This window comes from Rutidosis leptorrhynchoides, chromosome 7 (assembly GCF_046630445.1).
Source record: "Rutidosis leptorrhynchoides isolate AG116_Rl617_1_P2 chromosome 7, CSIRO_AGI_Rlap_v1, whole genome shotgun sequence".
Taxonomy (NCBI): domain Eukaryota; kingdom Viridiplantae; phylum Streptophyta; class Magnoliopsida; order Asterales; family Asteraceae; genus Rutidosis; species Rutidosis leptorrhynchoides.
The window spans coordinates 257240321-257528678 of record NC_092339.1 but is presented as its reverse complement, the minus strand read 5'-3'; positions in this window follow the sequence as shown (position 1 = coordinate 257528678).

Sequence of the window (288358 nt, the reverse complement as noted above, 5' to 3'; positions counted from 1 at the left end):
ATGCCGTATTCACTATACGCTAAACTAGACCTTGGAGAATTGAAACCAACCAGAATAAGCATACAACTAGCCGATAGATCAATAAAATATCCTAGAGGGATAATGGAGAACATGCTAGTTAAAGTTGGTACTTTAGTATTTCCAGTAGATTTTGTTGTTTTGGACATGGAAGAAGATTCTCAAGTTCCTCTCATATTAGGAAGACCATTCTTAAACACGGCTAAAGCAATGATAGACGTGTTCGGTAAGAAACTGACCCTAAGTATAGAGGATGAGAGTGTTACCTTTTCAGTGGATAGAGCAATGCAACAACCACAATCTGCAGATGATACATGTTATTATATTCAAACTATAGATGCACATGCAGAATTATTAGAAGAATTTCCAGAATTACAAGGAACAGGAGAATGTTCTTTAGGAGAAGGAAATGAACCAATTGATGAAGCTGAAATGTTAGCTACACTTATAGCTAATGGATATGAACCAACAACAGAAGAAATTCAAATGCTAAAAGAAGAAGACAGATATCGATATAAATCATCGATAGAAGAACCTCCGAAATTAGAGTTAAAGCCACTTCCAAACCATTTGGAATACGCTTATTTACATGGTGAATCTGAATTACCTGTAATAATATCGTCTTCTCTTACTGAAAATGAGAAATCACAACTCATTTCTGTGTTGAAAGCTCATAAACCAGCCATTGCATGGAAGATTCATGATATTAAAGGAATAAGTCCTTCGTATTGCACACATAAAATCCTTATGGAAGAAGGTCATAAAACGTATGTGCAACGCCAACGAAGACTAAATCCTAATATGCAAGATGTAGTTAAGAAAGAGATTATTAAGCTGCTAGATGCAGGTTTGATATATCCAATTTCTGATAGTCCATGGGTAAGCCCAGTTCAATGCGTGCCTAAGAAGGGTGGTATGACTGTCATCACAAATGAGAAAAATGAGCTTATTCCTACTAGGACTGTAACAGGATGGCGTGTATGTATTGATTATAGAAAATTAAATGACGCCACCAGAAAAGATCACTTTCCCTTACCTTTCATAGATCAAATGTTGGAAAGATTAGCCGGAAATAGTTACTATTGTTTTCTTGATGGATTTTCCGGATATTTTCAAATTCCAATAGCACCCGAAGATCAAGAGAAAACCACATTCACGTGCCCTTATGGTACTTTTGCTTACAAACGCATGCCATTTGGACTTTGTAACGCCCCTGCAACCTTTCAAAGGTGTATGATGGCAATTTTTCACGACATGATAGAAGAATGCATGGAAGTATTCATGGATGACTTTTCAGTCTTCGGTGATACATTTAAATCATGTCTAGTTAATCTGGAACGAATGCTAATTAGATGCGAAAAATCAAATCTAGTACTTAATTGGGAGAAATGCCATTTCATGGTTAAAGAAGGCATCGTTCTTGGACATAAAATTTCAAAAGAAGGAATTGAAGTGGATAGAGCTAAAATAGATGTAATTGCTAAACTTCCACATCCCACCAATGTTAGAGGAGTTAGGAGTTTTCTAGGGCATGCCGGTTTTTACCGACGTTTTATAAAAGATTTTTCTAAAATTGCCACTCCTATGAATAAACTCCTAGAAAAGGATGCGCCATTCATCTTTTCAGATGAGTGTATCAAATCTTTTAATATTCTTAAAGAAAAACTCACTAATGCACCGATCATGATAACACCAAATTGGAATCTACCATTTGAACTAATGTGCGATGCGAGTGATTTTGCAATGGGAGCCGTTTTAGGACAAAGGATTGAAAAACGATTTCAACCTATATATTATGCTAGTAAGACGTTACAAGGAGCACAAACGAACTATACAACTACTGAAAAAGAACTCCTTGCTATTGTCTTTGCTTTTGACAAATTTCGATCATATCTCGTTCTATCAAAAACGGTGGTCTATACCGACCATTCTGCTCTTAGATACCTATTTTCAAAACAAGATGCTAAACCAAGATTAATCCGTTGGATCTTACTCTTACAAGAGTTTGATATTGAAATCCGAGATAAAAAAGGAGCAGAAAATCTCGCCGCTGATCATCTTTCTCGTCTTGAAAATCCCGAATTAGAAGTTCTGAATGAATCAGCCATACAAGACAACTTTCCTGATGAATATCTATTGAAGATAGATTATAAAGAAATCCCATGGTTTGCAGACTATGCAAACTACTTAGTTTGTGGATTCCTTGAAAAAGGATTATCGTACCAAAGACGAAAGAAATTCTTCAGTGATATAAAACACTATTTCTGGGAAGATCCACATCTGTTTAAAAGTTGTCCCGATGGAATAATACGCCGATGTGTATTTGGAGATGAAGCTAGTAAAATATTAAACCATTGTCACACAGGACCAACAGGAGGGCATTATGGGCCTCAACTAACAGCAAGAAAAGTTTATGAAGCTGGATTCTATTGGCCTACAATTTACAAAGACGCACACCTTCTTTGCAAATCCTGTGATGCATGTCAAAGGGCCGGAAAAATAAGTCAACGTGATGAAATGCCACAAAATGTCATCCAAGTATGTGAAGTATTTGACATTTGGGGTATTGACTTTATGGGTCCATTTCCAAAATCTCATAATAATTTATATATACTCGTAGCCATTGATTATGTATCTAAATGGGCGGAAGCACAAGCTCTCCCAACTAACGATGCACGAGTTGTAGTCAACTTTTTGAAACGTCTTTTTGCAAGGTTTGGAACACCGAAAGCTTTAATAAGTGATCGGGGTACTCATTTCTGTAATAATCAACTTGAGAAAGTTCTTAAAAGATATGGAGTAACTCATAAAATCTCCACCGCATATCATCCACAAACAAGTGGACAAGTTGAAAATACAAACCGAGCTTTAAAACGTATTCTAGAGAAAACCGTAGGATCAAATCCGAAGGAATGGTCCATTAAATTGGAGGATGCACTCTGGGCTTTTAGAACAGCCTACAAAACTCCAATTGGAACCACACCTTTTAGACTTGTTTATGGAAAAGCATGTCATCTTCCAGTAGAAATTGAACACAAAGCATTTTGGGCTTTGAAGACATGTAATCTTGATTTACATGAAGCCGGACGTCTACGATTAAGTCAACTAAACGAATTAGAAGAATTAAGACATGAAGCATACGAAAATTCGTTAATCTATAAAGAAAGAACGAAGAAATGGCATGATAAAAGAATCAGAAGTTCAAAAGAATTTAAAGAAGGAGACAGAGTTCTTCTTTTCAATTCACGATTCAAGCTATTTCCTGGAAAATTGAAATCAAGATGGTCTGGACCATTCATAGTCAAAAGAGTTTTCCCATACGGAACGATAGAATTAATAAATTCAAATGGGATTGAATTTAAAGTTAATGGTCACAGAGTTAAACATTACATACAGGGTCCGATGGAAGTCGACAACGAAGTTAATCACAATTTCGATACCACAGCTAACTAAGTGTGGGGAGAATCAAGTCTTTAAAGGATAATATGTATTTCTGTTAGAGTTAGATTGTCTGTTTTCGTGTAGTTCTCGAAAATGGAACACGTATGGTCTTTCCCTAGCAGACCCTAAAGAACTAGTCTTCTCCCCCCATTCTGAATTTTTATTTTTTTTAGGTTTTTACGAAATGAAGACTGCCTGTGAACTAAACCATGGTCTAATGCTACACGCTTTGATCACTAAACGTAATAATGACATACTACCGAGTGAAATAGTATCAGTAATCAGAGAAAGAATGGACGGAGTTAGAAAAGGATCCAGATGCGAAGATAATAAGTTACAATTTGGTAAAGGAAAATCAAAATCCGCAGCGAAAAGAAGAGCACGACACCTAGAAAAATGTCACAAATGCGGAAAATGGTCACATGGAGGTAAATGTTCAAATAATCAAACCTATTCAAATACCGAATTTGTTACTTTATGCAGAGACGGACCGTTCATATGTTTAGAAGAAAAGACAATGAATGCTCGAGGTTACGCCTATGCAGCCATGGAAGACCAATTAAACCGACTATCTTATGAATATAATAGATCATATAACTAAGAAATCTATTTCACAGGTATGTCTGTATAGTTTTTATTTTTATTTTTATTTTTAACCTTTTGATAATAAACGCTAATTTGTTCGCTAAAAAGTATTAAATTGGTATTAAATAAAATTAGGTTTGGCGACCGAAATTATTGATATCGTTCGAAAATTTATTACATCACTGCGAAATTTAACGTTTATTCTTAAGGTATAAATATCTTTAATCAATCAACCCAAAATATTTCAAAAATTCGTCATGAGTTAAATTAGGTCTTGGAACCGAAATTACTTTACCGAAAAGAGGGGCGCATATTTTTGATAATATTTGATTGATTACAGAGGGATAAAAAGACAAAAAGATTTTTAATTTTATTTTTACCATGTTTTTAAAATTAATATTTAAATCTTAAATTAATATTGTAAACTTTATAAAAACAATATATTTAAAATTGTAAATATTTGAAAAATTAATATAAGTTTGATATGAATTTATAAATTTTTAAATTAAGTTTGGTGTGAATTTTTAATTTTTAAAATATTAATTTTTAATTTTATGCATTTCAAATTTTAAGTTTGGTGTGAATTTTTAATATTAATTTTGAATTCTATATTTAAGTTGTGTAAATTTAAAAACAAAAAAAATTTACTTTATCTCATTAAGTTAAGAATATGATTTTTAAAATTCGTCGTAAGTTGAAGACTAGGTCTTTGAACCGAAATTGCTTTACCCGAGGGAGGGACGAGAACTTTTATTATCATTATTTTTAATCTTTTTGATTTAAAGTATGCCAAAAAAATTAAAAAATCCAAAAATCTAAGCTTTTAAAACAATCGCTACAAAAAGACAAATTTTAAAATTTTGTCGAGGGACGGACTAGGACATCGTCCCGAAACGACCTCGTCTTAAAAAGAAACAAAATTTTTAAAATTTTATTAAATTTTATGTTTTAAAAGTTTAAGGTTTTTTAAAAAAAAAAAAAAAAAAAAAAAAAAAAAAAAAAAAAAAAAAAAAAAAACCTGGAATTACACCCCATGCGAGTCGCATGGGGGAAAGGCTTAAGCCATGCGACACGCATGGATGTAAAAAACTGGACAGGATCAAAAGCTCAGCGAGTTCTGCTTCTTTCTCACAATACACACACATATACACGAAAACTCTCCCAAACTCTCTCAATTTTTCACCAATTTTCACCAAATTTCTTGCAAAACTTCACAATAATCATGCCTAGATTCAGTAGTCTCAACCCCTTCAGGAGAAAGGTAAAGATTTCACCCCTAATCTCTTTAAATTCGAATTTTTGTGTTCTTGAGCTAAAAAATTTATATTTTGATTTTGTTAAATTTAGGTGTAATTAGAGCTAAATTGTTGTTATAATATGCATGTATATCCTAGATAGAAGCTATTTAACATGAATTGAAGCTAAAAACTTCAAATTTTTAAGAATCTAGGGTTTGTGTTCTTGAGCAATTTGGGGCTTTTTGATATAAACAGGTTATGGCCGATTTTTGTCATGAATTGTTGCTAAATTAAGTAATGTAACATGTTTAGGTAGTTAATTGATCCAAACTTTGAGCCTAAACATGTTTTTGAGAATTAAAGTAGACTTTTTAAGTCTAAAAATTCATGAACTTGGATAATTTGATATAAAGGCCATTTGAAACTTGTTTCATTGCTAGTAGTGATTATTTTGGCATGTTATTTGAGATAAATGCTTATGAACTTGATGTACATTTTTCGTATAGGCTTATTTGACAAAGTGTAGACTTGACAAAAATATGAAAATGAGCACTAGTTTGATTTGAATGCCATGTAACAAGTGTTTAATTGCTATAATGATTATTGTTGACATGTTTAAGAGTTTAAATGTGATAAAACATTGTACACATTTTCGTATGTAAAAGTGTAGAATTGTTATTGTTAAGAAAATGTGTATAAAATGTGTTATGAATTGAACAGGTCATCATAATTGTTTCAAGTTATTATTTTGCTAACACTAATGCATATTTGGATGCACAAATTTTGTGTTTAATGTGTTTTGCAGAAAGCCGATACTGGAGGTTCAGGAGCATCATCGTCCAGGCAACCAGAGCCCGAACCGGAAATGTTTCATGAACAGGAACAACATATGCAACAAGAAGAAGAAGAACAGGAGGAGCAACATATTCCTTATCACGATCAAGATCAATTATTCGTGAATCAGTTTCGTCAATTCGCTCCACATCAAAGGATTCTGAGTTTAGACATTAATGAAGATCAGTTACACCCAAATCTGAGATTTGATAGATGTTGGATAGAGTATCCAGACTATCAAAAGAACATGCACATTCTCTACTTTAAGGTTGTTGAAATGCCAAGGGCAATTGACTGGGTACCTTTGGAAACAGTTGACCTTGCCGAACCGATTCGGCAATTATTGGTGCAAAGGTATGGTAATTCTCAGTTTAACGATTGGATGCGCCTATTTTCCATTCGTAGAACCATATATAGGGAATGGTGTATAGAATTACTTAGTACTATTAAGTTAAACAGTGATGTTAGGAGGATAGATGATAGAAGCTTTATTAGATTTCTTTTAGGTGGACGCATGTACAGAATGTCCATGATAGATTTAGCCAGGGCCTTACAGATTTACACCCCTGCTGAACTTTTGAGCCCCGACTGTAATAGCCTGATTGCCCAAGGAGAAAGGGTAGATAGGGAATTTGATATTAACGCTGTCTGGAGGCGTATGTCCCACTTTAATGAATTTCACGCCAGTGGAAATCATACATACTTAGATATAGACAGAGCTGAACTCCGGGTGATTCATAGATTCTTAGCAAACACAATCACACAAAGGGGTAGGAATAAGGAAAAATTGACCGTAAACGATTTGTTCTACCTCAAGTGTATTAGAGACCCGAGGAGTTTCGTTAACATTCCCTATTGTGTTGGTTATTATCTCGCTAATGTAGTTTCGGGGATGAAATCGGGGAGTATTATAGGTGGTGGTATTTTCATTACTCTCATTGGAGAGTATTTAGGTGTAGATAAGCACCAAGGGGGTCCAATGAACGAAATAGAGGACGGAGGTGAAACTATAAGTTCAAACCTTTATCACGGTGCAAGGGTATTATTGATGAGACGTGGTCGGGTATATCGATACGAGGGACCTCAGCGACAGGTAGAGAGAGGTTCGGATGACGAGATGGAGGAGGCGAACAACATTATAGGAGTTGTTCGGGAGACTGCTCTTGATTTAGGTATTCGTATGGAGGATGAATACATGACGAACTATGATAGGCATATGCAGTATGAGGCATGGCAACGCCGGAATGACTACGAGCATTCCCGGCAACGAGAGCATGACCGATGGGATTATCATCAGCGCCAAATTATAAGCCAGTTGCAGCCTGGTGAGATGTATTATCCGACCCGACCCGCATACTATCCCGCACATCAGCCAGAGATGAGACCACCCTATGATTCATATGATTATAACGCAGCATACCAGTACACCTATAATCAGCCATGGAACCCGGACGCGAACATGAATTGGGATCCATATCCTAATTTTCCTCCTAACCCACCTCCTGATCAGTAGAGATAAGTGGTAATTTTTATTTTTATTTTAAACACTTAACATTTTATTATGTTTATGTAATGTTGGATATTTTATTATTATTGTGTACTAATATTTTTCTTATAGTTTGAAAGTGGGATGCCAAAGTTCCATTTCAAATTGCATGTATGATTATATTTGTATTGTATGTATTCTATTTTATGCACAAAACAGGGTAAAACAACGCGTTTTCAAAGACTGGCATTAAGTTCAGCAAAAGCAAGTAATTTTGACGACAATGATGCAAAATGTATGTGAAATAACAACAAGACGGAATGAACAAATGACGTGCACCATTTATCATTCAGCAAACAAACGCCAATATATTTGGAAACTTTGGTAAAAATTTAATCATTTTCACACAAATCACCCTCAATAATTTAAATTGTTACTGATTTCTTGCAAATGAGGGCATTGCAAGATCTTAAGTGTGGGAAGGGATTAAATTCTTTCGGATTTTAAAATTTTTATATTAAACACTTGGTTACCATTAAAAATACTAGTAAAGCAGTAGTTGTATTAGAATCTAGTGCTCTCTGATAATAAAGAACAGCCCTAGTCTTATATACTGACTACCCAATTCTAGTAAAATTTTTCAAAATTTTCAATTAAATGAATTCAAAATCATGTTTATACATATTTATGAACGATAAAACTAGGTTTTAACACCGAAATTATTGTTACCTCGGAAAGGACATAAATTGAGAAACAAACGAAAATGTTAAAATTCATTTAAAATGGAATAGAGGACGATAAAAAGAAAAATAAAAAACCAAGTGTGGGAAAATTTACCAAGCTATTTTAAACATATGTCACATATATCTGTAACAAATAACTGAAAATACTTTTGCTTTGGACTAAACTAAACTGTTTTACCCGATGAAAGAAAAGAAGAGATGGATCTATACGATGAATCAATTCCATCACTAAAAGGAAGTAAAGTCTTCCGAAAAAGACACGCGCTTCTTGATTTAGGTCATGAAGTTGTCGTTCAGACCAGCTGTAGGTTGACGAAAAATCTAGAAAAGTCATCACTAAAATCAGCAGGAAATCCACGGGACCTCAGCATTAAACAGGGTCGCCAAGTGGTCAGATTTATCCTAACCATGAGAAGGATTTATCTCGTACAATGGGGGGGCACCATGCAAATTAGCTGGATAAGACTAATGAATCAGATCCCCAGAAAGGATAATCTCCTTAAAGATTAAAAATCAGCTTTTAAGACTGATATTACTCAATCCTAGAGATTGACCTTAAAGATTGAGAATTACAAACTCATGGAATTCAATGATATCTAAACTCGAGCTTAAACGAGAAAATATTTTGATCAAAATTATAAACCGATTTGTTTTCTGAAAACCCTATTTTCAATGCGTTCATTACCATTGAACGTAAAATCCTAGGAATTCACCTGGAATTCATTAGGTCACCTGAACTAAATCGGGTGTCAACCGTAAGAACGGTGGTTGCATAACATGGTCAAAGACAGGACCTTGTGCCAGACCGAAAAATTATAAGGGTGAGCTTTACTATTGCTCCTACCAAGGATAGTAATTGCGTCCGACACGTTATAGACCATAATCAAAAGCATGTCACGGGACATTGCCTTAACAGTTGCTTGTTCAACGCTTTCCTTTACAACCGGACGGTAGTTTGCCGAAAGGTAATATACGGAACAAGTAAACTGGACGTGTTGCTTTCCAAATACAAGGTTAGCAAGTGGGTGACACAAAACCGCAAGTTTTGAGCTAAAATTTTCAAATCTGAAACCCACCAAACCCACAAAAATATTTTGCAAACACCGGTAAAGGGTTATTCCGGAAAACTTATCTAGGGGAAAAACTAGATTTAATTTTCAAAAAGATCAAATGTTTTCATAAAGATCCAATTTCCTTTATGGATCTAAATTTTTATAGTCATGTGAGACTGTAAACCATATCGTTACTACCATTGTTTATACCGCCGTATAGAAATCACTGATGTACAAAGTGTGAAGAATAAAGAAGTGATTCTAGTATTTCAAGACAATATTGCTTGAGGACAAGCAACGCTCAAGTGTGGGAATATTTGATAATGCTAAAAACGAACATATATTTCATAGCATTATTCCTCAAGAAAGACAAGCTTTTAGTTGCAATTGTTCTATTTATAAGTGATATTCGTTTAAATAATAAAAGGTGAAGACAAAAGACAGATTCGACAAATTGTAGACAAAAAGGTCCAAAGAGCTATAAAGTACAAGATACAACTAAAAAAGTTCAAAATATTGATGAGGAACGTCTCAAAATGACAAGAGTACAAGTTACAAGACGCAAAGTACACGATATAAAATAATACGCGAGGACGTCCGAAAATCCGGAACCGGGACCTGAGCCAAGAAGAAACGCCCGACGCAACGGACCAAAAATATCTAGTCTACTATGCACAAGAATATAATATAATATATATATAATTATATATAATTATATATTATATATATTATTATTATTATATTACGTCGGCAAGAAGAAAACAAAAGTAGTTGGCTGAATCCAGGGTGGCCATGCGACTCGCATGGCCAGAAGCACAAAACCATGCGAGTCGCATGGTGTGAGATTGCTGGTCAGGTCCTATAAATAGCCAGTTTTCTGACGAGTTTTAGACATCCTTTTTCTCTTCCTCTTCATAAGTAATATATATTTATATTTATAATTTATATTTTAATTTTAATTATAATTCTAATAATAAGGGTATGTTAGCGAATGTTGTAAGGGTGTAAGTCGAAATTCTGTCCGTGTAACGCTACGCTATTTTTAATCATTGTAAGTTATGTTCAACCTTTTTATATTAATGTCTCGTAGCTAAGTTATTATTATGCTTGTTTAAAACGAAGTAATCATGATGTTAGGCTAATTACTAAAATTGGGTAATTGGGCTTTGTACTATAATTGGGGTTTGGACAAAAGAACGACACTTGTGGAAACTAGGCTATGGGCTATTAATGGGCTTTATATTTGTTTAACTAAATGAAAGTTTGTTAATGTTAATATAAAGATTTACAATTGGGCGTCCCTATAAATTACCATATACACTCGATCGGACACGATGGGCGGGGTATTTATATGTACGAATAATCGTTCATTTAACCGGACACGGGAATGGATTAATAGCCACTAGAATAATTAAAACAGGGGTGAAATTACATTCAAGGGTAATTGGTGTAATTGTTAACAAAGTAGTAAAACCTTGGTTTACACGCAGTCGATAACCTGGTGTATTCATTAAACAAAGTATTAAAACCTTGTTACAATTCGAATCCCCAATTAGTTGGAATATTTATCTTCGGGTATAATAATAATTTGACAAGGACACTTGCAATTTATATTTATGACTGATGGACTGTTATGGACAAAAACCAGACGGACATATTGAATAATCCAGGACAAAGGACAATTAACCCAAGGGCATAAAACTAAAATCAACACGTCAAACATCATGATTACGGAAGTTTAAATAAGCATAATTCTTTTATATCATATTTAATTTCCTTTATTTTATATTTAATTGCACTTCTAATTATCGCACTTTTATTGTTATTTAATCGCACTTCTAATTATCGCACTTTTATTGTTATTTAATCGCACTTTTAATTATCGTACTTTTAATTATCGCAATTTAATTTTATCGCATTTTTATTATTCGCAATTTCATTATCGTTATTTACTTTACGCTTTAATTTAAAGTCTTGTATTTATTTTATATTTTACATTAGGTTTTAACTGCGACTAAAGTTTTAAAATCGACAAACCGGTCATTAAACGGTAAAAACCCCCCTTTATAATAATAATATTACTTATATATATATTTGTATTTTTATAAAAGTAAACTAATATAGCGTTGAGCTTTGTTTAAAGATTTCCCTGTGGAACGAACCGGACTTACTAAAAACTACACTACTGTACGATTAGGTACACTGCCTATAAGTGTTGTAGCAAGGTTTAAGTATATCCATTCTATAAATAAATAAATATCTTGTGTAAAATTGTATCGTATTTAATAGTATTTCTGCGTAAAATATAAGCTATTTTATATACACCTCGTTCGACATCATAACTCCAGTTGGTAAGCTATTGGTCCGACACGATCTATAATCTTGAATGGTCCAATGTACCTTGGATTTAGTTCCCCCATTTACCAAATCGAACAACGCATTTCCAAGGTGAAACCTTAAGCATGACCATCTCTCCAATCTCAAATTCTATATCTTTTCTTTTACTGTCCGCATAGCTCTTTTGTCGACTCTGGGCGGTTTTCAATCGTTGTTGAATTTGGATGATTTTCTCGGTAGTTTCTTGTATTATCTCCGGACCCGTAATCTGTCTATCCCCCACTTCACTCCAACAAATTGGAGATCTACACTTTCTACCATAAAGTGCCTCAAATGGCGCCATCTCAATACTCGAATGATAACTGTTGTTGTAGGAAAATTCTGCTAATGGTAGGTGTCGATCTCAACTGTTTCCGAAATCGATAACACATGCTCGTAGCATGTCTTTATGGGTCTGTATCGTCCTTTCACTCTGCCCATCAGTTTGTGGATGATAAGCAGTACTCATGTCTAGACGAGTCCCCAATGCTTGTTGCAGTGTCTGCCAAAACCTTGAAACAAATCTGCCATCCCTATCAGAGATTATAGAGACTGGTATTCCATGTCTGGAGACAAGTTCCTTCAAGTATAGACGTGCCAACTTCTTCATTTTGTCATCTTCTCTCATTGGCAGGAAGTGTGCTGACGTGGTGAGACGATCGACTATTACCCAAATAGTATCATAACCACTTGCAGTCCTTGGCAATTTAGTAATGAAATCCATGGTAATGTTTTCCCATTTCCATTCTAGCATTTCAGGTTGTTGGAGTAGACCTAATGGTTTCTGATGTTCAGCTTTGACCTTTGAACACGTCAAACATTCTCCTACATATTTAGCAATATCGGCTCTCATACCCGGCCACCAAAAGTGCTTCTTGAGATCTTTGTACATTTTTCCTGCTCTGGGATGTATTGAGTATCTGGTTTTATGTGCTTCCTTAAGTACCATTTCTCTCACATCTCCAAACTTTGGTACCCAAATTCTTTCAGCCCTATACCGGGTTCCGTCTTCTCGAATATTAAGATGTTTCTCCGATCCTTTGGGTATTTCAGTCTTCAACTTTCCTTCTTTTACAACTCCCTGCTGTGCCTCCTTTATTTGAGTAGTAAGGTTAGTACGAATAATTATATTCATAGCTTTTACCCTCATAGGTTCTCTGTCCTTTCTACTCAAAGCGTCGGCTACCACATTTGCCTTCCCCGGGTGGTAACGAATCTCGAAATCGTAATCATTCAATAACTCAATCCACCTACGCTGCCTCATGTTCAGTTGTTTCTGATTAAATATATGTTGGAGACTTTTGTGGTCGGTATATATGATACTTTTGACCCCATATAAGTAGTGCCTCCAAGTCTTTAATGCAAAAACAACATCGCCCAATTTCAAATCGTGAGTTGTATAATTTTGCTCGTGAATCTTCAATTGTCTAGACGCATAAGGAATTACTTTCGTTCGTTGCATTAATAGACAACCGAGACCTTGCTTTGAGGTGTCACAATATATCACAAAATCATCATTCCCTTCAGGCAATGACAATATAGGTGCCGTAGTTAGCTTTTTCTTCAACAATTGGAACGCTTCCTCCTGTTCATCCTTCCATTCAAATTTCTTTCCTTTATGCATTAATGCAGTCAAAGGTTTTGCTATTTTGGAAAAATCTTGGATGAATCTTCTGTAATAACCAGCCAATCCTAAAAATTGACGTATATGCTTCGGAGTTTTCGGGGTTTCCCAGTTTACAACGGTTTCAATCTTTGCTGGATCAACCTGAATACTTTCTTTGCTCACAACATGTCCGAGGAATTGAACTTCTTTCAACCAAAATGGTCACTTTGAAAACTTAGCGTACAGTTTTTCCTTCCTCAACAATTCCAGTACTTTCCTCAAATGTTCTTCATGCTCTTGATCATTCTTTGAGTAAATAAGTATGTCATCGATGAAGACAATGATAAACTTGTTGAGATATGGTCCACACTCTGTTCATGAGGTCCATGAACACAGTTGGTGCATTAGTCAAACCAAACGGCATAACCATAAACTCGTAATGACCGTATCATGTCCTGAAAGCAGTCTTCGGAATATCATCCTCCTTTACCAGCATTTGATGATATCCGGAACGTAAATCGATCTTCGAATAAACCGAAGAGCCTTGTAGATGATCAAATAAGTCGTCGATTCTCGGTAGTGGGTAACGGTTCTTGATGGTAAGTTTGTTCAACTCTCGGTAGTCGATACACAACCTGAATGTACCATCCTTCTTTTTGACAAACAAAACAGGAGCTCCCCATGGTGATGTACTTGGTTGTATGAAACCACGCTCTAGAAGTTCTTGTAATTGGCTTTGAACTTCCTTAATTTTGCTGGGTGCGAGCCTGTATGGAGCACGAGCTATTGGTGCAGCTCCCGGTACAATATCTATTTGAAATTCAACGGATCGGTGTGGAGGTAATCCCGGTAATTCTTTCGGAAATACATCGGGAAATTCTTTTGCGACGGGAACATCATTGATGCTCTTTTCTTCAGTTTGTACTTTCTCGACGTGTGCTAGAACAGCATAGCAACCCTTTCTTATTAGCTTTTGCGCTTTCTAATTACTAATAAGATTTAGCTTCACGTTGCTCTTTTCTCCGTACACCATTAAGGGTTTTCCTTCATCTCGTACAATGCGAATTGCATTTTTGTAACATACGATCTCTGCTTTCACCTCTTTCAACCAGTCCATGCCAATTATCATATCAAAACTCCCTAACTCTACTGGTATTAAATCAATCTTAAACGTTTCGCTACCCAGTTTAATTTCTCGATTCCGACATATATTATTTGCTGCAATTAATTTACCGTTTGCTAATTCTAGTATAAACTTATTATCCAAAGGCGTCAATGGACAACTTAATTTAGCACAGAAATCCTTACTCATATAGCTTCTATCTACACCCGAATCAAATAAAACATAAGCAGATGTATTGTCAATAAGAAACGTACCCGTAACAAGCTCCGGGTCTTCCTGCGCTTCAACTGCATTAATGTTGAAGACTCTTCCTTGGCCTTGCCCATTATTATCCCCCTGATTTGGGCAAATATTTTTGTAATGGCCCTTCTTCCCGTATCCAAAACAGGTAATGTCGGCATAACTTGTTCCGACATTATTTGTTCCCTTAGCCATTGATCCGTAGATTTCGCACTTTGTCGCACCATGGCCCTTTCTATTACACTTAGTACAAACTGCTGTACAGAGCCCAGTTAGATGGTATCCTTCACATCTCTGGCAAAATTTCTGCCTCTTGTTGGTATTGTTGGGATTGTTGTTGTTGCGATTGTTATTGTTGTTGAAACGGTTGTTGTAGTTGTTGCTGGGGTGGTTGTTGTTGTTGCGTTTGTTGTTGCGAAAATTGGTGCGATTGTAGCTGTGATTGTTGGGTTGATTATTGAAATTGTGACCCTTGTCACTAGTTTCTTCCCATTTCCTCTTGACTTGTTTCGTATTGGCTTCTTCGGTCGCCTGTTCTTTAATCTTTTCCTCAATTTGATTTATAAGTTTATAAGCCATTCGACTTGCCTTTTGTATGGAGGCGGGCTCGTGTGAACTTATATCCTCTTGGATCCTTTCCGGTAACCCTTTTACAAATGCGTGGATTTTCTCTTCTTCATCTTCGAACGCTCCCGGACACAATAGGCACAACTCTGTGAATCATCATTCGTACGTGGTAATATCAAACCCTCGTGTTCGTAAGCCTCTAAGCTCTACCTTGAGCTTATTGACCTCGTTTCTGGGATGGTACTGCTCGTTCATTAAGTGTTTGAATGCTGAACACGGTAGTGCGTAAGCAGCATCTTGTCCCACCTGTTCTAGATAAGTGTTCCACCATGTTAACACAGTACCTGTAAAGGTATGCGTAGCGTACTTCACTTTGTCTTCTTCAGTGCACTTACTTATGGCAAACACAGATTCAACCTTCTCAGTCCACCGTTTTAATCCAATTGGACCTTCGGTTCCATCGAATTCCAAAGGTTTACAGGCAGTGAATTCTTTGTAGGAGCATCCTACACGAGTTCTCGTGGCATTAGTTCCATTGCTGGATTCAGAGTTATTGTTATTTTGCATCGCAGCCTGTACTGCGGCTATGTTTGCTGCAAGGAAAGCACGGAATTCCTCCTCGCTCATATTCAGGGTGTGTCGAGTAGTTGGTGCCATTTCCTTCAAAAATAGCCAAAAGAATTTAGTTAATCATATAGAATATCAAGAGTAGTCAATATTATTTCGTAGCATAATATGAACTTATTTATAAAAGCTTTTTCTTCATATTAGCGTTTTATAGTTTTTTTTTTTTTCATTCGAGTAGTACCTACCCGTTAAGTTCATACTTAGTAGCTACTATACAATTCAACCACTACAATTCTATATGAAAAACTAATTATAATAATATTTTGCGTTCAAAGTATTACACAATATTTTACAAACTTACAATACCGCTATATAGCATAAGATATAGCACACAATAACATTGATACAAAGCAGTTTCGATGACAATCCTAGTTAATACGCAAGTCGTTCAACAAAGGCAATAAAGACACGTAGTTCATAAGTCCAGAAACAAATCATGCATTCTGGTTTTACTAAGACTACTTCCCATCCTTGGTTTTGTGGCCGTTGATAAGACAACATGTTGTAACATCGTCAAAGGGATGAGGGTTTCGTAATGCCCAACAGCCCCGTAACAATCTAAAAACATTGTTTCTCACCCCAACTACTGAGTCCGTTACTTGTGGGAATGTTTTGTTTAATAGTTGTAATCCGATGTTCTTTTTCTCACTTTGGTGAGAAGCGGACATCACTAACCCATAAGCATAACATGCTTCTTTATGTTGCATGTTAGAAGCTCTTTCTAATTCACGAAGTCCGTAGCGTAAAATTGCACTTGGGTTCTCCGCATTTAATGCTTTAAAGAAAACACGGCGTAGCTTACGGTCTCCCCAATGTGATATACCCTAACTTTCAAAGGAAAACCTTTTATAAACTAAGGCATTCTTGGAACTTTCATCAAATGTTCTACAAACTAATTTCGCAGTAAATAATTGTGTCGACGAATTCTGACCAACTTTAGACAAGATTTCATCAATCATGTCCCCGGGTAGGTCTTCTAAAATTTTTGGTTGTCTATCCTTAACGTCCATTGTGTTTTTATACTGTAAAACAGACGAGGATTAGATTTGTAAAAGATAATTATCAAATAATACAAGCAAATTTTTTTTCTTACATACAACATAAAAGTACAAGCACACTTATATTACATATATTACACCACATGATTACAACCCTTTATTCCGACTCGCTTGTTTCTTCTTCTTCGGACTTAGTTCGTTTCGCTAATTTTCTAGGGATATATGGTGCTCCCCTAATACGAGCTGTCGTTTTCCATAATGGTTTAGAAAAACCTGGTGGTTTAGAGGTTCCCGGGTTATTGTTACAATTTAGGAAATACGGATGTTGCCGATACATATAAAGTTCATCAGGGTTAGAAATACGGATGCTCCCCTAATACGACCTGAAATGTCCCGTTCATATTGATTATAAACGTTCCATATTAATTGATTTCGTTGCGAGGTTTTGACCTCTATATGAGACATTTTTCAAAGACTGCATTCATTTTTATAACAACCATAACCTTTATTTTATCGATAAAGGTTTAAAAAGCATTACGTAGATTATCAAATAAAGATAATCTAAAATATACCGTTTACACACGACCATTACATAATGGTTTACAATAAAAATATATTACATCAAAGTAAGTTTCTTGAATGCAGTTTTACCACAATATCATACAAGCATGGACTCCAAATCTTGTCCTTATTTTAGTATGCAACAGCGGAAGCTCTTAATAATCATCTGATAATAAACATGCTTAAAACGTCAACAAAAATGTTGGTGAGTTATAGGTTTAACCTATATATTATCAAATCATAATAATAGACCACAAGATTTCTCATTTTCATAAATATCATTACACTCGCAAGTGCATAAAATCATTCATATGTTGAACACCTGGTAACCGACGTTAACTTAATGCATAGAATATCTCCAAAACAGAACCTCTTGTCTGTATAATAATCTCCAAGTACTAAACCATCCATAACCTGAATGGGGGTTGTTAAGCCCAATAGATCTATCTTTAGGATTCTCGTCAATTAGGGGCCATTTCCCTAATTCTTAGGCTACCAGACTTGAAGGCGATATTCGGTTTAATAATCCAGCCATAGAATGTAGTTTCGTATACTTGTGTCTATTTTGTAAAACATTTATAAAACTGCATGTATTCTCATCCCAAAAATATTAGATTTTAAAAATGGGACTATAACTCACTTTCACAGATTTTTACTTCGTCGAGAAGTAAGACTTGGCCACTGGTCGATTCACAAACCTATAACAAATATGTACGTATATATCAAAGTATGATCGAAATATATTCACAACACTTTTTATTACGTTTTAATGATTTAAGTGTATTAAGTCAGCTGTCCTCGTTAGTAACCTACAACTAGTTGTCCATAGTTTGATGTACATAAATACATTGATATATATTATCTTGAATCAATCCAGGATCCAGTGTATACACGTCTCAGGCTAGATCACAACTCAAAGTATATATATTTTTGGAATCAACCTCAACCCTGTATAGCTAACTCCAACATTACTGCATATAGAGTGTCTATGGTTGTTCCAAATAATATATATACATGGGTCGATATGATATGTCAAAACATTTACATACGTGTCTTTGGTATCCCAAGATTACATAATATATTAGAATACATGTATAATACAATATAAGTTAGCTAGGATATGATTGATATAGATTTGTTACCAATTTTCAAGTAGCTACAACAAGCAAAATTATCCAATCTTGTTTTACCCATAACTTCTTCATTTTAAATCCGTTTTGAGTGAATCAAATTACTATGGTTTCATATTGAACTATATTTTATGAATCTAAATAGAAAAAGTATAGGGTTATAGTCGAAAATATAAGTTACAAGTCTTTTTTGTAAGAGGTAGTCATTTCAGTCGAAAGAACGACGTCTTGATGACCATTTTGAAAAACATACTTCCACTTTGAGTTTAACCATGATTTTTGGATATAGTTTCATGTTCATAAGAAAAATCATTTTTCTAGAAGAATAACTTTTAAATCAAAGTTTATCATAGTTTTTAATTAACTAACCCAAAACAGCCCGCGGTGTTACTACGACGGCGTATGTCCGGTTTTACGGTGTTCATCGTGTTTTCAGGTTTTAAATCATTAAGTTAGCATATCATATAGATATAGAACATGTGATTAGTTGATTTTAAAAGTCAAGTTAGAAGGATTAACTTCTGTTTGCGAACAAGTTTAGAATTAACTAAACTATGTTCTAGTGATTACAAGTTTAAAACTTCGAATAAGATATCTTTATATGTATGAACCGAATGATGTTATGAACATCATTACTACCTCAAGTTTTATGGATAAACCTACTGGAAAAGAGAAAAATGGATCTAGCTTCAAAGGATCCTTGGATGGCTTGAAAGTTCTTGAAGCAGAATCATGACACGAAAACAAGTTCAAGTAAGGTTTCCACTCGAAATAAGATTGTTATAGTTATAGAAATTGAATCAAAGTTTGAATATGAGTATTACCTTGAATTAGAAAGATATCTTACCGTAAATAAGAAAGATTTCTTGAGATTGGATGATCACTTGAAATGGATTTGCAAGATTGGAAGTAAGCTAGCAAGATTTCTTGAAGTGTTCTTGAATGGTTATTTTTATGATGATTAAAGCTTGTAATTGAAGCTAAAAGATGGTGAAAATGCTTGAAGATGATCAAGTATGATGTTAGGAGTATTTTGAGAGAGAATTTGGAGTGTAAGTATGAGAAAATGGAATGAAAAAATGGGGTGAAATCATAAAAACGAAATTACTTGTTATAAAGAAAAAGAAAAAAAAGATCCTTAAGTTTATCTTAACTCATTAGTCATACAAGTTGTTAAATAATGGTTCCACATGTTTTTGACTCTAAGATGGCTGCTAAGAATGAATGATTAAAGGTGTAAATACATCTAGAAGCTGTATATTGTACGAGTACAAATACGGGTGTACACGAGTAGAATTGTTGATGGAAACGAATGAGAATGTAATTTTGAGCATTTTTGCTAAGTAGAAATACTTTGATATATGTCTTGAAGTCTTTCAAAAGTGTATTAATACATCTTAATACACTACATGTATATACATTTTAACTGAGTCGTTAAGTCACCGTTAGTCATTACATGTAAGTGTTGTTTTAAGACCTTTAAGTTAACGATCTTGTTAAATGTAATTAATTCATTGTTATTATACTTAAATGAGATGTTAAATTATTACATTATCATGATATTATAATGTATGAATATATCTTAATATGATATATATACATTAAAATGTCGTTACAATGATAATCGTTACATATATGCCTCGTTTCGAAATTCTTAAGTTAGTAGTCTTGTTTTACATATGTAGTTCATTGTTAACACACTTAATGATATACTTAATTATAATTTTATCATGTTAAACATAGTGTATCAATATCTTAATATGATTCATATGTATTTAGTAAGACGTTGTTATAACGATAATCGTTATATATATTGTTTGCGAGTTTCTTAATTCAATAAACTCATTTTTATGTAAATCACTCATTGTTAATATACTTAGTGAGATACTTACTTATCATAATCTCATGTTAACCATATATATATCCATATATATAATCATGTAGTTTTTACAAATTTTTAACGTTTGTGAATCGCCGGTCAACTTGGGTGGTCAATTGTCTATATGAAGCACATTTCAAATAATCAAGTCTTAACAAGTTTTATTGTTTAACATGTTGGAAACATTTAATCATACAAATATAGTTTTCATTTAATATATAACATGGAAAAGTTCGGGTTACTACAGGACCATTCAAGATCATCGAACGTATTGGATCGGTGGCTTATAGACTTAAGCTACCACAACAACTTGCTGGAGTACACAATACCTTTCAAGTCTCGAACCTAAGGAAATGCCTTGCAAAAGAAGACCTCACTGTTCCTCTTGAAAAAAATCCAAATCGAGGAGAAACTGTAATTTATAGAAGAACCTGTAGAAATCATGGATCGTGAAGTCAAACGGCTCAAGCAAAGCAACATACCTATAGTTAGGGTTCGTTGGAATGCTCGAAGAGGTCCTGAGTTCACATGGGAAAGAGTGGACCAGATGAAACAGAAATATCCACAGCTGTTTACAAACACCGCCCATTGAATATGTATTACTTCAAATTTTGGGACGAAATTTCTTTAACGGGTAGGTACTGTCATGATCCGGATTTTTCCATAATTATATATTGAACAATATTAATATTTACATGATTAAATGTTTTCAACATATTAAGCAATCAAACTTTTTAAGACTTGATTAATTGAAACGAATTTTATGTAAACGTGTGACCACCCAACTTATCCGATGATTCACGAACGTTATAACTTGTAAATAACATGAAAATATATATATGAACTTATATATATATTTAACATGATGAAATGATAATTAAGTATCTCATTAAGTATATTAACAATGAACTATCTACATAAAACGAGACTACTAACTTAAGGATTTCGAAACGATATATATACGTAACGATTATCGTTGTAATAACGTCTTAATATTTATATATCGTATTAAGATATATTAACACACTATGTAATCATGATAATATAACAATTTAACATCCCATTACATTTAACAAGTTCGTTAACTTAAAGGTTTCGAAACAACACTTACATGTAACGACTAACGATGATTTAACGACTCAGTTAAAATATATATATATATATATATATATATATATATATATATATATATATATATATATATATATATATATATATAGTTTATTAAGATGTATTAATACACATTTGAAGGACTTCAATACATATATCAAAACACTCTTACTTAACAAAAATAATCACAATTGTATTCCCATTTGTTTTCATCAAGAATTTTACTCGTATTCGCTCTGTATTTGCACTCGTATTATACCCAGCTTCTAGATGTATTTACTATTGGTATATACCAATAAAAATCTGATCCTTAAGTTATTTTCTCATACTTGAGGTAGTAATGATGTTCATAACATCATTTGATTCATATATATATATATATATATATATATATATATATATATATATATATATATATATATATATATATATATATATATATATATATATATATATATATAACTATCTTATTCGAAGATTTAAACTTGTAATCTCTAGAACATAGTTTAGTTAATTCTAAACTTGTTCGCAAACAAAGTTAATCCTTCTAACTTAACTTTTAAAATCAACTAAACACATGTTCTATATCTATATGATATGCTAACTTAATGATTCAAAACCTGTAAACACGAAGAACATCATAAAACCGGACATACACCGTCGTTGTAAAACCGGGGGCTGTTTTGGGTTGGATAATTAAAAACTATGATAAAGTTTGATTTAAACATTGTTCTTTTGAGAAAATGATATTTCTTATAAACATGAAACTATATCCAAAAATCATGGTTAAACTCAAAGTGGAAGTATGTTTTTCAAAATGGTCATCAAGATGTCGTTTTTCAACGGAAATGACTACCTCTTTCAAATATGACTTGTAACCTGTAACTCTGACTATAAACCACTACTTTTTCAGTTTAGTTCTAAATACTACAGTTCATTATGAAAGCATAACAATTTGATTCACTTTAAACGGAGTTGTAATGAATATTTGGCGAGCAAAACAAAATCTGTTAAAATTAACGTTGTATGGACGAAATTTATATTGTAAAAACTATATTAACCATATCCTTGCTAACTTTTCCTATATATATTTGGACATGTTATCATTTGTATAACAAAATATTATAATCTTAGTTAATTCCGAGATTGCGTATATATATATAATAATCTTGGTACATTCCATGACAATAAGTATACAATACGTTTTGATAAATCCTAAGACAATACGTATACAATATGTCTTAGTTAATTCTAAGACAATACATATACAATACGTCTCTGGGTTGATGCAAATATAATACTTATACAATACATCGTGGGGGTAATTCTAAGATTATATATATACCGATTATTGGACTGTTGGACATTTCGGACTATTTTGGACTACTAACAAATGACTACTAACATAAAAATGTTAAAAATTAATTCTATGAACTTGTTTTATTTTATTCACATGTCGTATTATTATCTGAATCATTATTATTATTATTATAGGTTCGTGAATCCAAGGACGATGGCCATATTTTTAATAAGTTGAAAACTTATTATTAATATACTTTTACTACCGTGAGTATATAGTCCCATTTTTAAACTCTACAAATATTTTGGGATGAGAATACATGCATTTTATGTTTTACGCCATAGACACAAGTACTTAAAATATATTCTACGTTGAGTTGTACCACTTTGCATATCTTCCCTAATTATTTTCATGTTGTAAGAACATGTAAGCGCGAATCCTATTGATAGATATATCGGGTTTGACAACCCCAACCGGGCTAGTCGCTCTAGTATCGTAAACCGTTGCATAGTAATTCATTTTTACTACACTTGGTACAGTGTAGGCAGATTTCATAATAAAGGGAATATGCTACATTTATGGTTAAGTATGGTTACCGAAGCGCTCAACAACTTATAAAATATATTTATTGAAATATTTATAACTATGAAATCTTGTGGTCTATATTTATATCGATGCTAGCTTTAAACCTATATATCTCACCAACCTTTGTGTTGACTGTTAAAGCATGTTTATTCTCAGGTCCTTAAGAAAGTCTTCCGCTGTAGCATTATCTGAGCAAGTTGTGCATGGAGTCTCATGCTTTTGTTTAAATGAAGTGCTGCATTCAATAAAACCTTTGTCATGTATTATATTCGACTGTTATGTCACGTGTGTAGTATTTGGAAACCGATGTATCATGGGGATTATTTCTTAAATAATCGCCCACTTGTTTAAAACATGCATTATGTATAATAATAGTGTGCTTTTTATAAAACGAATGCAATATTTTTCTAAAACGTATCATATAGAGGTCAAATACCTCACTATGGGACCAATGAAAAATGTACTGCATTTATAGTAATATGGACGTGTCGTTTCAGATGCTGACAGAAAACAAGAGCCTGAGTCCCTCAAGTTAGCTAAAGCCATTGTTAAAGAACAGGACAAGGCATTTGATGAACTGGAAGCTGCTGAGAAAGCACCTGCTGGTGGCCCTATAGAAATTGAACGAAAAATAGAATTATCTGATCATTACTACAGGAGCAAATATAGTGATGTGCTAACCAGAAGATCAAATCCTAGTAAGATCATCAAGGTGCACAAAGGCACAAAAAGGGCTTTCACTGTCAGCAGGGAAGGTAATGTTCATGAAAGGATAGACTACACTGAACTAAGAACCTTAGGGTTCAGTGAATGGATGGAGATACTGCAGTACTTTATTGGCAAAGGTAAAAGTGGTATTAAAGATACACTGAAACCTGAACTTCAAGAGCTCTTCAACAAAGCAGTAAAGTATGGGAATGCACCAGTAGTGAATGTAGAAGAAGTTCTCTCTCAAAAGCCTAAAGGAAAGAAATCTACTAGTGATGGCCTACACAGAAGAGATCCCATCATTCTACCTCCTCAGATTCCAGTATTCGATCCTGCTGAAGTGCCTTACTTGTTTCCTGAAGCCTGGGCAGCCCTTAAGGTAAAAAAGAAGAGCTATCTGAAGATGAGCAAGAAAAAGATAAAGATAAAGACATATAGCCTTCTAGTGATTTGATTGTATCTTTTGTTATTTCAACTTTCATTATATTATTTTGTAAATGTGTATATACTCTGCTGTAATGATAATGAAATGAGTTTATCTTCAAAATCATATCAATTTAAAAGATATAGAAAACTCAGCAAAAGATCCCAAAACAAACCAAAAAGGGACAATTTTACTGCCTATTTTTCATTAGATCCCTTAGTGCTGGCTTTAGTGTTTTCTCTTTATGTCATAGGTTTTGTCATCATCAAATAGAGGGAGATTGTTGAGTCCCTAAAATAATTAAGGATTTAATTATGAAAAAACTGTAATTTATTTGCACTAAAATGTTATGTGCAGCCAGCACAAGTTTATTTATGTATAGACAGCAGATATTGCTGTGTCTAGTGTTTAGTTAGCTGCTTAGCCTACTAATGATACGCATAACGATCCATCTCAAAAACGAAAATAATATATAGCAACCGGCTTGGACCTTTCCCGACACCGTCCATCCCGGAGGAAGGATCCCTTCCTGACAATCATCTCGGCAACTCTACCACGCCGGGTAAAAAGCTAGTCGGGAACGTATATAGAAGCCTAGACCAGATGACATACACGTAACTGGCATCATGTAGCTAGTCATAATGATTGTAATCATGAAGAAACACTAGGAATAAATAGAATGCAAGACCTTCCCGGATAGACTGAAAGCACCGTGACGCCTTAGTCGGACCAACATGTCGCCGGCACCATCACCATCTCCCGGTTTAGCATTCCAAACCTACATATGGCCACCTTCCCGGGTCGAACATGCCATCCCGGATGAAGTGCGCCATCCAGGAACATACACCTCATCCCGAAGCAAGCATGCAAGCAAGTTGCATGCCACGTCAACCCGCAAATATAGGAAAGTTTGTTAGGATATGTTATTCCCATGAAAAGGACAGGTGCCACGTCACCCCTCAGGATTAGCAAAGTTCGTTATAACCATGAAAGGGACATGTGCCACGTCACCATTTCCTCTTAAACATTTATAAATATGTGAGCAAGATTACCAATCACATAACATTGGATGCATTAATGTTACTCTGCACAAATCAATTACGATGGCATTACTCCAGTCGTTAGCTTAATTCTGATCAGCACTCCGATCACCATCGGAGCCAATTCACACTATGATATTAAATTATTTGATCCCGATCGAATAAGGTTAATTCAATCGATTGTTTTACGCCCTTGGAATCTTGATTCCAAATTGGTGTTCTCATAATTATTGGAGTTAAAACATTCTATCTACTCTTTTTTCTAAATCAAGCACTCAAACCCGAAATCTATTCATACTAGACGATTTTGGTTTGATCAAATGGCGCCACCTAAATGAAAGGACCGCTACTAATCCATCCAGACGAAGTCTATATCGATTATAAACGATTTACAATAGTTGATAACATCGCTAGGTATTGACCTCTATATGATACATTTTACAAACGTTACATTTGTTTTTAAAAGACATCCTTTCATTACATCAAAAGTTGACAGGCATGCGTATCATTTCTTAGTATCCAAATGACCTATTCTGTCATTTACTTAATAATAATCTCTAATGAACTTCAATGACTCGAATGCAACGTCTTTTGAATATGGCATGAATGACCCCAAGTAATATCCTTAGTATGAGCTAATGCACAGCGGAAGATTTCTTTAATTCCTGAGAATACATGCTTTAAAACGTCAACATAAAGTTGGTGAGATATAGGTTTAATGCTAGCAGCGTTATAACTATGGACCACAAGATTTCATATATAAACGTTTTAATAAAAATATTCTAAGTTGTTGAGCACTTGATAACCATACTTAAGATTTAATCAACGTCGCATATTTCCTTTATTATGAAATCTTACTACACCGTACCAAGTGTAGTCAGCGAAACAAAGTACTGTGTAACCGTTGAATACTGGTCGTCCAGTCCGGTTGGGGTTGTCAGGCCCGATAGATCTATCAACAGGATTCGCGTTTACATTACCGCATGTAAATAGTAGTTACCAAGTTACAGAGAAATATGCCAGTGGTACAACTCAACGTAGAATATATATTTTTAATCACTTGTGTCCATAACGTAAATCATAAAATGCATGTATTCTCATCCCGAAATATTTAGAGTTTAAAAGTGGGACTATATACTCACTATACTGTATTTTGTAGTAAAAATACATATAACATCATTGAACAAGTGTAGGGTTGGCCTCAGATTCACGAACCTAAATCATTTGTATATATATTAATACACATATTCGCACTCAAACAAAATTTATATATTCTTATTAATTATTATTTATTATGATTTAATAGTGTTATATATATATATATTTTTTAATGTTTTATCTTTATCTATTATGTGTTAAAATTAATACTTACATACATAATTATATTGATATCTATAATATATGTAATAATATTTATCTATTATGATAGTAGTAATACTAATTAATAATAATAATAATAATAATAATAATAATAATAATTATAATAATAGTAATAGTAATAAAAAAAATGATAAATTTAAAATAAGATACTTTTAATAATATTGATAAAAAAATGATAACTTTAATAAATAATACTTTTAGTAAAAATGTTAATTTTTAACAATAATGAATATTTATAATCATAACTATAACAATAATAATACTAATTCTTATATGAATAATAATGATAATATTAATAATAATACTTATAATGATAATAATAATAATAATAATAATAATAATAATAATAATAATAATAATAATAATAATAATAATAATAATAATAATAATAATAATAATAATAATAATAATAATAATAATAATAATAATAATAATAATAATAATAATAATAATAATAATATTAATAATAATAATAATAAAATGAATCAATAACTACCTCAAATGGAAAGAGCCAAAAATAGAAATAAACTGCCTTGGCCCGAGTTCGAACCCAAGACCTCTCGGTTTACCACACATCCCCTAACCATCAAACCACTCTTGTTTTTTCTGATTTATTACTCCACCTAAATCTATATATTAGATATATGTGTCTGTTTTTCATCTTCTTCCCCAAAAACTCACACGGCCAAACACTTATCAACCCTAACCTTCAAGACTTCGAAATAGGTTTATTAATTACAAACGAAACATAATAAATCGAATTATAGCTAATTGTGTGTGGAAAACGAAAAAAAATTTGTGTACAAGAGTGCTGCTGCTGTCGCAGCCATTTGAGAAAAAAAAATGTTTTCAATTATTAGAACGTTTTAGAAAAACCTTATAACACGAATTGTGTTTAAAATGATTCATAAAAGCTTTATAAACCCTTAATTTTAACAGAATCGATTTCTAAAACTTCAATTCGATTCAAGAACACATGTTTGACTTTTAAAACTTGAAACTTTGACTCCACAATTAGATTTTGATATGAAAAATTGACTCTTGAAATTTTGAAGAAAGTTTGAGTAAAACATTCCTAATAACTTTGTATTTTTACTTTTTGAAAATTCGCTCGAAATCGAAATATGATCAAAAAGTGTAAGGACAGAGGTACGAGCCATTAAAATATATTCTGTATAAATTTTAAAATTAGACTCTATATAAAATAAATGTCATTGTTATTGAGGGAGGAAAGTCGATTATATACAGACTGTGGTACTCAATTTTTCTCAATCAGACAATTTTAGAACAGGAAATTTCGTAAAAATACAAATAAATCAATTTCAGTTTTCTCTGATTTGTACTGATGATTACGATAGGGAATCAATTTAACACAGTATGAAAGTGATTTAAAAACTGATTCTGGATCTTATAAATATAAATACGTATCTACCTATATATATCTATTTGTTTATATATTTGTATTTGTACAACTGAAATTTATATAAATATTTGTATTTATATATATATCTATTTTTTATAACTATTTATATTGACTATATTTGTATATGTATATTAAATATATAAGGAGACTTAATATCATTCATTATACAAACATCAAATATTAATTTTAATAACAATACTTAACTAATATTTTTAATAATAATAGGAATAATAATAATAATCATATTAATAATATCAATAATACTTGTACATATAGCTTTTACAAATTTATATATATATATATATATATATATATATTCATTTTAATAGCACTTAACTATAAAAATTTTTATATATATTACAATATATTAAGGGTCATATATATATTTATATATAGCTTTACTTTTATTAGCAACTCAACGATTCTGTATTATTACTTTATATTTTTATTTCAAATGATTAACTTATATTTTATTATTTTTAATTATCATTCTCACTTTCAATTATATATAAATATTTATATTTAATTACATATTTAGTTACAAACAAATTGTTCGTGAATCATCGGGATTGGTCAAAGGTTTAATCGTATCCATGTAAGCAGTTCAAAGATTAAATGTATGTATTAACACAGTTCCAAGATTTTAACACTTAACATTACAGTCTTTGCTTATCGTGTCGAAACTCTATTAAGAATTAAGTTTAAATTTGGTCAAAATTTTCCGGGTCGTCACAGTACCTACCCGTTAAAGAAATTTCGTCTTCGAAATTTGGTAGAGGTCGTCATGGATAACAATAGAAATGTTTTCATGACAAATATGAGTGGATAAATAGAGTTTTATCATTATTAGGTAGTATGGATAAAACCATTTGATTTTATGAAGAATACGAGTGAAGCTATCACCAAAGAGTGAAATGAGTAGGTATAGATTCGTCATATCTTTTGACGTAAATAGGGTTGATTTCCTAGTTCAAGAGATTTAGAGAAAATCTTCGTAATAAGATTTGATTCTTCGATAATCAAGGGAATTAGGATCCGCTGTAAATGCGATCATCTGTTTTGATTGCTCTGTCGGATATTTTACTATAAATCCACCCCTTTCGTTTCCTTACAATTCACACCTTCTATTCTTTCTCCCTCAACTCATACTTTAAAGTATTCATCAATATGCTCCATCCGGTGCTGATTCTTGATATACTCCTAACCTTCATATCTGTCACTCTTCTCTTTCATCTACCACCAGAAGAATCTATTTACTTTTACTATACTCTTGGTTTTATAGTGCTTTTAGCTCTCCCGTGTCTTTATATTGCTATATGCATTGATATATACGGTTTGTAATTTCTGGGTTGTTGTTGGTTTTTTTTTATATCTTCCCGTCCTCAAATTAAGCGAGTAATGGTCCGGAATTCGTAGTTATGAAATTCAGAATGAACATAGCTAACGCTCTAAGAAAGAAATGGTAATGGTACGATTTTGATTTGTCAAATTACCAGATTATCCTGGAATAGACCGAACCATCAAGAAATATTTTTTTTTTTTGATATTTTTAGAAGTTAAATAGAATGTAAGAGTCGTATAACATGGCACATGATGATAGTACTGTAAATCATCACATTTCATTAGAAACTCAACATGGCTTACTGTAATATAATGACGTTGATCAAGTGTCATTATATTATACTAACTCATGCTCCAGTTCCCAACACCACTTCAAAACATTCATATATTAAACTTGAAGGTTTCAGAATTTAGAAACTAATGCAGTTTCTTTTATGGTGCAACGCAGATATTACGGAGAGTTAAATGATTTTAGATATGAATAGTTATGAAAATATTTAAAGAAATATGGAGAATATTTATAATGGGAGATACGAAGATATCTTATAATATCTAAGGTAAGATGATGATGAAGAATATCATCTAGAAAGGTTTAGAATAAGGCGTAATGTATTTGCTAACTATTTCAGCAGACACTGAATCTTTTGGATCCTTTGAAGGCAGGTTCAGTCCTTGTGATTTATCCACAATCTCTTGTATACTTTGCTCAATCCATTTTCCAGTTCCAAACTTACTCTTTTTCTCAGCTTTACCATCATTCCATTCTTTATTATCAAACTTTTGACTATTAAGGTCGTTTACAGTTTTTGCTGCTTCATCAGCATTTCGTAAACTAGTTCGCAGTTCCGGGTATTTTTCAGAAACTTTACATTAGAAATATGTAAGTACAAGCGATATACGTTATAGGTATAACTGGAGAAGTTCTGCGAGATTTTCAAAATACTGATTACGGATTCCGCCAAAGAGATGACGGGCTGCTAGTACATCTACTAATGATGTCGTGGAATATAAAAGGTTATCCTGTAACAACGGTGAAAAGATAACGTATATGTATCGAGGTTATAATAACACTAGTCTTACTAAAAAGTCGAAGTTAACTTGCTGGAGCTGTGACAAAATTGGCTACCTTGAAAAGGAATCGTAAGGTTGTTTTTGCTAATAAATGCTAAAGAATTCGACGCGATTACGTGTTAAACTATGACTTTAGGTTCAAGAGTTTTTCAGGTGCATAACTATATGCATAAATCTTTTCTTCCGTAGATGAAGTGCGGTTGGTTCAACCTCTCTATTGAGGCATTTCCAAGAATCATGAAAGGCTTCAACGCGGATTGTAATCGTCAAGGTACAAATGAGGTTTAAGATGAAAATCAAGTGGCAAACTTGAAGAATTGTTTAGTTTCATATGTTATAATCGATATTTTAATTCATTTTATTTGTCCAAAGTTAGTAGTCCAATAGTTCATATATAGTTTAATATATAACATTCAAATTAATTAATACGTATCGTGACCCGTGTACCGGTCTCAGTATTGATCACAACTCAAACTATATATATATTTTGGAATCAACCTCAACCCTATATAGCTAACTCCATCATTTGCATATAGAGTGTCTATGGTTGTTCCAAGGTAGATATATAGATGGGTCAATATGATATGTCGAAACCTTGTATACATGTCCCGTTATTTAAAGTGCGTAAAATAAATACAGAAATTAAATAACGATAAATTAAATTGCAATAAATAAAATGTAATACGGAATTAACAGTTAGCTGGGAACAGTTAGCTAGGATTTTGTCAGCGTGGATTCTTAACAAATTCATCGTAGTTAATTTGTTTATTTCTAACAAATTTTATTTTGTCCAAAGTTTCTTCATTATGCCACTTGTTGGATTCTGATAGGTCAAAATCCAAATATGAAATTTGAATGGAAATGGTTATTCTGTGGTGAACAGATACATATATCGGTGATTGTAAGTAGGATAGTAGATGACCGTTGAATCAGATTCGAAGAATGTACAGTGTAACTTATTAATGTGATATCTAAATATTCCTCGAGTATTACCTACCCGTTAAAATATTTTCACCATTAACAGTTTGTACAAAAGAATTTTTAATTACAATCTTTATGAAAATATACTTACATATATATTTTCTTCAGATGTCATCATGAATTTAATGAGTTAATAATATTAATCTCATTTGATTTACCGTTAGAATTAGAATGGATAATCTCCAAAACTTTCGAGATTACTTAATCCCCATGTCGAACGGGGATAAATGATGTAGAACATCATGTAGAATGATGATTATGCTTGAGGTACAGAATGAGATGTTGAGGCATGGATTGTTGATGATACTAGTGCTGTTGCTGATGGTACTGTTAGTACTGGTGATGTTGTTAAAGCTGGTAAGTTTTGCACCATATTCTCCAAATTGATTACTCGAGCATGAAGTTCGTTGACTTCTTCTATTATTCCGGGATGATTGTCAGTCGGAACGAGTGGATGAATAAGGTTTAGAATTGTGGATAGAATATAATTGTAACGAGATACTCTGAAAATGAGAGAGAAAATGGTGTCTCGAACACGTTTGCCAGTAAGTGCTTCAGGTTCATCGTCAAGAGGGTAATTTGGTTGGTGGAAAGGATTTCCTTCTTCGCGTCTCCATTGATTAAGTTGACTACGAACTCATCAGATGAATTGGGGATGGATGATTGGTTGATTCATTCTGGTGATGCTGCTTTCGGAGCTTAGGTGAACATCCATGTCGAAATAGCTGTCGGAATCTGAGGAATGCGAACTGGTGGAGGACTCCATCTCGTACGATCAGATGAAAGATTTTTGATAAGAATTAGATTATAGGATGTAGGTTAGTACCCTGCAATACATAATTTACATATGCATATATAATACTAAAATCCCATAAGTTACGGAGGAATCTACGGAAGCTGTCAGGCAATGGTAACAATAACAGATACGCTAGGATATGAATTTATCTATACACTGTCTATGCAATAGAGGTAGTAAGACGTGTCACGACCTTAAGGATGATCAGCAAATATTTTTTGAAACTAAATGATAAACAAAACTTTTGACATGCAGACACGGTCGAAGTCCAGACCCACTAATGCATCTAAACATCTATTAGTTAGACACACTAATGCAAGACCTGATTCGCTAAGACCACCGCTCTGATACCAACTGAAAGGACCGCTACTAATCCATCCAGACGAAGTCCATATCGATTATAAATGATTTACAATAGTTGATAACATCGCTAGGTATTGACCTCTATATGATACATTTTACAAACGTTATATTTGTTTTTAAAAGACATCCTTTCATTACATCAAAAGTTGACAGGTATGCGTATCATTTCTTAGTATCCAAATGACCTATTCTATCATTTACTTAATAATAATCTCTAATGAACTTCAATGACTCGAATGCAACGTCTTTTGAATATGGCATGAATGACCCCAAGTAATATCCTTAGTATGAGCTAATGCACAGCGGAAGATTTCTTTAATTCCTGAGAATACATGCTTTAAAACGTCAACATAAAGTTGGTGAGATATAGGTTTAATGCTAGCAGCGTTATAACTATGGACCACAATATTTCATATATAAACGTTTTAATAAAAATATTCTAAGTTGTTGAGCACTTGATAACCATACTTAACATTTAATCAACGTCGCATATTCCCTTTATTATGAAATCTTACTACACCGTACCAAGTGTAGTCACCGAAACGAAGTACAGTGCAACCGTTGAATACTGGTCATCCAGTCCGGTTGGGGTTGTCAGGCCCGATAGATCTATCAACAGGATTCGCGTTTACAATACCGCATGTAAATAGTAGTTACCAAGTTACAGGGAAATATGCCAGTGATACAACTCAACGTAGAATATATATTTTTAATCACTTGTGTCCATAACGTAAATCATAAAATGCATGTATTCTCATCCCGAAATATTTAGAGTTTAAAAGTGGGACTATATACTCACCATACTGTATTTTGTAGTAAAAATACATATAACATCATTGAACAAGTGTAGGGTTGGCCTCGGATTCACGAACCTAAATCATTTGTATATATATTAATACACATATTCTCACTCAAACAAAATTTATATATTCTTATTAATTATTATTTATTATGATTTAATAGTGTTATATATATATATTTTTTAATGTTTTATCTTTATCTATTATGTGTTAAAATTAATACTTACATACATAATTATATTGATATCTATAATATATGTAAAAATATTTATCTATTATGATAGTAGTAATACTAATTAATAATAATAATAATAATAATAATAATAATAATAATAATAATAATAATAATAATAATAATAATAATAATAATAATAGTAATAAAAAATGATAAATTTAAAATAAGATACTTTTAATAATATTGATAAAAAAATGATAACTTTAATAAATAATACTTTTAGTAAAAATGTTAATTTTTAACAATAATGAATATTTATAATCATAACTATAATAATAATAATACTAATTCTTATATGAATAATAATGATAATATTAATAATAATACTTATAATGATGATGATAATAATAATAATAATAATAATAATAATAATAATAATAATAATAATAATAATAATAATAATAATAATAATAATAATAATAATATTAATAATATTAATAATAATAATAAAATGAATCAATAACTACCTCAAATGGAAAGAGCCAAAAATAGAAATAAACTGCCTTGGCCCGAGTTCGAACCCAAGACCTCTCGGTTTACCACACATCCCCTAACCATCAAACCACTCTTGTTTTTTCTGATTTATTACTCCACCTAAATCTATATATTAGATATATGTGTCTGTTTTTCATCTTCTTCCCTAAAAACTCACACCGCCAAACACTTATCAACCCTAACCTTCAAGACTTCGAAATAGGTTTATTAATTACAAACGAAACATAATAAATCGAATTATAGCTAAATGTTTGTGGAAAATGAAAAAAAATTTGTGTACAAGAGTGCTGCTGCTGTCGCAGCCATTTGAGAAAAAAAAATGTTTTCAATTATTAGAACGTTTTAGAAAAACCTTATAACACGAATTGTGTTTAAAATGATTCATAAAAGCTTTATAAACCCTTAATTTTAACAGAATTGATTTCCAAAACTTCAATTCGATTCAAGAACACATGTTTGACTTTTAAAACTTGAAACTTTGACTCCACAATTTGATTTTGATACGAAAAATTGAGTCTTGAGATTTTGAAGAAAGTTTGAGTAAAACATTCCTAATAACTTTGTATTTTTACTTTTTGAAAATTCGCTCGAAATCGAAATATGATCAAAAAGTGTAAGGACAGAGGTACGAGCCATTAAAATATATTCTGTATAAATTTTAAAATTAGACTCTATATAAAATAAATGTCATTGTTATTGAGGGAGGAAAGTCGATTATATACAGACTGTGGTACTCAATTTTTCTCAATCAGACAATTTTAGAACAGGAAATTTTGTAAAAATACAAATAAATCAATTTCAGTTTTCTCTGATTTGTACTGATGATTACGATACGGAATCAATTTAACACAGTATGAAAGTGATTTAAAAACTGATTCTGGATCTTATAAATATAAATACGTATCTACCTATATAGATGTATTTGTTTATATATTTGTATTTGTACAACTGAAATTTATATAAATATTTGTATTTATATATATCTATTTTTTTATAACTATTTATATTGACTATATTTGTATATGTATATTAAATATATAAGGAAACTTAATATCATTCATTATACAAACATCAAATATTAATTTTAATAACAATACTTAACTAATATTTTTAATAATAATAGGAATAATAATAATAATCATATTAATAATATCAATAATACTTGTACATATAGCTTTTACAAATATATATATATATATATATATATATATATATATATATATATATATATATATATATATATATATATATATATATATGTATGTATGTATATATATATATACATATATATATATATATATATATATATATATATATATATATATATATATATTCATTTTAATAGCACTTAACTATAAAAAAATTTATATATATATTACAATATATTAAGGGTCATATATATTTATATATAGCTTTACTTTTATTAGCAACTCAACGATTCTGTATTATTACTTTATATTTTTATTTCAAATGATTAACTTATATTTTATTATTTTTAATTATCATTCTCACTTTCAATTATATATAAATATTTATATTTAATTACATATTTAGTTACAAACAAATTGTTCGTGAATCATCGGGATTGGTCAAAGGTTTAATCGTATCCATGTAAGCAGTTCAAAGATTAAATGTATGTATTAACACAGTTCCAAGATTTTAAGACTTAACATTACAGTCTTTGCTTAGCGTGTCGAAACTATATTAAGAATTAAGTTTAAATTTGGTCAAAATTTTCCGGGTCATCACACTAAAGGTACGAACAACACAGTGAAAACCAAGTAGCGAAATGGCAAGCAAGAAAGGAACAAACGACGACGTTCAACCACCTCTAAACAAAGGAAGCTCACCACCAGTGGAACCACCTCAACCTCAAAAGGAATCAATCACTCACATTCACTCCGGTGACGCGTCGGGAGACGAGATGAATGTCTCCGATGACGATAAGGATACACACGAGGGATCACCGCTCAGTGGAGATAGGTTGAAGCTCGAAACTCTTGGTCTTAAAACTGGTGGTTCAAGCGGCATCGGATTGTCTCACAACGACACTGACATGATCACCAAAATGATCTCAGCCGACGTCGAGAAACAAGTGATCGAAAAGTTAATGTCCATGCTGAACGATAACAGTCTAGCAGAGAAGCAACAATCGCAAACTCTAGACATTCTGAAAACTAGCCCAATGTTAAACATCGGTGCGACAAGCGAGGGTGTCACCAAGGCTGCCACAAACGCATGGTTGGCCGAGCTCCTTGTGCAGGCTGCGCCGCCGGCATACAAACACTCCCTGTTGCAACCTGCCATCCAGGGAATCGCACTTGAGAATCGGTTCGCCCTGATCATCGGTAACAAAGCAAAGCGACTGGTTGAGATGTTGGCAACTAGCCAAAAGCTTTGCGAATGGATCGTCGGCTGTACACTCCCTGCTAACATCGTCATACCGGTCACTTTGGGGGTGTACGATGGCACCACCGACCCGGAAGATTTCCTGCAAATCTTTGAGGGCGCCATGAAAACCCAACATTGGAGCGATGAGGTAGTGTGCCATCTCTTTTCGACTGTCCTACAGTCGGCTGCCAGGGAATGGTTCGCAAAATTACCACCTAATGGAATCACGTGCTTCACAGACTTGTGGGAAAAGTTCCTCATGCAATATCAGAACCTCCGCCGATACACGTATACACACATGTATGCTCACTAAATACCAATGTACAGGGGAGAGAAAATTGAAAGCTTCATCACAAGGTATATATTGGAGTGTCAAAAAATACCAGGACTCCCGGAAACACAGCAGATTTCTGGATTCATAACATGCCTGGATAAAGATACACACCCGTCGCTCATCTCTAAACTCTGGTGGAACATCCTGAGTACCTTGGCAGATGCCGTAACGGTAGCAAGTGAAATGTCCCGTCCATATCGATTATAAATGTTTCGTATTAATTGATTTCGTTATGAGGTTTTGACCTCTATATGAGACGTTTTTCAAAGACTGCATTCGATTTTTAAAACAAACCATAACCTTAATTTTTATCGATAAAGGTTTAAAAATATTACGACGATTATCAAATAATGATAATAAAAAATATAGCGTTTTCACACGACTATTACATAATGGTTTACAATAATATTACACAACAATATATGTCTTCGAATGCAGTTTTTGAATAACATTATACAAGCATGGACTCCAAATCTTGTCATTAATTTAGTATGTAACAGCGGAAGCTCTTAACAATCACCTGAGAATAAACATGCTTTAAACGTTAACAAAAATGTTGGTGAGTTATAGGTTTAACCTATATATTTATCAATCATAATAATAGACCACAAGATTTCATCTTTCAATAACATGCAATCTGCATAAAAATCATTCATATGATTGAACACCTGGGAACCGACATTAACAAAATGTATCTAGAATATCCCCAGATATAAACATCGAAGTACTAAAGCAGTTCAAATTTTCTGACTGGGGCGTGTCAAAGTCCATAGATCTATCTTTAAGATTCGCGTCAATTGGTGGCAATTATAATAAACACCAATTCTTAGGTTACCAAGTTCAAAAAGGGTGATATTCGGTATAACGATTCAACATAGAATGTAGTTTCAATTACTTGTGTCTATTTTGTAAATCATTTTCAAAACTGCATGTATTCTCATCCCAAAAATATTAGATGGCACAAAAAATGGGACTATAACTGACTTTCACAAATTTTCACTTCGTCGGAAAATAAGACTTGGCCACGGGTCGATTCACGAACCTATAACAAATATGTACATATGTATCAAAGTATGATCGAAATATATTCACAAAATTTTTTATTACATTTTAATGATTTAAGTTTGTTAAGTTAGCAGTCCAACGTTAGTAATTTACAACTAGTTGTCCACAGTTAGATGTACAGAAATAAATCAATATATATTGTGAAGACCCGTCCTAATCCATTCGGACGAAGTCCATATCGATTATAAACGATTCACAACAGTTGATTACATCGCGAGGTACTTGACCTCTATATGATACATATTACAAACATTGCATTCGTTTTTGAAAAGGCAATCTTTCATTACATCTAAGGTTGACGACATGCATACCATTTCATAATATATCTTACTATAATTGACTTAATAATAATATTGATGAACTCAACGACTCGAATGCAACGTCTTTTGAAATATGTCATGAATGACTCCAAATAATATCTCTAAGATGAGCAAAAGTACAGCAGAAGATTTCTTTCATACCTGAGAATAAACATGCTTTAAAGTGTCAACCAAAAGGTTGGTGAGTTCATTAGTTTATCATAAACAATCATTTCATAACTTTAATAGACCACAAGATTTCATATTTCCGATTCTCATAAATAAACGTCCCATGCATAGAGACAAAAATATCATTCATATGGATTGAACACCTGGTAACCGACATTCACAATATGCATATAAGAATATCCCCATCATTCCGAGATCCTCCTTCGGACATGATATAAATTTCGAAGCACTAAAGCATTCGGTACTTTGGATGGGGCTTGTTGGGCCCGATAGATCTATCTTTAGGATTCACGTCAATTAGGGTGTCTGTTCCCTAATTCTTAGATTACCAGACTTAATAAAAAGGGGCATATTCAATTTCAATAATTCAGCCATATAATGTAGTTTCGATTACTTGTGTCTATTTCGTAAAACACTTATAAAAACTGCGCATGTATTCTCAGCCCAAAAATATAAAGGGTAAAAAGACAAATGAAACTCACGCATATAAATATTGTAAAATAGTTAATAAAGCATTTGCATGTATTCTCAGCCCAAAAATGTAATGAGTAAAAAGGGAGCAAATGAAACTCACCATACTGTATTTTGTTGTAAAAATACATATGGCGTCATTGAACTAAAGTAGGGTTGGTCTCGGATTCACAAACCTATATCATTTATATGTATATTAACACACATAATTATAATCACACAACTTTATATTTATTTTGTTATGTATTAAGATTAATATTTCTATATATAATTTTATAATATGTTGTTATACTTATTTGATATATAATTCAATTACCGTTATAATATTGTATTATTTAAAACATAATTTTATGTAATATTAGTATACTTATGTAATAAATATATTTAGTGTATAAAATATTTATTTGTTAGAATGATAGTTTTGAAAATATTGATTTACTAATAATGATAATAATAATAACTATGATAATAATAATTTTACTACTAATGGTTAAATTGATAATAATAATAATAATAAGAGTACTAATAATAATAATAATAATAATAATAATAATAATAATAATAATAATAATAATAATAATAATAATAATAATAATAATAATAATAATAATAATAATAATAATATTGAGTAATAGATAAACTACCTCATTGAAGTAGCCATAAAAAAAATGCCCAAGTCCGGGTCTGAACCCGCGATGTCCCGCTAACCCGAAAAACTCCCCAACACATTCTTCCAATTGTGCTTCCTGATTTAACTCCTAATCTATATACATATAAATCGGCTTAAACTGTTTCTTCTTTTTCCGATGCATACAACACTAATCATCATCCATTATCATAATCGTTTTCGTTTAAAGTATCATTGTTTTCACAATATCAATAATCACCTATCATCTTAACATCATCATTACTCATAATCACATCATCATCTAATCGCGTATCTCATCATCAACCCATAATCATTATCATTCCATGATCTTGTAACATTACCATCTATTACCTCGGTTTTCATTTTATCTCATCACTACGTAATCATCACCAAATTATTATTATGAGTTTATCGAGCCATGAACATTTTTATTATCCTCATCGAATGGGTTCATTATCATCAATGTTTTTCATATGATCTAACATCACTAAAGTGCATCATCACCGCAATCGTCCTATCTTAATCCTAATCTAATTATAATCACAATCACTCTCGTTCATCACATCATGTATCATGCTTTTGACCCATGTAAAACTCGGCTCAAACAGCATAAACAACACAGTCAAACTAGAAAATGCATCGTGTGGCCCCACCTCAATTAAAATACATAAAGGAATTATGTGAGTGGGGAAACACATACCGTCACTTTCATCTTTATTATCATATTATACTTTATATTAATCAAGTGGAGTTGTTTGCTTATTATGTGGCGGCCAAGAAAAAAAATACCCATTGTTTACAAACTTTAAGCGACCCATCATCATCATTTACATCATAATCTAATAGTATCATCATCTATATCAATCATTAAATCAATGTGTATCATCATCTTTACTCGTTACATCATTGTATCTAATCCACCATCATCGATTTGTTGGAGTAGAGGTTGTCGCCCATACAAGTCCCACGTTAATATTTCTTTAGCATATCCCAAAACATTTACGGCCCCATCAACAAGAATTAGTCCACATGTAACCAACTAGTGGGTTATTATTTAAATGAATATCGGTGTAAAGAAAGGAATAAAAGGTGCGCTAGAATTTTGGGTTGTTTAAACGTCTTTGTCGGACCACCACAAGAAAAGAAGGAGCACGTAAAAGTATCACAATAATACCACAAATTGCTCGTCAAAATGAATAAAATATGTGGCCTACTACTCCACTATCTCGATTTATATTTCCTTTAATGATCAAGTGGGGTTACATGATAACAATTGGATTTATGATATTTGCAAGTGGGGTATTTCCTTATTGGTAAAATCGACCAAGAAGTGTATCTAAATAAATTAGTGGTTTGACCTTCTTTTTAAAAAAAAACAAACAGAACGAAATTGTAGCATTAGCACTATCATATGACTCGTCATCAGTTGCAGGTTTTTTGAATAGGGATAGTGAAAACACAAGGCAGCTGCAGCAGGAGCAGTATCTGCTTCAAATGCAATAAACATGAGCTCGTTTGCAGGTTTGTTTTATTTTTGGTTTACGAATAAAAATAGGGAAATGGCAGCGTAGTTAGTGTAGTAGTCGAACAGGTAATAAAAGATATGTGGGTTTGCGTGGTTGTCGAGTAGAAGAAGTTCATAGTAGCAGTAAGAAGTTTAGTGCGTTTGGTCATGGTGGAAATGGAGGTTTGATCATGGTTAAAATAGAAAACATTACAGCCGTATTAATTTTATGTTGTTGTAGGTCTTCGAGTATAAACAGAAACAGAAATAAGCAGCACTTGATGTGGGTTATGGATTAAGCATAGGATCCATGGTTAAGAGTAATATGTTATATGAAATATATAATATAAGTGAAGAAAGAAATTACGTGCGTTTTGACCTGTCTAGCAACGGTTAAGCCCCAGATGATGAATAGTGGTGACTTGAGATTATGGTGATGTCTCCAGTTGAAGATGGTGCTCGTGGTGGAGAGTGAAGGTGAAAGTGATAAAGGTGACAGGGTTTGAGTTCATGTTTTTGTACGTGAGTAGGTTTTTATGTATGTAAATTTATGTATCGTATATGAGTTAGATTAGATAGATGGAAAAAGAAAGGAAAGAAAAGTAACTAATTATTAGTAATTAGTTTCATTTAGTGGGAGACAAAGAACCCGGTGTAAATTCGATGGACAAAAAATTCAAAAAGCATAATTAGTTTGTAACTGATTCGTGTAATTACTGTCCTTTTTATTTTATTTTTATTTACTATTAATAATTAATAAATATATATTACTAATAATAATACTTTTAATATTATTAATAATAGTAGAATTATTAATTATAAACATAGATCTAATAATAATAATAATAATAATAATAATAATAATAATAATAATAATAATAATAATAATAATATAATAATATCAATAATAATAATATCAAAATAATACTACTAATAATAAAAATAATAAAAGTAATGATAATAATAATATTAGTAATATTATTAATAATATAACAAATTAAATGGTTCAATTTAATATATATATATATATATATATATATATATATATATATATATATATATATATATATATATATATATATATATATATTCACACAAAACTATTTACAATTAGTAGTTCGTGAATCGTCGAGAACAATCGAAGGTCTAATGTATATCTGAGCACAGTTCAAAAATTTTGAGATTCAATTAAATAGACTTTGCTTATCGTGTCAAATTCATATGAAGATTAAGTTTAAATTTGGTCGGAAATTCCCGGGTCGTCACATATATTATCTCGAATCAATCCACGACCCAGTGTATACAAGTCTCAGGCTAGATCACAACTCAAAGTATATATATTATTTTGGAATCAACCTCAACCCTGTATAGCTAACTCAAGCATTACTGCATATAGAGTGTCTATGGTTGTTCCCAAATAATATATATAGATGGGTCGATATGATATGTCAAAACATTGTATACATGTCTATGGTATCCCAAGATTACATAATATATGTTAGAATATATGTATAATACAATATAAGTTAGTTAAGTTATGATTTGTATAGATTTGTTACAAATTTCACGTAGCTACAACAAGCAAGATTATCCAATCTTGTTTTACCCATAACTTCTTCGTTTTAAATCCGTTTTGAGTGATTCAAGTTGCTATGGTTTCATAATGAACTGAAATTTATGAAACTAAACAGAAAAAATATAAGTTTATAGTCGGAAATACAGGTTACAATTCAATATTGTAAGAGGTAGTCATTTCAGTCGAAAGAACGACGTCTTGATGACCATTTTGAAAAATATACTTCCACTTTTTAGTTTAACCATGAATTTTGGATATAGTTTCATGTTAATAAAAAAAATCATTTTCCCAGAAGAACAACGTTTAAATCAAAGTTTATCATAGTTTTTAATTATCAAACCCAAAACAGCCCGCGGTTTTACTACGACGGCGTATGTCCGGTTTTACGGTATTCATCGTGTTTCCAGGTTTTAAATCATTAAGTTAGCATATCATATAGATATAGAACATGCATTTAGTTGATTTTAAAAGTTAAGTTAGAAGGATTAACTTTGTTTACGAACAAGTTTAGAATTAACTAAACTATGTTCTAGTGATTACATGTTCAAATCTTCGAATAAGATAGTTATATGTATATGAATCGAATGATTTTATGAACATCATTAATACCTTAAGTTTAGTAGTTAAACCTACTGGAAGTGACAAAAATTGATCTAGCTTCAAAGGATTCTTGGATGGCTTGAAAGTTCTTGAAGTAGAATCATGACACGAAAACAAGTTCAAGTAAGATTTCTACTTGAAATAAGATTGTTATAGTTATAGAAATTGAATCAAAGTTTGAATATGAGTATTACCTTGAATTAGAAAGATATATTATTGTAAATAAGAAAGATTTCTTGAGATTGGATGATCACTTGAAATGGATTTGCAAAATTGGAAGTAAGCTAGTAAACTTGAAAGTGTTCTTGATGTGTTCTTGAGTAGTTGTTTTGTAAGTTGATCTAGGTTAGGATTTATGAGCTAGATTGAGCTAGATTATGAAGGAAATGATGAAGAATACTTAGAACAATGGAAGAACACTTGAGAGAGTAATTTGATTCAAGAAAATTGCAAAGTGAATGTGTTTGTGAGTGCCATCTTTCACATGAACTTAGTCTCCCCATATAGGCTCCATTAGCTTGTAATTTTATTAGATATTTCATGCTAGATGTTAAATGATGGTTCCCACATGTTTAGGTGACTCACAAGGGCTGCTAAGAGCTGATCATTAGAGTGTATATACCAATAGTAAATACATTTAGAAGCTGGGTATTGTACGAGTACGAATACGGGTGTATACGAGTAGAATTGTTGATAAAAATGAATGAGGATGTAATTGTAAGCATTTTTGTTAAGTAGAAGTACTTTTGTATGTGTCATTAAGGCTTTCAAAAGTGTATCAATACATGTTAATACAATACATATATATACATTTTAACTGAGTCGTTAAGTCATCGTTAGTCGTTACATGTAAGTGTTGTTTTGAAATCTTTAAGTTAACGATCTCATTTAATGTTGTTAACCCATTATTTATTACATCTAATGAGATGTTAAATTATTACATTATCATGATATTATGATGTATGAATATATCTTAATATGATATATATATATATATATATATATATATATATATATATATATATATATATATATATATATATATATATATATATATATATATATATATATATATATATATATATTAAAATGTCGTTACAACGATAATCGTTACATATATGTCTCGTTTCGAATTTCTTAAGTTAGTAGTCATGTTTTACATATGTAGTTCATTGTTAACATACATAATGATATATATAATTATCATTTTATCATGTTAAATGTAGTGTAACAATATCTTAATATGATACATATGTATTTAGTAAGACATTGTTATAACGATAATCGTTATATATATCGATTCAAGTTTCTTAATTTAATAGTCTCATTTTTATGTATATAACTCATTGTTAATATACCTAGTGAGATACTTACTTATCATAATATCATGTTAAGTATATATATATATATCCATATATATGTCATCATATAGTTTTTACAAGTTTTAACGTTCGTAAATCGCAAGTCAACTTGGGTGGTCAATTGTCTACTTGAAACTCATTTCAAATAATCAAGTCTTAACAAGTTTGATTACTTAACATGTTGGAAACATTTAATAATGTAAATATCAAATTCATTTAATATATATATATATATATATATATATATATATATATATATATATATATATATATATATATATAAACATGGAAAAGTTCGGGTCACTACAGTATCTACCCGTTAAATAAATTTTGTCCCGAATTTTTAAGAAGTTGGAGGTGTTGACGCATCTTCTGAAAATAGGTGCGGGTATTTTAGCTTCATTTGATCTTCACGCTCCCAGATGAACTCGGGTCCTCTACGAGCATTCCATCGAACCTTAACGATTGGTATTTTATTTTGATTAAGTCTTTTTAACCTAACGATCCATTATTTCGACGGGTTCTTCAATGAATTGAAGTTTTTCATTGATTTGGATTTCATCTAAAGGAATGGTGAGACGTTCTTTAGCAAAACATTTCTTCAAATTCGAGATGTGGAAAGTATCATGTACCCCGACGAGTTGTTGAGGTAAGTCAAGTCAGTAAGCTACTAGTCCAACACGATCAATAATTTTAAATGGCCCAATGTATCTCGGGCTTAGTTTTCCCCATTTTCCAAAACGAACAACACCTTTCCAAGGTGAAACCTTAAGCATGACCACCTCCCCAATCTCAAATTCTATATCTTTTCTCTTACTGTCCGCGTAGCTCTTCTGTCGACTTTGGACGGTTTTCAATCGTTGTTGAATTTGAATGATTTTCTCTGTAGTTTCTTGGAGAATTTCTGGACCCGTAATTTGTCTATCCCCCACTTCACTCCAACAAATCGGAGACCTGCACTTTCTACCATAAAGTACCTTAAACGGTGCCATTGTAGCGACCCGACCAAATCATGTTTGACGGCGCCGTCTACTTAGGTCCCGTTACGTGGTCATAAGTCTTTAAGACAAAGTTTGACCAAAATATGTCGCCTTCATTTCAAAATAAAGATTGTTCCCAAAGTTTACAAGAATTGTTCAACCAATAGTTAAGTTACAACGTTATAATACGAATGAAATCTAGGCGACACGGTTTAAAGTAAAGCCAAAAGACGCTCCATGAAATGCACATATACTCGACATCCAATGCAAGTATCAAATAATGAGCGGAAGCATGTATCATGTATCGTTCAAGGACCTGAGAAAAACATAGAAATCTGTCAACGAAAACGTTGGTGAAATCATAGGTTTAAGTAAGTAAGTACAAGTGAACCACAAGATTTGCATCAATGAAATAATAGTAATACATTCCAAAAGTTTGTTTCACGAGCACCCAATTATCAATGCTTAACATTTCCTTCCATTGAACCCCATCACTTAGTGCTAGAACATACACTGTTTCTCGAAAATATATTTCATTCGTAAACGGTAGCGAACCGTTTGAATGAGGGTTTGTCAAACCCATATGGATCCATACAACATAAGTTCTCGCTTACACCCGGCAAGTGTAACTAATGATAATCGAATTGAGGATTTTGTTCTAAACTCGTATGTAGAATGTTTGTTTTCCTGTACTTGTGTTCACTTAGTAAAAGAAATGTTTATGTTTTCTCATCCCAAATGTAAGTTCAAAAAGAATAAAAGTGGGACTATGATCTCACCTTGAGTGCACGAGTAGTAAAGTACTTCACAAAATAACGTGTGCGAAGGATAGTGCTAGTCTTGACCTAAACAAATAGGTCGTATCAATAACGGTAAACACGATAGGTCAAAGATGTTCAATTAGTCCTATGGCTCGTTACGACTCGATTATTTAGCATGTGAAATCAAATTGTCAAGTTTCATGCAAGGTACACGTATAGAAACAAGTTAGAAAGATTACATAAGTAATTGGTCAAGTTTGATTAAAAGTCAAACTTGGTCGGGTCAAAGTCAACGAAAAAGTCAACGCGTTCGGGTCGGGTCTCGGACAAATTTTCTGAAGTTTTTAATCATATATAAGCATGTTAAAACAAGTTACACGTAAATTGGAGGTCTAGAACGTCCTAAACATTTTATGTCAAAAGGCCTCGCAAACAGCCCACTTTAGTGTAATGGGACGGCGTCCCAATTAGGCTAGACGGCGTCCCATTTTAAAGAGAAAGACGGCGTCTTGGTAGCCTAGACGGCGTCTAGGTTTTAAGGGCAGGACGGCGTCCTGATTCCTGGGACGGCGTCTAGGCATGATTTCAGGCCCTGCTTGCTGAACTCCTAAGTACACGAATCAAAACTCAAACCCACACAATTTACAAACCGCAAACATTCAAGGCATGTATTTTATATCACCAGAAAGGTAATTTGACAAGGAACATAACTATGCACTTATTATCAATTAAACTTTCACATACAACAACCAAAAACCGCATTTAGTGACCCTCATTCAATACACACAAGTCATAAATGCCATTTAATGATTCGGCAACCAAATTACATGAACAATATGCCGTTTCGAAGGTAATTAAGCATACAACACAACCTAACACTTACCATTAACATTTCATGTCATTTAATGCATCAAAAATTCATTCTTAGTTCATGAAACCCTAACCAAAAATCACCAAATTTCATAATCAAGTTTAAGAGGTTTCTTTGATCAATCTTTACATCATAATGAAGCTAGTAACACTAGGAACAAGATTAAAACATGAAGTCTTAGCATCTAACAACACATGAACACTTAAAACTCAAGATTAAGCATGTTAACTTTCCATATGAACTAGTTACTCCAAAATATCAAAAACGAGCATACAAACACATAAACAAACTAGACTTGAGCCATAGATACTAATTAACAAACTTATAACTTAAAAATCTCAAGAACACAAAGATTAGTGATTTAGAAAGTTACCCAAAATTGATGAAACCGGTATGAAATCGAAGAGGAGATCACGAGGAGTTCAAATATGTATTTTGTTTGGCAAGAAGATCACTAGCTCGGTTTTGGATGATGAATCTTTGTTCTTGAAGTTGAGAGGAAAAGTTGAAGTATTAAGAAATTGGAAGAGATGAATGAATGGATAGAATGAGAGTTTGACTCTTTGACCTAGTCACAAGTTTCAACATTTGGCAAGATTGGTCCCTCAACTTAAATCGGGTGCGGGAATTACCTAACAAGATAATTCAAACGCATATTAACGAGATGTGTTATAAACATCTAACGGAACTTAAATAGTTAAACGGAAAAGTTGACGGAAAAAGGCGGGATGTTACATTACCTACACCTTAAAAGAAATTTCGTCCCGAAATTTAAGCAGGCGTTGTAGTCGTTGTTTCTTCCTCGGAATCTGACGGTTCCGGAATCGGGAATAGATGCGGGTGCTTCTTTCGCATTTGGTCTTCTCTTTCCCAAGTAAACTCGGGTCCCCTTTTGGCGTTCCATCGGACCTTAACAATCGGGATCCGGCTTTGTTTTAATTCCTTTTCGACGTAGTCCACAATTTCAACCGGTTCCTCCACAAAATGGAGTTTGTCATTAATAGTAAGTTCCTCGAGAGGGACGACGATATCAGGCTCGGCAAGACACTTCTTCAAGTTAGATACATGGAAAGTAGGATGAACGGAGCTTAGTTGAGGCGGAAGGTTTAAACGATACGCGACGGTTCCAACACGCTCTAAGATCTCGAAAGGACCAACATACCGCGGATTTAGTTTCCCACGTTTCCCAAAACGAATGACACCTTTCCAAGGTGCGACTTTTAACATTACTCGGTCACCGACTTGAAATTCAAGATCGTTGCGTCGTTTGTCGGTATAGCTCTTTTGACGACTTCGGGCCGTCCTAAGCCTATCTCGGATTTGAACGATTTTCTCGGTAGTTTCGTGAATGAGTTCGGGTCCGGTGATTTGTACGTCGCCTACCTCGGCCCAACAAAGAGGTGAACGACATTTGCGGCCATATAGCGCTTCAAAAGGTGCGGCTTTAATACTCGCGTGATAACTATTGTTGTAAGAGAACTCGGCGAGAGGTAAGTGCTTGTCCCAAGCTTTTCCGAAATCAACCACGCAAGCTCGTAACATGTCTTCCAAGGTTTGGATTGTACGTTCGCTTTGTCCATCGGTTTGAGGATGATATGCGGTGCTCATGTCTAAACGCGTTCCCAACGCTTCTTGCAATGTACGCCAAAATCTAGAAACGAAACGGCCATCTCGGTCGGAGATAATCGATAAAGGTACACCGTGTCGGGCTACGATCTCCTTAATGTAAAGTTGTGCAAGTTTCTCCATTTTGTCCGTTTCTTTCATGGCAAGGAAGTGTGCGGATTTGGTGAGACGGTCAACAATAACCCAAATGGTATCATAACCGCCCGTCGTTTTTGGTAGCTTGGTGATAAAATCCATCGTTATCCTTTCCCACTTCCATTGCGGGATCTCGGGTTGTCGAAGTAGTCCGGACGGTCTTTGGTGTTCGGCTTTGACTTTGGAACATGTCAAACACTTGGAAACATAAGTAGCTACGTCCCTTTTGATGTTCGGCCACCAATATAGTTGTTTAAGGTCGTGGTACATCTTATTGGCACCGGGGTGAATCGAGTATCGTGACTTATGGGCTTCATCTAAAATAAGGCTTCGTAGATCCCCATAACTAGGCACCCAAATTCTTTCGGCGAAATATCGGAGTCCGGTTTCTTTAACTTCGAATCGAGAGGTGAGGACGTTCAAGTATTCGAGAGAGACGTTTTCATCCTTGAGAGCCTCATCTTGGGCTACCCGAATTTGGCTATTAAGGTTTGTGTGGATGGTGATGTTTAAGGCTCGGACACGAAGAGGCACCGCTCTTTCTTTTCGACTTAAGGCATCGGCTACTACATTTGCCTTCCCGGGATGGTAACGAAGCTCGCAATTGTAATCGTTTAAGGTTTCAATCCACCTTCGTTGTCTCATGTTTAGTTGCTTTTGATCGAAAATGTGTTGAAGGCTTTTGTGATCGGTGAAGATAGTACTCTTGGTTCCATAGAGATAGTGTCTCCACATTTTAAGTGCAAAGACAACGGCTCCGAGTTCGAGATCATGTGTCGTATAGTTTCGTTCATGAATTTTGAGTTGTCGAGAAGCATAAGCAATGACTTTCGTTCGTTGCATCAATACACACCCAAAACCATGTTTTGAGGCGTCGCAATATACAACAAAGTCATCATTGCCTTCGGGAAGTGACAAGATAGGAGCGGTGGTTAGCTTCGTTTTCAAGATTTGGAATGCGGATTCATGTTCGGTCGCCCAAATGAATTTCTTTCCCTTGTGAGTCAATGCGGTTAGAGGACGTGCAACCAAAGAGAAATTTTCGATGAATCTACGATAGTACCCGGCGAGACCCAAGAATTGACGAATGTGAGTAGGAGTAGTAGGAGTCTCCCATTTGCTAATGGCTTCGATTTTCGTTGGATCGACTTTAATACCTTGGTCACTTACAACATGACCAAGAAATTGAACTTCCTTTAACCAAAATTCACACTTGGAGAATTTGGCATAGAGTTGTTCTTGTCTTAAAAGTTCAAGCACAAGTCGGAGATGTTGTTCGTGCTCTTCTTCATTTTTAGAATAGATCAATATGTCATCGATGAACACAATAACGAATTTATCGAGATACGGTTTGCACACGCGGTTCATAAGATCCATGAACACCGCCGGTGCGTTAGTGAGACCAAATGGCATGACAAGGAATTCATAACTACCATAACGAGTTCGGAAAGCGGTTTTGGAGACATCTTCCCCCTTAACCCTCAATTGATGATAACCCGAGCGGAGATCGATTTTCGAATATACACAAGACCCTTGTAGTTGATCAAAGAGGTCATCGATGCGAGGAAGAGGATATCGGTTCTTAACCGTCAATTTATTTAGTTCACGATAATCAATGCACATTCGTAGGGATCCGTCTTTCTTTTTAACAAACAAAATCGGAGCGCCCCAAGGTGAATGGCTAGGTTGGATAAAACCACGGTCAAGTAACTCTTGGATTTGACTTTGCAATTCTTGCAATTCGGATGGAGCGAGTCTATATGGTGCACGCGCTACGGGCGCGGCTCCCGGAATAAGATCGATTTGGAATTCAACCGGTCGATGAGGCGGAAGACCCGGCAATTCGTCGGGAAATACATCGGAATAGTCACTAACAATTGGCACATCATCGATGTGCTTCTCATCGGACTCGACTTTCTTAACGTGAGCAAGGATTGCAAAACAACCCTTACGGAGTAGTTTTCTAACTTTAACACACGAAACGAGGTTGAGTCCGGTGCAACTCTTATCGCCATAGACGATCAAAGGTTCACCATTCTCGATAGGAATTCGGATTGCGTTAAGATCACAAAGAATGTGAGATTTCGTTTTGACTAACCAATTCATACCGATTATTACGTCAAAGCTTCCTAGTTCCATGGGTATCAAGTCAATTTCAAATTCCTTACCCAAAATGTTTAACGTACACCCCCGGTAATATGTGTTGGCACTTAATAGTTTCCCGTTAGCCACTTCAATGGTATAAGTGGTATCTAATGGAAGAGGTGGAGTGCTAAAAGAATGAGTCAAAGTCTTGGATACAAAGCATTTATCGGCACCCGAATAGAATAAACAGGAGACATGAGAATTGTTGAGAAGAAACGTACCCGTGACTAGTTCAGTGTCATCCCGGGCTTCCTCGGTGTTGATGTTGAAAGCTCGGCCGCGCGTGTTGGGGTTATCTTTCTTCTTTGGGCATGCATTTCTATAATGACCCGTTTGACCACATTCGTAACAAGTGCCCGTCTTTGGTGCATTGGGCCACTTTCGAGCAACGGGAGTGGCACTTTTACAATCGTTGGCCTTATGACCAACTCCTTGGCACCGGTGGCAAATTAACTTGCCACATTCACCAAAGTGATGTTTGTTGCATTTGTTGCAAAGAGGTAGATTCCCGGCATAACCCTTCTTGCCGTCGAAAGTGAAAGATTTCTTGGCAAAGTTGTTGTTGCTTGATTGGGAGGGTTCCCACTTTCTTTTGTTGCCGCCCGATTTATCCTCGGCCTTAGGTGCCGGAACTACGATTTCGTCAACCGTTTCAATTAGTTGGCGAGCCATGTTCATAGCGGCTTGATGAGTAGTGGGTTTGGATGACATCACCCCTTGTTTGATGCTTTTTGGAAGACCGAGCATGTAGAGCTCAATCCTTTGAGATTCGGGGTTAACGAGATTAGGACACATCAAGGATAGTTCGGCGAAGCGTTGATTATAAGCTTTAAGATCGTTTCCGACCGCTTTCAAAGCTCTTAGTTCTTCCTCAAGCTTTCGGGTTTCTTCGCGCGGAAAATATTCAACAATCATCTTTTCCTTTAGATCGGCCCAAGAGAGGGCATGAGCTTCATCGGTACCCACCGATTGAACATAGGTGTTCCACCATGTTAGAGCAATTCCGGAGAAAGTGTGAGTGGAGTATTTGACCTTGTCTTGGTCCCGACAACCGCTTATGCTAAAGACGGCTTCCGTTTGCTCAAACCATCGGGTGAGCACGACCGGTCCCCCGGTTCCATCAAAAGTGTGAGGTTTGCACCCCATGAAAGCTTTATAGGAGCATCCCTCGTTTGAGTTTCCGGCTCCATTGTTGTTGTTGTTGTTGTTGTTGTTGTGGTTGTTATTATTATTGTTGTTGGATGAGTGACCGGCCATGGCCGCATCTACGGCGGTAGCTATCATCCGTTCGAGAGCTTGTTCGGGAGTTTCATTGCGGCGTACACGACGAGGAGCCATTGTTCCTTCAAGACACAAGAATATCATTGATTAGTATTCTCAATAATACTAACCGTGATATAGAATAAAGATAAAGAGAAGTTTTTCCTCGACTCGCCTTAAATTCTTTATGTCATAATGTCGGAACGTTCATATGAGTCACCGTAATATAATCCCGGAAATTATATTACCCTGATTCATATGTGCATTCGACATCATTTCATATAGTCAAGGTGGCGCGTCAATCAAATTAAACAACGTGAGATTAAGATGAACTAAGAGTAGATATGAGTAGAAGCGTTCGAGTATAAATGCACAAGTAGTCAAGTAATTCCTACTTCAAGTCTATATGCCGGTTGTAGTCTAGGCTCACCAATGTACCCTATGACTCGAGGTTGACACCAATGAACTCTAAATCCCTACAACCAACGCTCTGATACCATCTGTAGCGACCCGACCAAATCATGTTTGACGGCGCCGTCTACTTAGGTCCCGTTACGTGGTCATAAGTCTTTAAGACAAAGTTTGACCAAAATATGTCGCCTTCATTTCAAAATAAAGATTGTTCCCAAAGTTTACAAGAATTGTTCAACCAATAGTTAAGTTACAACGTTATAATACGAATGAAATCTAGGCGACACGGTTTAAAGTAAAGCCAAAAGACGCTCCATGAAATGCACATATACTCGACATCCAATGCAAGTATCAAATAATGAGCGGAAGCATGTATCATGTATCGTTCAAGGACCTGAGAAAAACATAGAAATCTGTCAACGAAAACGTTGGTGAAATCATAGGTTTAAGTAAGTAAGTACAAGTGAACCACAAGATTTGCATCAATGAAATAATAGTAATACATTCCAAAAGTTTGTTTCACGAGCACCCAATTATCAATGCTTAACATTTCCTTCCATTGAACCCCATCACTTAGTGCTAGAACATACACTGTTTCTCGAAAATATATTTCATTCGTAAACGGTAGCGAACCGTTTGAATGAGGGTTTGTCAAACCCATATGGATCCATACAACATAAGTTCTCGCTTACACCCGGCAAGTGTAACTAATGATAATCGAATTGAGGATTTTGTTCTAAACTCGTATGTAGAATGTTTGTTTTCCTGTACTTGTGTTCACTTAGTAAAAGAAATGTTTATGTTTTCTCATCCCAAATGTAAGTTCAAAAAGAATAAAAGTGGGACTATGATCTCACCTTGAGTGCACGAGTAGTAAAGTACTTCACAAAATAACGTGTGCGAAGGATAGTGCTAGTCTTGACCTAAACAAATAGGTCGTATCAATAACGGTAAACACGATAGGTCAAAGATGTTCAATTAGTCCTATGGCTCGTTACGACTCGATTATTTAGCATGTGAAATCAAATTGTCAAGTTTCATGCAAGGTACACGTATAGAAACAAGTTAGAAAGATTACATAAGTAATTGGTCAAGTTTGATTAAAAGTCAAACTTGGTCGGGTCAAAGTCAACGAAAAAGTCAACGCGTTCGGGTCGGGTCTCGGACAAATTTTCTGAAGTTTTTAATCATATATAAGCATGTTAAAACAAGTTACACGTAAATTGGAGGTCTAGAACGTCCTAAACATTTTATGTCAAAAGGCCTCGCAAACAGCCCACTTTAGTGTAATGGGACGGCGTCCCAATTAGGCTAGACGGCGTCCCATTTTAAAGAGAAAGACGGCGTCTTGGTAGCCTAGACGGCGTCTAGGTTTTAAGGGCAGGACGGCGTCCTGATTCCTGGGACGGCGTCTAGGCATGATTTCAGGCCCTGCTTGCTGAACTCCTAAGTACACGAATCAAAACTCAAACCCACACAATTTACAAACCGCAAACATTCAAGGCATGTATTTTATATCACCGGAAAGGTAATTTGACAAGGAACATAACTATACACTTATTATCAATTAAACTTTCACATACAACAACCAAAAACCGCATTTAGTGACCCTCATTCAATACACACAAGTCATAAATGCCATTTAATGATTCGGCAACCAAATTACATGAACAATATGCCGTTTCGAAGGTAATTAAGCATACAACACAACCTAACACTTACCATTAACATTTCATGTCATTTAATGCATCAAAAATTCATTCTTAGTTCATGAAACCCTAACCAAAAATCACCAAATTTCATAATCAAGTTTAAGAGGTTTCTTTGATCAATCTTTACATCATAATGAAGCTAGTAACACTAGGAACAAGATTAAAACATGAAGTCTTAGCATCTAACAACACATGAACACTTAAAACTCAAGATTAAGCATGTTAACTTTCCATATGAACTAGTTACTCCAAAATATCAAAAACGAGCATACAAACACATAAACAAACTAGACTTGAGCCATAGATACTAATTAACAAACTTATAACTTAAAAATCTCAAGAACACAAAGATTAGTGATTTAGAAAGTTACCCAAAATTGATGAAACCGGTATGAAATCGAAGAGGAGATCACGAGGAGTTCAAATATGTATTTTGTTTGGCAAGAAGATCACTAGCTCGGTTTTGGATGATGAATCTTTGTTCTTGAAGTTGAGAGGAAAAGTTGAAGTATTAAGAAATTGGAAGAGATGAATGAATGGATAGAATGAGAGTTTGACTCTTTGACCTAGTCACAAGTTTCAACATTTGGCAAGATTGGTCCCTCAACTTAAATCGGGTGCGGGAATTACCTAACAAGATAATTCAAACGCATATTAACGAGATGTGTTATAAACATCTAACGGAACTTAAATAGTTAAACGGAAAAGTTGACGGAAAAAGGCGGGATGTTACAGCCATCTCAATACTCGAGTGGTAACTGTTGTTGTAGGAAAATTCTGCTAACGGTAGATGTCGATCCCAACTGTTTCCAAAATCTATAACACATGCTCGTAGCATGTCTTCAAGCGTTTGTATTGTCCTTTCACTCTGCCCATCAGTTTGTGGGTAATAAGCAGTGCTCATGTCTAGACGAGTTCCCAATGCTTGTTGCAACGTCTGCCAGAATCTTGAAACAAATCTGCCATCCCTATCAGAGATAATAGAGATTGGTATTCCATGTCTGGAGATAACTTCCTTCAAGTATAATTGTGCCAACTCCTCCATTTTATCATCTTCTCTCATTGGCAGAAAATGTGCTGACTTGGTGAGATGATCGACTATTACCCAAATTGTATCATAACCACTTGCAGTCATTAACTTTTATGTGGTCAAATCTGTGACCGCCACAAATGTGATCTTGGGGAGAAACTTCTTAAGAAAGTTTAGTGCCATAACCTCCACCGCTCATGGCTTGCTTAAATTTCCAACCCGGAAATGTGTGGCTACAGTCGAATCCACCCGACAGCCTTTCCTGGTAAGAGGCAATACTCGAGTCACACGAAGAACACAAGCAAGTAAGACACTGCATATCTTGGAATAAAAATGTGTGTCAGTGCTTAAACGGCTAAGTTACTTCCCTCCAGCATCATACTCTAATAGAAAGAGCCCAACTAACTCTTACAAAACCGAAAACGGGAGTGCTGGCTGGTGCTATCAGCTGGGATGTGAAGAACAATTTATCAATAACCATGGAACAACTGAGCACCTTAGTCCGGCACCTAAACATTCCAGGCCAGATGAAATACCCCGTTCATATTGATTATAAACGTTCCATATTAATTGATTTCGTCTCGAGGTTTTGACCTCTATATGAGACGTTTTTCAAAGACTGCATTCATTTTTAAAACAACCATAACCTTTATTTTATCGATAAAGGTTTAAAAAGAATTACGTAGATTATCAAATAATGATAATCTAAAATATACCGTTTACACACGACCATTACATAATGGTTTACAATAAGAATATATTACATCAAAAATAAGTTTCTTGAATGCAGTTTTTACATAATATCATACAAGCATGGACTCCAAATATTGTCCTTATTTTAGTATGCAACAGCGGAAGCTCTTAATAATCACCTGAGAATAAACATGCTTAAAATGTCAATAAAAATGTTGGTGAGTTATAGGTTTAACCTATATATTATCAAATCATAATAATAGACCACAAGATTTCATATTTCAATATACATCCCATACATAGAGATAAAATTCATTCATATGGTGAACACCTGGTAACCGACATTAACTAGATGCATATAAGAATATCCCCTATCATTCCGGGAAATCCTTCGGACATGATAAAAATGAATTCAAAGTACTAAAGCATCAGGTACTTTGGATGGGGTTCGTTAGGCCCAATAGATCTATCTTTAGGATTCGTATCAATTATTAAATCGATTTACTAATTCTTAGGTTACCAAGCAAAAGGGACATATTCGGCTTCGATCATTCACCCATATAATGTAGTTTCAATTACTTGTGTCTATTTCGTAAAACATTTATAAAACTGCATGTATTCTCATCACAAAATATTAGATTTTAAAAGTGGGACTATAACTCACTTTCACAGATTTTTACTTCGTTGGGAAGTAAGACTTGGCCACTGGTCGATTCACGAACTATAACAAATATGTACATATATATCAAAGTATGTTCAAAATATATTTACAACATTTTTAATACGTTTTAATGTTTTAAGTTTATTAAGTCAGCTGTCCTCGTTAGTAACCTACAACTAGTTGTCCACAATTAGATGTACAGAAATAAATCGATATATATTATCTTGAATCAATCCACAACCCAGTGTATACACGTCTCAGGCTAGATCACAACTCAAAGTATATGTATTTTTGGAATCAACCTCAACCCTGTATAGCTAACTCCAACATTACTGCATATAGAGTGTCTATGGTTGTTCCAAATAATATATATAGATGGGTCGATATGATATGTCAAAACATTTGCATACGTGTCTATGGTATTCAAAGATTACATAATATATTAGAATACATGTATAATACAATATAAGTTAGCAAGGATATGATTAATATAGATTTGTTACCAATTTTCACGTAGCTACAACAAGCAAAAATATCCAATATTGTTTTACCCATAACTTCTTCGTTTTAAAACCGTTTTGAGTGTTTCAAGTTGCTATGGTTTCATATTGAACTTAAGTTTATGAATCTGAATATAAAAAGTATAAGTTTATAGTCAGAAATATAGGTTACAAGTCGTTTTTGTAAAGGTAGTCATTTCAGTCGAAAGAACGACGTCTAGATGACCATTTTGGAAAACATACTTCCACTTTGAGTTTAACCATGATTTTTGGATATAGTTTCATGTTCATAAGAAAAATCATTTTCACAGAAGAACAACTTTTAAATCAAATTTTATCATAGTTTTTTAATTAACTAACCCAAAACAGCCCGCGGTGTTACTACGACGGCGTATATCCGGTTTTACGGTATTTTTCGTGTTTTCCGGTTTTAAATCATTAAGTTAGCATATCATATAGATATATAACATGTGTTTAGTTGATTTTAAAAGTCAAGTTAGAAGGATTAACTTTATTTGCGAACAAGTTTAGAATTAACTAAACTATGTTCTAGTGATTACAAGTTTAAATCTTCGAATAAGATAGTTTTATATGTATGAATCAAATGATGTTATGAACATCATTACTACCTTAATTTTAGTAGGTAAACCTACTGGAAATGAGAAAAATAGATCTAGCTTCAAAGGATCCTTGGATGGCTTGGAAGTTCTTGAAGCAAAATCATGACACGAAAACAAGTTCAAGTAAGATTTTCACTCGAAATAAGATTGTTATAGTTATAGAAATTGAATCAATGTTTGAATATGAGTATTACCTTGTATTAGAAAGATATCTTACTGTAAATAAGAAAGATTTCTTGAGGTTGGATGATCACTTTACAAGATTGAAAGTAAGCTAGCAAACTTGGAAGTATTCTTGATTTTATGAAACTAGAACTTATAGAATTTATGAAGAACACTTAGAACTTGAAGATAGAACTTGAGAGAGATCAATTAGATGAAGAAAATTAAAGAATGAAAGTAGTTGTAGGTGTTTTTGGTTGTTGGTATATGGATTAGATATAAAGGATGTGTAATTTTGTTTACTTGTAAATAAGTCATGAATGATTACTAGTATTTTTGTAATTTTATGAGATATTTCATGCTAGTTACCAAATGATAGTTCCCACATGTGTTAGGTGACTCACATGGGCTGCTAAGAGCTGATCATTGGTGTGTATATACCAATAGTACATACATCTAAAAGCTGTGTATTGTATGAGTACGAATACGGGTGCATACGAGTGGAATTGTTGATGAAACTGAACGAGGATGTAGTTGTAAGCATTTTTGTTAAGTAGAAGTATGTTGATAAGTGTCTTGAAGTCTTTCAAAAGTGTATGAATACATATTAAAGCACTACATGTATATACATTTTAACTGAGTCGTTAAATCATCATTAGTCGTTACATGTAAATGTTGTTTTGAAACCTTTAGGTTAACGATCTTGTTAAATGTTGTTAACCCATTGTTTATTATATATAAAGAGATGTTAAATTATTACATTATCATGATATTATGATATATTAATATATTTTAGTAGGATATATATACAGTTAAATGTTGTTATAACGATAATCGTTACATATATGTCTCGTTTCGAAATCATTAAGTTAGTAGTCTTGTTTTTACATATGTAGTTCATTGTTAATACACTTAATGACATGTTTACTTATAATTTATTATGATTAAACATAGTGTATCAATATCTTAATATGATTCATATGTATTTAGTAAGACGTTGTTATAACGATAATCGCTATATATATCGTTTCGAGTTTCTTAATTCAATAAAATCAATTTTATGTATATAACTTATTGTTGAAATACCTAATGAGATACTTACTTATCATAATATCATGTTAACTATATATATAATCATATATATGTCATCATATAGTTTTTACAAGTTTTAACGTTCGTGAATCACCGGTCAACTTGGGTGGTCAATTGTCTATATGAAACCTATTTTAATTAATCAAGTCTTAATAAGTTTGATTTCTTAACATGTTGGAAACACTTAATCATGTAAATAATAATTTCATTTAATATATATAAACATGGAAAAGTTCGGGTCACTACAGTACCTACCCGTTAAATAAATTTTGTCCCAAAATTTTAAGCAGTTGGAGGTGTTGACGTATCTTCTGGAAATAAGTGCGGGTATTTCTTCTTCATCTAATCTTATCGTTCCTAGGTGAACTTGGGTCCTCTACGAGCATTCCATCGAACCTTAACAATTGGTATCCTTTTTTGCTTAAGTCTTTTAACCTCACGATCCATTATTTCGACGGGTTCTTCGACGAATTGAAGTTTTTCATTGATTTGGATTTCGTCTAATGGAATAGTGAGATCTTCTTTAGCAAAACATTTCTTTAAATTTGAGACGTGGAAAGTGTTATGTACAGCCGCGGGTTGTTGTGGTAATTCAAGTCGGTAAGCTACTGGTCCGACACGATCAATAATCTTGAATGGTCCAATATTTCTTGGATTTAATTTCCCTCATTTACCAAATCGAATAACGCCTTTCCAAGGTGCAACCTTAAGCATTACCATCTCTCCAATTTCAAATTCTATATCTTTTCTTTTAATGTCGGCATAGCTCTTTTGTCGACTTTGGGCGGTTTTCAACCGTTGTTGAATTTGGATAATCTTCTCGGTAGTTTCTTGTATTATCTCCGGACCCGTAATCTGCCTATCCCCTACTTCACTCCATCAAATCGGAGACCTGCACTTTCTACCATAAAGTGCTTCAAACAGTGCCATCTCAATGCTTGAATGGTAGCTGTTGTTGTAGGAAAATTCTGCTAATGGTAGATGTCGATCCCAACTGTTTCCGAAATCAATAACACATGCTCGTAACATATCTTCAAGCGTTTGTATCGTCCTTTTGCTCTGCCTATCAGTTTGTGGATGATAGGCAGTACTCCTGTCTAGACGAATTCCTAATGCTTGCTGTAATGTCTGCCAGAATCTTGAAATAAATCTGCCATCCCTATCAGAGATAATAGAGATTGGTATTCCATGTCCGGAGATGACTTCCTTCAAATACAGTCGTGCTAACTTCTCCATCTTGTCATCTTCTCTTATTGGTAGGAAGTGTGCTGATTTGGTGAGACGATCAACTATTACCCAAATAGTATCAAAACCACTTGCAGTTCTTGGGAATTTAGTGATGAAATCCATGGTAATGTTTTCCCATTTGCATTCCGGGATTTCGGGTTGTTGAAATAGATATGATGGTTTCTGATGCTCCGCTTTGACCTTAGAACACGTCAAACATTTCCCTACGTATTTAGCAACATCGGCTTTCATACCTGGCCACCAAAAATGTTTCTTGAGATCCTTGTACATCTTCCCCGTTCCAGGATGTATTGAGTATCTGGTTTTATGAGCTTCTCTAATGAATCCTTTCTGATAACACTTTTACAAACGCGTCGATCTTCTCTTCTTCATCTTCGAACGCTCCCGGACACAATAGGCACAACTCTGTAAATCGTCGTTCGTATGTGGTAATATCAAATCCTTGTGTTTGTAACCCTCTAATCTCTACATTGAGCTTATTGACCTTGTTTCTGGGACGATACTGCTCATTCATCAAGTGCTTAAATGCTGACCACGATAGTGCGTAAGCAGCATCTTGTCCCACCTGCTCGAGGCAGGTGTTCCACCATGTTAATGTAGTACCTGTGACGGTATGCGTAGCGTACTTTACTTTGTCTTCTTCAATACATTTACTTATGGTAAACACCGATTCAACCTTCTCGGTCCACTGTTTCAATCCGATTGGTCCTTCGGTTCCATCAAATTCCAAAGGTTTACAGGCAGTGAATACTTTGTAGGAGCATCCTACAAGATTTCTTATGGAATTAGTTCCACTGCTAGATCCGGAGTTATTGTTGTAATTTTGCATTGCGGCCTGACCTGCGGCTATGTTCGCAGCAAGAAAGGTACGGAATTCTTCTTCGCTCATATTCATGGTGTGTCGAGTAGTTGGTGTCATTTCCTTCAAAAATAGCCAAAATAATTAAGTTAATCATATAGAATATTAAGAGTAGTTAATAGTATTTCGTAGAATAATATGAACTTATTTATAAAAGCTTTTTCTTCATATTAGCGTTTTATAAATTTTAATTCGGGCACTACCTACCCGTTAAGTTCATACTTAGTAGCTAATATACAATTCAACTACTACAATTCTATATGAAAAACTGATCATAATATTTCACGTTCCAACTTTTATACAATTTTACAAACTTACAATACCGCTATTTTACATATAGCATGAAATATAGCACACAATAACTTTGATACAAGGTAGTTGTGAAGACAGTTCTAGTTAATATGCAAGTCGTTCAGCAAAGGCAATAAAAACACGTAATTCATAGGTCCAGAAACAAGTCATGCATTCTGGTTTTATTAATACTATCTCCAATCCTTGGTCTTGTGGAACATAACCGTTGTGGCCGTTGACAAGACAGCATGTAGTAACGTTTTCAAAAGGAAGGGGGTTACGTAATGCCCAATTGCCCTGTAATAATCTAAAAACCTTATTTCTTACCCCAACTACTGAATCTGTCACTTGTGGGAATGTTTTATTTAGTAGTTGCAATCCTATGTTCTTTTTCTTGATTTGGTGATAAGCGAACATTACTAACCCGTAGACATAACATGCTTCTTTATGTTGCATGTTTGAAGCTCTTTCTAAAAAACGAAGTCCTATGTTGGGATAGGTAGAGTCAAAATAGGCTCTCAACTCTTAGCGTAAAATTGCATCTGGGTTCCCCGCATTCAATGCTTTAAAGAAAACACAGCGTAACTTATGGCCTCCCTAATGTGATATACCCCATCTATCAAAGGAAAGCCTTTTATTAATTAAGGCATTCCTGGAACGTCTTTCAAATGTTTGACAAACTAATTTTGCCATAAATAGTTGTGCCGATGAATTCTGACCGACTCTTGACAAGATTTCATCAATCATATCCCCTGGTAGGTCTTCTAAAATTCTTGGTTGTCTATCCTTAAAGTCCATTGTGTGTTTTATACTGTAAAATAGACAAGGATTAGATTTGTAAAAGATAATTAACAAACAATACAAGAAATTTTTACATATAACATAAAAATACAAGCACGCTACAATACATATATTATACAACATGATTACAACTCTTTATTCTGACTCACTCGTTTCTTCCTCCTCGGACTTGGTTCGTTTGGCTAACTTCCTAGGGATATATGGTGCTTCTCTAATGCGAGCCTTCGTTTTCACAAATGGTTTAGAAAAACCTGGTGGCTTAGATGTTCCCGGGTTATAGTGAAAGTTTAAAAAATACGGGTGTTTACGGTACACCTCATCAGGGTATTTCATGTTAATGTAGAGTTCATCGGGGTTGGAATTAGGTTTCTCTATTTTGATGCCTTTTCCCTTATTATTTTCTTTTGCTTTTTCAAATTGGGTCGAGGTAATTTCTATAACATCATCGAAATCCTCATCGGGATCCGATTCATCAGAAAATTGGTAATTTTCCCAATATTTTGCTTCCTCGGCGGAAACACCATTGTCCATTTTTAACTTTGGTCCATTGGTTGAGGATTTTCTTTTATTTAACCGTTTTTCTGTAGTTATTAATATTTCTTCCTCCGGAACCTCTTTTTCTTCTGGTTCCTCTTCTTCCGGTTCTTCCTCTTCCGGTTCCTCCTCTTCCGGTTCTTCCTTAGAAATTTGTGAATCTTCCCAAAATATGTTCGACTCTTCATTATTATTAGGTGAGTCGATGGGATTTGTACTAGAGGTAGACATCTATCACACAATATCAAACACGTTAAGAGATTAATATATCACATAATATTTACATGTTAATAATATATAGTTTCCAACAAAAAGTGTTAAGCAATCATTTTTAAAGAAAACACGGTCGAAGTCCAGACTCACTAATGCATCCTAACAAACTCGGTAAGATACACTAATGCAATTTTATGGTTCTCTAAGACCAACGCTCAGATACCAACTGAAATGTCCCGTTCATATCGATTATAAACGTTCCATATTAATTGATTTCATTACGAGATTTTGACCTCTATATGAGACGTTTTTCAAAGACTGCATTCGATTTTTAAAACAAACCATAACCTTTATTTTTATCGATAAAGGTTTAAAAATATTACGACGATTATCAAATAATGATAATAAAAAACATAGCGTTTTCACACGACCATTACATAATGGTTTACAATAATATTACACAACAATATATGTCTTCGAATGCAGTTTTTAAATAACATTATACAAGCATGGACTCTAAATCTTGTCATTAATTTAGTATGCAATAGCGGAAGCTCTTAACAATCACCTAAGAATAAACATGCTTTAAACGTCAACAAAAATGTTGGTGAGTTATAGGTTTAACTTATATATTTATCAATCGTAATAATAGACCACAAGATTTCATCTTTCAATAACATGCAATCTGCATAAAAATCATTCATATGATTGAACACCTGGTAACCGACATTAACAAAATGCATCTAGAATATCCCCATATATAAACATTGAAGTACTAAAGTAGTTCAAATTCTCTAAATGGGGCGTGTCAAATCCCATAGATCTATCTTTAGGATTCGCATCAATTGGTGGCAATTATTGTAGTGACCCGAACTTTTCCATGTTTATATATATTAATTGAGATTGATATTTACATGACTAAATGTTTCCAACGTGGTAAGAAATCAAACTTGTTAAGACTTGATTAAATGAAATAAGTTTCATATAGACAATTGATCACCCATGTTGACCGGCGATTCACGAACGTTACAAAATTGTAAAAACTACATGTTGTGGTATATATATAGACATATATATATATGGTTGACATAATATTATGATGAGTAAATATTGCACTAAGTATATTAACAATGTTTGATATACATAAGAAATGAGATTACTAAGTTAAGAAACTCGAAATGATATATATAACGATTATCGTTATGATAACGTCTACTAAATACATATGTATCATATTAAGATATTGATACACTATATTTAACATGATAAAATGATATTTAAATATATCATTAAGTGTGTTAACAATGAACTACATATGTAAAAACAAGACTTCTAACCCAAGAATTACGAAACGAGACTTATATGTAACGATTATCGTTGTAACGATATTTTAATGTATATATCATATTAAGAGATATTCATACATCATAATATCATGATAATATAATAATTTAACATCTCATTTGATATAATAAACATTGGGTTAACAACATTAATTGAGATCGTTAACTTAAAGGTTTCAAAACAACTCTTACATGTAATGACTAACGAAGACTTAACGACTCCATTAGAATGTATATACATGTTGTGTTTTGATATGTATTCTTACACTTTTGAAAGACTTCAAGACATATATCAAAATACTTCTACTTAAAAAAAATGCTTACAATTACATCCTTGTTCAGTTTCATCAACAATTCTACTCGTATGCACCCGTATTCGTACTCGTACAATACACAGCTTTTAGATGTATGTACTATTGGTATATACACTCCAATGATCAGCTATTAGCAGCCCATGTGAGTCACCTAACATATGTGGGAACCATCATTTGGCAACTAGCATGAAATATCTCATAAAATTACAAAAATATGAGTAATCATTCATGACTTATTTACATGAAAACAAAATTACACATCCTTTATATCTAATCCATATACCAAAGACCAAGAACACCTACAAACACTTTCATTCTTCAATTTTCTTCATCTAATTGATCTCTCTCAAGTTCCATCTTCAAGTTCTAAGTGTTCTTCATAAATTCCATAAGTATAGTTTCATAAAAATCAAGAATACTTCCAAGTTTGCAAGTCTACTTCCAAGCTTTCTAATCCATTCCAAGTAATCATCTATGATCAAGGAACCTTTGTTATTTTCAGTATGTTATCTTTCTAATTCAAGGTAATATTCATATTAAAACTTTGATTCAATTTCTACAACTATAACAATCTTATTTCGAGTGAAAATCTTACTTGAACTGTTTTCGTGTCATGATTATGTTTCAAGAACTTTCAAGCCATCCAAGGATCCTTTGAAGCTAGATCCATTTTTCTCATTTCCAGTAGTTTTATCCAGAAAACTTGAGGTAGTAATGATGTTCATAACATCATTCGATTCATACATATAAAGCTATCTTATTCGAAGGTTTAAACTTGTAATCACTAGAACATAGTTTAGTTAATTCTAAACTTGTTCGCAAACAAAAGTTAATCCTTCTAACTTGACTTTTAAAATTAACTAAACACATGTTCTATATCTATATGATATGTTAACTTAATGATTTAAAACCTGGAAACACGATGAACACCATAAAATCGGATATACGCCGTCGTAGTGAACCGGGGGCTGTTTTGGTTTGGATAATTAAAAACTATGATAAACTTTGATTTAAAAGTTGTTCTTCTGGGAAAATTAATTTTCTTATGAACATGAAACTATATCCAAAAATCATGGTTAAACTCAAAGTGGAAGTATGTTTTCCAAAATGGTCATCTAGACGTCGTTCTTTCGACTGAAATGACTAACTTTACAAAAACGACTTGTAAACTGTAATTCTGACTATAAACTTATACTTTTTCTGTATAGATTCATAAATTTAAGTTCAATATGAAACCATAGCAATTTGATTCACTCAAAACGGATTTAAAATGAAGAAGTTATGGGTAAAACAAGATTGGTTTTTTATGCTTGTTGTAACTACGTGAAAATTGGTAACAAATCTATATTAATCATATCCTAGCTAACTTATATTGTATTATACATGTATTCTAATATATTATGTAATCTTGGGATACCATAGACACGTATGCAAATCTTTTGACATATCATATCGACCCATCTATATATATTATTTGGAACAACCATAGACACTCTATATGCAGTAATGTTGGAGTTAGCTATACAGGGTTGAGGTTGATTCCAAAAATATATATAGTTTGAGTTGTGATCAAGCCTGAGACGTGTATACACTGGGTCGTGGATTAATTCAAGATAATATATATCGATTTATTTCTGTACATCTAATTATGGACAACTAGTTGTAGGTTACTAACAAGGACAGCTAACTTAATAAACTTAAAACAGTAAAAAGTATTAAAAATGTTGTAAATATATTTTGAACATACTTTGATATATATGTACATATTTTTTATAGGTTCGTGAATCGACCAGTGGCCAAGTCTTACTTCCCGATGAAGTAAAAATCTGTGAAAGTGAGTTATAGTCCCACTTTTTAAAATATAATATTTTTGTGATGAGAATACATGCATGTTTTATAAATGATTTACAAAATAGACACAAGTACGTGAAACTACATTCTATGGTTGAATTATCGAAATCGAATATGCCCCTTTTTATTAAGTCTGGTAATCTAAGAATTAGGGAACAGACACCCTAATTGACGCGAATCCTAAAGATAGATCTATTGGGTCTAACAAACCCCATCCAAAGTACCGGATGCTTTAGTACTTCGAAATTTATATCATATCCGAAGGGTGTCCCGGAATGATGGGGATATTCTTATATATGCATCTTGTTAATGTCGGTTACCAGGTGTTCACCATATGAATGATTTTTATCTCTATGTATGGGATGTGTATTGAAATATGAAATCTTGTGGTCTATTGTTATGATTTGATATATATAGGTTAAACCTATAACTCACCAACATTTTTGTTGACGTTTAAAGCATGTTTATTCTCAGGTGAATACTAAGAGCTTCCGCTGTTGCATACCAAAATAAGGACAAGAATTGGGGTCCATGTTGGTATGATATTGTTTAAAAACTGCATTCAAGAAACATATGTCGATGTAATATATTTCTATTGTAAACCATTATGTAATGGTCGTGTGTAAACAGTATATTTTAGATTATCATTATTTGATAATCTACGTAATGCTTTTTTAAAACCTTTATTGATAAAATAAAGGTTATGGTTGTTTTAAAAATGAATGCAGTCTTTGAAAAACGTCTCATATAGAGGTCAAAACCTCGCAACGAAATCAATTAATATGGAACGTTTATAATCAATATGAACGGGGCATTTCAGTTGGTATCCGAGCGTTGGTCTTAGAGAACCAGAAAATTTGCATTAGTGTGTCTTATCAAGTTTGTTAGGATGCATTAGTGAGTTTGGACTTCGACCGTGTTTTCTTTAAAAATGATTGCTTAACATTTTTGTTGGAAACTATATATTATTAACATGTAAATATTATGTGATATATTAATATCTTAACATGTTTGATATTGTGTGATAGATGTCTACCTCTAGCACAAATCCCATTGACTCACCTAATAATAACGAAGAGTCGAATATATATTGGCAAGATTCACAAGTTCCCGAAGAACCGGAAGAGGAGGAACCGGAAGAGGAGGAACCGGAAGAAGAGGAACCAGAAGAGGATGAATTGGAAGAGGAGGAACCAGAAGAAGAAGAGGTTCCGGAGGAAGAAATATTGATACCTATAGTAAATCAATTAAATAAAAGAAAATCCTCAACCAACGGACCAAAGTTAATAATGGTCAATGGTGTTTCCGCCGAGGAAGCAAAATATTGGGAAGATTACCAATTTTCCAATGAATCGGATCCCGATGAGGATTCCGATGATGTTATAGAAATTACCTCGACCCAATTTAATAAAGCGAAAGAAAATAATAAGGGAAAAGGTATAAAAATAGAGAAACCCGATTCCAACCCCGATGAACTTTATATGTATCGACAACATCCGTATTTCCTAAAATGTAACAATGACCCGGGAACCTCTAAACCACCAGGTTTTTCTAAACCATTATGGAAAACGACGGCTCGTATTAGAGGAACACCATATATTCCTAGAAAATTAGGAAAACGAACCAAGTTCGAAGAAGAAGAAACCAGTGATTCAGATTAGAAGGTTGTAATCATGTTGTGTATTATATGTATTGTAGTGTGCTTGTACTTTTATGTTCTATGTAAAAATTGCTTGTATTGTTTGTTAATTATCTTTTACGAATCTAATCCTTGTCTATTTTACAGTATAAAAAAAATGGAAGTTAATGGTAGACAACTGAATATTTTAGAAGACCTACCAGAGGATATGATTGAGGAAATCTTGTCTAGAGTCGGTCAGAATTCATCAGCACATTTAGTTATGGCGAAATTAACTTGTCAAACATTTGAAAGACTTTCCAGAAATGCCTTAGTTTATAAAAGGATTTCCTTTGATAGGTGTGGTATATCACATTGGGGAGACCGTAAGTTACGCCGTGTTTTCTTTAAAGCGTTAAATGCGGGGAACCCAAATGCAATTTTACGCTACGGGTTAAGAACCTATTTTGACTCAACATATCCCAACATAGGATTTCGTGAATTAGAAAGAGCTTCTAACATGCAACATAAAGAAGCTTGTTATGCTTACGGGTTAGTGATGTTCATTTCTTACCAAAGTGAGAAAAAGAACATCGGATTGCAACTTTTAAATAAAACCTTCCCACAAGTGACGGATTCAGTAGTTGGGGTGAGAAACAAGGTTTTTAGATTATTACGGGGCTGTTGGACATTACGAAACCCTCGTCCTTTTGACGACATTACAACATGCTGCCTAGCTAATGGTCATAACGGTTATTTTCCACAAGACCAAGGATGGGAAGTCGTCTTAGTAAAACCAGAATGCATGACTTGTTTCTTGACTTATGAATTACGTGTCTTTATTTCCTTTGCTGAACAACTTGCGTATTAAATAGATTTATCTTCAAAACTGTCCTGTATCATAGTGTACTATATTTCATGTTATATGTAATATAGTGAAGTTGTAAGTTTGAAGAATATTTGTATGTGATATATTATTATAATCAGTTTTTCATATGGAATTGTAGTAGTTGAATTGTATATTAGCTACTAAGCATGAACTTAACGGGTAGGTAGTACCCGAATTTAAACTTATAAAACGCTAATATGAAGAAAAAGCTTTTATAAATGAGTTCATATTATGCTACGAGATACTATTGACTACTCTTAATATTCTGTATGATTAAATTGTTTCATTTGACTATTTTGAAGGAAATGGCACCGACTACTCGACACACCTTGAATATGAGCGAAGTGGAATTTCGTGCCTTTCTTGCTTCAAACATAGCCGCAGTACAGGCCGCGCTACATACCAACAATAACTCTGAATCTAGCAATACAGCTAACGGCACAAGAAATCGTGTAGGATACACCTTTGGAATTTGAAGGAACCGAAGGACCAATTAGATTGAAACGGTGGACCGAGAAAGTTGAATCGGTGTTTGCCATAAGTAAGTGTACTGAAGAGGACAAAGTTAAGTATGCTACGTATACCTTCACAGGTATTGCATTAACATGGTGGAATACCTATCTAGAGCAAGAGGGACAAGATGCTGCTTACGCGCTACCGTGGTCAGCATTCAAGCACTTGATGAACGAGAAGTGTAGTGACCCGAACTTTTCCATGTTTATATATATTAATTTAGATTGATATTTACATGATTAAATGTTTCCAACATGTTAAGCAATCAAACTTGTTAAGACTTGATTAATTGAAATATGTTTCATATAGACAATTGACCACCCAAGTTGACCGGTGATTCACGAACGTTAAAACTTGTAAAAACTATATGATGACATATATATGGATATATATATAGTTAACATGATACTATGATAAGTAAACATATCATTAAGTATATTAACAATGAACTACATATGTAAAAACAAGACTACTAACTTAATGATTTTTAAACGAGACATATATGTAACGATTATCGTTGTAAAGACATTTAATGTATATATATCATATTAAGAGATATTCATACATGATAATATCATGATAATATAATAATTTAAAATCTCATTTGATATTATAAACATTGGGTTAACAACATTTAACAAGATCGTTAACCTAAAGGTTTCAAAACAACACTTACATGTAACGACTAACGATGACTTAACGACTCAGTTAAAATGTATATACATGTAGTGTTTTAATATGTATTTATACACTTTTGAAAGACTTCAATACACTTATCAAAATACTTCTACTTAACAAAAATGCTTACAATTACATTCTCGTTCAGTTTCATCAACAATTCTACTCGTATCCACCCGTATTCGTACTCGTACAATACACAGCTTTTAGATGTATGTACTATTGGTATATACACTCCAATGATCAGCTCTTAGCAGCCCATGTGAGTCACCTAACACATGTGGGAACCATCATTTGGCAACTAGCATGAAATATCTCATAAGATTACAAAAATATGAGTAATCATTCATGACTTATTTACATGAAAACAAAATTACATATCCTTTATATCTAATCCATACACCAACGACCAAAAACACCTACAAACACTTTCATTCTTCAATTTTCTTCATCTAATTGAACTCTCTCAAGTTCTATCTTCAAGTTCTAAGTGTTCTTCATAAATTCCAAAAGTTCTAGTTTCATAAAATCAAGAATACTTTCAAGTTTGCTAGCTCACTTCCAATCTTGTAAGGTGATCATCCAACCTCAAGAAATCTTTGTTTCTTACAGTAGGTTATCATTCTAATACAAGGTAATAATCATATTCAAACTTTGGTTCAATTTCTATAACTATAACAATCTTATTTCAAGTGATGATCTTACTTGAACTTGTTTTCGTGTCATGATTTTGCTTCAAGAACTTTGAGCCATCCAAGGATCCATTGAAGCTAGATCCATTTTTCTCTTTTCCAGTAGGTTCATCCAAGGAACTTAAGGTAGTAATGATGTTCATAACATCATTCGATTCATACATATAAAGCTATCTTATTCGAAGGTTTAAACTTGTAATCACTAGAACATAGTTTAGTTAATTCTAAACTTGTTCGCAAACAAAAGTTAATGCTTCTAACTTGACTTTTAAAATCAACTAAACACATGTTCTATATCTATATGATATGCTAACTTAATGATTTAAAACCTGGAAACACGAAAAACACCGTAAAACCGGATTTACGCCGTCGTAGTAACACCGCGGGCTGTTTTGGGTTAGTTAATTAAAAACTATGATAAACTTTGATTTAAAAGTTGTTATTCTGAGAAAATGATTTTTATTATGAACATGAAACTATATCCAAAAATTATGGTTAAACTCAAAGTGGAAGTATGTTTTCTAAAATGGTCATCTAGACGTCGTTCTTTCGACTGAAATGACTACCTTTACAAAAACGACTTGTAACTTATTTTTCCGACTAGAAACCTATATTTTTTTTTGTTTAGATTCATAAAATAGAGTTCAATATGAAACCATAGCAATTTGATTCACTCAAAACGGATTTAAAATGAAGAAGTTATGGGTAAAACAAGATTGGATAATTTTTCTCATTTTAGCTACGTGAAAATTGGTAACAAATCTATTCCAACCATAACTTAATCAACTTGTATTATATATTATGTAATCTTGAGATACCATAGACACGTATACAATGTTTCGACCTATCATGTCGACACATCTATATATATTTCGGAACAACCATAGACACTCTATATGTGAATGTTGGAGTTAGCTATACAGGGTTGAGGTTGATTCCAAAATATATATAGTTTGAGTTGTGATCAATACTGAGATACGTATACACTGGGTCGTGGATTGATTCAAGATAATATTTATCGATTTATTTCTGTACATCTAACTGTGGACAACTAGTTGTAGGTTACTAACGAGGACAGCTGACTTAATAAACTTAAAACATCAAAATATATTAAAAGTGTTGTAAATATATTTTGAACATACTTTGATATATATGTATATATTGTTATAGGTTCGTGAATCAACCAGTGGCCAAGTCTTACTTCCCGACGAAGTAAAAATCTGTGAAAGTGAGTTATAGTCCCACTTTTAAAATCTAATATTTTTGGGATGAGAATACATGCAGGTTTTATAAATGATTTACAAAATAGACACAAGTACGTGAAACTACATTCTATGGTTGAATTATCGAAATCGAATATGCCCCTTTTTATTAAGTCTGGTAATCTAAGAATTAGGGAACAGACACCCAAATTGACGCGAATCCTAAAGATAGATCTATTGGGCCTAACAAACCCCATCCAAAGTACCGGATGCTTTAGTACTTCGAAATTTATATCATATCCGAAGGGTGTCCCGGAATGATGGGGATATTCTTATATATGCATCTTGTTATTGTCGGTTACCAGGTGTTCACCATATGAATGATTTTTATCTCTATGTATGGGATGTGTATTGAAATATGAAATCTTGTGGTCTATTATTATGATTTGATATATATAGGCTAAACCTATAACTCACCAACATTTTTGTTGACGTTTTAAACATGTTTATTCTCAGGTGATTATTAAGAGCTTCCGCTGTCGCATACTTAAATAAGGACGAGATTTGGAGTCCATGCTTGTATGATATTGTGTAAAAACTGCATTCAAGAAACTTATTTTGTTGTAACATATTTGTATTGTAAACCATTATGTAATGGTCGTGTGTAGACATGATATTTTAGATTATCATTATTTGATAATCTACGTAAGGCTTTTTAAACCTTTATTGATGAAATAAAGGTTATGGTTTGTTTTAAAATGAATGCAGTCTTTGAAAAACGTCTCATATAGAGGTCAAAACCTCGCAACGAAATCAATTAATATGGAACGTTTTTAATCAATAAGAACGGGACATTTCAGTTGGTATCCGAGCGTTGGTCTTAGAGAACCAGAAAATTTGCATTAGTGTGTCTTATCGAGTTTGTTAGGATGCATTAGTGAGTCTGGACTTCGACCGTGTTTTCTTTAAAAATGATTGCTTAACATTTTTGTTGGAAACTATATATTTTTAACATATGAATATTATGTGATATATTAATCTCTTAACGTGTTTGATATTATGTGATAGATGTCTACCTCTAGAACAAGTCCCATTGACTCACCTAATAATAATGAAGAGTCAAATGTAAATTGGAATGATTTGTGGACTGATTCACAAGTTCCCGAAGAGGAACCGGAAGAAGAGTCGGAACCGGAAGAAGAATCGGAACCGGAAGAAGAATCGGAACCGGATGAAGAAATAGAACCGGTGGGGGAAATAATAAAACGGTTAAGTAAAAGAAAATCCTCAACCAACCGACCAAAGTTAATTATGGTCAATGGTGTTTCCGCCAAGGAAGCAAAATATTGGGAGGATTACCAATTCTCCGATGAATCGGATTCCGACGAGAATTCCGATGATGTTATAGAAATTACCCCAACTGAATTTAAAAAGGCAAAAGAAAATAATAAGGGAAAGGGCATAAAAATAGAGAAATCTAATTCCAACCCCGATGAACTTTATATGTATCGTCAACCCCCGAAGTCCTTAAGTTGTAACAATGACCCGGGAACCTCTAAACCACCAGGTTTTTCTAAACCAATGTGGACAACGACGGCTCGTATTAGGGGAACATCATATATCCCTAGAAACTTGGCAAAACGAACCAAAACCGAAGAAGAAGAAACGAGCGAGTCGGAATAAGATAGTTGTATTCGTGTGGTGTAATATATGGAATATAGTGTTCTTATGCTTTATGATATATGTAAAAATTGCTTGTATTAATAAGTATTTTTTTTATGAATCTAACTCTTGTCTATTTTACAGTTTAAAAACACAAAATGGATAGACAACCCAATATTTTAAGAGACCTACCCGGAGACATGATTGATGAAATCTTGTCTAGAGTCGGCCAGAATTCTTCGGCACAACTATTTAAGGCGAGATCAGTTTGTAAGACATTCGAAGAACGTTCCAAGAATGTCTTGGTTTATAAGAGACTTTCGTTTGAAAGATGGGGGATATCACATTGGGAAACCCATAAGTTACGATGTGTTTACTTTGACGCATATATTGCGGGGAACCCAAATGCTATTTTACGCAACGGGTTAAGAAATTATTTTGACTCAATATATCCGAATATTGGACTTCGTGATTTAGAAAAAGCGGCTAACATGCAACATAAAGAAGCATGTTATGCTTACGGATTAGTAATGTTCGCTTCTCACCAAAGTGAGAACAAGAACATCGGGCTACAACTATTAAACAAAACGTTTCCACAAGTGACGGAGTCGGTAATTGGGGTAAGAAATGAGGTTTTTAGATTATTACGGGACTGTTGGACATTACGTAACCCCCGTCCCTTTGATGACGTTACAACACGCTGTCTTATCAACGGCCATAACGGTTATGTTGCACAAGACCAAGGATGGGAAGTAGTCCTAGTAAAACCAGAATGCATGACTTGTTTCTGGACGTATGAATTACGTGTCTTTATTGCCTTTGCTGAACGACTTGTGTACTAGCTAGAATTGTTTTCACAACTATCTTGTATCAAAGTTATTGTGTGCTATATTTCATGCTTTATGTAAAATAAGCGGTATTGTAAGTTTGTAAAATATTGTATAAAAGTTTGAACGCGAAATATTATTATAATCAGTTTTTCATATAGAATTGTAGTAGTTGAATTGTATATTAGCTACTAAGTATGAACTTAACGGGTAGGTACTACCCGAATTTAAACTTATAAAACGCTAATATGAAGAAAAAGCTTTTATAAATGAGTTCATATTATGCTACGAAATACTATTAACTACTCTTAATATTCTGTATGATTAACTTGTTCCATTTAACTATTTTGAAGGAAATGGCACCGACTACTCGACACACCGTGAATATGAATGAAGAGGAATTCCGTACTTTTCTAGCTTCAAACATAGCCGCAGTACAGGCTGCGCTACATACCAATAATAACCTTGGATCTAGCAGTACAGGAAATCGTGTAGGATGCACCTACAAAGAATTCACTACCTGCAAACCTTTGGAATTTGATGGAATCGAAGGACCGATCGGATTGAAACGGTGGACCGAGAAGGTTGAATCGGTGTTTGCCATAAGTAAGTGTACTGAAGAGGACAAAGTGAAGTACGCTACGCATACCTTCACAGGTTCTGCGTTAACATGGTGGAATACCTATCTAGAGCAAGTGGGACAAGATGATGCGTACGCACTACCGTGGTCAGCATTCAAGCACTTGATGAACGAGAAGTACCGTCCCAGAACCGAGGTCAATAAGCTCAAGACAGAACTTAGAGGGTTACGAACCCAAGGATTTGATATTACCACGTACGAAAGACGATTCACAGAATTGTGCCTATTGTGTCCGGGAGCATTCGAAGATGAGGAAGAGAAGATCGACGCGTTTGTGAAAGGATTACCGGAAAGAATCCAAGAAGATATAAGTTCACACGAGCCCGCCTCCATACAACAGGCATGTAGAATGGCTCACAAACTAGTGAACCAGATTGAAGAAAGAATTAAAGAACAGACTGCTGAAGAGGCCAATGTGAAGCAAGTCAAAAGAAAGTGGGAGGAAAACGGTGATAAGAATCACCAATACAACAACAACAGCAATTACAACAATAATCGCAATAATTATCCCAACAATCACAACATCAATCGCAACTACAACAAACGGCCCAACAACAACAACAACAACAACAACAACAGCAACTACAACAATCATCCCAACAACAATAATAACCGCAACAACAACAACAATCAGAAGCAACTATGCCAAAGGTGTGAAAAGAATCACTCGGGGTTCTGCACCAAATTTTGCAACAAGTGTAAAAGAAATGGTCATAGCGCGGCGAAGTGTGAGGTCTACGGACCAGGGGTTAATAGAACGAAAGGAACAAATGGTGTCAGAACGAGTAATGGCGGAGCAAGTAGTGTCGGAGCAAGTTATGCCAATGTAGTTTGTTATAAATGTGGAAAACCAGGCCACATTATTAGAAATTGCCCGAACCAGGAGAACACGAATGGACAAGGCCGTGGAAGAGTTTTCAATATTAATGCGGTAGAGGCACAGGAAGACCCGGAGCTTGTTACGGGTACGTTTCTTATTGACAATAAATCTGCTTATGTTTTATTTGATTCGGGTGCGGATAGAAGCTATATGAGTAGAGATTTTTGTGCTAAATTAAGTTGTCCATTGACGCCTTTGGATAGTAAATTTTTACTCGAATTAGCAAATGGTAAATTAATTTCAGCAGATAATATATGTCGGAATCGAGAAATTAAACTGGTTAGCGAAACATTTAAGATTGATCTGATACCAGTAGAGTTAGGGAGTTTTGATGTGATAATCGGTATGGACTGGTTGAAAGAAGTGAAAGCGGAGATCGTTTGTTACAAAAATGCAATTCGCATTATACGAGAAAAAGGAAAACCCTTAATGGTGTACGGAGAAAAGGGCAACACGAAGCTACATCTTATTAGTAATTTAAAGGCACAAAAACTAATAAGAAAAGGTTGCTATGCTGTTCTAGCACACGTCGAGAAAGTACTAACTGAAGAAAAGAGCATCAATGATGTTCCCATTGCAAAAGAATTTCCCGATGTATTTCCGAAAGAATTACCGGGATTACCCCCACATCGATCCGTTGAATTTCAAATAGATCTTGTACCAGGAGCTGCACCAATAGCTCGTGCTCCTTACAGACTCGCACCCAGCGAGATGAAAGAACTGCAAAGCCAATTACAAGAACTTTTAGAGCGTGGTTTCATTCGACCAAGCACATCACCGTGGGGAGCTCCTGTTTTGTTTGTCAAGAAGAAAGATGGTACATTCAGGTTGTGTATCGACTACCGAGAGTTGAACAAACTTACCATCAAGAACCGCTACCCACTACCGAGAATCGACGACTTATTTGATCAACTACAAGGCTCGTCTGTTTATTCAAAGATTGACTTACGTTCCGGGTATCATCAAATGCGGGTGAAAGAAGATGATATTCCAAAGACTGCTTTCAGAACACGTTACGGTCATTACGAGTTTATGGTCATGCCGTTTGGTTTAACTAATGCACCAGCTGTGTTCATGGACCTTATGAACCGAGTGTGTGGACCATACCTTGACAAGTTTGTCATTGTTTTCATTGATGACATACTTATTTACTCAAAGAATGACCAAGAACACGGTGAACATTTGAGAAAGGTGTTAGAAGTATTGAGGAAGGAAGAATTGTACGCTAAGTTTTCAAAGTGTGCATTTTGGTTGGAAGAAGTTCAATTCCTCGGTCACATAGTGAACAAAGAAGGTATTAAGGTGGATCCGGCAAAGATAGAAACTGTTGAAAAGTGGGAAACCCCGAAAACTCCGAAACACATACGCCAGTTTTTAGGATTAGCTGGTTACTACAGAAGGTTCATCCAAGACTTTTCCAGAATAGCAAAACCCTTGACTGCATTAACGCATAAAGGGAAGAAATTTGAATGGAATGATGAACAAGAGAAAGCGTTTCAGTTATTGAAGAAAAAGCTAACTACGGCACCTATATTGTCATTGCCTGAAGGGAATGATGATTTTGTGATTTATTGTGACGCATCAAAGCAAGGTCTCGGTTGTGTATTAATGCAACGAACGAAGGTGATTGCTTATGCGTCTAGACAATTGAAGATTCACGAACAAAATTATACGACGCATGATTTGGAATTAGGCGCGGTTGTTTTTGCATTAAAGACTTGGAGGCACTACTTATATGGGGTCAAAAGTATTATATATACCGACCACAAAAGTCTTCAACACATATTTAATCAGAAACAACTGAATATGAGGCAGCGTAGGTGGATTGAATTATTGAATGATTACGATTTTGAGATTCGTTACCACCCGGGGAAGGCAAATGTGGTAGCCGATGCCTTGAGCAGGAAGGATAGAGAACCCATTCGAGTAAAATCTATGAATATAATGATTCATAATAACATTACTACTCAAATAAAGGAGGCGCAACAAGGAGTTTTAAAAGAGGGAAATTTAAAGGATGAAATACCCAAAGGATCGGAGAAGCATCTTAATATTCGGGAAGACGGAACCCGGTATAGGGCTGAAAGGATTTGGGTACCAAAATTTGGAGATATGAGAGAAATGGTACTTAGAGAAGCTCATAAAACTAGATACTCAATACATCCTGGAACGGGGAAGATGTACAAGGATCTCAAGAAACATTTTTGGTGGCCGGGTATGAAAGCCGATGTTGCTAAATACGTAGGAGAATGTTTGACGTGTTTTAAGGTCAAAGCTGAGCATCAGAAACCATCAGGTCTACTTCAACAACCCGAAATCCCGGAATGGAAATGGGAAAACATTACCATGGATTTCATCACTAAATTGCCAAGGACTGCAAGTGGTTTTGATACTATTTGGGTAATAGTTGATCGTCTCACCAAATCAGCACACTTCCTACCAATAAGAGAAGATGACAAGATGGAGAAGTTAGCACGACTGTATTTGAAGGAAGTCGTCTCCAGACATGGAATACCAATCTCTATTATCTCTGATAGGGATGGCAGATTTATTTCAAGATTCTGGCAGACATTACAGCAAGCATTAGGAACTCGTCTAGACATGAGTACTGCCTATCATCCACAAACTGATGGGCAGAGCGAAAGGACGATACAAACGCTTGAAGACATGCTACGAGCATGTGTTATTGATTTCGGAAACAGTTGGGATCGACATCTACCGTTAGCAGAATTTTCCTACAACAACAGCTACCATTCAAGCATTGAGATGGCGCCGTTTGAAGCACTTTATGGTAGAAAGTGCAGGTCTCCGATTTGTTGGAGTGAGGTGGGGGATAGACAGATTACGGGTCCGGAGATTATACAAGAAACTACCGAGAAGATCATCCAAATTCAACAACGGTTGAAAACCGCCCAAAGTCGACAAAATAGCTACGCTGACATTAAAAGAAAAGATATAGAATTTGAAATTGGAGAGATGGTCATGCTTAAAGTTTCACCTTGGAAAGGCGTTGTTCGATTTGGTAAACGAGGGAAATTAAATCCAAGGTATATTGGACCATTCAAGATTATTGATCGTGTCGGACCAGTAGCTTACCGACTTGAGTTACCTCAACAACTCGCGGCTGTACATAACACTTTCCATGTCTCGAATTTGAAGAAATGTTTTGCTAAAGAAGATCTCACTATTCCGTTAGATGAAATCCAAATCAACGAAAAACTCCAATTCATCGAAGAACCCGTCGAAATAATGGATCGTGAGGTTAAAAGACTTAAGCAAAACAAGATACCAATTGTTAAGGTTCGATGGAATGCTCGTAGAGGACCCGAGTTCACCTGGGAGCGTGAAGATCAGATGAAGAAGAAATACCCGCATCTATTTCCAGAAGATTCGTCAACACCTTCAACAGCTTAAAATTTCGGGACGAAATTTATTTAACGGGTAGGTACTGTAGTGACCCGAACTTTTCCATGTTTATATATATTAATTTAGATTGATATTTACATGATTAAATGTTTCCAACATGTTAAGCAATCAAACTTGTTAAGACTTGATTAATTGAAATATGTTTCATATAGACAATTGACCACCCAAGTTGACCGGTGATTCACGAACGTTAAAACTTGTAAAAACTATATGATGACATATATATGGATATATATATAGTTAACATGATACTATGATAAGTAAACATATCATTAAGTATATTAACAATGAACTACATATGTAAAAACAAGACTACTAACTTAATGATTTTTAAACGAGACATATATGTAACGATTATCGTTGTAAAGACATTTAATGTATATATATCATATTAAGAGATATTCATACATGATAATATCATGATAATATAATAATTTAAAATCTCATTTGATATTATAAACATTGGGTTAACAACATTTAACAAGATCGTTAACCTAAAGGTTTCAAAACAACACTTACATGTAACGACTAACGATGACTTAACGACTCAGTTAAAATGTATATACATGTAGTGTTTTAATATGTATTTATACACTTTTGAAAGACTTCAATACACTTATCAAAATACTTCTACTTAACAAAAATGCTTACAATTACATTCTCGTTCAGTTTCATCAACAATTCTACTCGTATCCACCCGTATTCGTACTCGTACAATACACAGCTTTTAGATGTATGTACTATTGGTATATACACTCCAATGATCAGCTCTTAGCAGCCCATGTGAGTCACCTAACACATGTGGGAACCATCATTTGGCAACTAGCATGAAATATCTCATAAGATTACAAAAATATGAGTAATCATTCATGACTTATTTACATGAAAACAAAATTACATATCCTTTATATCTAATCCATACACCAACGACCAAAAACACCTACAAACACTTTCATTCTTCAATTTTCTTCATCTAATTGAACTCTCTCAAGTTCTATCTTCAAGTTCTAAGTGTTCTTCATAAATTCCAAAAGTTCTAGTTTCATAAAATCAAGAATACTTTCAAGTTTGCTAGCTCACTTCCAATCTTGTAAGGTGATCATCCAACCTCAAGAAATCTTTGTTTCTTACAGTAGGTTATCATTCTAATACAAGGTAATAATCATATTCAAACTTTGGTTCAATTTCTATAACTATAACAATCTTATTTCAAGTGATGATCTTACTTGAACTTGTTTTCGTGTCATGATTTTGCTTCAAGAACTTTGAGCCATCCAAGGATCCATTGAAGCTAGATCCATTTTTCTCTTTTCCAGTAGGTTCATCCAAGGAACTTAAGGTAGTAATGATGTTCATAACATCATTCGATTCATACATATAAAGCTATCTTATTCGAAGGTTTAAACTTGTAATCACTAGAACATAGTTTAGTTAATTCTAAACTTGTTCGCAAACAAAAGTTAATCCTTCTAACTTGACTTTTAAAATCAACTAAACACATGTTCTATATCTATATGATATGCTAACTTAATGATTTAAAACCTGGAAACACGAAAAACACCGTAAAACCGGATTTACGCCGTCGTAGTAACACCGCGGGCTGTTTTGGGTTAGTTAATTAAAAACTATGATAAACTTTGATTTAAAAGTTGTTATTCTGAGAAAATGATTTTTATTATGAACATGAAACTATATCCAAAAATTATGGTTAAACTCAAAGTGGAAGTATGTTTTCTAAAATGGTCATCTAGACGTCGTTCTTTCGACTGAAATGACTACCTTTACAAAAACGACTTGTAACTTATTTTTCCGACTAGAAACCTATACTTTTTTTTGTTTAGATTCATAAAATAGAGTTCAATATGAAACCATAGCAATTTGATTCACTCAAAACGGATTTAAAATGAAGAAGTTATGGGTAAAACAAGATTGGATAATTTTTCTCATTTTAGCTACGTGAAAATTGGTAACAAATCTATTCCAACCATAACTTAATCAACTTGTATTATATATTATGTAATCTTGAGATACCATAGACACGTATACAATGTTTCGACCTATCATGTCGACACATCTATATATATTTCGGAACAACCATAGACACTCTATATGTGAATGTTGGAGTTAGCTATACAGGGTTGAGGTTGATTCCAAAATATATATAGTTTGAGTTGTGATCAATACTGAGATACGTATACACTGGGTCGTGGATTGATTCAAGATAATATTTATCGATTTATTTCTGTACATCTAACTGTGGACAACTAGTTGTAGGTTACTAACGAGGACAGCTGACTTAATAAACTTAAAACATCAAAATATATTAAAAGTGTTGTAAATATATTTTTAACATACTTTGATATATATGTATATATTGTTATAGGTTCGTGAATCAACCAGTGGCCAAGTCTTACTTCCCGACGAAGTAAAAATCTGTGAAAGTGAGTTATAGTCCCACTTTTAAAATCTAATATTTTTGGGATGAGAATACATGCAGGTTTTATAAATGATTTACAAAATAGACACAAGTACGTGAAACTACATTCTATGGTTGAATTATCGAAATCGAATATGCCCCTTTTTATTAAGTCTGGTAATCTAAGAATTAGGGAACAGACACCCTAATTGACGCGAATCCTAAAGATAGATCTATTGGGCCTAACAAACCCCATCCAAAGTACCGGATGCTTTAGTACTTCGAAATTTATATCATATCCGAAGGGTGTCCCGGAATGATGGGGATATTCTTATATATGCATCTTGTTATTGTCGGTTACCAGGTGTTCACCATATGAATGATTTTTATCTCTATGTATGGGATGTGTATTGAAATATGAAATCTTGTGGTCTATTATTATGATTTGATATATATAGGCTAAACCTATAACTCACCAACATTTTTGTTGACGTTTTAAGCATGTTTATTCTCAGGTGATTATTAAGAGCTTCCGCTGTCGCATACTTAAATAAGGATGAGATTTGGAGTCCATGCTTGTATGATATTGTGTAAAAACTGCATTCAAGAAACTTATTTTGTTGTAACATATTTGTATTGTAAACCATTATGTAATGGTCGTGTGTAGACATGATATTTTAGATTATCATTATTTGATAATCTACGTAAGGCTTTTTAAACCTTTATTGATGAAATAAAGGTTATGGTTTGTTTTAAAATGAATGCAGTCTTTGAAAAACGTCTCATATAGAGGTCAAAACCTCGCAACGAAATCAATTAATATGGAACATTTTTAATCAATAAGAACGGGACATTTCAAGAAGTACCGTCCCAGAACCGAGGTCAATAAGCTCAAGTCAGAACTTAGAGGGTTACGAACACAGGGATTCGATATTACTTCGTACGAAAGACGATTCACAGAATTGTGCCTATTGTGTCCGAGAGTGTTCGAAGATGAGGAAGAGAAGATCGACGCGTTTGTGAAAGGGTTACCGGAGAGAATCCAAGAAGATATAAGTTCACACGAGCCTGCCTCCATACAAAAGGCATGTAGAATGGCTCACAAACTAGTGAACCAGATTGAGGGAAGAATTAAAGAACAGGCGGCCGAAGAGGCCAACGTGAAGTTAGTCAAAAGAAAGTGGGAGGAAAACGGTGATAAGAGTCACCAAAACAACAACAACTATCCCAACAATCGCAACATCAATCGCAACTACAACAAACGGCAAAACAACAACAACAATAACAACTACAACAATCATCCCAACAATAATAACAACCGCAGCAACAACAACAATCAGAAGCAACTATGCCAAAGGTGTGAAAAGTATCATTCGGGGTTTTGCACCAAATTTTGCAACAAGTGTAAAAGAAATGGTCATAGCGCGGCGAAGTGTGAGGTCTACTGACCAGGGGTTAATAGAACGAAAGGAACAAATGGTGTCGGAACGAGTAATGGCTGACAAGTAGTGTCGGAGCAAGTTATGCCAATGTAGTTTGTTATAAATGTGGAAAACCGGGCCACATAATTAGAAATTTCCCGAACCAGGAGAACACGAATGGACAAGGCCGCGGAAGAGTTTTCAATATTAATGCGGCAGAGGCACAGGAAGACTCGGTGCTTGTTATGGATACGTTTCTCATTGACAAAAATCTGCTTATGTTTTATTTGATTCGGGTGCAGATAGAAGCTATATGAGTAGAGATTTTTGTGCAAAATTAAGTGTCCATTGACGCCGTTGGATAGTAAATTTTTACTCGAATTAGCAAACGATAAATTAATTTCAGCAGATTATATATGCCGGAATCGAGAAATTAAACTGGGTAGCGAAATATTTAAGATTGATTTGATACCAGTAGAGTTAGGGAGTTTTGATGTAATAGTTGGCATGGACTGGCTGAAGGAGATGAAAGCAGAGATTGTATGTTACAAAAATGCAATTCGCATTGTACGAGAAGAAGGAGAACCCTTAATGATGTATGGAGAAAAGGGCAACATGAAGCTACATCTTATTAGTAACTTGAAGGCACAAAAACTAATAAGAAAAGGTTGCTATGCTGTTCTAGCATACGTCGAGAAAGTACAAACTGAAGAAAAGAGCATCAATGATGTTCCCGTCGCAAAAAAAATTTCCGATGTATTTTCGAAAGAATTATCCGGATTACCCCCACATCGATCCGTTGAATTTCAAATAGACCTTGTACCAGGAGCTGCACCAATAGCTCGTGCTCCATATAGACTCGCACCCAGTGAAATGAAAGAATTACAAAGTCAGTTACAGGAACTTTTAGAGCGTGGTTTCATTCGACCAAGCACATCACCATGGGGAGCTCCTGTTTTGTTTGTCAAGAAGAAGGATGGTACATTTAGGTTGTGTATTGACTACAGAGAGTTGAAAAAACTTACCATCAAAAACCGTTATCCACTGCCGAGAATTGACGACTTATTTGATCAACTACAAGGCTCGTCGGTTTATTCGAAAATCGATTTACGTTCTGGATATCATCAAATGCGATTAAAGGAGGATGATATTCCAAAAACTGCTTTTAGGACGCGTTATGGTCATTACGAGTTTATGGTTATACCGTTTGGATTGACTAACACACCAGCTGTGTTCATGGACCTTATGAACCGAGTGTGTGGGCCATATCTTGACAAGTTTGTCATTGTTTTCATCGATGACATACTTATTTACTCAAAGAATGATCAAGAGCACGAAGAACATTTGAGAAAAGTGCTAGAAGTATTGAGGAAAGAAAAACTGTACGCTAAGTTTTCAAAGTGTGCATTTTGGTTGGAAGAAGTTCAATTCCTCGATCACATAGTGAACAAAGAAGGTATCCAGGTGGACCTGGCAAAGATCAAAACCGTTGAAAAGTGGGAAACCCCGAAAACTCCGAAACACATACGCCAGTTTTTAGGACTAGCTGGTTACTACAGAAGGTTCATCCAAGACTTTTCCAGAATAGCAAAACCCTTGACTGCATTAACGCATAAAGGGAAGAAATTTGAATGAAAATATGAACAAGAGAAAGCGTTTCAATTGTTAAAGAAAAAGTTAACTACGGCACCTATATTGTCATTACCTGAAGGGAATGATGATTTTGTGATATATTGTGATGCCTCAAAGCAAGGTCTCGGTTGTGTATTAATGCAACAAACGAAAGTAATTGCTTATGCGTCTAGACAATTGAAGATTCATGAACAAAATTATACGACGCATGATTTGGAATTAGGCGCGGTTGTTTTTTCATTAAAGACTTAGAGGCACTATTTATATGGGGTCAAAAGTATTATATATACTGACCACAAAAGTCTTCAACACATATTTATTCAGAAACAACTGAATATGAGGCAGCGTAGGTGGATTGAATTGTTGAATGATTACGACTTTGAGATTCGTTACCACACGGGGAAGGCAAATGTGGTAGCCGACGCCTTGAGCAGAAAGGACAGAGAACCCATTCGAGTAAAATCTATGAATATAATGATTCACAATAACCTTACTACTCAAATAAAGGAGGCGCAACAAGGAGTTTTAAAAGAAGGAAATTTAAAGGATGAAATACCCAAAGGATCGGAGAAGCATCTTAATATTCGGGAAGATGGAACCCGGTATAGGGCTGAAAGGATTTGGGTACCAAAATTTGGAGATATGATAGAAATGGTACTTAGAGAAGCACATAAAACCAGATACTCAATACATCCTGGAACGGGAAAGATGTACAAGGATCTCAAGAAAGATTTTTGGTGGTCGGGTATAAAAGCCGATGTTGCTAAATACGTAGGGGAATGTTTGACGTGTTCTAAGGTCAAAGCGGAGTATCAGAAACCATTAGGTCTACTTCAACAACCCGAAATCCCGGAATGGAAATGGGAAAACATTACCATGGATTTCATCACTAAATTGCCAAGTACTGCAAGTGGTTTTGATACTATTTGGGTAATAGTTGATCGTCTCACCAAATCAGCATACTTCCTGTCAAAAAGAGAAGATGACAAGATGGAGAAGTTAGCATGACTGTATTTGAAGGAGGTTGTCTCCAGACATGGAATACCCGTCTCTATTATCTCTGATAGGGATGGTAGATTTGTTTCAAGGTTCTGGCAGACGTTGCAACAAGCATTGGGGACTCATCTAGACATGACTACTGCCTATCATCCACAAACTGATGGGCAGAGCGAAAGGACGATATAAACGCTTGAAGACATGCTACGAGCATGTGTTATTGATTTCGGAAACAGTTAGGATCGACACCTATCGTTAGCAGAATTTTCCTACAACAACAGTTATCATTCTAGTATTGAGATGGCGCCGTTTGAGGCAGTTTATGGTAGAAAGTGCAGGTCTCCGATTTGTTAGAATGAAGTGGGGGATAGACAGATTACGGGTCCGGAGATAATACAAGAAACTACCGAGAAGATCATCCAAATTCAACAACGATTGAAAACCGCCCAGAGTCGACAAAAGAGCTACGCAGACAGTAAAAGAAAAGATATAGAGTTTGAAATTGGAGAAATGGTCATGCTTAAGGTTTCACCTTGGAAAGGCGTTGTTCAATTTGGTAAATGGGGGAAACTAAATCCAAGGTACATTGGACCATTCAAGATTATAGATCGTGTCGGACCAGTAGCTTACCGACTGGAGCTACTTCAACAACTCGCGACTGTACATAACACTTTCCACGTCTCGAATTTGAAGAAATGTTTTGCTAAAGAAGATCTCACTATTCCATTGGACGAAATCCAAATCAATGAAAAACTTCAATTCATTAAAGAACCCGTTGAAATAATGGATTGTGAGGTTAAGAGACTTAAGCAAAACAAGATACCGATTGTTAAGGTTCGATGGAATGCTCGTAGAGGACCCGAGGTCACCTGGGAGCATGAAGATCAAATGAAGAAGAAATACCCGCATCTATTTCCAGAAGATTCGTCAACACCTTCAACAGCTTAAAATTTCGGGATGAAATTTATTTAACGGGTAGGTACTATAGTGACCCGAACTTTTCCATGTTTATATATATTAATTGAGATTGATATTTACATGACTAAATGTTTCCAACGTGTTAAGCAATCATACTTGTTAAGACTTGATAAAATGAAATAAGTTTCATATAGACAATTGATCACCCATGTTGACCGGCGATTCACGAACGTTACAAAACTGTAAAAACTACATGTTGTGGTATATATATAGACATATATATATATATATATGGTTGACATAAGATTATGATGAGTAAGTATCACACTAAGTATATTAACAATGTGTGATATACATAAGAAATGAGATTACTAAGTTAAGAAACTCGAAATGATATATATAACGATTATCGTTATGATAACGTCTACTAAATACATATGTATCATATTAAGATATTGATACACTATATTTAACATGATAAAGTGATATTTAAATATATCATTAAGTGTGTTAACAATGAACTACATATATAAAAACAAGACTACTAACCCAAGAATTACGAAACGAGACTTATATGTAACGATTATCGTTGTAACGATATTTTAATGTATATATCATATTAAGAGATATTCATACATCATAATATCATGATAATATAATAATTTAACATCTCATTTGATATAATAAATATTGGGTTAACAACATTAATTGAGATCGTTAACTTAATGGTTTCAAAACAACACTTATATGTAACGACTAACGAAGACTTAACGACTCCATTAGAATGTATATACCTGTTGTGTTTTGATATGTATTCTTACATTTTTGAAAGACTTCAAGACACAGATCAAAATACTTCTACTTAACAAAAATGCTTACAATTACATCCTTGTTCAGCTTCATCAACAATTCTACTCGTATGCACCCGTATTCGTACTCGTACAATACACAGCTTTTAGATGTATGTACTATTGGTATATACACTCCAATGATCAGCTCTTAGAAGTCCATGTGAGTCACCTAACATATGTGGGAACCATCATTTGGCAACTAGCATGAAATATCTCATAAAATTACAAAAATATGAGTAATCATTCATGACTTATTTACATGAAAACAAAAGTACACATCCTTTATATCTAATCCATATACCAACGACCAAAAACACCTACAAACACTTTCATTCTTCAATTTTCTTCATCTAATTGATCTCTCTCAAGTTCCATCTTCAAGTTCTAAGTGTTCTTCATAAATTCCATAAGTATAGTTTCATAAAAATCAAGAATACTTCCAAGTTTGCAAGTCTACTTCCAAGCTTTCTAATCCATTCCAAGTAATCATCTAAGATCAAGGAACCTTTGTTATTTACATTAGGTTATCTTTCTAATTCAAGGTAATATTCATATTCAAACTTTGATTCAATTTCTACAACTATAACAATCTTATTTCGAGTGAAAATCTTACTTGAACTGTTTTCGTGTCATGATTCTGTTTCAAGAACTTTCAAGCCATCCAAGGATCCTTTGAAGCTAGATCCATTTTCTTCATTTCCAGTAGTTTTATCCAGAAAACTTGAGGTAGTAATGATATTCATAACATCATTCGATTCATACATATAAAGCTATCTTATTCGAAGGTTTAAACTTGTAATCACTAGAACATAGCTTAGTTAATTCTAAACTTGTTCGCAAACAAAAGTTAATCCTTCTAACTTGACTTTTAAAATCAACTAAAAACATTTTCTATATCTATATGATATGCTAACTTAATGATTTAAAACCTGGAAACACGATGAACACCATAAAATCGGATATACGTCGTCGTAGTGAAACCGGGGGCTGTTTTGGTTTGGATAATTAAAAACTATGATAAACTTTGATTTAAAAGTTGTTCTTCTGGGAAAATGATTTTTCTTATGAACATGAAACTATATTCAAAAATCATGGTTAAACTCAAAGTGGAAGTATGTTTTCCAAAATGGTCATCTAGACGTCATTCTTTCGACTGAAATGACTACCTTTACAAAAGTGACTTGTAACCTGTAATTCCGACTATAAACTTATACTTTTTCTGTATATACATTCATAAATTTAAGTTCAATATGAAACCATAGCAATTTGATTCACTCAAAACGGATTTAAAATGAAGAAGTTATGGGTAAAACAAGATTGGTTATTTTTGCTTGTTGTAACTACGTGAAAATTGGTAACAAATCTATATTAATCATATCCTAGCTAACTTATATTGTATTATACATGTATTCTAATATATTATGTAATCTTGGGATACCATAGACACGTATGCAAATTTTTTGACATATCATATCGACCCATCTATATATATTATTTGGAACAACCATAGACACTCTATATGCAGTAATGTTGGAGTTAGCTATATAGGGTTGAGGTTGATTCCAAAAATATATATAGTTTGAGTTGTGATCTAGCCTGAGACATGTATACACTGGGTCGTGGATTGATTCAAGATAATATATATCGATTTATTTCTATACATCTAATTATGGACAACTAGTTGTAGGTTACTAACAAGGACAGCTGACTTAATAAACTTAAAACAGTAAAATGTATTGAAAATGTTGTAAATATATTTTGAACATACTTTGATATATATGTACATATTTGTTATAGGTTCGTGAATCGACCAGTGGCCAAGTCTTACTTCCCGACGAAGTAAAAATCTGTGAAAATGAGTTATAGTCCCACTTTTTAAAATCTAATATTTTTGGGATGAGAATACATGCACGTTTTATAAATGATTTACAAAATAGACACAAGTACGTGAAACTACATTCTATGGTTGAATTATTGAAATCGAATATGCCCCTTTTTATTAAGTCTGGTAATCTAAGAATTAGGGAACAGACATCCTATTTGACGTGAATCCTAAAGATAGATCTATTGGGCCTAACAAACCCCATCCGAAGTACCGGATGCTTTAGTACTTCGAAATTTATATCATATCCGAAGGGTGTCCCGGAATGATGGGGATATTCTTATATATGCATCTTGTTAATGTCGGTTACCAGGTGTTCACCATATGAATGATTTTTATCTCTATGTATGGGATGTGTATTGAAATATGAAATCTTGTGGTCTATTGTTACGATTTGATATATATAGATTAAACCTATAACTCACCAACATTTTTGTTGACGTTTAAAGCATGTTTATTCTCAGGTGAATACTAAGAGCTTCCGCTGTTGCATACTAAAATAAGGACAAGAATTGGAGTCCATGTTTGTATGATATTGTTTAAAAACTGAATTCAATAAACATATGTCGATGTAATATATTTCTATTATAAACCATTATGTAATGGTCGTGTGTAAACAGTATATTTTAGATTATCATTATTTGATAATCTACGTAATGTTTTTTTAAAACCTTTATTGATAAAATAAAGGTTACGTTGTTTTAAAAATGAATGCAGTCTTTGAAAAACATCTCATATAGAGGTCAAAACCTCGCAACGAAATCAATTAATATGGAACGTTTATAATCAATATGAACGGGCCATTTCAATTATAATAAACACCAATTCTTAGGTTACCAAGTTCAACAAGGGCGATATCCGGTATAACGATTCAACATAGAATGTAGTTTCAATTACTTGTGTCTATTTTGTAAATCATTTTCAAAACTGCATGTATTCTCATCCCAAAAATATTAGATAGTAAAAAAAATGGGACTATAAATCACTATCACAAATTTTCACTTCGTCGGAAAATAAGATTTGGTCACGGATCGATTCACGAACCTATAAAAAATATGTACATATATATCAAAGTATGATCGAAATATATTCACAACATTTTTTATTACGTTTTAATGATTTAAGTTTGTTAAGTTAGCAGTCCAACATTAGTAATTTACAACTAGTTGTCCACAGTTAGATATACAGAAATAAATCAATATATATTATCTCGAATCAATCCACGACCCAGTGTATACAAGTCTCAGGCTAGATCACAACTCAAAGTATATATATTATTTTGGAATCAACCTCAACCATGTATAGCTAACTCAAGCATTACTGCATATAGAGTGTCTATGGTTGTTCCCAAATAATATATATAGATGGGTCGATATGATATGTCAAAACATTGTATACGTGTCTATGGTATCCCAATATTACATAATATATGTTAGAAAATATGTATAATACAATATAAGTTAGTTAAGTTATGATTTGTATAGATTTGTTACAAATTTCACGTAGCTACAACAAGCAAAATTATCCAATCTTGTTTTACCCATAACTTCTTCATTTTAAATCCGTTTTGAGTGATTCAAGTTGCTATGGTTTCATAATGAACTAAAATTTATGAAACTAAACAGAAAAATTATAAGTTTATAGTCGTAAATACATGTTACAAGTCAATATTGTAAGAGGTAGTCATTTTAGTCGAAAGAACGACGTCTTGATGACCATTTTGAAAAATATTCTTCTACTTTGAGTTTAACCATGAATTTTGGATAGAGTTTCACGTTAATAATAAAAAACATTTTTCCAGAAGAACAACTTTTAAATCAAGGTTTATCATAGTTTTTAATTATCAAACCCAAAACAGCCCGCGGTTTTACTACGACGGCGTATGTCCGGTTTTACGGTGTTCATCATGTTTCCAGGTTTTAAATCATTAAGTTAGCATATCATATAGATATATAATATGTGTTTAGTTGATTTTAAAATTTAATTTAGAAGGATTAACTTTTTTTCGAACAAGTTTAGAATTAACTAAACTATGTTCTAGTGATTACATGTTTAAATCTTCGAATAAGATAGTTATATGTATATGAATCGAATGATGTTATGAACATCATTACTACCTTAAGTTTAGTAGGTAAACCTACTGGAAGTGACAAAAATTGATCTAGCTTCAAAGGATTCTTGGATGGCTTGAAAGTTCTTGAAGTAGAATCATGACACGAAAACAAGTTCAGGTAAGATTTCCACTCGAAATAAGATTGTTATAGTTATAGAAATTGAATCAAAGTTTGAATATGAGTATTACCTTGAATTAGAAAGATATCTTACTGTAAATAAGAAAGATTTTTTGAGATTAGATGATCACTTGAAATGTATTTGCAAGATTGGAAGTAAGCTAGTAAACTTGAAAGTGTTCTTGATGTGTTCTTGAGTAGTTGTTTTGTAAGTTGATCTAGGTTAGGATTTATGAGCTAGATTATAAAGGAAATGATGAAGAACACTTATAACAATGGAAGAACACTTGAGAGAGAGTAATTTAATTCAATAAAATTGTAAAGAGAATGTGTTTGTGAGTGCCATCATTCATGTGAACTTTGTCTCCCTATATAGGCTCCATTAGTTTGTAATTTTGTGAGATATTTCATGCTATATGTTAAATGATAGTTCCCACATGTTTAGGTGACTCACAAGGGCTGCTAAGAGCTGATCATTGGAGTGTATATACCAATAGTAAATACATTTAGAAGCTGGGTATTGTATGAGTACGAATACGAGTGTATACGAGTAGAATTATTGATGAAAATGAATGAGGATGTAATTGTAAGAATTTTTGTTAAGTAGAAGTACTTTGATATGTATCATTAAGGCTTTCAAAAGTGTATCAATACATATTAATACAATGCATATATATACATTTTAACTGAGTCGTTAAGTCATCGTTAGTCGTTACATGTAAGTGTTGTTTTGAAACCTTTAAGTTAACGATCTCATTTAATGTTGTTAACCCATTGTTTATTACATCTAATGAGAAGTTAAATTATTACATTATTATGATATTATAATGTATGAATATATCTTAATATGATATATATACATTAAAATGTCGTTACAACGATAATCGTTACATATATGTCTCGTTTCGAATTTCTTAAGTTAGTATTCTTGTTTTACATATGTAGTTCATTGTTAACATACTTAATGATATATATAATTATAATTTTATCATGTTAAATGTAGTGTACCAATATCTTAATATGATACATATGTATTTAGTAAGACATTGTTGTAACGATAATCGTTATATATATATATATATATATATATATATATATATATATCGATTCAAGTTTCTTAATTCAATAGTCTCATTTTTATGTATATAACTCATTGTTAATATACCTAGTGAGATACTTAGTTATCATAATATCATGTTAACTGTATATATTTCCATATATATGTCATCATATAGTTTTTACAAGTTTTAACGTTCGTGAATCGCCGATCAACTTGGGTGGTCAATTGTCTACATGAAACTCATTTCAAATAATCAAGTCTTAACAAGTTTGATTGCTTAACATGTTGGAAACATTTAATCATGTAAATATCAAATTCATTTAATATATATATATATATATATATATATATATATATATATATATATATATATATATATATATATATATATATATATATATATATGTATATATATATATATATGTATGTATGGAAAAGTTCGGGTCACTACAGTACCTACCCGTTAAATAAATTTCGTCCTGAAATTTTTAAGAAGTTGGAGGTGTTGACGCATCTTCTGGAAATAGGTGCGGGTATTTTAGCTTCATTTGATCTTCACGCTCCCAGGTGAACTCGGTTCCTCTACGAGCATTCCATCGAACCTTAATGATTGGTATTTTATTTTGCTTAAGTCTTTTTAACCTCACGATCCATTATTTCGATGGGTTCTTCAATGAATTGAAGTTTTTCATTGATTTGGATTTCGTCTAAAGGAATGGTGAGACCTTCTTTAGCAAAAAATTTCTTCAAATTCGAGACGTAGAAAGTATCATGTACTCCGACGAGTTGTTGAGGTAAGTCAAGTCGGTAAGCTACTGGTCCAACACGATCAATAATTTTGAATGGCCCAATGTATCTCGGGCTTAGTTTTCCCCGTTTTCCAAAACGAACAACGCCTTTCCAAGGAGAAACCTTAAGCATGACCACCTCCCCAATCTCAAATTCTATATCTTTTCTCTTACTGTCCGCGTAGCTCTTCTGTCGACTTTGGGCAGTTTTCAATCATTGTTGAATTTGAATGATTTTCTCTGTAGTTTCTTGGAGAATTTCTGGACCCGTAATTTGTCTATCCCCCACTTCACTCCAACAAATTGGAGACCTGCACTTTCTACCATAAAGTGCCTCAAACGGTGCCATCTCAATACTCGAGTGGTAACTGTTGTTGTAGGAAAATTCTGCTAACGATAGATGTCGATCCCAACTGTTTCCAAAATCTATAACACATGCTCGTAGCATGCCCTCAAGCGTTTGTATCATCCTTTCGCTCTGCCCATCAGTTTGTGGGTGATAAGCAGTGCTCATGTCTAGACGAGTTCCCAATGCTTGTTGTAACGTCTGCCAGAATCTTGAAACAAATCTGCCATCCCTATCAGAGATAATAGAGATTGGTATTCCATGTCTGGAGATAACTTCCTTCAAGAATAATTTGTGATGACCCGGGAATTTCTGACTAAATTTAAACTTAAATCTTTATATAATTCCGACACGATAAGTAAAGTCTGTAATAGTGAATCTCAAAAATTTTGGAACTATGTTCATGAAACCACTTATCCTTTGACTATGCTCGACGATACACGAACAAATGTTTGTAACTGAAAATTTATATATAAGAATTAATAAATGTAAATGTAAATATATATATATATATATATATATATATATATATATATATATATATATATATATATAATAATTAAATATAATTGAAACATTAAAATCAAATATGTAAAATGTTATGCAAGATAATAAGATTGCTATTAAAATTAATCTATATATAAACATATATGAATTATGTACATAATTATTATTATATGTATAGTGTAATATATACAAAATATGTAAGTAATAAATATTCAATATAAGTATATATATATATATATATCTATATATATTTAAATATAAACAAAAGTATGTATAATAGGTTGAAATAATAAAATACAATTTAATCAATTGAAATTAAAAATGTAAACAAATGAACAGAAATATTTAAGTTACCATGAATATATATAGTTGGGAAATCTATATATAAGTAATAGTTTATATATATAGCAATATATATAATTTATAAATATTCAAAAATTGATACAATAAATTAGATAGTATATATATTACATATTTATTAATTACTACATCAAATTAATTTTAAGTTAAAAATATAATTACACTAATGTTATTATTACTTCCATTATTATTATTATTAACATTAATATTAATATTATTATTTGTTAAATTATTAGTTTCAATATATATTATATAAATATGAAAGTTAATACATACAAGGTGTTATAATTATTAATATACTATTATCAATATTAATATCATTATTTCTATATTTAGTAATAAAAAAATTATAATTTTAGTTATTACTACTTATTAATATTATTGTATTACTAGTTGTTTCCACTATTATTATTAATAACATGACCATTAGAATTATTATTAAGATAGTTATATTATTATTATTTTTGTTACTAATATTATTACTCTTTAGTAATAAAAGTATCACTATAAAATTATCATTTATATATGTATATTGTTATAAACTGATATTAGCATTAATAAAAAAATTGATTTTTTTTATTTATTATTATTAGTATTATTTGATAGTATTATCATTAATTTTATTATTTAGTATTTATATAATTATTTTTATTAGAATTAATTATTAATAATAATGTCTGATATAACATAGAGATTCTGTTAATGTCACTATCGGCTTTGAATTCTTTTCCCATCTCCTGCTCACGAATTATAACTTTCTCTATTCCAAATCACTACAAAACAACATCCAGCTAATTCAGTTAACCATCAAAATCTCATTTTTTTATTATTATTCTGTACCTGATCGAATAGTTCTGTTGATCTTTTAATGCAATAAAAATCGATCGTATTCAGTGTTAGGTAATTGAGTCGACCATACTTCATCAATTATCAATTACAATTAACTTTAACAGTTTTTAATTAGTTAAAATGAGTCAGAATAGAGCGAAGAACAGATGCCTACTCTGTTCAGGCTTCATTTTCCAAATACCTCGATTTGTCAATTTATTTAAAAATCTATTGATGCAGTCTGGTTCTAAAACTTCCATTTAAACTTTCTGGAAATTTTCATAATCCAATTTTTCGAATTGATGTCAAATTTACGAAGTCAAAGATTTTGAAAAATAAAGTCAACCGTTGTTCTTAAATCAAATTCGAGATATGTGATACGATTTGAGTTCAATTAATCATCCAGAAAGTTTCTAGGCATGAATTGGAAACTACTTCATGAAGAAATCGAAAGCTAAAACGATCTAAAATTCAAAGTTGAGGTTTGAAATTAAATTTTTTTTCGAACAAACAGTGCAGCTGTTTTGAATTTTTTTATTTCTTCGCGTTTTTTTAATCACTAATACGATTTATAACCTATTCCATTGTAATTCCTAAACCTAAAAAGATTGTTATAAGTTTTTGAGTTCTGGTTGAATGATTTAATCGGAGGAGAAGGAGAGAGAGCAGAAAATTAAGTTAAATATTATTGGATTTTGTATTCTATCAGAAAAATGGGAATGGTAGATTGGTTAAGGAGTCGTGTTGGGTTTCGAGAGGTCATGGGTTCGAGACCTGCAGTCGGCTATTTTTCTTTCAGAAATTTTTTTTAAGAAGGTAGTTTCTATTTTTAATAAATATTGTTATCATTATTATTATTATTATCATTATTGTTATTATTAGTATAATGATTAATAGTATTATCATTGTTATTATTATTAATTGTTATTGTTGATATTAATTGTTATTATCATTACAAGTATTATAATAATTATTGTTATTATTGTTACTAAAATAGGTATATCTATAAAAGCTATTATTTATTATCGTTAGTAGAATATTAGATACAATTATGAATGTTATTAGTATTATTATGAAAATAATAAAAGTATTGCTTTTCATTAATATTGATATTAATATCATTTCTATTAACACATTTAAAATTTGTAATATCATTATTATCATCATCATTGTTATAAATACTATTTAACATTATTATTATTAGTATTATTATTATATTTATTAACAGTGCTAATATTATTATTAAAACTTATTATCATTAATAATCATTTATTTAAAGTTAACATTTTAAAACGACAAGAATTATGATTTTTAGTAATAACAATATTATTATTATTAAAAGTATTATGAAGATAAAAATAAAAGTTTTTAAAATATTATTATATGTACATATTAACTATATTAACAAATTATTTTAGAAATACTCATATATAACAAGTTAGGCATTTTTTTACTATAATACTAAACAAATATATATATATATATATATATATATATATATATATATATATATATATATATATATATATATATATATATATATATATATATATATATATATATATATAACTATAATAATATTAAACATTTTGAATATATACACAAATTAAATAAGTATAATATATAATCCAAGATATAATATATAAACTTATTCGATTACAAATATGTGTATTAATAAATATACAAATGGTATAGGTTCGTGAATCCGAGGCCAACCCTGCATCGTTCAATGTCGTCATATGTATTTTTACTACAAAATACATTATAGTGAGTTTCATTACTCCCTTTTTAAATGCTTTTGCAATATATATTTTTGGGACTGAGAATACATGCTCTATTTTTGTAACTGTTTTATGAAATAGACACAAGTAATTGAAACTACATTATATGGTTGAATGATCAAAGCCGAATATACCCCTTTTTGCTTGGTAACCTAAGAATTAGTAATCCGATCTACTAATTGACGCGAATCCTAAAGATAGATCTATTGGGCCTAACGAACCCCATCCAAAGTACCGGATGCTTTAGTACTTCGAAATTTATATCATGTCCGAAGGAGGATCCCGGAATGATGGGGATATTCTTATATGCATATTGTAAATGTCGGTTACCAGGTGTTCAATCCATATGAATGATATTTTTGTCTCTATGCATGGGACGTATGTTTATGAGAAATGAAAATATGAAATCTTGTGGTCTATTAAAATTATGAAATGATTATTTATGTTAAACTAATGAACTCACCAACCTTTTGGTTGACACTTGAAAGCATGTTTATTCTCAGGTACGAAAGAAATCTTCCGCTGTGCATTTGCTCATTTTATAGATATTACTTGGAGTCATTCATGGCATATTTCAAACGACGTTGCATTCGAATCGTCGAGTTCATCAAGATTATTATTAAGTCAATTATAGTTAGATATATTATAAAATGGTATGCATGCCGTCAACTTCCGATGTAATGAAAGATTGTCTTTTCAAAAACGAATGCAATGTTTGTAAAATGTATCATATAGAGGTCAAGTACCTCGCGATATAATCAACTGTTGTGAATTGTTTATAATCGATATGGACTTCGTCCGGATGGATTAGGACGGGTCTTCACATAATTGTGCCAACTTCTCCATTTTATCATCTTCTCTCATTGTCAGAAAATGTGCTGACTTGGTGAGACGATCGACTATTACCCAAATTGTATCATAACTACTTGCAGTCATTGACTTTTATGTGGTCAAATCTGTGACCGCCACAAATGTGATCTTGGGGAGAAACTTCTTAAGAAAGTTTAGTGCCATAACCTCCACCGCTCATGGCTTGCTTAAATTTCCAACCCGAAAAGGTGTGGCTACAGTCGAATCCACCTGACAGCCTTTCCCGGTAAGAGGCAATACTCGTGTCACACAAAGAACACAAGCAGTAAGACACCGCACATCTTGGAATAAAATGTATGTCAGTGCTTAAACGGCTAAGTTACTTCCCTCCAGCATCATACTCTAACAGAAATAGCCCAACTAACTCTTACAAAACCGAAAACGGGAGTGCTGGCTGGCGCTATCAGCCGGGATGGGAAGAACAATTTATCAATAACCATGGAAAAACTGAGCACCTTAGTCACACCTAAACATTCCAGGCCAGATGAAATGTCCGTTCATATTGATTATAAACGTTCCATATTAATTGATTTCGTCGCGAGGTTTTGACCTCTATATGAGACGTTTTTCAAAGACTGCATTTATTTTTAAAACAACCATAACCTTTATTTTATCGATAAAGGTTTAAAAAGCATTACGTAGATTATCAAGTAATGATAATCTAAAATATACCGTTTATACACGACCATTACATAATGGTTTACCATAAGAATATATTACATCAAAAATAAGTTTCTTGTAAAACCCGAATATTTATCTTGTATACTTGTGTACTTATGACATTCGAGAACGGGCTTCGTTGAACATTGTTATGTAATTAAAAAGGTAAAAGAATCTGAAACTAGCTACTTGCGCGCCGCGCGGGTCTGGGGCGCGCCACGCCAAATCACGCAGATAGCCCTCTTATTCTTTTTAATTGTTTTAAATGAAGGGCAATTGAGTAATTTCACTTGGGGCCGGATTAGTGAGCCATATTAGCTGGTTTGGATCAGTTTTGGATCATTTTCACATCCATTCATCACTCTCAAACTATTTTAGAGAGAGAGAGATTCTAGAGAGAGATTTAGGGTTTTGGTGAAGAAGGAGGCCGAATTGATCAAAAGATCGAGTTCTAAAGTTGTTCCTTTCATTCCTAGCTACGTTGTGGAGGTATTGGTAAGCTCAAACTCCGAATTTCATCTATTTGATTTGATATTCAAGTTAGGGTTTGAGTTAGTTTGATGAAAAACCCTTTTAGATGATGAAATGGGTTTAGTGATGCTAGTAATTGGGTTTATTGTTAATTGTTGGTGGATTTTGGATTGGTGAACTAATTGGCCATGTTTAGGACTTGAAATTGAGTTTAATCACTTAAGTTAGTGATTATGGAAGTATTGAAACCCATTTAAGGTTATTTGGTTGACTAATTGTGACTTTGGGTCAAATTAGGGTTTGGTGGTGATTATGACCCATTTGGCGATTTAATGAGGTTTATAAACTTAAAATGGATTAAGTTGAAGTATTAAACCGAGTTAAATGTGTTTTGGTGTTAAAACTTGTAAATGGTGAGATTTTGACTTAATGGGTCAAAATTAGGGTTTAAGTGTCAAAATGGGTATGACACGTGTTTAACACTTGAGTTCGGGTTTATTTGGTATATTAGGACCATTCTCACTTGTGTGAGTGATTATTGGTTAGTTTGGCGCGGTTTGTACTTGGTAGTGCATTTGGGTCAAATTTGTACTAAGTGTCGAATTTGGTTGATTTGTGAATCCACTCTAAGTGTATTGTTGTAATTGTGATAATGGAATAGGTATTTTCCATTGGCGAGTTGCGGTTTACTTGGAAGCTTTCTTCAAGACTTCAAGGTGAGTGATAATATCCTATGTGCATATGTATGTGTAGGATGGATGCGGGTCGGGTGAAGTGATTCTCGGCTATAGAGCTCACTTCACATATAGATGGATTTGATAGACTTGCGTTTAGATCCAATTGGCACGGTTGTGCATTTTGGTTGACCACCTTTGGCGAGGTACACGTTTTGTGTGTACACTATCACACGTAGTTGTGATGTGGATGATATAACCCCAATGGCGAAGGGTTTTGAGTTGGAGAAGTGAATCGCGTGTAGTTCGGATTCACGATGACGCGTGTAGTTCGGTCATCTTATCAAAATGAATCTCGTGTAGTTCGGATTCATGGTGACTCGTGTAGTTCGGTCATCTTATTGAGGTAGTAATCTCGTGTGGTTTCGGATTACTAAGGCTCGTGTAGTTCGGCCAACCTCGATGTTGTGAAGATAGTAATCTCGTGTGGTTTCTGATTACTAAGGCTCGTGTAGTTCGGCCAATCTTCATTGTGGTATTTGGTTCTCGGTATTGGGTTAAGGTGTTAACCTTGTTCGTTTATATTGTTATATTTTAATGTATTGTTGTGTTGTAGCTAACCCTCCGGGTGTAGCTATTTGGCGTTGTTCACATCGTCATTGGTGAACTTATATTGTTGTTATATCTTTAGCTCGTTGCTTAGAGATCGTACGGTATGCTTAGTGTAGTGCCTTATATGGATGCCTCGGTATGCGGTATTTGTTATTTTGTGGCGTGTCCATTTTATACATATATATGTATGTAGTATATTATCATTCACTAAGCGTTAGCTTACCCTCTCGTTGTTGACTCTTTTTATAGATTGCATGCGGATGGTGGCTCGGGTAAGCGCGAGGATTAGAGGACTTGCATAGTTTGCGTAGAAGGCTTGCTTTTGGATTTATTAGGATTGGGTAGCGTATCCTCAATCGCCATGCTCGGCTTTGTTTTGGATTAAAAGTCTTATGGTCGAAAATTGTATTTTTATACTTAAAGGGTAATTTGGGTTAATGTGGGCCCCGCTTCGTAAACTAAATTTTATTAATGGAACGCGCTAGTTTTCATATATTGAACATGCGGTTAAAAGCGTTTTGTCTAAATACGTCGGGAACTAGTCAAACATTTTCGCATTTAAAGACTTTCCGGACAGTCAGGTTTGGCGCGCCGCGCGGCCTATATGGCGCGCCGCGCCAGGTGGCAGTTCAGCAAATTTTTTTGTTGTTGTAATTTTACACGGTTTAATTCTGGGTTGGTTTGGGTTGTTACAAGTGGTATCAGAGCATGGTCTAAGGGATTTAGGTGACTTGAGATAGGTGCCTAGACTTAGACTTGTGTGTGCTTAAATTGTTGCGGGACTTGTAGGATTACGGGTCGAAATGGGTTTGGTTAGTGCCTTGGCTACAGGTTGACTAACGTTTATATTAGTAATGCGGATATTATTAATATGTTGTTGTGTTGTGATAATAATTCTATCGTGTGTTTGTACCGCGTAGAATTTTGGTTGTGTTTGTGTATATCATCGAGCGAGACGGTCGTTGTACTAAAGAGTCGATGCGGCATGTGTGCGTAATAAGAACTTGCAAACCTTATTACGGGTGCAAATCGTGTCTAACAAGTGATGTACGATGAGTGTTTAGCAAGATGGGGCTGTGTCGTGCGTACGGTTTTACACGTTCGTGGACTAATCGTTTTGCATTCTTTAGAATGACGACGCGTAAGGAGACCGAGGCGAACGACGTGGAGTTTAACGCTAGGGTTGCGGCCGCCGTTGCGGAGCAAATGGGTGCATTAGAAGAAAGAATGGAAAGGAGGTATTCCGAACTTCAAAGTAGTGGTGAAATGGAGCGTTATCTTAAGAGCTTCATGAGGACTAAACCCCCGATGTATGACGGAAAGCCGGATCCTTTGGTAAGCACAACTTGGATTTGGAACGTCGAAGGGTGTTTCCGTACTATTGATTGCCCTCCCGAGAGAAAGACGAGACTCGCTACGCGTTTGTTGCGGGGTAGGGCAAGGGATTGGTTGGATGGTAAGATTGATCTTGTCGGTGGCGAGACGTTTATGGCTTTATCGTGGGACGACTTTAAGGAGGAATTCTTCGAGGAGTTCCGAACTTCGGCCGATTGGTGGGAATTGCGTAATGAGTTGCGAAATTTGCGACAAGGATCTATGGATTTGAGTACTCTCAAGACGACCTTTATGGCGAAGGCTCGTTTTTGTCCGGAGTATTTGGGGAATGATCGTTTGTTGATGGGGGATTTCTATCGGACCTTGAATGATGACTTGAAAAGTAAAATTAGTCGGGGTCAAACGAAATCGTTTTCGGAATTATTCGACTTGGCTAGAGGTTTCGAGTCGTATTCACGATCGAAAAAGGGTGAACCTTCAAGTGAGCGAAGGGTCGTTTCTTATGGTGCTCCGAGTAAGAGGGCTAAGGGTCCGAGTGTGAGCACGGGTGGTACGCGAACGGGTATGTCGGATTCTAGTGCGGCTAGATGTTACAATTGTGGCGTGAGGGGTCACAAGTCTTGGGAATGTTCGGTACCAAAGGGTGATGATATGGTGTGCTTGAATTGCCAAAAAGAAGGACATCGTAAGTTGGAATGTCCCAAGTTAGCGGGGATGGGTGCGGCCAGGAGACGTTAAGGTACGTTTAATTTTGATAAATATGTCTTTTGATTATTTATTAAATGCCGTTTGAGTTTGAGTTGCGTGCCTTTGTTGTGCATGTTATGCTATGGGTGACGTTCCTAATGGAAGTACCCTATGTTGATGTTTGATTGAAGGGCGAAGGGCGTAAGACTTGGTGCAACTAAGCATTCCTTAGTATTTGGGAAACGTTTCTACCAAGCCACGGAAATGGTTTTGGTGTTTGGTTGTTAAGCGCGTGTTCGCTTTTATGTTGAAGTGACGAATCATGAGGTTCATCGGTTGGTTGGAACCCTAGAGATCGAGTGTTTTAAATCTCGATGTGTGTTGGTAATGGAGTCTTTATGACGCGACATTAGGTGCCTCTTTTATACCTACTAGCGTGGTGTTCGACTCCGATTGTGTTGCGGTACACTTTTCGTACAAAGTGTTTAAGGGTTGGTTAAAATCCTTCGTGTGCTCAAGGTTGGAGCAAGATGTGGTAATGGGTCATGTGAGCCCAATTGTTGGTAAAGTCTACCTGTGGTAGCATTGTGCGGTTGTACGAGTTGTGGATATGGAACGTGGTTCTAAGTGGGGGAGTTACACTCCCGCACGAGGAAGTTTTAGTGTAAGATTTCGGATGATGCTATTGGTAGATCCGGAAAATGTTGTCGAGACCTGGTTGGGTCGATTTGTGGTAGAGTACAATTTCGGATAAATTGTACTTATGGTTTGGATTTGAATCATCACCGAGGTGGTAACGTGGTAAATCTCGTTGAGAGATAATGGACGTGTTTGGCGAGCAAGGTGAAATCCTCCGGTTAAGGGAGGTGTGTGTCGGGTTCTCTTGTGGAGAATTATTGTTTGGTACCTATGTTTGGTATATGTGGTTCTTGCTCGATTTTGGTATGGTTGTTTGATGAAGCATGATCTTTAGGGTCTGCTGACTTCATCATGGGAATACGTGATTGGTGGAGCATGACTTTCGGGGTCCGCTGACTTCATCATGAGCGTGGTGTTATATCGGTGAAGCATGATCTTCGGGTCCGCTGACTTCATCCAGTGTTGTGATTGGTGGAGCATGACCTTCGGGGTCCGCTGACTTCATCAAGGGAGTAGTGTTATGTCGGTATGGTGTAACACTATCGGGAAATGCGAGTACCGGTGGGAAATGCGAGTACCATTCCTATTTTGAGATTGTGAATCGCGTGTGGTTTCGGATTCACGATGACGCGTGTAGTTCGGTCATCTTATCAAAATGAATCTCGTGTAGTTCGGATTCATGGTGACTCGTGTAGTTCGGTCATCTTATTGAGGTAGTAATCTCGTGTGGTTTCATATTACTAAGGCTCGTGTAGTTCGGCCAACCTCGATGTTGTGGAAGTGAATCTCGTGTAGTTCGGATTCACAAATGACTCGTGTGGTTTCGGTCATTGTATTGAGGAGTGAGTCTCGTGTAGTTCAGATTCACAAATAACTCGTGTAGTTCGGTCATTCCTCCGGGATAGTGACTCTCGTGTAGTTCGGATTCACTATGGCGCGTGTAGTTCGGCCATTCCCGATTGTTGTTGTGGTGAAGGTAGTGAGTCGCGTGTAGTTCGGATTCACTAGGGCGCGTGTGTTTTCGGCCAGCCTTCGTGTCGTGTGATCTATTGGTTGTTTGATACACCAATGGTAGGGTCGTAAGGACCATGTTGCGGGAACTATAGGTCGTTTTATACGTCGATGGTGGGGTCGTGAGGACCATGTTGTGGGATTAGTGAGGCGATAGCCGTGTTTTGCTCACATGTTTGTTACGGGTGTGACGATGGTTGATTTCGTACACCTTGGGTTTTGCATTTCCATAGTCGTTTTGGGCGCTATCAGTTCTAGCCTTTGGATTATGATGTTACGGTAGTTGTGTATTGGTCGTATGGCGCACTACAAGGGATGTTTAGTGATTGGTGTAATCCGTAAGGGTTCGTTGGTTCGGTCTTCATCGTTTCGGGTTGTTGACCTTAGGTTGAGACCTTGTTGCTTTTGGCGTTATACTCGGTAATAGTATGCTAAGGGATTGATATCTCGGTACGATATTAGTTGAGTTTTTCCCGATGTTAGGGAGGGAGCATAGTTTTAGTGCTCGGATTGTGGATTTGTGAAAATCGTGGGTGACGATTTTAGTTGTTGTAGGCGATTCGTTGGGAGAAATTGCTTAGGAAAGCCGAATTGGGACGTATGTTGAGGACCGTTGAGTGGGGTCCATTTGGTTAAGTGACGAGGATCACGAGGACGTGATCGAGTTTAAGTGGGGGAGAGTTGTAAGACCCGAATATTTATCTTGTATACTTGTGTACTTATGACATTCGAGAACGGGCTTCGTTGAACATTGTTATGTAATTAAAAAGGTAAAAGAATCTGAAACTGGCTACTTGCGCGCCGCGCGGGTCTGGGGCGCGCCGCGCCAAATCACGCAGACAGCCCTCTTCTTCTTTTTAATTGTTTTAAATGAAGGGCAATTGAGTAATTTCACTTGGGGCCGGATTTGTGAGCCATATTAGCTGGTTTGGATCAGTTTTGGATCATTTTCACATCCATTCATCACTCTCAAACTATTTTAGAGAGAGAGAGATTCTAGAGAGAGATTTAGGGTTTTGGTGAAGAAGGAGGCCGAATTGATCAAAAGCTTGAGTTCTAAAGTTGTTCCTTTCGTTCCTAGCTATGTTGTGGAGGTATTGGTAAGCTCAAACTCCGAATTTCATCTATTTAATTTGATATTCAAGTTAGGGTTTGAGTTAGTTTGATGAAAAACCCTTTTAGATGATGAAATGGGTTTAGTGATGCTAGTAATTGGGTTTATTGTTAATTGTTGGTGGATTTTGGGTTGGTGAACTAATTGGCCATGTTTAGGACTTGAAATTGAGTTTAATCACTTAAGTTAGTGATTATGGAAGTATTGAAACCCATTTAAGGTTATTTGGTTGACTAATTATGACTTTGGGTCAAATTAGGGTTTGGTGGTGATTATGACCCATTTGGCGATTTAATGAGGTTTATAAACTTAAAATGGATTAAGTTGAAGTATTAAACCGAGTTAAATGTGTTTTGGTGTTAAAACTTGTAAATGGTGAGATTTTGACTGAATGGGTCAAAATTAGGGTTTAAGTGTCAAAATGGGTATGACACGTGTTTAACACTTGAGTTCGGGTTTATTTGGCATATTAGGACCATTCTCACTTGTGTGAGTGATTATTGGTTAGTTTGGGCGCGGTTTGTACTTGGTAGTGCATTTGGGTCAAATTTGCACTAAGTGTCGAATTTGGTTGATTTGTGAATCCACTCTAAGTGTATTGTTGTAATTGTGATAATGGAATAGGTATTTTCCATTGGCGAGTTGCGGTTTACTTGGAAGCTTTCTTCAAGACTTCAAGGTGAGTGATAATATCCTATGTGCATATGTATGTGTAGGATGGGTGCGGGTCGGGTGAAGAGATTTTCGGCTATAGAGCTCACTTCACATATAGATGGATTTGATAGACTTGCGTTTAGATCCAATTGGCACAGTTGTGCATTTTGGTTGACCACCTTTGGCGAGGTACATGTTTTGTGTGTACACTATCACACGTGGTTGTGATGTGGATGATATAACCCCAATGGCGAAGGGTTTTGAGTTGGAGAAGTGAATCGCGTGTAGTTCGGATTCAGGATGACGCGTGTAGTTCGGTCATCTTATCAAAATGAATCTCGTGTAGTTCGGATTCATGGTGACTCGTGTAGTTCGGTCATCTTATTGAGGTAGTAATCTCGTGTGGTTTCGGATTACTAAGGCTTGTGTAGTTCGGCCAACCTCGATGTTGTGAAGATAGTAATCTCGTGTGGTTTCGGATTACTAAGGCTCGTGTAGTTCGGCCAATCTTCATTGTGGTATTTGCTTCTCGGTATTGGGTTAAGGTGTTAACCTTGTTCGTTTATATTGTTATATTTTAATGTATTGTTGTGTTGTAGCTAACCCTCCGGGTGTAGCTATTTGGCGTTGTTCACATCGTCGTTGGTGAACTTATATTGTTGTTGTATCTTTAGCTCGTTGCTTAGAGATCGTACGGTATGCTTAGTGTAGTGCCTTATATGGATGCCTCGGTATGCGGTATTTGTTATTTTGTGGCGTGTCCATTTTATACATATATATGTATGTAGTATATTATCATTCACTAAGCGTTAGCTTACCCTCTCGTTGTTGACTCTTTTTATAGATTGCATGCGGATGGTGGCTCGGGTAAGCGCGAGGATTAGAGGACTTGCATAGTTTGCGTAGAAGGCTTGCTTTTGGATTTATTAGGATTGGATAGCGTATCCCCAATCGCCATGCTCGGCTTTGTTTTGGATTAAAAGTCTTATGGTCGAAAATTGTATTTTTATACTTAAAGGGTAATTTGGGTCAATGTGGGCCCCGCTTCGTAAACTAAATTTTATTAATGGAACGCGCTGGTTTTCATATATTGAACATGCGGTTAAAAGCGTTTTGTCTAAATACGTAGGGAACTAGTCAAACATTTTCGCATTTAAAGACTTTCCGGACGGTCAGGTTTGGCTCGCCGCGCGGCCTATATGGCGCGCCGCGCCAGGTGGCAGTTCAGCAAAATTTTTTTGTTGTTGTAATTTTACACGGTTTAATCGCGGGTTGGTTTGGGTTGTTACATTTCTTGAATGCAGTTTTTATATAATATCATACAAGCATTGACTCCAAATCTTGTCCTTATTTTAGTATGCAACAGCGGAAGCTCTTAATAATTACCTGAGAATAAACATGCTTAAAACGTCAACAAAAATGTTGGTGAGTTATAGGTTTAACCTATATATTATCAAATCATAATTATAGACCACAAGATTTCATATTTCAATATACATCCCATACATAGAGATAAAATTCATTCATATGGTGAACACCTGGTAACCGACATTAACAAGATTTATATAAGAATGTCCCCTATCATTCCGGGAAATCCTTCGGACATGATAAAAATTAATTCGAAGTACTAAAGCATCCGGTACTTTGGATGGGGTTCGTTAGGCCCAATAAATCTATCTTTAGGATTCGTTTCAATTAGTAGATCGGTTTACTAATTCTTAGGTTACCAAGTAAAAAGGGCATATTCGGCTTCGATCATTCACCCATATAATGTAGTTTCAATTACTTGTGTCTATTTCGTAAAACATTTATAAAACTGCATGTATTCTCATCCCAAAATATTAGATTTTAAAAGTGGGACTATAACTCACTTTCACAAATTTTTACTTCGTCGGGAAGTAAGACTTGGCCACTGGTCGATTCACGAACCTATAACAAATATGTACATATATATCAAAGTATGTTCAAAATATATCTACAACATTTTTAATACGTTTTAATGTTTTAAGTTTATTAAGTCAGCTGTCCTCGTTAGTAACCTACAACTAGTTGTCCACAATTAGATGTACAGAAATAAATAGATATATATTATCTTGAATCAATCCACAACCAGTGTATACACGTCTCATGCTAGATCACAACTCAAAGTATATATATTTTTGGAATCAACCTCAACCCTGTATAGCTAACTCCAACATTACTGCATATAGAGTGTCTATGGTTGTTCCAAATAATATATATAGATGGGTCGATATGATATGTCAAAAAATTTGCATACGTGTCTATGATATCCCAAGATTACATAATATATTAGAATACATGTATAATACAATATAAGTTAGCTAGGATATGATTAATACAGATTTATTACCAATTTTCACGTAGCTACAACAAGCAAAATATCCAATCTTGTTTTACCCATAACTTCTTCGTTTTAAAACCGTTTTGAGTGTTTCAAGTTGCTATGGTTTCATATTGAACTTAAGTTTATGAATCTAAATAGAAAAAGTATAAGTTTATAGTCAAAAATACAGGTTACAAGTAGTTTTTGTAAAGGTAGTCATTTCAGTCGAAAGAACGACGTCTAGATGACCATTTTGGAAAACATACTTCCACTTTGACTTTAACCATGATTTTTGGATATAGTTTCATGTTCATAAGAAAAATCATTTTTTCCAGAAGAACAACTTTTAAATCAAAGTTTAACATATTTTTTAATTAACTAACCCAAAACAGCCCGCGGTGTTACTACGACGGCGTATATCAGGTTTTATGGTGTTTTTCGTGTTTTTCGGTTTTAAATCATTAAGTTAGCATATCATATAGATATAGAACATGTGTTTAGTTGATTTTAAAAGTCAAGTTAGAAGAATTAACTTTATTTGCGAACAAGTTTACAATTAACTAAACTATGTTCTAGTGATTACAAGTTTAAATCTTCGAATAAGATAGTTTTATATGTATGAATCGAATGATGTTATGAACATCATTACTACCTTAATTTTAGTAGGTAAACCTACTGGAAATGAGAAAAATAGATCTTGCTTCAAAGGATCCTTGGATGGCTTGAAAGTTCTTGAAGCAAAATCATGACACGAAAACAAGTTCAAGTAAGATTTCTACTCGAAATAAGATTGTTATAGTTATAGAAATTGAATCTAAATTTGAATATGAGTATTACCTTGTATTAGAAAGATATATTAAAGTAAATAAGAAAGATTTCTTGAGGTTGGATGATCACTTTACAAGATTGGAAGTAAGCTAGCAAACTTGGAAGTATTCTTGATTTTATGAAACTAGAACTTATAGAATTTATGAAGAACACTTAGAACTTGAAGATAGAACTTGAGAGAGATCAATTAGATGAAGGATGTGTAATTATGTTTACTTGTAAATAAGTCATGAATGATTACTAATATTTTTGTAATTTTATGAGATATTTCATGCTAGTTTCTAAATTATGGTTCCCACATGTGTTAGGTGACTCATATGAGCTGTTAAGAGATGATAATTGGAGTGTATATACCAATAATACATACATCTAAAAGCTGTGTATTGTACGAGTACGAATACGGGTGCATACGAGTAGAATTGTTGATGAAACTGAACGAGGATGTAATTGTAAGCATTTTTGTTAAGTAGAAGTATTTTGATAAGTGTCTTGAAGTCTTTCAAAAGTGTATGAATACATATTAAAACACTACATGTATATACATTTTAACGGAGTCGTTAAATCATCGTTAGTCGTTACATGTAAATGTTGTTTTGAAACCTTTAGGTTAACGATCTTGTTAAATGTTGTTAACTCATTATTTATTAAATCTAAAGAGATGTTAAATTATTACATTATCATGATATTATGATGTATTAATATATTTTAGTATGATATATATACAGTTAAATGTTGTTACAACGATAATCGTTGCATATATGTCTCGTTTCGAAATCATTAAGTTAGTAGTCTTGTTTTTACATATGTAGTTCATTGTTAATACACTTAATGACATGTTTACTTATCATTTATCATGATTAAACATAGTGTATCAATATCTTAATATGATTCATATGTATTTAGTAAGACGTTGTTATAACGATAATCGTTATATATATCGTTTCGAGTTTCTTAATTCAATAAACTCAATTTTATGTATATAACTCATTGTTAAAATACCTAATGAGATACTTACTTATCATAATATCATGTTAACTATATATATAATCATATATATGTCATCATATAGTTTTTTCAAGTTTTAACGTTCGTGAATCACCGGTCAACTTAGGTGGTCAATTGTCTATATGAAACCTATTTCAATTAATCAAGTCTTAACAAGTTTGATTGCTTAACATGTTGGAAACCCTTAATTATGTAAATAACAATTTCATTTAATATATATAAACATGGAAAAGTTCGGGTCACTACACCAGAAAGTCATGAAAGCTCCAACCGAGATGGAACACCGGCTAAGGGAAACAAGAGTGACTAGATGCTACATTGAAATTTAGATGGATACCATGATTGAAACTGATCACTTCAACTTACGGATATCTTGATGTTTATGTCTTTATTTTTCAATAAAGAATCTATGTATGTTTTTCCTTTTCAGGAATGAATAAAATTTTTTTACCATTTACAATAACTTGTTCCTTACATTATTTACAAACGACCGGTTAGTAGCAGATGGATTCCAGCATCCACATAAGTCCCACGCTAGTTATTTTGTACCCCCTTAAGAGGTGATTATCTAGCCCTCGTCGGTACAAGTTTATACTGATAAACGGCCAATGAGTAGATGGCATAAACACGCGTGACTGCACGGTGTACACGCCAAAACTAACACAAATGTATTCAAGGCATACATACGAAGATATGAACAAGTTCAACTGAAGAAAAATTCAACACAAAATACTTGAAATGAAACTTCCATTAATTACACGTGATTCATTACAAGTTTCTCCAAAAAATATGCAACAATGCGCAGTACAACAAATTAAAAATTAAAATCCAAGAGCTGTTGCACGGTTGTACCATCATTGGAACAAAGATCCCCAAAACTGCCAAATCGGATCTCCGCCAAGGCCTTTTGAGCAGCCTGACATTCCTGTGCGGCGGCTGCATTCACCTTCCCAGTAATTTCTGGATGCAAGGGTACGGCACCGCTAATGTGATGTTTCTGCATCAATCTAACGGCATGGGTAAAGTTGGCTGCCCCAAAGCTATCTACATAAGCCTGGAAGGGTGCCTTCATAGTAGAAGAATGATAGCTTTTTTCAAAATAGAAGGAAGACCACCCTGCAACCGCTTACACTCATCAAGGGCCGCCTCCTTGGCAGAAACGGCATCAACAATCTCCTTGTCCTTCTCCTGCACCTCCCGAACAAGTTCATCCTTGGCAGCCCTCAGCTGGGCCTCCAAGCTATTAATGGCCTCCCAGGCCAAGGGTGCCTGAGACAGTTCCTCACGAGCAGCTTTAAGCTGGTCCACCACATGTCTCTCCCAGTTCAGACCATGTAGAACAAGTGTATTCATCGCTATAAGTGCCCGGGCTCTGACAGCCTCCGATTCTTCTTGTGGGAGGACAGACACTGCTTGGAGAAGGGACGAAGAGGACTCCCATTCCAAAATATTCTTGCAGTCGGGATAGTTAATATCCAGCTGAGAGAAGGAACGGATAAGATCATCCCCTGCAGATATGCTGAAATGCATGTCATCAAAGCTTTTCAGGGTGAACTGGTCACCCTCCCCACCCAAATCTATGGGTTCCGTCTCGGTCGTGCCGGCACCAACGGTGTAGTGACCTGAACTTTTCCATGATTATATATTATATGAGATTAATATTTACATGAATAAATGTTTCCAACATGTTAAACAATCAAACTTTTTAAGACTTGATTAATTGAAATAGGTTTCATGTAGACAATTGACCACCCTAATTGACCGACGATTCACGAACGTTAAAACTTGTAAAAGCTATATATATATATATATATATATATATATATATATATATATATATATATATATATATATATATATATATATATATATATATATATATATATATATATATATATATATATATATATATATATATATATATATATATATATATATATATATATATATATATAAATATATATATTTAACATGATATTATGATAAGTAAGTATCTCATTATGTATATTAACAATGAGTTATATACATAATAATGAGACTACTAAGTTAAGAAACTCGAAACGATATATATAACGATTATCATTATAACAATGTCTTACTAAATACATATGTATCATATTAAGATATTGTTACACTATATTTAACATGATAAAATGATAATTATATATATATCATTAAGTATATTAACAATGAACTACATATGTAAAACAAGACTACTAACTTAAGAATTTCGAAACGAGACATATATGTTACGATTATCATTGTAACGACATTTTAATGTATATATATCACATTAAGATATATTAATACATCATAATATCATGATAATGTAATAATTTAACATCTCATTATATATAATAAACATTGGGTTAACAACATTAAATGAGATCGTTAACTTAAAGGTATCAAAACAACACTTACATGTAACGACTAACGATGACTTAACGACTCAGTTAAAATGTATATACATGTAGTATATTAAGATGTATTAGTACACTTTTGAAAGACTTCATGACCCATACCAAAGTACTTCTACTTAACAATAATGCTTACAATTACATTCTCATTCATTTTCATCAACAATTCTACTCGTATGCACCCGTATTCGTACTTGTAAAATACACAGCTCCTAGATGTATATACTATTGGTATATACACATAAAAATCTGCTCCTTAGCAGCCCTAAATGATTAATAACATGTGGGACTCAAAGCTTTGTCATCTAATACCCAATATCTAACTAGAAAACAAGTTACATGTTTTATATCATGAATTATAAAACTAAAATACAAACTAGAATTTCCTTTAAATCCCATCCATGATTCATGACCAAACACACCTACAAATACTTTCATTCTTCAATTTTCTTCATTTAATTAATCTCTCTCAAGTTCTATCTTCAAGTTCTAAGTGTTCTTCATAAATTCTTTAAGTTCTAGTTTCATAAAATCAAGAATACTTTCAAGTTTGCAAGTATACTTACAAGCTTTCTAATCCATTCCAAGTAATCATCTAAGATCAACGAACCTTTGTTACTTACAGTAGGTTATCATTCTAATTCAAGGTAATACTCATATTCAAACTTTGATTCAATTTCTATAACTATAACTATCTTAATTCGAGTAGAAAATCTAACTTGAACTTGTTTTTGTTTCATGATTCTACTTCAAGAACTTTCAAGCCATTCAAGATCCTTTGAAGCTAGATTATTTCTTGTCACTTCTAGTAGGTTTACCTACTAAATTTTAGGTAGTAATGATGTTCATAACATCATTCGATTCATATATATATAACTATCTTATTCGAAGATCTAAACTTGTAATCAATAGAACATAGTTTAGTTAATTCTAAACTTGTTTGCAAACAAAGTTAATCCTTCTAAATTGACTTTTAAAATAAACTAAACACATGTTCTATATCTATATGATATATTAATTTAATGATTTAAAACTTGGAAACATGAAGAACACCGTAAAACCGGACATACGCCGTCGTAGTGAAACCGGGGTCTATTTTGGGTTAGATAATTAAAAACTATGATAAACTTTGATTTAAAAGTTGTTCTTCTGGGAAAATGATTTTTCTTATGAACATGAAACTATAACCAAAAATCATGGTTAAACTCAAAGTGGAAGTATGTTTTTCAAAATGGTCATCAAGACATCGTTCTTTTGACTGAAATGACTACCTCTTACAAAATTGACTTGTAACCTGTATTTCCGACTATAAACTTATACTTTTAAGTTTAGTTTCATAAATTTCAGTTCATTATTGAAACGACCCGACCCAATTCATAGGGATGAATACAATAACATATGATTACATCGTGAGGCATTTGACCTCTATATGATACGTTTTATAAACATTGCATTCTTTTGAAAAGATATACCATAAATGAATATTTAAAATTCAATGTTTTCGACATCTGATGATTTCTACATATAGACAATCACCGTAAATAACAGTTTACAAGAATACTTCCGTTGACAATGCAGTCAAAATAAATACACGGTGATGATTTTGTGAATGCAATGCTTCCTCGAATAAAACATGTATGACTCCATGCACATGGTTTCTCTAACATATATTCAAACAGCGAAAGACTTCTAGGAACCTGAGAATAAACATGCTTTAAATGTCAACATAAAGTTGGTGAGATATAGGTTTAATGCTAGCAGTGTTATAAATATAGACCACAAGATTTCATATACATAAACATTTTAATAAAAATATTCTAAGTGGTTGAGCACTTGATAACCATACTTAACATTTAATCAACGTCGCATATTCCCTTTATTATGAAATCTCACTACACTGTACCAAGTGTAGTCACCGAAACGAAGTACTGTGCAACCGTTGAATACTGGTCGTCCAGTCCGGTTGGGGTTGTCAGGCCCGATAGATCTATCAACAGGATTCGCGTTTACAATACCACATGTAAATAGTAGTTACCAAGCTACAGGGAAGTATGCCAGTGGTACAACTCAACGTAGAATATATTTTTTTATCACTTGTGTCCATAACGTAAATCATAAAATGCATGTATTCTCATCCCGAAATATTTAGAGTTTAAAAGTGGGACTATATACTCACTTTTGCCTTGAAGGTATTTAACTCGACTTGGTCTCCGATAGATATCACGAACCTAACCATATATATAAAATATCAACATATTTTCTTTTCAATTAATCGTTACATATATACTTATAATACTTTTAATATTTTCTTAGTCCGTAGTTAGCAGTCCGATATTAGTGGTCCACAATTAGTTGCTCAATAAAATAAATAAAGACCCCATCGTATTCGTATTGATCAGAATTAATCTCGACCCATGGTACCATGTTGTCAAATGACGTGTTGCGTACATAAAGTACCGTGTTGTCAAATGACGTGTTGCGTACAATCATGAGGTCTTATGATTAATCTTCTCGTGTTGTTTACGGGTGGTCCCAAAATATGTAAAATCAAATCATAAGTAATTATATATAAAATATCATATTAATTAGAAAAGACATGATTAATTTACTTTATCTCCAAATATTTTCGTAGCTAAACTAGCTTCGGATACCCAATCTTGTTTTAGTCGTAGTTTCTTCATTACAACTCCGTTTTTGTTGGTTCAACTTGCCACTTCCTTGGATCGAGTCAAATTTTAAGAATATGAACTGAAAATACCTTAGTTTGTATTCGAAATCACAGGTTATAGGTCAAACTTTGATAAAACTTATGAAAGTGATCATTTCCGTTGTAAAAACAACATCTAGATGATCATTTTTACAAAAATACTTACACTTTGAGTTACACCATGAGATTTTTATATATTAACATATTCATAAGAAATATCATTTTTCCAGAATATAAACTTCTAATTCAAAGTTTAAGATGGTTTTTAATTATCCAACCCAAAACAGCCTCCGGTTGCACTCCAACGATGTAGATTCAGTTTTAAGGTGTTCTTTGTAAAATAAAAGTTGTATCTTGTTAAGTTAGCATATCATTATGATATATTACAGGTCTTGAAGTGTTTTAAAAGTCATTTTAAAAGGATCTATTTAGTTTGCAAACAAGTTTGAAATCATTCAAACTATGTTCTTGTTGTTAAAATTTTACAACATAAAATAAGATAGCTATATAATTATGAATCGAACAAGATTATGAACAAGGTTACTACCTCAAGTTACTTGGACAAAGTTACTGTAAGATATAAGAAAAAATCTTGAAATCAAAGAGTGGTGGAGTTAGATCAAAAGGTTGGAAGTATACTTCTTCAAATGGGTGGTTATTTTGATATGTTCTTGAAAGAGTTTTCTTATGGTGTTTAAGGCTTGTAATTGAAGCTAAATGATGGGGAAAATGCTTGGAGATGATCAAGTATGAAGTTAGGAGTATTTTGAGAGAGAAATGAGGGTGTAGGTATGAGAAAATGGAGTGAAGAAATGGTGTTCATTCATAAAAACGTTTTTAGTTTATAAAGAAAGAAAAGGATTCCTAATTTTGTTTTCTTACTAATAATTCATGCTACTTGACAAATCCTAGTTACCTCATATCTAGGGCAGTAATAATGTTGATTAGGATGTTGATTTGATGTGTATATACCAATAGTAAATACATATAGAAGCTGGGTATGATACGGGTACATATACCCTAGATATACGTATAGAAATCTTGAGGAAACGGAATGAGAATTCAAATATAGCTATCTTTTGTGAATATACTTATATTATTTTATGTATTTAAGTCCTTAAAAAGTGATTAAATACATTATATATACGATACATGTATAAGCATTATAGGTTATAAGTATATATATCAAAGAATGTTACGTATAGTTATCTTTTTGAAAACTTAAGTTAGTAGTTTCAAAATATACTTATAACTCATTGTCATTAGTACACAATGAGATGTTAAACCATCCTTAGATCATGTTAAATATATATAAATACATATATATACACAAACGTATAATTATCGTATGTTATATAGTTCGTGATATCATCGGTCAAATTGAACGGTCAAACGTTGTGTAAAACTCTTTTCAAAAATACAAGTCTCAATAATTTGGATTTCTTATCATGTTGGTAAGGTTTAATTTATGTAAATATTAATCTCATAAGTATAAAACAATTGGAAAAATCCGGGTCGTTACAGTACCTACCCGTTAAATAAATTTCGTCCCGAAATTTGAATGGGATGTTCATGGCTGACAATAAGTATGTTTTCATGACGTATACGAGTTGGAAATTAGAGTTTTATTATCATCAAGTAATATTGATAAAGCAATTTGATTTTTGTGAAGAGTACGAGTGAGGCTATCACCAAAGGGTGAAATGAGTAGGTATAGATTCGTCATATCTTTTGACGTAGATAGGATTGATTTCCAAGTTCAAGAGATTTGGAGTAAAATCTTCATAATGAGATTTGATTCTTCGATAATCAAGGAAATTAGAATCCGCTTTAAATGCGATCATCTATTTTGATTGCTCTGTCGGATCTTTTACTATAAATCCACCTCCCTTCATTTTCTTACAACTCATACCTTCTATTCTTCCTCCATCAATTCATACTTTAAAATATTTATCAGTATGCTTCATCCAGTACTGATCCTGGATATACTCTTAACTTTCATCTCTGTCATTCTTCTTTTTCATCTACCTCCGGAGGATTTTATTTATTTCTACTATTACCTTGGGGTTATAGTATTGTTAATTCTCTCGTGCCTTTACGTTGCAATACGTATTGATATACACGGTTTGTAATTTATTTGTTGTTGTCGAGCTTTATATTTTCTTTTATATTCAACAGTTCCATACTTATGTTTCCTCTTCCCGACTTCGAGTCAAGCGAATAATGGTACGGAATTCGTAGGTATGGATTTGGAAATAAACATAGTTAATGTTCTAAGAAGGAAATAGTAATTGCACGATCTTGATTTGGTAAGTTACCAGAATGTTCGAAAAGATAGAATTATCAAGGAGATATGTTCTTAATATGTTTGGAGATTGGGTAGAATGTAAGAGTTGTGTAACATGGCACATGATGATGTTATGATCTGTGAATCATTATGTTCCATTTAGAAACTCAGCATGAATTACTGTAATATAATCACGTTGATCAAGTGTCATTATATTATACTAATTCATGCTTCAGTTTCCAACAGTACTACAAAACATTCATATTTTAAACTCGAATTTTTCAAAATTTAGAAACTAACACAGTTTCTTTTATGTTGTAACGCAGATATTGTGAAGAGATAAATGATTTTTGATGAGGATAGTTGGGAATATATCTTCAGGAATATCGGAGATATTTATAATGAAAGATACGATGATATCTTAGAATATCTAAGATCAGGGAATGACGCGGAAAATCTGTCTGTGAAGGTTTAGAATAAGGAGTAAGGTTCTTAATAACGGTTTCAGCAGACACTTAATCATTTGAATCCTTTGAAGGTAGATTTCATCATTGTGATTTGTCCACGACCTCCTTTATACTTTGCTCAATCCGTTTTCCAGTACCAAATTTTTCGTTCGAGCTTTTCCAATGTATTATTCTTTATTGTCAAACTTCTGACCGTAATTGTTGTCTACTGTCTTTACCACTTTATCAGTCTTTTCCAAAACTTCATGGCACTAATTCGTAAACTGGAGCATTTTTCAGAAACTTCACATTTGAAATATGTAATTCTTGGGGATAGACGTTGTATATATATATATATATATATATATATATATATATATATATATATATATATATATATATATATATATATATATATATATATATATATATATATATATATATATATATATATATATATATATATATAACTGCTAAAATAGAAAAGCTGTGAGATTTCAAAATACCAATTGTTGATTCCGCCAAAGGGGTAACGAGTAGCTGGTACATCTGCTGATAATGTCGTGGAATATAAAAGGTTCCCTGGTAACAAAAGGGTAATCGTATGTATTACAGATTATAATAAGGCTACTTCGAATGGAAAGTCGAGGTTGACTTGCTGAAACTGTGACAAAATTTGCTATTTTGAAAAGGAATCGCAAAGTTATTTTTGCTAATAAATGCTAAAAGATTTAACGCAGATACGTGTTAAATTATGTCCTTGGTTTCGAGAGCTTTTTAGGTGCAAGACTGCGGGTAATGTGTGGTTGGATCATCATCTCGATTGTCCATTATTTGAAGTGTCTTCAGGAATTTCGAAGGGTTTGATCATAGATTGTAATTGTTAATATACATATGATGTTTTAGGACTTTAAATGTTACAAATATTTTTCTGGGTTCCAAGAATCGAATGATGTTCTAGCATAGTTTTGAAGTCAAAGTATAGTTTTGAAAGATGTAAGAGTCCTAAGTGTGATGTCTTCTGTTAAGTCTTGACTTGGATTTCGTTTTGTCGTAATCAAATTTGGATGAGAATGGTTGTTTTGATTTCTATGAAAGAATGTATATTATTATGAAGGTAGTGAGTATAGTTGATGATTGTTGAATCAGAGTCGAAGAATATAATCATATTAATTGTGAATTTATATATCTCTCTGGTATTACCTACCCGTTAAAAAAAAATTCACAAGTAATGTTTTGTACCAGAGAATTTTATTACAATCTTTATGAAAATATATGTACATATATATCTTCTTCAGATGTAATCATGTATATCTTCTTCAGATGTAATCATGAATTTAATAAGTCAATATAATATTAGACTCATTTGATTTTCGGTTTGAGCTAGAATAAGTAATCTCTAAAACGATTAGGAACCACATATTCTTCACAGAATATTAATGAAGTTATGGATCAATACTTCATTATTTATTCTTATATATATTTCCTTAGTGAATCATGCTGATACTCATTGAACTCTTGCTAACTTCGCAAGATATGAATGTTGTTTCCCAGTAAGCTTCGAGTACATTGAAGATGAAAGTGTAAAATCAAACATATTATTGAATAATACACTTGGTTTATTATAAAACGGAATTCATTGAATTGAAACATGGATTGTAGTTAACGATGATTAAGTTGTTGACAAAGGACGTACATCATTGCATATTTGTAGTATGAATTTAAACGAGTAGTATCTACCCTTTTTTAATTCATACTTAATAGCTTAGTACGAAAAGATTTATTTTGGTTTCCTAATTCATATATATAAAATATTTATATAAATTCTTCAGAAGAATGAGTTAATACTTCATAACTCGTTGATGCAATATACGCGTTATTGATTATGTCCACGGTGATTCTTGAACTGGTGGAGCTTGTGATGTTAAAGGTGCTGACAATTCTAACGATGTTGACAGCACTGACTGTGTTGGTGAGGCTAAGGGTACTGCTGATGCTGTTGGTAAAACAAGTCTAGCTTGTACCTTACGCATCATTCTTGTCGGGTTTTCTCCTCTTCCTTTTATCATTTCTGTCCACTCATCTGATTTATGGTTAAGGCAGAAATAGGTAATCTCTATGTCTTTAGAGATTACATAATTACCATAGAATGTTTCTCCGATGAAGTTATGAATCAATACTTCATCATTTATTGTTGTTGGTACTTCTTGGTATCTATGGTGCGTGTGACGTTGATATCCGAGGTACGGATGGTGATATTGAGGCGTGTGATGCGGATGTGATTGTTGGTGGTGGTAATGATCCTGTTGATGTTGATGATGGTGATAACGTTGATGCTGGTGATGCTGCTGGTGCTTAGGGTATTGAGGCTTGCGATGTTGATGTTATTGACGGTACTGGTTATGCTGCTGATGCTGCTGATGGTGTTTGTAACCTTCGTACCGTATTCTCTAAAACCACTACCCGAGCGCGAAGCTCGTTGACTTCTTCTATTACACCGGGGTGATTATCGGTTCGGACGAGCGGATAAATAAAATCTAGAATTTGATGTAGTATATAATCATGACGAGATACTCTGGAAATGAGAGAGAAAATGGTTTCCCGAACAGGTTCGCCGGTAAGTGTTTCAGGTTCATCGTCAAGAGGGCAATTTGGTGGATGGAAGGGATCACCTTCTTCTTGTCTCCAATGATTGAGAAGGCTACGAACCCATCCCCAATCCATCCAAAATAGATGATGACTGATTGGTTGATCCATTTCGGTCACACTGCTTTCGGAGCTTGAGTGGTATTCCATATCGGAATCCGAGGGACTTCAACTAGTGACGAGTTCCATTTCGTATGATTGAATAAAGGATTTTTCGATATGAAATGATTTTCCGGCCATCGGGTGGTATTCTAATTATATAGAATATCCACATATATAGAACAAAAGATCTCATAGATTACGGAGGGATTTACGGAATATGTCAGACAAATTTACAGTAACAGATACGTGTAGATATGAATTAGCAAATACGCTAAGATATGAATTTTGTCTATACACCATTCATGCAATGAATGCAGTAAGATGCATTTAGACTTAAGATGATAAGCAGGTAATTTCCTACAGATGATAAGTAGATGATTTTCGACACAAAATGATAAGCAAAATTTTGACATGCAGACACGGTCGAAGTCCAGACTCACTAATGCAACCTAACGACTTATTAGTTAGACACACTAATGCAGACCTGGTTCGCTAAGACCACCGCTCTGATACCACATGAAACGACCCGACCCAATTCATAGGGACGAATACAATAACATATGATTACATCGTGAGGCATTTGACCTCTATATGATACGTTTTATAAACATTGCATTCTTTTGAAAAGATATACCATAAATGAATATTTAAAATTCATTGTTTTCGACATCTGATGATTTCTACATATAGACAATCACCGTAAATAACAATTTACAAGAATACTTCCGTTGACAATGCAGTCAAAATAAATACACGGTGATGATTTTGTGAATGCAATGCTTCCTCGAATAAAACATGTATGACTCCATGCACATGGTTTCTCTAACATATATTCAAACAGCGGAAGACTTCTAGGAACCTGAGAATAAACATGCTTTAAACGTCAACATAAAGTTGGTGAGATATAGGTTTAATGCTAGCAGCGTTATAAATATAGACCACAAGATTTCATATACATAAACGTTTTAATAAAAATATTCTAAGTGGTTGAGCACTTGATAACCATACTTAACATTTAATCAACGTCGCATATTCCCTTTATTATGAAATCTCACTACACTGTACCAAGTGTAGTCACCGAAACGAAGTACTGTGCAACCGTTGAATACTGGTCGTCCAGTCCGGTTGGGGTTGTCAGGCCCGATAGATCTATCAACAGGATTCGCGTTTACAATACCACATGTAAATAGTAGTTACCAAGCTACAGGGAAGTATGCCAGTGGTACAACTCAACGTAGAATATATTTTTTATCACTTGTGTCCATAACGTAAATCATAAAATGCATGTATTCTCATCCCGAAATATTTAGAGTTTAAAAGTGGGACTATATACTCACTTTTGCCTTGAAGGTATTTAACTCGACTTGGTCTCCGATAGATATCACGAACCTAACCATATATATAAAATATCAACATATTTTCTTTTCAATTAATCGTTACATATATACTTATAATACTTTTAATATTTTCTTAGTCCGTAGTTAGCAGTCCGATGTTAGTGGTCCACAATTAGTTGCTCAATAAAATAAATAAAGACCCCATCGTATTCGTATTGATCAGAATTAATCTCGACCCATGGTACCATGTTGTCAAATGACGTGTTGCGTACATAAAGTACCGTGTTGTCAAATGACGTGTTGCGTACAATCATGAGGTCTTATGATTAATCTTCTCGTGTTGTTTACGGGTGGTCCCGAAATATGTAAAATCAAATCATAAGTAATTATATATAAAATATCATATTAATTAGAAAAGATATGATTAATTTACTTTATCTCCAAATATTTTCGTAGCTAAACTAGCTTCGGATACCCAATCTTGTTTTAGTCGTAGTTTCTTCATTACAACTCCGTTTTTGTTGGTTCAACTTGCCACTTCCTTGGATCGAGTCAAATTTTAAGAATATGAACTGAAAATACCTTAGTTTGTATTCGAAATCACAGGTTATAGGTCAAACTTTGATAAAACTTATGAAAGTGATCATTTCCGTTGTAAAAACAACATCTAGATGATCATTTTTACAAAAATACTTACACTTTGAGTTACACCATGAGATTTTTATATATTAACATATTCATAAGAAATATCATTTTTCCAGAATATAAACTTCTAATTCAAAGTTTAAGATGGTTTTTAATTATCCAACCCAAAACAGCCTCCGGTTGCACTCCAACGATGTAGATTCAGTTTTAAGGTGTTCTTTGTAAAATAAAAGTTGTATCTTGTTAAGTTAGCATATCATTATGATATATTACAGGTCTTGAAGTGTTTTAAAAGTCATTTTAAAAGGATCTATTTAGTTTGCAAACAAGTTTGAAATCATTCAAACTATGTTCTTGTTGTTAAAATTTTACAACATAAAATAAGATAGCTATATAATTATGAATCGAACAAGATTATGAACAAGGTTACTACCTCAAGTTACTTGGACAAAGTTACTGTAAGATATAAGAAAAAATCTTGAAATCAAAGAGTGGTGGAGTTAGATCAAAAGGTTGGAAGTATACTTCTTCAAATGGGTGGTTATTTTGATATGTTCTTGAAAGAGTTTTCTTATGGTGTTTAAGGCTTGTAATTGAAGCTAAATGATGGGGAAAATGCTTGGAGATGATCAAGTATGAAGTTAGGAGTATTTTGAGAGAGAAATGAGGGTGTAGGTATGAGAAAATGGAGTGAAGAAATGGTGTTCATTCATAAAAACGTTTTTAGTTTATAAAGAAAGAAAAGGATTCCTAATTTTGTTTTCTTACTAATAATTCATGCTACTTGACAAATCCTAGTTACCTCATATCTAGGGCAGTAATAATGTTGATTAGGATGTTGATTTGATGTGTATATACCAATAGTAAATACATATAGAAGCTGGGTATGATACGGGTACATATACCCTAGATATACGTATAGAAATCTTGAGGAAACGGAATGAGAATTCAAATATAGCTATCTTTTGTGAATATACTTATATTATTTTATGTATTTAAGTCCTTAAAAAGTGATTAAATACATTATATATACGATACATGTATAAGCATTATAGGTTATAAGTATATATATCAAAGAATGTTACGTATAGTTATCTTTTTGAAAACTTAAGTTAGTAGTTTCAAAATATACTTATAACTCATTGTCATTAGTACACAATGAGATGTTAAACCATCCTTAGATCATGTTAAATATATATAAATACATATATATATACAAACGTATAATTATCGTATGTTATATAGTTCGTGATATCATCGGTCAAATTGAACGGTCAAACGTTGTGTAAAACTCTTTTCAAAAATACAACTCTCAATAATTTGGATTGCTTATCATGTTGGTAAGGTTTAATTTATGTATATATTAATCTCATAAGTATAAAACAATTGGAAAAATCCGGGTCGTTACAGTTATGCAACCATAGCAACTTGAATCACTCAAAACGGACTTAAGTTATGGGTAAAACAAAATTGGATAAATTTTCTTGTTGTAGCTACGTGAAATTTGTAAAAAATCTATACTAACCATAACTTAACTAACTTATATTGTATTATACATGTACTCTAACATATTATGTAACCTTGATAGAGCATAGACACGTATGCAATGTTTTGACATATCATATTGCCGTCATCTATATATATTATTTGGAACAACCATAGACACTCTATATGCGGTAATTATCGAGTTAGCTATACAAGGTTGAGGTTGATTCCAAAATAATATATATACTTTGAGTTGTGATCGAGTCTGAGACTTGTATGCACTGGGTCGTGGATTGATTCGAGATAATATATATTGATTTATTTCTGTACTACTATATAACGACCCTCATTTTTCCATTCTATATTTTTTCAATATTAAATGCCCAAACAATATAATTAAAACTTAATGATCAAACTTTAATCAACAATTGTTAAGTGTTAAGAGTTAGAAAACATATTAATTAACTTTGTGCAATAATTGACAAGTTAATAAAAGATGAAAATAATAAACTGTTAGTCGACACTCGCTACTAATTAAAATTTATGCATTTATGTAATATTATAACTAATAACCTGTAAGTAATAAATAAAAAGTTACATTTATATAAATAATAAAACAATTGGGAACTAAATATATACAAGTCATGAATTAGTAAAAAGAAAATAATACTTATCAATGTAGTAAATGTAAAAATAATAATAGTAATAATAATGAGACTAAAGAATCTTAAACCATTACATCCTTATGTTGACTAAAAATAAGGTATAAACTAGTACCACCTATTGTTGACTAAAAAAAAAAATTATAAAACTCATTTTATCAACTTTATTTTCACTATAAATAGCACCCATTTGTTTCATTTCAACTCACACCTCAAAACACACTCTCAACTTGAAAGAAACTCTCCCAAGTCTCAGCAACTATTTTTTTGTAAGTCCCCTAATTAATTTATATAGTTTTTATTAAGTTTTTATATAGTTTTATGCTAGTTTTTATGTTAAAAACTAATTAAATACGAAATTAATTTTAATAAAAAATGTAAATACATGATAATTAGTGTTAAGTATCCTAATGTCTATAAAAATTAGTTTCATGAATTATAAAGTCGGAATAGTATTTATTAAAAATCAAAAACTGATTTTTTTATAAACCGAAATACATAAATGATTTTTATTAAATAGTAAACGAATTTTATTTGTAAAATTTTATTTTAGTCGCTTGCTATATCATATGTAAGGGTAATTATAATTTTTTTTATAATTAAATTCGCATGTTTAATATTTAATTTGAATTTTCTTCTGAAAACGCTACAGTACCCGATTAAACTGTTTTTTTATAATAAAATGAAATTACATGTTACAGTAGGTTTTTAACCATGATAACTATTAAAAACTACTTAATAACTATTAATAAAGTTATAAAAATATTTGTAGAATTAATGGTTATGTATTTCTATTTAATTGTTTTATTAAAACTAAAAACTACACAATAGTATGATTAAATAGTTAAACTATTTATATAAATGTATAAATAATTTTTCTGACTTTGTTGTAACATTATAAGCATAGAAAAAATATTGGTTGAATTAATTTGGTTCATTTAATAATTAATTCTTTATAAACTTTGTATTATTACAAACCGAAAGGAAAATGGAAAATAAATACTTAAACACCATAACAAAAATCTATAAATTTTTATTAAGCTTATTTTGATCAGTAGAACATAAGAAAAATATAAAATGTGATGTTTAATTTGTTTACCTATTTATTTACATTTTAGCTATTAAAACAATAATAAAAAGTGTTATTTAATACACAAAACTTAATATTAATGTGTATAAAAATTTTATTATGTTTTATACATATTACCTACTGATATTAAATCAATATTACACTTGTTAATATTATTAGATAATTAATTGATGCTATTATTGATCTAAAACAAAATTTAAAATAAATATATATATGTATCCTTACATATATATAATATTTATATATATTGAAACACTTATAAGTAAAATAACTAAAGTGTTGTATTCCTATACACACCTAAAAACATATTGGATCGGTATATTAGACTTGTATAGATCTTAAACTTTCTCGATGTGGATGGAAGCTCGAAAGTCTTAGGTGGAGGGTCTGGATTGACCAATTTAACGGATCCTAGTGCTCAGAAACCTAATGACCTGAAAAGTCCATTTTAAATTGAAAGTGGGTAGATTGGAAGCTTGTCTAATATGCAAAAGCCTTTCCAAAACGATAAACAATCTTTAAACTTACTACACACGAAAATACTTAAACTTATCTTCATACGGGCAAAACATCTAAACTATTCTCAACTTATTCTTAGGTTGACTTATCTTGTGCTTCGATCATCCATACATTCTCTTTAAGGACTACCTTACTTCATCGAATTACTAAGGTGATTTTTATAGCCCCACTTTACTTGAGCTCAATTTACTTTTTATACTTATTGGGGTGAGACACATGCTGCTTTTACTATTTACAATTTAGACACAAGTACCAACTAAAACTATGCTATACCCGGCTATGTCCGACTAAGTCCCTACAGTGATATTTTTAGGTGCTGCGGCATGCTTAGTTATTGGGGGTAGGCCTATCGGGAGTAACGTCCCCGATACATTTGATGTTATCTTTGTATTGCTTGATAATGAAATTAAACCGACAAGTAGAACTAACTTGTCATGGGGCAAACTTGAACGTTTAGTCTAAATATCACGCACTGGCATAACTTTTTGATCCTGCGGGAGATCAACCTTACAAATTAAATCTTGTGGTCTAAAACAAACGGTCAAACTTATTTGTTAAACCTATGAACTTCACTCAACCTTTTGGTTGACACTTTAGCATGTTTTGTCTCAGGTGCTGTTTGATTCAAGCTCTTATACTTACTGCTTATGTGATGCTACTTGGACATAGGATCAAGAGATATCACATTTATTACTTCTGCATGTGAACATTTCCATTATTGTTATTCCTATCATTGTAACTACGTTTCATTTTCCGCTGCGTGCTCAATAAAGTTTGTTTTATCATTTAGTATTGTTCTCGTATATTATAATATGTTGGTTGATTTGATATTAAGTCACATTTCACCCAGGCCCTAACTGGGGGTGTGACAGATTGGTATCAGAGCAAACCAGGCTGTTATAGAGAACCAGGATTGCATTTTTATGTGTGCCTTACTTGTTAGCTAGGGTGCCTTAGCAATCTAGGAAACTATAACCTTTCCTGCCTTAGACTTAAAGCACTTAGGATTGTCGTATAATCTTAACAATTATGCTTTAATAAACTTGACTCAAAGATTCTAATCAAGGTCTCTTTCCTAATGATAGGATGTCAAGCTCAAACGTTAACAAGCCCAACAAAGCAACTCACAACCCTACCACCGAAGTAGGTGTTGGACACTCTTCAACTTCGAGACCAGTTCGAAGTCCTCTTTATAGTCCTGCTTCACCACCGCTGAATTATAGCCCGAATACTATTTTAGATTCACATGGGTCTCCTCAATACTACCCAACTCCGAGAACCCAAGATAAGGGAAAACGGCATGAAGAAGTTGGTCCATCAAGGAAGAGAGCCCGATCTCCTTTTTATGATGGTCCTAAGTATGAAATCATGAGATTACGAAACGATACCGAGAGAAATATTGGAGGTCTACTTCGCCACATGGAAAGAGTGGATCGTCGAATGAAGAAACTTATGAAAGAAAACGTCGAGCTAAGAAAGGAGTTGCTGATGCTAAAGTGCGAGGAAGAACACAACACTCGCTGGGGAAAGCAATCACTTGCTTACCTCAAGGAGGATGTTGATGTCCGAATGAAAATGGAGAAAGGTCGAGTCGACGAACAACTTGCCATAAGAGAGTACAACACTAATGCCGTAAACAGTCGTGTTACCAACCTTTATGACAACTTCGAGTATCTCTATGAGAAACAAAAGACGAAAAATGAGAAAGTTGAGGAGTTTATGAAGAAGGTTGGAGACGAAATATGAAGACTACTTCAATCTTAATATTTCCTAGTTATTTTTCCTATTTTCCATCTATGTAAAGGCTGTGCCTTAAACAATTTCTATTTTCGAATCGTGTAATAAAGGCTTATTTAATGCCTCGTTCTAATAATATAAAGTGTTTTATTAATATCATGCGATATCAATACTTTAGTTTATTCATACTTGTGATTACTCAAACTTATAACTTGTTAAACTTATCAAACATATGTTCACTTTTATGTAGTGACATCATGGTTCGTTCAGCTGCACCTACCGTTAACAACGTTGTGTTAACTACTGAGCAATTCCAACAGTTACTCGCTGCTGCCCAAGGCAACGCCCAAGCTAATCATGCTAATACTCAACCAAAACCTTGTTCCTACAAGGACTTTACAAACTATCACCCTCCCGCTTTTAAGGGAAACGAAGAAGCTGTCGAACTAGTTCGTTGGTTCGAAAAGATGGAATCTATTTTCCGTATTTGCAACTGTGGTGATGATGATCGAGTAAAGTATGCCACTAGCTCGTTGGGTGGTAATGCTTTAACTTGGTGGACTGCTTATGCCAAGTCCGTAGGAATTGATAATGCTAATGCAATTCCATGGGACGAACTCAAAAGTATGATGGTCAACAAATTCTGCCCAAGGAGTCAAGTTCAGAAGCTTGAAGCTGAGTTCTGGGAACTCAGGGTCAAGGGTACTGACATTGAGAATTATACCAATCGTTATCTGGAGCTTTCTACTCTATGTCCTGAAATGTTTCCTACTGAAGCTAGAAGAATTGAGCGGTATATTGAAGGTCTTCCCGAGGATGTTCAAGGGAATGTTATTGCTGTTGAGAAGGTTACTTTGGATGCTGTGATTCTCATGGCACAAAATCTCATGTTGGCCAAGAGAAGAAGGGCGTCGGCCAATAAGCAAGTTGAAACCAAGGGTAATGATGGTAAGAGGAAGTTTGAGCCGTCTCAAGGTTCAACTCAGAATGTTAGTAAAAAGCTTATGGATAGTACAAGGACGAATTATAAGGGCACTTATCCTTTTTGTGTTCGTTGTGAAAGGCATCACCCGGGGCAGTGCACTGCCACTTGTTCGTTGTGTAAGAAAGTGGGACACGTAGCTAAGACGTGTAGGACTCCTCCAAAGAATAAATCTATTGTTCCTGCCAAAGCTCCTCCTACTTGTTATACTTGTGGGGAAAAGGGACACATTAGTCCAAATTGCCCTAAGAAGAGAGATAATCCTGCTACTGGAGCCAATACTACTGCTGCAAAGGGTCGTGCATTTGTTATTACTGCTGCTGAAGCCCGAGATGAAGATGAGGTCATCACGGGTACGTATCTCGTCAATAATTGCTACGCAACTATTTTATTCGATACTGGTGCCGACCGAAGTTACGTATCTAATGAATTTTGTACCCTATTTACTGAAAAGCCTCAACCCTTAGAAACTAAACGATTAGTAGAAGTAGCCAATGGAAAGATCATGAAAGTTGATAAAATTTATAAAAACTGCAACCTAATCTTAGCCAGCAAAGAATTTAAGATAGACCTTTTGCCGGTCGAGCTAGGAAGTTTCGATGTCGTAGTTGGAATGGATTGGTTACGTCCATTAAGAGCTGCGATCATGTGTTACGATAAAACCGTTCATGTTCCATTAGGAAATGGAGAGACTCTTATTATCCAAGGTGAAAAGAGTGGTTCCAATCTCAATATTATCTCCTGTATTAAAACCCGCAAATACCTTATGAAAGGTTATCCAGCTATTCTAGCCCACGTTAATCTGATTGAATCGAAAGAGAAGCGAATTGAAGATGTACCAGTAGTTAAAGACTTTCTCGATGTGTTTCCCGAAGATCTTCCGGGTATTCCACCTCCTGGACAAGTTGAATTCCAAATTGATTTAACTCCTGGTGCTGCTCCTGTTGCTAAAGCACCATACCGTTTAGCACCTTCCGAAATGAAGGAATTATCCAACCAACTCCAAGAACTATTGGATAAAGGTTTCATTCGTCCAAGCTCGTCCCCTTGGGGAGCTCCTATTCTGTTTGTTAAAAAGAAGGATGGTACATTAAGGATGTGCATTGATTACCGCGAACTTAACAAGCTTACTATCAAGAACCGTTATCCGTTGCCACGTATTGATGATCTATTTGACCAACTTCAAGGGTCAAGTGTTTATTCAAAGATTGATTTAAGATCCGGTTATCACCAACTCAAGGTCAAGGAATCCGATATTCCTAAGACTGCTTTTCGCACTCGTTATGGGCACTATGAATTCTGTGTCATGCCTTTTGGTTTAACTAATGCTCCTGCCGTGTTCATGGACCTCATGAATCGTGTTTGTAAACCGTATCTTGACAAATTTGTCATCGTATTCATTGACGACATCTTGATCTATTCGAAGAATGAGAAAGAGCATGAGCAACATTTGCGCATGATTCTTGAACTCTTACGAAAGGAACAACTTTATGCTAAATTTTCTAAGTGCGAGTTTTGGCTCAAAACCGTACAATTTCTCGGACATGTTGTTGATAGAAACGGAATACATGTCGATCCAGCTAAGATTACTGCTATTCAGAACTGGGAGATACCAAAGACTGCAAAGCATATTCGTCAATTTTTGGGACTTGCCGGTTACTATCGAAGGTTTATAAAAGATTTTTCTCTCATTGCCAAACCTCTTACAAAGTTGACTCAAAAAGGGAAGAAATTTGAGTGGTCCGAAGAACAGGAATCTGCTTTCAAGATTCTGAAGGAGAAGTTGACCACAGCCCAGATTCTTTCTTTACCTGAAGGTACCGACGACTTTGTTGTTTACTGCGATGCCTCAAAGCATGGCTTTGGTTGTGTTTTAATGCCACGAGAGAAGGTTATCACCTATGCATCTAGACAGTTGAAGAAACATGAAGTAAACTATACCACACATGACCTAGAGTTAGGTGCCGTGGTATTTGCATTAAAGATATGGAGACATTATCTCTATGGTAATCACTTTACGGTGTACACTGACCATAAAAGTCTTCGACACATCTTTGATCAAAAACAGCTGAATATGAGGCAAAGTCGATGGCTCGAGACATTGAACGATTATTATTGTGAGCTGAAATATCATCCTGGCAAGGCGAATGTAGTTGCCGATGCCCTTAGTCGAAAAGACGATATTAAACGTGTTCGTGCTTTAAACCTAAAAATCAAATCGAATCTTATTTCACGAATCTGTGAAGCTCAATTGGAATCTATTAGACCGACACTTATCGAAGGTGAAGGACCTATTGGTTTTGAGAACCAACTTCAAGTGAAAGCTAATGGTACACGGTACTTTGGCAATAGAATCTGGGTTCCTCGTTTTGGTAATCTTCGCGAACTAGTCTTGGATGAAGCACATAAGACTAGATATTCTATCCATCCCGGTTCCAGTAAGATGTATCACGATGTGAAGGAATTCTACTGGTGGCCTAACATGAAAGCCGATATTGCTACTTATGTTAGTAAGTGTCTCACTTGTTTGAAAGTCAAGGCCGAACATCAAAAGCCTTCTGGTCTGTTGACACAACCCGACATTCCGCAGTGGAAGTGGGAAGGTATCACTATGGACTTCGTTACTAAGTTACCTAAGACTTCGAACGGTAACGATACTATTTGGGTCGTAGTTGATCATCTTACTAAATCTGCACATTTCATACCGATCAAGGAAACTGACAAGATGGAGAGATTAGCACAGCTTTATATTAAAGAAATCGTCTCACGTCATGGTGTTCCTATCTCGATCATTTCTGATCGCGATAGTCGATTTGTTTCTAGATTTTGGAAAACTTTACAATCTGCTCTTGGAACTCAACTCGACATGAGTACAGCTTATCATCCGCAAACCGATGGTCAAAGTGAACGAACCATTCAAACTATGGAGGATATGCTACGTGCTTGTGCAATCGATTTCGGCAAAGGATGGGATAGACATCTACCTTTGGTTGAATTTTCTTATAATAACAGTTATCACTCCAGCATTAAGGCTGCACCTTTTGAAGCTTTATATGGACGGAAGTGTAGATCCCCTTTGTGTTGGGATGAACTTGAGGACAGACATTTAACTGGTCCTGAAATTATTCACGAAACTACCGAAAAGATCGTTCAAATCAAGCAACGTTTAGAAACTGCCCGTAGCCGACAGAAAAGCTATGCCAATAAGAAACGAAAAGACATCGAATACCAAGTTGGAGATAAAGTCATGTTGAAAGTATCCCCTTGGAAAGGTGTTGTCCGCTTCGGTAAGCGAAGTAAACTCAGTCCATGATATGTTGGACCATTCACAATCACTGAAAGAGTCGGTCCCGTGGCATACCGATTAGAACTGCCAACCGAACTTAGTCAAGTACATGATGTGTTTCATGTCTCAAATCTTAAACGGTGTCTTGCCGATGACACACTCGTTATTCCTCTGGATGATGTCCGCATTGATGAGCAAATGCACTTCGTTGAAGAACCTATAGAAATCATGGAAGGAGAGGTCAAACAAACGCGTAAAAGCAATATACCTATCGTTAAAGTCCGGTGGAATTCGCGTAGAGGCCCCGAATATACCTGGGAACGCAAAGACCATATGAAACGGAAATATCCCCATCTCTTCTCAACTGCTGATGCAAACGAGAAAACTACCTAAAAACTTCGGGACGAAGTTTTCAATAACGGAGAGGTACTATAACGACCCTCATTTTTCCATTCTATATTTTTTCAATATTAAATGCCCAAACAATATAATTAAAACTTAGTGATCAAACTTTAATCAACAATTGTTAAGTGTTAAGAGTTAGAAAACATATTAATTAACTTTGTGCAATAATTGACAAGTTAATAAAAGATGAAAATAATAAACTGTTAGTCGACACTCGCTACTAATTAAAATTTATGCATTTATGTAATATTATAACTAATAACCTGTAAGTAATAAATAAAAAGTGACATTTATATAAATAATAAAACAATTGGGAACTAAATATATACAAGTCATGAATTAGTAAAAAGAAAATAATACTTATCAATGTAGTAAATGTAAAAATAATAATAGTAATAATAATGAGACTAAAGAATCTTAAACCATTACATCCTTATGTTGACTAAAAATAAGGTATAAACTAGTACCACCTATTGTTGACTAAAAAAAAAAATTATAAAACTCATTTTATCAACTTTATTTTCACTATAAATAGCACCCATTTGTTTCATTTCAACTCACACCTCAAAACACACTCTCAACTTGAAAGAAACTCTCCCAAGTCTCAGCAACTATTTTTTTGTAAGTCCCCTAATTAATTTATATAGTTTTTATTAAGTTTTTATATAGTTTTATGCTAGTTTTTATGTTAAAAACTAATTAAATACGAAATTAATTTTAATAAAAAATGTAAATACATGATAATTAGTGTTAAGTATCCTAATGTCTATAAAAATTAGTTTCATGAATTATAAAGTCGGAATAGTATTTATTAAAAATCAAAAACTGATTTTTTTTATAAACCGAAATACATAAATGATTTTTATTAAATAGTAAACGAATTTTTTTGTAAAATTTTATTTTAGTCGCTTGCTATATCATATGTAAGGGTAATTATAAATTTTTTTTATAATTAAATTCGCATGTTTAATATTTAATTTGAATTTTCTTCTGAAAACGCTACAGTACCCGATTAAACTGTTTTTTATAATAAAATGAAATTACATGTTACAGCAGGTTTTTAACCATGATAACTATTAAAAACTACTTAATAACTATTAATAAAGTTATAAAAATATTTGTAGAATTAATGGTTATGTATTTCTATTTAATTGTTTTTATTAAAACTAAAAACTACACAATAGTATGATTAAATAGTTAAACTATTTATATAAATGTATAAATAATTTTTCTGACTTTGTTGTAACATTATAAGCATAGAAAAAATATTGGTTGAATTAATTTGGTTCATTTAATAATTAATTCTTTATAAACTTTGTATTATTACAAACCGAAAGGAAAATGGAAAATAAATACTTAAACACCATAACAAAAATCTATAAATTTTTCTTAAGCTTATTTTGATCAGTAGAACATAAGAAAAATATAAAATGTGATGTTTAATTTGTTTACCTATTTATTTACATTTTAGCTATTAAAACAATAATAAAAAGTGTTATTTAATACACAAAACTTAATATTAATGTGTATAAAAATTTTATTATGTTTTATACATATTACCTACTGATATTAAATCAATATTACACTTGTTAATATTATTAGATAATTAATTGATGCTATTATTGATCTAAAACAAAATTTAAAATAAATATATATATGTATCCTTACATATATATAATATTTATATATATTGAAACACTTATAAGTAAAATAACTAAAGTGTTGTATTCCTATACACACCTAAAAACATATTGGATCGGTATATTAGACTTGTATAGATCTTAAACTTTCTCGATGTGGATGGAAGCTCGAAAGTCTTAGGTGGAGGGTCTGGATTGACCAATTTAACGGATCCTAGTGCTCAGAAACCTAATGACCTGAAAAGTCCATTTTAAATTGAAAGTGGGTAGATTGGAAGCTTGTCTAATATGCAAAAGCCTTTCCAAAACGATAAACAATCTTTAAACTTACTACACACGAAAATACTTAAACTTATCTTCATACGGGCAAAACATCTAAACTATTCTCAACTTATTCTTAGGTTGACTTATCTTGTGCTTCGATCATCCATACATTCTCTTTAAGGACTACCTTACTTCATCGAATTACTAAGGTGATTTTTATAGCCCCACTTTACTTGAGCTCAATTTACTTTTTATACTTATTGGGGTGAGACACATGCTGCTTTTACTATTTACAATTTAGACACAAGTACCAACTAAAACTATGCTATACCCGGCTATGTCCGACTAAGTCCCTACAGTGATATTTTTAGGTGCTGCGGCATGCTTAGTTATTGGGGGTAGGCCTATCGGGAGTAACGTCCCCGATACATTTGATGTTATCTTTGTATTGCTTGATAATGAAATTAAACCGACAAGTAGAACTAACTTGTCATGGGGCAAACTTGAACGTTTAGTCTAAATATCACGCACTGGCATAACTTTTTGATCCTGCGGGAGATCAACCTTACAAATTAAATCTTGTGGTCTAAAACAAACGGTCAAACTTATTTGTTAAATCTATGAACTTCACTCAACCTTTTGGTTGACACTTTAGCATGTTTTGTCTCAGGTGCTGTTTGATTCAAGCTCTTATACTTACTGCTTATGTGATGCTACTTGGACATAGGATCAAGAGATATCGCATTTATTACTTCTGCATGTGAACATTTCCATTATTGTTATTCCTATCATTGTAACTACGTTTCATTTTCCGCTGCGTGCTCAATAAAGTTTGTTTTATCATTTAGTATTGTTCTCGTATATTATAATATGTTGGTTGATTTGATATTAAGTCACATTTCACCCAGGCCCTAACTGGGGGTGTGACATACTAACTGTGGACAATTATTTGTGGACTACAAACGTTGGACTATCAACTTAACAAACTTAAATTGTTAAAACATAATAAAATATGGTATAATTATATTTCAAACATACTTTGATATATATATACATATTTGTTATAGGTTCGTGAATCGACCAGTGGCCAAGTGTTATTTTCCGACGAAGTGATAACCTGTGAAAGTGAGTTATAGTCCCATTTTTACTATCTAATATTTTGGGATGAGAATACATGCAGTTTTGTAAATATTTTACAAAATAGACACAAGTACTTTAAATTACATTTTATGTTGGATTATGAATACCGAATATCACCCTTTTAGCTTGGTAACCTAAGAATTAGGGAACAGACACCCTAATTGACGCGAATTCTAAAGGTAGATCTACGGGCACTAACTCCCCCCATACTGGAAAATGGTATGCTTTAGTACTTCAAGTTATTAATACAGATGGATTTCTGTTTTGGGGATATTCTATATGCATTTTGTTAATGTCGGTTACGAGGTGTTCAACATATGAATGGTTTTTATGGAGTTCACATGTTATTGAAAAATGGAAATGGAAATCTTGTGGTCTATTATCACGATTTGATAAATATATAGGTTAAACCTATAACTAACCAACATTTTTGTTGACTTTTAAGCATGTTTATTCTCAGGTGATTATTAAGAGCTTCCGCTGTTGCATGCTAATTTAAGGACAAGAATTGGAGTCAGCATGCTTGCAATATATTGTTTAAAAACTGCATTCGAGGATTTAAATCGATGTGTAATATTATTGTAAACCAATATGTAATATTCGTGTGTAAAACGTTATCTTTTAGATTATCATTACTTGATTTCTTGAACCTTTAATGATAAAATAAAGGTTATGGTTTGTTTTTAAATAAAACGAATGCAGTCTTTGAAAAACGTCTCATATAGAGGTCAAACCTCGCAACGAAATCAATTAATATGAAACGTTTATAATCGATATGAACGGGACATTTCAGTTGGTATTCGAGCGTTGGTCTTAGAGAAACAGAAATTTGCATTAGTGTGTCTTATCGAGTTTGTTAGGATGCATTAGTGAGTCTGGACTTCGACCGTGTTTTCTTTAACACTTTTAACGTGTTTGACACTTTTTGTTGGAAACTACAAATTGTTAACATGTAAATATTATGTGATATATTAATCTCTTAACGTGTTTGATATTATGTGATAGATGTCTACCTCTAGTACAAATCCCATCGACTTACCTAATAATAATGAAGAGTCGAATATATTCTGGGAAGATTCACAAATTCCCGAAGAAGAACCGGAAGAAGAGGAACCGGAAGAAGAGGTTCCGGAGGAGGAAATAATAGGAACCACAGAAAAACAGATAAATAAAAGAAAATTCTCAACCAATGGACCAAAGCTAAAAATGATCAATGGTGTTTTCGCCGAGGAAGCAAAATATTGGGAAAATTACCAATTTTCTGATGAATCGGATCCCGATGAGGATTCCGATGATGTTATAGAAATTATCTCGACTCAATTTAATAAGGTAAAAGAAAATAAAAAAGGAAAAGCTATCAAAATAGAAAAACTCGAGTCCAAAATAGATGAACTCTATGTTAACATGAAATATCCCGATGGGGTATATCGTAAACACCCGTATTTCTTAAACTTTCACTATAACCCGGAAACATCTAAGCTACCAGGTTTTTCTAGACCATTTGTGAAAAGGAAGGCTCGTATTAGAGGAGCACCATCTATCCTTAGAAAATTAGCAAAACGAAATGAGTCTGAAGAAGAAGAAACAAGTGAGTCAGAATAAAGAGTTGAAGTCAATTATTCTTACCATGCCATGTAATACATGTATTGCAGTGTGTTTGTACTTTTATGCTGTATGTAAAAATTACTTGTATTGTGTGTTAATTATATTTTATGAATCTAATCCTCGTCTATTTTACAGTATAAAAACAAACAATGGACGTTAAGGATAGACAACCAAATATTTTAGAAGACTTACCAGGGGATATGATTGATGAAATCTTATCTAAAGTCGGTCAGAATTCATCGGAACAATTATTTATGGCGAAATTAGTTTGTAGGACTTTAGAAAGACGTTCCAGGCATGCCTTGGTTTATAAAAGGCTTTCCTTTAATAGATGGTGTATATCACATTGGGGAGAACCTAAGTTACGCAGTGTTTTCTTTAAGGCATTAAGTGCAGAAAACCCTACTGCAACTTTCTACTACGGGTTGAGAGCCTATTTTGACTCCCCATATCCCAACATAGGACTTCGTTCTTTAGAAAGAGCTTCAAACATGCAACATAAAGAAGCATGTTATGTTTACGAGTTAGTCATGTTTGCTTCTCACCAAATTGAGAAAAAGAACATCGGGTTGCAACTTCTAAATAAAACATTCCCACAAGTGGCGGATTCAGTAGTTGAAGTGAGAAATAAGGTTTTTAGATTGTTACGGGGCTGTTGGGCATTACGTAACCCTCGCCCTTTTGATGACCTTACAACATGCTGCCTAGCCAACGGCCATAACGGTTATTTTCCACAAGACCAAGGTGTGACGACCCGGGAATTTCCGACCAAATTTAAACTTAATCTTTATATGTTTTCGACACGATAAGAAAAGTCTATTTAATTGAATCTCAATAGTTGTGAACTATATTCATGAAATCATTTGGCCATTGACTATTCCCGACGATTCACGAACCTTTAATTGTAAACATGGATGTATATATATGTAAATAATTATATAATAAATTAAATGTATTATATTAATGAACTATTATAAGATTTAGTTATTATGAAAGATAACTGATAATGCTAAAAACGAACATATATTTCATAGCATTATTCCCCAAGAAAGACAAGCTTTTAGTTGCAATTGTTCTATTTACAAGTGATATTCATTTAAATATTAAAAGGTGAAGACAAAAGACAGATTCGACGAATTGAAGACGCAAACGACCAAAAAGCTCAAAAGTACAAAATACAATCAAAGAGGTTCCAATTACTGATAAGAAACGTCTCGAAATTACAAGAGTACAAGATTCAAAACGCAAAGTACAATATATAAAATAGTACGCAAGGACGTTCAAAAATCCGGAACCGGGACCAGAGTCAACTCTCAACGCTCGACGTAACGGACTAAAAATTACAAGTTAACTTTGTATATAAATATAATATAATATATAATTAATTATATTAATTATATATATATTATATTTATAAAATAAATCGTCGGCAAACAAAGAGCCAAATGTGGGTGAGCTGTAAAAACAAACTCCGCGACTCGCGGAGTTTGAAGAAGGAAAGGGCCGCGAGTCGCGGAGCCCCAAATATTGAAACTTCCTATAAAGCTCGCGCATTCTGATCGTAAAAAATATCCAAATTCAATCTCTCTCTATATATGTATACGTAAATATATTTATATTTATATTTTAATTTTAATTTTAATTATAATTCTAATAATAAGGGTATGTTAGCGAATGTTGTAAGGGTGTAAGTCGAAATTCTGTCCGTGTAACACTATGCTATTTTTAATCATTGTAAGTTATGTTCAACCTTTTTACATTAATGTCTCGTAGCTAAGTTATTATTATGGTTATTTAATCCGAAGTTATCATGATGTTTGGCTAATTACTAAAATTGGGTAATTGGGCCTTGTACCATAATTGGGGTTTGGATAAAAGAACGACACTTGTGGAAATTAGACTAAGGGCTATTAATGGGTTTTATATTAACTAAACAATACCTTGTTAATTTAATATACAAACTTATAATTCGATGTATTTATATATAACCACATACGCTTGACTGGGTACGGTGGGCGGGATATCTATAAATACCAATAATTATTCATTTTACCGGACACGGAACTGGATTAATAGTTAATAGACTTGTTGAAACAGGGGTGAATTACATTCAAGGGTAATTGGTGTAATTGTTAACAAAGTAGTAAAACCTTGGTTTACACGCAGTCGATAACCTGGTGTATTCATTAAACAAAGTATTAAAACCTTTTTACAATTCGAATCCCCAATTAGTTGGAATATTTGACCCATGGGCATAAGAATAATTTGACGAAGGCTTTCGCTCTTTATATTTATGACTGATGGACTATTATGGACAAATCCGTATGGACATACTAAATAATCCAGGACAAAGGACAATTAACCCATGGGCATAAAACTAAAATCAACACGTCAAACATCATGATTACGGAAGTTTAAATAAGCATAATTCTTTTATTTCATATTTAATTTCCTTTATTTTATATTTAATTGCACTTCTAATTATCGCATTTTTATTGATATTGTATTTAATTGCACTTTTAATTATCGTACTTTTTAATTATCGCAAGTTTATTTTATCGCACTTTTATTATTCGCAATTTCATTATCGTTATTTACTTTACGCTTTAAATTAAGTCTTTTATTTATATTTTACATTTGATTTTAACTGCGACTAAAGTTTTAAAATCGACAAACCGGTCATTAAACGGTAAAAACCCCCATTTATAATAATAATATTACTTATATATATATTTGTATTTTTATAAATTTAAACTAATATAGCGTTAAGCTTTGTGAAAAAGATTCCCTGTGGAACGAACCGGACTTACTAAAAACTACACTACTGTACGATTAGGCACACTGCCTATAAGTGTTGTAGCAAGGTTTAAGTATATCCATTCAATAAATAAATAAATATCTTGTGTAAAATTGTATCGTATTTAATAGTATCTATAAGTGTTGTAGCAAGGTTTAAGTATTTTTGGCGCCACTGCCGGGGAACTCTTAAACGCCGAAAGCGCAACGCTAAATATTTAAAAAAAAAGATTTTTATTTTTAGTTTACTTTTATAAAAATACGTTTTTGTAAAAATACGTTTTAAATATTCGAAAACATAGAAAAGAAAAAGAAAAATATAAATATTTTTAAGAATTTATTAAATATTTAAGTTTTATAAAGGTTCTTTATTTTTATTTTATAAAAATATAAGTTTTATTTAAATATTTTTATTTAGAACATTTAAAAAAAACCGAAAAAAAAAATTAATATATATATAAATCTATTTTTAAGATATTTTTAAAATTATAAAGTAGTTCTATTTTTATTTTAGTTTTTAAATATAAGTTTTTATTATATAAATATTTTTATTTAAACAGAAAATATAAAACAGAATATAAAAAAAAAACGCGTCGAATTTTAAACAACCTGTCATTTGAATTTTGGAACCCCGCGACTCGCGGAGTTTACTGCTTCGAGCACCGCAACTCGCGGAGCCTCCCTGACACACGTGACAGAACCCTAATTTCGCATTAATTACGGATTTTATTATTATTATTATTAATAAACCCTAATTAGTTTAATTATTATAATTAGTTTAAGTTTTTAAATTAAATTGTATTTTAAATTTTAATTAGTTTTAAATAAATTAATAGTTTTATAAAATAAATAATATAAAAATAATATTTTTTGTAATTTTTATAACTTTTTGTATATTTTTATATTTTGTCCCTTTTTAATAGTTTTAGCGTAACTTTTGTATTTTTCGCTCGTATTTAGTTTTAATTCATAGTTTTTGCCATAGTTATTTTTTTATTTATAGATTTTTAGACTTTACCGTAAAATCCCTTAAGTGCTTTTCTTTAGACTAAGATTTAGGTACTTTAGAATTTTGCGACGCCTTTTTAAGTTTTAGTTTCTTTTTAAGTTATTGCCATTTGGGATATAGTTTTTCTTGTAAGCTTTAATATTTTTAGACACCTTTTACTATGTATCAATTATCATTCCAATTGGTAATCTCAATTTGCGTTTATAATTTTAAGTTAGTGATAGTAATAAGGTTGGGTTAGTCTAGTGTTTTTAAGTTCTATAAGTCAATCTTTTTCTTTCTTATTTTTATTTTTCGATCTTTTTCCGACACGCTCTTTTTCTTTCTTATTTCTCGTCATTCTAGTTTTTAGGACATAGATTTTTATTCTACTTCTTATCTAAATTTCTTAAAATTACGAAAATTTATTTTAAGTGGTTAAATTGATAGACATCAAAATTTTCTGGTTCGTAGTAATAGTTGGATTTGTACGTGGACCGGGTTATTGGAGCCAAACAGTCCTCAATTATATTGAGACCAAACGAATCCTGCCCCTCTGCTGCATCTTTTGGCTATTCGAAACGTGGGCAAAATCAAAAAAGTCTATTGATTGGATAACTTATATAATTTTTCTTTCCTTTTAAAAACTAATAGGATATTCAGTGAATGCACCGAGCAAGACGTTCACCACCTTTTATACGTTCACCACCTGTAACTAGATCAAGACATTTAGCAAATATTACCGCCGTTGATTTTTCTTTAGAATCGTCATCCAGTCGACCAAGTACTCCAGTTCAAATTTTCGATAATCCATTTTTTGAACCCGACCTCACAATTGAGAATCCGGAGAATATTCAGGGATGATTCATCGATCCTGAACCACTAAATTTTCCTCCGGAACCACCAATCATTCAAACAGAGATTGTTGAGGAACGAACCATTAAATCAGAATCCTCTAGTGATTCCGATTCAACAAATTCAATTATGGAGAATCTGGAACCTTTAAGTATGGAAGACCGAATGAGAGCTAAACGCACTGGCCAAGGTCACGCAATTACTCATCCTGACATTAATGCGCCAGATTATGAAATCAAAGGACAAATTCTACACATGGTGACTAATCAATGCCAATTTAGTGGTGCGCCGAAGGAAGATCCAAATGAACATCTTCGTACCTTTAATAGGATCTGCACACTATTTAAAATCCGAGAAGTGGAGGATGAACAGATATATCTCATGTTATTTCCCTGGACTTTAAAGGGAGAAGCCAAAGATTGGTTGGAATCGTTACCTGAAGGGGCGATTGATACATGGGACGTTTTAGTTGAAAAATTTCTTAAACAATTCTTTCCTGCATCTAAAGCCGTAAGACTTCAAGCAGAAATTGTTACGTTTACACAGAAACCGAATGAAACTCTATATGAGGCGTGGACTAGATTTGGAAAGTTGTTGAGAGGATGTCCGCAACATGGTTTAGACACCTGTCAAATAGTACAAATATTCTACCAAGGATGCGACATCACTACAAGGAAAGACATAGATATAGCAGCTGGTGGTTCTATTATGAAGAAAACAGAAACTGATGCTTACAAAATTATTGATAACACTGCTTCTCACTCACATGAGTGGCACCAAGAAAAAGATATCGTTAGATCATCTAAAGCAGCTAGAGCCGATTCTAGCCATGAATTAGATTCCATTTCCGCAAAGATAGATGCTGTCGAGAGACGAATGGAAAAGATGACTAAGGATATTCACTCAATACGAATTAGTTGTGAGCAGTGGGGAGGACCACATTTGACAAAAGATTGTCTCAGTATTGAATTAACAATGGAACAAAGAGAGAATATTTCATACATAAACCAAAGGCCTGGAAATAATTATCAGAATAATTATCAACCGCCAAGACCTATTTACAATCAAAACCAGAATTATAACTGAAATATTCCATACAACAACCAACAAGGTCCTAGCAATCAACAAGTATCCAATAATACTTACAATCAGCAAAGACCTAATTTTCAAAACAAACCACCACAACCCGATGATAAAAAGCCGAATTTAGAAGATATGATGATGAAGCTAGTTAAAACTTAAACGCAGTTTTTCACATCTCAGAAACAAACTAATGAACAAAATGCTCAAGCATTTAGAAATCAACAAGCTTCTATTCAAAACTTGGAACAAGAAGTAAGTAACCTAGCAAGGTTAATAGGTGAAAGAAAACCGGGAAGTCTACCTAGTGATACAAATACTAACCCCCGGAATGAAACAGCTAAAGCTATTACCACAAGAAGTGGTACAATACTTAAACCACCTGAAATACCTGTAACTTCTGATGAAGCTATTCCTACTCCACAAGAACCACAACCTAATCAAGATAAGGAAAAAGAACCGGTAGTTGAAAAGGTTAATGAAGATAACACAATTAAGGATAAACCTTATGTTAAACCATACCAACCACCACTTCCTTACCCGAGTAAAATGAAGAAAGAGAAACTTGAAGCCGAGCAATCCAAATTCTTGGATATGTTTAAACAGATAAATGTAAATCTTCCTTTCATTGATGTGATTTCAGGAATGCCTAGATATGCTAAATTCTTGAAAGATCTAATCTCAAATAGAAAGAAAATGGAAGAACTCTTGGCTGTTACTATGAATGCTAATTGTTCAGCAGTACTGTTGAATAAGATACCAGAAAAACTATCTGATCCAGGAAGTTTCACAATTCCATGTTTTCTGGGTAGTCTTAGTTCAATAGAAGCATTGGCAGACTTAGGTGCTAGTATAAATCTAATGCCATATTCACTATACGCTAAACTAGACCTTGGAGAATAGAAACCAACCAGAATAAGCATACAACTAGCCGATAGATCAATAAAATATCCTAGAGGGATAATGGAGAACATGCTAGTTAAAGTTGGTACTTTAGTATTTTCAGTAGATTTTGTTGTTCTGGACATGGAAGAAGATTCCCAAGTTCCTCTCATATTAGAAAGACCATTTTTAAACACGGCTAAAGCAATGATAGACGTGTTCGGTAAGAAATTGACCCTAAGTATAGAGGATGAGAGTGTTACCTTTTCAGTTGATAGAGCAATGCAACAACCACAATCTGCAGATGATACATGTTATTATATTCAAACTATAGATGCACATGCAGAATTATTAGAAGAATTTCCAGAATAACAAGGAATAGGAGAATGTTCTTTAGGAGAAGGAACAGAACAAATTGATGAAGCTGAAATGTTAGCTACACTAATAGCTAATGGATATGAACTAACAACAGAAGAAATTCAAATGCTAAAAGAAGAAGACAGATATCGATATAAATCATCGATAGAAGAATCACCGAAATTAGAGTTAAAGCCACTTCCAAACCATTTAGAATACGTTTATTTACATGGTGAATCTGAATTACCTGTAATAATATCGTCTTCTCTTACTGAAAATGAGAAATCACAACTCATTTCTGTGTTGAAAGCTCATAAACCAGCCATTGCATGGAAGATTCATGATATTAAAGGAATAAGTCCTTCGTATTGCACACATAAAATCCTTATGGAAGAAGGTCATAAAATGTATGTGCAACGCCAACGAAGACTAAATCCTAATATGCAAGATGTAGTTAAAAAAGAAATTATTAAACTGCTAGACGCAGGTCTAATTTATCCAATTTCTGATAGTCCATGGGTAAGCCCAGTTCAATGCGTGCCTAAGAAGGGTGGCATGACTGTCATTACAAATGAGAAAATTGAGCTTATTCCTACTAGGACTGTAACAGGATGGCGTGTATGTATTGATTATAGAAAATTAAATGACGCCACCAGAAAAGATCACTTTCCCTTACCTTTCATTGATCAAATGTTGGAAAGATTAGCCGGAAATAGTTACTATTGTTTTCTAGATGGATTTTCCGGATATTTTCAAATTCTAATAGCACCCGAGGACCAAGAGAAAACCACATTCACGTGCCCTTATGGTACTTTTGCTTACAAACGCATGCCATTTGGACTTTGCAACGCCCCTGCAACCTTTTAAAGGTGCATGATGGCAATTTTTCACGACATGATAGAAGAATGCATGGAAGTTTTCATGGATGACTTTTCAGTCTTCGGTGATACATTTGAATCATGTCTAGTTAATCTAGCACGAATGCTTATTAGATGCAAACAATCAAATCTAGTACTTAATTGGGAGAAATGCCATTTCATGGTTAAAGAAGGCATCGTTCTTGGTCATAAAATTTCAAAAGAAGGAATTGAAGTGGATAGAGCTAAAGTAGATGTAATTGCTAAACTTCCACATCCCACCAATGTTAGAGGAGTTAGGAGTTTTCTAGGGCATGCCGGTTTTTACCGACGTTTCATAAAAGATTTTTCTAAAATTGCCACTCCTATGAATAAACTCCTAGAAAAGGATGCTCCATTCATCTTTTCAGATGAATGCATCAAATCTTTTAATATTCTTAAAGAGAAACTCACTAATGCGCCGATCATGATAACACCAAATTGGAATCTACCGTTTGAATTAATGTGCGATGCAAGTGATTTTGCAATGGGAGCCGTTTTAGGACAAAGGATTGAAAAATGATTTCAACCTATATATTATGCTAGTAAGACGTTACAAGGAGCACAAACGAACTATACAACTACTGAAAAAGAACTCTTTGCTATTGTCTTTGCTTTTGACAAATTTCGATCATATCTCGTTCTAGCTAAAACGGTGGTCTATACCGACCATTCTGCTCTTAGATACCTATTTTCGAAACAAGATGCTAAACCACGATTAATCCGCTGGATCTTACTCTTACAAGAATTCGATATTGAAATCCGAGATAAAAGAGGAGCAGAAAATCTCGCCGCTGATCATCTTTCTCGTCTTGAAAATCCCGAATTAGAAGTTCTAAATGAATCGGCCATACAAGACAACTTTCCTGATGAATATCTATTGAAGATATATTATAATAAAATTCCATGGTTTGCAGACTATGCAAACTACTTAGTTTGTGGATTCCTTGAAAAAGGATTATCGTACCAAAAACGAAAGAAATTCTTCAGTGATATAAAACACTATTTCTGGGAAGATCCACATCTGTTTAAAAGTTGTCCCGATGGAATAATACGCCGATGTGTATTTGGAGATGAAGCTAGTAAAATTTTAAACCATTGTCACACAGGACCAACAGGAGGGCACTATGGGCCTCAACTAACAGCAAGAAAAGTTTACGATGATGGCTTCTATTGGCCTACAATTTACAAAGACGCACACCTTCTTTGCAAATCCTGTGATGCTTGTCAAAGGGCCGGAAAAATAAGTCAACGTGATGAAATGCCACAAAATGTCATACAAGTATGTGAAGTATTTGACATTTGGGGTATTGACTTTATGGGTCCATTTCCAAAATCTCATAATAATCTCTATATTCTCGTAGCCATTGATTATGTATCTAAATGGGCGGAAGCACAAGCTCTCCGAACTAACGATGCACGAGTTGTAGTCAACTTTTTAAAATGTCTTTTTGCAAGGTTTGGAACACCGAAAGCTTTAATAAGTGATCGGGGTACTCATTTCTGTAATAATCAACTTAAGAAAGTTCTTAAAAGATATGGAGTAACTCATAAAATCTCCACCGCATATCATCCACAAACAAGTGGACAAGTTGAAAATACCAACCGAGCTTTAAAATGTATTCTAGAGAAAACCGTAGGATTAAATCCGAAGGAATGGTCCATTAAATTGGAGGATGCACTCTGGGCTTTTAGAACAGCCTACAAAACTCCAATTGGAACCACACCTTTTAGACTTGTTTATGGAAAAGCATGTCATCTTCCAGTAGAAATTGAACACAAAGCATTTTGGGCTTTGAAGACATGTAATCTTGATATACATGAAGCTGGACATCTAAGATTAAGTCAACTAAACGAATTAGAAGAATTAAGACATGAAGCATACGAAAATTCGTTAATCTATAAAGAAAGAACGAAGAAATGGCATGATAAAAGAATCAGAAGTTCAAAAGAATTTAAAGAAGGAGACATAGTTCTTCTTTTTAATTCACGATTCAAGCTATTTCCTGGAAAATTGACATCAAGATGGTCTGGACCATTCATAGTCAAAAGAGTTTTCCCATACGGAACGATAGAATTAATAAATTCAAATGGAATTGAATTTAAAGTTAATGGTCACAGAGTTAAACATTACATACATGGTCCGATGGAAGTTGACAATGAAGTTAATCACAATTTCGATACCACAGCTAACTAAGTGTGGGGAGAATCAAGTCTTTAAAGGATAATATGTATTTCTGTTAGAGTTAGATTATCTGTTTTCGTGTAGTTCTCAAAAATGGAACCCGAATGGTCTTTCCCTAGCAGACCCTAAAGAACTAGTCTTCTCCCCTCATTCTGAATTTTTATTTTTTTTAGGTTTTTACGAAATGAAGACTGCCTGTGAACTAAACCATGGTCTAATGCTACACGCTTTGATCACTAAACGTAATAATGACACACTTCCAAGTGAAATAGTATCAGTAATCAGAGAAAGATTGGACGGAGTAAGAAAAGAATCCAGATGTGAAGATAATAAGTTACAATTTGGTAAAGGAAAATCAAAATCCGCAGTGAAAAGAAGAGCACGACACCTAGAAAGATGTCACAAATGCGGAAAATGGTCACATGGAGGTAAATGTTCAAATAATCAAACCTATTCAAACACCGAATTTGTTACTTTATGCAGAGACGGACCGTTCATATGTTTAGAAGAAAAAACACTGAATGCTCGAGGTTACGCCTATGTAGCTATGGAAAACCAATTAAATCGACTATCTTATGAATGGGATAGATCATATAACTAAGAATACTATATCACAGATAAGTCTGTACAGTTTTTATTTTTTATTTTTATTTTTAACCTTTTGATAATAAACGCTAATTTGTTCGCTATAAAGTATTAAATTGGTATTGAATAAAATTAAGTTTGGCGACCGAAATTATTGATATCATACAAAAATTTATTACATCACTGCGAAATTTAACGTTTATTCTTAAGGTATAAATATCTTTAATCAATCAACCCAAAATATTTCAAAAATTCGTCATGAGTTAAATTAGGTCTTGGAACCGAAATTACTTTACCGAAAAGAGGGGCGCATATTTTTGATAATATTTGATTGATTAAAGTGGGATAAAAAGCCAAAAAGATTTTTTAATTTTATTTTTACCATGTTTTTAAAATTAATATATAAATCTTAAATTAATATTGTAAACTTTGTAAAAACAATATATTTAAAATTGTAAATATTTGAAAAATATAATATAAGTTTGGTGTGATTTTATAATATGAATTTTTAAATTAAGTTTGGTGTGAATTTTTAATTTTTAAAATATGAATTTTTAATTTTATGCATTTTAAATTTTAAGTTTGGTGTGAATTTTTAATATTAATTTTGAATTTTTTGCATTTTTATTTTAAGTTTGGTGTGAATTTAAAAACAAAAATTTACTTTATCTCATTAAGTTAAAAATATGATTTTTAAAAAATTCTTCGTAAGTTGAAGACTAGGTCGTTGAACCGAAAATGCTTTACCCGAGGGAGGGACGAGAACTTTTATTATCATTATTTTTAATCTTATTGAATTAAAGTATGCCAAAAACATTAAAAAACTAAAAAAATCTAAGCTTTTAAAACAATCGCTTGAAAAAGACAAATTTTAAAATTTTGTCGAAGGACGGACTAGGACATCGATCCGAAACGACCTCATCCTAAATAACAAGGGAAACAAAATTTTAAAATTAATTACTTAATTGTTTTAATTAGTATAAGATATATATAAAAAAAAATAAATAATACAAACTCCGCGACTCGCGGAATTTGAAGGGTAAAATACCGCGACTCGCGGAGTTCCAAAAATACAGAAAAAAATATAAGGGGCGAACTGATCAGTCCCCAACCCAACACCCACAAATTCTGCGAAAATAAACCCAAAAAAACTCGAAAAAAACCTCCCAAATTCACAATTTTTCACCGTTAATCATCAAATCTTTTACTAAAATCATGTTAAGAAGGATGCTATCAAGGAATTACTCAAGAAAAACGGTAAATTTCTACACCTAAACACCATTTAATCCGAAAATTAGTGTTCTTGAGCAATTTTATACCCAATTTGATTTTGATGCTTTTTAGTGTAATTATGCTTAAATTGTTTATGTATTATGCTTGCATAACCTAGATTGATGCTATTTAACATGATTAGAAGCCTTAAACTTCAAATTTTGAGTAATCTAGGGTTTGTGTTCTTGAGCAAATTTGGGGCTTTTTGATATAAACAGGTTATGGCCGATTTTTGTCATGAATTGTTGCTAAATTAAGTAGTGTAACATGTTTAGGTAGTTAAATGATCCAAACTTTGAGCCTAAACATGATTTTGAGAATTAAAGTTCACTTTTTCAAGTCTAAAATTCATGAACTTGATTTTTGAAAGATAATGCCAATTGAAACTTGTTTAATTGCTAGTAATGATTATTTTGACATGTTATTTGAGTTGAATGCTTATGAACTTGGCGAACATTTTCGTATATGCTTATTTGAAAAAGTGTAGATTTAATGAAAATATAAAAATGAGCTTAAGTTTGATATAAATTGATCATGTCATTGTAATTATTTTGATTGATGATTTTTCTGACACTAATGCATATTTGGATGCACAAAAATTGTGTTTGATGTGTTTTGCAGACTGAAAGGGGTGAATCTTCATCCCAAGCTCGCAATGCTCCTGCTGAGAATGCGGAACAACAGGAGGTGGATAACTACTACAAACAAGATATACCTCATCCAGTCATGACATTTTCTGATATGCACTTGGAAGATTTGCACCCGAACCTGAGATTTGACAGACTTTGGATAGATTATCCAAAATACCAAAGGGGTTTGCATACTCTTCATTCTAAAGTTGTTGAGGTACCTAGGGTCATAGAATGGGGACCATTAGAAGCTGTAGAATTGGCCGGGCCAATTAGGGAATTACTTGCACACAGGTATGGTAATTCTACTTTTAACGACTGGGTACGTTTATTCACCATGCGTAGACCTGTATATAAAGTATGGTGTGAAGAATTGTTGTGTAGTATAGAATTAAATGATCGGGTAGCTAGTTTAACCGATCGATCTTTTATTAGATTTTTGTTAGGAGGTTCGATGCGCCACATGTCTTTACTAGACATGGCTCAGGCTTTATGTATATATACGCCTGAGGAGTTAGCATCTGCCGATTGTAGAGGGTTGATACTAAATGGTAGAAAGATAGACGAAAATTTTGATACGCATGGTGTATGGAGTCAAATGACTAGCCATCACCGATTTAAAGGGGAAAATTACTCTTATTTAGATATAGATAGAGCAGAGTTAAGAGTAATTCATAGGTTTTTAGCTAATTCGATTACACAAAGAGGTAAGAACAAGGAAAAGGTAAATGAACAGGATTTGTTTTACCATATGTGTATTCGAGACCCACAAAGCGCTGTAAGTATACCTTATTGTATGGGTTATTATTTATCAGCTATGGTTAGGGGGATGAGACCGCATAGCATAATAAGAGGTGGTATATTTATTACTTTGATTGCTGAATATCTCGGTGTGGATATAAGTCGGGGGGGATTATTAGTCGAAGAACCAGAACCCCGCGATACAATAGGTTTAAATGTATACCATGGTGCGAAGGTTTTGAAGAGGCGAAATAACGCCGCAGTACAATACCATGGTAGACATCCACAGGTTGAAAGAAACCAACAGCAAGGTAATGTAGGAGGGGGAAATGAAATGGCAGAAATGCAAAGGTTTATAGCTTCACAAGAGTATGAAAATGCTAGACATAGAGCATTTGAAGATTGGTAAGTTCATCAAAACCAAATCATAGCTTATTGCCAACATATAGGTAGAAACTATATTCCTACTCCATCGCCCATATTCCCTCCCTGGTCTATAGAGATTCAACCACCGTATCCTACGTATAACCCAGCCGAAGCATTTTATAGCACATATGGTTATGCATGGAACCCCTACTGGTATCAGTATCATCCCTAGTCTACTTAATTTTTTTTTTATTTTATTATTTGTAATGTTGATACATTTAATACTTATGTTGGATTTGTAATAGTTTTATTATTTTCTAAATTTTATTATTAGATTTTAATAATTTTTGAATGTGGGGTAATATACCAAACTTCAAAAATATGTATATATGTTTGCAGTTTATCTTATGTACACAACAGGGTAAAACAACACATTTTCAAAGACTGGCATTAAGTTCAGCAAAAGCAACTAATTTTGACGACAAGATGCAAAATATATGTGAAATAACAACAAGACGGAATGAACAAATGATGTGCACCATTTATCATTCAGCAAACAAACGCCAATATATTTGGAAACTTTGGTAAAATTTAATCATTTTCACACAAATCACCCTCAATAATTTAAATTGTTACTGATTTCTTGCAAATGAGGGCATTGCAAGATCTTAAGTGTGGGAAGGGGTTAAATTCTTTCGGATTTTAAAATTTTTATCTTAAACACTTGGTTACCATTAAAAATACTAGTAAAGCAGTAGTTGTATTAGAATCTAGTGCTCTCTGATAATAAAGAACAGCCCTAGTCTTATATACTGACTACCCAATTCTAGTAAAATTTTTAAAATTTTCAACTAAATGAACTCAAAATCATGTTTATACATATTTATGAACGATAAAACTAGGTGTTAACACCGAAATTATTTTTACCTCGGAAAGGACATAAATTGAGAAACAAACCAAAATGTTAAAATTCATTTAAAATGGAATAGAGGACAATAAAAAGGAAAATAAAAGCCAAGTGTGGGAAAATTCTCCAAGTTATTCAAAACATATGTCACATATTTTTGTACAAATAACTGAAAATACTTTTGCTTTGGACTAAACTAAAAAGTTTTACCTGATTTACTGTAAGAAAGATGGATCTACACGATGAATCAATTCCATCACTAAAAGGAAGTAAAGTCTTCCGAAAAAGAAACGCGCTTCTTGATTTAGGTCAGGAAGTTGTCGTCCAGACCAGCTGTAGGTTGACGAAAAATCTAGAAAAGTCATCACTAAAATCAGCAGGAAATCCACGGACCTCAGCATAAAACAGGGTTGCCAAGTGGTCAGATTTATCCTAACCATGAGAAGGATTTATCTCATACAATGGGGGGGCACCGTGCAAATTAGCTGGATAAGACTAATGAATCAGATCCCCAGAAAGGATAATCTCCTTAAAGATTAAAAATCAGCTTTTAAGCCTGATATTACCCAATCCTAGAGATTGACCTTAAAGATTGAGAATTCAAACTCATGAAATTCAATGATATCTAAACTCGAGCTTGAACAAGAAAATATTTTGATCAAATTATAAACCGATTTGTTTTCTGAAAACCCATTTTCAATGCGTTCATTACCATTGAACGTAAAATCCTAGGAATTCACCTGGAATTCATTAGGTCATCTGAACCAAATCGGGTGTCAACCGTAAGAACGGTGGTTGCATAGCATGGTTAAAGACAGGACCTTGTGCCAGACCGACTAATTATAAGGGTGAGCTTTACTATTGCTCCTACAAAGAATAGTAATTGCGTCCGACACGTTATAGACCATAATTAAAAGCATGTCAGGGGACATTTCCTTAACAGTTGCTTGTTCAACGCTTTCCTTTACAACCGGACGGTAGTTTACCGAAAGGTAATATACGGGACAAGTAAACTGGACATGTTGCTTTCCTAATACAAGGTTAGCAAGTGGGTGACACAAAACCATAAGTTTTGAGCTAAAATTTTCAAATCTGAAACCCACAAAACCCACAAAAATATTTTGCAAACACCGGTGAAGGGTTATTCCGGAAAATTTATCTAGGGTAAAAACTAGATTTAATTTTCAAAAGATCAAATGTTTTCATAAAGATCCAATTTCCTTAATGGATCTAAATTTTTATAGTCATGTGGGACTGTAAACCATATCGTTACTACCATTGTTTATACCGCCGTATAGAAATCACTGATGTACAAAGTGTGAAGAATAAAGAAGTGATTCTAGTATTTCAAGACGATATTGCTTGAGGACAAGCAACACTCATGTGTGGAAATATTTGATAATGCTAAAAACGAACATATATTTCATAGCATTATTCCCCAAGAAAGACAAGCTTTTAGTTGCAATTGTTCTATTTACAAGTGATATTCGTTTAAATATTAAAAGGTGAAGACAAAAGACAGATTCGACGAATTGAAGACGCAAACGACCAAAAAGCTCAAAAGTATAAAATACAATCAAAGAGGTTCCAATTACTGATAAGAAACGTCTCGAAATTACAAGAGTACAAGATTCAAAACGCAAAGTACAAGATATAAAATAGTACGCAAGGACGTTCAAAAATCCGGAACGGGGACCAGAGTCAACTCTCAACGCTCGACGCAACGGACTAAAAATTACAAGTTAACTATGTATATAAATATAATATAATATATAATTAATTATATTAATTATATATATATATATTATATTTATAAAATAAATCGTCGGCAAACAAAGAGCCAAATGTGGGTGAGCTGTAAAAACAAACTCCGCGACTCACGGAGTTTGAAGAAGGAAAGGGCCGCGAGTCGCGGAGCCCCAAATATTGAAACTGCCTATAAAGCTCGCGCATTCTGATCGTAAAAAATATCCAAATTCAATCTCTCTCTATATATATGTATACGTAAATATATTTATATTTATATTTTAATTTTAATTTTAATTATAATTCTAATAATAAGGGTATGTTAGCGAATGTTGTAAGGGTGTAAGTCAAAATTCTGTCCGTGTAACGCTACGCTATTTTTAATCATTGTAAGTTATGTTCAACCTTTTTACATTAATGTCTCGTAGCTAAGTTATTATTATGCTTATTTAATCCAAAGTAATCATGATGTTTGGCTAATTACTAAAATTGGGTAATTGGGCCTTGTACCATAATTGGGGTTTGGATAAAAGAACGACACTTGTGGAAATTAGACTATGGGCTATTAATGGGTTTTATATTAACTAAACAATACCTTGTTAATTTAATATACAAACTTATAATTCGACGTATTTATATATAACCACATACGCTTGACTGGGTACGGTGGGCGGGATATCTATAAATACCAATAATTATTTATTTTACCGGACACGGAACTGGATTAATAGTTAATAGACTTGTTGAAACAGGGGTGAATTACATTCAAGGGTAATTGGTGTAATTGTTAACAAAGTAGTAAAACCTTGGTTTACACGCAGTCGATAACCTGGTGTATTCATTAAACAAAGTATTAAAACCTTGTTACAATTCGAATCTCCAATTAGTTGGAATATTTGACCCATGGGCATAAGAATAATTTGACGAAGGCTTTCGCTTTTTATATTTATGACAGATGGACTATTATGGACAAATCCGTATGGACATATTAAATAATCCAGGACAAAGGACAATTAACCCATGGGCATAAAACTAAAATCAACACGTCAAACATCATGATTACGGAAGTTTAAATAAGCATAATTCTTTTATTTCATATTTAATTTCCTTTATTTTATATTTAATTACACTTCTAATTATCGCATTTTTATTGATATTGTATTTAATTGCACTTTTAATTATCGTACATTTTAATTATAGCAAGTTTATTTTATCGCACTTTTATTATTCGTAATTTGATTATCGTTATTTACTTTACGCTTTAAATTAAGTCTTTTATTTATATTTTACATTTGGTTTTAACTGCGACTAAAGTTTTAAAATCGACAAACCGGTCATTAAACGGTAAAAACCCCCCTTTATAATAATAATATTACTTATATATATATTTGTATTTTTATAAATTTAAACTAATATAGCGTTAAGCTTTGTGAAAAAGATTCCCTGTGGAACGAATCAGACTTACTAAAAACTACATTACTGTACGATTACGTACACTGCCTATAAGTGTTGTAGCAAGGTTTAAGTATATCCATTCAATAAATAAATAAATATCTTGTGTAAAATTGTATCGTATTTAATAGTATTTCCTTCTAAAAATTAATAGTATTTTATACCCCTTAGCTCTAACCATCAATAACATAAAATAACTAAAACTTGTTATTTGTAAATCAAATATAAAGGATTTCAGACGTAATTGGTCAACGATTAACAAAGTATTAAATGTATAAACATTAAATATTCAATGAGTGTTATCATATAATATATATTATATAATTATTAAATATTAGATAATTAATAAATTATACATTAGTGTATTAAATGTGATTACAAGATAAAAATATAGTTGATATAATATCAGTATTAATAATATTATTAAAATTACTAGATATGAAATTGATACAAATAATGTGTTAAAATTCTAACATTATTATTACTATTTTTTTTTTTTTTGTAGAAAGATTATAATTTTAATTATTATTATGCTTATTATTATTATTACTAAAAAGTATCATTTTTATTTAATACTATCATTATCATTATTTTATTATTTTATTCATTATTAATAGTATTATGAGTATTATTTTGATTACTACTTCTATTATTATTATTATTATTATTATTATTATTATTATTATTATTATTATTATTATTATTGTAATTATTATTTTTAACATCACTAAGAACAATATTATTAATAATTATTAATAACAGTATTAAAATTATTTATTTTTTATTATTATTAATTATTATAAACATTATTAGAATTAATGTTAATATATTATTTAATTATTTATATTAATGGAATTTAACATATAAAATAGGAAAATTCGTACAATTTGTTAAGCATCATAATCAAATCATATATTCCTATCTGTAATCTTGTACCAGTCGATCTCCAATTCATAGACATGGACAAAATCAGTTGAGGGTCTTATTCAAATTATATATATTTTATTTTTTTTATTATCTCCTACTCCTGATTGAAAAAATTGTCGATGCCAATTGATTATAAAGCAAACAAGTATTAGCTGTTATTCACACTTTCATTCAAGTCTTTTATCAACATTGTCAATTATCAAGTTTAATTACTTCAGTTCAAATGAATTAAACAAAATTATCAAAAAAAAAAAAGCTCAATACTCCGTATGTTCATCTTTTTAGCCAAATCACGAATTCGAATAACATTTAAAAATCTAAAAATGCAGTTTAGTTAGAAATCATGTGTTTAAACTATCTGCAAAGTTTCAAGTTCCAATTTTTGATATCGAATTCGAATTTTGAGGTTAAAGTTTAAAATTCAAAAGTCAACAGATTTGTTCTTGGTGAAATTCGAGTTTGTTTTGGTATTTCAAGTTCAATTAACGATTCCAATTGTTTCTAGATATGATTAGCAAACTATTTCGTGTTATAATTCTTGTCTAAAACGGCCTTAAATTCAAAATCATTTAATTTTTTTCTTATAATCAGCGACAGCCGCTGCTATTTTTTTTATTTTTTTACTATTTTTTTCCATTTTAAGTTAAGTAAAGGATTGATATTGGTTGTTTATAAGTTTTAAATGAAATTAAAATTCGTTATTCTGATTCTAAAAATCCCTGGTCGATTTTTTCTGAAATATAATTGAAGAAGATGAACACTGGTAATACGGGTTAAATATAAAACGTTTCTGGGATATTTCGGATAAAGGGGCAATAGCTCAATGGTTAAGAGTGCGAGCAGGTAGCGGGAGGTCATGGGTTCGAGTCCCGGCGGTGGCATTCTTTTTGAGTTTTTCTTCAAGGTTGAACTCTTTTATTTTCATCATCATTATTATTATTATTATTATTATTATTATTATTATTATTATTATTATTATTATTATTATTATTATTATTATTATTATTATTATTATTATTATTATTATTATTATTATTATTATTATTATTATTATTATTATTATTATTTTTGCTAATACTAATTATTATTATTATTATTATTATTATTATGTATTTAATATGATAAGTAAATTGTTATTATTAGTAATATTAATACATGTTATATCATTAGTATTATTAAGTTAGTTATATTTATTAACTATATTAGTACCATCATTTAATATTATCATCACTAATATTATTATTTATAATATTATTTGTGTTATTTTTGCTGGTAATAACGTTGGGATTTCAAGAACACTAAATAGGTTAATTTATGATAAAAGGTATTATGATAAAGATTAGGAGATTGATTATAATTATATGAACACATGTAAATTATGATTATGAATAGAAATTAATATTAAAAGAAACTATAGTCATTAGTTTATAAATTAAACACGAAAGTTATGATTATTATAACTATGAATATACAAGTCTAATAATATTGTTAAGATTAAAAATATGGAAATTTTAGATATAAATATTATTATGAAAATTATTAAGATCTTAATTAAAGTATGTTTTAAAAGAATTAGTATAATAAATATTATCATAGTTACTTTAATACAATTTAATATTATTACTAATATCATTATTAACATTATTATTATCACTTTTATCAATATTATAAAGTATCAATATTATTACTAATATTAGTATTATCATAATTATTAATTACAAACAAGTAATTCCCCTATAAAAATATATTTAACTTAACTCTATCAACAATTATATATATATTTAATCGATTACGATTATATGTATTAATGAATATACAAATGATATAGGTTCGTGAATCCACGGCCAATCCTGCATTGTTCAATATAGTCATATGTATTTTTACTACAAAATACATTAGGTGAGTTTCATTTGCTCCTTTTTACTCTTTACATTTTTGGGACTGAGAATACATGCGCTGTTTTATAACTGCTTTATTAAATGCTTTTGAAATATATTTTGAACTGCGAATACAAGAAATGCTTTTATAAATGTTTGACGAGATAGACACAAGCAAAACATTCCTCGAATGAATTATTATGCAGACAGAAGTTCTGTGGATTATTATTGAATTATGTGGACATGATAATTGACACCAATTGATGTGAATATTTTTCCCCTGATTATTATTGCTGGGTAACCTAAGAATTAGAATCGGGTATGGCCCTAATTCACGCGAATCATAAAGGTAGCTACCGGGTTTTACACCCCCACCCAGAATGTTCACTAGATGGAAGAGCTAGTGGGCGTGGTGTTTAGTACTTCGAAGTTTATATGATTATTATACAGACGAGATGTTCTGTTTTGGGGATATTATTGATGCGCATTATATGTTAAGGTCGGTTACCAAGCCAAGCTATGAAAGCAATGAAAAGTGAATGTTATGTATCGAGAGAATGATTTTATACACAGGTTATGTGTATGTTATTTTTGTGCACGAGATATGTGTACGGTTACTAAGATTTATGAAAGATGATTTCGTACACAAGAAAGGTGTACTGTATTTAAAAGATATCGCATGTACATTACAGGTGGGTATATGATTCGGACCCATTTGTACCATGCAGCATTTAAATCTTGTGGTCTATCAAAATGATGAATTTTACTGTTTTATGATAAACCTATGAACTCACCAATCTTTTATTTGACACTTTAAAGCATGTTTATTCTCAGGTATAAAAGAAATCTTCCGCTGTGCATTTGATCATATTAGAGATATTACTTGGAGTCATTCATGACATATTTCAAAAGACGTTGCATTCGAGTCATCGAGTTCATTAAGATTATAAATAAGTCAATTATAGTTGGATATATTATGAAATGGTATGCATGCCGTCAACTTTCGATGAAATGAAAGTTTGTCTTTTAAAAACGAATGAAATGTTTGTAAAATGTATCATATAGAGGTCAAGTACCTCACGATGTAACCAATTGTAATGTATTCGTCCAGATGTATTAGGACGGTTCAGGAAAGTTAGTATCAGAGCGGTGGTCTTAGCGAACCAGGTCTTGCATTAGTGTGTCTAACTGATAGTTGTTTAGATGCATTAGTGGGTCTGGACTTCGACCGTGTCTGCATGTCAAAAGTTTTGCTTTTCATTTCATGTCGAAAATTACCTGCTTATCATTTTTAGGGAATCACTTACTTATCATCTTAAGTCTAGACACCTCTTACTGCATTTAGTGCATCGATAGTGTATAGACAAAATTCATATCTTAGCGTATCTATTACTATAGACCTTTCCTGACACGTTTCCTTAATTCCCTCCGTAATCTACGGGATCTTCTGTACTAAACATAAGTATTCTATGTAATTAGAATATCATCCAATATCCTAAAATCATTTCATATCGAAAACGCTTTACCTAATCGTACAAGATGGAACTCGCAACTAGTTCAAGTCCCTTGGATTCTGATAACTATTTCGATAGTTATTCCGACAACTATTCCAATATGGATATTCACATGAGCTCCGAAAGTAGTATAACCGGAATGAATCAACCAATCAGCCATCCCCAATTCATCTGATGGGTTCATAGCCTACTTAATCACTGGAGACAAGAAGAAGGTGATCCCTTCCATCCACCACATTGCCCTCTTGGCGATGAACCTGAAGCACTTACCGGCGAACCTGTCCGTAATACCATTTTCTCTCTCATTTCCAGAGTATCCCATAACAATTATATACTATCTCATATTCTAGAATCTTATTCATCCACTCGTCCGAACCGACAATCATCCCGGTATAATAGAAGAAGTCAATGAGCTTCGCGCCCGAGTTGTAGCCTTGGAAAATATAGTGCAAAATGTACCAGCTTCAACAACATCACCGGCACCAACAGTATCACCAATATCAATACCAGCACCACCAATAACCCAAGCTTCAACATCACATGCCTCAACATCTCATTATTTACCTCGTGTATAATCATCGTTCTACATGACGTTCTACATCTTCGTTCTTCATGATGATTATGTAATCTCTAATGTTTTAGAGAATATGTATTCTAGTTCTAACGGTAAATCAAATGAGATTAATATTATATTAACTCATTAAATCCATGATTACATCTGAGGAAAATATATATGTAAGTATATTTTCATAAAGATTGTAATTAAATTTTTTTTTGTATAAACTGTTAATGGTGAAAATATTTTAACAGGTAGGTAATACCCTAGAAATATTTAGATTTCACATTAATAAGTTACACTGTACATTCTTCGAATCTGATTCAATAGTCATTTACTATCCTACTTACAACCACAGAAGTACGAGTCTGTTCATCACAGAATAACCATTTTCATTCAATTTCATATTTGGGTTTTGACCTATCAGAATCCAACAAGTGGCATAATGAAGAAAACATTGGACAAAATAAAATTTGTTAGAAACAAACAAATTAACTATGAGAAAAATTTTGTTAAGAATCCACGCTAACTGTTCCTAGCTAACTGTTCCTAGCTAACTGGTTACATTTTATTTATCGCAATTTATATTCTCGCAATTTTATTTATCGTCAATTAATTTCTGTTATTTATTTTACGCACTTTAAATATCGGGACACATATACAAGGTTTTGACATATCATATCAACGCATCTATATATATTATTTGGAATAACCATAGACACTCTATATTCAGTAATGATCGAGTTAGCTATACAGGGTTGAGGTTGATTCTACAATAATATATATACTTTGAGTTGTGATCGAGTCTGAGAAATGTACACGGGTCACGATACGTATTAATTAATTCGAATATTATATATTAAGCTATATATGAATTATTGGACAGTTAACTATGGACTATCGACTTTGAACTAATAACATTGAACAATTAAAATGAATTAAAATATTGATTATAACATATGAAACTAAACATTTCTTCAAGTTTGCCACTTGATTTCATCTTAAACCTCATTTGTATCTTGACGATTACAATCTGCATTCATATTTTTCATTATTCTTGAAAACACCTCAATCTAGAGGATGAACCAACCGCACTTCATCTACAGAAGAAAAAATTTATGCATATAGTTATTCACCTGAAAAAACACTCGGAACCGGAGTAAACATTTAACACGTATCTGTGCAATTTCCTTTGGCGTTGTTATTACCGAAAATAACTTTGCAATCCCTTTTCAAGGTAGTAAGTTTTGTCACAGAACCAGCAAGTCAACTTCGACTTTTTGTCCGAAACAACCTTATTATAACCTCGATATATATGCGTACTCTTTTATTGTTACCGAGGTACCTTTTATATTCCACCATATTACCATCAGCATTTAATCATCTAAAAACACAATTCTCTTGAAACCATCTCGGATTGATAACTAATGATTCAGATATAGTAGCATTAAATGCAGAGGAAACAGTAAAATTATAGATGGTCTAAATGGCCAAGAGTTTAATGATAAAGAATGGAGTGTTGGGAACGCTCGATAGAAAATTTGGTACTGAAAAACGGATTGAGCTAACCATGAAGGAGATCAAGGACAAATACAAGGACCAAACCCTATATTCAAAAAATCCAGGTAATTCTGGATCCGATGATATCTTTAGAGAATATCTTGCTTCGAAGTCATGTTAAAATCTTGCGGAAAATTTTTCTTCATCAACCTTCGAACTTAGAAATTCCAAAATATCATCATAAATATCTTCGATATTTCTGAGGATATTTTCATAAGTATTCTTGTTCGAAATTATATACCTCTTCGTGCTTTCTGTATTTCATTGGAAACCTCTGTAAAATCTAAGTATAATTACGAATGAATTTTGGAGAAGTGTTAAGAATTTGAGCATGAGTTAGTATAATATAATGACACTTGGCCAACGTGATTATATTACAGTAAGTCATGCTGGAAGTTCTAATGAAACATGATGATTCATAGACTATACCGTCATCATGTGCCATGTTACATAACTCTTTCATTCTGCTTAACTTCTGAACATATCAAGAAAATAAATTCTTGATAGTTCTATCCTCAGTGATTCTGGTATTTTGACAAATCAAATGGTGCTATGACATTCTTTCTTGTTTAGAACATTAAGTTCATTCGAAACTCCATACTTACAAATTCTGGACCATTAATCGCTTTACTAGAGGTCGAGAAGAAAATAAAAAGGCAAAGAACTCCGAAATATAAGAGAAAATATAAAGTCCAATAACAACACGGAGGTTACAAACCGTGGATATTAATACGAGTAGCAATATAAAGACACGGTAGAATTAAGAATAGTATCACCCCAAGGTAATAGTAGAAGTAAATAGATACTTCTGGTGGAAGATTAAAAAGAAGAATGACAGAAATGATAATTAGAAAAATATCAAGGATTAGAACTGGATGAAGTATTTTCACAATCTTTTAGAAGTAAGAATTAAGAAAGAAAGTATAGGAATAATGAAGATAATGGAACGGAAGGGTTTAATTTATAATGAAAATATCAGACGTAGCAATCAAGACAGATGACTACATTTAATTAAAAAGATCCTAATTTTCTTAAATTCTGAAGAATCAAATCTTATTTAGATTTCGAAGATTTCCTTAATCCCTTGAATTTTGGAAATTCAACCAAGACAACGTCAAAAGTCAAGACGCACCTTATTTTCTAAATTCAAACGTGACTACGTCAAAAGTTAACACTACACTTTATTTCTTCAATTCACTCTTTTGTGATAGCTTCACTCGTACGCTTCGAGTAACCGAATCGATTTATCTATATTATTCAATGATGATAAAACTTGATTTACAGACTCATATTCGTCATGAAAACATTCTTAGTGTTACCTATGACGACCTCACTTAAATTTCGGGACGAAATTTCTTTAACGGGTAGGTACTGTGACTATCCAGGAATTTCTGACCAAATTTAAACTTAATCTTTATATGTTGTCGACACGATAAGCAAAGTCTATTTAATTGAATCTCAATAGTTGTGAAATATATTCATGAAATCATTTGGCCATTGACTATTTCCGACAATTCACAAACCTTTAATTGTAAACAGGGATGTATATATATGTAAATAATTATATAATAAATTAAATGTATTATATTAATGAACTATTATAAGATTTAGTTAGAGGAATATTCATTTGAGTCCATAAATTAAGTTGAGATTCAAGGGACCAATGAGAGCGCGACATGTGTCACGAAAATCACATGTGATTGAAAAAAAATTCAAAAAAATTTTTTCGAAAAATTTTTTTTATATTTTTTTCGAAATCTTTTTTTTTTTATTTTTTTATTTTTTTTACAATCACATGTGATTTACCTGCACAATCACGTGTGATTGAATTGTACAATCACATGCGATTGGATTTGCCATTAATCACATGTGATTGACATGAATAATCACATATGATTTTTAAAAAAAAAAATTAGAAAAAAAAATTAGAAAAAAAAAAATTTCAGAAAAAAAAACTTCAAAAAAATTTTTTTTCGAATTTTTTTTCCCAATCACATGTGATTTTCGCGCCACATGTCGCGTTCTTATTGGTCCATTTGTTTTCAAGCAAATTTATGGATGCAAGTGATTACAACTCGATTTAGTTATTATGAAAGATAACATAAAATAATTAAAATTGTTATTTGTAAATCAAATATAAAGGATTTCGGACGCAATTGGTCAACGATTAACAAAGTATTAAATGTATAAACATTAAATATTCAATGATTGTTATCATATAATAAATATTATATAATTATTAAATATTAGATAATTAATAAATTGTACATTAGTATATTAAATGTGATTACAAGATAAAAATATAGTTAATATAATAATATATTATTATTACTCCATTATTATCATTAATAATATTAATGTTAATATTAATATCAGTATTATTAAAATTACTAGATATGAAATTGATACAAATAATGTGTTAAAATTCTAACATTATTATTACTATTTTTTTTTGTAGAAAGATTATAATTTTAATTATTATTATGCTTATTATTATTATTATTATTACTAAAAAGTATCATTTTTATTTAATACTATCATTATCATTATTTTATTATTTTATTCATTATTAATAGTATTATTAGTATTATTTTGATTGTTACTTCTATTATTATTATTATTATTATTATTATTATTATTGTTATTATTATTTTAACATCACTAAGAACAATATTATTAATAATTATTAATAACAGTATTAAAATTATTTATTTGTTATTATTATTAATTATTATAAACATTATTAGAATTAATGTTAATATATTATTTAATTATTTATATTAATGGAATTTAACCTATAAAATAGGAAAATTCGTACAATTTGTTAAGCATCATAATCAAATCATATATTCCTGTCTATAATCTTGTACCAGTCGATCTCCAATTCATAGACACAGACAAAATTAGTTGAGGGTCTTATTCAGATTATATATATTTTATTTTTTTTATTATCTCCTGCTCCTGATTGAAAAAATTGTCGATGCCAATTGATTATAAAGCAAACAAGTATTAGCTGTTATTCATACTTGCATTCAAGTCTTTTATCAACATTGTCAATTATCAAGTTTAATTACTTCAGTTCAAATGAATTAAACAAAATTATCAAGAACAAAAAGCTCAATACTCTGTATGTTCATCTTTTTAGCCAAATCACGAATTCGAATAACATTTAAAAATCCAAAAATGCAGTTTAGTTAGAAATCATGTGTTTAAACTATCTGCAAAGTTTCAAGTTCCAATTTTTGATATCGAATTCGAATTTTGAGGTCGAAGTTTAAAATTCAAAAGTCAACAGATTTGTTCTTGGTGAAATTAGAGTTTGTTTTGGTATTTCAAGTTCAATTAATGATTCCAATTGTTTCTAGATATGATTAGCAAACTATTTCGTGTTATAATTCTTGTCTAAAACGGCCTTAAATTCAAAATCATTTAATTTTTTTCCTTATAATCAGCGAAAGCCGCTGCTATTTTTTTTTATTTTTTTACTATTTTTTTTCCATTTTAAGTTAAGTAAAGGATTGATATTGGTTGTTTATAAGTTTTAAATGAAATTAAAATTCGTTATTCTGATTCTAAAAATCCCTGGTCGATTTTTTTCTGAAATATAATTGAAGAAGATGAACACTGGTAATACGGGTTAAATATAAAACGTTTCTGGGATATTTCGGATAAAGGGGCAATAGCTCAATGGTTAAGAGTGTTAGCGGGTAGCGGGAGGTCATGGGTTCGAGTCCCGGCGGTGGCATTCTTTTTGAGTTTTTCTTCAAGGTTGAACTCTTTTATTTTCATTATTATTATTATTATTATTATTATTATTATTATTATTATTATTATTATTATTATTATTATTATTATTATTATTATTATTATTATTATTATTATTATTATTGCTAATACTAATTATTATTATTATTATGTATTTATTATGATAAGTAAATTGTTATTATTAGTAATATTAATACATGTTATATCATTAGTATTATTAAGTTAGTTATATTTATTAACTATATTAGTTCCATCATTTAGTATTATCATCACTAATATTATTATTTATAATATTATTTGTGTTATTTTTGCTGGTAATAACGTTGGGATTTCAAGAACACTAAATAGGTTAATTTTTGATAAAAAGTATTATGATAAAGATTAGGAGATTGATTATAATTATATGAACACATGTAAGTTATGATTATGAATACAAATTAATATTAAAAGAAACTATAGTCATTATTTTATAAATTAAACACGAAAGTTATGATTATTATAACTATGAATATAAAAGTCCAATAATATTGTTAAGATTAAAAATATGGAAATTTTAGATATAAATATTATTATGAAAATTATTAAGATCTTAATTAAAGTATGTTTTAAAAGAATTAGCATAATAAATATTATCATAGTTACTTTAATACAATTTAATATTATTACTAATATCATTATTAACATTATTATTATCACTTTTATCAATATTATAAAGTATCAATATTATTACTAATATTAGTATTATCATAATTATTAATTACAAACAAGTAATTCCCATATAAAAATATATTTAATTTAACTCTATCAACAATTTTATATATATATATATATAAATATATATATATATATATATATATATATATATATATATATATATATATATATATATATATATATATATATATATATATATATATATATATATATATATAATCAATTACGATTATATGTATTAATGAATATACAAATGATATAGGTTCGTGAATCCGAGGCCAATCCTGCATTGTTCAATATAGTCATATGTATTTTTACTATAAAATACATTAGGTGAGTTTCATTTGCTCCCTTTTACTCTTTACATTTTTGGGACTGAGAATACATGCGCTGTTTTTATAACTGCTTTATTAAATGCTTTTGAAATATATTTTGAACTGCGAATACATGAAATGCTTTTATAAATGTTTGACGAGATAGACACAAGCAAAACATTCCTCGAATGAATTATTATGCAGACAGAAGTTCTGTGGATTATTATTGAATTATGTGGACATGATAATTGCCACCAATTGATGTGAATATTTTTCCCCTGATTATTATTGCTTGGTAACCTAAGAATTAGAATCGGGTATGGCCATAATTCACGCGAATCCTAAAGGTAGCTACCGGGTTTAACACCCCCACCCAGAATGTTCACTAGACGGAAGAGCTAGTGGACGTGGTGTTTAGTACTTCGAAGTTTATTATGATTATTATACAGACGAGATGTTCTTTTTAGGGATATTAATGATGCGCATTATATGTTAAGGTCGGTTACCAAGCCAAGCTATGAAAGCAATGAAAAGTGAATGTTATGTATCGAGAGAATGATTTTATATACAGGTTATGTGTATGTTATTTTTGTGCACGAGATATGTGTACGGTTACTAAGATTTATGAAAGATGATTTCGTACACAAGAAAGGTGTACCGTATTTAAAAGATATCGCATGTACATTATAGGTGGGTATAGGATTCGGACCTATTTGTACCATGCATCATTTAAATCTTGTGGTCTATCAAAATGATGAATTTTATTATTTTATGATAAACCTATGAACTCACCAACCTTTTGGTTGACACTTTAAAGCATGTTTATTCTCAGGTATGAAAGAAATCTTCCGTTGTGCATTTGCTCATATTAGAGATATTACTTGGAGTCATTCATGACATATTTCAAAAGACGTTGCATTAGAAATCGTCGAGTTTATCAAGATTATAATTAAGTCAATTATAGTTGGATTTATTATGAAATGGTATGCATTCCATCAACTTTCGATGAAATGAAAGTTTGTCTTTTAAAAACGAATGCAATGTTTGTAAAATGTATCATATAGAGGTCAAGTACCTCTCGATGTAACCAATTGTAATGTATTCTTCCAGATGGATTAGGATGGGTCATGAAACAAGGATGGGAAATAGTATTAGTAAAACCCGAATGCATGACTTGCTTCTGGACCTATGAATTACGTATCTTTATTGCCTTCGCGGAATGACTTGCGTTAAACTAGAATTGTCTTCACAATTGCCTTGTATCAAAGTTATTGTGTGCTGTATTTCATGCTATATGTAAAATAGCGGTATTGTACGTTTGTAAATTATTGTATAAAAGTTTGAACGTGAAATTTATTGTAATCAGTTTTTCATATAGAATTGTAGTAGTTGAATTGTATGTTAGCTATTAAGTATGAACTTAACGGGTAGGTACTACCTATAAAACGCTAATATGAAGAAAAAGCTTTTATAAATAAGTTCATATTATGCTACGAAATACTATTGACTACTGTTAATATTCTATATGATTAACTCAATTCTTTTGGCTATTTTTGAAGGAAATGGCACCGATGACTCGTCAGAACTTAAACATGAGCGAGGAAGACTTCCGTGCTTTTCTTACTGCGAACATAGCCGCAGTGCAGGCCGCAATGCAAAATAACAACAATAACTCCGGATCTAGTAGTGGAATTAATTCCACAAGGAATCGTGTAGGATGCTCCTACAAAGAATTCACTGCCTGTAAACCTCTAGAATTCGATGGAACCGAAGGACCAATCGGATTGAAGTAGTGGACCGAGAAGGTCGAATCGGTGTTTGCCATAAGTAAGTGCACTGAAGAAGACAAAGTAAATTACGCTACATATACCTTTACAGGTACTGCGTTAACATGGTGGAACACCTATCTCGAGCAGGTGGGACAAGATGCTGCTTACGCACTACCGTGGTTAGCATTCAAACACTTGATGAACGAGCAGTATCGTCCCAGAAACGAGGTCAATAAGCTCAAGGTAGAGCTTAGAGGATTACGAACGCAAGATTTCAACATCACCACGTACGAACGACGATTCACAGAGTTGTCCCTATTGTGTCCTAGAGCGTTCGAAGATGAAGAAGAGAAGATCGACGCATTTGTAAAAGGGTTACCAGAAAGAAATCAAGAAGATGTGAGTTTGCACGAACCTGCCTCCATACAAAAGGCAAGTCGAATGGCTCACAAACTCATAAATTAGATTGAAGGAAGGATTAGAGAACAGGTGGCCGAAGATACCAACACGAAACAAGTCAAGAGAAAGTGGGAAGAAACCAGTGACAAGGGTCACCAATACAACAACGAAAACAATCACAATCACAATCGCAATAACTATCCCAACAACCATAACATCAACCGCAAAAACAAAAATCGCAACCCCAACAACAACTATAACAACCGATTCCATAAGAACAACAACCACAACAACAAACATCCCAACAATAATAACAAAAGGTAGAAGCCATGCCAGAGGTGTGAAGGATACCATCCGACTGGGTTCTGCTAGACAACGTGTACTAAGTGTAAAAGAAGTGGTCATGGCGTGACGAAGTGTGAAGTCTACGGACCGGTGATTAACAAAAATAATGCAACAAATAATGTCGGGACAAATAATTCCGCCTTTATTTGTTATGGATGTGGGAAACCGGGCCACGTCATGAGTAAATGCCCAAACCAAGAGAATACAAATGGGCAAAGTCGTGGAAGAGTCTTCAACATCAATACGGCAGATGCGCAGGAAGACCTAGAGCTTGTTACGGGTACATTTCTTATTGATGAAAAACCTGCTTATGTTTTATTTAATTCGGGTGTGGATAGAAGCTTTATGAGTAGAGATTTTTGTGCTAAATTAAGTTGTCCACTGACGCCTTTGGATAATAAATTTTTACTGGAATTAGCAAACGGTAAATTAATTACAGCAGATAATATATGTCGGAATCGAGAAATTAAACTGGTTAGCGAAATGTTTAAGATTGATTTGATACCAGTAGAGTTAGGGAGTTTTGATGTGATAATTAGCATGGACTGGTTGAAAGAGGTGAAAGCAGAGATTGTTTGTTACAAAAATGCGATTCGTATTACGCAAAAAGGAAAACCTTTAATGGTGTACGGAGAGAAAAGCAACGCGAAGTTAAATCTTATTAGTAGTTTGAAGGCGAAAAAAATAATAAAAAAGGTTGCTATGTCATTCTAGCACACATCAAGGAAGTCAAACCCGAAGAAAAGAACATCAGTGATGTTCCCATAGCAAAAGAATTTCCCTATGTATTTCTGAAAGAATTACCGGGACTACCTCCACACCGATCCGTTGAATTTCAAATAGATCTTGTACCAGGAGCTGCACCAATAGCTCGTGCTCCATACATACTCGTACCCAGCGAAATGAAGGAACTCCAGAGTCAATTACAAGAACTTTTAGAGCGTGGTTTCATTCGACCAAGCACATCACCGTGAGGAGCACCTATTTTGTTTCTCAAGAAGAAAGATGGTACATTCAGGTTGTGTATAGACTACCGAGAGTTGAACAAACTTACCATCAAGAACCTTTATCCAATACCAAGAATCGACGAGTTATTTGATCAACTACAAGGCTCGTCGGTTTATTCGAAGATCAATTTACGATCCAGATATCATTAAATGCGGGTGAAAGAGGATGATATTCCGAAGACTGCTTTCAGAACGCGTTACGATCATTATGAGTTTATGGTTATGCCGTTTGGGTTGACTATCACACCAGCTGTGTTCATGGACCTCATGAACCGAGTGTGTGGACCATATCTTGACAAGTTTGTCATTGTCTTCATCGATGACATACTTATTTACTCTAAAAATGATCAAGAGCACGAAGAACATTTCAGAAAAGAGCTAGAATTATTAAGAAAACAAAAACTGTATGCCAAGTTTTCAAAGTGTGCATTTTGGTTAAAAGAAGTTCAATTCCTCGGTCACATAGTAAGCAAAGAAGGTATTCAAGTTGATCCGGCAAAGATTGAAACCGTTGAGAAATGAAAAACCACGAAAACTCCGACACAGATACGCCAATTTTTAGGATTGGCTGGTTACTACAGAAGGTTCATCCATGATTTTTCCAAAACAGCAAAACCCTTAACTGCATTAACGCATAAAGGGAAGAAATTTGAATGGAAGGATGAGCAGGAGAAAGCGTTTCAATTGTTGAAGAAAAAGTTAACTACGACACCTATATTGTCATTTCCTGAAGGGAATGATAATTTTGTGATATATTGTGATGCCTCAAAGCAAGGTCTCGGTTGTGTATTAATGCAACGAATGAAGGTAATTGCTTATGCATCTAGACAATTGAAGATTCATGAGCAGAAATATACGACACGTAATTTGGAATTAGGCTCGGTTGTTTTTGCATTAAAGACTTGGAGACACTACTTATATGGGGTTAAAAGTATCATATATACTGACCACAAAAGTCTCCAACATATATTAGATCAGAAATAGCTGAACATGAGGCAATGTAGGTGGATTGAACTGTTGAACGATTACGACTTTGAGATTCGATACCACCCGGGGAAGGAGAATGTGGTAGCCGACGCTTTGAGTAGGAACGACCGAGAACCTATGCGGGTAAAATCTATGAATATAATTATTCGTACTAACCTTACTAGTCAAATAAAGGAGGCGCAGCAGGGAGTTTAAAAGAAGGAATTTTGAAGAATGAAATACCCAAAGAATCGGAGAAACATCTTAATATTTGGGAAGACGGAACCCGATATAGGGCTGAAAGAATTTGGGTACCAAAGTTTGGAGATGTGAGAGAAATGGTACTTAAGGAAGCACATAAGACCAGATATTCAATACGTCCCAGATGAAATGTCCCGTTCTTATTGATTAAAAACGTTCCATATTAATTGATTTCGTTGCGAGGTTTTGACCTCTATATGAGACGTTTTTCAAAGACTGCATTTATTTTTAAAATAAACCATAACCTTTATTTCATAGATAAAGGTTTTAAAAAGCTTTACGTAGATTATCAAATAATGATAATCTAAAATATCCTGTTTACACACGACCATTACATAATGGTTTACAATACAAATATGTTACAACAAAATAAGTTTCTTGAATACAGTTTTTACACAATATCATACAAGCATGGACTTCAAATCTCGTCCTTATTTAAGTATGCGACAGCGGAAGCTCTTAATAATCACCTGAGAATAAACATGCTTAAAACGTCAACAAAAATGTTGGTGAGTTATAGGTTTAACCTATATATATCAAATCATAATAATAAACCACAAGATTTCATATTTCAATACATATCCCATACATAGAGATAAAAATCATTCATATGGTGAACACCTGGTAACCAACATTAACAAGATGCATATATAGGAATATCCCCATCATTCCAGGACACCCTTCGGATATGATATAAATTTCGAAGTACTAAAGCATCCGGTACTTTGGATGGGGTTTGTTAGGCCCAATAGATCTATCTTTAGGATTCGCGTCAATTAAGGTGTCTGTTCCCTAATTCTTAGATTACCAGACTTAATAAAAAGGGGCATATTCGATTTTGATAATTCAACCATAGAATGTAGTTTCACGTACTTGTGTCTATTTTGTAAATCATTTATAAAACCTGCATGTATTCTCATCCCAAAAATATTAGATTTTAAAAGTGGGACTATAACTCACTTTCACAGATTTTTACTTCGTCGGGAAGTAAGACTTGGCCACTGGTTGATTCACGAACCTATAACAATATATACATATATATCAAAGTATGTTCAAAATATATTTACAACACTCTTAATATATTTTGATGTTTTAAGTTTATTAAGTCAGCTGTCCTCGTTAGTAACCTACAACTAGTTGTCCACAGTTAGATGTACAGAAATAAATCGATAAATATTATCTTGAATCAATCCACGACCCAGTGTATACGTATCTCAGTATTGATCACAACTCAAACTATATATATTTTGGAATCAACCTCAACCCTGTATAGCTAACTCCAACATTCACATATAGAGTGTCTATGGTTGTTCCGAAATATATATAGATGTGTCGACATGATAGGTCGAAACATTGTATACGTGTCTATGGTATCTCAAGATTACATAATATACAATACAAGTTGATTAAGTTATGGTTGGAATAGATTTGTTACCAATTTTCACGTAGCTAAAATGAGAAAAATTATCCAATCTTGTTTTACCCATAACTTCTTCATTTTAAATCCGTTTTGAGTGAATCAAATTGCTATGGTTTCATATTGAACTCTATTTTATGAATCTAAACAGAAAAAATATAGGTTTATAATCGAAAAAATAAGTTACAAGTCGTTTTTGTAAAGGTAGTCATTTCAGTCGAAAGAACGACGTCTAGATGACCGTTTTAGAAAACATACTTCCACTTTGAGTTTAACCATAATTTTTGGATATAGTTTCATGTTCATAATAAAAATCATTTTCTCAGAATAAAAACTTTTAAATCAAAGTTTATCATAGTTTTTAATTAACTAACCCAAAACAGCCCGCGGTGTTACTACGACGGCGTAAATCCGGTTTTACGGTGTTTTTCGTGTTTCCAGGTTTTAAATCGTAAGTTAGCATATCGTATAGATATAGAACATGTGTTTAGTTGATTTTAAAAGTCAAGTTAGAAGGATTAACTTTTGTTTGCGAACAAGTTTAGAATTAACTAAACTATGTTCTAGTGATTACAAGTTTAAACCTTCGAATAAGATAGCTTTATATGTATGAATCGAATGATGTTATGAACATCATTACTACCTTAAGTTCCTTGGATAAACCTACTGGAAAAGAGAAAAATGGATCTAGCTTCAACGGATCCTTGGATGGCTCGAAGTTCTTGAAGCAGAATCATGACACGAAAACAAGTTCAAGTAAGATCATCACTTGAAATAAGATTGTTATAGTTATAGAAATTGAACCAAAGTTTGAATATGATTATTACCTTGTATTAGAATGATAACCTACTGTAAGAAACAAAGATTTCTTGAGGTTGGATGATCACCTTACAAGATTGGAAGTGAGCTAGCAAACTTGAAAGTATTCTTGATTTTATGTAACTAGAACTTGTAGAATATATGAAGAACACTTAGAACTTGAAGATAGAACTTGAGAGAGATCAATTAGATGAAGAAAATTGAAGAATGAAAGTGTTTGTAGGTGTTTTTGGTCGTTGGTGTATGGATTAGATATAAACGATATGTAATTTTGTTTTCATGTAAATAAGTCATGAATGATTACTCATATTTTTGTAATTTTATGAGATATTTCATGCTAGTTGCCAAATGATGGTTCCCACATGTGTTAGGTGACTCACATGGGCTGCTAAGAGCTGGTCATTGGAGTGTATATACTAATAGTACATACATCTAAAAGCTGTGTATTGTACGAGTACGAATACGGGTGCATACGAGTAGAATTGTTGATGAAACTGAACGAGGATGTAATTGTAAGCATTTTTGTTAAGTAGAAGTATTTTGATAAGTGTATTGAAGTCTTTCAAAAGTGTTTAAATACATATTAAAACACTACATGTATATACATTTTAACTGAGTCGTTAAGTCATCGTTAGTCGTTACATGTAAGTGTTGTTTGGAAACCTTTAGGTTAACGATCTTGTTAAATGTTGTTAACCCAATATTTATAATATCAAATGAGATTTTAAATTATTATATTATCATGATATTATCATGTATGAATATCTCTTAATATGATATATATACATTAAATGTCTTTACAACGATAATCGTTACATATATGTCTCGTTTAAAAATCATTAAGTTAGTAGTCTTGTTTTTACATATGTAGTTCATTGTTAATATACTTAATGATATGTTTACTTATCATAGTATCATGTTAACTATATATATATCCATATATGTCATCATATAGTTTTTACAAGTTTTAACGTTCGTGAATCACCGGTCAACTTGGGTGGTCAATTGTCTATATGAAACATATTTCAATTAATCAAGTCTTAACAAGTTTGATTGCTTAACATGTTGGAAACATTTAATCATGTAAATATCAATCTCAATTAATATATATAAACATGGAAAAGTTCGGGTCACTACACCGGAGAGGGGAAGATGTACAAAGATCTCAAGAAACACTTTTGGTGGCCGGGTATGAAAGCCGATATTGGTAAATACGTAGGAGAATGTTTGACATGTTCTAAGTTCAAAGTTAAACATCAGAAACCATCAGGTCTACTTCAATAATTTGAAATCCCGAAATGGAAATGGGAAAACATTACCATGGATTTCATTACTAAATTGCCAAGGACTGCAAGTGGTTATGATACTATCTGGGTAATAGTAGATCGTCTCACCAAATCAGCACACTTTCTGCCAATAAGAGAAGATGATAAAATGGAGATGTTGGCGCGGTTATACTTGAAGGAAGTTGTCTCCAGACATGGAATACCAATCTCTATTATCTCTGATAGGGACGGTAGATTTGTTTCTAGGTTTTGGCAAACGTTACAACAAGCATTGGGAACTCGTCTAGATATGAGTACTGCCTGTCATCCACAAACCGATGGGCAGAGTGAAAGGATGATACAAACTCTCGAAGATATGCTACGAGCATGTGTTATTGATTTTGGAAATAGTTAGGATCGACATCTACCGTTAGCAGAATTTTCCTACAACAATAATTACCACTCGAGTATTGAGATGGCACCATTTGAGGCACTTTATGGTAGAAAGTGCAGGTCTCCGATTTTTTGGAGTGAAGTGGGGGATAGACAGATTACGAGTCCAGAAATTCTCCAAGAAACTACAGAGAAAATCATTCAAATTCAACAACGGTTGAAAACTGCCCAAAGTCGACAAAAGAGCTACGCGGACAGTAAAAGAAAAGATATAGAATTTGAAATTGGTGACATGGTCATGCTTAAGGTATCATCTTGAAAAGGTGTTGTTCAATTTGGTAAACGGGGAAAACTGAATCCAAGGTACATTGGACCATACAAGATTATAGATCGTGTCGGACCAGTAGCTTACCGACTTGAATTACCTCAACAACTCGCCGGCGTACAAGATACTTTTCACGTATCGAATCTGAAGAAATGCTTAGCCAAAGAAGATCTCACTATTCCTTTAGATGAAATTCAAATCAATAAAAAACTTCGATTCATTGAAGAACCTGTTGAGATAATGGATCGTGAGGTTAAAGGACTTAAGCAAAACAAAATACCAATCGTTAAGGTTTGATGGAATGCTCGTAGAGGACCCGAGTTCACCTGGGAGCGTGAAGATCAGATGGAGAAGAAATACCCACACTTATTTCCAGATGATGCGTAAACACCTCCAACTGCTTAAAATTTTGGGACAAAATTTATTTAACGGGTAGGTACTGTAGTGACCCGAACTTTTCCATGATTATATATTATATGAGATTAATATTTACATGAATAAATGTTTCCAACATGTTAAGCAATCAAACTTGTTACAACTTGATTAATTGACATAGGTTTTGTGTAGACAATTGACCACCCTAATTGACCGGCGATTTACGACCGTTAAAACTTGTAAAGGCTATATGATGATATATATATATATATATATATATATATATATATATATATATATATATATATATATATATATATATATATATATATATATATATATATATATATATATATATATATATATATATATATATATATATATATATAGTTAACATGATATTATGATAAGTAAGTATCTCATTAGGTATATTAACAATGAGTTATATACATAATAATGAGACTACTAAGTTAAGAAACTCGAAATGATATATATAACGATTATCGTTATAACAACGTCTTACTAAATACATATGTATCATATTAAGATATTGTTACACTATATTTAACATGATAAAATGATAATTATATATATCATTAAGTATGTTAACAATGAACTACATATGTAAAACAAGACTACTAACTTAAGAATTTCGAAATGAGACATATATATTACGATTATCGTTGTAACGACATTTTAATGTATATATATCACATTAAGATATATTATACATCATAATATCATGATAATGTAATAATTTAACATCTCATTAGATATAATAAACATTGGGTTAACAACATTAAATGAGATTGTTAACTTAAAGGTTTCAAAACAATACTTACATGTAACGACTAACGATGACTTAACGACTGAGATAAAATGTATATACATGTAGTATATTAAGATGTATTAGTACACTTTTGAAAGACTTCATGACTCATACCAAAGTACTTCTACTTAACAAAAATGCGTACAATTACATTCTCATTCATTTTCATCAACAATTCCACTCGTATGCACCCGTATTCGTACTCGTACAATACACAGCTCCTAGATGTATATACTATTGGTATATACACATAAAAATCTACTCCTTAGAAACCCTAAATAATTAATAACATGTGGGACTCAAAGCTTTGTCATCTAATACCAAATATCTAACTAGAAAACAAGTTACATGTTTTATATCATGAATTATTAAACTAAAATACAAACTAGAATTTCATTTAAATCCCATCCATGATTCACGACCAAAAACACCTACAAACACTTTCATTCTTTAATTTTCTTCATCTAATTAATCTCTCTCAAGTTCTATCTTCAATTTCTAAGTGTTCTTCATAAATTCTTTAAGTTCTAGTTTCATAAAATCAAGAATACTTTCAAGTTTGCAAGTATACTTCCAAGCTTTCTAATCCATTCCAAGTAATCATCTAAGATCAAGGAACCTTTGTTACTTACAGTAGGTTATCATTCTAATTCAAGGTAATACTCATATTCAAACTTTGATTCAATTTCTATAACTATAACTATCTTAATTCGAGTAGAAAATCTTACTTGAACTTGTTTTCGTGTCATGATTCTACTTTAAAAACTTTCAAGCCATTAAATATACTTTGAAGATAGATTATTTATTGTCACTTTCAGTAGGTTTACCTACTAAATTTGAGGTAGTAATGATGTTCACAACATCATTCGATTCATATATATATAACTATCTTATTCGAAGATCTAAACTTGTAATCACTGAAACATAGTTTAGTTAATTCTAAACTTGTTCGCAAACAAAGTTAATCCTTCTAACTTGACTTTTAAAATCAACTAAACACATGTTCTATATCTATATGATGTACTAACTTAATGATTTAAAACTTGGAAACATGAAGAACACCGTAAAACCGGACATACGCCGTCGTAGTGAAACCGGTGGCTGTTTTGGGTCAGATAATTAAAAAATATGCTAAACTTTGATTTAAAAGTTATTCTTCTGGGAAAATGATTTTTCTTATGAACATAAAACTATAAAATCATGGTTAAACTCAAAGTGGAAGTATGTTTTTCAAAATGGTCATCAAGACGTCGTTCTTTCGACTGAAATGACTACTTCTTACAAAATTGACTTGTAACCTGTATTTCCGACTATAAACTTATACTTTTTCAGTTTAGTTTCATAAATTTCAGTTCATTATGAAACCATAGCAACTTGAATCACTCAAAACGGATTTAAAACGAAGAAGTTATTGGTAAAACAAAATTGGATAAATTTTCTTGTTGTAGCTACGTGAAATTTGTAACAAATCTATACTAACCATAACTTAACTAACTTATATTGTATTATACATGTACTCTAACATATAATGTAACCTTGATAGACCATAGACACGTATGCAATGTTTTGACATATCATATTGACGTCATCTATATATATTATTTGGAACAACCATAGACACTCTATATGCGGTAATGATCGAGTTAGCTATACAGGGTTGAGGTTGATTCCAAAATAATATATATACTTTGAGTTGTGATCGAGTCTGAGACTTGTATGCACTGGGTCGTGGATTCTTTCGAGATAATATATATTGATTTATTTCTGTACTACTAACTGTGGACAATTATTTGTGGACTACAAACGTTGGACTATCAACTTAACAAACTTAAATCGTTAAAACATAATAAAATATGGTATAATTATATTTCAGTCATACTTTGATATATATATACATATTTGTTATAGGTTCGTGAATCACCAGTGGCCAAGTGTTATTTTCTGACGAAGTGATAACCTGTGAAAGTGAGTTATAGTCCCATTTTTACTATCTAATATTTTGGGATGAGAATACATGCAGTTTTGTATATATTTTACAAAATAGACATAAGTACTTGAAATTACATTCTATGTTGGATTATGAATACCGAATATCACCCTTTTAGCTTGGTAACCTAAGAATTAGGGAACAGACACCCTAATTGACGCGAATCCTAAAGGTAGATCTACGGGCACTAACTCCCCCCATACTGGAAAATGGTATGCTTTAGTACTTCAAGTTATTAATACAGATGGATTTCTGTTTTGGGGATATTCTATATGCATTTTCTTAATGTCGGTTACCAGGTGTTCAACATATGAATGGTTTTTATGCAGTTCGCATGTTATTGAAAAATGGAAATGGAAATCTTGTGGTCTATTATCACGATTTAATAAATATATAGGTTAAACCTATAACTCACCAACATTTTTGTTGACTTTTAAGCATGTTTATTCTCAGATGATTATTAAGAGCTTCCGCTGTTGCATGCTAATTTAAGAACAAGAATTGGAGTCAGCATGCTTGTAATATATTGTTTAAAAACTGCATTCGGAGATTTAAATCGATGTGTAATATTGTTGTAAACCAATATGTAATATTCGTGTGTAAAACGTTATCTTTTAGATTATCATTACTTGATAATCTACGTTATGGTTCTTGAACCTTTATTGATAAAATAAAGGTTATGGTTTGTTTTTAAATAAAACGAATGCAGTCTTTGAAAAACGTCTCATATAGAGGTCAAACCTCGCAACGAAATCAATTAATATGAAACGTTTATAATCGATATGAACGGGACATTTCAAACGGATGGCTCGGCAACAGCTGCAAAACAAATATTTCTAACGTAGGTTAGGCATGGGACAAGTAAAAAAAATTAAGGCATGACTGGTTTATCAAAACAAGACAGTTACCTTTGGCCTTCTTCCGTAAGTGGGGAAACTCGTGGATCCTCCTCTTCACCGATGTGTGCCCCCTCCGGCACATTAGGACCGGGAAGGATCAAGTCAGCACCATCACCGGCATTCTGCTCCAGGTCTTGGGGAACGACATCCGGTTCGTTTCCCGAAACTACCGGGACACTATCCACTCGGATCTCTGTCAGATCGCCGAAACCTAACGCAGTAGCAATCTCCATCACTGTTGCATAAACATCAAAAATAAACAAAGTTAGTATACGATAAATAGAGTGGGCGACATAGCAGTTGGCTAGGATCAGTCTTCACCTGCTTCATTAAAACGAAAAACAGGCTTGGTATTCGGGTCCGGCCATTGGTGGCTAACTCCCTCAACATGAGCATGGCCTACGGGTATGGCCGTTGTGGAAACTTAAACTCCCAGATAACTCCTATACACGCCTTCTCGGTAGCATTCAAAGTCGGGACTCTGTTGGCATTCATCTTCACGTCAACTGCCCATTCGCAGAGCCCAACAAATCGCGGTGGCAACCCTTTGCTATCAACAAAAAAAAAAAGACTCCCGCCACTCCTTCAATCACGTGTCCATATCTCTAGTAAAGTTGAATTGCGCTCTCCGTTTGATGGTAAACCATCCAACCTCGGACTTCGAGACAGAAAAGCAGAATCGAAACATACGGACGGTGGGAAGAATATGATAGTGGTTAAAATACATCTCCCACATGACCAATTTTTAGTACGCATGTGGATGTACCTACGCAGGTGCTATACCATAATGCGCAAAAAACTGATACATAAATTTGGAATAGGCAATCGAAAATTGCCCACACTAATGGTATAGCCATAAAAGGTAACCATGCCCGAAGGAGGTTTGTGGGCCCTATGAAAAGCATCAGGCACTCTTAATGAATAGCTAGTCAAAAACAGGTACTTACGTACCATCTCTTCAAGGTACCCATCGCATACTTGACTCATAATTCCACTAACATTTACAGAAGGCCTAGAAGAAGTTTCGGGAGCATCTACGCTAGTAGAAGTGGAAGACTGATCCTCCATATGTACAAAAATACAAAAAAAAAGTAATAAAGAAGAAAGAAATAGAAAAGGTACCTTTTTCGTAAAAAAACTGTTGGTTTTATGAAGAAGAAACGATTAGGGCACGAAAGCGGTAAAAAGTAGAAATATTGGAAAAGGGAAGCTATTTATAGATTTTAAAGAAGATTGATCCAACGGCTCAGATCAGAAGGTGGATCAACAAAAGCAATGATTAAAATCGCAAAAAAAATCTCTCGAACGACGCTCCAAAAAGTTGGAAAACGGAAAAATCACAAAAAGGAGGCGTATTTGTAGCTGACAAACATTAAATGCACATCCAATCGGAAGCATGGCTTTGTCCTGGAAGTTTAACGACGGTAACCGTTCCAGCTACCACATCAAACTAGGGGGACTTAATGATACGCATAACGATCCGACTCAAAAACGATAATAATATATAGCAACCGGCTTGGACCTTTCCCGACACGGTCCATCCCGGAGGAAGGATCCCTTCCTGACAATCATCTCGGAAACTCTACCACGCCGGGTAAACGGCTAGTCGGGAACGTATATAGAAGCCTAGCCCGGATGACATACACGTAATTGGCATCATGTAGCTAGTCATAATGATTGTAACCGTGAAGAAACACTAGGAATAAATAGAAGGCAAGACCTTCCCAGATAGAATAAAGCACCGTGACTCCTTAGTCGGACCAACATGCCGTCGACACCATCACCATCTCCCGGTTCAGCATTCCAAACCGAGATATGGCCACCTTCCCGGGTCGAACATGCCATCCCGGATGAAGTGCGCTATCCAGGAACATACACCTCTTCCCGGAGCAATCATGCAAGCAAGTTGCATGCCACGTCAACCCGCAAATATAGAAAAGTTTGTTAGGATATGTTATTCCCATAAAAAGGACAGGTGCCACGTCACCCCTCGGGATTAGCAAAGTTCGTTATAACCATGAAAGGGACATGTGCCACTTCACCATTCCCTCTTAAACATCTATTAATATGTGAGCGAGATTACCAATCTCACAACACTGGATGTATTAATGTTACTCTGCCCAAATCAATTACGATGGCATTACTCCAGTCATTAGCTTAATTCTGATCAGCACTCCGATCACCATCAGAGCCAATTCACACTAAGAAATTAACTTATTCGATTCCGATCGAATAAGGTTAATTCAATCGATTGTTTTACGCCCTTGGAATCCAGATTCCAAATCGGGGTTCACACAATTATTGGAGTTAAAACATTCGATCTACTCTTTTTCCCAAATCAAGCACTCAAACCCGAAATCTATTCATACTAGACGATTTTGGTTTGATCACCTACCAGCACAAGGTAGACAATATTCTTCAATCAGCAAAGGATGTGTACTCAGCATTTCAAGAATATCAAGTGACTCAGCAATGAAGAACCAGCACAGCTGGAATGCAGCTTACAATACAAGACATCTATGCTCCATTACAAGCATAGTGGTTTCCTGAGTGGTCTACATTAATTGTACTATTCAACAGTGAAATGTCCCGTTCATATTGATTATAAACGTTCCATATTAATTGATTTTGTCGCGAGATTTTGACCTCTATATGAGACGTTTTTCAAAGACTGCATTCATTTTTAAAACAACCATAACCTTTATTTTATCGATAAAGGTTTAAAAAACATTACGTAGATTATCAAATAATGATAATCTAAAATATACCGTTTACACACGACCATTACATAATGGTTTACAATAAAAATATATTACATCAAAATAAGTTTCTTGAATTCAGTTTTTACACAATATCATACAAGCATGGACTCCAAATCTTGTCCTAATTTTAGTATGCAACAGCGGAAGCTCTTAATAATCACGTGAGAATAAACATGCTTAAAACATCAACAAAAATGTTGGTGAGTCATAGGTTTAACCTATATATTATCAAATCATAATAATAGACCACAAGATTTCATTTTTCCATAAATATACATCTCATATCAGGCATTTTGCAAACTGCATAGTGTGACGATCGCTCCAAATCCATATAGACGAACACGTCATTCATCGATTTCATTACGAGGTATTTGACCTCTATATGATACGTTTTATAAACATTGCATTCTTTTGAAAAGACACACCATAAATGAATATTTAAATCAAAGTTTTTCGACATCTGATGATTTTTACATATAGTCAATCACCGTAAATAATAATTTACAATAGTACTTCCGTTGACAATGCAGTCAAAATAAGATACATGGTGATGATTTGGTGAATGCAACGTTTCCTTGAAAAATATGCCATGTAAGACTCCATGCACATAGCTTGTCTAATATATAAGCAAACAGCGGAAGACTTCTAGGGAACCTGAGAATAAACATGCTAACAAGTGTCAACACAAAGGTTGGTGAGTTCATAGTTTTAATGTTTCGTATAATCTGTATATAAAGGTGGATAACAAGATTTCAGTTGTTTCACCTGAAACGTTTATCAAAAGATTCTACAAGATTGAGCACCCTGGTAACTAAACTTAACGTATATATAATTTGTACCCTTTGTATAATCATCTTAATAATACACGCAAACCAACGTGTACACTTCTCAAATAGCATACGTCCGTTAAAAGGCTAGTGCTCTAGCTCGGACGGGGATATCAAGCCCTATGGATCCATATATTACTACTCGCGCCCACCAGTTCTTATAACCGGCAGTTACTAGTTACCAAAGCTAAGGGATTTTCGGTTCAAACTCAGTATAGAATTTAGTATGTACTTGTGTCCATTGTTTAAAATAAAGTGCATGTATTCTCAGCCCAAAAATATATATTGCAAAAGCATTTAAAAAGGGAGCAAATGAAACTCACGAATATTACCCCTAACCTCCATAGCTATAACCCATAGTTTTCTTAGCTTTATCCCACTCGAAAAACTTTTTTTGAAGTGACACGCTCATAACCTCGTCGTAGTATTTTATGTATAATATTAATTAATAATAATACTACTAATAGTATTAAAATTAATTATAATATTAATTAATTAATAATAATAATAATATATAAATATATATTACAGAGGGAGATAGATGGATTGGTGTGTGTGTGTGTCTAGAAGCAAAACGAATTCAATTTATAAACTTTTCCTGAAATCTGACCCCATGCGATCGCATGGGTTTTATGCCTATTTTCCATGCGATCGCATGGCCCCAAAATCCAGCTCACATTTTTTTGTATTTTTGTTTGTCGACATAATTATTAATAATATATATAATATATTTAATTTATATAATTAATTATATATTATATTAAATTCACATGCATAGTTAACTTGTAATTTTTGTTCCGATAAGTCGTACGTTGTTACGCGACTTATGTCCCGGTTCCGGTTTTTCGAGTGTCCCTTCGTATGCTGAGAAAACTTGTAATTTACATTCTGGGACACGTACCTTTGTCAAAATATAGCCTTAAATTATCCCTAAATTATACCACCCAAAGTATATCTTAAACTTTCGAGTATTTTGGTCATTTACTTCTATAAATCATTGTCTCGTTATTTATTAATATAATAGTATTTATCAAACGTTTCATAACCAAGTTAATATCTATTCTCAATATTTATAAACACATTTTAAAATACGTATCGCAAGTTATTCATATAATTAATTCTTATCAGTTAATATTCCTTATTGTTGTATGTGTCCAAATTACGTTATTTAAACAAATAATTCATCATTTATTTCGAATACCGTTAAAAATGAATGATTTCTCAAATCAACGTAGACCTCTCAACAGAGACACGTAATAATATCATAATTCTTAAGAGACTCAGTAAATATCTTTTACTAGAATCATTTGGCATAATCTTTTAACTCTGTAGTTAAATATATCAATCAGATAATCAAACCAATAAGTTTAATGCACAGTTTCATATCCTCAACACTTTGTTACATTTTCATGCTATAGTATATGTATCTATATATAATTGTTCGTGTTTCGTTGAGAACAATCGAAGGTTAATTGAACAGTTCAAAATTTTGAGATTTAACTTCATAGACTTTGTTTATCGTGTCGGAACCGTTAATCATACATGATTAAGTTTAAATTTGGCCAGAATTTTCCGGGTCATCACAGTACCTACCCATTAAAGAAATTTCGTCCCGAAATTTGAGTGAGGTTGTCATGGCTAACAATAAAAATGTTTTTATGACGAATATGAGTCGATAAATAGAGTTTTATCACCGTTGAATAATATGGATAAAACAATCCAATTACTTGAAGCGTATGAGGGAAGTTATCGTAATAAAGTGAAATAGAGAATAGAGATGCATCTTATCTCTTGACGTAGTAACGATTGATTTCCGGAATTTAAGGAATAGAAAGTCTTCATAATCTAAATAAGATTTGATTCTTCGGGAATTAAGGAGATTAAGATCTTCTTTAATTATATGCGGTCATATGTCTTGATTGCTCGGTCTGTTATTTCGCTATAAATTGACCTCTTCTGTTTCATTATTTTCACCACTCCTACATCTTCTTCCTCATTTTATACTTCCAAAAGATTGTGAAATGCTTCATCCAGTTCTGATTCTTGATATACTCCTAACTTTTATATCTGTCATTCTTCTTTTTTATTTACCACCAGAGAAAGTTACTTTCTTTTACCATTACCTTGGGGTTATAGTGTTTTTCATTCTCCCGTGTCTTTATATTGCTATACGCATTGATATACGCGGTTTGTAAATTTCGGAGTTGTTATCGGGCTTATATTCTCCTTTTTATTTCAGAGCTCCATGCTTTCGATTTCTCTTCCCGACCTTATGTCAAGCGGATAATGGTCCATAATTTGTAGGTATGAATTTCGGATGAACATAATTAATGTTCTAAGAAATAAATTGTAATGGCACGATCTTGATTTGTCAAATTACCAGAATATCTGGAAAAGACCGAATCATCAAGAAGTATATTTTCTTGATATATTTAGAGATTATATAGAATGAAAGAGTTATGTAACATGATTCATGATGAGGGTGTGATCTGTGAACCTTTATCACGTTCCATTAGAAACACAGCATGACTTACTGTAATATAATCACGTTGATCAAGTGTCATTATATTATACTAATTCATGCTTCAGTTCCCAACACTACTTCAAAACATTCATATTTTAAGTTCGAATTTTTCAGAATTTAGAAACTAACACAGTCTCTGTTATGATGTAACACAGATAGCGTGAAGGAATGAATAATTTCAGATAGTCACGAAATTATCCTCAGAAATATTGAGGATATTTATAATGAAAGATATGATGATATCCTAGAATATTTAAGATAATGATGATGATGAAGAATATTGTCCGTAAAGGTTTTAGAGTAAGGAGTAAGGTATTTTCTAAGGATTTCAGCAGACACTGAATCATTTGGATTCTTTGAAGGCAGGTTCAATCTTTGTGATTTATCCACAGCCTCCTTCGTACTTTGCTCAATCCGTTTTCCAGTTCCAAACCTTCTCTTTTTCTCAGCTTTACCACCATACCATTCTTTATCATCAAACTTTTGACTGTTAAAGTCGTTTATAGTTTTTGCTGCTTCATCAGCATTTCGAGAACTAGTTCGCAGTTCAGGGTGTTTTTCAGAAACTTCACATTCGAAGTATATAAGTCCAGGAGGTAGACGTTATATGTACTCATATAACTGTTGGCGTAGACGTGCTGTAAGATTTCAAAATACTGATTGCTAATTCCCAATAATTCGTATGACCATTATTGTTACTAGATGTGGATGAGTACATGATAGGGTTTCATTGAGTATAAGGATTTTTTTAGAAGGTCAAGGATAAATGAAATTGTTGGTAAATTTACTGATAATGTGGTGGAACATGAAAGGTTCCCCAGTAACAAGAACGTATATGTCAAGGTTACAATAAGGCTAATCTGAAAAATCAAAGTTGACTAGTTGAAAGTGTGATAAAACTTGATACTTTGAAAAGGATGGCAAGATTATTTTCGATATTAACAACGCTAAAGGATTTTGCACAGTTTTAAAGTCAAAGTATAGCTTTGAAAGATGTAGAGATCTAAGAATGATGTTACTGGTTCAGAGTTATGACTTGGATTTTGATTCGTCAATATCAGAATATGTAATTGAATTTGTATGAAAACGATTGTATATCGTTGTGAAGATAGTGAGTATAGTTAATGATTTTTGAATCAAAATTGATGAATATACAATGTAACATATTAATTGTGAACTTATATATTTTCCGAGTATTACCTACCCGTTAAAGATTTCACAATTAATATTTTGTACAAAAGAATTTTCATTACAGTCTTTATGAAAATATCTGTATGTATATTTTCTTCGGATGTAATTCAGATTTAATGAGTTAATATCATATTAAGCTCATTTGATTTTTGGCTTGACTTAGAAATGAATAATCTCTAAAATAATAAAGATTACATAATCTTGCGGAGTATTAATAAAATCAATACTTCATTATTTATTCTTATTCCTTGGTGAAGGATGTTGGTGCTCATAGTACTCTTGCTAACTTTTCAAGGTACGAATGATGTTGTCTAGAAAGTTTCGAGGGTACCGAAGATGAAAGTGTAAAATCAGACATGTTATTGAATAATACACTTGATTTATTATGAAATGAAATTCATTGAATTTGAAACAAAGATTGTAGTTAACGATGATTAAGTTACTAACGAAGAATGTACATCATAGCATATTATTACTATGAATTAACTGAGTAGTTAAGTTCCATACATAATAGCTTAGTACAGAAAGATTTATTATAGTTTAAAAAATTTATATATATAAGATATACATATAAATTCTTCAGAAGGAATGAGTTAATATTTCATAACTCGTTGATACGATATACGCGTTATTGACTCTTAATGATTTTCCACGGTGCTTTCTTGAACTGACGGAGCTTATGATGTTAGAGGTGCTGCTGATTCTGACGATGTTGATAGCACTGACTGTGCTGGTGAGGCTGACGGTGTTGTTGATGTTGTGGTATAACAAGTTTAGCTTGTAAATCATACACCATTCCGATCAGGGTTTCTACTCTATCTGATTTATGGTTAAGGCTAGAATAGATAATCTCTATGACTTTAGAGATTACATAATCACCGCAGAATGTTTCTCCGATGAAGTTATGAATCCATACTTCATCGTTTGTTGTCGTTGATACTCCTTGGTATCTATAGTGCGTATGATGTTGATATCTGAGGTACAGTTTGTGATGTTGAGGCGTGTGATGCGTATGTGGTTGTTGGTGGTGGTAATGATCCTGTTGGTGTTGATGATGGTGATACTGGTTATGCTGCTGGTGCTGCTGCTGGTGTTTGTAACCTTCGCACTATATTCTCCAAAGTCAATACCCGAGCGCGAAGCTCGTTGACTTCTTCTATTATACCGGGATGATCGGTTCCGACGAGTGGATAAATAATATCTAAAATTCGATGTAGTATATAATCGTGACGAGAAACTCTGGAAATGAGAGAGAAAATGGTATTACGAACAGGTTCGCCGGTAAGTGCTTCAGGTTCTTCGCCAAGAGGGAAATTTGGTGGATGAAAGGGATCACCTTCTTCCTGTCTCCAATGATTGAGGAGGCTACGAACCCATCCCCAATCCATCCAGAATAGATGATGGCTAATTGGTTGATCCATTCCGGTTACACTACCTTCGAAGTTTGAGTGAAAATCCATATCGGAATAGCTGTCAGCATCTGAGGAATTCGAACTAGATGCGGAATTCATCTTACACGGTTTGGATAAAGGATTTTTGATATAAATTGATTTTTGGATATCGGATGATATTCTAATTACATAGAATACTTATATATAATACAAGGGGTCCTTAAATTACGTAGGAAATTTTCGAAAGCTGTCAGGCAAAGTTTACAGTAACATATACGCTGAGATATAAATTAGCAGATACACTAAGATACGAATTTTGTCTATATACTATACATGCAATCAATGCAGTAAAACGTGTCTTTGACTAGAAATGATAAGAAATGATAAGTAAAACTTATGACATGCAGACACAGTCAAAGTCCAGACTTACGAATGCATCCTAACATCTATCAGTTAGACACATTAATGCAAGACCTGATTCGCTACGACCAACGCTCTGATACCAACTGTGACGATCGCTCCAAATCCATATGGACGAACACATCATTCATCGATTTCATTACGAGGTATTTGACCTCTATATGATACGTTTTGTAAACATTGCATTCTTTTGAAAAGGCACACCATAAATGAATATTTAAATCAAATTTTTTCAACATCTGATGATTTTTACATATAGGCAATCACCGTAAATAATAATTTACAATAGTACTTCCATTGATAATGCAGTCAAAATAAGATACATGGTGATGATTTGGTGAATGCAACGTTTCCTTGAAAAATATGCCATGTAAGACTCCATGCACATAGCTTGTCTAACATATAAGCAAACAGCGGAAGACTTCTAGGGAACCTGAGAATAAACATGCTAACAAGTGTCAACACAAAGGTTGGTGAGTTCATAGTTTTAATGTTTCGTATAATCTGTATATAAAGGTGGATCACAAGATTTCAGTTGTTTTACCTGAAATGTTTATCAAAAGATTCTGCAAGATTGAGCACCCTGGTAACTAAACTTAACGTATATATAATTTGTACCCTTTGTATAATCATCTTAATAATACACGCAAACCAACGTGTACGCTTCTCAAATAGCATACGTCCGTTAAAAGGCTAGTGCTCTAGCTCGGATGGGGATATCAAGCCCTATGGATCCATATACTACTACTCGCACCCACCAGTTCTTATAATCGACAGTTACTAGTTACCAAAGCAAAGGGATTTTCGGTTCAAACTCAGTATAGAATTTAGTATGTACTTGTGTCCATTGTTTAAAATAAAGTGCATGTATTCTCAGCCCAAAAATATATATTGCAAAAGCATTTAAAAAGGGAGCAAATGAAACTCACCTTAGCAGCACATAAAGTTGTTCACCAAAATGTGATCGAAACTCGAAATACCCAAATAACCGTAGATCTCAACGTATTATTATTGTGATTCAATATTTTAGAAAAGTATGTAGACGTAACGGAGATGATAAACACTAGGTTTGACTTGCGAATATTACCCACAAATATTACCCCTAACCTCCATAGCTATAACCCATAGTTTCCTTAGCTTTATCCCACTCGAAAAACTTGTTTTGAAGTGACACGCTCATGACCTCGTCGTAGTATTTTATGTATAATATTAATTAATTAATAATATTACTAATAGTATTAAAATTAATTATAATATTAATTAATAATAATAATAATAATAATAATAATAATAATAATAATAATAATAATAATAATAATAATAATAATAATAATAATAATATATAAATATATATTACAGAGGGAGATAGATGGATTGGTGTGTGTGTGTCTCGAAGCAAAACGAATTCAATTTATAAACTTTTCCTGAAATCTGACCCCATGCGATCGCATGGGTTTTATGCCTATTTTCCATGCGATCGCATGGCCCCAAAATCCAGCTCACATTTTTTTGTATTTTTGTTTGTCGACATAATTATTAATAATATATATAATATATTTAATTTATATAATTAATTATATATTATATTAAATTCACATGCATATTTAACTTGTAATTTTTGTTCCGATAAGTCGTACGTTGTTACGCGACTTATGTCCCGGTTCCGGTTTTTCGAGTGTCCCTTCGTATGCTGAGAAAACTTGTAATTTACATTCTGGGATACGTATCTTTGTCAAAATATAGCCTTAAATTATCCCTAAATTATACCACCCAAAGTATATCTTAAACTTTCAAGTATTTTGGTTATTTACTTCTATAAATCATTGTTTCATTATTTATTAATATAATAGTATTTATCAAACGTTTCATAACCAAGTTAATATCTATTCTCAATATTTATAAACACATTTTAAAATACGTATCGCAAGTTATTCATATAATTAATTCTTATCAGTTAATATTCCTTATTATTGTATGAGTCCAAATTACGTTATTTAAATAAATAATTCACCATTTATTCCGAATACCGTTAAAAATGAATGATTTCTCAAATTAACGTGGACCTCTCAACAGAGACACGTAATAATATCATAATTCTTAAGAGACTCAGTAAATATCTTTTACTAGAATCATTTGGCATAATCTTTTAACTCTGTAGTTAAAAATATCAATCAGATAATCAAACCAATAAGTTTAATGCACAGTTTCATATCCTCAACACTTTGTTACATTTTCAAGTTATAGTATATTTATCTATATATAATTGTTCGTGTTTCGTTGAGAACAATCGAAGGTTAATTGAACAATTCAAAATTTTGAGATTTAACTTCATAGACTTTGTTTATCGTGTTGGAAACGTTAATCATACAAGATTAAGTTTAAATTTGGCCAGAATTTTTCGGGTCATCACACATAGAGAAAAAAAATTCATTCATATGTTGAACACCTGGTAACCGACGTTAAATTAATGCATAGAATATCCCCAAAACAGAACCTCTCGTATGTATAATAATCTCGAAGTACTAAACCATCCATAACATGAATGGGGGTTGTTAAGCTCAATAGATCTATCTTTAGGATTCACGTCAATTAGGGGCCATTTTCCTAATTCTTAGGCTACCAGACTTGAAGGGCGATATTCAGTTTAATAATCCAACCATAGAATATAGTTTCGCATACTTGTGTCTATTTTGTAAAACATTTATAAAACTGCATGTATTCTCATCCCAAAAATATTAGATTTTAAAAATGGGACTATAACTCACTTTCACATATTTTTACTTCGTCGGGAAGTAAGACTTGGCCACTGGTCGATTCACGAACCTATAACAAATATGTACATATATATCAAAGTATGTTCAAAATATATTTACAACATTTTTAATACGTTTTACTGTTTTAAGTTTATTAAGTCAGATATCCTCGTTAGTAACCTACAACTAGTTGTCCACAGTTAGATGTACAGAAATAAATCGATATATATTATCTTGAATCAATCCACGACCCAGTGTATACACGTCTCAGGCTAGATCACAACTCAAAGTATATATATTTTTGGAATCAACCTCAACCCTGTATAGCTAACTCAAACATTACTGCATATAGAGTGTTTATGGTTGTTCCAAATAATATATATACATGGGTCGATATGATATGTCAAAACATTTGCATACGTGTCTATGGTATCCCAAGATTACATAATATATTAGAATACATGTATAATACTGTGATGACCAGGGAATTTCAGACCAAATTTAAACTTAAATCTTTATATGATTTCGATACGATGAGCAATGTATGTAATGTTGAGTCTCAAAACTTTTAAAACTAACTACATGAAATCATCTGACCTTTTACCATTCCAGACGATTCACGAACAATTATTTGTAAATAAAATATGTATTTATATAAATATAAAATTATATATGAATTTGAAGTAATAAGATACAATTGAATCATATAAAGTAATATACAAAATAATTAAACTGTTATTAGAATGATTTTGTATATATATAAATGACATATATATATATAATTAATATATTAAAAAATATATACATGTATAAACATGAATATTAAATGTTCAAATATTTTATATAACAAAATGTAAAGTTAATATATTAAATTATAAATTTAAATATAATCGTTATATTAATGTTTTCATTATTAGCATTAATATTAATGTTAAAATAATATTAATAACTATATTATTAATATTATTATATAAAAGAAATAGATATGGAATTTGACACAAGAAATTTGTTATATATTAATTGTTACTTGTGATATCATTAAATATTATTACCTTTATCTTTAATGATCATTATTTTTTTTTAAAATTAATAATATTATTAACATCTTTATAATTACTACTATAATTATTAATATTATTGATATCATTATTAACTATTATTAATAATTAATAATTAACATTATATTAACATCTTTATTATTAATTTTTATTATTATTATTATTATTATTATTATTATTATTATTATTATTATTATTATTATTATTATTATTCATAATATTAAGGGTAATATTAATATTGTAATTATAATTTTTATTATTGTAGTTATAATTATAAGATTTATTATAATACATAAATTTATATATATATATATATATATATATATATATATATATATATATATATGTATATATATATATATATATATGTATATATATATATATATGTATATATATATATATGTTATATGAATATAGGTATATACATAAATATATTTAAAACAAATATAAAAGAAATTCCATTTATATAAAACAGATATTTACACGAGATACTGTTGGATTTTTTTTTAATTTTTTTTTTATCTTTTTCTGTCCACCTGTGAACTACTCGTTGACCATTATCATCTATAAGACAATTAATTACAGTTGTATTGGATATCATATAACCTACACTTTTCCATTATCAATTATCAAACACCTTTACAGCTCCATTCAATCAAACTCTATTTGAAACTCAAACTACAAACTCTCGATTTTGTATCAATTTTAAAAATTTAAAAATGCAGTTAGATCAGAATCCACCTAGCAAAACTATCTACACAATATCTTATCTCAATTCTTTGTATCAAGGTAGAATTTTGAAGTCAAAGTTATTTTACAAAAAGTCAAACCTTTTGTTCATCGCGAAATTCGACTTTAATTTGATGTTTCAGGTCCAATTGATATTTGAGAAAGTTTTTAGGAGTGATTTGAAAGACAACTCGTGTTACAACTTTTGTCTATAACTTTATAAATTGCGAAATCAATTTTTTTTTTTAAAAACCCGTCGCTAGCTGCTGTGGGGTTTTTATATTTTTTTATTTTCGTTTTCAAATTAATTCAAGTTAACATAGCTTGATTGGGAATTGTTTGAAAGTCCTAAGACTGATTTGATGAGTGATTTTCATGTTTGGTTGATCAATGGGTCGACTGAATTGAAGATGGAGAAGAAGTTGAAGAACACAAAAGTAATACAGATTAAATAAATTAGGGGTCTCAGTATAATTAGGAAAGCAAGTTGGACGGGTTGGTTTGTGGGTTGGAGAGGTGAACGAGGGGTCTAGGGATCGAGCCCTGCAGACTGCAATTTTTTTTAAGGGCCTTATGAGGTGGTTATTTATCCCTAGTATTATTATTAATATTCTTAATATGTTTATTATTACTATTGTTGTTATTTTTTTTATGATTGCTATTATTTGTAATATAGTAAAAGTAATATCATATCTCTAAGTATTAATACCAATATTATTATTATTAAATTAATATTGTTAATTAGAAGTATTATTAATGTTATTATTATTATTTTCATAAATATTAACATTAACATCAACCTAAAAGCATGAGTATTATTATTAGGTATTATTAATGCTATCATCATTATTAGTGTTATCATATTATCATAAGTATTATTATAAATATTATGAGTATTGTTATTATTATTATTAAAACTATTATCCTAACTATTATTAATAGTAAAATTTCTATAAATATTATTGTTATCAGTATTGTTATTTTCTTTATTATTATTATAATCAAATACAACTTTTACTTACCATAATTAATATTATTTTACTAAAAAAATGTTATGTATATAAAAATATATTTATAGGTAATATTATATAAAAGTATGTATTAATTATATTAACGAATTTTATATGAATATTCATATATAACAAATCAGGCATTTTTTTTAATATAAGACTAACTGAATATATTTTAATATAACTATCTAAACACTAATCATTTTTGGTATATACAAATTAAATATATATAATCTATAACATAAGTTATAATATATGAATTTGTTCAATTTTGATAATATATATATTAATAAACATACAAATGATATAGGTTCGTGAATTCGAGGCCAACCCTGCATTCGTTCAATGACGTCATATGTATTTTTACTACAAAATACAGTATAGTGAGTTTCATTTACCTTTTTACCATTTATATTTTTGGGCTGAGAATACATGCGCAACTTTTATAACTGTTTCACGAAATAGACACGAGTATTTAAAACTACATTCTATGGCTGGATTATTAAACCGAATATGCCCTTTTTATTAAGTCTGGTAATCTTAGAATTAGGGAACAGACACCCTAATTGACGCAAACTCTAAAGATAGATCTATCGGGCCCAACAAGCCCCATCCAAAGTACCGGATGCTTTAGTACTTCGAAATTTATATCATGTCCGAAGGAGGATCCCGGAATGATGGGGATATTCTTATATGCATATTGTGAATGTCGGTTACCACGTGTTCAATCCATATGAATGATATTTTTGTCTCTATGCATGGGACATTTATTTATGAGAAATGAAAATCTTGTGGTCTATTAAAATGATGGAAATGATTATTTATGTTAAACTAATGAACTCACCAACCTTTTGGTTGACACTTGAAAGCATGTTTATTCTCATGTATGAAAGAAATCTTTCGCTGTGCATTTGCTCATCTTAGAGATATTACTTGGAGTCATTCATGACATATTTTAAAAGACGTTGCATTCGAGTCGTTGCGTTCATCAAGATTATTATTAAGTCAATTATAGTTAGATATATTATGAAATGGTATGCCTGCCATCGACTTTTGATGTAATGAAAGATTGTCTTTTCATAAACGAATGCAAATGTTTGTAAAATGTATCATATAGAGGTCAAGTACCTCGCGATGTAATCAACTGTTGTGAATCGTTTATAATCGATATGGACGTTGTCCGGATGGATTAGGATGGGTCTTCACAAATACAATATAAGTTAGCTAAGATATGATTGATATAGATTTGTTACCAATTTTCACGTAGCTACAACAAGCAAAATTATTCAATCTTCTTTTACCCATAACTTCTTCGTTTTAAAACCGTTTTGAGTGATTCAAGTTGCTATGGTTTCATATTGAACTTAAGTTTATGAATCTAAATAGAAAAAGTATAATTTTATAGTCGAAAATACATGTTACAATTCAATATTATAAGAGGTAGTCATTTCAGTTGAAAGAACGACGTCTTGATGAGCATTTTGAAAAACATACTTCCACTTTGAGTTTAACGATGATTTTTGGATATAGTTTCATGTTCATAAGAAAAATTATTTTTTTCCAGAAGAACAACTTTTAAATCAAAGTTTATCATAGTTTTTAATTAACAAATCCAAAACAGCTCGCGGTGTTACTACGACGGCGTACATCCGGTTTTACGGTGTTCTTCGTGTTTCCAGGTTTTAAATCATTAAGTTAGCATATCATATAGATATAGAACATGTGTTTAGTTGATTTTAAAAGTCAAGCTAGAAGGATTAACTTTGTTTGCGAACAAGTTTAGAATTAACTAAACCATGTTCTAGTGATTACATGTTCAAATCTTCGAATAAGAAAGTTTTATATGTATGAATCGAATGATATTATGAACATCATTACTACCTCTAGTTTAGTAGGTAAACCTACTGGAAGTGACAAGAAATGATCTAGCTTCAAAGGATCTTGGATGGCTTGAAAGTTCTTGAAGTAGAATTGTAACAGACTGAAATCCGGGCTAGTTGTAAGTTGTCTATTTTGCCCTTAGGGTTTGTTGTTAGTCTTAAGTGCTTTAATTTTAATTATTTTATTAGTGTTTGATTATATTTGTGTTGAAACCAGTTTGTGATAAGGATCCCAGAACAGGTTTGTTTATTTTATTTGGACCTCGTTTGGGTTACCTAATCGTGTGCGAAAGATATCAGTTAACTAATAAATACCCGTGTGTTGTGGGGTATGGGGTTTTAACCCTAAATAAGTGTAGTGAGCTGCATTTTGTTACCAATTTCTCCATCTCTCTAAAATCTTCACCAAACACCCCGTACTCTCTTCTTCCTCACCATCTCAAACCCTAAATCATTTGATCTCAAATTCAAGCTTGATTTTGGTGTCAAAACATTCCTTGTGTCATTGTGATTCTAACAAGGTAAGGTTTGTAAGATTTCATGATCAAATCTGTGATTAAATGGGTTTTTAAGTTAGTTTTTGTTAAAATGGGGTTTTGTGTCAAATTAGTAGAAATTGATGTTGTTTGTGTTTGAATGTTGTGGGTTTATGTTCCAAAAAGTTTAGTGTATGAGTTGTGTTCAGATTTGAGGTCATAAATGTGTCCAAAGTCGAGATTTGGTGATTTTTGGTTGAAACCCGTCACTTTGCTGCTGTTGCAGCTGATGAACTACCTTCGGCCGATGGTCATTGACCATCGATCGATGGTGAGGGACGATTGGCTGGTGAACAAGACCATCGACCGATAGTGTATGAATTCTGACCAGCGAATGTAATTTTGACGATCGACCGATTGGGGGAGACCATCGACTGATGGTGTGTTGACGATCGGCCGATGGATGGGACCATCGACCGATGGTCTTTGGCAGTGAAATTTTTACTAAGTGTTGATTTATAGCCGTTATGCTGTCCGCATGTTTTTATGATTTTCAGGATGTAAATTTTGAAAATGCATAAGCGTTAGGTGGACTTTTAGCGGCGCTTTTGTGACTGATTTTCTGTAATGTGCTGTTTTGTGTTAACGGACAGAAACTAACTTGATTTGCCTTATGTTCAGGTGATAAGGATAAGAAAGCCGCTCAATGATAGATTATCTGAGCTAGTTGCTGGTATTCGGTGAGTGGGTCTATATCCGGATAGAGTTTAAGTAGCATATCATGCTACTGTGGTTGACTCTTTTACCATGCATAGTGTAGAAATTGCCATGATAGAATAATATAGTATGCTTAATGTTGTATGTGAATTATGTGTACACTTTGTGATTGACACCAGTCGGGCCTAGGGAGACTGAGGAATCGAGACCATGCCTAGGAGAGGTACTATCACGCCCCCAGTTAGGGCCTGGGTGAAATGTGACTTAATATCAAAATATACCAACATATTATATAAACGAGAACAAACTAAATGATTAAATTAACTTGAATGAGTACGTAGCAGAAAAATGAAATGTCGTTACAACGGAAATAAATAATTGTTCAAATGCAAAAGTAAAATATGCGATAATCTCTTGATCCTATATCCAAATAGCATCACATAAGCAGTAGATAGGTAAGCTTGAATCAAACAGCACCTGAGACAAAACATGCTAAAGTGTCAACCAAAAAGGTTGAGTGAAGTTCATAGGTTTAACAAAAGTTTGACCGTTGTTTTAGACCACAAGATTTAGTTTGTAAAGTTGATCTCGCAAGATCGAAAGTTTATGCCAATGCGTGATATTTAGACTAAACGTTGTTTGCCCCATGACAAGTTAGTTCTCCTTGTCGATTAAATTTCATTATCAAGTAATACAAAGACTTAGTCAAATGTATCGGGGACGTTACTCCCGATAGGCCTACCCCCAATAAATAAGCATGCCGCAGCACTTAAAAATATCAGTGTAGGGACTTAGTCGGACATAGCCGGGTATAGCATAGCTTAAGTAGTTTGGTACTTGTGTCTAAAGTGTAAAAAGTAAAAACAGCATGTGTCTCACCCCAAAAGTAAGTAAGTAAATTTGCTAGCAATAAAGAGCGGCTATGAATTCACCTTAGTAAGTAGAGAGAGAGTTATTCCTCGGAATAGAGAGTTGAACGAGTGAGCAGAAAAGTCAACCTATTGACATTTAAGAGTAGTTAAGTGTTTTGTCCATGTTTAAGTTTAAGTTCGTGTTTATGTATAGTTTGTTTCACTAAATTTCTGTTCCTAGTAAGTTTCTATACTTAGAAAGTTTCTACTTAAAGAGTGTTTTCCATTTTAGGATACTTGTCGTATTAGATCAGCTTCCAATCACCCCTTTCCCTTCGAATGGCCATTTGAGATCTAGGGGCTTGAGCCATAGGACCCTTTAAATCGAAAGTCCAAACCCTCTGCCTAGAGTCTCGTAGAACCATTCGTCAAGAAAGTTCGAAGATCTATACATCTCTAATACATATCCCAAAACATTCTTAAGTGTTATAATATAAGTAGTAGGTTATAGGTGCTAGTAATAGTAATAGTGTATATATGTTAATAGTAGTATTAGGGTTTCATTAATTAGAGTTAGTTATTTAAAGTGGTATTTAATTAACTAGGCTTTAGTAATTAGTGTCCTAGGGTTTCATAAATTAGGGTTTAGTAAATTAGGGTTTTATTTAATGTAGTAATGATTAGGGTTTAATAATTAAAGTGGTATTAATTAATTAGGGTTAGGTTTAATGAATTAGGGTTTAGTAATTAATTAGGTTTTTTAATGAAACTAGGGTTTGATTAAAGTAGTATAGTTTAGGTATAATTAGGGTTTAAGGTTTTAGTATGTATATGTATATGTAATCGTATATATATATATATATATATATATATATATATATATATATATATGTATACAAAAAATATTAATTTTTACAAATATACATATATATGGATCAATTTATATGTATATGTATATATAATTATTTTGTTTCCTTAATTAAACACTAACAATCTTCCATGTAACAACCTAGAGTTTTAAGATCAAAGTTTTCCCCTTTTTGTTTTTTTAGTCGACATTATACATACATACATATATTCATATTAATTTTTTTTATATATATATAGATCTAGGTTTGTTCTTATGTTTATGTGTTTATGATTTTATGTGAATATAGATTATAACAAAGATCAAATAAGTAAGAAAATAGATTAGGGTTTTATGTTTATACCTTTGAAGATTCAAGTAGATTAACAAAGAAAAGAAGAACTTGATGAAGATGGAAGATCAAAGCCTTGAATATCTTGAAGAACACCTTGAAGATTCTTGAAGAACACGAAGAACGCGAAGAACACTTGAAGATTTCTTGGAAACCCTAAGGATTTCGATGGTGGTGGGGGATTTTTGGTTTTGGCCAAAAGTTGGAGAGGGAGAGAGAGATTTTTAAGTGAGGGATGTAATTATGATTTGGTACATGGAATGGTTTAGCCTAGGGGTCTATTTATAGGGAGGATAGGAGCATTCTAGAATTGGGGTTTTATAAGGAATTACTTAGGGAACGAGTTAGCTTGGAAAAAGGGTTAGGAAGGGATGCATGGGCCGTAATTTAGAGTGGTATATGGGTAATTTTACCCTTCCAAATTGGCTAGGGTTTTATGAGCTAGGGTTTTAATATTTTCACTTAAGTCCTTGTACTTTAATTTAGCTTAATAACCCTTAATTATTCAAGTTTATTCATTTTAATTACACAAGTCTTTTTAGTTATTTATTTACTCACAAAAGTTTATTAACTTATTATTTTTATTAACTTGTCAATTAATGTACAAAGTTAATTATCGTATTTTATAATTCTTAACGCCTAACCTTTATAGATTAAAGTTTACTTATTAAGTTTAACTATTTTATTGGGCATTTAATAAGGAAAAGTATTGAATAGAAATATGAGAAATGTAGTATGAAAAAATGAGAGTCGTTATAGTACCTCCCCGTTATTGAAAACTTCGTCCCGAAGTTTTTTTTTAAGTAGATTCCTCGTTTGCATCAGCAGTTGAGAAGAGATGGGGATATTTCCGTTTCATGTGGTCTTTGCGTTCCCAGGTATATTCGGGGCCTCTACCCGAATTTCACTGGACTTTTACAATAGGTATGTTGCTTTTACGCGTTTGTTTGACTTCTCCTTCCATGACTTCTATAGGTTCTTCAACGAAGTGCATTTTCTCATCAATGTGGACGTCATCCAGAGGAATAGCGAGTGTGTCATTAGCAAGACATCGCTTAAGATTCGAGACATGAAACACATCATGTACTTGACTGAGTTCGGTTGGTAGTTCTAATCGATATGCCACAGGACCGACCTTTTCAGTGATTGTGAAAGGTCCTACATATCGTGGACTGAGTTTACTTCGCTTACCCAAGCGAACAACACCTTTCCAAGGGGATACTTTCAACATGACTTTATCTCCAACTTGGTATTCGATGTCTTTTCGTTTCTTATCGGCATAGCTCTTCTGTCGGCTACGGGCAGTTTCTAAATGTTGCTTAATCTGAACGATCTTTTCAGTAGTTTCTTGGATAATTTTAGGACTAGTTAAATGTCTGTCTTCAAGTTCATCCCAACACAGAGGGGATCTACACTTCCATCCATATAAAGCTTCAAAAGGTGCAGCTTTAATGCTAGAGTGATAACTATTATTGTAGGAAAATTCAATCAAAGGTAGGTGTCTATCCCAACCTTTGCCGAAATTGATTGCACAAGCATGGAGCATATCTTCTATGGTTTGAATAGTTCTTTCACTTTGACCATCAGTTTGGGGATGATAAGCAGTACTCATGTCGAGTTGAGCTCCAAGAGCAGATTGTAAAGTTTTCCAGAATCTAGAAACAAATCGACTATCGCGATCAGAAATAATTGAGATAGGAACACCATGACGCGAGATGATTTCTTTAATATAAAGCTGTGCTAATCTCTCCATCTTGTCAGTTTCCTTGATTGGTATGAAATGTGCAGATTTAGTAAGACGATCAACTACGACCCATATTGTATCGTTACCGTTCGCAGTCTTAGATAACTTAGTAACAAAATCCATAGTGATACATTCCCACTTCCACTGCGGAATATCAGGTTGTGTCAACAGACCAGAAGGCTTTTGATGCTCTGCCTTGACCTTCAAACAAGTAAGACACTTACTAACATAGGTAGCAATGTCGGCTTTCATATTAGGCCACCAGTAGAATTGCTTCACATCGTGATACATCTTACTGGAACCGGGATGAATAGAATATCTAGTCTTATGAGCTTCATCCAAGACTAGTTCACGGAGATTACCGAAACGAGGAACCCAAATTCTGTTGCTAAAATACCGTGACCATTAGCTTTCACTTGAAGTTGGTTCTCAATGGGTCCTTCACCTTCGATATGTGTCGGTTTAATGGCTTCAAATTGAGCTTCACAGATTCATGAGATAAGATTTGATTTGATTTTCAGGTTTAGAGCACGAACACGTTTAACATCGTCTTTCCGACTAAGGGCATTGGAAACTACATTCGCCTTGCCAGGATGATATTTCAGCTCACAGTGATAATCGTTCAATAACTCGAGCCATCGGCTTTGCCTCATGTTCAGCTGTTTTTGATCAAAGATGTGTCAAAGACTTTTATGATAAGTGTACACCGTAAAATGGGTACCATACAAATAATGTCTCCATATCTTTAATGCAAATACCACGGCACCTAACTCAAGGTCATGTATGGTATAGTTCTCTTCATGTTTCTTCAACTACCTAGATGCGTACGCAATAACTTTTTCACGTTGCATTAAAACACAACCAAAGCCTTGCTTCGAAGCATCGCAGTAAACAACAAAGTCGTCAGTACCTTCAGGTAAAGATAGAATCGGGGCTGTGGTCAATTTCTCCTTCAGAATCTTGAAAGCAGATTCCTGTTCTTCTATCCACTCAAATTTCTTCCCTTTTTGAGTTAGCTTCGTAAGAGGTTTAGCAATGAGAGAAAAATCTTTAATGAATCCTCGATAGTAACCGGCAAGTCCCAAAAACTGGCGAATATGCTTCGCAGTCTTTGGTATCTCCCAGTTCTGAATAGCAGTGATTTTAGCAGGATCGACATGTATTACATTTCTATTAACAACATGTCCAAGAAATTGTACGATTTTGAGCCAAAACTCGCACTTAGAGAATTTAGCATAGAGTTGTTCCTTTCTTAAGAGTTCAAGAATCATGCGCAAATGCTGCTCATGTTCTTCCTCACTCTTGGAATAGATCAGAATGTCATCAATGAATACAATGACGAATTTATCAAGATAGGGTTTATAGACATGATTCATAAGATCCATGAACACAGCAGGAGCATTAGTCAAACCAAAAGGCATAACACAAAACTCATAGTGTCCATAGCGAGTGCGAAAATCAGTCTTAAGAATATCGGATTCCTTAACTCTGAGTTGATGATAACCAGACCTTAAATCAATCTTGGAATAGACACTTGACCCTTGAAGTTAATCAAACAGATCATCAATACGTGGCAACGGATAACGATTCTTGATAGTCAGTTTGTTAAGTTCACGGTAGTCAATACGCATCCTTAATGTACCATCCTTCTTCTTAACAAACAGAATAGGAGCTCCCCATGGGGACGAGCTAGGACGAATGAAACCTTTATCCAACAGTTCTTGGAGCTGATTGGATAATTCCTTCATCTCGGGAGGTGCTAAACGATATGGGGCTTTAGCAATAGGAGCAGCATCGGGAGTTAAATCAATTTGAAATTCAACTTATCGAGGAGTTGGAAGACCCGAAAGATCTTCGGGAAACACATCAGGATAGTCTTTAACTACTGGTACATCTTTAATACGCTTCTCTTCTGATTCAATCAGCTTAACGTGAGCTAGAATAGCTGGATAACCTTTCATAAGGTATTTGCGAGTTTTAATACAGGAGAAGATATTGAGATTGGAACCACTCTTTTCACCCTGAATGATGAGAGTATCTCCATTTCCCAATGGAACATTAACAGTTTTATCGTAACACATGATAACAGCATGTAATGGACATAACCAATCCATACCAACTACGACGTCAAAACTTCCGAGTTCGACTAGCAAAAGGTCTATCTTAAATTCCTTATCGGCTAAGATTAGGTTGCAGTTTTTATATATTTTATCGAATTGCATGACTTTTCCATTAGCCACTTCTACTAATCGTTTAGTCTCTAAGGGTTGAGGCTTTTCAGTAAATAGGGTACAAAAATCACTAGACACGTAACTTCTATCGGCACCAGTATCGAACAAAATAGTTGCATAACAATTATTGACAAGATACGTACCCGTGATAACTTCATCCTCATCTCGGGCTTCAGCAGCAGTAATAACAAATGCACGACCCTTCACAGCAGTAACATTTGCTCCAGTAGCGGGATTATCCTTCTTCTTAGGACAAGTTGGACTAACATGTCCCTTTTCTCCACAAGTATAGCACGTAGGAGGAGCTTTAGCTGGAACAATAGCCTTATCCTTCGAAGGAGTCTCACACATCTTAGCAACGTGTCCCACTTTCTTACACAACGCACAAACAGCAGTACACTTCCCCGGGTGATGCCTCTCACAGAAAGGAAAGGAACCCTTATAATTTGACCTTGTACCATCCGCAGGCTTCTTATTATCATTCTGAGCCGAACCTTGAGACGGCTCAAACTTCCTCTTACCATCATTACCCTTGGTTTCAACTTGCTTATTGGCTGACGCTCTTCTTCTCTTGGCCAACATGAGATTTTGTGCCATGAGGATCACAGCATCAAGAGTAACCTTCGCGGCAGCAATTACATTCCCTTGAACATCCTCAGAAAGACCTTCTATATATCGCTCAATTCTTCTAGCTTCGGTAGGAAACATCTCAGGACATAGAGTAGAAAGTTCCAAATAACGATTGGTGTAGTTCCTAATATCGGTACCCTTGACCTTGAGTTCCCAGAACTCAGCTTCAAGTTTCTGAACTTGACTCCTCGGGCAGAATTTGTTGACCATCATGCTTTTGAGTTCGTCCCATGGAATTGCATTAGCATTATCAATTCCTACGAACTTGGCATGAGCAGTCCACCAAGTTAAAGCATTACCACCCAATGAGCTAGTGGCATACTTTACTCGATCGTCATCTCCACAGTTGCAGATACGAAAAATAGATTCCATCTTCTCGAACCAACGGACTAGTTCGACAGCTTCCTCAGTTCCCTTAAATGCAGGAGGATGACAGTTTGAAAAATCCTTGTAGGAACAAGGTTTCGGTTGAGGATTAACATTGTTAGCTTGGTTGTTTCCTTGTGTGGCAGTGAGTAGTTGTTGGAATTGCTCAGTAGTTAAGACGATATTGTTAATAGTAGGTACAGTTGGACGAACCATGGTGTCGCTACATAAGTGAACATAAGTCGGATAAGTTAACAAATTATAGGGTTGAGCAATCACAAGTAGGAATAAGATAAAGTATTAATATCACATTATGTAAATAAAACACTTTATTTTATTAAGGAATGCGACATTAAATAAGCCTTAATACACTATTCAGAATTAGAAATAGTTTTAAGGCATAGCCTTTACATAGATGGAAAAATAAGAAAGATAACTAAAGAATATTAAGATTGAAATAGTCTTCATATTTCTTCTTCTCGACCTCAAACTGCTTCATCACTTTTTCCATGTTATCCTTCACAAGTTTCTCTAACCTTTCTATTTGAGAGTCGAGAGATTCTTGGACAAACTTATCATATCGCTCATTCTTCCCTTTTTGCTTTTCGTAGAGATATTCGAGATTGTCATAAAGGTTGGTAACACGACTGTTAACAGCATTGGTGTCGTATTCCCTTAGGGCAAGTTGTTTGTCGACTCGGCTTCTCTCCATTTTCATTCGGAAGTCAACATCCTCCTGGAGATGAGCAAGTGATTGCTTCCCCCAACGAGTGTTGCGTTCTTCCTCGTACTTTAGGAGCCTTAATTCTTTTCTTAGTTCAACATTTTCCTCCATCAACTTCTTAATTTCGCGATCCTTTTCATCCATACGGACCTTCGCTCTCGCCATGTGGCGAAGTAAATCCTCATACTTAGCAGCATCATTATAAGAAGGAGTCTGGGCTCTCTTCCTTGATGGACCAGCTTCTTCATGACGTTTTCCTTTGTATTTGATTCTCAGGGTTGGATAATATTGAGGAGACCTTTGTGATTTTTGCAGAGTATTCGGACTATAGTTTGGTGAAGCAGGACTGTAAGAAGGACTTCGAACAGGTCTTGATGTTTCAGAGTGTCCAACACCTACTTCGGTAGTAGGGTTGTGATTTGCCTTGTTAGGTTTGTTAATGCTTGAGCTTGACATCCTATCATTAGAAAAGAGACTTTTGATTAGAATCTTTTAGTCAAGTTTTGGAGAGCATAAATGTTAAGATTACAGGGAAATCCTAAGTGCATTAAAGTCTAAGGCAGGAAAGGTTATAGTTTCCTAGATTGCTTAGGCACCCTAGCTAGCAAATAAGGAACACATAAAAATGCAATCCTGGTTCTCTATAACAGCCTGGTTATGCTCTGATACCAATCTATCACACCCCCAGTTAGGGCCTGGGTGAAATGTGACTTAATATCAAAATATACCAACATATTATATAAACGAGAACAAACTAAATGATTAAATTAACTTGAATGAGTACGCAGCAGAAAAATGAAATGTCGTTACAACGAAAATAAATAATTGTTCAAATGCAAAAGTAAAATATGCGATAATCTCTTGATCCTATGTCCAAATAGCATCACATAAGCAGTAGATAGGTAAGCTTGAATCAAACAGCACCTGAGACAAAACATGCTAAAGTGTCAACCAAAAAGGTTGAGTGAAGTTCATAGGTTTAACAAAAGTTCGACCGTTGTTTTAGACCACAAGATTTAGTTTGTAAAGTTGATCTCGCAAGATTGAAAGTTTATGCCAATGCGTGATATTTAGACTAAACGTTGTTTGCCCCATGAAAAGTTAGTTCTCCTTGTCGGTTAAATTTCATTATAATGTAATACAAAGACTTAGTCAAATGTATCGGGGACGTTACTCCCGATAGGCCTACCCCCAATAAATAAGCACGCCGCAGAACTTAAAAATATCACTGTAGGGACTTAGTCAGACATAGCCGGGTATAGCATAGCTTAAGTAGTTTGGTACTTGTGTCTAAAGTGTAAAAAGTAAAAACAGCATGTGTCTCACCCCAAAAGTAAGTAAGTAAATTTGCTAGCAATAAAGAGGGGCTATGAATTCACCTTAGTAAGTAGAGAGAGAGTTATTCCTCGGAATAGAGAGTTGAACGAGTGAGCAGGAAAGTCAACCTATTGACATTTAAGAGTAGTTAAGTGTTTTGCCCATGTTTGAGTTTAAGTACGTATTTATGTATAGTTTGTTTCACTAAATTTCTGTTCCTAGTAAGTTTCTATACTTAGAAAGTTTCTACTTAAAGAGTGTTTTCCATTTTAGGATACTTGTAATATTAGATAAGCTTCCAATCACCCCTTTCCCTTTGAATGGCCATTTGAGATCTAGGGGCTTGAGCCATAGGACCCTTTAAATCAGAAGTCCAAACCCTCTGCCTAGAGTCTCGTAGAACCATTCGTCAAGAAAGTTCGAAGATCTATACATCTCTAATACATATCCCAAAACATTCTTAAGTGTTATAATATATGTAGTAGGTTATAGGTGCTAGTAATAGTAATAGTGTATATATGTTAATAGTAGTATTAGGGTTTCATTAATTAAAGTTAGTTATTTAAAGTGGTATTTAATTAACTAGGGTTTAGTAATTAGTGTCCTAGGGTTTCATTAATTAGGGTTTAGTAAATTAGGGTTTTATTTAATGTAGTAATGATTAGGTAATGATTAGGGTTTAATAATAAAAGTGGTATTAATTAATTAGGGTTAGGTTTAATGAATTAGGGTTTAGTAATTAATTAGGTTTTTTAATGAAACTAGGGTTTGATTAAAGTAGTATAGTTTAGGTATAATTAGGGTTTAAGGTTTTAGTATGTATATGTATATGTAATCGTATATATATATATATGTATATAAAAAAATTAATTTTTACAAATATACATATATATGGATCGATTTATATGTATATGTATATATAATTATTTTGTTTCCTTAATTAAACACTAACAATCTTCCATGTAACAACCTAGGGTTTTAAGATCAAAGTTTTCCCCTTTTTTTGAGTCGACATTATACATATATACATATATTCATATTTTTTTTACATATATAGATCTAGGTTTGTTCTTATGTTTATGTGTTTATGATTTTATGTGAATATAGATTATAACAAAGATCAAAGAATTAAGAAAATAGATTAGGGTTTTATGTTTATACCTTTGAAGATTCAAGTAGATTAACAAAGAAAAGAAGAACTTGATGAAGATGGAAGATCAAAGCCTTGAATATCTTGAAGAACACCTTGAAGATTCTTGAAGAACATGAAGAACGGGAAGAACACTTGAAGATTTCTTGGAAACCCTAAGGATTTCGATGGTGGTGGGGGATTTTCGGTTTTGGCTAAAAATTGGAGAGAGGGAGAGAGAGATTTTTGAGTGAGGGATGTAATTATGATTTGGTACATGGAATGGTTTAGCCTAGGGGTCTATTTATAGGGAGGATAGGAGCATTCTAGAATTAGGGTTTTATAAGGGATTACTTAGGGAACAAGTTAGCTTGGAAAAAGGGTTAGGAAGGGATGCATGGGCCGAAATTTAGAGGGGTATATGGGTAATTTTACCCTTCCAAATTGGCTAGGGTTTTATGGGCTAGGGTTTTAATATTTTCACTTAAGTCCTTGTACTTTAATTTAGCTTAATAACCCTTAATTATTCAAGTTTATTCATTTTAATTACACAAGTCTTTTTAGTTATTTATTTACTCACAAAAGTTTATTAACTTATTATTTTTATTAACTTGTCAATTAATGTACAAAGTTAATTATCGTATTTTATAATTCTTAACGCCTAACCTTTATCGATTAAAGTTTACTTATTAAGTTTAACTATTTTATTGGGCATTTAATAACGAAAAGTATTGAATAGAAATATGAGAAATGTAGTATGAAAAAATGAGAGTCGTTATAGGTACGAGTCCGTATGAGGTCAACTGTGCCTAGGGGAGGTTGGGTCCATAGGCTACTGATTGTGAAGTATAGTGTGAATGATGCACCCCCTGCATCTGGATAACTATACTGTGAATTGAATAGCAGGGACTATTGGTAGTCTCAGGCCCGATCAGCTGAGAGTCGTGTGCTCGTACAAGCCGCCGATCCTCGTATTGTCTTATTGTATGCTAGTTGGTAGTTAGAATGTGTTGTGGTTAGTTTATAGCTTGTGTGTGGCTTAAGCTATATCTGTTAGATAGATTCCATTCACTTAGCGGTGCGCTAATCCCCCACATGTTCTCATCTTGCAGGTTTAGGAACTGCTAGTTGGAATGGGTGTTGTTGCAGAAGACATGTTTGACAACCCTACTCTGATGTGGACATCTGTTTAAATCATGTTTTGTAATAATGTAACACCGTTGTGTAAACTTAAACTTAATTACTCAGATTAATGTAATGACGTGACTTTTAGTGTGTTTGTTAATAAAGTCTTCCGCTGTGTTTCAAAAAAAAAAAAAAAAATGGCCGGTGTTACAAGTTGGTATCAGAGCATGGTTTGGCAGCAAGTACGTGCGCGTATTTTGTTCCCAAACCCTGAGGCAACTCAAACATGTCTGTGGGTGTGGGGGCTAAGTGAAAATAGGATATATGTGTGTGTTAGTTGTGATTGAACTAACTGATATCCACTAAGCTTTTGTGTGAGCTGTTTTGTAGCACAGGTATGGCTGATAGAAATACAACTGGCCCATCCAACCCTGAAACATTCAGAGCACCAGAAGAGGGTGTTGAGTCCGATGATGATCAGAATAGTTACATCCTTCAATTAGAAAGCAAGCTAAAAGAGGCTGAAGACAAAATTAATGAGCTTGAATTAGCGAGGCATTCTGGAAATGATGATACACCACCTGGATTTCTAACCGCGCAATCCCAAACGATACCTAATGTGCACCAGAACCAGTTTCAGAATCAAATACCTAACCAATACTATATGCCACCATAAAACACTTTTATTTACCAAAATCCCATGATGATGATGAACCCATACCAAATGCAAATGTTCCAACAACCTTACATGCAACCACCCAAAAGATGTACCTATAAGAACTTCCGTGACTGCAAACCCTCCGAGTTTTCTGGAAGTACTGATCCGACTGTAACTCTCAATTGGTTGCGAGAAATTAAAAGGGTATTTGAAGCGTGTCAGTGTGAACCTGAGCTGAAAGTAACATATGCTAGTCGAATGTTGAAAGGTAGGGCTATGATTTGGTGGGATTCTTTGATTTCCAATATACCAAAGGAGCAAGTGAGTATGATCACGTGGGAGCAGTTTTATGGGAAGGTGTGTGAACAATATTGTAATCCATTTGATATGAACCGAATCAAGACTGAGTTTCTTGAAATGAAGATGACACCTCAAATGACGATCGATGAGGTAGTAGAAAAGTATATGGATAAACTGAGGTTTGTACAACAATGGGTGCCAGACGAAGCGTCTCGTATCCAGCATTTTGTTAATATCATTTTTCCAGAGTACCGAACATTTGTTAGAACAGCTACATCGTTGTCTCAAGCTGTTGTGATGGCTAAGATGGTAGAAAGTGATGTTCAGTGTAGTGACCCGAACTTTTCCATGATTATATATTAATTGAAAACTATATTTGCATGATTAAATGTTTCTAACATGTTAAGCAATCAAACTTGTTAAGACTTGATTATTTGAAATGAGTTTCATTTGCCTTTTTACCCTTTATATTTTTGGGCTGAGAATACATGCACAATTTTTATAAATATTTTACGAAATAGACACAAGTAATCGAAACTACATTATATGGTTGAATGATCGAAGCCGAATATGCCCCTTTTACTTGGTAACCTAAGAATTAGTAAACCAGTCTACTAATTGACGCGAATCCTAAAGATAGATCTATTGGGCCTAACGAACCCCATCCATGGTTGCCGGTGCTTTAGTACTTCGATGTTGTTTTATCATTTCCGATGGATTTCCCGGAATGATAGGGGATATTCTTATATGCATCTTGTTAATGTCGGTTACCAGGTGTTCACCATATGAATAATTTTTATCTCTATGTATGGGATGTATATTGAAATATGAAATCTTGTGGTCTATTATTACAATTTGATAAATATATAGGTTAAACCTATAACTCACCAACATTTTTGTTGACGTTTAAAACATGTTTATTCTCAGGTGATTATTAAGAGCTTCTGCTGTTGCATGCTAATATGTGGACAAGATTTGGTGTCAGCATGCTTGTATAATATTGTTTAAAACTGCATTCGAGATTTATTTTGTTGTAATATATTAATATTGTAAACCAATATGTATTGGTAGTGTGTAAGTGTGATATTTTTAGATTATCATTTCTGGATAATCTAGGTGGTGTCTTTTTAACCTTGTCGATAAAATAAAGGTTATGGTTTGTTTTAAAAACGAATGCAGTCTTTGAAAAACATCTCATATAGAGGTCAAAACCTCGCAATGAAATCAATTAATATGGAACGTTTATAATCAATATGAACGGGACATTTTAGTTGGTATCAGAGCTGGTATAACTGCGACCATGTGTGGCGGGTTAGTCGTAAAGGAGGTTTTCACAGTGTTACATGTGATGAAGCATTGGCTCTTACTCCTTGCGATCAATTACGAGGGTTGGCAGTAGCCGAGAGGTAGGCCCTAAAATCAGTATCTGAGGTACACTCAGTGGTCACCAGGCAGTTAGCTGGGAAGGCACTGGGTGGGACGGTGGTTGTCCCCACTGTATTTCAGTTGGTATCCGAGCGTTGGTCTTAGAGAACCAGAAATTTGCATTAGTGTGTCTTATCGAGTTTGTTAGGATACATTAGTGAGTCTGGAATTCGACCGTGTTTTCTTTAAAAATGATTCCTTAACACTTTTGTTGGAAACTATATAATATTAACATGTAAATATTATCTGATATATTAACCTCTTAATGTGTTTGATATTGTGTGATAGATGTCTGCCACTAGTACAAATTCCATCGATTCACCTAATAATAATAAAGAGTCGAATATATTTTGGGAAGATTCACAAATTCCTAAAGAGGAACCGAAAGAAGAGGAACCGGAAGAAGAGGAACCGGAAGAGGAGGAACCAGAAGAGGAGGAACCGGAAGAGGAAGAACCAGAAGAGGAGGAACCAGAAGAGGAGGAACCGGAAGAAGAAGAGGGTCCGGAGGAAGAAATATTGATACCTATAGTAAATCGATTAAATAAAAGAAAATCCTCAACCAATGGACCAAAGTTAATAATGGTCAATGGTGTTTCCGCCGAGGAAGCAAAATATTGGGAAGATTATCAATTTTTCGATGAATCGGATCCCGATGAGGATTCCGATGATGTTATAGAAATTACCTCGACCCAATTTAATAAAGCGAAAGAAAATAATAAGGGAAAAGGTATAAAAATAGAGAAACCTGATTCCAACCCCGATGAACTTTATATGTATCGGCAACGTCCGTACTTCCTAAATTGTAACAATAACCCGGGAACCTCTAAACCACCAGGTTTTTCTAAACCATTATGGAAAATGACGGATCGTATTAGAGGAACACCATATATTCCTAGAAAATTAGGAAAACGAACCATGTCCGAAGAAGAAGAAACCAGTGATTCAGATTAGAGGGTTATAATCATGTTGTGTATTATATGTATTGTAGTGTGCTTGTACTTTTATGTTCTATGTAAAAATTGCTTGTATTGTTTGTTAATTATCTTTTACGAATCTAATCCTTGTCTATTTTACAGTATAAAAACAAAATGGACGTTAAGGGTAGACAACCGAATATTTTAGAAGATCTACTAGAGGATATGATTAAGGAAATCTTGTCTAGAGTCGGTCAGAATTCATCAGCACAATTAATTATGGTAAAATTAACTTGTCAAACATTTGAAAGACTTTCCAGAAATGCCTTAGTTTATAAAAGGGTTTCCTTTGATAGGTGGGGTATATCACATTGGGGAGACCGTAAGTTATGCCGTGTTTTCTTTAAAGCGTTAAATGTGGGGAACCCAATTGCAATTTTACGCTACGGGTTAAGAACCTATTTTGACAAACATATCCCAACATAAGATTTCGTGAATTAGAAAGAGCTTCTAACAAGCAACATAAAGAAGCATGTTATGCTTACGGGTTAGTGATGTTCGCTTCTTACCAAAGTGAGAAAAAGAACATCGGATTGCAGCTTTTAAAGAAAACCTTCCCACAAGTGACGGATTCAGTAGTTGGGGTGAGAAACAAGGTTTTTAGATTATTACGGGGCTGTTGGACATTACGAAACCTTCATCCTTTTGACGACATTACAACATGCTCCCTAGCCAATGGTCATAACGGTTATTTTTCACAAGACAAAGGATGAGAAGTCGTCTTAGTAAAACCAGACTACATGACTTGTTTTTGGACTTATGAATTACGTGTCTTTATTTCCTTTGCTGAAAAACTTGCGTATTAACTAGATTTATCTTCAAAACTGTCCTGTATCAAAGTGTACTATATTTCATGTTATATGTAATATAGCGATGTTGTAAGTTTGAAGAATATTTATATGTGATATATTGTTATAATCAGTTTTTCATATATAATTGTAGTAGTTGAATTGTATATTAGCTACTAAGTATGAACTTAACGGGTAGGTAGTACCCGAATTTAAATTTATAAAACGCTAATATGAAGAAAAAGGTTTTATAAATGAGTTCATATTATGCTACAAAATACTATTGAAAACTCTTAATATTCTGTATGATTAACTCGATTCAGTTGGCTATTTTGAAGGAAATGGCACCGACTACTCGACACACCATGAATATGAACGAAGAGGAATTTCGTACCTTTCTTGCTGCAAACATAGCCGCAGCACAGGATGCGCTACATACCAACAATAACTCTGAATCTAGCAATGCAACTAACGGTGTAAGAAATCGTGTAGGATGCTCCTACAAAGAATTCACTGCCTGCAAACCTTTGAAATTTGATGGAACCGAAGGACCAATTGGATTGAAACGGTGGACCGAGAAAGTCGAATCAGTGTTTGTCATAAGTAAGTGTACTGAAGAGGACAAAGTTAAGTACGCTACGCATACCTTCACAGGTACTGCGTTAAAGTGGTGGAACACCTATCTTGAACAGGTAGGACAAAATGCTGCTTACGCACTACCGTGGTCGGCATTCAAGAAATTGATGAACGAGCAGTACCGTCCTAGAAACGAAGTCAATAAACTCAAGGCAGAACTTAGAGAGTTACGAATACAGGGGTTCGACGTTACCACATATGAATGATGATTCATAGAGTTGTGTCTATTATGTCCGGGAGCATTCGAAGATGAAGAAGAGAAGATCGACGCATTTGTAAAAGGGTTACCAGTAAGGATTCAAGAAGATGTGAGTTCACACGAGCCCACTTTCATACAAAAGGCAAGTCGGATGGCTCATAAACTCATAAATCAGATTGAGGGAAGAATTAAAGAGCAGGCGGTCGAAGAAGCCAACACGAAACAATTCAAGAGGAAGTGGGACGAAAATGGTGACAAGAGTCACCAGTAAAACAACAATAACAATTACAACCACAATCGCAACAACTATCCCAACAACCGCAACAACAATCGCAACAATAACCGCAATCCTAAGAATAACTACAACAAACATCCCAACAACAACAACAACTACAACAACTGTTTCAACAACAATAACAATCCCAACAACAACCTCAATAACAACAACGGAAACAAAAACCAAAAACAGCCATGTCATAGGTGTGAAGAAAATCACCAGAGGTTTTGCACGACATTTTGCAACAGGTGTAAAAGAAACGGTCATAGCGCGACAAAGTGTGAGGTCTACGGACCAAGGTTTTATAGAACTAAAGGAACAAATAATGTCGGAACAAGTAATGCCGGAACGAATAGTATCGGAGCAAGTAATACCAACGCTGTTTGTTATAAATGTGGAAAATCGGGCCACATTATTAGAAATTTCCCAAATCAGGGGAATACTAATGGGCAGGGCCGTGGAAGAGTTTTCAATATTAATGCAGCAGAAGCACAGGAAGACCCGGAGCTTGTTACGGGTACATTTCTTAGTGACGATAAATCTGCTTATGTTTTATTTGATTCGGGTGCGGATAGAAGCTATATGAGTACAGAATTTTGTGCTAAATTAAGTTGCCCATTGACGCCTTTAGATAGTAAATATTTACTCGAATTAGCAAACGGTAAATTAATTTCAGCAGATAATATATGTCGGGAGAGAGAAATTAAACTGGGGGATGAAACGTTTAAAATTGATTTAATACCAGTCGAGTTAGGGAGTTTTGACGTAATAATTGGCATGGACTGGTTGAAAAAGGTGAGAGCAGAGGTCGTTTGTTATAAAAATGTGATTCGCATTATGCGTGAAAAAGGAAATCCCTTAATGGTGTACGGAGAAAAGAGCAATGCGAAGCTAAATCTTATTAGTAATTTAAAGGCGCAAAAACTAATTAGAAAAGGTTGCTATGCTGTTCTAGCACATGTCGAGAAACTACAAACTGAAGAAAAGAACATCAATGATGTTCCCGTCGCAAAAGAATTTCCCGATGTATTTTCGAAAGAATTACCGGGACTACCTCCACACCGATCTGTTGAATTTCAAATAGATCTCGTACCAGGAGCTGCACCAATAGCTCGTGCTCCATACAGACTTGCACCCAGCGAAATGAAGGAACTCCAAATCCAATTACAAGAAATTTTAGAGCGTGGTTTTATTCGACCAAGTACATCACCATGGAGTGCACCTGTTCTGTTTTTCAAGAAGAAAGATGGTACATTCAGGTTGTGTATCGACTACAGAGAGTTGAACAAACTTACCATCAAGAACCGTTACCTATTACCGAGAATCGACGACTTATTTGATTAACTACAAGGCTCATTGATTTATTCGAAGATCGATTTATGGTCTGGATATCACCAAATGCGGATGAAAGAGGATGACATTCTGAAGACTGCTTTTAGGACGCGTTACGGTCATTACGAGTTTATGGTTATGCCATTTAGATTGACTAATGCACCAGCTGTGTTCATGGACCTCATGAACCGAGTGTGTGGGCCATATCTTGACTAGTTTGTCATTGTTTTCATCGATGACATACTTATTTACTCGAAGAATGATCAAGAGCACGAAGAGCATTTGAGAAAAGTGCTAGAGTTGCTGAGAAAAGAAAAACTGTAGCTAAGTTTTCAAAGTGTGCATTTTGTTTGGAAGAAGTTTAATTCCTCAGTCATATAGTGAACAAAGAAGGTATTTAGGTGGATCCAGCAAAGATTGAAATCGTTGAAAAGTGGGAAACCCCGAAAACTCCGAAACACATACGCTAATTTTTAGGGCTAGCTGGTTATTACAGGAGATTCATCCAAGATTTTTCCAAAATAGCAAAACCCTTGACTGCATTAACGCATAAAGGGAGGGAATTTGAATGGAAGGATGAACAAGAAAAAGCGTTTCAATTATTGAAGAAAAAGTTAACTACGGCACCTATATTGTCATTACCTGAAGGGAATGATAATTTTGTGATATATTATGATGCCTCAAAGCAAGGTCTCGGTTGTGTATTAATGCAATGAACGAAGGTAATTGCTTATGCGTCTAGACAATTGAAGATTCACGAGCAGAATTATACGACGCATGATTTGGAATTAGGCACAGTTGTTTTTGCATTAAAGACTTGGAGGCACTACTTATATGGGGTCAAAAGTATTATATATACCGACCACAAAAGTCTTCAACACATATTTAATCAGAAACAACTGAACATGAGGCAGTACACATGGATTGAATTGTTGAATGATTATGACTTTGAGAATCGTTATCACCCGGGGAAGGCAAATATGGTAGCCGACGCCTTGAGCAGAAAGGACAGAGAACCCATTTGAGTAAAAGCTATGAATATAATGATTCGCACTAACCTTACTACTTAAATAAAGGAGACACAACAAGGAGTTTTAAAAGAGTGAAATTTAAAGGATGAACTACCCAAAGGATCAGAGAAGCATCTTAATATTCGGGAAGACGGAACCCGGTATAGGGCTGAAAGAATTTGGGTAGCAAAATTTGGAGATATGAGAGAAATAGTACTTAGAGAAGCTCATAAAACCAGATACTCAATACATCCTGGAACGGGGAAGATGTACAAAGATCTCCAGAAACATATTTGGTGGCCGGGTATGAAAGCCGATTTTGCTAAATATGTAGGAGAATGTTTGACGTGTTCTAAGGTCAAAGCAGAGCATCAGAAACCATTAGGTCTACTTCAATAACCCGAAATCCCGGAATGGAAATGGGAAAACATTACCATAGATTTCATCACTAAATTGCCAAGGACTGCAAGTGGTTTTGATACTATTTGGGTAATAGTTGATCGTCTCACCAAATCAGCACACTTCCTGCCAATAAGAGAAGATGACAAGATGGAGAAGTTAACACGACTGTATTTAAAGGAAGTCGTCTCTAGACATGGAATACCAATCTCTATTATCTCTGATAGGGATGGCAAATTTATTTCAAGATTCTGGCAGACATTACAGCAAGCATTAGGAACTCGTCTAGACATGAGTACTGCTTATCATCCACAAACTGATGGCCAGAGCAAAAGGACGATACAAATGCTTGCAGACATGCTACGAGCATGTATTATTGATTTCGGAAACAGTTGGGATCGACACCTTCCGTTAGCAGAATTTTCCTACAACAACAGCTTCCATTCAAGCATTGAGATGGCGCCGTTTGAAGCACTTTATGGTAGAAAGTGCAGGTCTCTGATTTGTTAGAGTGAAGTGGGGGATAGATAGATTATGGGTCCGGAGATAATACAAGAAACTACCGAAAAGATCATCCAAATTCAACAACGGTTGAAAACCGCCCAAAGTCGACAAAAGAGCTATGCCGACATTAAAAGAAAAGATATAGAATTTGAAATTGGAGAGATGGTCATGCTGAAGGTTACACCTTGGAAAGGCATTGTTCAATTTGGTAAACGAGAGAAATTAAATCCAAGGTATATAGGACCATTCAAGATTATTAATCGTGTCGGACCAGTAGCTTACCGACTTGAATTACCATAACAACTCGCGGCTGTACATAACACTTTCCACGTCTCGAATTTGAAGAAATATTTTGCTAAAGAAGATCTCACTATTCCGTTAGACGAAATCCAAATTAACAAAAAACTTCAATTTATCGAAGAACCCGTCGAAATAATGGATCGTGAGGTTAAAAGACTTAAGCAAAACAAGATACAAAATTTTAAGGTTCGATGCAATGCTCATAGAGGACCCGAATTCACCTGGGAGCGTGAAGATCAGATGAAGCTGAAATACCCTAACCTATTTCCAGAAGATGCGTCAACACCTTCAACAGCTTAAAATTTCGGGACGAAATTTATTTAACGGGTAGGTACTGTAGTGACCCAAACATTTCCATGATTATATATTAATTGAAAACTATATTTACATGATTAAATGTTTCCAACATGTTAAGCAATCAAACTTGTTAAGACTTGATTATTTGAAATGAGTTTCATTTGTCTTTTTACCCTTTATATTTTTGGGCTGAGAATACATGCACAATTTTTATAAATGTTTTATGAAATAGACACATGTAATCGAAACTACATTATATGGTTGAATGATCGAAGCCGAATATGCCTCTTTTACTTGGTAACCTAAGAATTAGTAAACCAGTCTACTAATTGACGCGAATCCTAAAGATAGATCTATTGGGCCTAACGAACCCCATCCATGGTTGTGGATGCTTTAGTACTTCGATGTTGTTTTATCATGTCCGATGGATTTCCCGGAATGATAGGGGATATTCTTATATGCATCTTGTTAATGTCAGTTACCAGGTGTTCACCATATGAATGATTTTTATCTCTATGTATGGGATGTATATTGAAATATGAAATCTTGTGGTCTATTATTACAATTTGATAAACATATAGGTTAAACCTATAACTCACCAACATTTTTGTTGACATTTAAAGCATGTTTATTCTCAGGTGATTATTAAGAGCTTCCGATGTTGCATGCTAAGATGTGGACAAGATTTGGTGTCAGCATGCTTGTATAATATTTTTTAAAACTGCATTTGAGATTTATTTTGTTGTAACATATTAATATTGTAAACCAATATGTATTGGTAGTGTTTAAGTGTGATATTTTTAGATTATCATTTCTGGATAATCTAGGTGGTGTCTTTTTAACCTTTTCGATAAAATAAAGGTTATGGTTTGTTTTAAAAACGAATGCAGTCTTTGAAAAACGTCTCATATAGAGGTCAAAACCTCCCAACGAAATCAATTAATATGGAACGTTTATAATCGATATGAACGGGACATTTCATTCAGGCCGCCAGAAACAGAATGTTTGGTAATGTGCTACAACAAGGTGGGCAAGTATCTGGGGCAAATTCAAGACGTGGAAAGTGTTATGTACAGCCACGAGTTATTGAGGTAACTCAAGTCGGTAAGCTACTGGTCCGACACGATCAATAATCTTGAATGGTCCAATATACCTTGGATTTAATTTCCCTCGTTTACCAAATCGAACAACGCCTTTACAAGGTGCAACTTTAAGCATGACCATCTCTCCAATTTCAAATTCTATATCTTTTCTTTTAATGTCAGCGTAGCTCTTTTGTCAACTTTGGGCGGTTTTCAACCGTTGTTGAATTTGGATGATCTTCTCGGTAGTTTCTTGTATAATCTCCGGACCCGTAATCTGTCTATCCCCCACTTCACTCCAAAAAATCGGAGACCTGTACTTTCTACCATAAAGTGCTTCAAACGGCGCCATCTCAATGCTTGAATGGTAGCTGTTGTTGTAGGAAAATTCTGCTAACGGTAGATGTCGATCCCAACTGTTTCCGAAATCAATAACACATGCTCGTAGCACATGTTGTAGGAAAATACACAACCGAGACCTTGCTTTGATGCGTCACAATAAATCACAAAATCATCATTCCCTTCAGGCAATGACAATATAGGTGCCGTAGTTAGCTTTTTCTTCAATAACTGAAACGCTTTCTCTTGTTCATCATTCCATTCAAATTTCTTCCCTTTATGCGTTAATGCAGTCAAGGGTTTGCTATTCTGTAAAAGTCTTGGATGAACCTTCTATAGTAACCAGCTAGTCCTAAAAACTGGCGTATGTGTTTCGGAGTTTTCGGGGTTTCCCACTTTTCAACAGTTTCTATCTTTGCCGGATCCACCTTAATACCTTCTTTGTTCACTATGTGACCGAGGAATTGAACTTCTTCCAACCAAAATGCACACTTTGAAAACTTTGCGTACAATTCTTCCTTCCTCAATACTTCTAACACCTTTCTCAAATGTTCACCGTGTTCTTGGTCATTCTTTGAGTAAATAAGTATGTCATCAATGAAAATAATGACAAACTTGTCAAGGTATGGTCCACACACTCGGTTCATAAGGTCCATGAACACAGCTGGTGCATTAGTTAAACCAAACGGCATGACCATAAACTCGTAATGATCGTAACGTGTTCTGAAAGCAGTCTTTGGAATATCATCTTCTTTCACCCGCATTTGATGATACCCGAAACGTAAGTCAATCTTTGAATAAACAGACGAGCCTTGTAGTTGATCAAATAAGTCATCGATTCTTGGTAGTGGGTAGCGGTTCTTGATGGTAAGTTTGTTCAACTCTCGGTAGTCGATACACAACCTGAATGTACCATCTTTCTTCTTGACAAACAAAACAGGAGCTTCCCACGGTGATGTGCTTGGTCGAATGAAACCACGCTCTAAAAGTTCTTGTAATTGGCTTTGCAGTTCTTTCATCTCGCTGGGTGCGAGTCTATAAGGAGCACGAGCTATTGGTGCAGCTCCTGGTACAAGATCTATTTGAAATTCAACGGATCGATGTGGGGGTAATCCCGGTAATTCTTTCGAAAATACATCGCGAAATTCTTTTGCAATGGGAACATCATTGATGCTCTTTTCTTCAGTTTGTACTTTCTCGACTTGTGCTAGAACAGCATAGCAACCTTTTCTTATTAGTTTTTATGTCTTCAAATTACTAATAAGATGTAGCTTCGTGTTGCCCTTTTCTCCGTACACCATTAAGGGTTTTCCTTTTTCTCGTATAATGCGAATTGCATTTTTGTAACAAACGATCTCTGCTTTCACTTCTTTCAACCAGTCCATACCGATTATCACATCAAAACTCCCTAACTCTACTGGTATCAAATCAATCTTAAATGTTTCGCTAACTAGTTTAATTTCTAGATTACGACATATATTATCTGCTGAAATTAATTTACCATTTGCTAATTCGAGTAAAAATTTACTATCCAAAGGCGTCAATGGACAACTTAATTTAGCACAAAAATCTCTACTCATATAGCTTCTATCCGCACCCGAATCAAATAAAACATAAGCAGATTTATTGTCAATAAGAAACGTACCCGTAACAAGCTCCGGGTCATCCTGTGCCTCTGCCGCATTAATATTGAAAACTCTTCCGCGGCCTTGTCCATTCGTGTTCTCCTGGTTTGGGCAATTTCTAATAATGTGGCCCGGTTTTCCACACTTATAACAAACTACATTGGCATAACTTGCTCCGACACTACTTGCTCTGCCATTACTCGTTCCGACACCATTTGTTCCTTTCGTTCTATTAACCCCTGGTCCGTAGACCTCACACTTCGCTGCGCTATGACCATTTCTTTTACACTTGTTGCAAAATTTGGTGCAGAACCCCGAGTGATACTTTTCACACCTTTGGCATAGCTGCTTCTGATTGTTGTTGTTGTTACGGTTTTATTGTTGTTGGGATGATTGTTGTAGTTGCTGTTGTTATTGTTGTTGTTGTTGTTGGGCCGTTTGTTGTAGTTACGATTGATGTTGCGATTGTTGGGATAATTGTTGCGATTATTGTTGTAATTGCTGTTGTTATTGTATTGGTGATTCTTATCACCGTTTTCCTCCCACTTTCTTTTGACTTGCTTCACATTGGCCTCTTCAGTAGTCTGTTTCTTAATTCTTTCTTCAATCTGGTTCACTAGTTTGTGAGCCATTCTACATGCCTGTTGTATGGAGGCGGGCTCGTGTGAACTTATATCTTCTTGGATTCTTTCCGGTAATCCTTTCACAAACGCGTCGATCTTCTCTTCCTCATCTTCGAATGCTCCCGGGCACAATAGGCACAATTCTGTGAATCGACTTTCATACGTGGTAATATCAAATCCCTGGGTTCGTAACCCTCTAAGTTCTGTCTTGAGCTTATTGACCTCGGTTCTAGGACGGTACTTCTCGTTCATCAAGTGCTTGAATGCTGACCACGGTAGTGCGTACGCATCGTCTTGTCCCACTTGCTCTAGATAGGTATTCCACCATGTTAACGCAGAACCTGTGAAGCTATGCGTAGCGTACTTCACTTTGTCCTCTTCAGTACACTTACTTATGGCAAACACCGATTCGACCTTCTCGGTCCACCGTTTCAATCCGATCGGTCCTTCGATTCCATCAAATTCCAAAGGTTTGCAGGCAGTGAATTCTTTGTAGGTGCATCCTACACGATTTCCTGTACTGCTAGATCCAAGGTTATTGTTGGTATGTAGCGCAGCCTGTACTGCGGCTATGTTTGAAGCTAGAAAAGTACGGAATTCATCTTCATTCATATTCACGGTGTGTCGAGTAGTCGGTGCCATTTCCTTTCAAATAGTTAAATGGAACAAGTTAATCATACAGAATATTAAGAGTAGTTAATAGTATTTCGTAGCATAATATGAACTCATTTATAAAAGCTTTTTCTTCATATTAGCGTTTTATAAGTTTAAATTCGGGTAGTACCTACCCGTTAAGTTCATACTTAGTAGCTAATATACAATTCAACTACTACAATTCTATATGAAAAACTGATTTTAATAATATTTCGCGTTCAAACTTTTACACAATATTTTACAAACTTACAATACCGCTTATTTTACATATAGCATGAAATATAGCACACAATAAATTTGATACAAGATGGTTGTGAAGATAATTCTAGCTAGTACACAAGTCATTCAGCAAAGGCAATAAAGACACGTAATTCATACGTCCAGAAACAAGTCATGCATTCTGGTTTTACTAGGATTACTTCCCATCCTTGGTCTTGCGGAACATAACCGTTATGGCCGTTGATAAGACAGCGTGTTGTAACGTCGTCAAAGGGACGAGGGTTACGTAATGTCCAACAGTCCCGTAACAATCTAAAAACCTCATTTCTTACCCCAATTACCGACTCCGTCACTTGTGGGAACGTTTTGTTTAATAGTTGTAGCCCGATGTTCTTGTTCTCACTTTGGTGAGAAGCGAACATTACTAATCCGTAAGCATAACATGCTTCTTTATGTTGCATGTTAGCCGCTTTTTCTAAATCACGAAGTCCAATATTCGGATATATTGAGTCAAAATAATTTCTTAACCCATTGCGCAAAATAGCATTTGGGTTCCCCGCAATATATGCGTCAAAGTAAACACATCGTAACTTATGGATTTCCCAATGTGATATCCCCCATCTTTCGAACGAAAGCCTTTTATAAACCAAGGCATTCTTGGAAAGTTCTTCGAATGTCTTACAAACTGATCTCGCCTTAAATAGTTGTGCCGAAGAATTCTGACCGACTCTAGACAAGATTTCATCAATCATGTCTCCGGGTAGGTCTCTTAAAATATTAGGTTGTCTATCCATTTTGTGTTTTTATACTGTAAAATAGACAAGAGTTAGATTCATAAAAAAATACTTATTAATACAAGTAATTTTTACATATATCATAAAGCATAAGCACACTATATTACATATATTACACCACACGAATACAACTATCTTATTCCGACTCGCTTGTTTCTTCTTCTTCGATTTTGGTTCGTTTTGCCAAGTTTCTAGGGATATATGATGTTCCCCTAATACGAGCCGTCGTTTTCCACATTGGTTTAGAAAAACCTGGTGGTTTAGAGGTTCCCGGGTCATTGTTACAACTTAAGGACTTCGGGTGTTGTCGATACATATAAAGTTCATCGGGGTTGGAATTAGATTTCTCTATTTTTATGCCCTTTCAATTATTATTTTCTTTTACCTTTTTAAATTCAGTTGGGGTAATTTCTATAACATCATCGGAATTCTCGTCGAAATCCGATTCATCGGAGAATTGGTAATCCTCCCAATATTTTGCTTCCTTGGCGGAAACACCATTGACCATAATTAACCTTGGTCGGTTGGTTGAGGATTTTCTTTTACTTAACCGTTTTATTATTTCCCCCACCGGTTCTATTTCTTCATCCGGTTCCGATTCTTCTTCCGGTTCCGATTCTTCTTCCGGTTCCGACTCTTCTTCCGGTTCCTCTTCGGGAACTTGTGAATCAGTCCACGTATCATTCCAATTTACATTTGACTCTTCATTATTATTAGGTGAGTCAATGGGACTTGTTCTAGAGGTAGACATCTATCACATAATATCAAACGCGTTAAGAGATTAATATATCACATAATATTCACATGTTAAAAATATATAGTTTCCAACAAAATTTGTTAAGCAATCATTTTTCAAGTAAACACGGTCGAAGTCCAGACTCACTAATGCATCCTAACAAACTCGATAACACACACTAATGCAAAATTCTGGTTCTCTAAGACCAACGCTCGGATACCAACTGAAATGTCCCGTTCTTATTGATTAAAAACGTTCCATATTAATTGATTTCGTTGCGAGGTTTTGACCTCTATATGAGACGTTTTTCAAAGACTGCATTCATTTTTAAAATAAACCATAACCTTTATTTCATAGATAAAGGTTTTAGAAAACTTTACATAGATTATCAAATAATGATAATCTAAAATATCCTGTTTACACACGATCATTACATAATGGTTTACAATACAAATATGTTACAATAAAATAAGTTTCTTGAATGCAGTTTTTACACAATATCATACAAGCATGGACTCCAAATCTCGTCCTTATTTAAGTATGCGACAGCGGAAGCTCTTAATAATCACCTGAGAATAAACATGCTTAAAACGTCAACAAAAATGTTGGTGAGTTATAGGTTTAACCTATATATATCAAATCATAATAATAGACCACAAGATTTCATATTTCAATACACATCCCATACATAGAGATAAAAAATCATTCATATGGTGAACACCTGGTAACCGACATTAACAAGATGCATATATAAGAATATCCCCATCATTCCGGGACACCCTTCGGATATGATATAAATTTCGAAGTACTAAAGCATCCGGTACTTTGGATGGGGTTTGTTAGGCCCAATAGATCTATCTTTAGGATTCGCGTCAATTAGGGTGTTTGTTCCCTAATTCTTAGATTACCAGACTTAATAAAAAGGGGCATATTCGATTTCGATAATTCAACCATAGAATGTAGTTTCACGTACTTGTGTCTATTTTGTAAATCATTTATAAAACCTGCATGTATTCTCATCCCAAAAATATTAGATTTTAAAAGTGGGACTATAACTCACTTTCACAGATTTTTACTTTGTCGGGAAGTAAGACTTGGCCACTGGTTGATTCACGAACCTATAACAATATATACATATATATCAAAGTATGTTCAAAATATATTTACAACACTTTTAATATATTTTGATGTTTTAAGTTTATTAAGTCAGCTGTCCTCGTTAGTAACCTACAACTAGTTGTCCACAGTTATATGTACAGAAATAAATCGATAAATATTATCTTCAATCAATCCACGACCCAGTGTATACGTATCTCAGTATTGATCACAACTCAAACTATATATATTTTGGAATCAACCTCAACCCTGTATAGCTAACTCCAACATTCACATATAGAGTGTCTATGGTTGTTCCGAAATATATATAGATGTGTCGACATGATAGGTCGAAACATTGTATACGTGTCTATGGTATCTCAAGATTACATAATATACAATACAAGTTGATTAAGTTATGGTTGGAATAGATTTGTTACCAATTTTCACGTAGCTAAAATGAGAAAAATTATCCAATCTTGTTTTACCCATAACTTCTTCATTTTAAATCCGTTTTGAGTGAATCAAATTGCTATGGTTTCATATTGAACTCTATTTTATGAATTATAACAGAAAAAGTATAGGTTTATTGTCGGAAAAATAAGTTACAAGTCGTTTTTGTAAAGGTAGTCATTTCAGTCGAAAGAACGACGTCTAGATGACCCTTTTAGAAAACATACTTCCACTTTGAGTTTAACCATAATTTTTGGATATAGTTTCATGTTCATAATAACAATCATTTTCTTATAATAACAACTTTTAAATCAAAGTTTATCATAGTTTTTAATTAACTAACCCAAAACAGCCCGCGGTGTTACTACGACGGCGTAAATCCGATTTTACGGTGTTTTTCGTGTTTCCAGGTTTTAAATCATTGAGTTGGCATATCATATAGATATAGAACATGTGTTTAGTTGATTTTAAAAGTCAAGTTAGAAGGATTAACTTTTGTTTGCGAACAAGTTTAGAATTAACTAAACTATGTTCTAGTGATTACAAGTTTAAACCTTCGAATAAGATAGCTTTATATGTATGAATCGAATGATGTTATGAACATCATTACTACCTTAAGTTCCTTGGATAAACCTACTGGAAAATAGAAAAATGGATCTAGCTTCAACGGATCCTTGGATGGCTCGAAGTTCTTGAAGCAGAATCATGACACGAAAACAAGTTCAAGTAAGATCATCACTTGAAATAAGATTGTTATAGTTATAGAAATTGAACCAAAGTTTGAATATGATTATTACCTTGTATTAGAATGATAACCTACTGTAAGAAACAAATATTTCTTGAGGTTGGATGATCACCTTACAAGATTGGAAGTGAGCTAGCAAACTTGAAAGTATTCTTGATTTTATGTAACTAGAACTTGTAGAATATATGAAGAACACTTAGGACTTGAAGATAGAACTTGAGAGAGATCAATTAGATGAAGAAAATTGAAGAATTAAAGTGTTTGTAGGTGTTTTTGGTCGTTGGTGTATGGATTAGATATAAAGGATATGTAATTTTATTTTCATGTAAATAAGTCATGAATGATTACTCATATTTTTGTAATTTTATGAGATATTTCATGCTAGTTGCCAAATGATGGTTCCCACATGTGTTAGGTGACTCACATGGGCTGCTAAGAGCTGATCATTAGAGTGTATATACCAATAGTACATACATCTAAAAGCTGTGTATTGTACGAGTACGAATACGGGTGCATATGAGTAGAATTGTTGATGAAACTGAACGAGGATGTAATTGTAAGCATTTTTGTTAAGTAGAAGTATTTTGATAAGTGTATTGAAGTCTTTCTAAAGTGTATAAATACATATTAAAACACTACATGTATATACATTTTAACTGAGTCGTTAAGTCATCGTTAGTCGTTACATGTAAGTGTTGTTTTGAAACCTTTAGGTTAACGATCTTGTTAAATGTTGTTAACCCAATGTTTATAATATCAAATGAGATTTTAAATTATTATATTATCATGATATTATCATGTATGCATATCTCTTAATATGATATATATACATTAAATGTCTTTATAACGATAATCGTTACATATATGTCTCGTTTAAAAATCATTAAGTTAGTAGTCTTATTTTTACATATGTAGTTCATTGTTAATATACTTAATGATATGTTTACTTATCATAGTATCATGTTAACTATATATATATATATATATCCATATATATGTCATCATATAGTTTTTACAAGTTTTAACGTTCGTGAATCACCGGTCAACTTGGGTGGTCAATTGTCTATATGAAACATATTTCAATTAATCAAGTCTTAACAAGTTTGATTGCTTAACATGTTGGAAACATTTAATCATGTAAATATCAATCTCAATTAATATATATAAACATGGAAAAGTTCGGGTCACTACATAAGATAGTTATATTTATAGGAATTGAATCAAAGTTTGTATATGAGTATTACCTTGATTTAGAATGATATCTTATTGTAAACAACAAGGATTTCTTGAGGTTGGATGATCACTTTACAAGATTGGAAGTGAGCTAGTAAACTTGAAAGTATTCTTGATTTTATGAAACTAGAACTTGTAGAATTTATGAAAAACACTTAGAACTTGAAGATGGAACTTGAGAGAGATCAATTAGATGAATAAAGTTGAAGAATGAATGTGTTTGTAGGTGTTTTTGGTCGTTGGTATATGGATTAGATATAAAGGATATGTAATTTTGTTTTCATGTAAATAATTCATGAATGATTTATAATATTTTTGTAATTTTGTGTAATCATTCATGCTAGTTGCCAAATGATGGTTCCCACATGTTTAATGACTCACATGGGCTGCTAAGGAGCTGATGATTGAGTGTATATACCAATAGTATATACATCTAGAAGCTGTGTATTGTACGAGTACGAATACGGGTGCACACGAGTAAAATTGTTGATGAAAATGAACGAGAATGTAATTGTAATAATTTTTTTTAAGTAGAAGTACTTTGATATGTGTCATGAAGTCTTTCAAAAGTGTATTAATACATCTTAATATACTACATGTATATACATTTTAATTGAGTCGTTAAGTCACCGTTAGTCATTACATGTAAGTGTTGTTTTAAGACCTTTAAGTTAATGATCTTGTTAAATGTAATTAATCCATTGTTATTATACTTAAATGAGATGTTAAATTATTACACTATCATGATATTATAATGTATGAATATATCTTAATATGATATATATACATTAAAATGTCGTTACATATATGCCTCGTTTCGAAATTCTTAAGTTAGTAGTCTTGTTTTACATATGTAGTTCATTGTTAACACACTTAATGATATACTTAATTATCATTTTATCATGTTAAACATAGTGTATCAATATCTTAATATGATTCATATGTATTTAGCAAGACGTTGTTATAACGATAATCGTTATATATATCGTTTCGAGTTTCTTAATTCAATAAACTCATTTTTATGTATATCACTCATTGTTAATATACTTAGTGAGATACTTACTTATCATAATCTCATATTAACCATATATATATATCCATATATATATCATCATGTAGTTTTTACAAATTTTTAACGTTCGTGAATCGCCGGTCAACTTGGGTGGTCAATTGTCTATATGAAGCACATTTCAAATAATCAAGTCTTAACAAGTTTGATTACTTAACATGTTGGAAAAATTTAATCATACAAATATAGTTTTAATTTAATATATAACATGGAAAAGTTCGGGTCACTACAGTACCTACCCGCTAATTAAATTTCGTCCCAAAATTTTAAGCAGTAGGAGGTGTTGACGCATCTTCTGGAAATAGGTGTGGGTATTTCTTCTTCATATAATCTTCACACTCCCAGGTGAACTCAGGTCCTCTATGAGCATTCCATCGAACCTTAACAATTGGTATCTTGTTTTTCTTAACTCTTTTAACCTCACGATCCATTATTTCGACGGGTTCTTCAATGAATTGAATTTTTTCGTTGATTTGGATTTTGTATAACGGAATAGTGAGATCTTCTTTAGCGAAACATTTCTTCAAATTAGAGACGTGGAAAGTGTTATGTATAGCCACGAGTTGTTGAGGTAACTCAAGTCGGTAAGCTACTGGTCCGACACGATCTATAATCTTGAATGGCCCGATGTATCTTGGATTTAGTTTCCCCCATTTACCAAATCGAACAACATCTTTCCAAGGTGAAACCTTGAGCATGACCATCTCTCCAATTTCAAATTCTATATCTTTTCTTTTAATGTCCGCGTAGCTCTTTTGTCGACTTTGGGTGGTTTTCAACCGTTGTTGAATTTGGATGATCTTCTCGATAGTTTCTTGAATTATCTCTGGACCCGAAATCTGTCTATCCCCAACTTCACTCCAAAAAATCAGAGACCTGCACTTTCTACCATAAAGTGCCTCAAATGGTGCCATCTCAATACTCGAGTGGTAACTGTTATTGTAGGAAAACTCTGCTAACGGTAGGTGTCGATCCCAACTATTTCCAAAATCAATAACACATGCTCGTAGCATGTCTTCAAGCGTTTGTATTTTCCTTTCGCTCTGCCCATCAGTTTGTGGATGATAGGTAGTACTTATGTCTAGACGAGTCCCTAATGCTTGTTGCAACGTCTGCCAGAATCTTGAAACAAATCTGCCATCCCTATCAGAGATAATAGAGACTGGTATTACATGTCTGGAGACCACTTCTTTCAAGTATAGTCGTGCCAACTTCTACATTTTATCATCTTCTCTCATTGGCAGAAAGTGTGCTGACTTGGTAAGATGATCGACTATTACCCAAATAGTATCATAACCACTTGCAGTCCTTAGTAATTTAGTAATGAAATCCATGGTAATGTTTTCCCATTTCCATTTTGGGATTTTGGGTTGTTGAAGTAGACCTGATGGTTTCTGATGCTCAGCTTTGACCTTGGAACACGTCAAACATTCTCCTACGTATGTAGCAATGTCGGCTTTCATACCCAGCCACCAAAAGTGTTTCTTGAGATCTTTGTACATCTTTCCCGCTCCGGGATGTATTGAATATCTGGTCTTATATGCTTCCTTAAGTACCTTTCCTCTCACATCTCCAAACTTTGGTACCAAATTCTTTCAGCCCTATATCGGGTTCCGTCTTCCCGAATATTAAGATGTTTCTCCGATCCTCTGGGTATTTCATTCTTCAAATTACCTTCTTTTACAACTCCCTGTTGCGCCTCCTTTATTTGAGTAGTAAGGTTAGTACGAATAATTATATTCATAGCTTTTACCCATATAGGTTCTCTGTCCTTTTTACTCAAAGCGTCGGCTACCACATTAGCCTTCCCCGGGTGGTAACGAATCTCGAAATCGTAATCATTCAATAACTCAATCCACCTACGCTGCCTCATGTTCAGTTGTTTCTGATTAAATATGTGTTGGAGACTTTTGTGGTCGGTATATATAATACTTTTGACCCCATATAAATAGTGCCTCCAAGTCTTTAATGCAAAAACAACAGCGCCTAATTCCAAATCGTGTGTCGTATAATTTTGCTCGTGAATCTTCAATTGTCTAGACGCATAAGCAATTACCTTCGTTCGTTGCATTAATACACAACCAAGGCCTTGCTTTGAGGCATCACAATATATCACAAAATCATCATTCTCTTCAGGCAATGACAATATAGGTGATGTAGTTAACTTTTTCTTTAACAATTGAAACGCTTTTTCTTGTTCATCCTTCCATTCAAATTTCTTCCCTTTATGCGTTAATGCAGTCAAGGGTTTTGCTATTTTGGAAAAATCTTGGATGAATCTTCTGTAGTAACCAGCCAGTCCTAAAAATTGGCGTATATGCTTCGGAGTTTTAGGGGTTTCCCACTTTTCAACGGTCTCAATCTTTGCCGGATCCACCTGAATACCTTCTTTGTTCACCATGTGACCAAGGAATTGAAGTTCTTCCAACCAAAATGCACACTTTGAAAACTTAGCGTACAGTTTTTCTTTCCTCAAAAACTCTAGCACTTTTCTCAAATGTTCTTCGTGCTCTTGATCATTCTTTGAGTAGATAAGTATGTCATCAATGAAAACAATGACAAACTTGTCGAGATATGGCCCACACACACAGTTCATGAGGTCCATGAACATAGCTGGTGCATTAGTCAATCCAAACAGCATAACCATAAACTCGTAATGACCGTAACACGTTCTAAAAGCAGTCTTCGGAATATCGTCCTCCTTCACCCGCATTTGATGATACCCATGATGTTATGCAGAGGTGTATATGAAATAGCTTATATTTTACTAGGAAAAACTATTAAATACGATACAATTTTACACAAGATATTTATTTATTTTTAGAATGGATATACTTAAACCTTATACTTAAACCTTGCTACAACACTTATAGGCAGTGTACCTAATCGTACAGTAGTGTAGTTTTTAGTAAGTTCGATTCGTTCCACAGAGAAAATCTTTAAATAAAGCTTAACGCTATATTAGTTTTAATTTATAAAAATACAAATATATATATATATATATATATATATATATATATATATATATATATATATATATATATATATATATATATATATAAGTAATATTATTATTATAAAAAGGGGGTTTTTACCGTTTAATGACCGGTTTGTCGATTTTAAAACTTAGTCGCAGTTAAAACCTAATGTAAAATATTAAAAATAAATATAACTTAATTTAAAGCGTAAAGTAAATAACGATAATGAAATTGCGATAAATAAAAGTGCGATGAAATAAAATACAATAATTAAAAAGTGCGTTAATTAAAAATGCAATTAAATACAATGACAATAAATAAAAGTGCAATAATTAGAAGTGCAATTAAATATAAAATAAAGGAAATTAAATATGAAATAAAAGAATTATGCTTATTTAAACTTCCGTAATCATGATGTTTGACGTGTTGATTTTTAGTTTTATGCCCATGGGTTAATTGTGCTTTGTCCTGGATTATTTAATATGTCCGTCTGGTTTTGTCCATAACAGTCCATCAGTCAAATATAAAGTGCGAGTGTCCTCGTCAAATTATCCTTATACCCGAAGTCAAATATTCCAACTAATTGGGGACTTAAACTGTAACAAGGTTTTAATACTTTGTTTAATAATTAAACCAGGTTATCGACTGCGTGTATCTTAATGTTTTAATACTTTGTTATCAATTATGCCAAGTGTCCTTGTACATAATTTCACCCCTGTTTTAATAATTCCATAGACTATTAATCCATTCCCGTGTCCGGTTAAATGAACGATTATTCGTACATATAAATACCCCGCCCATCGTGTCCGATCAAGTGTATATGGTTATTTATAGGTACATCTAATTGTAAATCTTTATATTAAAATTAACAAACTATCATTTAGTTAAACAAATATAAAGCCCATTAATAGCCCATAGTCTAATTTCCACAAGTGTCGTTCTTTTGTCCAAACCCCAATTATGGTACAAAACCCAATTACCCAATTTTAATATTTAGCCCAACATCATGATTACTTTGGATAAATAAGCATAATAATAATTTAGCTACGAGACATTAATGTAAAAAGGTTAAACATAACTTACAATGATTAAAAATAGCGCAGCGTTACACGGACAGAATTTTGACTTACACCCTTACAACATTCGCTAACATACCCTTATTATTAGAAATTAAAATTAAAATTAAAATTAAAATATAAATATGTATATATATATATATATATATATGTATGTATATATATATATATATATATATATATATATATATATATATATATATATATATATATATACGTTGATAGAGAGATTGATAAAAGGATATATAAAAGGATATATAAAACGTTCAGAATGCGCGAGCTTTTATAGCCATTTTTGTCCAGGACATCTCCGCGAGTTGCGGCATTTTTGCACTACAAACTCCGCGAGTCGCGGAGTTCGTAAATCCTGCTCACACAAGTTTGGATCCTAGTCTGCCGACGGTTTTAATATATAAATATAATATATATATATATAATTTATATAATTAATTATATATTATATTATATTTATATACATAGTTAACTTGTAATTTTTAGTCCGTTGCGTCGAGCGTTGAGAGTTGACTCATGTCCCGGTTTCGGATTTTCGAACGTCCTTGCGTACAATTTAATATCTTGTACTTTGCATTTTGAATCTTGTACTCTTGTAATTTCGAGACGCTTCTTATCAATAATTGGAACCTCTTTGATTGTATTTTGTACTTTTGAGCTTTTTGGTCGTTTGCGTCTTCAATTCATCGAATCTGTCTTTTGTCTTCACCTTTTATTATTTAAACGAATATCACTTGTAAATAGAACAATTGCAACTAAAAGCTTGTCTTTCTTGAGGAATAATGCTATGAAATATATGTTCATTTTTAGCATTATCAAATATTCCCACACTTGAGCGTTGCTTGTCCTCAAGCAATATAATCTTGAAATACTAGAATCACTTCTTTATTCTTCACACTTTGTACATCAGTGATTTCTATACGGCGGTATAAACAATGGTAGTAACGATTGGTTTACAGTCCCATATGACTATAAAAATTTAGATCCATTAAGGAAATTGGATCTTTATGAAAACATTTGATCTTTTGAAAATTAAATCTAGTTTTTACCCTAGATAAGTTTTCCGTAATAACCCTTCACCGGTGTTTGCAAATTATTTTTGTGGGTTTGGTGGGTTTTAGATTTGAAAATTTTAGATCAAAACTTGCGGTTTTGTGTCACCCACTTGCTAACCTTGTATTGGGAAAGCAACACGTCCAGTATACTTGCTCCGTATATTACCTTTTGATAAACTACCGTCCGGTTGTAAAGGGAAGCGTTGAACAACCAACTGTTAAGGCAATATCCCCTGACATGCTTTTAATTATGGTCTATAACGTATCGGATGCAATTACTATCCTTGGTAGGAGCAATAGTAAAGCTCACCCTTATAATTTTTCAGTCTGGCACAAGGTCCTGTCTTTGACCATGCTCTGCAACCACCGTTCTTACGGTTGACACCCGATTTGGTTCAGGTGACCTAATGAATTCCAGGTGAATTCCTAGGATTTTACGTTAAAAGGTAATGAACGCATTGAAAATGGGTTTTCAGAAAACAAATCGGTTTTAATTTTTGATCAAAATATTTTGTCGTTCAAGCTCGAGTTTAGATATCATTGAATTCCATGAGTTTAAATTCTCAATCTTTAAGGTCAATCTCAAGGATTGAGTAATATCAGTCTTAAAAGCTGATTTTTGATCTTTTAAGGAGATTATCCTTTCTGGGGATCTGATTCATTAGTCTTATCAAGCTAATTTGCACGGTGCCCCCCATTGTACGAGACAGATCCTCTCATGGTTAGGATAAGTCTGACCACTTGGCGACCCTGTTTGATGCTGAGGTCCGTGGATTTCCTGCTGATTTTAGTGATGACTTTTCTAGATTTTTTATCAACCTACAGCTGGTCTGAACGACAACTTCTTGACCTAAATCAAGAAGCGCGTGTCTTTTTCGGAAGACTTTACTTCCTTTAAATGATGGAATTCATTCATCGTGTAGATCCATCTCTTCTTTTCTTTCATCGGGTAAAACAGGTAATTATCGTCCAAAACAAAAGTATTTTCAATTATTTGTACAAAAATATGTGATATATATTTTGAATAACTTGGTAAAAATTTCCCACACTTGGCTTTTATTTTCCTTTCTTTGCCTTTTTATTCTCCTCTATTCCATTCTTAAATGAATTCTAGCGTTTTGGGTTGTTTCTCAATTTATGTCCTTTCCGAGGTAACAATAATTTTGGTGTTAACACCTAGTTTTATCGTTCATAAATATGTATAAACATGATTTTGAATTCATTTAGTTTGAAAATTTTGAAAAAATTTTACTAGAAGTGGGTAGTCAGTATATAAGACTAGGGCTGTTCTTTATTATCAGAGAGCACTAGATTCTAATACAACTACTGCGTTACTAGTATTTTTAATGGTAACCAAGTGTTTAAATTAAAAAAATTTAAAATTCCGAAAGAATTTAACCCATTCCCACACTTAAGATCTTGCAATGCCCTCATTTGCAAGAAATTAGTAATAATTTAAATTATTAAGGGTGATTTGCGCAGAAAAATGATTAAATTTTTACCATAGTTTCCAAACATATTGGATTTTTTTTTTTTTAGAAATCTTTAACTTATAAAACAAATTAATAAATTAATTTTAAAATTTTGTTTCCATTGTTATTTAGGACGAGGTCGTTTCGGAACGTTGTCCTAGTCCGGCCCTCGACAAAATTTTAAAATTTGTCAATTTAAAGCGCGGTTTTAAAAGCAAAGATTTTTGGGTTTTTTTTTTTAATTTTTTTGGCATACTTTAAATCAATAAGATTAAAAATAATGATAATAAAAATTCTCGTCCCGCCCTCGGGTAAAGCAATTTCGGCTCAACGACCAAGTCTTCAACTTACGACGAATTTTAAAAATCATATTTTTAACTTAATGAGATAAAGTAAATTTTTATTTTTAACTTCATACAACTTAAATTTAAAATGCATAAAATTCAAAATTAATATTAAAAATTCACACCAAACTTAAATTTAATTTTTGTTTTTATACATACAAATTTATATTAAAAATATTAATTTTTCAAATATTTACACTTTTAAATATATTAATTTAAAAAGTTTACAATATTATTTTAATATTAATTTTAAAAACAAAGTAAAAATAAAATTAAAAATCTTTTTGGTCTTTTATCCCACTTTAATCAATCAAATATTATCAAAAACATACGCCCCTCTTTTCGGTAAAGTAATTTCGGTTCCGTGACCTAATTTAACTCATGACGAATTTTTGAAATATTTTGAGTTGATTGATTAAAGATATTTATACCTTAAGAATAAACGTTAAATTTCGCAGTGATGTAATAAATTTTTGTATGATATCAATAATTTCGGTCGCAAGACCTAATTTTATCGAATACCAATTTAATACTTTATAGCGAACAAATGATCGTTTATTATCAAAAGGTTAAAAAAAATAAAAATAAAAATAAAAACTGTACAGACTTACCTGTGAGATAGATTTCTTAGTGATATGCTCTAGCCCACTTATAAGATAGTCGGACTAATTGATTTTCCATGGCTACATAGGCGTAACCTCGAGCATTCAGTGTTTTTTCTTCTAAACATATGAACGGTCCATCTCTGCATAAAGTAACAAATTCGGTGTTTGAATAGGTTTGATTATTTGAACATTTACCTTCGTGTGACCATTTTCCGCATTTGTGACATCTTCCAAGGTGTCGTGCTCTTCTTTTTGCTGCAGATTTTGATTTTCCTTTACCAAATTGTAACTTATTATCTTCGCATCTGGATTCTTTTCTTACTCCGTCCAATTTACCTCTTATTAATGATACCAATTCACTTGGAAGTGTGTCATTATTACGTTTAGTGATCAAAGCGTGTAGCATTAGACCATGATTTAATTCACAGGAAGTCTTCATTTCGAAAAACCTAAAAAAAATAAAAATTCAGAATAGGGGGAGAAGACTAGTTCTTTAGGGTCTGCTAGGGAAAGACCATTCGGGTTCCATTTTTGAGAACTACACGAAAACAGAAAATCTAACTCTAACAGAAATACATATTATCCTTTAAAGACTTGATTCTCCCCAAACTTAGTTAACTGTGGTATCGAAATTGTGATTAACTTCGTTGTCGACTTCCATCGGAATATCTATGTAGTGTTTAACTCTGTGACCATTAACCTTAAATTCAATCACATTTGAATTTATTAATTCTATTGTTCCGTATGGGAAAACTCTTGTGACTATGAATGGTCCAGACCATCTTGATTTCAATTTTCCAGGAAATAGCTTGAATCGTGAATTAAAAAGAAAAACTTTGTCTCCTTCTTTAAATTCTTTTGAACTTCTGATTCTTTTATCATGCCATTTCTTCGTTCTTTCCTTATAAATTAACGAATTTTCGTATGCTTCTTGTCTTAATTCTTCTAATTCGTTTAATTGACTTAATCGTAGACGTCCAGCTTCATGTAGATCAAGATTACATGTCTTCAAAGCCCAAAATGCTTTGTGTTCAATTTCTACTGGAAGATGACATGTTTTTCCGTAAACGAGTCTAAAAGGTGTGGTTCCAATTGGAGTTTTGTAGGCTGTTCTAAAAGCCCAGAGTGCATCCTCCAATTTTATGGACCATTCCTTCGGATTTGATCCTACGGTTATCTCTAGAATACGTTTTAAAGCTCGGTTGGTATTTTCAACTTGTCCACTTGTTTGTGGATGATAAGCAGTGGAGATTTTATGAGTTACTCCATATCTTTTGAGAACTTTCTCAAGTTGATTATTACAAAAATGAGTTCCCCGATCACTTATTAAAGCTTTCGGTGTTCCAAACCTTGCAAAAAGACGTTTTAAAAAGTTGACTACCACTCGTGCATCGTTAGTTGGGAGAGCTTGTACTTCTGCCCATTTAGATACATAATCAATGGCAACGAGAATGTAGAGATTATTATGAGATTTTGGAAATGGACCCATAAAGTCAATACCCCAAATGTCAAATACTTCACATATTTGAATGACATTTTGTGGCATTTCATCACGTTGACCTATTTTTCCGGCCCTTTGACAAGCATCACAGGATTTGCAAAGAAGGTGTGCGTCTTTGAAAATTGTAGGCCAATAAAATCCAGCATCATAAACTTTTCTTGCTGTGAGTTGAGGCCCATAATGCCCTCCTGTTGGTCCTGTGTGACAATGGTTTAAGATTTGATTGGCTTCATCTCCGAATACACATCGGCGTATTATTCCATCGGGACAACTTTTAAACAGATGTGGATCTTCCCAGAAATAGTGTTTTATATCACTGAAGAATTTCTTTCGTTTTTGGTACGACAATCCTTTTTCAAGGAATCCACATACTAAGTAGTTTGCATAGTTTGCAAACCATGGTATTTCATTATAATCTATCTTCAATAGATATTCATCAGGAAAGTTGTCTTGTATGGCCGATTCATTTAGAACTTCTAATTCGGGATTTTCAAGATGAGAAAGATGATCAGCGGCGAGATTTTCTGCTCCTCTTTTATCTCGGATTTCAATATCAAACTCTTGTAAGAGTAAGATCCAACGGATTAATCTTGGTTTAGCATCTTGTTTCGAAAATAGGTTTCTAAGAGCAGAATGGTCGGTATAGACCACCGTTTTAGCTAGAACGAGATATGAACGAAATTTTTCAAAAGCAAAGACAATAGCAAGGAGTTCTTTTTCAGTAGTTGTGTAATTTGTTTGTGCTCCTTGTAATGTCTTACTAGCATAATATATAGGTTGAAATCGTTTTTCAATCCTTTATCCTAAAACGGCTCCCATTGCAAAATCACTTGCATCGCACATTAGTTCAAATGGTAGATTCCAATTTGGAGTTATCATGATCGGTGCATTAGTGAGTTTCTCTTTAAGAATATTAAAATATTTGATGCATTCATCTGAAAAGATGAATGGAGCATCCTTTTCTAGGAGTTTATTCATAGGAGTGGCAATTTTAGAAAAATCTTTTATGAAACGTCGGTAAAAACCGGCATGCCCTGGAAAACTCCTAACTCCTGTAACATTGGTGGGATGTGGAAGTTTAGCAATTACATCTACTTTAGCTCTATCCACTTCAATTCCTTTGTTTGAAATTTTATGACCAAGAACGATGCCTTCTTTAACCATGAAATGGCATTTCTCCCAATTAAGAACTAGATTTGATTGTTCGCATCTAATCAGCATTCGTTCAAGATTAACTAAACATGATTCAAATGTATTACCGAAGACTGAAAAGTCATCCATGAAAACTTCCATGCATTCTTCTATCATGTCGTGAAAAATCGCCATCATGCACCTTTGAAAGGTTCCAGGGGCGTTGCAAAGTCCAAATGGCATGCGTTTGTAAGTAAAAGTACCATAAGGGCACGTGAACGTGGTTTTCTCTTGGTCTTCGGGTGCTATTGGAAATTGAAAATATCCGGAAAATCCACCAAGAAAACAATATTAACTATTTCCGGCTAATCTTTCCAACATTTGATCAATAAAAGGTAAGAGAAAGTGATATTTTCTGGTGGCGTCATTTAATTTTCTATAATCAATACATACACGCCATCCTGTTACAGTCCTAGTAGGAATAAGCTCATTTTTTTCATTTGTAATGACAGTCATGCCACCCTTCTTAGGCACGCATTGAACTGGGCTTACCCATGGACTATCAGAAATTGGATAAATTAAACCTGCATCAAGCAGTTTAATAATTTATTTCTTAACTACATCTTTCATATTCAGATTTAGTCTTCGTTGGCGTTGCACATACGTTTTATGACCTTCTTCCATAAGGATTTTATGTGTGCAATACGAAGGAATTATTCCTTTAATATCATGAATTTTCCATGCAATGGCTGGTTTATGAGCTTTTAACACAGAAATGAGTTGAGATTTTTCATTTTCAGTAAGAGAAGACGATATTATTACAGGTAATTCAGATTCACCATGTAAATAAGGGTATTCCAAATGGTTTGGAAGTGGCTTTAACTCTAATGTCGGAGGTTCTTCTATCGATGATTTGTATCAATATCTGTCTTCTTCTTTTAGCATTTGAATTTCTTCTATTGTTGATTCATATCCATTAGCTTTTAGTGTAGCTAACATTTCAGTTTCATCAATTGGTTCAGTTCCTTCTCCTAAAGAACATTCTCCTGTTCCTTGTAATTCTGGAAATTCTTCTAACAATTCTGCATGTGAATCTATAGTTTGAATATAATAACATGTATCATCTGCAGATTGCGGTTGTTGCATGGCTCTATCCACAAAAAAGGTAACACTCTCGTCCTCTATACTTAGGGTCAGTTTCTTACCGAACACGTCTATTATTGCTTTAGCCCTGTTTAAGAATGGTCTTCCTAATATGAGAGGAACTCGAGAATCTTCTTCCATGTCCAGAATAACAAAGTCTACTGGAAATACTAAAGTACCAACTTTAACTAGCATGTTCTCCATTATCCCTCTAGGATATTTTACTGATCGATCTGCTAGTTGTATGCTTATTCGTGTTGGTTTCAATTCTCCAAGGTCTAGTTTAGCGTATAGTGAATACGGCATTAAATTTATACTAGCACCTAAGTCTGTCAATGCTTCTATTGAACTAAGACTACCCAGAAAATATGGAATTGTGAAACTTCCTGGATCTGATAATTTTTCTGGTATCTTATTCAACAGCACTGCTGAACAATTAGCATTCATTGTAACAGCCGAGAGTTCTTCCATTTTCTTTCTATTTGTGATTAGATCTTTCAGGAATTTAGCATATCTTGGCATACCTAAAATCACATCAATGAAAGAAAGATTGACATTTATTTGTTTAAACATATCCAAGAATTTGGATTGTTCGGCTTCAAATCGTTCTTTTCTCATTTTACTTGGGTAAGGAAGCGGTGGCTGGTATGGTTTAACATAAGGTTTAGCCTTAACTGTGTTATCTTCATTAACCTTTTCAACTATCGGTTCTGATTCCTTATTTTGCTCAGATTGTGATTCTTGTGGAGTAGGAATAGAGTCATCGGAAATTACAGGGATTTCAGGTGGTTTAAGTGTAATACCACTTCTTGTGATAATGGCTTTAGCTGTTTTATTCTGGGGGTTAGCATTTGTATCGCTAGGTAGACTCCCCGGTTTTCTTTCACCTATCAACCTTTCTAGGTTGCTTACTTCTTGTTCCAAATTTTGAATCGAAGCTTGTTGATTTCTAAATGCTTGAGCATTTTGTTCATTGGTTTGTTTCTGAGATGTGAAAAACTGAGTTTGAGAATCAACTAGCTTCGACATCATGTCTTCTAAATTTGTCATTTTATCATCGGTTTGTGGTGGTTTATTTTAAAAAATAGGTCTTTGCTGATTGTAAGTATTGTTAGATACTTTTTGATTGCTAGGACCTTGTTGGTTGTTGTATGGAACATTTCGGTTATAATTCTGATTTTGATTGTAGTTTGGTCTTGGAGGTTGATAATTATTCTGATAATTATTTCCAGGCCTTTGGTTCATGTATGAAACATTCTCTCTTTGTTCCATTGTTTGTTCAATACTGAGACAATCTTTTGTCAAATGTGGTCCTCCACACTGCTCACAACTAATTCGTATTGAGTGAATATCTTTAGTCATCTTTTCCATTGATCTTTCGAAAGCATCTATCTTTGCGGACATGGAATCAAAGTCATGGCTAGAATCGGCTCTAGCTGCTTTAGATGATCTAACGATATCTTTTTCTTGGTGCCACTCATGTGAGTGGGAAGCAGTGTTATCAATAATTTTTTAAGCATCAGTTTCGGTTTTCTTCATAATCGAACCACCAGCTGCTATATCGATGTCTTTCCTTGTAGTGATGTCGCATCCTTGGTAGAATATTTGTACTATTTGACAGGTGTCTAAACCATGTTGCGGACATCCTCTCAATAACTTTCCAAATCTGGTCCATGCCTCATATAGAGTTTCATTTGGTTTCTATGTGAATGTAACAATTTCTCCTTGAAGTCTTACGGCTTTAGATGCCGGAAAGAATTGTTTAAGAAATTTTTAAACTAAAACATCCCATGTATCGATCGCCCCTTCAGGTAACGATTCCAACCAATCTTTGGCTTTTCCCTTTAAAGTCCAGGGAAATAACATGAGATATATCTGTTCATCCTCAACTTCTCGGATTTTAAATAAAGTGCAGATCCTATTAAAGGTACGAAGATGTTCATTTGGATCTTCCTTCGGCGCACCACTAAATTGGCATTGATCAGTCACCATGTGTAGGATTTGTCCTTTGATTTCATAATCTGGTGCATTAATGTCTGGATGAGTAATTGCGTGACCTTGGCCAGTGCATTTAGCTCGCATTCGGTCTTCCATACTTAGAGGTTCCAGATTCTCCATAATTGAATTTGTTGAATCTGAATCACTAGAGGATTCTGATTTAATGGTTCGTTCCTCAACAATCTCTGTTTGAATGATTGGTGGTTCCGGAGGAAAAATTAATGGTTCAGGATCTATGAATTGTCCCTGAATATTCTCCGGATTCTCAATTGTGAGGTCGGGTTCAAAAAATGGATTATCGGAAATTTGAATTGGAGTACTTGGTCGACTGGATGACGATTCTAAAGGAAAATCAACGGCGACAATATTTGCTAGATGTCTTGATCGAGTTACAGGTGGTGAACGTACAAAAGGTGGTGAACGTCTTGCTCGGTGCATTCACTGAATATCCTATTAGTTTTTAAAAGGAAAGAAAAATTATATAAGTTATCCAATTAATAGACTTTTCAGATTTTGCCCACGTTTCGAATAGCCAAAAGATGCAGCAGAGGGGCAGGATTCGTTTGGTCTCAATATAATTGAGTACTGTTTGGCTCCAATAACCCGGTCCACGTACAAATCCAACTATTACTACGAACCAGAAAATTTTGATGTCTATCAATTTAATCACTTAAAATAAATTTTCGTAATTTATAGAAATTTAGAGAAGAAGTAGAAAAATTCTAAGTCCTAAAAACTAGAATGGCGAGAAATAATAAAGAAAAAGAGAGAGCGCGTCGAAATAGGTCAAAAAAGAAAAGGGTTGAAAAATAAAAGGCGTCGAAAAATAAGAAAGAAAAAGAGTGACTTATAAAACTTTAAAACACTCGGCTAACCCAACCTTATTACTATCACTAACTTAAAATTAAAATTGCAAATTGAGATTACTAATTGGAGTGATAATTGATACATAGGTAAAAGGCGTCGAAAAATAAAAATAAGAAAGTAGCGCGTTGAAACTTAAAAAGGAACTAAAAACTAAAAAAAATAAAAGTTGCGTCTAAAAATATTAAAGCTTACAAGTAAAACTATATCCCAAATGGCAATAACTTAAAAAGGTACTAAAACTTAAAAAGGCGTCGCAAAATTCTAAAGCACCTAGATCTTAGTCTAAAGAAAAAGCACTTAAGGGATTTTACGGCAAAGCCTAAAAATCTAGAAATAAAAATAACTATGGCAAAAACTATGGATTAAAACTAAATATGAGCGAAAAATACAAAAAATTACGCTAAAACAATTAAAAAGGGACAAAATATAAAAATATACTAAAAGTTGTAAAAATTACAATTTTTATAAAAATAATATTTTTATATTATTTATTTTATAAAACTATTAATTTTAAAATTTAATTAAACTAATTAAACTAAATATATAAAATAATTAAAACTAAACTAAATTAACTAATTAAAAATTAAAAACCTAATTAGGGTTTTACTTTAATTATAATACATTATACCCCGTAATTAATGCTGATTAGGGTTGCTGGACACGCGTGTCAGGGTGGCTCCGCGAGTCGCGGTGCCACGTACCAGAAAACTCCGCAAGTCGCGGTGATTGAATTTTCAAATGAGGTACAGGCCAAAATCGTTCGATTTTTAATATTTTTTTATTTATATTTTTTATTTTTCTGTTTTAATATTTATATAAAATATTTATATTAATTAAATAAAAACTTATGTTTTAAAAACTAAAATAAAAATAGAAATACTTTATAATTTTATAAAAATCTTAAAAATAGATTTATATATATTTTTTTTTCGGTTTTTTTTATATTTATGATATTTAAAAAAAATCTATTTTTACAAAAACTAAATAAAACTTAATAAAATCTTTTTTTTTTATATGTGGCGTTTCGCTTCGGCGTTCCCCGGCAGCGGCGCCAAAAATACTTGATGTTATGCAGAGTTGTATATGAAATAGCTTATATTTTACTAGGAAAAACTATTAAATACGATACAATTTTACACAAGATATTTATTTATTTATAGAATGGACATACTTAAACCTTGCTACAACACTTATAGGCAGTGTACCTAATCATACAGTAGTGTAGTTTTTAGTAAGTCCGGTTCGTTCCACAGGGAAAATCTTTAAATAAAGCTTAACGCTATATTAGTTTTAATTTATAAAAATACAAATATATATATATATATATATATATATATATATATATATATATATATATATATATATATATATATATATATATATATATATATAAAAGTAATATTATTATTATAAAAAGGGGGTTTTTACCGTTTAATGACCGGTTTGTCGATTTTAAAACATAGTCGCAGTTAAAACCTAATGTAAAATATTAAAAATAAATATAACTTAATTTAAAGCGTAAAGTAAATAACGATAATGAAATTGCGATAAATAAAAGTGCGATGAAATAAAATACAATAATTAAAAAGTGCGTTAATTAAAAGTACAATTAAATACAATGACAATAAATAAAAGTGCGATAATTAGAAGTGCAATTAAATATAAAATAAAGGAAATTAAATATGAAATAAAAGAATTATGCTTATTTAAACTTCCGTAATCATGATGTTTGACGTGTTGATTTTTAGTTTTATGCCCATGGGTTAATTGTCCTTTGTCCTGGATTATTTAATATGTCCATCTGGTTTTTGTCCATAACAGTCCATCAGTCATAAATATAAAGTGCGAGTGTCCTCGTCAAATTATCCTTATACCCAAAGTCAAATATTCCTATTAATTGGGGACTTAAACTGTAACAAGGTTTTAATACTTTGTTTAATAATTACACCAGGTTATCGACTGCGTGTAACCCAATGTTTTAATACTTTGTTATCAATTATGCCAAGTGTCCTTGTACATAATTTCACCCCTGTTTTAATAATTCCATAGACTATTAATCCATTCCCGTGTCCGGTTAAATGAACGATTATTCGTACATATAAATACCCCGCCCATCGTGTCCGATCGAGTGTATATGGTTATTTATAGGTACATCCAATTGTAAATCTTTATATTAAAATTAACAAACTATCATTTAGTTAAACAAATATAAAGCCCATTAATAGCCCATAGTGTAATTTCCACAAGTGTCGTTCTTTTGTCCAAACCCCAATTATGGTACAAAACCCAATTACCCAATTTTAATATTTAGCCCAACATCATGATTACTTCGGATTAAATAAGCATAATAATAATTTAGCTACGAGACATTAATGTAAAAAGGTTGAACATAACTTACAATGATTAAAAATAGCGTAGCGTTACACGGATAGAATTTCGACTTACACCCTTACAACATTCGCTAACATACCCTTATTATTAGAAATTAAAATTAAAATATAAATAAATATATATATATATATATATATATATATATATATATATATATATATATATATACGTTGATAGAGAGATTGATAAAAGGATATATAAAACGTTCAGAATGCGCGAGCTTTTATAGGCATTTTTGTCCAGGACAGCTCCGCGAGGTGCGGCATTTTTGCACTACAAACTCCGCGAGTCGCGGAGTTCGTAAATCCAGCTCACACAAGTTTGGATCGTAGTCTGCCGACGGTTTTAATATATAAATATAATATATATATATATATATATATATATATATATATATATATATATATATATATATATATATATATATATATATATATATATATATATATATAATTTATATAATTAATTATATATTATATTATATTTATATACATAGTTAACTTGTAATTTTTAGTCCGTTGCGTCGAGCGTTGAGAGTTGACTCATGTCCCGGTTCTGGATTTTCGAACGTCCTTGCGTACAATTTAATATCTTGTACTTTGCATTTTGAATCTTGTACTCTTGTAATTTCGAGACATTTCTTATCAATAATTGGAACCTCTTTGATTGTATTTTGTACTTTTGAGCTTTTTGGTTGTTTGCATCTTCAATTCGTCGAATCTGTCTTTTGTCTTCACCTTTTATTATTTAAACGAATATCACTTGTAAATAGAACAATTGCAACTAAAAGCTTGTCTTTCTTGAGGAATAATGCTATGAAATATATGTTCGTTTTTAGCATTATCAACCCAGAACGTAAATCAATCTTCGAATAAACTGACGAGCCTTGTAATTGATCAAATAAGTCGTCGATTCTCGGTAGTGGGTAACGGTTCTTGATGGTAAGTTTGTTCAACTCTCGGTAGTCGATACACAACCTGAATGTACCATCCTTTTTTTTGACAAATAAAACAGGAGCTCCCCATGGTGATGTACTCGGTCGTATGAAACCACGCTCTAGAAGTTCTTGTAATTAGCTTTGAAGTTCCTTCATTTCGTTGGGTGCGAGTCTGTATGGAGCACGAGCTATTGGTGCAGCTCCCGGTATAAGATCTATTTGAAATTTAATGGATCGGTGTGGAGGTAATCTCGGTAATTCTTTCAGAAATACATCGGGAAATTCTTTTGCGATGCAAACATCATTGATGCTCTTTCTTCAGTTTGTACTTTCTCAACGTGTGCTAGAACAGCATAGCAACCCTTTCTTATTAGCTTTTGCGCCTTCAAATTGCTAAGATTTAGCTTCACGTTGCTCTTTTCTCCGTACACCATTAAGGGTTTTCCTTCTTCTCGTACAATGTGAATTGCATTTTTATAACATACGATCTCTGCTTTCACCTCTTTCCACCAGTCCATGCCGATTATCACATCAAAACTCCCTAACTCTACTGGTATCAAATCAATCTTAAACGTTTCGCTACCCAGTTTAATTTCTCGATTCTGACATATATTATCTGCTGCAATTAATTTACCGTTTGCTATTTCTAGTATAAACTTATTATCCAAAGGCGTTAATGGACAACTTAATTTAGCACAGAAATCCTTACTCATATAGCTTCTATCCGCACCGGAATCAAATAAAACATAAGCAGATGTATTGTCAATAAGAAACGTACCCGTAACAAGCTCCGGGTCTTCCTGCGCTTCAACCGCATTAATGTTGAAGACTCTTCCTTGGCCTTGCCCATTATTATCCCCCTGATTTGGACACATATTTTTGTAATGGCCGTTCTTCCCGCATCCGAAATAGGTAATGTCGACATAACTTGTTCCGGCATTATTTGTTCCCTTAGCCATTGATCCGTAGATTTTGCACTTTGTCGCACCATGGCCCTTTCTATTACACTTAGTACATACTGTTGTACAGAGCCCAGTTGGATGGTATCCTTCACATTTCTCGCAGAATTTCTGCCTTTTGTTGTTATTGTTGGGATTGTTATTGTTGCGGTTGTTATTGTTATTGAAATAGATGTTGTAGTTGTTGCTGGGGTAGTTGTTATTGTTGCGTTTGTTGTTGCGAAAATTGGTCCGATTGTAGTTGTGATTGTTAGGTTGATTATTGAAATTGTGACCCTTGTCACGGGTTTCTTCCCATTTCCTCTTGACTTGTATCGTATTGGCTTCTTCAGCTGCCTGTTCTTTAATCCTTTCCTCAATTCGATTTATAAGTTTATAAGCCATTTGACTTGCCTTTTGTATGGAGGCGGGCTCTTGTGAACTTATATCCTCTTGGATCCTTTCCGGTAACCCTTTTACAAATGCGTCGATTTTCTCTTCTTCATCTTCGAACGCTCCCGGACACAATAGGCACAACTCTGTGAATCATTGTTCGTACGTGGTAATATCAAACCCTTGTGTTCGTAACCCTCTAAGCTCTACCTTGAGCTTATTGACCTCATTTCTGGGACGGTACTGCTCGTTCATTAAGTGTTTGAATGCTGACCACTGTAGTGCGTAAGCAGCATCTTGTCCCACCTGTTCTAGATAAGTGTTCCACCATGTTAACGCAGCACCCGTGAAGGTATGCATAGCGTACTTTACTTTGTCTTCTTCAGTGCACTTACTTATGGCAAACACCAATTCAACCTTCTCAGTCCACCGTTTTAATCCGATTGGACCCTCGGTTCCATTGAATTCCAAAGGTTTACAGGCAGTGAATTCTTTGTAGGAGCATCCTACACGAGTTCTCGTGGCGTTAGTTCCATTGCTGGATTCAGAGTTATTGTTATTTTGCATCGCAGCCTGTATTGCGGATTTGTTTGCTGTAAGGAAAGCACGGAAGTCTTCCTCGCTCATGTTCAAATTCTGACGAGTCGTCGGTGCCATTTCCTTTAAAAATAGCCCAAAAGAATTAAGTTAATCATACAGTATATTAAGAGTAGTCAATAGTATTTCGTAGCATAATATGAACTCATTTATAAAAGCTTTTCTTCATATTAGCGTTTTATAGTTTTAATTCGGGTAATACCTACCCGTTAAGTTCATACTTAGTAGCTAATATGTGACGACCCGGAGATTTCCGACCAAATTTAAACTAAATCTTTGTATGATTTCGACACGATAAGCAATGTCTGTAATGTTGAGTCTCAAAACTTTTGAACTATTTACATGGTTTAAGATAACCTTTGACTATTCCCGACGATTCACGAACAATTTACACACAAATGGTATTATAATTAGTAAATATATATATATATATATATATATATATATATATATATATATATATATATATATATATATATATATATATATATATATATATATATATGAATTCTATACATAAATAATAATATATAAGTAATAAATATTTAAGATTCAATATATTATAATTAGTAAATATGATAAAATTTATAAATGGTATTATATTCAATTAATTACAAGTTTGAGTATAATTACTATATTAATATTATCAGCATTATTTTATTAGAAATGTTAATATTAATAATTGTATTATTAAAATTATTATTAATATAAAGTATACATATAAATTGTAACATTTATATATTAAAAGTAATTACAAATGAGATATAATTATTAATAATATTATTATTATCATTATGATTAAAAATAAATATTAATATTAACATCAGTATTATTAATACTACTAAATAACATATAGATATAAAGATTGATACATTTAATTTATTATATTTACCAATATTATTATTATTATCAAATACACTAAAAATTATTATTAGTATGACTTATTATTAATATTACTCTTATTATTATTATAAATATTAATATTATTATTATTATTATTATTATTATTATTATTATTATTATTATTATTATTATTATTATTATTATTATTATTATTATTATTATTATTATTATTATTATTATTATTAGTAGTATTTTTGATTTTATAATTATAACTATCAATTATTAATTTCATATATATAAAATCATATATATATATATATATATATATATATATATATATATATATATATATATATATATATATATATATATATATATATATATATATATATATATATATATATATATATATATATATATATATATGAATTGGAATCAGCATCTGCTTTATGTAGCCATCAACTGTAACCCATTTTGCTTTGGTCTCAAATCTGTTACATATCCTTGTCAATTAGTACGAGCCTTTTCTTTTCAGAATGGCTTTATATATTTTTTGTTATATTTTTTTTTATATATATTCCAGATTAGGAATTCTGTCGACTTCATTTTCAATTCTATAAATGAATTGATTAATTCATGTTGTTAGAAAAAAAACCCCACTTAATTATTCAATCAGTATTATCAATTATCAATGTCTTTTTTTTAAACTGGAACGAAGAAACCAGGAACACCCCTGTTTGGGTTCATTTTATTCAACAGCCTATAATCCAACCTATTTCAAAATGTAAAAATGCAAAAGGTAACTAAATCAAGTCGCAAAACTATCTTCAAAGTTTCAAAACTCAATTCGTAATATCGAATGCTAATTTTCGAGTCAAAGTTATGTTTTAAAAAGTCAAACAGGTATTCTTCAATTAAATTGATGTTTTAGAGATTGTTTTTGTTAAAATTGATGGTCCGTAAAGTTTCTATGATCCATTTACAACACAATTCATGTTGTAAATATTTGCAGAAACAATCTAAATTTTTAAATCAATGATCGAGTTGTTTAACAGGAAAATGTCACGGTTTTATATTTTTTTAGTTCATCTTGGTTCTGGTAATTAAAAACAATGAATACAGAGTGTTTTTAATTAAATTTCAAATCATAAATCGATGTATTACTTCGCTGTTAAGATGGGTTGGTTGCCTCTGTCGACATGTTAAATGCGAAGAAGATGGTGATGAAATAATAACAGAAATAACGAGTTTAAGTGGTTTGGGTTACGGATTAAATCAGGAAAAGCAGAATCAGACGAGTGGTCTAGGGTGTTGGTATTATATGAGAGGTCTCGGGTTCGATTCTTATCGGTGGCATATATATTTTTTTAAGGACTTTTTATTGAGGTAGTAATCTTATTATTATCATTATTTTTATTATTATTATTATTATCATTATTATTGTTATTGTTATTGTTATTGTTATAGTTATTAGTACTATTATCTTCACTAATGAAAGTATAGTTACCATTAATAATTAGTATCGTAATTTTGATTACAATGATGATATATATTTGTTATTACAAAAATTAATATCATTACTAATATATGTATTATTATTATTAACATATTTAGGATTATTATTATTATCATTAATATGAAAACAATAAAATTATTATTATCTTTAATTAGTATCATTTTTATAATTATCATAATTAACGATATCATTATTATTATTAGTATTATCATTATTAATAAAGTTATTATTATTAGAAACTCATTAATATCAAAACTATCATTTTTAACAAATAAATATTTTGTATACAAAATGTATTTAGTACATATACTATAACGATATTAATATCTCATATAACTATATATTAACATTATATAGATAAATATTTACATGTAACAAACTATTGATTTTCAAACATAATAATAAACATGTATACATATATATATATATATATATATATATATATATATATACATATTAATATAACTAAATGAATAGATACTAATTATTTTAAAATATATATACAAAATAAATATATATAACATATAATTTGAGATATAATATAAATATTTGTTTTAAATGGAATTTAATATAAACCCTAAATAACTACAAACATATATAAATAATATATATATTAATAAATAAAATTATGTGGTTTTCATTATATATTTTAATATATATACAAATGATATAGGTTCGTGAATCCAAGACCAACCCTGCATTGTTCAATATCGTCATATGTATTTTTACTACAATATACAGTAATTTGAGTTTCATTTGCCTTTTTACCCATTATATTTTTGGGCTGAGAATACATGCGCAATTTTTATAACTGTTTTACGAAATAGACATAAGTAATCGAAACTACATTATATGGTTGAATGATCGAAGCCGAATATGCCCCTTTTGCATGGTAACCTAAGAATTAGTAAACCGATCTACTAATTGACGCGGATCCTAAAGATAGATCTATTGGGCCTAACGAACCCCATCTAAAGTACCGGATGATTTAGTACTTCGAATTCATTTTATATCATGTCTGAAGGATTTCTCAGAATGATAGGGGATATTCTTATATGCATCTTGTTAATGTTGGTTACCAGGTGTTCACCATATGAATGATTTTTGTCTCTATGCATGGGACGTATATTTATGAGAACTGGAAATGAAATTCTTGTGGTCTATTAAAATGATGAAAATGATCGTTTTTGATAAACTAATGAACTTACCAACCTTTTGGTTGACACTTTAAAGCATGTTTATTCTCAGGTATGAAAGAAATCTTTCGCTGTGCATTTGCTCATTTTAGAGATATTACTTGGAGTCATTCATGACAAATTTCAAAAGACGTTGCATTCGAGTCATTGAGTTCATCAAGATTATTATTAAGTCATTTATAGTTGGATATATTACGAAATGGTATGCATGTCTGTCAACTTTCGATGCAATAAAAAATTGTCTTTTAAAACGAATGCAATGTTTGTAAAATGTATCATATAGAGGTCAAGTACCTCGCGATGTAATCATATGTTATTGTATTCGTTCTTATGGATTAGGACGGGTCTTTACATGTGGTATCAGAGCGGTGGTCTTAGCGAACCAGGTCTTGCATTAGTGTGTCTAACTGATAGTTGTTTAGATGCATTAGTGAGTCTGGACTTCGACCGTGTCTGCATGTCAAAAGTTTTGCTTATCATTTAGTGTCAAAAATTATTTGATTATCATCCTTAAAGTCTAGACACGTCTTACTGCCTCTATTGCATAGACTGTGTATAGATAAATTCATCTTAGCGTATATGTTATTGTTACCTTTGCCTGACAGCTTCCGTAGATTCCTCCGTAACTTATGGGATTTTAGTATTATATATGCATATGTAAATTATGTATTGTAGGATACTATTCTACATCCTATAATCTATTTCTTATCGAAAATTCTTCAATTGATCGTACGAGATGAATTCCTCAACCAGTTCGAATTCCTCGGATTCCGACAACTATTCCGATATGGAGTTTCGCCTAAGCTCCGAAAGCAGTGTCACCAGAATGAATCAGCCAACCAGCCATCCCCAATTCATTTGATGGGTTCGTAGCTGACTTAATCAATGGAAACGCGAAGAAGGGGATCCCTTCCACCAGCCGAATTTACCTCTTGGCGATGAACATGAAGCATTTACTGGCGAACCCATTCGAAACACCATTTTCACACTCATTTCCAGAGTATCTCACCACGATTATATTTTATCAAAAATTCTAAACCTTATTCATCCGTTCGTTCCGACCGACAATCATCCCAGAATAATAGAAGAAGTCAACGAGCTTCGCGCTCAAGTAATCAATTTAGAAAACATGGTGCAAAACTTACCAGCTTCAGCAACATCACCGGCACCAATAGTACCATCACCAACCCAAGTCTCAACATCACATGTCTCAACATCTCATTCTGTACTTCGAGTATAATCATCGTTCTACATGACGTTCTACATCATTTATCTTCGTTCGACATGGCGATTATGTAATCTCTAATGTTTTAGAGATTATATATTCTTGTTCTAACGGTAAACCAAATGAGATTAATAGCATATTAACTCATTAAATCTATATTACATCTGAAGAAAATATATATGTATATATTTTTTTCATAAAGATTGTAATTTAAAATTCTTTTGTACAAACTGTTAATGGTGAAAATATTTTAACGGGTAGGTAATACCCGAGGAATATTTAGATTTCACATTAATAAGTTACACTGTACATTCTTCAAATCTGATTCAACATTCATTTACTATCCTACTTACGTCCACAGATATACATATCCGTTCACCGTAGAATAACCATTTTCATTCAATTTCATAATTGGATTTTGATCTATCAGAATCCAACAAGTGGCATAATGAAGAAAACATTGGACAAAATAAAATTTGTTAGAAACAAACAAATTAACCATGAGAAATTTTGTTAAGAATCCATGCTAACTGTTCCTAACTAACTGTTAATTCCGTATTACCTTTTATTTATCGCAATTTATTTATCGCAATTTATTTATCGAAAATTTATTTATCGCATTTTATTTATCGCAATTTTAATTCTCGCAATTTTAGTTATCGTCATTTAATTTCTGTTATTTATTTTACGCACTTTAAATATCAGGACACGTATACAAGGTTTTGACATATCATATCGACGCATCTATATATATTATTTGGAATAACCATAGACACTCTATATGCAGTAATGCTGGAGTTAGCTATACAGGGTTGAGGTTGATTCTACAATAATATATATAGTTTGAATTGTGATCGAGTCTAAGACATGTACACGGGTCACGATACGCATTAATTAATTTGAATATTATATATTAAACTATATATGAATTATTGGACTGTTAACTGTGGATTATCGACTGTGGACTAATAACATTGGATAATTAAAATGAATTAAAATATTGATTATAACATATGAAACTAAACAATTCTTCAAGTTTGCCACTTGATTTCATCTTAAACCCCATTTATACCTTGACGATTACAATCCGCGTTCAAATCTTTCATGATTCTTGAAAACACCTCAATCCAGAGAATGAATCAACCGCACTTCAACTATGGAAGAAAAGATTAATGCATATAGTTATGCACCTGAAAACACTCAGAACCTGAGTAAACGTCTAACACTTATCTGTGCTAACTCCTTTGGCATTCTTATTACCAAAAATAACTTTGCAATTCCTTTTCAAATTAGCCAAATTTGTCACAGCTCCAACAAGTCAACTTCGACTTTTCAGTCGCACTACCCTTACTATAACCTTGATATATATGCGTACTCTTTTATTGTTACCGGGGAACCTTTTATATTACACCATATTACCAGCAGATGTACCAGCAACCTCGTCGCTTCATGGTTTAAATCTCTCCGACAAATCACTATATTTATCTATTGAAGTCTCATCATGTACTCATCCACATCTTGTAACAAGAATTGACATACCAATTGAAATGTCCCGTTCATATTGATTATAAACGTTCCATATTAATTGATTTCGTTTCGAGGTTTTGACCTCTATATGAGACGTTTTTCAAAGACTGCATTCATTTTTAAAACAACCATAACCTTTATTTTATCAATAAAGGTTTCAAAAGCATTACGTAGATTATCAAATAATGATAATCTAAAATATACTGTTTACACACGACCATTACATAATGGTTTACAATAGAAATATATTACATCGACATATGTTTCTTGAATGCAGTTTTTACATAATATCATACAAACATGCTTTAAAGGTCTTAATATTCATCTGAGAATAAACATGCTTTAAAGGTCAACAAAAATGTTGGTGAGTTATAGGTTTAACCTATATATATCAAATCATAACAATAGACCACAAGATTTCATATTTCAATATACATCCCATACATAGAGATAAAAATCATTCATATGGTGAACACCTGGTAACCGACATTAACAAGATGCATATATAAGAATATCCCCATCATTCCGGGACACCCTTCGGATATGATATAAATTTCGAAGTACTAAAGCATCCGGTACTTTGGATGGGGTTTGTTAGGCCCAATAGATCTATCTTTAGGATTCGCGTCAATTAGGGTTTCTGTTCCCTAATTCTTAGATTACCAGACTTAATAAAAAGGGGCATATTCGATTTCGATAATTCAACCATAGAATGTAGTTTCACGTACTTGTGTCTATTTTGTAAATCATTTATAAAACCTGCATGTATTCTCATCCCAAAAATATTAGATTTTAAAAGTGGGACTATAACTCACTTTCACAGATTTTTACTTCGTCGGGAAGTAAGACTTGGCCACTGGTCAATTCACGAACCTATAACAAATATGTACATATATATCAAAGTATATTCAAAATATATTTACAACACTTTTAATACATTTTGATGTTTTAAGTTTATTAAGTCAGCTGTCCTCGTTAATAACCTACAACTAGTTGTCCAACGTTAGATGTACAGAAAAAAATTGATATATATTATCTTGATTCAATCCACGACCCAGTGTATACACGTCTCAGGCTAGATCATAACTCAAAGTATATATATTTTTGGAAACAACCTCAACCCTGTATAGCTAACTCCCACATTACTGCATATAGAGTGTCTATGGTTGTTCCAAATAATATATATACTTGGGTCGATATGATATGTCAAAACATTTGCATACGTGTCTATGGTAACCCAAGATTACATAATATATTAGAATACATGTATAATACAATATAAGTTAGCTAGAATATGATTAATATAGATTTGTTACCAATTTTCACGTTGCTACAACAAGAAAAATTATCCAATCTTGTGTTACCCATAACTTCTTCATTTTAAATCCGTTTGGAGTGAATAAAATTGCTCTGGTTTCATATTGAACTCTATTTTATGAATCTAAACAGAAAAAGTATAGGTTTATAGTCAGAAATATAAGTTACAAGTCATTTTTGTAAAGGTAGTCATTTCAGTCGAAAGAACGACGTCTAGATGACCATTTTAGAAAACATATTTTCACTTTGAGTTTAACCATGATTTTTGGATATAGTTTCATGTTCATAAGAAAAATCATTTTCCCAGAAGAACAACTTTTAAATCAAAGTTTATCATAGTTTTTATTTAACTAACCCAAAACAGCCCGCGGTGTTACTACGACGGCGTATGTCCAGTTTTACAGTGTTCTTCGTGTTTCCAGGTTTTAAATCATTAAGTTAGCATATCATATAGATATAGAACATGTGTTTAGTTGATTTTAAAAGTCAAGTTAGAAGGATTAACTTTTGTTTGCGAACAAGTTTAGAATTAACTAAACTATGTTCTAGTGATTACAAGTTTTAACCTTCGAATAAGATAGCTTTATATGTATGAATCGAATGATGTTATGAACATCATTACTACCTCAAGTTTTCTGGATAAAGCTACTGGAAATGAGAAAAATGGATCTAGCTTTAAAGGATCCTTGGATGGCTTGAAAGTTCTTGAAGCAGAATCATGACACGAAAACAAGTTCAAGTAACATTTCCACTCGAAATAAGATTGTTATAGTTATAGAAATTGAATCAAAGTTTGAATATAAGTATTACCTTGTATTAGAAAGATATCTTACTGTAAATAAGAAAGATTTCTTTGGATGATCACTCTACAAGATTGGAAGTAAGCTAGCAAACTTGGAAGTATTCTTGATTTTATGAAACTAGAACTTGTAGAATTTATGAAGAACACTTAGAACTTGAAGATAGAACTTGAGAGAGATCAATTAGATGAAGAAAATTGAAGAATGAAAGTGTTTGTAGTTGTTTTTGGTCGTTGGTGTATGGATTAGATATAAAGGATATGTAATTTTGTTTTCATGTAAATAAGTCATGAATGATTACTCATATTTTTGTAATTTTATGAGATATTTCATGCTAGTTGCCAAATGATGGTTCCCACATGTGTTAGGTGACTCACATGAGCTACTAAGAGCTGATCATTTGAGTGTATATACCAATAGTACATTCATCTAAAAGCTGTGTATTGTACGAGTACGAATACGGGTGCATACGAGTAGAATTGTTGATGAAACTGAACGAGGATGTAATTGTAAGCATTTTTGTTAAGTAGAAATATTTTGATAAGTGTCTTGAAGTCTTTCAAAAGTGTATGAATACATATTAAAACATTACATGTATATACATTTTAACTGAGTCGTTAAGTCATCGTTAGTCGTTACATGTAAGTGTTGTTTTGAAACCTTTAGGTTAACGATCTTGTTAAATGTTGTTAGCCCAATGTTTATAATATCAAATGAGATTTTAAATTATTATATTATCATGATATTATGATATACGAATATCTCTTAATATGATATATATACATTAAATGTCGTTACAACGATAATTGTTACATATATGTCTCGTTTCAAAATCATTAAGTTAGTAGTCTTGATTTTACATATGTAGTTCATTATTAATATACTTAATGATATGTTTACTTATCATAATATCATGTTAACTATATATATAACCATATATATGTCATCATATAGTTTTTACAAGTTTTAACGTTCGTGAATCACCGGTCAACTTGGGTGGTCAATTGTCTATATGAAATCTATTTCAATTAATCAAGTCTTAACAAGTTTGATTGCTTAAAATGTTGGAAACACTTATTCATGTAAATAACAATTTCATTTAATATATATATAATCATGGAAAGGTTCGGGTCACTACAGTACCTACCCGTTAAATAAATTTCGTCTCGAAATTTTAAGCAGTTGGAGGTGTTGACGTATCTTCTGGAAATAAATGCGGGTATTTCTTCTTCATCTAATCTTCTCGTTCCCAGGTGAACTCAGGTCCTCTACGAGCATTCCATCGAACCTTAACAATTGGTATCTTGTTTTGCTTAAGTCTTTTAACCTCACGATCCATTATTTCGACGGGTTCTTCGATGAATTGAAGTTTTTCGTTGATTTGGATTTCATCTAATGGAATAGTGAGATCTTCTTTAGCAAAACATTTCTTCAAATTCGAGACGTGGAAAGTGTTATGTACAGCCGCGAGTTGTTGAGGTAACTCAAGTCGATAAGCTACCGGTCCGACACGATCAATAATCTTGAATGGTCCGATATACCTTGGATTTAATTTCCCTCATTTACCAAATCGAACAATGCCTTTCCAAGGTACAACTTTGGGCGGTTTTCAACCGTTGTTGAATTTGGATGATCTTCTCGGTAGTTTCTTGTATTATCTCCGGACCCGTAATCTGTCTATCCCCCACTTCACTCCAACAAATCGGAGACCTGCACTTCCTACCATAAAGTGCTTCAAACGGCGCCATCTCAATGCTTGAATGGTAGCTGTTATTGTAGGATGTCGATCCCAACTGTTTCCGAAATCAATAACACATGCTCGTAGCATGTCTTCAATCATTTATATCATCCTTTCACTCTGCCCATCAGTTTGTGGATGATAGGCAGTACTCATGTCTAGACGAGTTCCTAATGCTTGCTGTAATGTCTGCCAAAATCTTGAAATAAATCTGCCATCCCTATCAGAGATAATAGAGATTGGTATTCCATGTCTGGAGACGACTTCCTTCAAATACAGTCGTGCTAACTTCTCCATCTTGTCATCTTCTCTTATTGGCAGGAAGTGTGCTGATTTGGTGAGACGATCAACTATTACCCAAATAGTATCAAAACCACTTGCAGTCCTTGGTAATTTAGTGATGAAATCCATGGTAATGTTTTCCCATTTCCATTCCGGGATTTTGGGTTGTTGAAGTAGACCTGATGGTTTCTGATGCTCAGCTTTGACCTTAGAACACGTCAAACATTCTCCTACGCATTTAGCAACATCGGCTTTCATACCCGGCCACCAAAAATGTTTCTTGAGATCCTTGTACATCTTCCCCGTTCCAGGATGTATTGAGTATCTGGTTTTATGAGCTTCTCTAAGTACCATTTCTCTCATATCTCCAAATTTTGGTACCCAAATGCTTTCAGACCTATACCGGGTTCCGTCTTCCCGAATATTAAGATGCTTCTCCGATCCTTTGGGTATTTCATCCTTTAAATTTCCCTCTTTTAAAACTCCTTGTTGCGCCTCCTTTATTTGAGTAGTAAGGTTATTGTGAATCATTATATTCATAGATTTTACTCGAATGGGTTCTCTGTCCTTCCTGCTCAAGGCGTCGGCTACCACATTTGCCTTCCCCGGGTGGTAACGAATCTCAAAATCATAATCATTCAACAATTCAATCCACCTACGCTGCCTCATATTCAGTTGTTTCTGATTAAATATGTGTTGAAGACTTTTGTGGTCGGTATATATAATACTTTTGACCCCATATAAGTAGTGCCTCCAAGTCTTTAATGTAAAAACAACCGCGCCTAATTCCAAATCATGCGTCGTATAATTTTGTTCGTGAATCTTCAATTATCTAGATGCATAAGCAATCACCTTCGTTCGTTGCATTAATACACAACTGAAACCTTGCTTTGATGCGTCACAATAAATCACAAAATCATCATTCCCTTCAGGCAATGACAATATAGGTGCCGTAGTTAGCCTTTTCTTCAATAACTGAAACGCTTTCTCTTGTTCATCCTTCCATTCAAATTTCTTCCCTTTATGCGTTAATGCAGTCAAGGGTTTTTCTATTCTGGAAAAGTCTTGGATGAACCTTCTGTAGTAACCAGCTAGTCCTAAAAACTGGTGTATGTGTTTTGGAGTTTTCGGGGTTTCCCACTTTTCAACAGTTTCTATCTTTGCCGGATCCACCTTAATACCTTCTTTGTTCACTATGTGACCGAGGAATTGAACTTATTCCAACTAAAATGCACACTTTGAAAACTTAGCGTACAATTCTTCCTTCCTCAATACTTCTAACACCTTTCTCAAATGTTCACCATGTTCTTGGTCATTCTTTGAGTAAATAAGTATGTCATCAATGAAAACAATGACAAACTTGTCAAGGTATGGTCCACACACTCGGTTCATAAGGTCCATGAACACAGCTGGTGCATTAGTTAAACCAAACGGCATGACCATAAACTCGTAATGACCGTAACGTGTTCTGAAAGCAGTCTTTGGAATATCATCTTTTTTCATCCGCATTTGATGATACCCGGAACGCAAGTCAATCTTTGAATAAACATATGAGCCTTGTAGTTGATCAAATAAGTCGTTGATTCTTGGTAGTGGGTAGCGGTTCTTGATGGTAAGTTTGTTCGACTCTCGGTAGTCGATACACAACCTGAATGTACCATCTTTCTTCTTGACAAACAAAACAGGAGCTCCCCACGGTGATATGCTTGGTCGAATGAAACCACGCTCTAAAAGTTCTTGTAATTGGCTTTGCAGTTCTTTCATCTCGCTGGGTGCGAGTCTGTAAGGAGCACGAGCTATTGGTGCAGCTCCTGGTACAAGATCTATTTGAAATTCAACGGATCGATGTGGGGGTAATCCCGGTAATTCTTTCGGAAATACATCGGAAAATTCTTTTGCGACGGGAACATCATTGATGCTATTTTCTTCAGTTTGTACTTTCTTAACGTGTGCTAGAACAGCATAGCAACCTTTTCTTATTAGTTTTTGTGCCTTCAAATTACAAATAAGATGTAGCTTCGTGTTGCCCTTTTCTCCGTACACCATTAAGGGTTTCCTTTTTCTCGTATAATGCGAATTACATTTTTGTAACAAACGATCTCTGCTTTCACTTCTTTCAACCAGTCCATACCGATTATCACATCAAAACTCCCTAACTCTACTGGTATCAAGTCAATCTTAAATGTTTCGCTAACCAGTTTAATTTCTCGATTCCGACATATATTATCTGCTGAAATTAATTTACCATTTGCTAATACGAGTAAAAATTTACTATCCAAAGGCGTCAATGGACAACTTAATTTAGCACAAAAATCTCTACTCATATAGCTTCTATCCGCACCAGAATCAAATAAAACGTAAGCAGATTTATTGTCAATAAGAAACGTACCCGTAACAAGCTCCGGGTCTTCCTGTGCCTCTGCCGCATTAATATTGAAAACTCTTCTGCGGCCTTGTCCATTCGTGTTCTCCTGGTTCGGGCAATTTCTAATAATGTGGCCCGGTTTTCCACATTTATAACAAACTACATTGGCATAACTTGCTCAGACACTACTTGCTCCACCATTACTCGTTCCGACACCATTTGTTCCTTTCGATCTGTTAACCCCTGGTCCGTAGACCTCACACTTCGCCGCGCTATGACCATTTCTTTTACACTTGTTGCAAAATTTGGTGCAGAACCCCGAGTGATACTTTTCACACCTTTGGCATAGCTGCTTCTGATTGTTGTTGTTGTTGCGGTTATTATTGTTGTTGGGATGATTGTTTTAGTTGCTGTTGTTGTTGTTGTTGTTGTTGTTGGGCCGTTTGTTGTAGTTGCGATTAATATTGCGATTGTTGGGATAGTTGTTGCGATTATTGTTGTAATTGCTGCTGTTGTTGTATTGGTGATTCTTATCACCATTTTCCTCCCACTTTCTTTTGACTTGCTTCACATTGGCCTCTTCAGCAGTCTGTTCTTTAATTCTTTCTTCAATCTGGTTCACTAGTTTGTGAGCCATTCTACATGCCTGTTGTATGGAGGCGGGCTCATGTGAACTTATATCTTCTTGGATTCTTTCCGGTAATCCTTTCACAAACGCGTCGATCTTCTCTTCCTCATCTTCGAACGCTCCCGGACACAATAGGCATAATTCAGTGAATCGTCTTTCGTACGTGGTAATATCAAATCCTTGGGTTCGTAACCCTCTAAGTTCTGTCTTGAGCTTATTGACCTCGGTTCTGGGACGGTACTTATCGTTCATCAAGTGCTTGAATGCTGACCACGGTAGTGCGTAAGCATCATCTTGTCCCACTTGCTCTAGATAGGTATTCCACCATGTTAACGCAGTACCTGTGAAGGTATGCGTAGCATACTTCACTTTGTCCTCTTCAGTACACTTACTTATGGCAAACACCGATTCGACCTTCTCGGTCCACCGTTTCAATCCGATTGGTCCTTCGGTTCCATCAAATTCCAAAGGTTTACAGGCAGTGAATTCTTTGTAGGTGCATCCTACACGATTTCTTGCACCTTTAGCTGCATTTCTACATTCAGAGTTATTGTTGGTATGTAGCGCAGCCTGTACTGCGGCTATGTTTGCAGCAAGAAAGGTACGAAATTCCTCTTCGCTCATATTCATGGTTTGTCGAGTAGTCGGTGCCATTTCCTTCAAATAGTCAAATGAAACAAGTTAATCATACAGAATATTAAGAGTAGTCAATAGTATCTCGTAGCATAATATGAACTCATTTATAAAAGCTTTTTCTTCATATTAGCGTTTTATAAGTTTAAATTCGGGTAGTACCTACCCGTTAAGTTCATACTTAGTAGCTAATATACAATTCAACTACTATAATTCTATATGAAAAACTGATTATAATAATATTTCGCGTTCAAACTTTTACACAATATTTTACAAACTTACAATACCGCTTATTTTACATATAGCATGAAATATAGCACACAATAACTTTGATACAAGATAGTTGTGAAGATAATTCTAGCTAGTACACAAGTCGTTCAGTAAAGGCAATAAAGACACGTAATTCATACGTCCAGAAACAAGTCATGCATTCTGGTTTTACTAGGACTACTTCCCATCCTTGGTCTTGTGGAACATAACCATTATGGCCGTTGATAAGACAGCGTGTTGTAACGTCGTCAAAGGGACGAGGGTTACGTAATATCCAACAGTCCCGTAACAATCTAAAAACCTCATTTCTTACCCCAATTACCGACTCCGTCACTTGTGGGAACGTTTTGTTTAATAGTTGTAGCCCGATGTTCTTGTTCTCACTTTGGTGAGAAGCGAACATTACTAACCTGTAAGCATAACATGCTTCTTTATGTTGCATGTTAGCCGCTTTTTCTAAATCACGAAGTCCTATATTCGGATATATTGAGTCAAAATAATTTCTTAACCCGTTGCGTAAAATAGCATTTGGGTTCCCCGCAATATATGCGTCAAAGTAAACACATCGTAACTTATGGATTTCCCAATGTGATATCCCCCATCTTTCGAACGAAAGCATTTTATAAACCAAGGCATTCTTGGAATTTCTTCGAATGTCTTACAAACTGATCTCACCTTAAATAGTTGTGCCGAGGAATTCTGACCGACTCTAGACAAGATTTCATCAATCATGTCTCCGGGTAGGTCTCTTAAAATATTGGGTTGTCTATCCATGTTGTGTTTTTATACTGTAAAATAGACAAGAGTTAGATTCATAAAAAAAATACTTATTAATACAAGCAATTTTTACATATATCATAAAGTATAAGTACACTATATTACATATATTACACTACACGAATACAACTATCTTATTCCGACTCACTCGTTTCTTCTTCTTTGGTTTTGGTTCATTTTGACAAGTTTCTAGGGATATATGATGTTCCCCTAATATGAGCCGTCATTTTCCACATTGGTTTAGAAAAACCTGGTGGTTTAGAGGTTCCCGGGTTATTGTCACAACTTAAGAAATACGGGTGTTGACGATACATATAAAGTTCATCGGGTTGGGAATCAAATTTCTCTATTTTTATGCCCTTTCCCTTATTGTTCTCTTTTGCCTTATTAAATTGTGTTGGGGTAATTTCTATAACATCATCGAAATCCTTGTCGGGATCCGATTCATCGAAGAATTGGTAATCCTCCCAATACTTTGCTTCCTTAGCGGAAACACCATTGACCATAATTAATTTTGGTCGGTTGGTTGAGGATTTTCTTCTACTTAACCGTTTTATTATTTCCCCTACTGGTTCTATTTCTTCTTCCGGTTCTGATTCTTCTTCCGGTTCCGATTCTTCTTCCGGTTCCGACTCTTCTTCCGGTTCCTCTTCGGGAACTTGTGAATTAGTCCACGAATCATTCCAATTTACATTTAACTCTTAATTATTATTAGGTGAGTCAATGGGACTTGTTCTAGAGGTAGACATCTATCACATAATATCAAACGCGTTAAGAGATTAATATATCACATAATATTCACATGTTAAAAATATATAGTTTCCAACAAAATTTGTTAAGCAATCATTTTTCAAGTAAACACGGTCGAAGTCCAGACTCACTAATGCATCCTAACAAACTCGATAAGACAAACTAATGCAAAATTCTGGTTCTCTAAGACCAACGCTCGGATACCAACTGAAATGTCCCGTTCTTATTGATTAAAAACGTTCCATATTAATTGATTTCGTTGCGAGGTTTTGACCTCTATATGAGACGTTTTTCAAAGACTGCATTCATTTTTAAAACAACCATAACCTTTATTTTATCAATAAAGGTTTCAAAAGCATTACGTAGATTATCAAATAATGATAATCTAAAATATACTGTTTACACACGACCATTACATAATGGTTTACAATAGAAATATATTACATCGACATATGTTACTTGAATGCAGTTTTTACATAATATCATACAAACATGGACTCCAAATCTTGTCCTTATTTTAGTATGCAACAGCGGAAGCTCTTAATATTCACCTGAGAATAAACATGCTTTAAACGTCAACAAAAATGTTGCTGAGTTATAGGTTTAACCTATATATATCAAATCATAACAATAGACCACAAGATTTCATATTTCAATATACATCCCATACATAGACATAAAAATCATTCATATGGTGAACACCTGGTAACCGACATTAAGAAAAATGCATATATAAGAATATCCTCATCATTCCGGGACACCCTTCGGATATGATATAAATTTCGAAGTACTAAAGCATCCGGTACTTTGGATGGGGTTTGTTAGGCCCAATAGATCTATCTTTAGGATTCGCGTCAATTAGGGTGTCTGTTCCCTAATTCTTAGATTACCAGACTTAATAAAAAGGGGCATATTCGATTTCGATAATTCAACCGTAGAGTGTAGTTTCACGTACTTGTGTCTATTTTGTAAATCATTTATAAAACCTGCATGTATTCTCATCCCAAAAATATTAGATTTTAAAAGTGGGACTATAACTCACTTTCACAGATTTTTACTTCGTCGGGAAGTAAGACTTGGCCACTGGTCGATTCATGAACCTATAACAAATATGTACATATATATCAAAGTATATTCAAAATATATTTACAATACTTTTAATACATTTTGATGTTTTAAGTTTATTAAGTCAGCTGTCCTCGTTAATAACCTACAACTAGTTGTCCAACGTTAGATGTACAGAAAAAAATTGATATATATTATCTTGATTCAATCCACGACCCAGTGTATACACGTCTCAGGCTAGATCACAACTCAAAGTATATATATTTTTGGAATCAACCTCAACCCTGTATAGCTAACTCCCACATTACTGCATATAGAGTGTCTATGGTTGTTCCAAATAATATATACACATGGATCGATATGATATGTCAAAACATTTGCATACGTGTCTATGGTATCCCAAGATTACATAATATATTAGAATACTTGGATAATACAATATAAGTTAGCTAGGATATGAGTAATATAGATTTGTTACCAATTTTCACGTTGCTACAACAAGAAAAATTATCCAATCTTGTTTTACCCATAACTTCTTCATTTTAAATCCGTTTGGAGTGAATCAAATTGCTATGGTTTCATATTGAACTCTATTTTATGAATCTAAATAGAAAAAGTATAGGTTTATAGTCGGAAATATAAGTTACAAGTCGTTTTTGTAAAGGTAGTCATTTCAATCGAAAGAACGACGTCTAGATGACCATTTTAGAAAACATATTTTCACTTTGAGTTTAACCATGATTTTTGGATATAGTTTCATGTTCATAAGAAAAATCATTTTCCCAGAAGAACAACTTTTAAATCAAAATTTATCATAGTTTTTAGTTAACTAACCCAAAACAGCCCGCGGTGTTACTACGACGTCGTATGTCCAGTTTTACAGTGTTCTTCGTGTTTCCAGGTTTTAAATCATTAAGTTAGCATATCATATAGATATAGAACATGTGTTAGTTGATTTTAAAAGTCAATTTAGAAGGATTAACTTTTGTTTACGAACAAGTTTAGAATTAACTAAACTATGTTCTAGTGATTACAAGTTTAAACCTTCGAATAAGATAGCTTTATATGTATGAATCGAATGATGTTATGAACATCATTACTACCTCAAGTTTTCTGGATAAAGCTACTGGAAATGATAAAAATGGATCTAGCTTTAAAGGATCATTGGATGGCTTGAAAGTTCTTGAAGCAGAATCATGACACGAAAACAAGTTCAAGTAAGATTTTCACTCAAAATAAGATTGTTATAGTTATAGAAATTGAATTAAAGTTTGAATATAAGTATTACCTTGTATTAGAAAGATATATTACTGTAAATAAGAAAGATTTCTTTGGATGATCACTCTACAAGATTGGAAGTAAGCTAGCAAACTTGGAAGTATTCTTGATTTTATGAAACTAGAACTTGTAGAATTTATGAAGAACACTTAGAACTTGAAGATAGAACTTGAGAGAGATCAATTATATGAAGAAAATTGAAGAATGAAAGTGTTTGTAGGTGTTTTTGGTCGTTGGTGTATGGATTAGATATAAAGGATATGTAATTTTGTTTTCATGTAAATAAGTCATGAATGATTACTCATATTTTTGTAATTTTATGAGATATTTCATGCTAGTTGCCAAATGATGGTTCCCACATGTGTTAGGTGACTCACATGAGCTGCCAAGAGCTGATAATTGGAGTGTATATACCAATAGTACATTCATCTAAAAGCTGTGTATTGTACGAGTACGAATACGGGTGCATACGAGTAGAATTATTGATGAAACTGAACGAGGATGTAATTGTAAGCATTTTTGTTAAGTAGAAATATTTTGATAAGTGTCTTGAAGTGTTTCAAAAGTGTATGAATACATATTAAAACATTACATGTATATACATTTTAACTGAGTCGTTAAGTCATCGTTAGTCGTTACATGTAAGTGTTGTTTTGAAACCTTTAGGTTAACGATCTTGTTAAATGTTGTTAACCCAATGTTTATAATATCAAATGAGATTTTAAATTATTATATTATCATGATATTATGATGTACGAATATCTCTTAATATGATATATATATACATTAAATGTCGTTACAACGATAATTGTTACATATATGTCTCGTTTCAAAATCATTAAGTTAGTAGTCTTGTTTTTACATATGTAGTTCATTATTAATATACTTAATGATATGTTTACTTATCATAATATCATGTTAACTATATATATAACCATATATATGTCATCATATAGTTTTTACAAGTTTTAACGTTCGTGAATCACCGGTCAACTTGGATGGTCAATTGTCTATATGAAATCTATTTCAATTAATTAAGTCTTAACAAGTTTGATTGCTTAACATGTTGGAAACACTTAATCATGTAAATAACAATTTCATTTAATATATATATATATATATATATATATATATATATATATATATATATATATATATAAACATGGAAAAGTTCGGGTCACTACACCAATTACCGAAAATCAGCAAATCTGTATTGTGAGTCTCGCAACGTTTCCACAACAACATTTATATGTATCCATATAACATTCATCTCTTAGAACTATGATCTTCCATTCTGAAATTCTGAAAAGCACCCAGTCTGCAAATTAATACTCTGAATTTTGAAAAGTTGAATGAAGCAACAAAAACTGTAAACGACCTTAACAGCCAAAAGTTGATGATAAAGAATTGTATGTTGGCAAAGCTCAAAAAAAGTTTGAAACTTAAAAAAAAATTGATTGAGCAAACTACTAAGGAGTCTCTGAATAAATCACAAGGACTAAACTTGTACATTAAGAATCCTGATGATTCTGTTTCTGATGAAATCTTTAGCGAATACCTTGCTTCTGACTCCAAACTCTTGCGGACAAATTTTCTTCACCATCCTTCGATATTAGAAATTATAAGATATCATCGTATCTTTCATTATAAATATCCTCCATATTTCTGAAGATATTTTCATAACTATTCTTATCTGAAATCATTAATCTCTTAGTTCTATCAGTGTTACAAAATATAGAAACTGTTAGTTTCTATATTCTGTAAACTTTCGTGCTTAAAATATGAATGATTTTGAAGTAGTGTTGGGAACTGAAGCATGAGTTAGTATAATATAATGACACTTGATCAACGTGATTATAATACAGTAAGTCATGCTGAGTTTCTAATGGGACGTGATGATTTACAGATCATAACATCATCATGTGCCATGTTACATAAGTCTTTCATTCTACATAACTTCTGAACATATCAAGAAAATATATTCTTGATAGTTCTATTCTCAGTGATTCCGGTAACTTAACAAATCAAATTGTGCTATCACCTTTCCTTTCTACTTTGTATATTATGATAATTCGAAACTCCATACCTACGACTTCTGGACCATTACTTGCGAAAAGAAAACAAAAGCATAAAACTCCGAAATAGAATGGGGGTATAAATCTCAGCAAATAAGAGAAAGCATTAACTGTGGATGACAATGATTATAGGAGACAGAAGCAGGGACAGTGAAATATAAGGGAAGATATAAAACCCAACAACAACCCAGAAATTTCAAACCATGGATATTAATACGAATAGCAATATAAAGACAAGGTATAATTAAGAATAGTATCACCCCAAGGTAATAGTAGAAGTAAACAGATTTTCTGATGGAAGATTGAAAAGAAGAATGACAGAAGTGATAATTAGAAAATATCAAGGATTAGAACGGGATTAAGCATTTTTCACAATCTTTTGGATGTATAGACTAAGAAAGAAAGTATATGAATGATGAGAATAATGGAACGGAAGAGCTTAATTTATAATGGAAATATCAGACAGAGTAATTGAGGCAGATCACCGTATTTAATTACAGAGATCCTAATTTCCTTAATTACCGAAGAATCAAAATCTTTTAGATTTCGAAGATTTTCTCCAAATCCCTTGAATTCCGAAAATCCACCGTGACTACATCAAAAGTTAAATCTCGATCTCAATCTTTTGAGACAGCTTCATTCATACACTTCGAGTAATCGAATTGTTTTATTCATATTACTCAACGGTGATAAAACTCTAATTATCAATTCATATTCGTCATGAAAACATTTTTATTATTAACCATGACGACCTCACTCAAATTTCGGGACGAAATTTCTTTAACGGGTAGGTACTGTGACGACCCGGAGATTTCCAACCAAATTTAAACTAAATCTTTGTATGATTTTGACATGATAAGCAATGTCTGTAATGTTGAGTCTCAAGACTTTTGAACTATTTACATGGTTTCAGATAACCTTTGACTATTCCCGACGATTCACGAACAATTTACACACAAATGGTATTATAATTAGTATATATATATATATATATATATATATATATATATATATATATATATATATATATATATATATATATATATATATGAATTCTATACATAAATAATAATATATAAGTAATAAATATTTAAGATTCAATATATTATAATTAGTAAATATGATAAAATTTATAAATGGTATTATATTCAATTAATTACAAGTTTGAGTATAATTACTATATTAATATTATCAGCATTATCTTTATTATAAATGTTAATATTAATAATTGTATTATTAAAATTATTATTAATATAAAGTATACATATAAATTGTATCATTTATATATTAAATGTAATTACAAATGAGATATAATTATTAATAATATTATTATTATCATTATGATTAAAAATAAATATTAATATTAACATCAGTATTATTAATACTACTAAATAACATATAGATATAAAGATTGATACATTTAATTTATTATATTTACCAATATTATTATTATTATCAATTACACTAAAAATTATTATTAGTATGACTTATTATTAATATTACTCTTATTATTATTATTATTATTAATATTATTATTAATATTATTATTATTATTATTATTATTATTATTATTATTATTATTATTATTATTATTATTATTATTATTATTAATAGTATTTTTGATTTTATAATTATAACTATCAATTATTAATTTCATATATATAAAATCGTATATATATATGGATTGGAATCAGAATCTGCTTTATGTAGCCATCAACTGTAACCCATTTTGTTTTGGTCTCAAATCTGTTACATATCCTTGTCAATTAGTACGATCCTTTTCTTTTCACAATGGCTTTATATTTTTTTTTTGTTATATTTTTTTTTATATATATTCCAGATTAGGAATTCGGTCGACTTCATTTTCAATTCTATAAATGAATTGATTAATTCATGTTGTTAGACAAAAACCCCACTTAATTATTCAATCAGTATTATCAATTATCAATGTCTTTTTTTTAAACTGGAACGAAGAAACCAGGAACACCCCTGTTCGGGTTCATTTTATTCAACATCCTATAATCCAACCTATTTCAAAATGTAAAAATGCAAAAGGTAACTAAATCAAGTCGTGAAACTATCTTCAAAGTTTTAAAACTCAATTCGTAATATCGAATGCTAATTTTCGAGTCAAAGTTACGTTTTAAAAAGTCAAACAGGTATTCTTCAATTAAATTGATGTTTTAGAGATTGTTTTTGTTAAAATTGATGGTCCGTAAAGTTTCTATGATCCATTTACAACACAATACATGTTGTAAATATTTGCTGAAACAATCTAAATTTTTAAATCAATGATCGAGTTGTTTAACGGGAAAATGTCACGGTTTTATATTTTTTTTAGTTCATCTTGGTTCTGGTAATTAAAAACAATGAATACAGAGTGTTTTTAATTAAATTTCAAATCATAAATCGATGTATTACTTCGCTGTTAATGTGACGACCCAGGAATTTCTGACCAAATTTAAACTTTAATCTTAATATGATTTCAACACGATAAGCAGAGTCTGTAATGTTGAATCTCAGAAATTTTGGAACTGTTTCATATGTTCAATTGACCTTCGACCATTCCCGACGATTCACGAACAACTATTTATAAATAGATATGTATATATTTAAATATAAATAATAGTTCGATATATAAATTGAAGTATTATATGTTGTTGTTATTAAAAATTAAAATAAAATAAAAATAGGATATTATAATAATTATTATTTAAAATATATCTATATATATAAATAAATGATATTAAAAATATATATTAACTGATTGTAATACTCATTTGATGTCTCGATTGATATTAAGTAAGTAAACTCAAACTTATGTAATTTTAAAATAAACGGTGATACGAAAATGAGTTCTATAAATTATAGACTTATAAAAAATGTATTTAAGAGCTGTTTGTTAAATTTTAGAATTTTTTATATTTTTTTCCAGAATTGAGAGGGACAGTTGATGTAATTTTTATTTAATAAATTAATGATCAAATTTTATACCATAATGATCAAAATAAATAAAATTATTTAATTTTAAATTAAATTATCCATAACTGTTTAACAACGGGGCACGATATACACTCCGTGCTAAAACTGTCGGTAGGAAAGAATGGGAAGAAGGCGACTCACTATATATTCTGTTTCCTTTCATATTCATAAATTATTTGTTTTGTATTATTAATTATTTAGTATTATTAATTATTATTATTAATTATTACTAGTTTTAGTTATATATATACTTATCTTTAAGCAAAGAAGTGAACAAACAAGAATCTGATGGCTCACTGTTTTACAATTTGATATTTTATGTGTTACTGTTGTGATTATCAATCATCCGGCTGCTGAGCTGTGTAAATGAATTATCATTTGAATTACTGTGCATCTTTGAAAACATATATTATTATTTAATTCTTTATTCCATCTATATCAATATATACATATGCATTTACATATGCACATACTTGGACACATATAGATATAATCACATTAGAGTTAACATCACCACCAATCCTTTCTTTCTTCTTCATGTTTCTGCACAACGAAATGAGCCATCAACGGCCACCACCACTTAAACCCGGAACACCTACTCCTTCTTCAACATCACTATAAACTACACACCTACAATCACCACCATAACACACCCACTACCTCTTGTTGATTAACTTGTTATTCCTACTTCTTGATTGACAAACCACAACCGAATCCATCACCACCACAAAACCGCTGGCAAATTTCTTCTTGTTTCAATCGATGTTACTACTTATATTATTCTGTTTTCTTGCTGCAAACCACAACAAAAACTGTCTGTTTATGTTTCAACTTCGCAAACAACATCATCTCCTTCATCTCTCTTTCTCTATTCTCTCTCTCAAATTTCTTTCTTTCTTTTTCTGTTGGAGTCACAGACCCATAAACTGTCACCATCGAATCAATTTAATCTGTGTTGCTGCAACTGTTACTGCTGTACGCACCTTCAAACGACACCCCAAACCCCATCGTTATTTTTCTTTTTGTTTAAATGATCTTGTACGTACGATGAACAAAATAGTCGCAAGTCACCATAACCCATGATGCACCCATTAATATGCTATTGTATTGTTATTTCTACAACGATCACCTCAACCGTCTCAAATTGTCACCTTTGTTGCTATTTGCGACCACCATACAATCACAAACAAGGATATATAAGATCTTTTTATAAAGCTCATGGTGAAGGGTTAAACAAGTGGTGTTTTTTTTCTTCCTTTATTTACTCCATGGCCGACACTTTCAAAACACATATATCCACTTGTTTAAAGTTATTGGAGTGTTAAGTTGGTGGTGGGACAGAAGATAGAAATATATGGTTTGAATCAATGCAAATAAACAAATCTTTATGTATTGCTGATGCGTTTGTGATATTAGGCGAATCCCACGCCTCTATCCATCGAGCCTTTATATTTAATCATGTTCTTTTGGGCTAGCCATTTAGATTTCCAAAACCCTACACCAGTTTTTGTTATATTGGGTTGCTACACTTAATTGTCTTGGGCCGAAATTCAACTATCTCTTTTCTGTTGGACTGCCTCGAAATATAAAACCCACCACAACAATCACCATCACTAACCTTCAAGAACTGCTGCTGCTTGCTTTTATTTTTTTTCTGTTTCTTTCCCTGTACAAACGCCATTGTTTAACTACTACACCTATGACTGTGATTGCTACAGTATACCTGCTATTCTAATTCATAAACCCAGTTCACTACCTTTCCTTCTTTTTCTTCGTAGTGAACCTCATAACCATACAAAACGTCAACCTATTAAACTCTTACTACTCCGATTATATTTTTGGTTCAGTAGAAATTCAAACACACAATATGCTCGATAAAGTAATTATGATAGATGATGATTATCGATGTGGATGGTGAGTGAATGATGATGATAAACCGAAGTAAACAGGTTATTATACTGCTGCTAGTTATTAGGTTATCCATCGAGTTTATTAATGGATCATGTAGGGTAAATGGGTTTTTGCGTTTAGGCTTTTAAAGTGGACTAGTTACATGGGCTTCTAAATTGTTGTTGGGCCACCGTGATTCTGTTTTATAATTGGGCCGAGATCCACTTTGTTGATTGGAACGAGAAATCTGTTAATGAAAATGATCATGAGATGAGTGAGTCTAAGATTGAATTATTATATGATTAGAGTATGAGAATTAAGTTTAGATTGTTATTAAGATGATGATAATGATAAAGATATTAGATGATGACCATGAAATGGGTTTAATGAAGAAGAAGGTAGAAACAGAAAATGCCTTAAAAGAATTAGTATGGTATTAATAACAGGAAAGATTAGACAGTGGGATGGTTTGGGTGTTGTGTTGGTAAATGAGAGGTCTTAGGTTCAAGCCTGGACAGGAGTCTTTATTTTTATTTTAAGGCTTATACATTAAGGTTCGTGAATCCGAGGCCAACCCTGCATTGTTCAATATAGTCATATGTATTTTTACTACAAAATACTATAGGTGAGTTTCATTTGCTCCATTTTTAAATGCTTTTGCAATATATATTTTTGGGACTGAGAATACATGCGCTGCTTTTATAACTGTTTTACGAAATGGACACAAGTAATTGAAACTACATTATATGGTTGAATTATCGAAATCGAATATGCCCCTTTTTCTTAAGTCTGGTAATCTAAGAATTAGGGAACAGACACCCTAAATGACGCGAACTCTAAAGATAGATCTATCAGGCCCAACAAGCCCCATCCAAAGTACCGGATGCTTTAGTACTTCGAAATTTATATCATGTCCGAAGGAGGATCCCGGAATGATGGGGATATTCTTATATACATATTGTGAATGTCGGTTACCAGGTGTTCAATCCATATGAATGATATTTTTGTCTCTATGCATGGGACGTATGTTTATGAGAAATGAAAATATGAAATCTTGTGGTCTATTAAAATAATGGAAATGATTGTTATGATAAACTAATGAACTCACCAACCTTTTGGTTGACACTTTAAAGCATGTTTATTCTCAGGTATGAAAGAAGTCTTCCGCTGTGCGATTACTCATTTAAAAGATATTACTTGGAGTCATTCATGACATATTTCAAAAGACGTTGCATTCGAGTCATCGAGTTCATCAAGATTATTATTTAGCCAATTATAGTTGAATATATTATGAAATGATTTGCATGTCATCAACTTTCGATGTAATGAAAGATTGTCTTTTCAAAAATGAATGCAACGTTTGTAAAATGTATCATATAGAGGTCAAGTACCTCGCGATGTAACCAACTATTGTGAATCATTTGTAATCGATATGGACTTTGTCCGGATGGATTAGGACGGGTCTTGACAGTTGGTATCAGAGCTGTGGTCTTAGTGAACCAGGTCTTGCATTAGTGTGTCTAACTGATAGTCGTTAGGATGCATTAGTGAGTCTGGACTTCGGCCGTGTCTGCATGTCAAAAGTTTTGCTTATCATTTTTGTCAGAAATCATCTGTTTATCATCCTTAGGAAGATACCCGCTTATCATTCTTAGTCTAAACATGTCTTACTGCCTCTATTGCATAGACAGTGTATAGATAAATTCATATCTTAGCGTATCTGTTATTGTTACTTTTGCTTGACAGCTTCCGTAGATTCCTCCGTAACTTATGGGGTTTTAGTATTATATATGCATATGTAAATTATATATTGTAGGGTACTAATCTACATCCTATAATCTATTTTTTATCGAAAATATTTCATCTGATCGTACGAGATGAATCCTGCAACCAGTTTGAGTCCCTCAGATTCCGATAGCTATTTCGATAGTTATTCCGACAACTATTCCAACATAGATGTTCACCTAAGCTCCGAAAATAGTGTCATCGGCATGAATCAACCAATCAGCCATTATCAATTCATTGGATGGGTTCGTAGTCGACTTAATTAATGGAAACGCGAAGAAGGCAATCCCTTCCACCAACCGAATTCACCTCTTGATAATGAACCTGAAGCGTTTACCGGCGAACCTGTTCAAGACACCATTTTCAGTCTCATTTCCAGCGTAACTCGATAAGATTATATTCTATCCACAATTCTGAACCTTATTCATCCGCTCGTTCCGACCGACAATCATCCTGGAGTAATAAGTCAACGAACTTCGCGCTCGAATAATCAATTCGGAGAATATGGTGCAAAATGTACCAGCTTCAGCAACATCACCAGCACCAACAGCACCATCAATAACAGCACCAGTACCATCAACAATCCATGCTTCAATATCATCATCTGTACTTTGAGTATGATCTTCGTTCTACGTATCGTTCTACCTCATTTATCTTCGTTCGACATGGCGAATATGTAATCTCTAAAGTTTTAGAGATTATTTATTCTAGTTCCAACCGAAAAGCAAATGAGTTTAATACCACATTGACTCATTAAATCCATGATTACGTCTGAAGAAAATATATATGTATATAATTTTTCATAATGATTGTAATCAAAATTTTTATTGTACAAACTGTTAATGGTGAAAATATTTTAACGGGTATGTAATACCCGAGGAATATTTAGATTTCACATTAATAATTTACACTGTACATTCTTCGAATCTGATTCAACAGTCATTTACGATCCTACTTACATCCACAGATATACGAATCCGTTCACTGCAGAATAACCATTTTCATTCAATTTCGTAATTGGATTTTGACCTATCAGAATCCAACAAGTGGCATAATGAAGAAAACATTTGACAAAATAAAATTTGTTAGAAACAAACAAATTAACTATGAGAAATTTTGTTAAGAATCCACGCTAACTGTTCCTAGCTAATTGTTCCTAGCTAACTGATTACATTTTATTTATCGCAATTTAATTATCGCAATTTACATTCTCGCAATTTTATTTATCGTCATTTAATTTCTGTTATTTACTTTACGCACTTTATTTATCGTCATTTAAATTTATGTTATTTACTTTACGCACTTTATTTATCGTCATTTAAATTTCTGTTATTTATTTTTACGCACTCTAAATATCGGGACACGTATATAAGGTTTTGACATATCATATCGACACATCTATATATATTATTTGGAATCACCATAGACACTATATATGTAGTAATGATCGAGTTCTCTATACAGGGTTGAGGTTGATTCTCAAATAATATATATACTTTGAGTTGTGATCGAGTCTTAGACATGTACACGGGTCACGATATGAATTAATTAATTCGAATATTATATATTAAACTATGTATGAATTATTGGACTGTTAACTGTGGACTATCGACTGTGGACTGCCAACATTGGACAATTAAAATGAATTAAAATACTGATTATAACATATGAAACTAAACAATTCTTCAAGTTTGCCACTTGATTTCATCTTAAACCTCATTTGTATCTCGATGATTACAATCTGCGTTCAAATCCTTCATAAATTCTTGAACACACCTCAATCTAGAGGATGAACCAACCACAAATCATCTACGAAAGGGAAGATTGATGCATATAGCTATTCACCTGAGAAACTCTCGGCAACTGAGTAAACGTTTAAAACATAGCTATGCTAATTCCTTTAGCGTTATTATTACCGAAAATAACTTTGCATCTGCTGTTCGAGATAGCCAGTTTTGTCACAGCTCCAGCAAGACAACTTTGACTTTTCGTACGAAACAGCCTTATTATAATGTTGATATATACGTTTGCTCTTTTATTGTTACCAGGGAACCTTTCATATTCCACCATATTTCCATCAGCGTTTAATCATCTAAAAACACAATTTTCCTGAAACCACCTCGGATTAAAAACCGACGATTCAGATATCATAGCATTAAATGCAGAGGAAACCGAAAAATGGCAGATGGTCTAAACGACCAAAAGTTTGATGATAAAGAAAGGAGTGTTAGGAACGCTCGATAGAAAATTGGGTATTGAAAAACGTATTGAGCTACCCATGAAGGAGACCAAGGACAAATACAAGGACCAAACCCTATATTCAAAGAATTCAGGTAATTCTGGATCCATTGAAATCTTTAGAGAATATCTTGCTCCGAAGTCATGTTAAAATCTTGCGGAAAATCTGTCTCCATCAACCATCGAACTTAGAAATTTCCAAAATATCATCATCAATATCTTCGATATTTCTGAGGATATTTTCATAAATATTCTCGTTCGAAATTATATACCTCCTTATGCTTCCTGTGTATCATTATATTGGAAACATTCAATAGAAAATTTAGTACTGAAAAGCAAATTATGCGAAACTAGGAAGAAAGCCGTGGACAAATCACAAAGAATAAGTTTGACTTCAAAGAATCCAAATGATTCAATGTCTGCTAAAGTCTTTAATGAATATCTTGCTCCTTACTCTAAACCCTTGCAGATAATAGTTTCTATCATACTCTGATCTTAGATATTTCGAGATATTATCGTATCTTTCATTATAAATATCCTAAATATTTCTGGAGATATTTTTATAACTATTCTTATCTGAAATCATTAATCTTTTCGTGATATTAGTGTTACATCATATAGAAACTGTTAGTTTCTCTATTCTGTAAACTTTAGAGCTTAAAATATGAATGTTATTAAAGTAATGTTGGGAACTGATGCATGAGTTAGTATAATATAATGACACTTGATCAACGTGATTATATTACAGTAAGTCATGCTGAGTTTCTAATGAAACGTGATGATGGTTCACAGTAGATCATACCATCATCGTGTGCCATGTTACATAACTCTTTCATTCTACTTAACCTCCGAACATATCAAGGAAAATATATTCTTGATAGTTCTATCTTCCGTAATTCTGGTAATTTAACCAATCAAATCGTGCTATTACAATTCTTCTGCTTAGTATAGTATGACCATTCAAAATTTCATACATATGAATTCTGGACCATTATTCGCTTGACTTGGAGTCGGGAAGAGAAAACAAGAGCATGGAGCTCCGAAATATAAAAGAAAATATAAAGCCTAATAACAATACGGAAATTACAAACCGTGTATATCAATGTTTATCGCAACATAAAGACATGGGATAATTAAAAACACTATAACCCCAAGGGCGAAGTAAAATAAAACAGATTCATCCGGTGGGAGTTGAAAAAGAAGAAAGACAGATACGATAGTCAGGATAAGGACAAGGATTAGAACTGGATTAAGCATTACTATAATCTTTTGGGTATATGAACTGAGAAAAAAGGTGTAGGAGTGGTGAAAACTAATGGAACGAAAGAGTTTAATTTATAATAGAAATATCAGATAGAGTAATCGAGACGGATCACCGTATTTAATTATAGAGATTTGAATCTCCTTATTCGCCGAAGAATCAAATCTCTCATATTTCGAAGATTTTCTTTAAATCCCTTGAATTCCGGAATTCAACCAAGACAACGTCAAAAGATAAGACGAATCTCTATTTCTTCATTTCACCCTTTTGTGATAGCTTCATTCGTACTCTTCGAATAATCGAATTATTTTTATCCATATTACTCAATGATGACAAAACTCCATTTATCAACTCATATTCGTCATGAAAATATTTTTATTGTTAACCATGACGACCTCACTCAAATTTCGGGACGAAATTTCTTTAATGGGTAGGTACTGTGACGACCCGAGAATTTCCGACCAAATTTAAACTTTAATTTTAATATGATTTCAACACGATAAGCAAAGTCTGTAATGTTGAATCTCAGAAATTTTGGAACTGTTTCATATGTTCAATTGACCTTCGACCATTCCCGACGATTCACGAACAACTATTTATAAATAGATATGTATATATTTAAATATAAATAATAGTTCGATATTTGAAGTATTATATGTTGTTGTTATTAAAAATTAAAATAAAATAAAAATAGGATATTATAATAATTATTATTTAAAATATATCTATATATATATATATATATATATATATATATATATATATATATATATATATATATATATATATATAAATGATATTAAAAATATATATTAACTGATTGTAATACTCATTTGATGTCTCGATTGATATTAAGTAAGTAAACTCAAACTTATGTAATTTTAAAATAAACGGTGATACGAAAATGAGTTCTATAAATTATAGACTTATAAAAAAATGTATTTAAGAGCTGTTTGTTAAATTTTAGAATTTTTTATATTTTTTTCCAGAATTGAGAGGGACAGTTGATGTAATTTTTATTTAATAAATTAATAATCAAATTTTATACCATAATGATCAAAATAAATAAAATTATTTAATTTTAAATTAAATTATCTGTAACTGTTTAACAACGGGGCACGATATACACTCCGTGCTAAAACTGTCAGTAGGAAAGAATGGGAAGAAGGCGACTCACTATATATTCTGTTTCCTTTCATATTCATAAATTATTTGTTTTGTATTATTAATTATTTAGTATTATTAATTATTATTATTAATTATTACTAGTTTTAGTTATATATATACTTATCTTTAAGCAAAGAAGTAAACAAACAAGAATCTGATCGCTCACTGTTTTACAATTTGATATTTTATGTGTTACTGTTATGATTATCAATCATCCGGCTGCTGAGCTGTGTAAATGAATTATCATTTGAATTACTGTGCATCTTTGAAAACATATATTATTATTTAATTCTTTATTCCATCTATATCAATATATACATATGCATTTACATATGCACATACTTGGACACATATAGATATAATCACACTAGAGTTAACATCACCACCAATCCTTTCTTTCTTCTTCATGTTTCTGCACAACGAAACAAGCCATCAACGGCCACCACCAATTAAACCCGTAACACCTACTCCTTCTTCAACATCACTACAAACTACACACCTACAATCACCACCATAACACACCCACTACCTCTTGTTGACTAACTTGTTATTCCTACTTCTTGATTGACAAACCACAACCGAATCCATCACCACCACAAAACCGCTGGAAAATTTCTTCTTATTTCAATCGATGTTACTACTTATATTATTCTGTTTTCTCACTGCAAACCACAACAAAAACTGTCTGTTTATGTTTCAACTTCGCAAACCACATCATCTCCTTCATCTCTCTTTCTCTATTCTCTCTCTCAAATTTCTTTCTTTCTTTTGCTGTTGGAGTCACAGACCCATAAACTGTCACCATCGAATCAATTTAATCTGTGTTGCTGCAATTGTTACTGCTGTACGCACCTTCAAACGTCACCCCAAACCCCATCGTTATTTTTCTTTTTGTTTAAATGATCCTGTACGTACGATGAACAAAATAGTCGCAAGTCACCATAACCCATGATGCACCCATTAATATGCTATTGTATTGTTATTTCTACAACGATCACCTCAACCGTCTCAAATTGTCACCTTTGTTGCTATTTGCGGCCACCATTCAATCACAAACAAGGATATATAAGATCTTTTTATAAAGCTCATGGTGAAGGGTTAAACAAGTGGCGTTTTTTTTTCTTCCTTTATTTACTCCATGGCCGACACTTTCAAAGCACATATATCCACTTGTTTAAAGTTATTGGAGTGTTAAGTTGGTGGTGGGACAGAAGATAGAAATATATGGTTTGAATCAATGCAAATAAACAAATCTTTATGTATTGCTGATGCGTTTGTGATATCAGGCGAACCCCACGCCTCTATCCATCGAGCCTTTATATTTAATAATGTTCTTTTGGGCTAGCCATTTAGATTTCCAAAACCCTACACCGGTTTTTGTTATATTGGGTTGCTACACTTAATTGTCTTGGGCCGAAATTCAACTATCTCTTTTCTGTTGGACTGCCTCGAAATATAAAACCCACCACAACAATCACCATCACTAACCTTCAAGAACTGCTGCTACTTGCTTTTATTTTTTTTCTGTTTCTTTCCCTGTACAAACGCCATTGTTTCACTGCTACACCTACGACTGTGATTGCTACAGCATACCTGCTATTCTAATTCGTAAACCCAGTTCACTACCTTTCCTTCTTTTTCTTCGTAGTGAACCTCATAACCATACAAAATGTCAACCCATTAAACTCTTACTACTCTGATTATATTTTTGGTTCAGTAGAAATTCAAACACACAATATGCTCGATAAAGTAATTATGATAGATGATGATTATCGATGTGGATGGTGAGTGAATGATGATGATAAACCGAAGTAAACAGGTTATTATATCGCTGCTAGTTATTAGGTTATCCATCGAGTTTATTAATGGATCAGGTAGGGTAAATGGGTTTTTGCGTTTAGGCTTTTAAAGTGGACTAGTTACATGGGCTTCTAAATTGTTGTTGGGCCACCGTGATTCTGTTTTATAATTGGGCCGAGATCCACATTGTTGATTGGAACGAGAAATCTATTAATGAAAATGATCATGAGATGAGCGAGTCTAAGATTGAATTATTATATGATTAGAGTATGAGAATTAAGTTTAGATTGTTATTAAGATGATGATAATGATAAAGATATTAGATGATGACCATGAAATGGGTTTAATGAAGAAGAAGGTAGAAACAGAAAATGCGTTAAAAGAATTAGTATGGTATTAATAATAGAAAAGATTAGACAGTGGGATGGTTTGGGTGTTGTGTTGGTAAACGAGAGGTCTTGGGTTCAAGCGTGGACAGGAGCCTTTATTTTTATTTTAAGGCTTATACATTAAGGTTCGTGAATTCGAGGCCAACCCTGCATTGTTCAATATAGTCATATGTATTTTTACTACAAAATACAATAGATGAGTTTCATTTGCTCCCTTTTTAAATGCTTTTGCAATATATATTTTTGGGACTGAGAATACATGCGTTGCTTTTATAACTGTTTTACGAAATGGACACAAGTAATTGAAACTACATTATATGGTTGAATTATTGAAATAGAATATGCCCCTTTTTATTAAGTCTGGTAATCTAAGAATTAGGGAACAAACACCCTAAATGACGCGAACTCTACAGATAGATCTATCGGGCCCAACAAGCCCCATCCAAAGTACCGGATGCTTTAGTACTTCGAAATTTATATCATGTCCGAAGGAGGATCCCAGAATGATGGAGATATTCTTATATGCATATTGTGAATGTCGGTTACCAGGTGTTCAATCCATATGAATGATATTTTTGTCTCTATCCATGGGACGTATGTTTATGAGAAATGGAAATATGAAATCTTGTGGTCTATTAAAATAATGAAAATAATTGTTATGATAAACTAATGAACTCACCAACCTTTTGGTTGACACTTTAAAGCATGTTTATTCTCAGGTATGAAAGAAGTCTTCCGCTGTGCGATTGCTCATTTAAAAGATATTACTTGGAGTCATTCATGACATATTTCAAAAGACGTTGCATTCGAGTCGTCGAGTTCATCAAGATTATTATTTAGTCAATTATAGTTGAATATATTATGAAATGATTTGCATGTCATCAACTTTCGATGTAATGAAAGATTGTCTTTTCAAAAACGAATGCAATGTTTGTAAAATGTATCATATAGAGGTCAAGTACCTCGCGATGTAACAAACTATTGTGAATCGTTTGTAATCGATATGGACTTTGTCTTGATGGATTAGGACGGGTCTTGACAGTTAAGATGGGTTGATTGCCTCTGTCAGCTTGTTAATAGCGAATAAGATGGTGATGAAATAATAACAGAAATAACGAGTTTAAGTGGTTTGGGTTACGGATTAAATCAGGAAAAGCAGAATCAGACGAGTGGTCTAGGGTGTTGGTATTATATGAGAGGTCTCGGGTTCGATTCTTGCCGGTGGCATATATATTTTTTTTAAGGACTTTTTATTGAGGTAGTAATCTTATTATTATCATTATTTTTATTATTATTATTATTATCATTATTATTGTAACAAACTATTGAGTACATATACTATAACGATATTAATATCTCATATAACTATATATTAACATTATATAGATAAATATTTACATGTAACAAACTATTGATTTTCAAACATAATAATAAATATGTATGTATATATATATATATATATATATATATATATATATATATATATATATATATATATATATATATATATATATATATATATATATATATATATATATATATATGAATATACATATTAATATAACTAAATGAATAGATATTAATTATTTTAAAATATATATACAAAATAGATATATATAACATATAATTTGAGATATAATATAAATATTTGTTTTAAATGGAATTTAATATAAACCCTAAATAACTACAAACATATATAAATAATATATATATTAATAAATAAAATTATGTGGTTTTCATTATATATTTTAATATATATACAAATGATATAGGTTCGTGAATCCAAGACCAACCCTGCATTGTTCAATGTCGTCATATGTATTTTTACTACAAAATACAGTAATGTGAGTTTCATTTGCCGTTTTACCCTTCATATTTTTGGGCTGAGAATACATGCGCAATTTTTATAACTGTTTTACGAAATAGACACAAGTAATCGAAACTACATTATATGGTTGAATGATCGAAGCCGAATATGCCCCTTTTGCTTGGTAACCTAAGAATTAGTAAACCGATCTACTAATTGACGCGAATCCTAAAGATAGATCTATTGGGCCTAACGAACCCCATCCAAAGTACCGGATGCTTTAGTACTTCGAATTAATTTTATATCATGTTCGAAGGATTTCCCAGAATGATAGGGGATATTCTTATATGCATCTTGTTAATGTCGGTTACCAGGTGTTCACCATATGAATATTTTTGTCTCTATGCATGGGACGTATATTTATGAGAACTGGAAATGAAATTCTTGTGGTCTATTAAAATGATTAAAATGATCATTTTTGATAAACTAATGAACTCACCAACCTTTTGGTTGACACTTTAAAGCATGTTTATTCTCAGGTATGAAAGAAATCTTCCGCTGTGCATTTGCTCATTTTAGAGATATTACTTGGAGTCATTCATGACTTATTTCAAAATACGTTGCATTCGAGTCGTTGAGTTCATCAAGATTATTATTAAGTCATTTATAGTTGGATATATTACGAAATGGTATGCATGTCTGTCAACTTTTGATGTAATAAAAAAATGTCTTTTAAAACGAATGCAATGTTTGTAAAATGTATCATATAGAGGTCAAGTATCTCGCGATGTAATCATATGATATTATATTCGTTCTTATGGATTAGGATGGGTCTTTACATAATATAGCATTCAACTACTACAATTCTATATGAAAAACTGATTATAAAAATATTTCGCGTTCAAACTTTTATACAATATTTTACAAACTTACAATACCGCTATAATACATATAGCATGAAATATAGCACACAATATCTTTGATACAAAACAGTTGTGAAAACAATCTTAGTTAATACGCAAGTCGTTCAGCAAAGGCAATAAAAACACGTAATTCATAAGTCCAGAAACAAGTCATGCATTCTGGTTTTACTAAGACAACTTCCCATCCTTGGTCTTGTGGAACATAACCGTTGTGGCCATTGACAAGACAACATGTTGTAACGTCATCAAAGGGATGAGGGTTTCGTAATGTCCAACAGCCCCGCAATAATCTAAAAACCTTGTTTCTCACCCCAACTACTGAATCCGTCAATTGTGGAAAGGTTTTATTTAAAAGTTGTAATCCGATGTTCTTTTTCTCACTTTGGTAAGAAGCGAACATTACTAACCCGTAAGCATAACATGCTTCTTTATGTTGCATGTTAGAAGCTCTTTCTAACTCACGAAATCCTATGTTAGGATATGTTGAGTCAAAATAGGTTCTTAACCCGTAGCGTAAAATTGCATTTGAATTCCCCGCATTTAACGCTTTAAAGAAAACACGGCGTAACTTACGGTCTCGCCAATGTGATATACCCCACCTATCAAAGGAAAGCCTTTTATAAACTAAGGCATTTCTGGAAAGTCTTTCAAATGTTTGACAAGTTAATTTTTCCATAACTAATTGTGCTGATGAATTCTGACCGACTCTAGACAAGATTTCATCAATCATATCCTCTGGTAGGTCTTCTAAAATATTCGGTTGTCTACCCTTAACCTCCATTTTGTGTTTTTATACTGTAAAAATAGACGAGGGTTAGATTCATAAAAGATAATTAACAAACAATACAAGCAATTTTTACATTTATCATAAAAGCACAAGCACACTATATTACATATATTACACAACATGATTACAACTCTTTAATCCGACTCACTCATTTCTTCTTCTTCGGACTTGGTTCATTTTGCTAATTTCCTAGGGATATATGGTGCTCTCCTAATACGAGCTGTCATTTTCCACAATGGTTTAGAAAAACCTGGTGGTTTAGAGGTTCCCGGGTTATTGTTACAATTTAGGAAATACGGATGTTGCCGATACATATAAAGTTCATCGGGGTTGGAATCAGGTTTCTCTATTTTTATACCTTTTCCCTTATTATTTTCTTTTGCTTTATTAAATTGGGTCGAGGTAATTTCTATAACATCATCGGAATCCTCATCGGGATCCGATTCATCGAAAAATTGGTAATCTTCCCAATATTTTGCTTCCTCGGCGAAAACACCATTGACTATTATTAACTTTGGTCCGTTGGTTGAGGATTTTCTTTTATTTAATCGATTTACTGTAGGTATCAATATTTCTTCCTCCGGAACCTCTTCTTCTTCTGGTTCCTCCTCTTTCGGTTCCTCTTCTTCCGGTTCCTCCTCTTCCGGTTCCTCTTCGGGAATTTGTGAATCTTCTCAAAATATATTCGACTCTTCATTATTATTAGGTGAGTCGATGGGATTTGTACTAGAGGTAGACATCTATCACACAATATCAAACACGTTAAGAGATTAATAAATCACATAATATTGACATGTTACAATTTGTAGATTCACTAATGCATCCTAACAAACTCGATAAGACACACTAATGCAAATTTTCTGGTTCTCTAAGACCAACGCTAGGATACCAACTGAAATGTCCCGTTCAAATTGATTATAAACGTTCCATATTAATTGATTTCGTCGCGAGGTTTTGACCTCTATATGAGACGTTTTTCAAAGACTGCATTCATTTTTAAAACAACCATAACCTTTATTTTATCGATAAAGGTTTAACAAGCATTACGTAGATTATCAAATAATGATAATCTAAAATATACCGTTTACACACGACCATTACATAATGGTTTATAATAAAAATATATTACATCAAAATAAGTTTCTTGAATGCAGTTTTTACACAATATCATACAAGCATGGACTCCAAATCTTGTCCTTATTTTAGTATGCAACAGCAGAAGCTCTTAATAATCACCTGAGAATAAACATGCTTAAAACGTCAACAAAAATGTTGGTGAGTTATAGGTTTAACCTATATATTATCAAATCATAATAATAGACCACAAGATTTAATTTTTCCATAAATATACATCTCATATCAGGCATTTCGCAAACTGCATAGAGATAAAAATTCATTCATATGTTGAACAGCTGGTAACCGACGTTAACTTAATGCATAGAATATCCCTAAAACAGAACCTCTCGTCTGTATAATAATCTCGAAGTACTAAACCATCCATAACCTGAATGGGGGTTGTCAAGCCCAATAGATCTATCTTTAGGATTCGCGTCAATTAGGGGCCATTTCCCTAATTCTTAGGCTACCAGACTTGAAGGGCGATATTTGGTTTAATAATCCAACCATAGAATGTAGTTTCGCATACTTGTGTCTATTTTGTAAAACATTTATAAAACTGCATGTATTCTCATCCTAAAAATATTAGATTTTAAAAATGGGACTATAACTCACTTTCACATATTTTTACTTAGTCGGGAAGTATGACTTGGCCACTGGTCGATTCACGAACCTATAACAAATATGTACATATATATCAAAGTATGTTCAAAATATATTTACAACATTTTTAATACGTTTTACTGTTTTAAGTTTATTAAGTCAGCTGTCCTTGTTAGTAACCTACAACTATTTATCCACAGTTAGATGTACAGAAATAAATCGATATATATTATCTTGAATCAATCTACGACCCAGTGTATACACGTCTCAGGCTAGATCACAACTCAAAGTATATATATTTTTGGAATCAACCTCAACCCTGTATAGCTAACTCAAACATTACTGCATATAGAGTGTCTATGGTTGTTCCAAATAATATATATACATGGGTCGATATGATATGTCAAAACATTTGCATACGTGTCTATGGTATCCCAAGATTACATAATATATTAGAATACATGTATAATACAATATAAGTTAGCTAGGATATGATTGATATAGATTTGTTACCAATTTTCACGTAGCTACAACAAGCAAAATTATCCAATTTTGTTTTACCCATAACTTCTTCGTTTTAAATCCG